Source organism: Populus trichocarpa, chromosome 9 (genome assembly GCF_000002775.5).
Source record: "Populus trichocarpa isolate Nisqually-1 chromosome 9, P.trichocarpa_v4.1, whole genome shotgun sequence".
Lineage (NCBI taxonomy): Eukaryota > Viridiplantae > Streptophyta > Magnoliopsida > Malpighiales > Salicaceae > Populus > Populus trichocarpa.
The window spans coordinates 10,551,150-10,818,461 of record NC_037293.2 but is presented as its reverse complement, the minus strand read 5'-3'; the positions used below and the strand labels follow the sequence as shown (position 1 = coordinate 10,818,461).

Here is a 267,312-nt window from a genome sequence, read left to right as displayed (position 1 = left end):
ATTTATTTATTTTATCTTTTCATATATGATATATGATTTGAGGTATAAGACTTATTTTATATCTATATTAAAATCATTGTCTTCCTATAAAAATAGAGAGGTGGGTCATGGGTTATGGTATTAAAATTTAAAGATGGCCGGCCGTTCGATATATGGGGCTCACCGGGTTAGTACCTTACTTGTTCAAGTTGTTGCAGAAAGGCACTCCGGTGCAGACAGGGTCCTACTCCTGCAATATTAATTTATTTTATATGCACTGTAAAGTGTGAAATTCATACCTGTAAAACCTGAGACAGCTACCGCCTCCCGGCAAGAGTCACATCATGAACTAGAAGGGTTGTTTTCAATTTTTTTTTAAAATATTAAAATTATATTTTTTTACAAAATAAAATTATTGGATCAACTGATCAAATTAAACTTGTATCTATTTTTTTTTAATTAGAACATTACAAGGTTACAGGCGACCTGAATTCTAAGTGTCTGTTTGGTTACATGGTAGAAATTATTTATTATAATGTTTTTTTATTTTAAAATATATTAAAATAGTATATTTTTTAAACAATTATTTTTAATTTTATTACATTAAAACAATAAAAAAAATCTTTTAAAACTAAAAAAATTTAAAATACACAACCACAGACAGCAACTCCTAACGAAATCTAATCAAGTTGGTCAAAAGTTGTTATTGTTTTTATAACTAAGGTGTGAGTACTGAGTAGGCTTTATTTATTCTCTTCCTACACAGCAGACCCACTCGCGTCAGGGAGAGTTACCACCACAAGTTTTATAAGATTTTTTTTAATTATAAAAAAAAATAGCCGGATAGAGAAATGGTTTTTATTTCTTAAAAATAGAAGAGGGAAATCGTATGCCACTAAAGAACTGTAAAGAAGTAATTTACCCTAATATATTCTGAATTATTATCTTCTTCTTCTTAAAAGTTTTTCTATACCCTTATTTCCATCGTTGATCATTATAACCAACTGCATGTAATTATTGAGATGATCAAATCCCTTGCAATTTTGATATATATTTTTGATCATCGGACAAAGGGTTGATCGCTCTTCATTTTTTTCAATATCCAGCATGAAAGTGTTCCCTTGTACATCCGTTGAAAACCAGCATCAACCCTCACCTTCTGATCATCAAACCAAAACCGATTGCTCGTGCTTCATCTGTATATGTAAAGCATCCCTGTATGCTTTGTTGTGATCTTCGGCACTTGGCTGGTTATGCCACCATCGACACCGCAATCCCGTGTCGCATCTCTCTCTCTCGCTCTCACACTCCAGTTTACTTATCTCCCCAACCTTTGAAAACATGACAGCCAACTGGAAAGCCCGATTCCGAATCCGTAACCCTAGCAGGATCAACAAATTTACTTGGAGAAGAGTCTTCCTTTCGATTTCTTACAAACATGACATGTTAACTTGGATACTCACCCAACCCTACCAACAGGACCCCAAGAATGTTGCTGGTGTTGATCTGGATTTCTCGCTAGTGGCCGGATTCTTCAGTTAACAGCCAGGTGATTGATGGTACCAGAAACACAAGATAAATGGCATATTGACCGGTGTTGTTTTGACCGTGGATGCTGAGATTCAACGTAGTGGTGGTGGGATTCATGCCCATTGGTGGAGTATAATTAGTGTTTCATGCCTTGCGTGGAGGTTGCGCTTCCAGGAAGTGGTGAATCTGGAAGATTGATAGGCGGAGCTATTCCATGCAAAAGCACCCCTGTTCCAGTTTTGAAATTTAGGTTTCATCTTATGCCTTAATTCGATGTCTGGAATTAATTAGCTAGTTACATATCGTATATATATTTTTATTTTTTCCAGGAGATTTTTAACTCCATGTCCCTTAATCCTCATTTATTAAACGCATCAAAACCAAAGTATTTATCATATTTAGAATGTTCTACATCACATTTTACTATAAAATACATGGGAAAGTGTAGTCCGATTATGCAACAATATATATTTGGAACATTTTCTTTATCAATTCATGGCTGTAGCACTTAATAAGAGGATGCCTACTAGAAAGTCCCATGTTCGAGACTTGAAAGGATGGGTAGGAATTTTTGTGCAAAGAATATTTTTGTGCTTTTCTCATGAGCTGATGTAGAAAGTACCAACACCACATGGAATTTGCAAGCCTTTGATGCATGTAAATATGCCCGTAACAAGATAAAAAGTGATGTTACAAGCTAACTGTCTGATTGTTTTGGTATAAAACATATTCGAGTTACTGCAATTGTGGCCCACGCCAGCATCAACCTCCATCCACACGCAGTGTTTAGGAATAAATTGCTTTTCACTCTAGTCAAAATAATATTTTATATTTTTTAAAAATTATTTTTAATATTAATATATAATCCGAAAATATTAATTAAAAATAAAAAATTTTAAAAAAATTAATTAATTTTATAAAAACTTAAAAAAAAAAAACAATATTGATAGTTTCGTTGCCCAACTTTATACTTTGAGTGTGCCTGTAGTCTTGTGACTTGTGGGAGACAAATAAGTGAATAACACAGGGCCCAAAGATTCCCTTCTCTGCAGCCCAAAGAGTCCAATTGTACTAGGACCAGCGAACCAGCCATGCTCATTTTTGTAAGCTGAAGAGTATTTAAGCCCAAAGAGGAGATACCAGAAATGCTGTATTTGTGGTTATGCTCACGAGCTAAGGGAGTTTCCAGTGTGTTTGGTATTGCGGTAGCTGTTATGATTGTGGTTTGAAAAAAATTGTTTTATAAAAAGTACTTTTAATTAAGGTTGGTTTGAAAAAATAGGTGTTTGGTTAAAACTGTGGTTGAAATTGAGGATGAAGAAAAAGTGGTTTAATGTGTTTGGTTAAAAATGCTTTTGAAATTGAGGTTATAAAATAATTTTAAAAAATATATATTAATATTGATGGTTTTTAATTTAAATATAGTAGATTTAACTACAATATTGTAGATTTAACTACCTTTATTATATTATTAAATAAATAATATTTTATATCAAATACTTTTTATTATTCCATTAAATTATCTACAATTTCATCACGTATGAAATTCATCTGATAAGGACTATAGTTTCCATGGTTTTTTGAGCGTGCAACAAAATTAGGTAAAATATCATCAGAAACAGAATTGAAATTGCGATCAAATTCCACAAATGTTACGTCATCATGCGATATTCTTCTAATTTATATAGTGTTATTAAATAATATTAAACATTATTTTTTTGAGTAAAACATAATTTTAAAAAAATTAATTTTTTTTTTACCAGGTCGGACGCGGTTCAATAAATTTTACTCGCATGAATAGTGAAAAAAAATTCACCTGTTCACGTGAACAGTGACAGGTGAATGCTTCTCGCAGGTGAATTATAATTCACCTTGGCACTGTTCACTTCTTGAGTGAACAGTGTCCAGGTGAATTATAATTCACCTGGAATGGGCACTGTTATGAACAGTGCCCATGTGAATTAAGAGAAGCAACAGGAGAGAAGCAGCTCCCAGCTGCTGGTGCAAAACACCAGTTGATGCCAAAAATTATGGGACCCACCAAACAATAAACTGCTGTTTAAATATTATCAAACATCTGGTTTACATGGTTTGCTTTAAAAGCTAAAGCTACCGTGTAAACAAACGCCTTCTTAAAGAAGCTGTGAGATCTGCTTTTTCTGAGCAAGAATGTGCTCCTAAAGGCCTAGAAAAGAAGCCAACGACTGCAATTTCAAGGAAGTTTTCCCTACTCTCCAGATCTGAATTATAACTATTCTTGTTCTATTTGTATGAACTATTGATCTTTCTAAAACTGGGCAAGTTCTTGAAACGTGCGGAGGACTGGCTTTGAAGTCTGCACTGTATATTATATGCCTCCAAGCAGGTCTGCCAATTTCCATCTGTGAAGAGTGGGATTATGAAAATACATACTTCCAGTCGATTGAGAAACCTTGATGCAAACTTTTGAATGTGCAGGCTATTTTTTTTTATTACCATATATATCGAGAGTAACTCGTTACTGTAATTTCTTAAGATTTCACAGGTGAAGAAACACAAAAAAATAAGGCAGACCCAGATGGATGCTTCTGTTTGGCCATACTATAACATCTAGGAAATTAATTATTGCGTGACACAACTCAGTATTACCCTCTGTTTTTTACTAAAAGCTGGTTTCCTTGAAAGTGTACCTTTTTTTTATCGTTTGTTAAAATATTTTTATTTAAAAATATATTAAAATAATATTTTTTTTAATTTTAAAATTTATTTTTGATATTAGTATACCAAAACGATTAGAAAACACTAAAAATTATTAATTTAATTTTTAAAAAATATAAAATATTTAATTTATTTGAAAAAAATACTTTTAAAATATAAAAACATATGAACTCTTAAAATTAATATAAACTCAACGAATAATTAATGTCATTGCAAACAAAATTAAATATAAAGGAGTGTTTGAGACAGTGATAAATATTGTGTTTTAAAATATTTTTTTTAATGTATTAAAATAATATATTTTTTTATATTTTAAAATTTACTTTTGATATCAGCACATTAAAACAATTTAAAAACATAAAAAAATAATTAATTTTAAATAAAAAAATTAAAATTTTATAAAATGATGATGAAAACATAGCCTCAAACATACCCTAAACAGCATACCACGTTTTGTATGTTAGAATTAATTATCTATCTGGTTTTTTTAATTTTTAAAAACTTGAAATATTTAAAGACAATATTTATGTTAGTTTTATTTAAAATAAAAGGACAAAACTCTGTTTAAATTGAAAATTGCATTCAATTCAATGCTGTTGTTATACGTGGAGAAAATGAAAAGAAGATCATACGAATACCTACAAGTTAATTTATTTTATATAATTTTTTTAATCGATGTTAAAATGTATTTTTAAACTAGCTTGCACAACAATTGAAAATAAGCTCTAATAATATTTTTTATATCAATTTATTATATATTCAAAGAAATTTAATAAATTTATATATATACCGATCTTAGAACTTATTTTTCAGAATACTATACTTAAATACTTAAAAGAAGATGGTTTTAATTTTAGGAAACATCGAAGTGCAATCTTAGGCATCTAGCCGCGCTTCTCCATGTGAAAAAAATAGCGCGAAGGCAGATCATAGTCACGTTTAGGTATTGTTTATTTTTGTATTTTAAATATTAAAAAAAATTTATTTCTTTTTACTTCAAATTAATATTCTTTTAGTATTTTCAAATTATTCTAATGTACTAATATTAAAAATAATTTTTTAAAAATAAATAATTTTATTTTAATATATTTCTAAATAAAAAATATTTTTTTAAAAAATTGTTATTACATTTCAAAACATTGAAATCATATAGCAATCCTGCGGGCCAGATTATGAAAGAAACGAGTAGAGTTAGAAATTATTATAAATAAAAAGGTTATAGACTTAAGCAGATTATAGAAGGAGTTGGATCGGTATTAATTGTCTTATGAATTTATTGCTAATCATGAGAAAGCATAAAATCAATTCCTGCGAGCATATTAATTGTATTATATGATGTGATCTGTGAGCAAATAACATTAATATCGTTAGAAACTTTAACTAATTAAGTGCCGTTTCATAGTTTGTTTTTTTTAGAAAAAAATATACTAGTTTTTTTTCCTGTGCAATGTGTGGGGTTATTTTTAAAATCTATTTTTATTTAATTTTACATAATTAAAATAAATATTTGAAATTTTTTTAATGAATTAAATTTATGACTAGAAAATGTGTATGTCTTCAGTCAAATTTTTGTCTTCGTATTTATGCATTTCCTTTTTTAATTGACATATATTCATAACTTTTTTTAATCCACGGCATGGATTTTTTAATACAAACCTAAAACAATTAAAATAGAAAGGTTTTTTTTTTCACCCGCAACAAGCCTTTCTTTTTCTTAAAAAAACTACTCTCGGTCAAATGGTTTGAGTTCACGGTAAAAAAATTATATTTTTTAAACAAAATATCATTTTTATTATTTATTTATTTATTTTTAGCCAAACAATTTTTTTTATATGTGAGAAACTTGATTTTTCAAACAAAACCTTATCCAAAGCAATTGTCAATTAAAAAACAAAAAAATAACGTCTAGATTATTTTTATACAACTATATAAAAAAAAAGAATAGATACTTTAAGATTTATATATAATTATTCATAAAATAAATAGTTGTTACTATCACCATAAAAGACTCTAATATTATTTGAAAATCATGGCATATTTTTATACTTTAAAAAAACTATCTAAATCATTTATATTTAAAGATATTTTTGTTATAAAATTGGGGAAAATTAAATTTTTTTTTTTTTAAAAAGAGTCAGGCACGCCTGGCCCATCAGAAAAAAGTTAACACACGTATTCATCGAAAGTACCAAATAATTCCCTTAAAAAATTAATCTTCAACAAAATTTCTAATGAAAAAAAATATCAAAAAACATTTGTCGGAAAACCAGATTTCATCATAAACAATTACCAATTTATTTTATTTTTTGAAAGAAATAAAATTTCATAAGTAATTAAAATAAAAAAATTGAATTAAAAAAATAAAAAATAAAAACCCAAATATTCTATTTTTTAGTATCAAATTAAATTGTATTTTTTGTATTTTTTTACGGAAATTTTGTTTGAATGGAGATTTTTTTAAAAAAAATTATACGGAGTTAAAAATTTGCTGACAAAATCACAGCACCACGCCATGTGACCCATACTTTTATTCTTCGATGTAAACAGTGTTAATATCACATTTCCTTCTTTTAAAAGTACAATCTTCAGAGGTGATCAAATTCTTCAACATGTACTTAATTTTATTTTCTTTTTTTATAACTCGAGGTATTCCAGCTAGGTTACGCGCACCACGACTAATTCTCGAATTCATTGAACACCCTGCAAGCCCAGTAGGCAGGTAAGGCACTGCGGGGGTGACAGGCGTGCACGCTAAGGCTTGAACCCAGGATGCATAGGCAAGGAAACTCTGCCAAGACCGCTGGGCTACCAGCCTCGGTATTACTTAAATTTTTTTAAGTGTACCGGTAGCAGTTATTATTTTTTAAAGTATTTTTTATATAAAAATAATTTTATTTTTAATATTAATATATTAATATATTAAAATAAAAAAATAATTTAAAATAAAAAATAATCAAATTTTAATAAAAAACAAATTAAAACTCAATACCAATCACCCCTTAATCATGATTTATGTTTTAATAAAAGTTTCCTCTAACATTAATGGCATATATATATATATATATATACATACACTTTCTGAGTGTTTATGTTATAAGGAAATTACAATCATCTCACAAGATTAGCATAAATGATTACGATCTAAGATCAAATGTTCAAGTCCTGTCATAATTATTAGCTTGTGAATTTTTATTCCTCCCCGTGGATAATTATACATGGATTAAATTAACTGTTTCTTGCAAATTTAATCATAAATTCCTATTTTCTTGCAACTGTTAAAAAAAATTGAATTTAAACCTGGGTAGCGTTGTGATTTTGTCGGCAGAGAGTGAAAAGAGGGTGGTGACGTGGTGTTATGATTTTGTCGGCATGAAAAATTAAATTTGAAGGACAGAAAAATACGACACCTTCACGAGAGAGATGGAGATTTATAGGATCTCTGGCATGTTTGTTTGTTTTTATGTTTTTTATTTTTTTAGTATTTTTAAATTATTTTTATATATTAAAATAATTTTATTTTATTTTTTAAAAATTATTTTTGATATTAATATATGAAAATACTAAAAAAATTATTAATTTAAAGCAAATAAAAATAATTTTTTTTAATTTTTTTAAAAAACATTTTTAAAAGGTGGTGCCAAACAGTCAATACAACGAGACTACCTACCTGGCAATGCAGCTGACAACTAGTCAACTTTGCAGTTGCCAGCTACCCTTATTTAATGGGTTGGTCCTACGAAATTTGCTTAATTGCAGAGAAGTCCTCGCAACTCTACTATAAAGAAGGTAATCGTTTCTTGCTTATAGCATCAAGTTTCAAGACAAGAATAGAGAGAAAAACAACATTGAAATCTTGTATATTTTTAGGTGTTTTTTCTTAAAGAAAGATGGAGAGAGATTGAGTCATTTATAATTTGCGCTCCTCCATGATGAAATATCTTTACCATCTTACTTGTGGAAGTTCAACCATGTAAATCTTTGTGTTGCTTTTTGTGCATGTCCCTTTCTTTCCATTCTCCATTTCTTCTTAGTTTGTTACCTGTTTCTTGTTGTGACTCAACATTATCCAATGTCAAGCTGCACAACACCAATCAAACACGCAGATAAAAAAATGCATGTTGCCGTCTTTGCATTCCCTTTTGGTTCTCATGCTCTCTCTCTCATTGATCTAGTGCTGAAGTTAGCGAGGGTTGCCCAGGAAACGAGATTTTCCTTTTTTAACACCGAAAAATCCAACAATTCGATCTTCTTAGCATCAAGAACCAACCTACCTGGTAACATTAAAGCCTACAATGTAGCGGATGGCGTGCCGCTGAATCATGTTTTCTCTGGACATCCAATAGAAAGAGTCGAGCTATTCATAAAGGAAACGCCGGAGAACTTTCAGACGGCATTGGACATGGCAGTGGCGGAAACTGGCCAAAAAATAAGTTGCTTGCTAACAGATGCGTTCTTGTCCTTTGCTGGATCAATCGCTGAGAATTTGAGCGTTCCTTGGATTCCTGTTTGGACCCCAGTGCCTCATTCCCTCTCTGCACATATTTATACTGATATGATTCGCCAACGCTACGCCAATTCTCTTATTCATGATGGCAGCAACAGTGGCAGAGATGGCAACGATGTAGAGCTTGAAGACCAAACTTTGGAAGTTCCAGGATTATCTCAATTTCACATTGCAGATCTGCCTGCTGAAGTGTTACCAAGAGATGCACAAGAAACACTCTTTTCTTGCATGTTAGGCCAAATTAGACACATGGTGCCAAAAGTAGATACTCTAGTTCTGACCTTTTACCAAGAGCTCTACTCTGAACCCCACTTAAGCGATCTCAAATCCAAGTTTTCGAACTTGCTTAATGTCGGCTTTATTAGCCTATCCATGCCACCACCATCGTTGCCACCTTCAACTGAAGATGCCACAGGTTGTCTATCATGGTTGGATAGTCAAAAGGCTAAGTCTGTGGCGTTTATCAGCTTTGGAACTGTAGTGAATATCCCTCATAGTGAGATAGAAGAGCTAGCAGAGGCTCTTGAAGTTTGTAGAATTCCATTCCTTTGGTCTCTTAGGGACAACATGAGGGATTGCTTGCCGAATGGGTTCCTAGACAGGACTATCACGCATGGAAAGGTGGTTCCATGGGCACCTCAGATTCAAGTATTGGGACATAGCTCAATTGGCGTGTTTATGACACATTGTGGAGCTAATTCTGTGTATGAGAGTATTGCAAATGGGGTTCCAATGATCTGTAGACCATTCTTTGCGGATCATAAGTTGATTGCAAGATTAATAGCGGACGATTGGAGAGTTGGTGTGAGAATTGACGGGGGTGTTTTCACAAAGACTGGAGTTGCCAAGAGCTTGGACCTCATCTTGGAACGTGAACAAGGGAGAACAATTCGGAGCACAGTCCAAGCCCTTAAAGAGCTTGTATTGAAGGCATCTGCACCTGGTGGCCGTGCTACACAAGATTTCAAGATTTTGGTGGAAAAGATCACATCGGTGTAACGCATCTTGTATGGTAAATTTGAAAGCATTAATGTGGTAAGCATTTGAGAGTTTCGATAATATATGATCATATGATGAATATCCTTCCATGATGAAAGTGTTAAATGTAATTTGTAATGTTCAATGTCTTTTATTATTAGCTTTTATTGTTCTTGTTCTGTTGGTCTTCTTTAGATTATAGAAGTTTAAGTGTTTCTAAACTTCATTAATTCAGCCCTTATTATGTACTCTTTGTTGTGTGGTCCCGCACCATGTGATGGGGGGGACCACCACATTAATTAAGGAGGCAGCTGGCTGCCTCTTTGGTTTAAATTAAATGAAACGGTTACTGTAGATGGTAGTAGCAAAATTTGAACAAGAGAGCAGAGAAAAACCGAGAGAAAGAAAGAAGAGGAGGCAGCATAGCAGTCTGTCTTCTTTCTTCGATTTCCAGTTCGTTCACCGTTGGATCGGGCTGAGATTTGGACAGCAGCTTCTAGACACGTTACTCTTCATTCTGAACGGTTGGATTGAAGATTGGTGGTGTGGAAGCTGGTCGTTTTGACAGAAAACGGGGCTGTCAGTGTTGTGAGCTTTTCTCTAACATTACTCTCTTTAATCTTGTTGTAATCCGAGAATAAGTTGTTCTTGATGATATATATGTTGTAGCCCTTAGTTGAATCTGAGGAAGAACAATTGTGAACCCATTATTTGTGATAGTGGAAGTTTTTAGGTGGACTCCGGTCCCGTGGTTTTTCCCGCATCGGGTTTTCCACGTAAAAAAATCTTGGTGTTAATTTGTGTGATTGTTGCATTATATTTGTTCATTGTTTGATTCTGTTTTTTACTGCACAAAGAGGGAAAAAGGATTGGGACTTGTGAATTGTGAATTGTATTCCGCTGAATTGATCCGGTTAGTTGTCCCTAGTTTTCCCAACAAAGTGGTATCAGAGCATTTGGTTGTGTAGATTGAATTCTTGTGCAGTTAAAATGGAAAAGGAAGATTCAGGCATGATAAAGCTCACTTCCTCAAATTATTTTCTATGGAAAACAATGATGGAGGATCACTTATATTGCAATGATTTGGCTTTGCCGATTGAATGTAAAGGAATAAAGCCTAATGATATGGATGATGCAAAATGGAATGGACTTAATAGAAAGGCTACCGCTAATGTTAGAAAATGGGTATCTTCTAAGTCCATTAATCATATTTCTCAAGAACATGACTGCTATACAGTGTGGAAGCTGTTGGAAGAAACCTTTGCCAAGGAGAGTGCACAAAACAAGGTTTTTGTAATTAGAGACCTTGTGAATTTGAAGTATAGAGATGGTGAAGATGCTTCAGTGCATATAAATGTATTCCAAGGGTTCTTGAATCAGCTGTCATTGATGAACCTTGAGTTAGCCGATGAAATGCAAGCATTAATCCTATTGAGTTCATTGCCGGATAGTTGGGAGACTTTGGTAGTGTCACTTAGCAATTCTACTCCGAATGGAAAGCTCACTTTGAAAACAGTGAAGGATTGTATCCTCAATGAAGAGAAGAGGAGGAAAGGGACAAGCACTTCCGAGTCTCATGCACTTGTTACAGAAAGTCGAGGGAGAAGTCAAAGCAGGTTCTCTCACGGCAAGCAAGATGGAGAATCCAGCAATAGAAAAGGCAAATGGAAGCCAAGAGGAAGATCTCAGTCAAGGAAGAGTTTTAAGTGTTATTATTGTGACAAGCCTGGGCATATGCAAAAGGATTGCAGAAAGTATAAAAGAGATAAAAAGGGTAGAGATGAAGACAAGAATGAAGAGAATGGTACAGCTGCAGTTGTATCTGATGGTGATGTTGCCATTGTGTGTGATGATGGCTGTGTTAATCTTGCATGTCAAGATACCACCTGGGTTGCAGATTCAGCAGCTTCTTACCATGTTACACCCCGACATGATTTTTACACATCCTACACTGCTGGTGACTTTGGTCAAGTTAGGATGGGAAATCAAGGGATGGCTAGTGTTGTGGGCATTGGAGACATTTGGTTGGAAACCAATACTGGGTGCAAGTTGCTACTCAAAGATGTTAGGCATGTGCCTGATATGCGCCTACATTTGATCTCTACAGGTACTCTTGATGAAGAAGGCTATCACAGTTACTTTGGAGATGGTAAATGGAAGCTCTCCAGAAATTCCTTGATTGTTGCTAAAGGGAAGAAGATGGGTCTCTACATGTCACAAGCCAAGGTGATCAAAGGGGAGGTGAATGCAATTGAAGATTGCTCTACTGATCTATGGCATAAGCGGCTTGGACATTTGAGTGAGAAAGGCCTTGGCATCCTTGCCAAGAAGAACTACCTTCCATTGAAAGGTATGAACTTGAACACATGTACTCATTGTTTAGTTGGTAAACAACATAGAGTTGCATTTCAAAGATCACCTTCACATAGAAGGTCATATGTTCTTGATTTAGTTCATACTGATGTTTGCTCTATGATTGATAAGTCTCTTGGAGGTGCATTGTACTTTGTTAGTTTTATTGATGATCACTCCAGGAAGATTTGGGCCACTTGTTTGAAATCCAAAGATCAGGTGCTTGATGTCTTCAAGGATTTCCATGCCAGAGTTGAAAGAGAAACTGGCAGAAAGCTTAAATGTGTTCGAGCAGACAATGGTGGTGAATACAGAGGTCCTTTTGAGAAGTACTGCAGGGAACAGGGTATCAAGTTGGAGAAGACAGTTCCTAAGACTCCATAGCAGAATGGAGTGGCTGAGAGAATGAACAGAACCATTGTTGAAAGAATTAGATGTATGCTCTCTCATGCAAAGCTGCCTAAGTCCTTTTGGGGTGAGGCAATGAAGACTGCAGTTGCCATGATCAACCTTTCTCCATCAGTTCCTCTTGAGTTTGATGTTCCAGATAGAGTTTGGAAAGGAAAGGATGTTTCCTATGCACACCTGAGAGTGTTTGGATGCAGAGCATTTGTACATGTTCCAAAGGATGAAAGGTCTAAGCTTGACAGCAAGACAAAGCAGTGTATTTTCTTGGGATCTGAAGATGATGAGTTTGGTTATAGGTTGTGGGATCCAAAGGAGAAGAAAATTGTGAGAAGCAGAGATGTTATCTTCTTTGAAGATCAAACCATTGAAGACTTTGAACTGAAGGAGAAAACAGAGTCTACTACTTTTATTCCATCTAATTCAAATCCAAGACCTACTCCACAGTTACCTTTGATGTCTGCAAATCATGGGGGAGATTTGCAAAATGATGATAATGGTGGTTTTCTTGTTGAGCCATTAGTTGGTGATCATGAATCAACTAATGATGATATTGATGTTATTCCTGAACAGGTTATGCAGGAAGCTCCAGATGAGCCACAATTGAGGAGGTCAACCAGACCTCGCCAACCTTCCACCAAATATTCTCCTCATGAGTATGTGCTAGTTACTGATGGGGGAGAGCCAGAATGCTTTGATGAAGCCATGTCACATGAGAAGAAAAGTGAGTGGTTGCAAGCAATGCAAGAAGAGATGAAATCCTTGCATGAAAACCATACTTTTGAGTTAGTGAAGCTTCCTAAAGGTAAGAGAGCACTCAAGAACAAATGGGTGTTCAGGTTGAAAATTGATGAACATTGCTCACAACCAAGGTACAAGGCAAGATTGGTTGTGAAAGGCTTCGGTCAGAAGAAGGGTATTGATTTTGAAGAAATCTTTTCACCAGTGGTCAAGATGTCTTCAATTCGAGTTGTGCTTGGCTTAGCTGCTAGTTTGAATCTTGAAGTTGAGCAACTTGATGTGAAAACTGCATTTCTCCATGGTGATTTAGATGAAGAAATCTACATGGAGCAGCCTGAAGGGTTTGAAGCAAAAGGTAAAGAGCAGTTAGTTTGCAAGTTGAAAAAGAGCCTATATGGGTTAAAGCAAGCTCCAAGACAATGGTATAAGAAGTTTGATTCTTTCATGGTGGATTATGGTTATGACAGGACCACTTCTGATCATTGTGTATTTATGAAAAGGTTTCCAGATGGAAACTTTATTATTCTCCTATTGTATGTGGATGATATGTTGATTGTTGGCCATGATGCTAAGAAGATTCAGATGTTGAAGGAAGAGTTAAACAAGTCTTTTGCAATGAAAGACTTAGGACCGGCAAAACAGATTCTTGGCATGAAGATCACACGTGACAGGAAGAAGGAGAAACTTTGGCTATCTCAAGAGAGATATGTCCAAAAGGTACTTGAGAGATTCAACATGAGCAACTCCAAACCGGTTTGTTCTCCACTTGCAAGCCACTTTAAACTAAGTTCTAAGCAGTGTCCTTCAAGTGATGAAGAAAGAGATGAGATGAAAAAGGTTCCTTATGCATCCGCAGTTGGTAGCTTGATGTATGCCATGGTTTGCACAAGGCCGGATATAGCTCATGCAGTTGGTGTGGTTAGTCGGTTCCTCTCCAATCCTGGTAAAGAACACTGGTCAGCAGTGAAATGGATACTCAGGTATCTCAAAGGTACTTCTAGTTTCAGCTTATGTTTTGGTAATGATAAACCTGTGTTGAATGGATACACAGATGCAGATATGGCTGGTGATGTTGATTCTAGAAAGTCCACATCAGGATACTTGGTGAAGTTTGCAGGGGGAGTTGTCTCATGGCAATCAAGGTTGCAAAAATGTGTGGCATTATCCACTACAGAGGCTGAATATATTGCTCTTACTGAAGGGGGCAAAGAGTTGTTATGGATGAAGAAGTTCTTACATGAACTTGGCCTAGTTCAAGAGAACTTTGTGTTGCACTGTGACAGTCAAAGTGCAATCTATCTCAGTAAGCATCCTACTTTTCACTCTCGATCAAAGCACATTGAGGTTAGATATCAATGGATTCGAGATGCTATGGAGATGAAGTCATTTGTTGTTGAGAAGATCCATACCGATAACAACGTGTCAGACATGATGACCAAACCTCTACCGAGAGAGAAGTTTGAGTTTTGCAGAAGGGAGGCAGGCTTGTCAGAGCCTCCTAAATTGAAGCTTACATGTTGATCGCCAGTATGGCGAATTCCTCACATGGTGTGTGAGGGGGAGATTTGTTGTGTGGTCCCGCACCATGTGATGGGGGGACCACCACATTAATTAAGGAGGCAGCTGGCTGCCTCTTTGGTTTAAATTAAATGAAACGGTTACTGTAGATGGTAGTAGCAAAATTTGAACAAGAGAGCAGAGAAAAACCGAGAGAAAGAAAGAAGAGGAGGCAGCAGAGCAGTCTGTCTTCTTTCTTCGATTTCCAGTTCGTTCACCGTTGGATCGGGCTGAGATTTGGACAGCAGCTTCTAGACACGTTACTCTTCATTCTGAACGGTTGGATTGAAGATTGGTGGTGTGGAAGCTGGTCGTTTTGACAGAAAACGGGGCTGTCAGTGTTGTGAGCTTTTCTCTAACATTACTCTCTTTAATCTTGTTGTAATCCGAGAATAAGTTGTTCTTGATGATATATATGTTGTAGCCCTTAGTTGAATCTGAGGAAGAACAATTGTGAACCCATTATTTGTGATAGTGGAAGTTTTTAGGTGGACTCCGGTCCCGTGGTTTTTCCCGCATCGGGTTTTCCACGTAAAAAAATCTTGGTGTTAATTTGTGTGATTGTTGCATTATATTTGTTCATTGTTTGATTCTGTTTTTTACTGCACAAAGAGGGAAAAAGGATTGGGACTTGTGAATTGTGAATTGTATTCCGCTGAATTGATCCGGTTAGTTGTCCCTAGTTTTCCCAACACTCTTTTCCTCTAATTCTCTGTATTCTGTAAGTGAAAAACCAGAACAAAAGAATAATAAGATTGCTTCTGGTATTGAGCTGCAGCTCTACCATTTATCCTTCAAATCCTCTTTCTTATCTGTTTCGGCTTTTATTTCCAACAGAAAGAACACCTGATCATTAGAATCGGTGGATTGAGTTTTGAAATATCCAATCTGCCAACAATGAAAAAATGCAAAATTATTGTTGGGAAATGACAACATTTGTTCCGGACTTGTGTTACTGTTAAAAAAGGTATGGAAATTTCATAGGGACTCTGCGTTTATAGAAAGTGTATACGGAAACTCTATAAATCATTTTGGAAAAAGCATTTTGAGATCAATGCCTTCAAAATTATCCAAAGGCCAACATGACATTGGTTGTTATTCCAAAGTCGTGTGGGTGTTTGATGTTCTTACAGGAATTTAGAGGAGTTAGTTCAACTACTCGATCGATGAAACAGTTGAATGCATTGATACTGATACATACGAGCTTGATGGATCTACGTACCATGGACCCAAAAGCCACATGTTGCCGTTGATCTATTGCCTTCTGCAGTAGAATTAATTCCATGAGCATGAAGTAATTGTTGTACGAATTTCTAACAAATTCGTGTAAGAAGTGAGAAGCTAAGAATTAATGAATAGTCAAATAACATCACAGTAGCTAGCTAAAAGAAAACCCACACTAACTTTTCACTGCTCTACCCTCCCTTCTAGTGGACACTGCGTCATTGCTCAGGGAATGGTAGTTTTTTTCTTTATTATTAATATATATTTTCATCATCGAGTTTTATTTTTATTTTTTTACTATTTGATGCTCACAAGTTATGTCTGCATGGCTTTTTATGTTAGGATTTGTTTTTTTTTTTTTTGCATGTTCTTCAATGTACATGTAAAGTGTTTAAAAAATATTCTGATATTAAATTAAAAATCAATATTATAAAATAAAATTTTAAGTTATATTTTAAATCAATACTCGAGAAGGATCGATCAACTGATCTTACATTTATTACAAAGAGTGACATGTTCGCAAATCCAGTTGCATCAACAAAACACCAAGAATGTTAATTACCTCTGCGGACGTGCATTTTTCCTTACTGTGGATTCTCATGTAAGCTAGCGGGCTGATGATGTATGGAACTGGCAAGGACATAGAACGTGGCAAGATGAGTTTTAATTAATGACATTGAATGCTGGGGAGCACTATAAGCTGGCTGGTGTGATTCGGTCGTGGGACTGGTTGAAATTAGGGTTTCATGCGGTAACATGGAGGTTGGGCTTTCAGGGAGTCGTGATCAATCTGGGAACTTGATTGGTGGAGTTAAGGAATGTTCTGGGCTGGAAATACTTTTAGTGATGATGAGATATAAATTTCATGTTGATATGCTTTATTAATTGATTAATTTGAAATATTATTTTTGGACTTAGAGAATTGGAAATGTTTTAATAAAAAAAGATATCTATGATAAATCATAAATATTGGTGATCGGACCCCTTACAGGCTTGGGCCTATTCAATCATTTACTCCAAATAAGTCTATATTGAATAATCGTCTCGTAAATCTAGAGATTTACTCCAAATAAACTATGATATCTATGATAAATCATAAATATTTATAATTAAACTACGTAGAATTTCATCTCATCCAGTAAAGTATTTACTGGAGTAAAAGAAAATGTTAAATTGTATGTTAAAAAAGCAATTACATAAATTAAAAGTTGATAAAGAAAACATGTGACAAATAATATGTTGTTAAGAACAAGTAGATTATGCAATGAAAAAAGCATAACGATAGAACATAAAACTGAAACAATAAACTTACAGAAAGTATATTAAAACTGAAAATAAACTTACAGAAAGTATATTGTAAGAAAGATAAATTACTACAAACTTAAGAAATTTTGTATTGAAATCGTTGTATTGGATGACGACGACGACGACTACGACGACAATAATAATAATAATAATAATAATAATAATAATAATAAGAGTAATCTAGCTATTTATACCATTTTAAGACCTAAAACATGTATAAGAAAGGGAAAAATGATTGACTTAGAAATCAATCTCTAACTAGGAAAAATATTAAATGTGATAAACATTAATGTTTAAATCTGAGAAGGAAACAAGAACCCTAAATAAAATAAAACTTTTAAATCCTTTACAAAAGAATAAAAAGAAAATCTTAAACTATATAATTTATAAAGTCTTTTAGAATAATCTTAATGCAAATTTTCTCAAGTCCAAATTTGAAAAGTGCAGAACGACCATTATATATATATATATATATTGCGACGCAGTCTTCTTAAATGTCAGCCATATCAATCAATTGTCAAATTCCCATTAGATAAGTACTCATGCACACATATTTATAATTTGAAATATATATTCTAGACATCAACAATTTCATACATGAATCGCAAATCCAAATAGGCATGCTGACTTGGGTGAGAATTATGACAGTGGTGGTTACGGGTGATTTTCCCCTTCCATCAAAACTAGGGTAATTGAAATCAAAGTGATGTGAAAAGCACATCATCATTTCTTTAGCCAATCTTGGACGTCATTACAGGCTAAAGATAGAGGTAATTGCGAGGATAAAAGCTCCTCCACATGGTAGAAATTATATGGAGTTGGGTGCCTGTTCAGAATGATTTGAGTTTGTTGTGGCTGTGGCCCCTGACATCAATTCTCTTCTTAATTCGTAGCCCCTAGGTTCCATGTTTCGAACCTTTATAGAGGTGGTTATTGAGACTTGGGTCTTTACGTGATTATGCCTGTACTCTTGGGAACCCAGAAATCACTGCCTGCCAAAGTTGATAGAAATCTGAAATCGCAACTTGCATCATCGACCATGGCAATTGGCATGGCTGGTTAAGAGTAAATATCTCATCTTCTTCTTCTTCATCAAGACGATAATTAATTAATTGTTTTAAAAGAGTGTTATTTAACAAGTACTTAGTTAGCATGCCCAACACCACCACTCGCTGGAGTGTCACTCGTCGTCGTCAAGGTGGTGGTGTCACATCTTCATCAAACTATTAACAATCATGTTTTCGGTTCTTATCACCTCTATATATACGTTTTTATCTGTATGTTTTGTTTCCATGGCTTTTGCCCTTTTCTCTGGCACCTTCAAATTAAGTCAAAAAGAGTTCACGCTATTATTACCTCATGTTATATCGGACAAGTACTGACTGCCTACAAAATCCGATGAGATACGTACGGGGAGCCATGCGATGGGTTGGCGCCTTAACCATCTATCTATATTTATTTTTTTTATTAAAATTAATTAATAACGTAAAATAGTATGAGTTTTTATATAAATTTTTTTAAAAAAAATAATTTAAATTATATTTTAAAACCTCACTTAATAATTTAAGATTTAAGCTTTAAATTTAAACAGTTATTTAAGAAAATAAATCTAATTTATACTATCTAAATTAACGAGGAATTTCATTAGAGCAATTAGCATTATAAAGAAGGTAACTAGTAACAGTACTTTTGATCCATGAAAATCTGTTGCAAGACAGTAAAATCCAAATCAAGCTCACTTGCCAGGCCAAACAGATCTAACTCGAACTTGAATCCAGTGCTGCGATTGCCAAACAATCAATAATGGAGTCCTAATATGCTAAACAGAGAATGGTGAATCTAAATTTGTTCACTTATACTACAAGAGCACCATTAAACAAAATAATTGACTCACAATCAGTCTGATCCGAATTGTTTTACTTGAACTCAGTCTATCAAACCTTAATTTTAATGCAAATTCAAATGTATTAAACTACTCATGAACTCACAACTGTCATGCTGTTTTAGTGGGAGTATAAGTAGTGTTAAGGCATATTATAATCACACTAATTTATGCCTTTCCATGTTAAAAGAGATTGGATCCAAAGGTTCTTGTCGTCAAATTTATAAGCACCCACATGACACATAAGTGTTATTACAATTTAGAACATCAACTTACATTAGTGCCAAAAATCTGAAACATAAAGGCAGAGAAGTTACAACAAGAAATTAAAGCACGTCGGGCTGGAGTTATTAAATAAGGTAAGATGGCAGTACATAATTTATCTAATCCTAATCATATTTATTTGGCTCGGTCCCTAATCAAATCGAACCCCATCTCAGTTGGGTCGGTTGCTTGGAGTTCATAGTGGATGCCTTCAAGCACTCTCCTTAATCCATCCTTGGAAGTTGCATAAAGCATTTTTGCTCTGATTCTTGATGCTGGTGGAGCCCTGAAATTAATCCAAATTAACTAGATTCGTTAATTAGCAACCCAATAATTGTTATGTGAATTGAGAAAAAGTATAAATAGTGGGATATTTCACATCATTACATATACTATGCTTCCAAAAAACCCAACCCTTTTGTCTACATGTGAGACTCGAGTCACCATTGACAACATACCTAATTTTAATTGTCGAAAAACATGTGGAGGAGACGGCGTTAATCATCAACCCACTTGCTTCTAAAACTCTGTAAGTTCCCTACTGATTAATCAAAATCAAAATAATTGTCCCTCCCTAGCTCGTATTATTGCCAACATGGACTTGCCACATTTTTCTACATTCAAATTTGAGAATAACGATCCACGTTACCCATTGTTAATCATTTCTTAACATGGTAAGGCAACAATTCAGATCCAAGCCTTGTTCTTTTTTCTTAATAATTGGTATATATATGCTCATGGTTGTATTCTTTTCTGACATAAAATGGGGACCTATATATTGTTACCTATTTGTGTGCGAGGAGGAAGCAAGACTCTTGAAATACTCAGTAATTGTTTGTGTGTGTGATTGAAAAGGGGCAAAAAAGTGGCTTATGGCGATCCTATTGTGATGATAATTCATAAAGAAAGAGTCTACAAAAGAAGGGGACGGACCATGCAATGAAGAAGATCTTGCTCTTCCGGCAATTATCAACAGTGACAAAATCGAAATCAAACACAGCATATCTGCAATCATCATCCGGTAATGAAGCAGCAAGATCATCATAGCTCTCACCAGGGCCACCAACCTTGTCCACGGTGACCAACCTTGACTTCTCATCAATCTTGAACACTATGTACCTATGAACTCTCTTCCATTTCATTTGATGGAATGAATTCTTGCACTCATCAGTCACCCACATGCCAGTTGTTGCCTGTCATTGCCATGTATACAAAACAAAGACACGGATATATGTTAGGAACATTAACATCTTACGGTAAGGAATAGAAGGAGGAGGAGATGTTGCTATACCATCTTGAAAGCCATCGCCATTGCTGCTGAACTGGAGGAGAAGTGCGAGTATTGTTTTCTCTAGCAAGACTAATTGATGGTGGTATGGGTTTAACCATGTGGCATTGGTCTTTTTATAAAGATGTTGCTATTGAATTGCCACTAGTGTTAGCAAATATTACAACTCTATCCATATACTAGATCTATATGTTCGATGACCAAATTATTCTCCATTTATTTTTTTATGATTAGTTTTTTTTAATGAGTAATTATATTTAATATTTAAGCATTTTTATTTCATTTTACCTAGACCATGGAATTAGAATGATATAAAAAACGTGCTTTTAAAATTTTTTGAAAATAAAATTTAATCTTAATTAACCTTATAAATTATACAGGCAACGTTTATGTATATATTGCGAGATGGTCCGATTTTAATCATTAATTTATTTGTAAGTTTAATTTAATTATTATAATATTTTATAGCATATCATATATAATCCATGCGTTATGCTACTTAATATCTTTTTTATTTAATTGTTTATAATAATTAATATAATTAACTTTATCAATATCATTTTTAATTCATGTGTGTAATAAAAAAGATACCAGTTCCAATGCCAAAAAAAATAATGTACTAAAATCTCGATGCAATTAACACTAAAATTTTGAAATTCAACGAACTTAATTTTTATGATTTGAATTATTTATTTACTTGAATTAAACTCATTTGATATCACTTATCCAATCCAAATGGGGTGTGTGTGTGCGTGTTCACTCAATTTTGAAAAAAAAAACAAAGGAATAAGACAACTTAACAAATACTTATAAGTCTTATTATCATTAATCTACATATAAAGATCTTATTATTATATCATATATTAGTAGAAAAAAAATAAATAATGGTAAACATATTTTCTCGTAATTTCCTTTGAGAAACGAATGGTAGGGTCCACTAGCAGTTTAATTTACAGGTTTATCCAAGGTCCACTCTGCTGCTGCGTTATCTTTTAATTGGCCCAATATGGTAATTCCAACATAATATTTGAAAACAATGGCATAATTTTTATCTGCTAATAATTACTCTATTTAATTTTTGGTTGGCTCACTTAAATTTCTTTGTCATTTTACTATCTATAGCTCGCCGGACAACTCATTATTGAACTCAGTTTAAAACGGGAATCACTTGGATAATAATTCAAAACCATCGCTTATTAAAGAGCTTTACAAATAAATAAGTTATATTTATTAATATGCTTCATGAAATAAACAATGAATCCATTTAATAAAAGATTCTAAGTATAAATTGAAATTTTTTTAAAATTTTATTTGTCAGATATACATAAAATTAAATTATTTCTTAAATATTTTAAAATACATCGCTTATAGTTTTGTCCAAGACTTTCATTTATCTTAAACCAGCTCTGCTCGGTGTAATAGTTGAAATGATTTGGAATTGTCAAAAAAGTCCCTTGTTTCTTAAAGAAAAAAAATCGAAAAATCTTACCCTACATTTTGTATTTTAGGCAAGTTTTAGTTATTCTCTTGAGATATTAGAGATAAGACAATATATCTGCATGTAATACAAACATGTTTTAAAATAATAGAGATTCATTTAAAAATTATTTAGATGTAGATTTATTTTCTATTTTTATTTTTGTCTCTTCAATAAAAAATGTTTTTATCCTTATTATCTTTGTTTTTTTATCTGAAACAGTAACAAAACATTATTTAATATAATATAAAACATTTTTTTCTTTAAAAAAAAAAAAAAGCATGAAATAGTTACGATTTAGTCCATGTCCTGCTACCAGTATTGTAATCAACTTGGATTAATTATTTTTATTAAAATAATATAATTTTATTTTTATTTTATTTTTTTGGAGTTGATCTAATTACCATTTGAAATGAGTTTGTCAATCGAGTTTTATCTTTTTTTTTTTATTCAACTTAAAATCCTATTAGAATCTGAATTTAGATTATGATTTTTTCAAGTCAATTTATCATGATTTAACATCTATGGTGAAGGGATTATGTGGCAAAAAAATTGAAAATTTTGACCTTCCGAGTTGGGCTTGCTGTAGAAGTGAAGTAGCATAGCTACAATTAACCAGGTGCATTGTTCACCAACTTGCTCAACTACATGACCATTTCCAAGTTACATAAACTAAGCATGTACTTTTATTTTATTTTATTTTATTTTTGTTGAAATAGGGTCTTAAAGCCCAAAATTCATTAAATCGAGGATAAATAAACCATATCAGATCATAATATAAGATCGAAAATAGACCTACAAACAGGTCGTTAATTAATTAGTAGAAAATCTCAGTTCAAAAGATTTTTCATCAAACTAAAATTAGCTAACCGGTTCGCCGGCGATTTAGCCTGCAAAAATACATGAGATATCGTTACTTCTACTATGCTTTACTACATATGAACATAAGCTATGCAAACAATACGGTGGTCCCAATCTCGGATCACACACCCACATCCCCTTCTCCCTATCTTCGTGTTCCTCAAACTCTAGTCTTTGCGTGAAAGCAAAGGAGCGAAGAGGATGGAGGAAAAGGAGCACAGAAAAGACTGTCAAAACTAAAGAGTAAAAGCTTCTTGGTGCGAATGAAAGCGTGAAACCATTGACCCTCGGAGGTTTTTCTAACTTGTCTGGTAAATAATTATATTTCCAAGTTATCATCGATCTACGTTGTAATTTAATCTAGCAGGTATTTGTTTAAGATCCGATCAGAGAGAGACTTAGATTGATTATGGGCAAAAACTAACCCAAGAGTAGCATGAACATTAATTAAAAGTTTTTTTTTTTTTTTGGTGAAAACTTTGTATGCAAGTTGAAGATTTCATCTCTCCAAGATTTTGAGTTTTTCCACAAGCTTGTCTAACAAAAGTATGGAAGATATGATCAACATTCCAACAAATCATCCCATAAAATAGTATAAACGTATGCTTATCCAAGATTCCAGATAAAGATGGCTAGTTTGGTATTCGAGACAGTACAAACACTAAAATCTTCCAAAACCGCAAGCAAAAGAAGAAACGGACGTTCAAAGGGAGACATGCCCCTCATGGTGTGGCCCCCTTCTGTGGAAATTAGTAACTCTACACATGTCCCACAACCAGTGGTCACGAGTTATTTGTTTATAGAATGTCTAGTCATTACTGCTTAAAAGTGTCATGCCATGGAAAAATATGGGGAGGGCACGGTGTGGTTATGGAATGGTTACTAGCTGTTCCAGCCCCATGAATCCCTCGCTTAGTTCCTGGCTTCTTCTTAATGGAACTACTCAATTTGGTGGAGCACCTAAATCCTTGCAAGGGGTTATGAATTCTGCGAATCTCGCAGCCACTCTTGAAAAAGATGATGGCCCCGCCTGGTGAAATAGAAGATGGACGTGAATGATTTGGACGTATTTTATGTGATTGGCAAGGCCATTTAAACATCAATGCCTGATGGAAAATATTGAGGAGAAGATGGACGTGAATTGTTGATATAGATAGCTTAGGTAAATGAGCTAATCTGATATCTCAATTAATTAACTTATAATTCTCACATCCAGAATAAACCTTTTGTCTATCTTTTATGCATCTGGCAGTAAAATCACTAACGGCTCATTTCTTGGATGTGATTGGACTAACAGAGAAAAAAACTAGCAGTTTCTGTAAAGCTTAAAGCCGATAACAGCTCTGCCTTCAGTCTTGCTAACAGTGGCAATGCCTATCCCCAAACAATTTCTGAACAGGGCAATCTGGCTTGTGCTATTGTTTACCCTCTGTCAAAGAGGGATCCGGGCAGACTCTCACCAGATTATTTATCCGGCTGGTGACATTATTTCACACAATCAGGATTGGGGGAGGGAAACGAGCAGGCAAAAAAATACAAGTCAATGTGACATCAATGAAAATGAAATAAAGCAGTTTCAATTTTGACATTGAGCCCTTGTTTCCTTCCCAATCAGCAACCATAAAGTGCGCCACAGTACAAGATACCAATTCTATTGCATAACGTTAAAAAGCATAATGACAGCAATTCTAACATCCTACTCCAATATTCAGCCTATTCAAGTGACAATCATTAGAATTGGAAAACGAGTAGTAAATTCAACATGTATTTCTATCAAGTCTGCTTTTCATTCATTCTCATCAGTGCAATGTGGTTTGTGTCACCAGCACAGAAGCTTTCTTTCATGAAGACTTGTCTAGCGCGTTTCACTTGTCATCACTTGGTGGCTTATCTTCCTCCTTCTTTTGTCCAGACTGGTAGTAACGAATAAAAAGTCAGGCACATGCATTGCAAATGTTTGACATAATGAACAGGCTAAATAAAAAGCATTACTCAATTGAAATGCACGTTATGTTGTCTGAATTTCATGAACACACCTCAGATTGGCCTTGGAAAGATGCTAGCAGCTCCTTCACTGAGGGATCGTTAGGATCAACTCCTGGAAGCTGTTAAGGGGAATAAAATGTCAGAAAGAAAACAACATGCGCTGAGTGTGATCCATCAAGGAGTTCTTTATAGGCAGTTTCAAAGAATACTTACTGATGCAAGGACAGATGACACAAAAGACTGATCCTCCAGTGCCTTGCTCATGTCTGACTGACTTGATGAATCTTTTGCGGTTTCCTGAATGGACATCTGAAGAGCTGCAGGCAAGAGATATTCAATGGATCAAAGCAGGTTCACCAATTAAATTTAAAAATCATGGCATCAGAACAAAGTTGACAAGTGCTTGAAGCTCTGGCACACAGCATGGCAAGGTTAAAGAAATGTTTAATGTCAATTTCCCTGTAACTAGGGCAAAAATGATATGTGTTTACCTATAAATCCGGAACCTGAAAAAGAAAAATCAATGAACAATCATAAAAAAAAATCATAACTACACAAATACCAGGAGAAGTTCCAGAAGAAATGGAATAGTTGCATATTTTTTGGGTGCATCAAAACTTGCTAGTTGATTCAACATTGAATTGCACGCAAATCCCATAATTGTTGGTTTTTTAATAACGCATTCTCCTTCCTGAATTCTCTTACCCGCAATACAAGTAAAAAAGAATCATGAAGTACTGAAGTAATGTAAAAAACAATGTAAATATATCATAAAAGAATCAGTCGGAAATCAAATTTAGCTTTGAGCTCCCACCCAAGTGTTCATGTAGCAAATAATACATAGGAGCACTTTTGTATATATGAATTTAGAGAAGCCATAAGCACAGAGAAATTTGAAGTATCAGCAGGCCTTTTAAATGGAACAGAACCTACCCATAGCCAAATCTTGATCGTCATTAGTTGCCTCTGCCATTTCAGAATCACGGACAGAGGGATCGGATACAGGGTTTTCCATTGACAGTGCAATAGCCTGCTGAAGCAATGCATTCACTTCATCCTATCACCACAACAGTTAATTGTCAAAGCTAAATCAGGAAACCAGAGAGATGCACCCAAACAGAAAGCATAGAGCAAGCTTTGTCCAACAGAAGTACTGACACACAAATGCAAAAGGTACGCGTCAAAATGAAACCAACCATTGGATCAGCAGCACTGTTAGTTGCTTCAGCAGCCTTGTCGACCATTGTTGTATCCTGTGATTTGGATGATGGTTCTTCTCCCTTTTCTTGTCTAGCAGCTTCATCAGCAGCCCTTTTTGCAGCAGCTTCTTGCCTAGCTCTCTCCTCTTCCATAGAAACTCTAAGGGCAAGAGCCAGCTCTGGGTCTAAATTAGGATCTACGCCAAAATCAAAGTCACCACCACCAGCTGCAGCCGCTGCAGCTGCTGCAGCAAAACCACTTCCTCCTTCCCCATCTCCAGTGAATACAGGTGTGCTGCCAAAGTAAGAACAAAAAAATCATATCACTCGAACTACATTGTAAATGAGGTAAAATATTATTGATCGGTCCAATATCTTGCGTATCATTATGGGATGAGAAATATATGATCTAATCATATACAATTCAGTTGCTTATTATCACAAGTAAACAAATTGTGAGCAGCTCTTCAATTATATGTGAATTACTTCAGTTCTCCAAATCAAATCCACAGTTACAACACATAACATCTCTATTGTAACAGATCACCATTTCAAATCAGTATATTCTGAATCATTCTGGTAAGGAAACAATAATAAATTTGCACACTTATAGCTGTAGCCTCGACTAGTAAAGAAAGAAGCTAGAGTATCATACTTCATCAGAGCATCAGAAATAGCAGTTCCACCAGGAGGAATGTGAACTATATGGCTACTGTCATTGCTATTGACAGCAGCGAAGAGAGCCTCCAACTTCTCCGGTTTCCCATCCTCTTCTTCACCAAAATCAACAATATCTAGAGATACATTGTTCTTCTTTAATTTCTTCCCTATGGTCTCCAACATTTTCTTGTCATATTTGATAGGACTGGAAAAACATTTAGCAAATAAGACAAACTTAGATCATAAACATAAAAGAACAAGCTAATCGTAGCAAACCAACAAACAAGCTTACCTTCCGGCAAAAACTATTATTCTTTGCTGCTGATTTTTGTTTTGACGATGCTTAAGAGCTAGTTGTGCAACCTGAATTCCTGCTGATAGATTCATCTCACCACCCACTTCAAGACCTAAATAAAAATGAAATTAAACAGAGAGACTTTAATATCAAATAATTGGTGAAAAATGCAAGAGAATGCTTGTGAATTCAACTGAAAAATTATCACCACCCACATTCTTTAGAGTTGGTTTAAGATGTTTTTCAAATTTAGAAAGAAGCTTTGCTATTCTTTGTCTCCTATACACAGTTCTAATCGGTGCAATCTATCACATTAGCTATAAAATTCTAAACTTTTACCATCACAATACAAATAAATCAGAATTAGATCATCTCCAATAACTATAAAAGATTCATAATTATCAAAAACATTTACAAAGTAGTGATCTTTGCCATTCACAGTGCATAAAAATTTCAAACTCGATAATACCCGATAAACATAAAAAGTCTAAATTATCAAAACAAAGTAAAACCCACCAATAATTCAATCTAAGAAACAAATCTAAATCCACAATAATTTCAAATATAAATTGAAGGATAAGGGGGCATGGTATAAAATAAACGCACCGTGCATACAAGACAAAATCTTGCCCAGATCACTAGTCAGAGTAGTCAAAACCCGAACTTGTTTGCCGGCCATTGTTAATATCCCGACTGTATTCTCTGGATTCGACTTCAATTACCCAAAAAATCCCAGAGAAATCAAAACCAGATTTATCAAACAAAAAAAAAAAACAAATGAAACCCAAAAAGAAAATCGTTAAATTACTTGGGTTTTAGCGCCGCATAAGAGATTAACAGCATCAGCTTGAGCTTGAAAGCGAGAAGGAGAGTAATCGCCGTTTCGCATCCATTCTGAGTTGTCGATGCATATCATAGTCGCCTAAACATCGTCAAAACCAAACAAAAAAAAAAAAGCAAAATTATTTGTTATGTTGAACAAGATAATTGTTAGATTAACAACAAATTACTATTTTTTTAGGGTTTCAACCAATTTATTACCTCGAGAACCATGGTTGTTGTTACTCTTGTGCTGTGCTTGCGCGAGAAGAAAAATCGGAAGAAAAAGCTCTCTTTTTTTTTTCGTTTTTTTTTCTTGCTCACAAGAACTTTAAAATAAAGTTGATGTTTTTCCACTTTATTTTCCCTGAAGCCTTTGTCTAAGAGAAGACGGGATGCAGAGTAGGCCCAAAGGCCTAATGTTGCATTTGATAGGTCGAAATTCAAACTATTCGTTGGGCTAAAAAGCCCATTCATAAAGGCCCGATAGAGTAGAGATGACATATCTAGCAGCTAGTTTAGGCGCATTAAAAAGTTATAAACCCGACCGTAGGCTGATGCCGGAATCAGCCCCCGGTCTAAGTCAGGTGTTTTTTTTTAAAAATAATTTATAATTAACAGGGTTTTATATGATTAATTTGTCAAGTCAAACCATAACTGGTTAAAATTTTGATTTGATTTTTATTAAAAAAAAATAAAAACAATATTATTTTAATTTTTTTAAAAAAAATTAATTAGCCCAAGTTAATTTGTTACAAAGTTATGTGTCATACCAGATTTTAATAACTTTGATACAAGAACCTTTTTTTTTATTATTGAATTCACATTGTTTTGGAAAAAAAAACTCGAAATTCTAATTTTAATTGAGAAGAAGACTAAAGCAACATTTTTTTAGGTGAAATTTAATTGAAATCATGCTCGGAGGACCACCAACATTTCTAATGGGATCATAGTAGACAATTTGAACTTTGTCAGGACAAAGTCCAGAGCTAGATTTTAGTCAATATGCTGTTAGGTGGGATCGACGAGACATATTTTGCACCTACCTCTTTCTGCTTAGAGTCTAGAATAACTTGTGCAAGAGGAGGATGAATCATGGTGGATTTATGGAAACTCCCACCATTTATCCTGGAAAGCGGGAAAAAACCCCGAAGTTCTTTTGTGAATTAAAGGAGCCATGGAAATATGTTACTTAAGGCCTTTGTGAGTCTGACCATATGGAGAGCATAATTCTGCATGAACAAGATTAGCGAAGACATGGAACAGCGTTTCCCATTATGAACAGGAATAAGGGGCAAATAGACCTGAAGAACGTTCTGTTTTTTTTACAACGCTATCACCAGGCATTGGGTTATCTGTGTTTCTCAGAACAAACATAAGAATAGATAGAAGCATCAGACAAATGCAAGATACAAGTCCACGGTTGAAAACCATAGCTACCGATTGCCTTCAGAACCACTAGATCCATGCACAGTCTAAAAGCATCAGAGAGAACACTTACCAAGAGTTTACACCCCAGTTCAGATGAAACATGCCACTATAACATGCTTTAAGAAACCACATTAAGACCAGGTCATAGGGCATATTAACATCTTTGATCTTTGACTTGCCTGGAAAATCCAGCTCTTTATTAAACAAAGTTCATAGCAAATGGAAGTTATGCACAATCTGCCAGGTGGCAGTTATCAAATCATACAGACAACAAATGACAGACCACAAATCATGAAAGATTAGACAAGGATATTTTGTTATACAACAGGAGCAATGGGAGCAATAGGCGGCCTATGATTTCTACTAATAGGCAGCTGACTGTAAACCTCATGGACCTCTGTTCTGTAAACCTCTCCCCTATCCCTATCTATGGCATAGCATACATAAACAGTCTCGATCACATTGTCCAGCACATGAACAAAGAAACCCAGCACAATAATCAGGAGTGCCCATGCGAGAACTGCTACAACGTATGAATAAACCCCCATACTGCTTGCACCTTTCAGGATAGCGCAGACCTGTTTACAAATACAGAATTACAAAAAAAACAATTGCATTAGATCATTAGATCAAATCATCTTGATATAAAAGGTCAGCCTTTTCTTTCAACACCAAAACAAAAGATAACTTCAACATGCAAGCACATAGTAAATTACTGGTATGGACATACATGCAGAACCTACTCATGGTAAATCACCATCAACTAGGAACTCTGGAATACAACAGGAGCAAAAGGTTAGAATAACTACTCACCACAATTGCATATATTGCTGAGAGTACGAATGTAATTCCAGCCAGCAAACGAGTGGAGACGGTTTCAACAAAAACAGCAGATAGCAGATTACGTTTTAATAGTTCATATGTCATCCTTGCAGAAGTGCAGTAGCCTTCACCGGTTATTGCCACGAAGTTGATTGTGAACTTGTTAAGAAAATCTACTGCTGAAAGTAATGCTTTGACACAACACCGCAAGACAAGGTTCACCATCCCAGGAACATCTTCTTGTCTTGCACTATCGACAACGGCACGCACAAAGCGAACAACACAAATAAGCAGTCCAGATAAACATACAGTGCCTGACGAGGGACCAAAGGCATGTCTGCATAATTTTAAACACAAAGGTCAAAACAATAATCATGTCATGATGATGATTATAAATCTCTAACAAAGTTTCATCTTGAGCACGTTAGGAAATGTGCCCTGAGATACTAGTATTGAGGACAATAAGAGGATATTGCAAACAATTATAAATTTATAGAGATTAATTGGAATGCGAAATCTTTATCTGGTTGGAGGTACAGAATTCCGGCCAACAAAAGAAAATCTTCAAGCTGTCCTATACTCCTATTAGCTAGGTGCAGGATCAACAATCAAGACATTCAAGTCATCGAAATCATTGACAACCACCACTAACAGGTGCCTGGCTCAATAAGGACTCCTAAGAGGACTACTTGAAATGAGAATCATTCCAAAAAATTATAACCTATCAGCATATCCCAGAGTCCAAAAATTCAAAATGAGAATCAAGAGAACCGTTTGTAATATAAACCACATTCCAAAAACACATGCAATGTTCACGTAATAAGTGTAACAAAAGAATAAGTAGCAACAGATCACCTCAAAGAACTTCTTATACTTCTTCTAGGTTTTGCATCCTCCTTCGTGAAGTACCACTGTGCAACAGTTCCACTTATAACATAAACCTGAGCTTCAACCATAATAGTCAAAGACCACAACATTGTAAGAATTGCCAATGTGTAGTATGCTGGCACCCAACTATCCTGCTTCCAAACACACCTATATTCTCCATTTGATTCCTTAGGCACAATTTTCCCATTCAATCTCGCAAACACTAAAAATACCACTATTGGCGCATAATAAACCACTAATCCAAGCGTTAACAACGGGATCACCACAAACAAACCCAAATTCTTAGACAAAGCATCAGAGGCAACCCCAATTATCTTCACTGTTAATTCAATTCTATGCCAATTAGCTACAAAAATCCACACAATGATCCCAATAATCAAGAACACGAAAACCAAGACCAAAATTCTATAAACTAAAGGGAATGCATCACTGCAAGAAGAGCTAACAGTACAAGCAACAAACCAGTACACGTTAAAGAAGATAGGTATGACAACAAAAAAAGGAAGTGACACATAAACAATCTGCTTAGTGTAATGTTTAAGCGAAAGAAGCAAAAGAAAACAAATGGGCACACTCAAAATCAAAGTAACTACGAGGGTCCATATCAAAGACTTCAAAAAAACTGAACCTGATGAACTCAAAGCATAAAAATCAAATCTTGACTCGTAAAAACCATTAAAGGTCGAATTTCTTGCACAAGAATTAGAATTCAAATCATATTTATAAGAAGATAGATTGGAGTAATTAGAATTTTTGTGAAAAACAGAGAAGATACCGAACCCAAAAGTACAAAGAACAACAAAAACAAAAAAGATTACAAAAGGAAGGTCTTTAAAAGGTCTAGGACCATAATTGTAGGAGATCTGGAGGTACTGGGTCGGGTCAGATTCAGGTTGGTCAGGTTGGTTCGGCTCTTCAATTGAAGGAGGTTTCAAGAGCAGAGGTTGTGATTGTGAAGAGGAATCATAAAGTGAAGTCGGTTTGTTGGCTTCTTCACCACTACCCATTAGAGAGAGGAGGAGGTGGTGATGTTTTTGGATGGTGGTTAAGGTGGTGGTGGCGATAGGGAAGAGAGCATTCTTCTTTTTGGGTTTGTTTGTCGTTGACTGTCTGTATGCGTTGTGTGCAGGACTGGTGGATATTGTCTGTGCAGTCTGGAATCTGGATGATGACCTTTAGGTGGTGATGGCATTTGCAATGGCAAAATCGATATGACAGAGCCAAATTATTATAGTATTTTAAATAATATAATTTTTTTCATATGATATTTCAATATAAAAATGCATTTTAATAACTCATTTTATATTTTATATAGAAGGAGAAAAAAAAAGGAAGTTTAAAGATAAAAAAATAGTTAAAATCTTCCCTCTATTTTATGCATTTCTTGAAAAATATACATGAATAACTCTTTATTTTAACAAAAAAAGATTTTAACATTCTACATGGTTATCCCTTTAAAGATTTAAAATCAATAAATAAAGAGTTATTTTAATACCATGGAGTTTTTTCATCTGAGATTCCCTAAGTGATTAAACTATGGTGACCAGATAGTTATTTTTCACTGTCCATTTCTGGCAACTATTATGTGTCAACTGTCAGGAGGTAAGTGATTAAGCTCTGGTGACCAGATAATTATTTTTATTGTCCATTTTTGGCAACTATGCTGTGTCTAGTAATACTGTTGACATTACACCAGTACCGCATAATGTCTTGTTTTTGTGTGAAAATCACATATATTATCCTTGGGGATTTGCTTTCATGGTAGATGGGTTTGTTGTTCATGCTACTTTTCTGCTTCGAATCCAAAGAAGCATTACGGGAAAGAATTTTGCAAGAAAAATAGAAGATAAAAATTTGTCATGGGCGATAATCCGGGGGGAAAAACAGAGTCTTCGATGGGCAAATGCGGGTGCCAAAATGCCCTAAATGCTAAAACAGAAGAAGAAAGTTGTCAGAGTCGTAGACAAACAAGAAATTCGAAAGCAACAGCAATATCCATGAGATCTTTCAGATAACCTTGAATATTTATCATGTCTTCTTGTCAGTCCTTGTGATTATTTATGTTCAAGTCTAACCTTCATGCGAAGTAGGAACTTATTGGCTCCGTCCTTGTATATATAAATATTTCACTTATCTACTTTCCTTTGTCGCCATGTCCCAGTGCTTATGTAGCTGATTGAATAAGAATAATTTCCACTGTTCGAAAATGAAATAACAGATTTCTGTTTCTCTTCATTTATCTTATCAGGTTCTAAGCATTCAAATAAAGCATCAGTCATACCGTAAGGAATTAAACCTCGAGGGAGTCACCAGGACACGAGAACAAATCTCTACGGTTGCAAGATGATAATCAATTGAATAAAAATTGAAGTGAATTTAATAAGCTGGAAGTGAAAAGGAGATGAGAACAGATCAATATAGTTGCTAAGAAAATGAAATGATTCTATTAATAACAGTTATCGAATACAACAGAGTGATGAAATATATCCAGTAAAGCATAAGACTCTGGATCCAAAACATGACAGGTGGTAGCTCAATATATATGTAACTAAACAATTATCTAATCACAGATTAGCAAATTCAATAGTACAAAAACTTGCTGGTGTTAACGGAGCTTCATCTTTCCTCATCCCACTTGTCCTTGGGTATCTCTCCCGAGTCAGCAATAATTACTTTCTTTCTGGGTTTTCCACTATACGTTCCTGCTCCCCCTTCAATTGCATAAACAATATCCATGCCTTGGATAACCTTTCCAAAAACAACATGCTCTCCATCCAACCTGCATAAGTTGACATGTGCATCCAGAGATCAGTCTAGCATAGATTTAGTTTCATGCATCATCATCATTATGCAGACTTTCTGCACAATTACTTTGTCAATGGCAAATCCTTGGAGAACTAGCTAAACCAGAGTGATAAAACAGCATTAGTGTGGAAGCAACTAGCTTCATTCAGAGACAGATTTGCTGTGGATGGTAAAGAGAACTTATCCCATAGCTTGAAATGCTTCACAACTAGTTAATCTAAAACGGATAAGACATGGTCAGACACAGGTCTTGCTATGTTGCCAGAAACCAGCAATTTTGACCAGATCTGCTCCTTATATTATCTATATTTCACAATAACTTACCAGCTAGCCTTGATGGTGGTGATGAAAAACTGAGAACCATTGGAATTTGGTCCTGAATTCACCATGGAAACAACTCCTGCAGAAATGGAACAAACAAAGTGAGAGAAATGATGATAGTAATGACAAGCCTTCAAACTCAAGAATAACTTGCAGCTTCAACTATTTATATTCATGACTGGTGGCCATAAAGAGCAATCAGCATAATGATATGAACAGAATCACCTGCATGTGAATGTTTTATCTTAAAATTTTCATCAGGAAAAACACTGCCATATATAGAATCACTTCCCCTCCCATCACCGTAAACCACGTCACCGCCTTGAATCATGAAGCCAGATATTATACGGTGAAAAGGTATTCCCTTATAATGGAGGGCTTTCCCACTTGCACCCTTATGCTTTGTCCCTGCAAGGGAATAGAAATAATTATATCAATACATAAATTATAGAAATGGCTTCCATCACTGACAGTGGAAGCAAAAGGATTCATTGCATGAGAAATTAATAAAAAGATGACAGCGGAAAATACCTGTGCATAAAGCCCTGAAATTTTCTGGAAAAGAAGAAAAAATTAGTTAGTATACACATTTTTGCAATGGGTTTAACAAATGAAGGTCAGTTTCAAAGGCACAGTCTGGCTTTCCAAATAAATCGTGATAAAGTAAAATTTATTCCCTTTGGTTTAAGTTGCTTGTTAAACCTAGCACAGCTTGAATGATATAGACTATGTCTAGATTTATACTTGTCTAGACTGGTTCAAGGGTAAACTCAGTTCCAGTATATACTTATTTGAAAAGTGAACCAAGAATATCAGACACAACAGTCACAGAACAATCAAAATTGTGATCAATGCTAGAAAATGATTATCTTGAATTACGATTACTTAATTCATAATGCCAAGAACATAAAGAAAGAGTGAACAAATGGAAATATAATATATCAGACAATAGAGAGTAGAAGCGAAAGAGCCTCTAGAAAAGCATATACTGTCTGGATGATCTTATATACATGAACAAGAACTAGGAGATGTTAACTAAGTTATCCAGAGCTTTTAAATAAGCAACTGCAACTATGACATTGTTTTTTCCATTTTTCAAGCAAGCAAGAAAAGGAGAAACACATTGGTTGTTTGTGGAGACTGAAGGAAGTTTCACAAGAAGTTTAAAGGTTAGATCAACTATTCAACCATCTAAAATATAAATGTACCAAACTAATATAGTTCATCATGGGAATGCTGATTATCTCCGAGTTTGGATTTCGCAAATTGTAGGTAGATTGTCCATCACATCACATGTATGGTTTATCAAAAACATACCTACAGTTTTTGGTACAACCTCGCCATATAATCCAATAACAATTCTACCTGCAGAAATCCAGACATATAATCAAAATTAATAAGTGATAAAAAGGAAACCAACTTATGGGACATCAATCTGATACACAACCACCAATAGAATCAGAGTACTTTAGAAAATTGCTTTTTCTTTCTGATGCTTCTTAAGGAAAAGAAGAGGGGAGATTTTCCAAAATATTAGTTCTTATTACAAGTTCTTCAATAGTGCAGATAAAAGAGCTGTACCCTGACGTTGCCCATCAATATCAATATCCAAGTATACTCTATGTGTTATCTCATAGTCCTGTTCTTCTTCCTTCACTTCATCCTAAGCAACAAAATAAAAACAGTAACTTAGCACTTCATAAACACAAAACAAGAAGCAATGCAGCATTGTTGAAACTGAAAGAAATATTAAACAAATAAACCAGCACTGAACCAAAAGGGAGGAAAAAAATTAGCATGACAAGTAACTAACAATATTGATCGGGCTTGTCATCATAACTGCTAATTGGAGACTGTGGATCATTTATAAAGATTCATAAAATACAGTGACACGCTTAGGCTAACCTATCAATTTACGTAAAAACTTAGCCACGGGAAACTGAAGGCTCAAACAAGAAGCTAACATCTGAAAACCTTTGATACACAATGCAAAAGCAGAACCACAATAACACATAACCACTGCCTTTATCCAAAACTAATCCACTCAATTTTCAATGAATTCACAACAACCACTAACAAAACAATAAAAATCAAACTCAACAACCATACCCAAATCACAAAAAATAAAGCAAAACCCACAAGTCTGGATCCAAATTATTCTGAGAAAAACTAAAGTTGAGAAAAAAGAACAAACTTTGACAAAGAGAGGTACCTGCTTAGGATTGGTAAAAGCAAAGATGAGAAAAATAACCAGGACAATGAAGAGAAGGAGGCACTTAGGTTGAAACACACACGCTGGAAAAACTCTAACCATTGTTTTGATTTTGCTTAATATCTCATTGATTTACTTGATTCTTCTTCATGGGTCACAGCATAAAAAGATCCCACCTCGATTGCCTGAGAGGGATTATTTCGGGTCTAAAAGCTGAAGAGTGTCCAGAAAAATCAAAGCAGTGATTACTAAGAACTGATACTGTTTTTTTGCTATTAATTTTTCCTTTGCAAGAAGTTGTAACAACGAGAACAACGTTGTTGGTTCTTAGAGGATGGCATCTTGGCATGGCATGTGGTGGAGATTAAGGTCAAGGCGGGCACTGTCACTTGACAGGCTACTTATTGCCTGTTTGTTAATCCCAATAAGATTAACCCAAAGAAAAAAAAAATTCTTGAAAGATTTGGGCTGTACAGTGCTGGTTTGAGTTGGGTTTTGTAATGTTTTAATTGGGACTACTCCCCATGTTTTGATGTTTAATAGAGTTGAGAAACGGAGAAAGACGAACCCAACCTCTTGAAATTTTGGCAAGGTATATATATAACTAACTAACTATTTAAGCCGTGATTAGCCACGGGTCATAAAATGTTTTTTTAAAAAAAATTGAGTAAATTGATTATTTTAATGTGTTTTTTATATAAAAAAATTTAAAGTGCAAATCAAAAAAATTATGCATATATTTAATTAAATAAAATTAAAAATTATTTATATAAATAAAATAAAACCATTCACAATAACTAAAAGAAAAACTAGAAAAATTAAGAGAAGAATGTAGATCAAGATATTTGATCCCGTAAAATAAAACTTTTTCTCGGTTTTGTTTGCTAAATTTATTTATTAAAATCAATAAAAGATAATAGAAACCCACATAAAACTGGTTGAATAAAATAAAAGAAAAAAATATTATGCAAGGCCAAATATATCAAAAAAATATTTTTTATTTTAAAAAATAAGGTCCATTTGTATAAAATAAAAATATTATAGATAAATCATAATGATATCTTCAAAAATTAAATAAAAAAACAGTTTTTTTGAGAAAAAAAAACTCCATTAAAAAAAGATCTACAAAACTCGTAACTTAGATCATGAGACCAAGATAAACCGAGATAAAAGAAATTAAAGATAACTACAAAATAAATCTTTAAAATAAAAAACAAAACGATAACATCGGAAAAAAATGATATTGAACAACGTAAACTTTTTAAATTTATGACCCAGATCATTCGATCATAAATATTACAAATAAAAAAACTATAAAGCACAATTCCTAACAAATTAAACATCAAAGAATGAAGCTGAAAAAAAAATCAATTAAAAAAATGATCTAAAACAAAAAAATATAATTAAAAGAATAAAGATGAAAATAAAAATAAAAAATAAATGAGAGGATAACCAAAAATTTCCAATAGGAAGGATAAATGGAAAAGAGAAATAACTTTAATAAAAAAAACATAAAAAAAAAGAGATGAATTGGAAAAAAGAAGACAACAAATAAAATTAAAATTAAAAAACAATAAAATTTAAAAAAAATCAAGAAAAAAATAAAAATAAAATTAGCTATCATCTCATCACTCACGCGTTTAACCGGGAATCAATCCTTTGCTGGCTCGAGTTGAGCTACGTACCGTCGTACTGTGATGTTTCTCCCACTGTCAAAGAAGTAGAGGAGGGACCAACTTGTGATAATTCCATCACCTTATATATTTGCATGCATGTCTAAGGACAGTACTGTGGGTCATCGATCGACAAGAAAATCTAAATAAAATTCAAGTTGAAAGATTCACCGAGAAAAAGTTAAAGGAACTTGCTTCCATGGGAAAAACATGTGCCGTTGTATTGTAGCTCCTGTCAAAGCAATAACTATGGATTGGATAGCTTCAGGACTTTTGTGCAGTTAGTTAAGGTGTTTGTGGAAATAATAATTTTAAGGGATGTAATTTAATTAGTTAGGTTTTAAGTTTGCTTTTTAAAGGTTACTAGTTTGAATTTTACAAACCTCGTGGTCACTAAAAGTTTACATGGTCATTAACTTCAGGGACCGTGAAATTAGTTGAGGTACACACAAGTTGATCCGGACATCCACATTAATAAAAAAAACAATATCTCTTTGATAGCTTCAGGACTTCTGAGATTAGTCAAGGTATTTATGAGAATAATAACTCTGAAGGGTGTAACTCAACTAGTTAGACTCTATATATGCTCTCTAAAGGTCACCAGTTCGAGTCTCACAAATCTATAGTCACTGGAGGCTTACATGATCGTTAACTTCAGGGTCCGCGAGATTAGTCGAGATACACGCAAGTTGATCCGGACATCCACGTTAATAAAAAAACAATATATCTTGGATAGCTGGGTAGAGTCTCCAGGGAGAGTCCAATAGCATGTATTTGTTGCTTCTTCTTCTTCTTCTTTTATTATTTCTTTTCTAAAACTTTCTTTCTTCTTTTAGCAGAGAAATAATATATCTTCAAATTAGTTTTTTCTTATTAAAAACAAGTTCTTTCTATATATATAGATTTTATAAAATCCATTCACGTTGGCTCATTTATAAGAAAGATTATTTTCATCAACCAATATTTATGATAAAATATAGCTACCATTAATTGCTTAGAAGGTTTTGAGTTCTCAAACCACCATTTCAGACCATTAGATTGCAGGAGACATTATGAACCCACAAACAAAAGAAAGTTATTTGATAAATGCCATTTGGATCGATGTGTTACTTCGAAGGGGTTGGGGTTATTAATTATTTGAAGGCAGAGACAGACAGGGTAGAGAAATTAGGTTCACGCCTTCATATGGTGCCGAATTCAAACAGTCTCATGGTTATTTTTCCTTTAAATTAAAAATAACCACACAATTCGAATGATAATTTTATTAAAATTTGTTATAAATAATGAAAACTATTTAAAAAAAAATATTTGTATATTAAAAAAACATAACTTACTTTTTATAAATATAGAGTGTATATATATATATAGAGCTTTTTATCTTATATTAAAATTAAAAATAATGAGTTAGATTGTTTGTAAGGCTGAGCAAGCCGATCGAGCAAAACAAAAAATCTCTAATTGACTCCTGCGTTAGATTGCAAATACCACATTCCTACATATGACAATCAAGGATGCCGATGCTCCTCAGACTTGAGTAAGAACCACTGTTTTAAGATTCATTATCATTAAAGAGGAGGAGGAGGATGTTGTGTTCTTCAAAAAAACAAATCATATATGGATCACATGTTCAACTTAACAGATTAAGATTCTTTCATATTTCTAAAAAATTATGATCGTTATATTCATTAAATTTAGATTATTAATCAATTAAAATATATAATGTCTGGCATGGATGGTATAGACACCCAGTTTTGTTTGAAATGGCCACAACGAAACTGCTCTGATCAAATAAAAATGAAGGATTCAGTACTTCGCAAACATCCCATCAAATGGTATATCAAGGAGTAATTTATTCCAGCTTTGTGACGATTATTAATTAAAATAAAATAACTAAAAATTTCAATATCAGTAAGCATTTTTCGTGTATTTTCCTCGTCTTGCCGACCTTAATTTATAGCACAAGTTGATAATATCTTTGGTGTACTATAGTCTATATATATGGCATGTAAATATATAGCAGCCTGCATTTCTCCATGCTTCTAGGTGAATGTTATTTGCTCGGACGCATCAAGCATATTCGTGGAACAAACCCTTTGTAGTTGCATTTGCCTAGTCAAGTGCACAAGTTTTTCAAAAACATGGGTGAAGGCAGCAGACTGAAATGAGTTGAATATCGACAACTTTACTATTAAGCAGATTGCTATTCCTTAATTCTGGCATAAGAAATTTGAATATATATCGACAGTCGGTCATAGGATCATGCACCACGACAAACTTGAGGGGTGCCATTTATGTATGTCGGCTATCAAAACAAGAAAATTATTTGCACGAGGACAAATTAAGAATCCATGAACGAATAGTTGGTAGAATTTTTTAATTGGAAAAACGTGAAGACTGTATATATGATTGCTGACTCAAGGATCACCACGTTCCCAATTAAATCCTTGATTTACGCGGGCAAGAACACACAATATGATGTAGTAATATGAATATGCTACATGGGTTTTTAGAGTAGCTAGTAATGAGCATCACTCACAAACGCAGTATGAACTTTTATGGTTTTTTGAAATTGTTTTCAAACATAAATGTTATATGGCCTTGATTAGCAATCGCGGCCAGGTATCTCCGGCCCCGCCTGTATTTAATGATGAAGCTATCGATTATCCGGACGAGAAACAGAGTTTATAGATCAATCTGATAGGCTTCCATTTCAGATTACTGTTTCAACTCTAGCTGATAAGCAGCCAGCCAAGAATAGAGGCAGGCCGTCTGCAAATTGCACAGGAGTAATGATTCACCCTTCAGAGTGCTTTATCATCACTAGTGGTCCATATGCTTCTGAGGTGAAATGTGAATAGGAATGTTATCTCTAAGCTCTGAAAATTCTATCTTCAATACTGCGTGTCCCTTTCTTTGCATCAATACAGGCAAGACTAGTTTAAAGAGGATTTTTCAAGATATTGAAAAGTTTAGAAGCCATATCTGAAGAAAGGCCTAAGGCAGCCAGGGCCATGCCCTCTCTAGCACAAAAATATTCACTTGGCAATTGACATCCCGTGCATTTTACATCAAATGGTTTCTTTTCCATCAAATAGTCAAGATCTCGTGGGGCAAAAAATCTTGCATTGCCATTCAAACAAGAAAATTAGATGATGAACTTTCTATCAATGACCAGAACCATATTTAAAATATATTATTCTGCAAACCCAACACAGCTGAAAGGTGAGGTTTCTTTTCGAGAATTTCTTGTACGTAATTTCCCCACAGGGCTGCAAGGAGGATTGCCAAAGCAGGGATGGAGACAAGTTTGTCTCTGTTTACCAAAGCAGGCTGTATACAGAGCACCGTACGTATATTCCACTCGTAATCATCTAATCAAGATTTTTGATAAGCAAGATGTCATAGATAGAGATTAAAGAAATTGTCAATTCTATGTCGAGTAGTTTTGTGGTGGATCCGTGTGCCTTGATCGATGCTCATCACACTTCTATTTCAAACAATATTGAAAATCAGTCAGTTTTGAAGGGACCCGTCTGCTTTAAATTCATTCGTGAATTATTTTTTACATGTATTTGGATTGTTTTAATATAATATTAAGAATGATTTTAAAAAATAAAATAATATTATTTTAATATATTTTCAAATAAAAAATATTTTAAAAAATAACTAACTATATACTTTATTTGAATTCCTTCCACTAATTATCCCTTTAGATATAAATCTTCTACTCTGTTTCGATTTTATCAGAAACAATTGGGGGATAGTATATAGTTTTTTTTATTTATTTTAAAGGAATGACAAAATTGATGGTCAACTTGTAATTAAAAAGAAAACAAGACGTCTAATAAAGCAAAAAGTCAGCCATGCCTACAAACGTGATCAGTCTACTTTCTTATCTAGGCTAACTTTTTTTTTTATTTATTTAGAATATTCTCTCTTTCACCCTCAACTCGGCTTGAAACTGGATGGCAGCTACACCTGTTAAAAGATTAGCAAAACCATGTCTGTACGTTTCGTACCAGAAGAGAGACCAATACGGCATCACGTTCTCTTGATAAATTAGCCCTGTTTCGTAGCGAGTAAATATTGCTTGAGAATGTTCGCCTGAAATCTCCATTTTCACAAGTAATGGTCTTGAGTTTATAAATGGTTGAAGTTTTCACTCGGAAAAATAGTAAAAAGTTTGTTTCTCAAATTATAATTCTGAATTTGAATTTTATGAAGAACCATGGATTAAAATCCTCATGATTGTCTTGTCCCAATATTCTGTCTAAAATCAATGTTATAAAATTTAATCCGACGAATTAATACAGTAATCTGCTGATATATATATATATATATAATTGTGCCAGTTGTACGGAATGTGAGAAAACGTCCGACCCTCAAAAGGATAGGATTTTCTACCCACGCGTTTGACTATCTCACAAAACGAGCCGTCACTTGTGTGACTGGTCGGGGGAGGATTTTCACGACGAAATTGCTTTTTGACTAAATCACGAAAAAATTGATCCATTCGGGATTTATACAATGAATTTTAAATTTTTTTCTTTTATTTCCCAGAAAAGTACTTGTCTTTCCCGGTTGAAAAATCTCACTTCTTGGGAAACTTCTGCCAAATAACAATTCCGTTGGTTCGTTAACATAATTTTGTTCCTTTTTTTATTCTGATGAATTTATCGAGGTTTCAAATGTATGTGTCCCAATCATCCCACGATTATTCATGAAAATCTCCAAATCCAAAAGCTAGAATTATGAGGTTAGTCATATAGTGTTTTGCATGAGTAATTAATTCTCTATTAGTTATCCAACAATTACTTTTATAATTGAAGTTCACCTCATTTAACCAGTGAAACTACTTAAAAATATCATATTTGTGAATTTCTACTTAATAATTAGACTTTTGTATGGAATTGCGGTTCAAATAGAGGCTGGTTAAAACTCAATGTTTTTTTGTTTAAAATTATTATTTTTTATTTTTAGATTGTTTTAATATATTAATATCAAAAATAAATTTGTAAAAAATATTGTTTTAATATATTTTTAAAATAATATCAATATATCTTACACCCATCACTTTTAACAGAGTGAATCAAATGATCCTATAAGAAATTAACTTGGTATGATGAATATGGGTGGTAGGTAATTAATTGCATAGGATCTGAAAAAATTAAAATAATCTTGCCACACGTGAAAATATTCTAATCATAAAAAAAAAAAAAGAGTACAGTATCTGTATTCGATACGCATTTGTATTTTTTTACAAGCTTAGAATATATATCCACTGGTGTCAATGATTCCCAAGATGGAAAGGGAGTCCTGACCCCCGAGGGCTAGCGTAGCTTCCAGTCTTCTTAATTCGCTGCCTATCTAGTCTGGAGGGCACTACTTTTTTTCACCAAAATTGAATAACTCTGCAGAAAGAAAAAGTTTCCGAGAAGATCACGTCAATCTCCCATAGAGTTATTTGAAACGATTACCTTTCCTCGTGCTTTAGCTAAAAGCTAATTGCATAATTTATTTGGTTCAGCTTAGTGATTAAGGAATTCAAGAAGAAACACCTCTCAAGATGCATGAACAATCATTAAAAGTAAGAGCATGTTCTGGTGATTAAAAAATATATACACGATGATAAACAGTGTTCCGAATATAAATAAATAAATAAACTAAATTATCAAGAATGCACTAATTGCCGATTAACACCAAAAAAAAATAAAAACCCAAATCCTAGCTGTATTGAACTGGAATTTATTAGGCAGTCAGGCCTCCTGCATCAAGAACAACGAAGAGGCTACTGACACGCACATATATTTATTGTCAGGTCAGGACTACACAAAATATCAAATGAAATTAATACACAAATCTTACTTAAAATCAGAATCTTAATTTCATTTTAATACTTCTAAATCTGAGTAAGCATGATGATGAGCATGTTAAGCAATCCAAATTAAACGAAAAGAAATACAAAAACAAAATAGAATGGAGGCTAAAGGTGTTAGGCTTATTTTGTGTGCCAATTAACGTGTAGAATTCGGTCTGAGATGGTTGGACGAGACTAGGGGCGAAGGCCCCTTTACTGTGGATGGGAATCCCCTGCATTAGGGGGTCCGAGCGGTAGGCGCTTCCAGGCACCCAGTGCTTGGGCCTAGCCGAAGTGCAAGAGTTTTTTTCTTAAAGTAGTGTACCGTCGGAATGCCATCCCTCGAGAAAATCCACATAAAACAAAAACCTAATCTCTGTCAACGATTATTAGGACACGCTAAACATTGAAATTCAAAGAACAGAGATGTTTCCTCGCAAAACTCCAAATTATAGCCGCCCGCATTCATTAACCAATAAAACCCAAAAAAAAACGTATATTTAGGTGTACGCGCACAAAAATCACACGCAGCCAAAAGTGTATAAGAATTATCCAAGATTCAACCAGGGAAGAGACGAAATTAGAATATCCAAACGGTTTTAATAAAATACATATGATCCTGTTTAGCAACGCGCGGCCAGCCGCTTGTTTGTTAGGTTTGTTTGCTTACGCGGCTGCGGTTGTGTTTTAATTAAAACGCAGTCTGTAGCCGTTTGATAACAAAAAATACATAGTTTACTATGTATAGATCCCACATGTTTTTTGCGTTTGTCACACATAAAAAAAAAACATCATTTTACTGCTTTGTGTTTACTGTGCATGCTAATTGCATTGTACAGTGCAATTAGCATGAACAGTATATGCTAATTACACTGTTCCTGTGAACAGTGCAGAAAGTTGCACTGTTCACTTAAAAAACAGTGTAATTCACTGTACTCTTCGCCGTGAATTGCACTGTTCATGTGAATAGGGTTTTTTTTTTTTAGGGTGTAAATTTTTTTAATATTTTTTTAAAAAACTAGTTTAGATTAAATTACATTCACTCGCACTATGATATTAACAATATTTTTTTTGAAAAATTAGTGTAAAGTGAAATAAATTTACTCGCACTGTAATATCAATTTTATACCTAATAATATTTTATCTAATTTTATTACACGTATGAAAACTGTAGTTCTTATCGGATGAATTTTTTACATAATAAAATTATAAATTGTTTAATAGAATAATAAAAAATATTTTATATATAGTATTATTTATTTTATGATGTAATAAGAGAATTAATTCTACAATATTTAAATTTAAAACCATCAATATTAATATATATTTTTAAATTATTTTATAACCTCAATTTCAAAAGCATTCTTAACCAAACATATTAAATCAATTTTTTTAAACCTCAATTTTAACCACAGTTTTAACCAAACACTTATTTTTTCAAACCAATCTCAATTAAAAATAATTTTTATAAAATAATTTTTTTAAAATCACAACCACAACTGTTATCACAGTACCAAACACGAGTATGACCCAAACAGCAGAAGGAGAAGGAGTGTGTGTTTGTATATATATACCCCTTTGTGTCCGAACTTGAAAGCAAAGCACTTTCTTCTCTCTCTTTTTTCTTGGTAAAGACCGGTAGATAGATTAGATTGATGGGTTATCTTCAAACCTCTTCAACTTCTTTCAAAGCTACAAAATGGCTAGGCTTTGTAACTGCTGTTTGGGTCCAAGCTATTTCAGGCAACAATTACACCTTCTCAAACTATTCTGATGCACTTAAAACACTTATGAGTTTGACACAACTTGAACTCAACAATTTGTCCGTTGCTAAAGATGTTGGCAAGGCCTTTGGTTTGCTTGCTGGTCTTGCTTCTGATCGTTTGCCCACTCCTGTTATTCTTCTTATTGGTTCAATTGAAGGTCTTATTGGTTATGGTACTCAATGGCTTGTTGTTAGTAGGAGAATTCAACCCCTCTCTTACTGGCAGGTAAAATTTCACACCACCCTTAATCCCTACTTATCAAATAGTGCAATTTAGAACCCTTTATCATATGATGGGGTTTGGTGCTTTAGTTATGGCATTGATTATGTAATTACTTTCAGTTCTAATGGGATCATGTGCATTAGTGTTGTTATGATCGTATCGAGTAACTATTTCTCCAATGTTGAATGCAGATGTGCATATTCCTATGTCTAGGAGGCAACAGCACCACTTGGATGAACACGGCGGTTTTAGTAACCTGCATCCGCAACTTCCGCCGCAACCGCGGCCCTGTCTCTGGAATCTTGAAGGGTTATGTAGGTCTAAGCACCGCCATATTCACCGACCTATGCGCAGCTCTATTTGCGGATGACCCTGCAAAGTTCCTTATAATGCTTGCAGTCATCCCCTTTGCTGTCTGCCTCACCGCCATCGTCTTCCTCCGCGAAACCCCACCTGCCGCCACTATAGAGGAAGAAAAGGAAGAAAGCAAATACTTCAATTTATTCAACGTTGTTGCTGTTATTGTAGCTGTTTACTTGTTGGCATACAGTTTTATTCCAAATCCTAGCCATGTTCTTTCATCGGTGTTTTCACTTATATTACTAGTTCTTTTAGCTTCTCCATTAGCAGTTCCAGCTCATGCTTTTATTAATAGCTGGAATCTGAACCGGTTCAAGAACCAAGAAGATGTTGAAAGACAAATTCAAGAACCTTTATTGAGAGAAGATAAAACCCAGGAGAAGATTCAAGAAAAGCCAGCGGAGGAGGCTGCAAAAGCAGTGGTGGAGCGAACACGAGCTGTAGAGGAGGAGAAGGCAGTGGAGGTGGTGAAGAGGAGGCCGGTTATTGGAGAGGATCATACAGTTTTTGAGGCAATGTCGACTGTTGATTTTTGGATTCTGTTTCTGTCTTTCCTTTGTGGGGTTGGCACAGGTTTGGCTGTGATGAATAATATGGGACAGATTGGTTTGGCTCTTGGATATGCTGATGTTTCTCTCTTTGTTTCCATGACAAGTATATGGGGATTCTTTGGAAGGATTATTTCTGGTACTGTGTCTGAGTACTACATCAAGTAAGTTTCTTGATTCTCTGTTTAATCTTGATTTGTTTCTTTATTAGCTTAATTAATTAGGATTTGCTGTTCCTGGTGTTTTTAGTTGACTTCTGTCCTTACTTTGGATCTGTGGGTTACCATTTCTTAACCCTTCAAGGCCATGTTGGTGTCAACTGTTTCTAAACTCGGTTGCTTTTTTTTTATATTTTGTTTTTCTTTTCCTATATTTTACAGGCAATGAGAATGAGATGCTATCGCTTACTTCTTTTTTTGGGAGTTTTGATTAATTGATCCAAAATCAGTTCCCAATTTGAAATCACGTTGTGAAATTGAAACAAAGTTTAGGTTAGTCATTTCTTAATCTCACATGGCTGCTGGTTGGACCAACCCCACTTGGCTCAGTTCCCAATAAATTTTGCTTTAAGCAATATCCCTTCTCTTAATGTTGGGTCCAATTCTTGACTTTTTTTTTTTTTTTATAATGTTGGGTTCAATTCTTGACTTCTTGGATGGTGTGGATGTTGCGTTCGTCACAGTTGAGTTTGGATTTATATCTGGGGCTGTTTAGCGTCCTATCGAATAAAGAGAGACCTTTAACTGTATACATCAAGAGAGAGAGTTAAATTTTATACCATTGAGTTGAGATTTCAGTGGTGCAGCTTTCATCAGAGAAAAGATGGTTGAATGAATGAATGTCAGCCCCTGTCTATATAAGGTCTTATATGTTTTAACAGAGACATTCTGATCTTTTCTCATTTTAATTTTTGCAGGAAAGCGGGAACACCAAGGCCTCTTTGGAATGCAGCATCTCAGATTTTAATGGCTGTTGGCTACATCCTCATGGCTGTGGCTTTGCCTGGATCCTTGTACATTGGTTCAATTGTTGTTGGCGTCTGCTACGGAGTTCGTTTAGCTGTCTCAGTCCCAACTGCCTCTGAACTGTTTGGTCTCAAGTACTTTGGTCTAATTTACAACATCTTAATCCTCAACCTTCCTCTTGGTTCCTTCCTCTTTTCTGGTCTGCTTGCCGGACTTTTATACGACGCACAAGCTACCCCGACACCAGGAGGTGGCAACACTTGTGTTGGTGCCCATTGTTATAGACTTGTGTTCATTATCATGGCCGTTGCATGTGTCATTGGGTTTGGTTTGGATGTCCTATTGGGAATCAGAACCAAGAAGATTTATACCAAGATTTACATGAGCAGAAGATCAAAGAAATTGGCTTCAGCATCCAATCTACAGTGATATGAACTTCCACGAGGAACTCCGAGATAAAAAAAAAATGGTGGGATTGAAGGGCTTCTGCCCAGTGACATCCCTTAACTCATCATCAGAGGATCGATCCTTTTTATTTTTATTTTTATTAAAAAGCAACTTGGAAATATTACTACATGGTCTGATTTGCAATCTGCCAATGCTATTATTTGATTTGGTTGTATTCTAAGCAGACAAGTATGCAAGTAATTTTGTTTCGAAGATCAGAATTTTTTTTTCTGATTTACAAAGAGAGTTATGAGTCATGCAATAAAGTCCGCCATTGCTTGGACAATTGGACTCCATGTCAATGGCGTTATTGGACCGAAGGCTGCAGCATTAATAGATGACGAGTTGTAAGTTTTATTGACCTGTAATAAATGGGGTGGTTATCATCTTGGGTTCAAAAGGTAGCGAAGGCTATGAGAAAATTCTCTTGTGAATAAACTAATTAGGTGTATACAGAAAATCATAATAATAATAAAAAAGTTGCAAATTATGGCTCTGATGACTCCTGAAGGAATACTTCTCGACTTCATACTAGCCATTCCAAAGCCAATCCAGTTTGAAACGAGCGCCATTTTCTCCCTGTGCTTCGAATTACTTTTTTTTTTTTTTTTTTGTGGTCCTCTCAATAATTTAGATATTGGAGAAGGAAAGCTTTTTTTTCCTTTATGTGTTTGATAGGTTTGAGATAGTGTTTGGTTACATTAGATTTAAATTGGAAAACTTATTTTATATTGATGATCATTTAACGATTATACATGAGCCCTAATTCCTATCAAGGCAAAGGAGATTATAGATTAGGAAAGGATCAGGAAAGTCAGTTGATAATGGAATTATTAATACCCACCCCACGTACGCTATTAGGGACTCGATTCTAAGCCAGATATGATCATAAAATGAACATTCAGCAAAGATTAGTATTGAAGAAAGATCCAAAACAGATACAAAATCCACTGTATAATGGAGGGATATTCAAAGATCAAGCTCCACCTACCCAGATCAGAATTAGTGATTTTTCAGATGGTTTTATACACCAGCTTTGATACTGCACAATCCCACTCAAGGCATCAATTATTGTTTTTCCAGTTGAGTGATCATTTCTTGATTGCACTTTCCGAGTATACTCATCAAAGGCCAAGCTTCACACATCATGCCATTATGCAAACATTGATGCTGTGCACTGTATAAGCTATCAGGAAACATTTTTCCAAACATCATTTTTTGAGTTCTATAATGTGGGATGCTCCCTGAGGTGTGTGCAATTTCGGTGCAAGGCAGTTTGGGTCAAGATACATGGTGCAGATTCAACTCCAGTAACTGCAAGCCTAATGGCAGATAATAATTCCACATATGATTGTGTGGGGACTGTTTTGCCAGAATGGATGCTGGTCATTTCTCAATGGAGGATTCATTCTTGATACCCTTCAAGTTTATCAATACTATACTTTCTGATAAACTCAAAACCTTGTTATATGAATAGTTAATTGTCTGGATTAGTATGACTCTAATGTTGGGTTGTCCTAACATTAAACAATCATGTAAAATGTTGATACCTCTGTTACTTTATTAGAGACATTGTTTTCTGTTTTTGTTTTGGTTACGCAGGGAACTCCTGACAAAAGTATCAACATTACAATTGCAAGTGCTTCATTACAATCATTTACTGAGCAGCAATGGAGAACAAATCAGCAAGACATAACTAACACTGCAAGTACTGGTATCACCTGATGTTTTCATGGGCTAACATGATTTGTTTTTCTAATCCTAGTCTGCCGAAAATTTGTAATGCCAAAACCTCAGAAATAGTTTCAGATGAAAGATGCAATTCAGCTTAAGGAAGCGTGCTGTGAAAATACATGTGTCAGATAGTCATGGAGATGTTGCAAGGAGCATACATTACGATAGAACAAATCTCAAAAGATTTCCCATTTGGATCAGCAATAGCAAGTACCATTCTTGGAAATTTACCCTACCAGGTAAGTTCAATCCTTATATTAGTCTTACAGAAGATAGGAAATCGAATAAATGGTAAAGAGTGCTACTTTCTGATTAGAAGACTGACTAAAAAAAAATTGTTCTGATTGTTTCAGAACTGGTTTGTTGAGAGATTCAATGCAGCAGTCTTTGAAAACGAACTTAAGTGGTGTGCGACAACGCGAACAAGTGAAAGTCAACTATACCATAGCAGACCAAATGCTGGAACTCGTTCGAGCCAACCAAAATAATTGCTAGAGGCCATAATATTTTCTGGGAAGACCCCAGATACAATCTGGCATGGGATCGTAATCTTTCAGATTCTGCAATAAAATCAGCAGTCAACTCACGGATTCAAAGCCTAATGAGCAAATACAAAGAAGATTTTATACACTGGGATGTTAGCAACGAAACGTTACACTTTGATTTTTATAAAGGATTGATCATGATGCCACCTTACATTTCAATCAGACAGCACACGAAGCAGACCCCTTTGCAACATTTTTTTTTTTGAATGAATTTAATTAATGTGCTGGAAACTTGTACTGATGTGAAGGCAACAGTTGATATCTACATTTCAAAGATACGAGAACTTGAACGCGGAGGAGCATCAATAAATGGAATTGGCCTAGAGAGTCACTTTTCTATGCCAAATCTTCCTCTAATGTAAGCTATTCTAGACAAGTTGGCTACACTTAAACTTTCCATTTGGCTTACAGAAGTAGACATCAGCAATAAATTTGATACAGAAACTCAGGAGCATCAGAGTATTCTTCTTCTTTTTTATTCTTTATTTATCAAGAATTTAAAATGGATATTTTAATTCTAACATTACCAGCTCGTGGTGTCAACTTTGCAGGCTATTTATCTAGAACAAGTTTTAAGAGAAGGCTTCTCCCATCCTGCTGTGGATGGGGATCATGCTATGGACTGCACTCCATCCTAATGGGTGCTATCAAATGTGCCTTACAGATTATAATCTTCAAAACCTACTGGCTGGTGATGTGGTTGACAAGCTGCTAAAAGAATGGAAAAGTGGGGAGATAATTGGTCGCACAGATGATCATGGATCATACAGCTTCTTTGGCTTCTTACGTGAATATAAAGCAAGTTTGCAATATGGAAACCGAACTGCAAATTCAACATTGTCACTCTGTCTAAGTGATGAAACGAAACATTTTAACATTCAATTGTGACAAACCTCGCTGTCACAGCATTATCGCCATATGAGGAACAACCGAGGCCGATTGTAAGAAATTGTTTTATAAATTAAAAATATTTGTTATGGCTTACTGCTCATGAACTGACATGGAATTTCAAACGATGTTGGAGTATAGCAATCTGATGTATTGCCAAGTGTTTGGGCCTCAGCCTTGAGCTAACGAACATTTTGATTCTTTAAGAAAAGGCCATCAAAGAAGTTCAAAGGTTGGGCTTATGGCTGGCCACACCTGTCCTGTCAACGAAGAGCTTACATTTTATGAGCCCAATGTCACTGCAGATTCCTACGACGCTACAACCACCAATTTACAACGTTCAGCAGTTCGTTCAGGTGGCAAGAGATTTTCATTAATACATCACTTTTTGGTGTGAATGTTCTTCCTTTAATCTGATTGAGACTGTCTCTATGCTAAAAGAAACCTAAAAATACCCAAATGGTTAAAAAAAACTTGAAGCAATGATTGATACCTACAAAAATGGATGAAAATATTTATCACGTTTCTATAACTTCAGCAAGAAGATCAAGAGAGGTTCGATTTCTTTTTCTTTTTTTAATTTAGTGGGTGGATGCCTAGATCGTGCCCTCCACGCCGTTCGACAAACACTTAATAAATTAAAAGTAGAATGCATCCTCTAATAGGCCTTTAGCAGGCAGCTTGTGGCTCACTTTTCCGCCTCTTCAACCGCTTTTTATTTAACTAGTCCCCTTTTAGCTTTAAGCAGGCTCAAGTTTCACATTTAAATTCTTCAAGAACAAATCGCTTTCTAGTTTCTTGTGGCCTTTTAACTGTTCAAGTTGAAAAATTTTACTCAGACATTTGAATTTATAACCTTGAACTCTGTGATGGCTACAAATAATTCAAGGCTGTGTTGAAAAACTTCTCCAGGTAACATGAAGGGTCAGCAAATAAGATGACAATCACTATGGAAGGACCCAGAAGAAAAATAAAGAAGTCACTTCAATGTACAAAATTTATTCTCAAGATTGGTGATTGCTTTCTGATAATTTAGCTTACAAAATGAGATCAACTTCTGGAATACTAACCTCCCATTATAAATTGGTGAAAGTCATATGATTTTATTGCACAATTAGCTTCTGCTAATCATTAGATTGAATCTTCACCATCACAATACAATGAAGATACACATCCAGTATTTGCTAACCAACAGCTTCTGGTCCATGGGTGAAGGTTCTATCTAATAAAATTGTGGGGTCTAGTTACTGCCAACAAAATGTTTCAATATTGAACGATATCTATGGAGATAAGGAACTCTTTGCACGCATCAGTGCGTACATTCATTTGAGACTGAAACCCTTCGGACAGGTTCAGGTTTCCCCTGCTCGGTTAAGCATGGAACATGCTAGATTCATAAAATTTTCGGGCAAAAAAGTCCCAAGGCGGTAACATCACTATCAATTAAGAATCCCACTGTGCTACACTTTATTCGCTTCTGAAGTCAACAAAATGATGAGATTCGCATTTGGCTTTTGCCCCACTTGACAATTTATACATCTTGACATCCTACTGAATACAAATGATACCATGACGCATTGGTCCTCAAAGAAATCCACTTCCATAAGAAACAGAAGACAAAAGCTAAGCCAAAAACTTGCAATTCCAGCAAAGAGATCCTCCTCTTAGACAACAGCCAACAATCTTATTCACGTATTCACATAACACACATCACTTTTTAACACAAACCTAAACTCTCTTTCTTTACAATCCCTTGGACACAAGAATTGAAAAGCAAAAACAAAATTGCAGACCAAAATCAGGAACTTGTCTTTCATTTTAAATGGTAGCTTTAACTCTCACAAAAAGAGATTAAACATATGAAAGCAAAACGAGAACCTAATAATCCTCAAATAATATAATAGAAAAACCAACACTTTCTACGTATATAACATTTAAAATTTAAAAGTAGAAGATAATCTTGGAAGTGGGTGGTTTACAATCTGGATAAGAGAATCTGTCAGCCTTCCTGACAAAGGCAAAATCCAAGCACCCATCAAGGCTGCAAATCTGTAAAGAATTTTCATTCAAGAGCAGGAGCCATGAAACAGAGAGAAAGGTCCTAGTGCTACAAGAAAACAAAGGAAACAATAAGGACTAGAGATGTGGTAAAAGCCATTATTGTTGATTGTAGAGCAGAAGGAGAAGCAGTTTTATATGAGTCTCCCATGGCTAAACCAGCTAACCATGACCCGTCTGCTAGCATGGTTTCTCCTCCAGATCCAGTTCCAGATCCCGCCCCAGATTCAGTACCTGAACCAGTGCCCGCGTACTCCAGCCCGGATCCTGTACCAGACCCCTGTGATGTTGTTGTTCCTTCCGTCGTTGGTGTTGAGTAGCTTGAAGATTTCTGACTGCTACACCACATGTCAAGGAAAACTATTATTAAGATCCTAACAGGAATAGTTAATATTTTTCAGATTCTTTGGTATAAATTAAAAGCCAGCATTGATTGCAACCCAACAACCTCCATTAATCCTAGATAACTAAAACAATTAACATACAACCTAAACTAATAATTCAAAATGGAATCTTTCACGTTGCCAGTGTGCTGGTAGTTGTTTCCATTTTGCTTTCCACCAAATTGTTAACAAACAGAAAACGATTATATTCACTTTCCAGAACACAGATGCTACAAAAAACAAAATGTTAAAGAGCACCAAGACAACTAGCCCGCAACACCTAATTGGAAAACATCATTGTGATTTCACCCAAAATCATTGTTAAGGCAAACAAAACAAGGGATTTCCCAAGGACAGCCGCAGCTATATGCAGTAAAAAACCCTATCCGTGAGAGCGTTAGACTAACTTTTATCTTTAAAACATCATAACAAGGAATAACTTCCAACTAAAACCAAAAATCAAACATCTGCAAGTCTATAAAAACAACACGAGAGCCAAGAGAAAAACTTTTACCTTGGAGAGGAGGGGCAAAAGGTCACTGTATAATCAGCGCCACTACAAGTAAAAGTGCTAGTAGCATCATCATAAGCGTAACTGTAAGATTTAGGGCAAGCAGCCTTAAACATCTCTGAATAAACAGAAGGTTTACAAGTGGCAGGCGTATTAAACGCGCCACTACAACAGTACTCAGGGCTCCCAAAAGCTTCACACGCGCTCTTACACGCATCACCTTCACCACTTCTCAGTTCTTGTGGACACTGTATATTAAGATCCGAAACACAACCCGTTGAAGCACACATACCCGACCCACCACTACCTCTAACAACCATTGGTAAATTGTACCCATCTACAAGACTAACATCATAAAAGTCTTGCCCACCCGACCCGAGTGTGAACTCTGCTAATGTTGCAGGTGGAGAAGCTCCAAGTCCGTTACATTCAACTTGACCTGATCCGCAGTCACCAGTTGAGCATGACCCAGTTCCGGACTCGTCAAAATTACAGCCGGTTCGAGCCCAGAAACGACCAGACCAGCCTGTTGGGGCTATAAAAGAACGAGAAGAGTCTTTTAGGAGTTCAAATCCAGTGCTGTCAAGTCTAGGACTGCCAGCATTGGCAAGAATTCCAGGCCAAACTGTGTACTCACATTTGTTTACAAATGTGAAAGTAGCAGCTAGGACGCCACCTGTATAAACATGGTAAGTCACATTAGTTGGTAACTATTAGCAGGAAATGCAAAAACCTTCAAGGAAAATAGAGACAACAGATAGGTGGCTCCTAAAAAAGTAGTTCTTTAGGTCGTTCTCAGAGAAAGATTGTGACTTGAAGAGAATGGGAACAAAGCATTAATTAGTAACTAAATATAAACATGAAACTATCCAAAATGCTGTTGAGATTTGGTTTCTTAAAAGTAAAGATAGATATTTTTTATACAAGACTAAGCCTAACAAAGAAAATGGTTAACTTAACCACAAAATGAAATTAGTAAAAAAGGTGTAGTTTTGTTTATGTTAATAAAAATGTGAGAGAGACTGGCTAGTGACAATGGAGAGAGCATTCTTGTGGGATCATTACCTTTATAACTCACTAGAAAAAGAAGAACGAGGGTGGAAATGAGGCTGGAGAAGCAGCAAGAGAAGTGATCCATGAAGGTTTCTTTCTTTGTCTCTCTTTTTTTTATTCCCTTTGAGTAACTCTTTTTACTTTGATCAGTGGTTTAGTTGGTAGTTGCAATGGAGAAGAAGACAATGCAGGGACTGATGATGCCCCTGAAAGGAAGCAGCAGCGGTGAGGAGTTAAGTGTAAAGAAAGAGTGTGTCTTCAATGTCCATAAACAGACAAAGAGTTTCTGGGAAGAACCAGAGAGGAAGAGAAAAAAACAGGAAGGACAGTGAATGAGATGTGAGAGAAAGCCCAAATTAGCTCCACACGTATAATAAAACCCCTCTCTCTCTCTCTCTCTCTCTCTCTCTCTCTCTCTCGGACAGACTGGCCCTATGTATCTCCTAGATGTCACTGTTACAAGAGACCTTGTAAAAAGTGATTGGAGCTCAGGTCTCGATTTTCTGTCATCAACTCAGAGAATTGTTAAATGATCTTGTTTTGCTTTTCTAAGAGCCCAGTAATGGAGAAATATTTGCAAAGACAGTGAGTCGCGTTGCTCTCTTCTTCTACCATTTTTTTTAATTACAGAAGTTTCCACTCAAGTTTGGAAAATTGCAGCTGATTCGAACGGGGGGGTTAAGTTTGGAAAATTGAAGTTTCCGCTCTAGTTTAGAAAATTCCAGTTGCTTCTGATGGGGTTAAATTAATAAGATATATATTTTTTATATGTAAATTAATAATATATTTGGTCCTTGTATTTTTTATATTTCTTAGTGGAGCCCGTCTAGTCCTTTTTATTTATTTATTTCCTCTATTCAAGCAAATTTCTTAATGTGGTTCTTCGGTCTAATTTTCTCCACTTTACAATTGATTCTTGACAATATAGGAGACTAACAGTAAAGTGAATGGAAATTAGATAGAGAGAGTGGCCAAATAAATAAATATACGGCCCGTATTAGGAGAAAAAAGAGTTAACAGGACTAAATATATAATTAGTCCGATTTGGATGATAAACCTTACTTTTTTGTATAAATCATACTTTAGTCCTCTTAGATTCCAAAATGTTCTATTCAAGCTCTTTTAAATTAAAATTACTCAATATTACCTTATAATGTTTCCAGAAGTTTCAAATTGACCTTGTTCTGTTAAATAACAAACACGGCTAAGGAACAATAATTTTCACTTTTTTCTCATGTTTTTCCTTTTATATTAGATTTAAGCACTCAATTAAAGTATTTTGGAACTTTAATCCTTATATATTTTATTTTTTCCTCTTTAAACCCCTGAGAAGATTGTGTATTGAGCTAGAAAATGCAAATTGTCAACTCCCTAGGATATTATGTAGAATTTCAACATCGTGCAAGAATATTTTTTCTTTAGTTCATAAAATAAATTCACAATCTTGAGAAAATAGCTATCTAGTACGTGAATCCCCATAGCTAGAATGATGGGGCGCCGCTTGATTCATATACAAAAAAAGAGGGGGTAAAAAAAGCAAAGCTTTAAGATTAAAGATTGTGTTTGTTTTTACTTTAAAAAAGTATTGGTGAAGAAGAAAAATTAATTAATTTTTTTTTAATTTTATATGTTAATATATTAATATTAAAATAAAAAATATTTAAAAACACAACCATCTAACTTATATACTTTTTGCAATCACTTTATTTGTCACATCAGCAACTTTAATAAAACCAGGAGGAAAAAAAAAAAAGTTGATTCTGTACCACGTAGCTCTGAAAGGCTGAGATGGAGACTATTTAGATGTGGGACCAGCCAATTTATAGCTCTTATATTGCCACGTCAGAATAATACGACCGTTGATTTATGCCACGAGGGAAGGCCGAGTGTGGGGGTGCTTGCCTGCAGTGCAGTGTAATTATGGCAATGGCATAGGATTCGCGTACTCCCTCTTCTTTTAATGATTTACTGTAGATTCTTTGGAAGCTGAAAATATTGACTTAAATAATTAAAAAAAATCAAGGGAGAATTAATTGAAATTATTTAAAAAATACACTGACAATTTACTGATACCATGCAAGAGTTCTGGTCAGAATTATTGAATTTAAGCTCAGGGACGTGGATTTCACCCCCGAACCCACCTGAACAGAATATAGATAGGAAATAGCTTATAAATACCCAAATCCATCGGATCGAGTTCAAGTATAAAGAAATTTATATTGGATTGACTTGCTTTAATTCAGATATTAATAATGCAACACCTGATCCAAATGTATCCATGACCATTCATATTTAAGCTAATCAAGTTTGTTTTTTGTTTTTTTCAGATAAAAGAGCATGGTGTAGGGATGGAGAAGAGATTGATAGGGTGGAGGTTGTATACTCCAGGCAAGTTTCAAATAGATGTCTTTTAAGGCGATCATCTCTTTTAAACTCCAGGCAAGTTTTGTAGACTCAGCCCTTGTTTGAAGCCCAGCTCAAGCAACTCGGTGGAGTACAGAGCTACAGGTGCAGATTTGAGTAAAGAGATTGAAGGGTTCAAGAGAAAAACACCTAATCTTGGAGGGACACTGGTTGAAAAGAAGTGGGTCTTGGCATAATCAGTGTAACTTGTAAATAACCATGATTCCACCTTCTTTTTACTCCTTTACAGCACCTTGAACCCTGTGAAACGTTGTAGAAATGACAGTGCCAGAAAACTTGCATCATTCAGAGGTCCACATCACGCGACTGTGAAGGCCATTCAAACCACTCTCGATGAGAAAAACAGTGTACAGTTTTATTGCTCCCGCTCCCCGTAGGAATAATAAAGGGGGGAATAAACATAATAAAAGATATATGGAGTGATTTCTGCTTTTGTCGTTATATGTTCTTGTCTGAGTTTACCTCTCGAAGATAAAGTTTTAACTTTCAAGGATCATGAGTAGAATATTTGATGCCAGTTCATGCGGATGTACTGGTTGCGATCTGTTATAGCTTTATGTGTTGCATGCTTGAAAAAATGTTCTGGGATTGATTTGGAACAGGCAAGATAGTGGAGAGTGCTGAGCATCAGAAGTTGTCTGTTTACATGTGAGATTTCTTTTCTCCCATGATACAAAAGCTCTAGCTATTGATATTTATTTAATAAAAATTATATAAATAGTAGGGAAAAAAATATTTTTTTCTTGATTGATTGAAAAGATTGCAGCTTGTTATATGGGACACATATAATACAAAAGCCTAAATTTAAAAGAAAAAAAAATTCCTCTCGAAACTCAACCTCTCTTATTCACAAGTTAACAACTAACATTCTGGAACTTAGCTATATTTTTTATTCTACTTTTTTTATACTTATTAGTTATATAATAGTAATTATAATTTTATTTTTTTATATATAACCTGGGGTGTTCGGTCCAGTTTACGCGCACCATGACTAATCATCGAACCCACTGAATACTCTGCAAGCCCAGTAGATAGGTAAGACACCGCGAGGATGACACGCTGAGGCTTGAACCCATGATGCAAAGGCAAAGAAACCTATCAAAACCGCTAGGCCACAAGCCTCATACTACATATAATATTTTTATTAAGATTAGTGTTGTCTAAAAAATAATGTGCAGATCGGTTTTCAAGAATCCATTATATATATATATATATCAAGAATAGCTCTCCTTGTTAAATGTAAATATATGTATTAGAGATATTTCTAATTATCATTAATACTTGTATCATGAATTTTTTTTTAATATTATTAGGATAATATTATATTTCAGTCTATTTTCTCCATAAAAAAACTCATGAACCATAAATTTTTTAAATAAAAGATTAAGAATTTTCATTCTTTACTTCATATTTATTCTCGAGGTATTTTTTTGTAATATTATTATATTTTCTCTTAAAAAATCTTTAACTTAATTATCATAAGATCCTTAAATTTATATATAAAAAAAATTGTAAGTATTAGGAACCCGTTTCTAGCCATATTAACTAAAACAAATAGATAAAATTATTAAAATAAAAAAATTAATTAATTATCTAATGTATAAATTCTGCCTCCAAAGTACTTGAATTTTTCAAGATATCATGGCTGCTCGTAAAAGATTAAAACCATGAGCTAATTCATAAACTTGGATTCACCCCACAAGCTTGTTGGAGGAACTAGAACAAGAAAACATGACATTTTTTAAAAGTTTTTTTTTTCTTGCCCATAGTCGTGACAGTTTTTTGTTTTTGTTTTTTTAAGCAAGGTTATTCCAGTTTTAATTTTGCACAGTGAAGCTAGAATTTTTTTCCCCGAATTTTAAGTAGATGATCCACTCCAAACAAGTGTCATGTAATTTTTTATATATATATATATATATATATTATTTGAATTTGTTCCAAATCAACTTGTCTCTCCATCAAAACATATCCGTCGTGTGCTAATCTTGTAAAAGTTGTTTTCTTTTTCTACCATATTGATCTTATTTTAATATCATTTCCCATCTTCTAGAAAGAGATCGAGTTTTCCCTCTTACATGGTAGAAACTTAATCTAACTATCTAGGGTTTTCTACTAGAGGGAGAAAACAAATACAAGTTGACTAAGAGGCTCAGTGATAAATAAATAAAACCCAAAAGGCACTGCTCGGTCTTACACAGACATCAAAATGTGCTGAAATGTTGCGTTCATTATATATTCATGCCGTGCCTGATTTCACAGACATGGAGAAGCACACGACGACACCGAAATGCAGCCACAGTATAATCCATTCCAATACTTTCATCTGGGTAAATAAATGATATATGACTAGTCCTCCCATGGGACCATCCAAGAATACTTGATCACATGCAAGATTGTTGGGCTTGTGAAGTTCTTCGTTATCAAGACAGATTTAGAGCATTTCCTCTTGATATTCCCAGCTGATCAAATCTATTAAATTTCCCCAAGTCCAGTTCTTTATTATGCTATATATCAACCCGAGAGAGCGGCCAGCTAGAAAGGTACGCGAGGACCAACAAATTTGCAGTTGCCATAACCAGATTTCTCGTCGAGGGCGAGCAAATCCATACGTGTTTTATTCTCCCTCTCTCGTATATAATTTATTCATTGCTGTGACTTGTGTTTATGTGCAATCACGGGCATCAATGTTTAGGAGACAGTGAAGGCAACTTACAATCTTGTTGACCATCCACAACTTTTTCTACCTTCTTGTCTCCTTCTTACAGCCTTTGTTTCCACTACTGTTGATTAGATCACCCACTTTTTTTCGTTTCCTCGATCTAAGAGCTTTGCATTACATGGCCAAGGGTAATCGTCCTAAGTCCGAACCTTTCACCCTTAATTTAAGCAAGATTCACCCATAAACCAGGACCTGTCTTCGCAAGTGAGTGTATTTTTCGATATTATAAATATCAGAATCATTAGAAGTTAATATGATTATTAACTTTAAGATTTATAAGATTATGCTCAGACATCCACATACTATGGTTGAATTGTGTCCTGTAAGAACATGGAAATGTTGAATTGAGGGTAAGGTTTTGCTTTATAAGCTTTTCTCTAGACAAACGAAGCTTTGGATATCCTCCCTTCTCTCCTTTCCAGGCCTTCTTTGTCAAAAGAAACCAGCAAAAGTAACAACTGTAGCGGTAAATTAATGTTAAGAATTAAAGCATTCCTTCTTAGACCCATTGGTATCTCCATTTTTCTTAAAAAAATGGAAGGCCTTCAGCCTTTCCTTTTGAACGAAAAAGGCCATTGCCTGATTTAATTTTATGGGAACCCTTGTACTAATATGGTTTTCATGGATCCTGAAATACGCCCTTTTATGATGATTTGTTTTATTTGTGGTATATTTGTGTCCTTTTTCAACCAGTGAAATTAAATTCATTCCTATTGTAGTCCAGGACTTCATCATCATATTTAGAACTTCATCAACATAATTAGAATCCTGGATAAGAGAATCATTATGCATTAACTAGTATACATTTAATGTATATTAGAATCCCGAATAAAAAAATTAAGATGTATTGATTAACATATATTTAGTATATATTAGGATTTCGGATGTAGGAGCTGTACCTGATATGGTGGCATGTATTTTATAGTTAGATACGATGCAAGTTTATGCTTTATTTAATTGATTCTGGAGTTAGTTATTCCTTTATATTTTATAAAATTATGAATAACTTGTATGTGTTATCTAGTAATTTGGGTGTAGGATTAATAGTTATTATAATATTTTTTCTTAATTTTTTAAAGGATTTAAACGGGAGATGCGGATGACAAGACAAATAGAAAACTTCCACTTCATGAGGGTTTTTGTAGAGTTTGGCGATTTAATTTATCATGTAAATGCTGCATGTTACGATTGAAGTTATGGGTCACCTCTCTCTATTTTATTTTATTTTTGTTTATATAACTCATAAAATGAAATAATTTTTACCACAGTTATATATGGGTGACTTCAAGTCAGGACAACAGTCTGACGTTAATTCTGTTTCAAAGCATGGACAGCTTATGGGCTGTGACAGTGATGCATGGGAATACGGGGAGTTGTTTTTTAAAGCATATTTTTAAATAAGTTATATTAAAATAATATTCTTTTATTTTTTAAAATTATTTATAATAACAGTACATTAAAATAATATAAAAATATAAAAAAATATTAATTTCAAGTAAAAAAATAAAATAAAAATTAAATTTTCTTAAAAGCTTTTCAAAAACAAACAATCTTCTAACAGATCATGGAACTCTGTAAGAAGAGGAACAATTGTCAAGCCTCCTTGTATGATGAATACCTACGGCTTGGCTTGGCTTGTGTTCTTATAAATATGGTGACTCTTTGAATGTTCGTGGTCCTCTAAGATATGGGGTTGCTAATTATGTGGGCGCTTTAAATGGATTTTGATGCTTGCTCGTATTTACATATAAATATTAAAAGAAAAGAGAAACACGCGAGAGAAAATAAAATAAAATAAAAATATATTTTTCATTTTAAATAAAAATATGCTTATCATTTTTTATAATTATCGAATTTAATTTTTTATTTTAACATCCATCTCTCTTTTTTATTTTCAAAATAAGTTTATAGAGTAACTACACGCACCATAAAGGTTTTCCTATTCCAGGCCGTTGTTCATCATCTTATAAACCCTATCGGCATTTACATTGTGAGCTGGGTCGCAAATTTTTTTCCCAACAAATCTCCGAACTAGGCCCATTCGAAAACTGTCGACAGAAGCTGGTCCATGAGCATGCGTGCTAGCTACAGACCAAAGACAACAACTTTCTCCCATTGGCCCAATGGACTAGAAATTGCGCAGCCCAGATAAGATTCTGATAAACATGAAAACACCTTTGAGATGATCATAACAACAGATTTGCGCAATGCACACTAAGCCTGATCTTAATCTCACTTTAATATGTTGGAAAGAGAGGGTGTAGTACGAGAAATATGATGAAAATATATCTTAATAGTGTTATATTATTCTCGGAGTCCCATGAATAAGAATTCTAGAGATAATTACAGAGATTCGAAGGATAACTAGCTATATTATCAATACATTTACACATGGAATAAGAATTCTTTGGATATAGAATTTAAACTTAAATCAAACACTTTATTCTTTTGGTCTTTGACCTAAAATCCGCGGGCAGGAAGGAAATAACGGTAAGATGGCCATGAAAAAACAAGAAGTTTCCCCGCCAAAAACGTACCCCACTGCTTCACCCAAAATTAATCCGGAACCTAAAAGGATCCTTACTGCACGGACTTAAATAAGAGGGTGGGGAACCCGAAAGGCAAAGGAAAGAAGCAAAAAAATCCTGACGAAAGAGATGGTTACAGAAGGAAGAAGAGGAGGAGAATTGTCATCAGCAACAACAACAAAACGATCAAAAACTTTGAATAATGTCTCTGTGGGTATGGATGATCTGACGGATGATCTGCTGCTTGAAATTCTACTTCGACTTCCAACCGCAAAATCTGCCATTCGTTGCATGTTGGTCTGCAAACGGTGGTGTTCTTTAATCCCTACTCGTTCTTTTATTACCCGATTTAAAACCCACCATACCAATGAAAAGAAGAAGAAAATGTGTGATTATGATGCTGCATACCAATGCCCCCTCAGTTTCTTCATTAGTACAGAAATTGAAGATCCAGAAGATGGTATTATTTTGATGACTCCCAATGATGAGTTGGAAGAGAATCTATACACATTAGAATTTCTTCCGAAGAAAGAAAAGTTCGTTGCTGTTAAGGCATCATGCAATGACTTACTATTCTGCCTGGCAAGTGACGAGAATTACACTGTCACGAATCAATATATCTGCAATCCCTTTACAGAGAAATGGCTTCTTCTCCCTCCACCTCCCAAAAGAAGAAGCTATACGCCACGTGGTGAGTCGGCTTTTTCTGGGCTGGTTTGTGAGCCAAATTCTCCGAGACGGGATGTTCAAGGACAAGAATATGAACCGCGGTTCAGGGTACTGGAGTTTACTCCAATATCAGAGCTTGATGCTTATATGGATGTCTATTGTTCTGAAACTGGAAAATGGAATGAATTTATTCTCTCCGGTCGGCAGTACGACTCTTTCCTCAATGTTGTTGCACATGATGGAAAGTTGCATTGGTACAACGGCAGTGATGTTGTCACTTATGATCCCTTTGATGGTGGTCAAACTAGTTTCATTGATGGATCTGAAATTGTACTCTCACGGTCTGACCCTTGGATCAATCGTAGTGAATGTCTTGGGGTATGCCAAGGATTTTTGCGGTGCATGCGGTTGGAATATGCAGCTGTTGGCGGTGATGATGATAATTTGAGTGTTTGGGAGCTCAAGGACTATGAGAGTAGAAGAATGATCTTGACACGCAAAATCTCCTTTGATAACATGATCTTCAAGGACCCTGACCTTTGCCATGTTAGCATGTCATCTATGAGTATGTTCGCTCCAGAAGCAGCAGCTTTCCACCCAAACAATAAGGACGTGGTGTGCTTATTCGTGTTTCCCCACTTCATCTTGTGCAATATACAAAGCGGAGAGTTCGAAATCATCAATCCGTCTCTATATGGAAAAGAGCAATACGCCTACAAAGTCTTGCCAATTGCGCTCCCTTGGTGGCCTACACCAGTTTCAACGATTCCATAAAATGCCGATCTGTTGTGATGCAGTAACTTCAGTTTTATTCCTCTCTTTTCTCTCTCTTAAGCAGCATCCAACAGGTGTATTAATTACTTTGATCCATTTCTGATTTATGAATTGAGGTTTCGGCTATGATTTATGCTATGTTATACTCTTCTTTTAGTACCAGGTTTCAAGACTCTGACAAAATATTTGCTTTCTTTCAATCGGTACTTGGATCTTAGTTTGATATCCATATTCGAATGTGTTCTAAATCTTCTCATTTAGTAGATTCTGCTGCATTCTTTCAGTTTCATGCTTGTGAGATTGTAAACTTCTCTGTTGGTTTCTTGTCTGATTATGTTTGCGAATCATCATTTTTTAAGGTAAGAATCTGAAGCCAACACCATAAATTGATATGCTGTTGAGACTTCCTAGCTGTTAGCATATATTTTCAGCTAGCTTATTCCCCTTGCTGGATTTGAAGGCTTTACAATCTATTGTATAACATCTCAAGCACTTTCATTTTCAGAGTCTATTAGCTGGATATGGTCACTTTGTCAGTACTTTCCTGGAACCTGACGTCTACTGAATTACATGACGAAGGGTTTTTGCCTTTTTGGAGTCTAATTAGACCTTTGTGCCATTCTCATAGTTGAACTTATTTTCATCCAATTCCCATTCTTTCAGCAACCATTCACTGCGAGAATTCAGGCATTCTAACTCTTAATACTGTTACAATGATGCGCTGCTAGAATCATGAACGAGAGGAGCAAAATCTGTTATATTTCGTAAGGGGTGAAATTCTAGATATAAACATCCAAACATATATGCTAAGGTAATGAGAAAATCTCAAGCACTATGTAATAAGATGTTATCCAACAGGATTTTCTTACGTTGTACAAGAATACGTGATCATCTGACAGTTTATCCACTGATGAAGACAAGGTGTGGTTTCGTTAAACAACTTGGAAATAGCCAATATCCGTAATACTTCTGTTTTCAGCAACAAGTGGATTTCAGAAGTTGATGTCGGGTCTAAGCCTGATGCCTTGGTTACTCCAGAAGCTGTCTCTCTAAACTTTGATTTTTTTCTCTGTATCATTGAAACAAAATAAAATTTGCTGTTGTGGTACAAGTTTAAACCAAATCGCCTAATGTCGAATGACATCATCCTCTCGAGCAAGGTCCAAACTGTAGTGTGGAAATTCTTTGGTAAGGTTCGAAATAAAGATGCCATGCATGTCGAGAAGTCTTCCCAATTAATTGTGCTCCCTTAGACTCAACATTGTTGAAAAACTGTAGAAATGTCATTCCCTGCAGAAATTCATTTTTTCCACTGTCAAAACTTGTTTTCTGCTATGAAGTCAATAACCCTGAACTCATGTCTTAATTTTTGCCTATCATAATTAATATGTGATCAGAAACTTGGACCTAACATAAATAAAATGAAATTCACTGCTTGATGCAGAAACCAGTTCTATACCATGGCTTCCAAATCTAACCAGAAACTTCAAGATGGTCCCAATAAGAGACGTGGATCACAATATAACTAGAGATTATATCTCCAATCCCTTTACCATGCAATGGCTTCAGCTCCTTCCAATTCCTATACCAGAAAAACTCCAATGCTTTTCTCTCTTACAATGTATCTTTTCAGTCAAGTCTCTATTTTCTTTTTCATTTTTTTTTAACAAAAATATATTTTCTTTATAAGAATCATAAATTTTTAAACAGAAACCTATCATGATTGAAAAGACAAAGTTTAATAAAAAAAAATACAAAAAAAATCATAACTTGATAATTTGTACATGATAAAAGAAAATAATAATTAATCTAAAAAAATTATGTGAAAAAATTAAAATAAAAAATGTATATTTTATTCTTATTTGGTATTTATAAGTATATATTTTTATATAAATTTTACATATTAGGTTCATATGTAATAATTCACAAAGTAATTACTAATATTATTATAAAAAATATAATTTTTATTTGAAAATATGATAAAATTGGATAATATTTTAAATATCATTGTAATTATTCTATTCATAATGAATTTAATATTTTAAAAAAAAAGAATTGAAAGGTAATATAAAAAGAGTGAAGCACTAAGGTTACAAAGACGGGCTTGTACACCTAGCCTAAAAAAAACCCTAACACGCCTAGCCCTGTTTTCTTTTAATAAATAAACAATGAAGCATCCATTTAAAAAAAAAAAAAAAAATTTAAAATTTTACTCTCAAAAAATAAACAAAAAAAAAAAAATAAGAAAAAAAAAAAAATAAATTTCATAATTTGGCTTTCAAACTCTAGCCACTAAAAGTGGAACCAACCGATTTTATTTTTTAAATTATTTTTATTTGAAAGCATCTCTAAAAAGTTTTAGAAAACCTATTTTTAACCCTAAAATACTATAAAATCCCTCCAAGACAAAAAATTAGACTAGTTCAAAAAAATACCCAAGCTTGGATTTACTTTTTTTAGTAAAATAAAAGTTCTAAACCATCTGATGGAACTCCATTCTTTGAATGAATACATTAACACTAATATTTATCTTTTTAGTTGTCAGAAGGTAGCTGACCAAATGTTTTCTATCTTTTTGTTTTAATGATTTTTTTTCTCAACACATTGACACCAAACATAAATAAAATGAAGTTTAGGAACTAAACTTGATAACATAGATCGATTAAATATGTAATTAAATTTTAATGATATTTACCTCTTAAACAATAAAGATGAAATATAAAAGAAGCAAAGTAGAATGAACAATTTCATTCATAATATTTTAAGATAAAACCCACAATAAAAGTGGGTTGTTATTTAGACTTTTTTTTTTAATTGTAATGTTTTAACTAAAATAGAAAAAGTATTAGCCATAGTCGTAATCGTTCAAGGTTTTCATTTTTAGGCCGAACCAATCATAAGCCCACGATTGTCAAGTCCTTAATTAGGATTATAATTTCTGCTACTTTACAGCAACTTAACATGTATTATATCATACTCGCTCTACGCTGACCTTTCACTTTGTGGATTAATGTATAACACTCGAGTGTATAGCTCCTAGATTATAATGGTTTGAAGCTTGGTGGGAGTCGAAGGAAGTAAAATCCTCCGAACTGTCCTACCTCAAGAGGGGTTGCTGCGAGTTACGTGGAAGCATCGATTAGGTTTTAATGTTTAGTTCAACTTTAATAGATTTGATGCGATTCGGATTATGCACTAGAAAAGCCGTTGTTGGACTTTTTTCAACAAATTTCCAAGCTAGGCCCGTTCGAAAACTGTTGACAGAAGCCATGAACAGGTGTTACAGCTAAAGACTTTAAGAGAACTTTTTCCAAGTTGCCCAATGGACTTGAAAGTGTGCAGCCCAAAAGAGATCTTGATAAATAACTTTGAGGTAATTATGACACCAGATTTGTGCCGTGCACAGGGGATCAAGAGACGGAAAGAGCAAAATCTTCCATATTTCCCAATTCTCCAATGAAGTAATAAAAAAAAATCCTTAGATCGATCTGCCAGTGAGAGAACAATGTGTTGATACATTCAAGCTGAGCAAAGCTTACCACACAACCTATGAAAGAAAAAGAACCAGTCATCACCGAATTTCATATCTGCTGACTTAAATAAATCCCAACATTTGAGGTAATCTTATTTCCTTAAACGTTGTTGTAAATGAGGGTTGCGTATTTTGACTGCTGGGTCTTCTTGTCTGTGGTCATGGAAGTTGACTCTTAATTGTTTTATTTGGCTGTTTATTCTTTTGATGTTCTTGAGCCTACAAGCCGTTGGCAGGAAGGAAATAACGGTGAGATTTCCATGAAACAATGACTATGAGACGGGATGTTCAAAGGACAAGAATATGAACCGCGGTTCAGGGTACTGGAGTTTACTCCAATATCAGAGCTTGATGCTTATATGGATGTATAGTGTTCTGAAGCTGGACAATGGAATGAATTTATTCTCTCCGGTCGGCCGTACGACTATTTCCTCAATGATGTTGCATATGATGGAAAGTTGCATTGGTACAACGGAAGTGATGTTGTCACTTATGATCCCTTTAATGATGATCAAACTATTTTCATTGATGGATCTGAAATTGTACTGTCACGGTCTGACCCATGGATCAATCGTAGTGAATGTCTTGGGGTATGCCAAGGATTTTTGCGGTGCATGCGGTTGGAATATGCAACTGTTGGCGGTGATGACGATAATTTGAGTGTTTGTGAGCTCAAGGACTATGAGAGTAGAAGAATGATCTTGACACGCAAAATCTTCTTTTACAACATGATCTTCAAGGACCAGATCTTTGCCATGCTAGCATGGCATCATTGAGTACGTTCTCTCCAAAGGCAGCAGTTTTCCACCCAAACGATAAGGACGTGGTGGTGCTTATTCCTATTTCCCGCCTTCATCTTGTACAATATCCAAAGCGGAGACTTGGAAATCATCACTCCATATGAATACGAAGGATACTCCTGTACAGTCTTGCCAATTGTGCTCCCTTGGTGGCCAACAATGCCGATCTCTGGTGATGCAGTAACTATAGTTTTATGTCCTCTCTTTTCTCTTAAGTAGCACCCAACAGGTGTATTAATTTTATCCTCCTTCTGATTTATGAATTGAGGTTTCTACTATGATTTATCTATGTTATAGTCTTCTTTTAGTACCAAGTTTCAAGACTCGGGGAAAATATTTACTCTGTTATAATCGGTACTAGGAGCTTAGTTTGGCATCCATATTCAAATTGTGTTCTAATTCTTCTCCCTTAGTAGATTCTGCCGCATTCTTTCAGTTTCATGCTAATGCGATTGTAAATTTCTCTGTTGGTTTCTACACTGATTATGTTTGCGAATTATCATTTTTAAGGTAAGTATCTGAAGCCAAATCCACAAATTGATATGCTGTTAGACATCCTAGCTGTTAGCATATATTTTCAGCTCCCTTGTTCCCCTTACCAGAATTTACAGGCTTTACAATCTATTGTATAATATCTCAAGCACTTGTATTTTCAGGGTCCGTTGGCTAGATATGGTCACCTTCTCAATACTTTCCTGGAACCTTACGTCTGCTGATTTTCATGACGACAGCTTTTTGGAGTCTAGTTAGACCTTGTGCCGTATTCATAGTTGAACTTAATTCCCATTCTTTCAGCAACCATTCACTGCGAGAATTCAGATATTCCAACTCTTACCACTGTTACAATGATGCGCTCCAGAATCATGAACAAGAGGAGTAAAATCTATTATATTTTGCTAGGGGTGAAATTCTATGAAGACAGGGTGTGGTTTTGCTAGACAATTTGGCAGTAGCCAATATCAGCAATACCCTTATTTTTTGCAGCAAGTGGATCTCAGAAGTTGATGTTAAGCTGGATGCCTTGGTTACTCCAGAAGCTCTCTCTAAGTTTTGATTTCTTTCTCTGCATCGTTGAAACAAATTAAAATTTGCTGTTGCATTGCATAATTTAAACCAAATAGCCTCATTTCAAATAACATCATCCTCTCATGCAAGGTCCAAAATGGAGAGTTGAAATTCAGTGGCAAGGTTCCTAATGAAGATCATGGCCATTTACACCTAAACTTCACAGCACACGCAGCTCACAAAAGTACACAATTTGACGCACAAAAAAAAGGTCTAAGCACCTATTTACATATGGAATATGTCTTAGTTTTGATGGGTAAAGTATTAATTACAATCCTAATCCTACAAGTCTATATGGATTTTATTGTCCATGTCCTTAATTAGGATTAGAATTTGAGACATAACATGATGTTAAAACTTGACATTGTTTCAATCATACTCTAGAAGTCTTGTCGCAATCTAATTCCCAGTTCCACTCTTTCTAGGCTGACCTTTCACCGTGTTGATTCAGGTACAACGGCTCCTAGATGATAATGGTTTGAAGCTTAGAGCGAGTGAAAGGAAGCAAAATCTTCCAAACTCTCCAACCTCATTGGAAATGATTCTGATGGAGTGAATAGTATCTTATTGATCTGCTGCGAAACAATTCAAATCTCAGGGGCAATATGAACAATTCAAACAACGCAAGAAAAGGGAAGAAAACGCCTCAATTCAGTGTTGTAACTTGAACAATCCCAACATCTGCTGTAAAATCAAAAGCACAACCGCCTTCTCTTTCAATAACTTCGGGGTGATACAATCACTTGATCATAAGAATTTTTGTTTAGCCGAAAAGGCCAAAATCATTTGCCAAATTGATATAGAACAGGCATTGGATATAGAAAATTCACGTGAACTATACAAAATGTATGCCTAATAAAAGAGCTACGTGCATACAGAGGAAGAGATTTACAAGATTTCTCACAATAATTAATAAGCCAGACAGACGTCGTTGATCATCCATCATCACCTGTTCTGTAAGAAATGCTGACGGAGAGCGGTGCAGCATTGAGAAAAGGGACCCCTAGCCTTCACGAGCGGGAATTTAAAGCAACTATCTGCCTGAAAGTGTCCAGGCCAACGTTAGTCACAAGGGAAATAAAGGTGGCCAAAAGAGCAAAAGTGCCGTTACTATAGAGGCTGCGCCAGCAAGAAATTGCTGTTGAACCACACCTGGAGATGAAGCACCATGGCTTCGGCGGTACATCGTAGTCTTGTTCACAAGTGGGAGCTCCACCCCATCTTTTCGCAATGCCAGCAATTTCTGGCTGGAATTTAAAAAGGAAATACATGAAGTTTCCTGATACAGGGCTGCCTTTTCAGCGTAAAATAATCAACTGAAAGTGGTTTAGCCATTAATTGGAAGCCACAGCATTCACATTTACATCTACAACGTGGATTGTTGCTTCTAATGATCCAATCCAACTCTAGGTTGACCAAGATGGTAACTTTTCTACGGAGCATGATGGATAAAACTGTTCTTGTTTGCTGTCAATGTCGCAAACAACTAACATGATGAAAGAACATTAGAAGTCAATTGTTCGAATGCAACTAGACTAATTTCCATGAACCGTCGATGGAGACAATTCTACCACCGCATTTTCTTTCCAAAATGATTGCTCAATTATGCTGTCAACCACTCACTCAGACTTTAGCAGACATTGACCATGATCCGTTGACTAATTCTAGCATATTATGACTAATCCAAATTCACATGCCATCATTGTTTTTTTTTTTGTTAGTTAACTGGGTAAAATCATTATTGGTTGCTAATAAATTGTGTCGTTTCAAACATTAATTCGGCCCATCATTCATCACTATCACTCCTCAATTATAAACTCCCTGGCTACTAATCATATCCGCAAACACAAATCCGAAATTTCTGGAACTTGACAGCTTGTCAACCCACTAAAGTTACTAAAATTACTCAACTATCCTCAAATAAACATAAGATCATCAAACAATATAAAATCATCGATAAAGTTAAATTAGTAAATTTACCTGGTATAAGGCAATGGACAAAATATGATATCGTAGTCTGTAGCAGCACAGGTGTACGTGCTGGTCTTGTCATCGTACGCGTAGCTATACGAGCGTGGGCAAGCATGTTTAAAAAACAAGGAATACACGGATGGTCCACATGTCTCGGGCGTAGCATACCCCTCACTGCAACAAAATCTCGGATCACCAAACGCTTCACAAGCGCTTCTACATGCCACCGCACCCTTGCCGCCTGACGCGGCTGACAACCTCAATTCCTTCGGACACGCGCCATTCAAGTCAATCAAGCACCCCGTCGCGCCACAACCTCCGCGTGTCACTTTCTTAGGGATAACCAGCATAGGTAAATTATAACCGTCCACTAAGCTGACATCATAAAAATCTAACCCATCAGCACCGTTCAAGGTAAACTCCGCCAACGTGGCAGGTGGTTGGGCCCCACTACCTAAACACTCAACTTTACCAGACCCACAATCACCAGTGAGACATGAAAATTTGCCAGTCCGATCTTGGGAACAAAAGGTCCGACCCCAGAGCCGACCAGACCAAGATCTTGGAATCTTAACTGTTCTTGATTTACCGCTATTGAGGTAAAACCCAGTAGTAGGGAGCTGTGATGTCCCTGCGCCAGATAGCAAACCAGGCCATATCGTGTGCCTACACTTGTTGATGAATTTGAAAGTAATCGGTTCTACTCCTGCAAGAAGAACCAAGAAATCAAGAAACTGGGTTAGTTTAAAAATTGGAAGATAAAAAAAGAAAATGGGTTCATGAAGTTAACTGGTAAATTACCAGAGAAAGAAGAGAGGGGGATGAGAGCGAAAAGAGTGAGAGAGAGAAAGAGATGATCCATGAAAGATTGAGGAAGATCAAGGAGAATGGTGAAAGGTAAGGTTTTTTGCGTTAGAGTGTGAGTAAAGAACTTTACTTTATTTCTTGTCAAGGGTGTGTGAGCTTGTGACTTTTTTGCTTTGTTTTGTGTGGTCATGGAAGTTGACTGTTAACTGTTTAATATTTGGCGGCTTATTTTATAGTTTTTCTGGTGTTATTGGGCCTGTGGAAACTGTTAGCAGGTAGTAGTAGTCGTAGGGGGTAATCCCTACAATATGGGCCGGCTAGGTGTTTCAAATGCGGAGACTCAAGGCCCGTTTGGTATATATATCTTTTATAAAAGTGTTTCATAATATGATAATACGATAATGTTGTTTTTAAAGTGTTTTTTTTAATAAATTAAAATAATATATATTTTATTTTTAAAAAATATTTTTTATATCATCACATTAAAATAATTTATAAAAAACATAAAAAAAAATCAATTCTAAGTAAAAAAATATTTTTTAAAAAAACACTATTTAAAACGTAATTTTAAACCGCAATTAAACCTTTTCCTTCGAATTTAAGCTAAAATAGCTAAAAATCATTTAATAAAATACAAAGGTTAGCAAAGATTATCATGATTCATGCTTTATTTTTAAGAGATACCAATGTTTATTTTCTGAGATTTATGATTTATTTTTAAAAATATTTGATAACCATTCAAGGAATTTATTTAGGGTTTTTTTATTAGATAATAAATTATTTCTTGAACTTAAGAACGGTGGACTGAACTAATAGCGTAAATATACTGACATTACCACATTGTCAAGAGTTCATATGCTGCCGATTTGTGTCACATATTGTCTGATTGTTTTTATATTTTAAAAGTGTTTTAAAAAGTTTAAATTTTTTATATTTTTAAATAAAAAATGTTTTGAAAAGAAACCGTTATCCTACTCTCAAAAACCCCTATATCAACATAGGATTGCTATGTATCTAGTATGCCTTAAATGTCACTAATGCCACGTTTGTTTGCTGGAAAGTAGTTTTTTTTTAAAAGTGAATTCCGGGAAAGTGAATTATTTTCTGATGTTTGGTAGTGTAATGAAAAATAAATTGGAAAACACTTTCCAATGTTTGGTTTTGTCATGGAAAATGAGCCGGAAAAAAACTTATTAATGTTTTATTTTTTCAAGTTTATTAAAATAACGAGAAAAAAATCTTACAAATTAAAAAATTGAATGAGAATGAAATTGAAAAAAAAAGTAATTTCATAAATTATCTCAAAAAAATAAATAATAATCAAAATAATAGAGATCAAATTTAAAAATAAAAAATTAAAAGATGAAGAAATTAAAATAATAATAATTAACATTTCATAAATTATTTCAAATAAAATAAGTAACAATCAAAAGAATGAGGATCAAATTTGATAGATAAAAAATTTCAATTAAAAAATGATAAGGGAAAAGCAAATAACAATTATAAAAATAAAAACTAAAATTAATATAAAAATTAAATTTTAAGGGATGAAATTGAAAAATAAATATTCAAAATAAAATATATATAGTAATCAAAAGTTTGATGATCAAATTTGATATAATCAACAAATAATATAATATTTTTTAATTTTTTTTAAGTTCCAGAAAATGTTTTCCAACAACATAATTCATATGGTGATATGAGAAGGAATTCAAGCAAGGTAAAAAAAAACCAACAAGACCATGGTTGCTTGAACAGACAAAAACCCATATTAAATATATCCCATTTTGTATCAAAATCATTCATGCGGGCACGTTTTAAGATATATATATATATATATATATATATATATATATATATATATATATATATATATATATATATATTAGATCCTTTGTTCAATCAAGGTTCTGTAATCGGTTTTTACTTCCCTTGCAAACAATTCCTCGCTACACACACACACGAAAAAAGATAACGTTAATTCTTGTGAGAATTACATGGAAATAGAGACGGTCAAGGCACTGTTAATACCAATAATATATCACGGAGTATTGATTGGAGACTGTACCTCCGGTCACCGGTAATCAGTGAGCCGGTGTTATCTGTCATGGTTTCAGTTTTAAGTGGGCAGTTTGAAGGCTAGCTGAATAATGGAAACGAGCAAGGAGGGAAGAAAGCTATTTGGGCCAGGCTACAGAGTTGGTGATGGGCACTTCTCTTAACTACTCGGACTGTAAGCCATCAAGTTTAGGCCAATTTCTTTTTAGATGACAATCATGCATGTGAGTTAAGTCCCAGATAGTAAACTCTAGGATTAGATGATAAATGAGTCTGCTTAACATGTCAGGTAAATTTGTTTTATATCAAGAAATTTAGGTGAAGTTTGTAATAAAAAAAATTATTATGAACGCATTAGTTGGAGGAGGATGGATTACCTATCAAAAAATATAATTTTCAAAAAGTTGAAAATAGACGTGTAAAGGATTATTTTAGAGTACTTTGATGATTAAAGGAAAAGGAAAAGTCACTAATATGATTTTTTTGTAAATTGTAACCATAAACATAATAATGACATTTGAAGATGTAGTTGATTTGTGTTTGAACACTATATTTTAGAAAGTAGCAATAATAATAATAATAATAATAATAATGGTCAAATCCAAAATAGTATTATAAGTATAACGGTATAGAAGTGACAATGACAATTTAATCCTTACTTAATGGATACTGACTGGAGTTTTTTTTAATAGTTATCTTATCTGATAGATAATGACATGATATGAATATTACTAAATTTAACCGAAATTTAAATAAATTGATATGTTATTATTAAAATGTTTAGATATTTATATTATCTCTATCATGTTTCGGTTATTTATATAAATATCTAATAAAAATAAAATAGTAATATATATTTTTAAAAAGTGTGAGTGTGTTTAAGAAAGGGAAAGAGAAGGGAATATAGAGTCATATCAAAGGCCAAGAAGTTCTAATAAGACACAATGAAATACTTTCTTGTGCTTTGGACCCAAAATGCAGCTTTGATGGTGTAAGAATAGGGGCACAGAGTGAACATGCCAATGGCTCTTTCGATATAGGATTCTTTGATTCTAAAAATTGCTACCAAAATGGAGGCCATAAAGGGAAGTTTGCATGATGGTGTTTGTTGATTAATGGACTGGAAATCGATGTGGGCAGCTGATGCTCAAGTGATGGAGTTGACCACGATTAGAAATCATCAAATCAACAAGGGCAGCATCATCCCAAGTCAATGTAGTTTCTAATCTCATGCCTCTTTATGTGCCTAAAGGCGAACAAAGGTATGCTTTTCTGATAAAAGAAAATCAAAACTCATAAAAACTGTTCATTGTAGAAGGAGTTGATGGCCTAAAGTTTGATAAACTGGGGACCTCAATCATTGCTGAAGAGGAATTATATGCAGAATTCTTCAAAGAAAATCTCTCCACATCCGACCAAAAAAAAAAAAACAAGAACTAGCTAGAAGAGAGGTCATAGGATGTGAATATCCAGGGAGTTGATTATAGAACATAATATCTTGTCTAAGGTGGCATTCACATCATTGAGAGAGGATTAATGTTTCAAGTTAATAGATGATTATGATTAACTTTCCCTTAAGGAGAAACAAAGCCGTTATGTTTTGTATCCTTACTGCTATGAAAATCACAGCAGAGGATGATTATTGTTCATCATAGGTTATAACTTTAGCACGACGTATCACCATTGTGATTCATTTGCTTTTTGCAGGCATGGCGTGCTAAATTCCATAACATGTCAATTCTAGATCATTAGTTAGCTTGTCTCTGTGTCCATTATAAGGATGGTTTGAGCCTGAAGTGCATTTTGGAAAATTTTACTGTCGTAACCAAAATTATCACAGAAAATCCAATGATACATCTCTTGTCTAATGGCCCCCCAATTTAGTGACTACAACATACATTTCAAAGGCACAGTTTTAGCACAATCAGCATGCGATGTCCATACATGGTGTTAGTTTCAATCACAAGACATTACAGGACCCTCCATCTTCCTTTGTCTCAAGTGCTCGGTCTATCTGTTTGAGAGAGAGCCCTGGAGCAGCTTATGAGATGAAAATTATTTCACAGTTCAAACCAGTGTCTAATTCCATGTGATTTGGTAGGTTCCACAATTTTTCCCAGAAAATAAATATTCTGGTGACATTATTTTACTTCTCTCAGGCAGGGAGTAAATAAAAATTACTGCTGCACGCAAGACTGTAGATGTTAAACTAGCTACTGCTTAACCTTGAGAAATGATGCCGGCAAATGGTCAAGAGCCTTCACCATAGCTCCCATAGACAAAGCGAATCCAAAGTCATTTGAATCAAATATAGACAGACACATCAGAGATTATAGTCTCTGTACATTCGAAATGCTTGGATGTTCTGATGGAGGACAAAGATGACGCTAAATACAAGCATGCAACAGTATATGGTGCTTGGCACCACACACCATTGGTCAAAGGAGACACAGTCCACAGAGAATGTTTCTGGTCCCAGTTACTCGAGAGCATGACCTCTACCACGAATTGATAAATATGGAGAGCCCCAACAAACCCCATGAATATGTTCCACAACATCAACACAACAAAGCTTTTTTTTACACCTGGAGATGTCATGCCTTTTTCTTAATAATTTCAGCAATAGGTGGATGGGTATTTTTTTCTAATTAATATATAAAAAGACAAAATAATCATGATGTTTAATCATGAGATGAAAGGTAATCAATAATCTCTCCAGGTGACTCCTTCAAATTCAAAAGGAAGGGGCTGGTGAAGAAAATACCCCTTAAGGAGGAGTGGAAAATGTACAGTAGGGATTTTGAGCATAATTCTTTGGTACGTCAAATAATTATATTTCTCTTTCGTTTTCTCTAAGACCACACCTCCTGTTACTTTTTAAAAAAGAATGCAGTGCCATGGTTCAGCACACTGTTTTTTTCTCTCTTTTTTTCACTTTTTTTTTCTCGATTTTAATCCCTGTTCATCTACAGTTTTTGTACGAGCATGCATGCATACACATGCTATAAACTCTACATGCTTGGCAAAAGGTTCAAATTAAAATACAAGACATGTATATAGTTAGTGTACGTAGTTATTAGCTCTAGGAAGGAAAAAAAAAACTCTTAAAGAGTATACGGTGTTTGAGAGTGTATTTATAATTGTTTTTTAAAATGTATTTTATTCAGAAATGTTTCAAAATAATATTTTTTATTTTTTAAAAATTATTTTGTGACATAGCACATCAAAATAATTTGAAAATATTAATTTAAAATAAATAAAAAACAAAAAGTAAAATCAAAATGCTCAGCATCTATCAAGTTGTCATCGACTAGCTAGGTTTGAAGAGGTGAAGAGAATCTAAATGATGAGAAACGAGAAAAGTGTAGAGAAGAATGCAATCAGTCAGTGAAGAATACTGGCAAATATCCAGAGAATTAGAACAATAAAATAAAGGAAGGCAGTTTCCAAGGACACATGATCTAGCAAAGCCTCCACTGGTTTTATTATACGGTCTATATGTATATATTTGTCCTTAATGTTGAGGATTATACAAGTAATTAAGTCTTCTCCATGTGAATAAGGGATTTTGGGGTTTGGGCTTAGAGAGAGAGAGAGAGAGAGAGAGAGAGGCTTCTCGAGTTTACAAAGCTTAGAAGGCCATGTGATAAAAGCAGCTTTCTTCTTCTTGTAAAGCGACCACGCCCGTTTGGCTGCAATCATGCGGTCTACCTTGTTATAATTTCTCTTCACATATTCCCTTGCTTATTTTCTTTTTTAATCTGGTCTTCTTTCACCCCCCCCGCGCACCTTGTTCTTATACAAACCACACTTGCTTGCTATTTACCGAAGTTATTAAACTTATAGCTTAGTTAATTCAAGACCTAATTACATGGGATAATTCAAGTTAATTTAGATTAATTTAAAATAACATCATTCATTTTTTTAAAGAATTAAAACAACATATTTTGAAGATTTTTTTTTAAAATCAAATTAAATTTTGATCTGGTTGGATAAGTCATCGGTTAAGTTAACCATGATAACTCTATATTAATGTTTAAAAAAATCTAAAATTGAATAGCTAGATCAACCGAATAAATCAAGTTTAATAAGTGAGATTTCTACCTCATTACCCTTATCAAAAGCCTCAAGTACTGGATTAAGTTGTGATGCCACCGATGCAAATAAAGAATTAGAAAGATTTTTATTCCTTTCTTGTGTGTGAAAAATATGGAATATTTAAGAATAATGGTGCCTCAATTCATGCATAGTACATGTGAAAAATCTTGTACCTTGTGCACAGTCCATGTGAAAAACTATGTTTTAAAATCTGATCGCCGTTGAACAATATTAGCACCGATGTGCCGACATGAATTGGCCAAGATGCAACACCATGTAAGAATAAAATTATGGAGATTAAATAACTATAGGTTAAACTAGGCGTGTAGAAAATGACAACAATAATCAGCTCGGGAAGCGTAGAGAACCACTCGTGCGGAGAAGCCACCCACGCTCTCCAAATAATCACGCTTTAGAGAAATTAAAGCAATTGTGTTGTAGAAAACCGGCTCAACAAGTTAATCCAGTATCCGATTAATTCAGGTTTAACTTAAAATGGGTTCTGAAAAATTATATAGGAATTAACTTAATTAAATCGGGTATAATTTCACAAGTTAATCAAATCAACTTGGTCAAGAATTTTTTTAAAATATTCAAAATATTATTATTTTAATTTTTTTAGACTTGAATTAACCGGTCTAATTAACATACAAAATCAACTTAATAACTCTGCTGATTATACGATAATTTTAGATCAACTCATATGTACTGCTATTAACTTAACCTCTAAACTAATCTTAGAGCTTAATTTTAGTCAAATAGATCATAATTGCCGATTTGCCAGGATCATAAAGAAAAACCAAAAATAACAAAAAGGGGCTCAAAAACCATTATATTTCTTCAAAAAACACTACAACTTTAAAGCTCCAAAAAGTTGATTCTACTCTCTTCCCAAAACCCCGGTTATCTAAAATACCTTTCAAACACTGCCTTTCCCACCCCTCAAGAACTCCTCTCCTGTCTTGTATATATAGCACCCCTACAATATGCTTCTCTTCACTTCCATTTCCAATCTCAAAAACCCTTCTTTACTGTCTACACACTATCTTTAGCGGTGCTTGCTACTACTATATAAAGTCTCCACTTGAATTAATAACGAGTGAAAAGTAAGTGAGAGTGAGAGAGAGGAGGAGCCAATGGCTACTGATAAGGTCGTGGAGACAGTGATGGTAGGTAACTATGTGGAGATGGAGACTGAAGGGAAGCCTAAGGACTTGAAAGCAAGGTTTTCCAAGTTCTTATGGCATGGTGGTTCTGCTTATGATGCTTGGTTTAGCTGTGCTTCAAATCAGGTTAATTTTCTTTATTCCCTACAATCTTTCTTTCATAGTTATAGGAAATTATTGCTTTTCTTAACGAGTTTGCTTGTTTTTTTTCCCAGGTGGCTCAAGTATTGCTTACATTGCCTTACTCATTTTCTCAACTAGGGATGCTATCAGGCATCTGCTTTCAGCTCTTCTATGGGTTGCTGGGTAGCTGGACAGCTTATCTAATTAGCGTACTCTATGTAGAATACAGAACAAGAAAAGAAAGAGAGAAGGTGGATTTCAGGAACCATGTCATCCAGGTTAGCTGATTACTAATTATTAATTTCAACTCTATACAAAAAGTAAAAGACAAAATTTTCTTATACTCTACAACTTGTTAATCCATGTCCTAACACGGGTTACCATGTTTTTCTGTGTATTAATTTTATAATTCTCAATACAACAGTGGTTTGAGGTTCTTGATGGGCTCCTTGGAAAGTATTGGAGGAACGTGGGGCTGGCTTTTAACTGCACTTTTCTTCTGTTTGGATCTGTAATTCAACTCATAGCTTGTGCAAGGTAATTGGGACTCTAAATATGAAACCTACCCCTTCTTTAACTCTTGCTTTTAACTTTTTCCTCATTCAATTTCAATAAAATATGGGACTCTCCACAGTAAAGAATCACCAGCCTGACCACTGGGTTTCTTTAATTTTGCTGCAGCAATATATATTACATAAATGATAATCTAGACAAGAGGACTTGGACTTACATCTTCGGGGCTTGTTGTGCTACCACAGTGTTTATTCCTTCATTTCACAATTACAGAATGTGGTCATTCCTTGGCCTCGTTATGACTACTTACACTGCTTGGTACCTCACCATTGCTTCCCTCCTTCATGGCCAGGTAATTGACTTTACACTTACCCCATTTTCATTTATTTGTTCTTGAATTGCTTAAACACCATTTTAAATACCAAGTACGAAACAAAGAATGCATGGATTTTCATGCAATAGAGCCATGACACGTTTACCATCACCTTAGGACAACCTGTCCTTCACATGTTCGTTGTCTTTGAACTCTACAAGACCAGATCCTTGTTGTCCTATTTATTGTGTTGCCTTAAGCTCTTAATTAATATTATAATGTGTTAATGATGGTCATTAATGGGGTGATCATGTGTAGGTGGAGGGTGTTAAGCATTCGGGTCCAACCAAAATAGTGCTATATTTCACTGGGGCCACAAACATTCTCTACACATTCGGGGGACATGCCGTTACTGTGTAAGAAAAACCTTGATTTATAATTCGTGTCTTCTACGTTATTTACAAAATTAATGTTTCTACTTTTCTTTGAATTGTGTTTATTAATGTCTTTGCGTTTGAACTTGGCCAAAAATTATAAAAGGGAAATAAGAATGAAATGTAAAAGGGCTTTAACGTCATTGTGAAAATGACGACTCCTTCACTTGCTAGGACATTATCTAACCAAGCGATCATCTAATGACCAACCTCTGTGTATGAGCTTTAATGGCTGATTTTTTAATACCCGAGTTGCCCTCCTTGGGCGTGGGAGGCAAAAGGTCTCTGTTTCACTGGGAACCCTACTACATGCTTTTTAATGTAGAAAGCCAATCATCTTTTTTCTATCTATTGCTCTTGCTTTTATTATTAGAAGATGCCAAGAGGGGTCCGGTTTTATTAGAGATTCCTCTGTGTTAGATTTATCATTTATGGTCGAGAGGTAAAAAAGTAAAAAGGATAAAAGACAAGATTGTCCAATGCTCTTCCTTTATCTCTCCATAAAAGCAAGAAGAACTTCATTAATTTCAGATGTTATTGTTGTCCTAGCTAGAGCTTGTCCTCAAAAGCCTACAAAAATGATTACTGATGGGATCTAAGATCACTGCTCTTGTAATTAGGGTCTTCACTGGTTTACAAGTGATGAACGAAATGGGATGCGGTAAGAACCAAAATAATTTTACCACTTAGTTAGGGTAAATTTAATATTTACCCAGGCCAGAAAGAAATATGGAGGCTCGCAGAAGTATCATGTTAGTAAAAATGACAGTAGAAGAAAATCTTAGTAGCTTGTGTCCCATGATAGCGAATGATTCCCTTCTTTGGTTTGATAGAAATGTTATCATGAGTCCAGCAAATTTAACTAAAGAAATGAGTTTTGGTGAGACAGGGAGATAATGCACGCTATGTGGAAGCCTCAGAAGTTCAAGGCCATATACTTACTGGCTACTCTGTATGTTCTGACTCTGACACTCCCTTCAGCAGCAGCAGTATATTGGGCATTTGGTGACATGCTTCTCAATCACTCCAATGCCTTTTCTCTTCTTCCAAGATCTCCCTCCAGAGACATGGCTGTCATTTTAATGCTCATCCACCAGGCATGCACATACATTTTGCTGATACGTATATTCATACACACATACATAAATAAATAAATAACAAAGTAGTATTTGTTTCGTGTGTTTGCAGTTTATAACATTTGGGTTTGCCTGCACACCACTATACTTTGTGTGGGAGAAAGCAATAGGGATGCATGAATGCAAGAGCTTGTGCAAAAGGGCTGCAGCCAGATTGCCTGTGGTTATTCCCATTTGGTTCTTGGCCATTATCTTCCCATTTTTTGGACCCATCAATTCCACCGTTGGGTCACTCCTGGTTAGCTTCACAGTCTATATCATCCCTGCCCTAGCGTACATGTTCACCTTCAAATCATCTGCTGCAAGAGAGGTACTCTACCTTCTTTACATTCTGCCAAGTAGTACTCCTTTACTATCCATCTCATCGATTCGTACTAAACCTAAACATGGAGAATGCCCAGCTTTTGTCAGACACCATGATGTCAAGGTTTGACTGAACAGAATCAGCGAAAGAATCAAAACTCGTTAATTAATGTCGACCAAAAGAATCATTAATTAGGGCTAATGGCAATGAGTAAACGGCAAGAAATGCAGATAGTAGCGTGTGGTCACATTCTAGCAGACCAGACCCGGACCTTTCTCCTAATCAGATAATGATATAATTAGGATCATGCTGTACAAGCCATCTAATGCCATGATACTTTAACATTCAAGCCATTCGAAAATGATATAATTGGCTTGCATAAAGGAACGAGATATGTGCTGCACCACCGAGGCAGAGTATCTAGCCGTACCTGATTCTTCATATCTTGTTTGTACTCTATTAGATTGTCTTGTCTTGATGGGCCTTTTCTATGCCGTACAGCTACAAAAAATACGCGGGGCCCTGAGTCCCCAAGAACAGAAAGCTTCCATGCTAGCCCTTACGATCCGATTCATTATTGACCCAGTATTGCAATTTGGCCATTGCGTGACTCTGTTTTTGTGATTGCAGAATGCAGTGGAGCAACCACCAAAGTACATGGGGAGATGGGTAGGGACATACGTGATGAATTCATTTGTAGTAGTGTGGGTGCTAATTGTTGGGTTTGGATTTGGTGGATGGGCCAGTGTTACAAATTTCGTACACCAGATTGATACTTTTGGGCTCTTCACAAAGTGTTACCAATGCCCGCCTCCAACAATGGCGCCATCATTGCCACACCTAAATGCCACGGCAGCTCCTCCACCTCTCCACCACCCACACAACCTTACTCACAGCCCATGATTTTAGCCACTTCGAAGATTGCTAACTCCAAAGTTCTCATAGTCATCTGGATTCCACCCTTTGATCAAGGGCCTTTCCATCTTAATCAGCTTGCTTGGTAGACCATGGACAGAGAGAGGATAAAAAGAATCACAATGTGGTTGGCTAGTCAAAATTGTCATGTACTCATAAACATACAAATCCCATCCTATTTTCATCATAATTCTGTCTTTATCCTGCTTTAGAGAGTTGTTATGTGTTCTAAGAGAAAAAAAAAAAAAAAAAAAGGTCTGTATGAAATTTTTGAATATGTGTACTTTTAGCTATGAGATGCCGAAATGTTTAGCACCTGTCTTAGTCCAAGATTCTACTTTTAGCCCTTGTCCTTCTCCTTTTCAACGTTATTCTGCAAGAGTCAAGAAACAGTAATTAAAGGTTTTCTCACCTAATTAATTAGAGATCTTAATTTGTGATGATGAATAGTTATCTTATATTGGAAAATCTCAGATTCTCAGCAACACATCGTCACTTCGGTAACATGCATGCAATCATGCCGAATAAATGGTGTTTTGGATAAATAAGATCGGAGACAAAATAAAGTCACTTTCATTGATTTAGTGAGTCTTTTATTTTATTTTTTATTTTTCGCTTTCTAATTAATACCTCGATTAGTTTTCAGTTTTCACACACCAAACCCAATTATACGAAGACGGAGACCGCAATTATGGGTAAAAAAGTGATGTAGATATTGAATATTTTTTTGAAATATTTTTCTGGTTTTTATTTTGTGACCGTAGTAGCTATTTTATGAATTGCATTAGAAAAACAACAAGGCCAGTATTAGAACATAAATTTTTTCTTTCTTTTTTCAGTTTTAATGATGGTAGAGTAACATATAAAAAAAAATATAAATTACTAGATCAATTTAAATTGATATTTCTATTAAAACGCAATTATTGTATAATTTTTTTAATTTTCAAAGTTGATCAAATTAGTTTGATCAAGTCACATGTCAATCAAAATAGATTAATTAAGTTTCACTAAATCAATATAGTTTCTAATTTAATTGAAAATTTGATTCAAGTTAATTTTCACGTCATGGATTTACCGATCTATCTATGGAGTTGGGTTTAACATCTATTACCAAAACTAAATCAGCCCATCAAGTGAGAATTTAACAGCACATCCTTCTTCATCAATTTTGGAGATAAACCACTCGAAAGATCCTTATCATCATCTACTATCCATGCTGCCTTGTCACATTAGCTAGTCCATTCTAAACTTCCATGGCAGTATTTAGTGTCGCCTTCAATTTTTCATCTCATTGCCTCATCAAACCTCTGCTCGCCCCTCCCCCTGTAACAAGACATTGGGGGTGCTTAGATCGATCGTGGAAATGACATGTCAGGCAACAAAGTCACGACCTGTCACTTTCTATGCAAACTATACCAAGCTCATTCCATGATTATAGCAGGTGACTTGACCTGGTAGAAGTAGAATGCCAACCAGACAAGTCCCTGGTGATTAAAAAGAAGAGAAAGATGGATAAATGACGTCAGGATTGAGCTACTGTTGCTCAATTTTTTGAGTGTAAGGCTGCTAGAACTATATGCCATGAAGTGTCTGATGTGGGAATCTAATAAAAATCTGCCACTATTTATAAAGGTTGAAATAGCAGAGTCACAGAGTTGCTCAAAGTTCCCTTTGATGACAGACCTCGATCCCTTTATAAGAGCATGCGACCTCCATGAAAAAAAAAGCTTCATGTCTTTCTGCAAAGATTGCTTAGGTTCTTACACGGTTTCCTCCTTTATTCGAAAGACAAGAAGACAATAATGTACGTGAGGGAGACATGCTCTTTGGCTTAGTTTTTGCCTATGAAGTGATTTAAAAATACTAAATCCAGTCATATTTAGTTTAATTATCGAGTTAAAATGTGTCTTTTGGCCCTCGAATTTAGTTTTTTCTATTTTGAAATACTAACCAAAGATAAGTTAATAATACATAAGAGGAGGACATGAAATTAGGGTGTGTTTGGAGGAGAGATAGTTTGTGTTTTTTTTAAGTAAAAAGCATGTTTTTATAGCTTTTGAAGGTGTGATTAGGTGTGGTTTGTGCTTAAATGTATTGTATTTTTAAAAAAAAACCACCACACCTCCAAGCTAAACACCCTCTAAAAACCCGGATAGAATCTCAAGCCCAATGAACGTGAAATATATATATGAAAAAGGTTTATCTTTTCCATAGTAAACTTTGGTTAATTTAATTATTAGCTACCCCGTTTAACTACTCTCTTAATAAGCAGATTAGCCATCTTTAGAGCCAATCACCTAACCCTATTAAGGAGATGATTAAACATATTAAAAACTGAATTAAGTTATACTTGTTCATCATCCACTGCATGCCTGAGGCAAGGAAAACATGAGATTAGAAGTTCAGAACCTTTATAAAAACGAATCGAGTAGAGGGAAAATATGGTGAAAAGATTAGTGAACAGCAATGTCAGAATCAGAAGATAACATAGAAAGAAGAGGAAAGATAAGAAAGGTAGAAAATCTTCAAATCTCAACGTACTGTTTCCTGTCTGTCTTTAACAGTATAATCTTTAACAGTATAACTTATATGCAAACACACCACCCATAACTTCCAATTGGGTCAATACAAAATGAAATGAACTCCAAATCTGAAAGAGATATGATTGTGATTTTTTTCCATATAATTCATAATTAGATTGAAAAGAGTGAAAAAATAACTGAATTTTTTAGTTCCCTAGAAAGTCAACTTTCTAAATGGATGGGAAAAAAAAAGATCTCTAAATCAGAATCTATTTACTGTAAAAATCTTTGTGAAACCCGTTATTCAGTAATTCGTGGCCAGGTAAATGCTAACTAAACTCACCAGGCATTAGGGGTTCTGCAGTAAACTATATTTTTTAGGTATGAAAACTAAGTATTTTCCATCCTTGACAAGTTTTATTCGCACCAAATTTGATGTTTTTTTGGGTGGCAATTCATACATTCTGAAGTGCATGATGGCTAGTATATCTGTCTTGGCAAAGAAGAAAACACATCTCAAGAATGTGCAAGCAAAGCTAACAGCCAGCCCACTTAACCCAGAAACTTCATCTCTCAAGGTAAGAATTGATCGGCAGTCTGGTAGGCAAATGTCATGGCAATTATATTCTCCAAATGATATGTTGTTGGGTTTATGGAAACCCAGTCTTCAAGACCTAAAAGCCCAGCAAAGGATTTGAAGACCGAACTTGGGCCCTTCCGAAATCACAACATTGACTTGTTCCAAAAAATCACCAAGCTCAACAAAGAGAATTATGCCTTGCAGTAAGGGAGACCTCCCCGGTGAGGTCCACAATAATTTGTGAGAATGGTTACCCATAATAAGCCCACCTTAGAGTTTTTTTTTACCCTAATGACAACAGTGAATCTTGACCAAGAGAACACCACACGTTACAGCGAGCACCTCTGGGCATGTATGGTTAGTAATTGACAAGCCTCAGCAAATGTTCGTAGTTTTTTGTAGCATGTTCAGCATTTGGAAGGATGCTTCCAGATGCCACTCAAGATTGGTCACCGCATTTATTTCTTGACCAAGAACCAGTGTATTTTGGTCCCCATTCCATCATTACAAGGAAACCAAATGAAGCACAGCAGTAAATGAGCAAATCCCACCACCAACCTCACTGAATTGGTTCCCATTATAAATCCCATGCCGATAAAGGCAGCTTGGTTGATTTATGCAAAATTATTTCACCGACAGAGAAAAACTTGGTTGCCATTTCTCAGGTGGAGTTGAAGGTTCATTCTTCTTGCCATGAAACAACCCAGCAGGCCAGCACTGCTCCTGCAACCCGTTTTCAATCCCACAAACATAATCTAATGAAACTAATTAGCATCATATCTAGGATTAGCGGCTAATCAAAGGAGCAAGTGGGATCTTAAAACGAGTAGACCACCAGTGGAAGGAAGCGTGGAACCACACAAGATGGTACTGCAAAACAGGGAGCTCCCATAATTGGTGAGCTTTGCATTATTCGAGAGCTTTATGCACTGATGTGGTTCAAACTTTCCAAGAGAGAGAGAGGGGAGTAGTCTAAATAGCCCCCCCTTCAAACCTGCAATTTGCGCCCACAAGACCAAATAAAGAACCAATAAAAATCTGAGGGCATCAAAAGTTGGTCATTAAAGAATACATTTCCCTTTCATGGCTCTTGAGAGTCTAAAAAGCAATTTATCAAGCAAGATACAGAGATCAAGAAGCGTCACAATCTGAGGATAAAATAAAAAGATTAAGATGCCAATAGAGCATTGAATCAAACCAGCATGTATATTCATATATATTGTGTATAAAAACAGCGAGAGATTACAGCTTAGAACAAGATAATTGTTTCCTTCACCAAGATCCAATCCCTCTCTACTGCCCCCTACTACTTAAGACCTATCACCATCATACCGATTTGAAACCTTCTAGCAACTTGAAACCAAACAGACAGACAATCACCACCATTAAAAACCTTAAAACAACATCAAGACACTTGGATAGAGCAAGGAACCCATTAAGCCCAAACACTAGAATGAGTCACCGAGAAAAGACCACCTAAAAGACAACACCACTAAATGCAAAAGCAAAGGTAAAAGAGGTGGAAATAAATCAGTAAAGACGAAGACTTGATAAAAATCAAGTCTCCTTATTACTATTTCCACTCCATACCCTAAAATCAACGTCCACTATTAGGACACTCCCTGGCAAAATGGCCAGTACCGCCACAGTTGTAACACCCTCCTCCACCTCCTCCACCGCCGCTTCCACCACCATACCTTCCACCACCTCCACCGCCACCGCCACCTTGTGGACAGTCCCTGGCCATATGCCCCGACTCCCCGCAACTATAACAACCTCCACCGCCACCTCCGCCATACCCACCACCACCACCACTCCCTCCGTATCCTCCACCACCACCTCCTCTCCGACCGCCGCCATAACCTCCACCCCCATACCCGCCGCTACCACCCCCATACCCGCCGCTACCTCCGTAGCCTCCACCACCTCGTCCTCCGCGGCCGCCGCCTCCGCCTCCATACCCACCACCACCACCACCACCACCATATCCACCACTGGATCGGATGCCCTGAACTGGGTTCCCACCAGGAGCAGTGACATTAGCAGCCTTAGTACGGCCATCGTCTGAGTTTTCAATCTCAAACTCAACCTCTTCGCCGTCTCCAAGGCTGCGATAGCCTTCAGATTTGATGGAAGATTGGTGAACAAATAGATCATCACCGCCATCATCAGGGGTTATGAAACCGAACCCCTTTTGGTCACTAAACCATTTAACCTTCCCTGTTTGCCTCTGATCGCTCATGGTGTTTTCTTGAAAACGAAAACCCTAATCTTGAAAGAGAGAGAAACAAGAAAGGGTGTGTGGTTTTTGGTTGTGTAGGTTAAGGCTTATTTATACAAGGGGGATGCGAGTGACACGTCGGATTCTTGTTTTGAGAATAACAAAGAGACGGCTGTTAGAGGAGATCAAATGGTTGGGGATTTTTGGGTTGATGGATTTGTGACCGTTTGATTAACAATAATCAGAAGAGATAGTAGGGGTAAGTTGGGAAAAACGAGTTTATTTATTAGAGGATTGTCTGTCAAATGTATTTGTTAACGAGTATTCATTGGGGTAGTTTAGGAATGGTACAGGGTTTAGGGTTTAGTTATTATACCCGACTCTGAGTTTGACTTGGAAAAGGACTTTGGTTACTTAATTATCGAGTTAGCTAGTATGTTCCCTGATCAGTTTAGGTTTTTCAGCTCGGAAAAAAAAAAAAAAACCTCGTTTCAGTTAATCCCCCCCCCCCCTCTCAAATTCTTGGTCTTGATTTCGGTCTAGTATGAAAAGTTAAACCAAATTAAAAATTAATTCACCAAGTCACCTTGAGTGAAATAATTGTTTAGTTTGTAATTAATATTTCTAGAGTGGGGTTTGGAAACATGGTCATAACGCTTGGGCGACAGTTTGGTTTGGAAAAGGGTTTAGGATTCTAGATTATAGGGTCAACTTGAGCCTATCAATTTTCTAAAAAATGATGGGTCAACCCCATTTCAAGTTTTATTTAAAAAAAAATTCTTTGATTTTAACTTGAGATTGCAAATTAATTTGTTGGATTACCCGAGTTTGTCCGGGTAAATATTAAGAAAAATTCAAATTAAAACTTAGTTTAAATTTAGCTTTGATACATGGATTTTTTCTTAATAAATTTACTAAACCGAATCGAGATTGATAACTTGTCGAGAAAGAGAGTAGAATCGAACTTTGTACAGAGAAGTGAAGGAAAAGTGAGGGAGTAATGCCCTTTATATGCCTGGGTAAATAAAGAGAGCAACGAAAAATGATTATTTTTCTTGGTTTGTTAGAGAAGCAAGTGGATGGTGATGATTATGATTACTGCGTGTTAGTTATTGAGAAACATTTATCTATAAAAACTGTATGGATATAATTGGTAGAATAAAAAAAAAATTCAAAACATTTATTTTACTTAAGATAATCTTGAGAAGACGAAGAGGAATAGAGGTGAAAAGAATTGATTCCATCCCCTTCCATTAAAAAGTTTTTTCAAGAAAGATTATGTCTTAGATAATTGGTTGATTTATTGATTTTGACAATTAAATTCATTTTTTCTAATCAAAATAACTGGTAGCTGGTACTCTGTTCCTGATAGGTCAAAGTGGTGAGTGGCTAGTACTTGTAAAAAGTTCTCTTTGATGAATTAAGGTACTCTTTGATGCTTAAGTAATTCTTATTTTTAGAGAAAAAATCATGATATTTTAGAAAAATACTCTGAAAATAAATATGTAATTGAGAATGAAGATTTAAAACCTCCTTTTTTTAAGTACTCAATGGGTATTTATAGCCCAATAATTCTTACCTTTAGTGGTAAGGAGGACTAAAAGGTTATATTTCTCTAATAGTGTTAAACATCTTTTTATGTGTAAAAGATGAAAAAAATCTCTGACTCATCAAAATCTTATGATCTAATTTGAAGCCTAACAAGATTCTTACAGCCACCTGCACTTGGACTCAGCACCTGGCTAAGCTCGGGGATACTAGGTCCAGAAGCTCACTAGACCTGTATATATCGAGGCTTAGTGTTTGGTTAAGCTTAAGGATATTGAGTCTGACAGCTCGTCATACCCTATATGTTGAGACTCGATGTTTGGTTGATCCCAAGAGTGTTGAGTCTGACAGCTCACCAAACATTTATATGCTTGGGATCAGCGTTTGGCTGGGTCCAAGATTGTTGGGTTTGGAACCTCGCCCTGAACTATATATATCTGGGCTTAATACTCGGTTGAGCCTAAGGTTGTTAGGTTTGGCAACTCGCTGGATCCATGTATGTTTGGGCACAATACTTGGATGAGCCTAAAGATGATGAATTATTACCCTTTCTCTAATTCCTTTAAAATGAGGATCCAAGTAAAAAAAAAAACATGTTGATCTATCATTAGACTCACAAATCTTTGTGTATTCAACACACAAAAATCTTTAAAGTTTATCAGTAGTAAATAAGAGTCTTTTTACCTTTTCGATAATATTTGTATGTCTCATACACAATTGTTGGAATTCTTGTGGCTAGGTAGCTCGTCTTTGTTGAAGGAGGTGTCCATTGAGAAAAAAAATGGCATTTTGCATTTAATACAATAATTGAGTGGATTTCTAGAGATCTGAGATAATATGAAAGGTCACTCCATCTAACATTGTGGGTGGGTGATTATTTCATTTATAACCCTAGTCATTTTTGCTCCCAACTTTTTTTTTACTTTCGCTCTTTGTAACTTTTGAGAAACAATCTAGTGAAAAAATCTTGAGCCAATCTCGGTCTAATGTGAGAACAAAACTGTCATCTTAGGTATTTCCCATAGAAAGCTCTTTTTTTCTTCTTCTTTACTTTGAATAAAAAATGGACCAAGAAAAAGTCAGATTATGGATGTTATTGCCTTTTATGAGGAGTTCTGATTCCAACATTAGATCAGGAGAAGCAGCAAGGGACAAAGGTCCATCAAATTGGGCCCCCATAATCAGAGGGGATGAAGCCCCAACATCCATCCTAGGCGAGAGGGGAGAGTAGTGTTTCACGCGTTAGCTAGGCCCCTGATCCGCGTAGACCAAGGGCGAACACTCATCGTTTACGGCATGGACTACCAGGGTATCTAATCTCGTTCGCTCCCCATGCTTTCGCACCCCAGCGTCGGTAGGGACCCAGAGAGCCCCGCATGAGAATTCTTTCTCTCCACTGATGCTAGTAAACTTCAAAGGAGATGAAGGTTGCCTCAAGCCCCTATGGGTGATGCCTCTAATACTCTAGGTGTAGAGGACATTGAAACCCCTAGCACTTTAGGGTTATTCACATTTACTTCCGATGCTTAAATATATTTTTTTTGAAGAAAAAAACTATGATATTTTAGAAAGAGACTCTAAAAATAAACATACAAACGAGAATGAAGATTCAAAACCTTTTTCTTTTAATGATTCAATGAGTCTTTATAACTCATGATTCTTACTATTTGGTGGAGAAGATGACTAAAATAGTCTCATTTCCTTTGATAGGATTAAACATCTCTTCAGTGTCAAAAAGAAAAATAATATAATTGACTCATCAAATAAAAAATATCTGTAACTGTTGAAAATCTCGTGATCCAATACGGAGCCTAACAAGATTCTCAAAGGCACATGCACTTGCGTTCAACACTTGACAGAACTCAAGAATGTTGGGTTTAACAGCTCACCAGCCCTGTATATATCTAGGGTTAATGTTTGGTTGAGACAAAAAATACTAGTTTCGATAGCTCTACTTGTCTCAACGCTTACTAAATTTAAGGATATTGGATGTAGGAGCTCGCTATATCTCATTAGAGCATTTCCTAACCTAATTGCTTTGGGATCTGTTTGAGATTGTGGTAGCGGTTGCGGTCAAAATGTTTTTCGTTTAAAAATATATCAAAATGATATTTTTTTATTTTTTAAAAAATATTTTTATGATCAACACATTAAAACGATCTGAAAATATAAAAAAAAATTAACAAAAAAAAATTAAAATTTTAAAAGAATACGGTTACAAGTGCATTCACAAACATGACTTTAATAGTGGTGGAATTTTGAGTTTAGATGTGTGGTTGAAAGGTAGAAGACTAGTCAAAGGTGGTCAGTTGACTGTCAAAGCTTGTGTTGGATTGGACTTATCAACGAGGTCTTGTCCTTCTAATACATGAGGCAAGCTTCAAACTTCAATGCATCATGTGGGAAGAAACAGTGTGATTAATTAACTTTACTACTCACAATCCTTTTGCTTCTTTTTATTTTTTGTGGTCATTTTATCCTTTCTTTCTTTCTCAAGTAGAAAAAATAATGCTAGGAATCCAATCATAAACTATTTTCTCATAGAATTAATGATGATCCCTGATATAGCCTCTATTTTTTTCACTCTGCCTTCGACTGACCCAGGATTTTTTTGCCCTTTTTGCTCTAGCAAATCCCGACTCATTTCCATTATTCTAATGGTGGATAGGCGCTGCAAAGATTTGAGAGTTATAGATTTTATAATAATGAGAGGCAGAAATTTGCCTATAATTTACAAACCCTATCCAGGACCAGGGCAGAGAGTGGTCAAATGTACTATTTAAGAGAGCCAGGCTGGGTAACAGAGCCAGATAGGGGCAAAAAGTTGTCAAAAACAACCTTTTCCTTTACTCGGAAAATAAAGGGCTCTCCCGTTCCCAGCCGTGTTCTTTTCAGAGAAGAGTTAAAAGAAGATTAGTGGTAGTGTACTGTTTGGCTCCTCCACCGTCGTAGAATAGTTTATCGATAGTCTATTACAGTGAAAACATGGCACATTGCTTTTTATTTTGATTGTCATTAGGCACTAATAAAATGTGATAAAATCAAGGAGCCTTCGGCTTGAAGATGAGGTTTTTTTTTTAGCACAGACTAGCCCGGTTGAGAATAATTTTTTTTAAAAAAACTTGTCATTTATGTTTTTAAAAATTACAATTTATATTATAAATTTTAATGTGTGCATAATAATTTTATAATTTATTCTATTTTATACTCATAAAAAATATAAAAACAGTTAAAATATATAATATTACGAAGAGATTTGCAGATATACGTACTGCTTCCTTGTATACGTGTGTGATCTTTCTTAGTCTGTACAAGTCTTTCTATTTTATTAATTACTATTATTATTTCAAATACAACATGATATGTAATTATTTAAATCGCAAGAACAAAACAAATTACAGAGCAAGATTTATATTACATTATTTATAGTTTAAAGTTTGTCATATATTATTCATAGAAAAACGAATTTAAATCTGTAACTCGAAGCTAAGAGTTACTTTTTAGGCGATGCCAGAAATACTCGAAATGATTTGTTTGTGGTGCCATGAGACGTGATAGTTGATATCTATCCAGATTCTTGGCCTTTTTTTTTTTAAAAAAAAAAACGTTCACTCGGTTGCCATTTCTCGAGAGGCTGGCGTTTTCTACCGTGGTTGTAGTTGAAAGAATAAGATACCGAGTTGCTTTGCCTACATTCGGTCGAAAGCGTTCTGACCGACCCCAGATGGTAATCAATTCCACTTTAATGGTATTTGGTAAAAAAAAAATTGATGGAAAAAAGTGTTGATAAGTCAGGAAATTATACGAAATCTATTCCTTTTTTTTTTGCCGTGGATGGTGAAACAGCAATGCTATAGAGCACACAAGATATACTAAATAGTATTTGGCGACATTACATTATGAGTTTCCCGAATTAATTCATCAGCCCCACATCCTGCTTTGCTTCTACGCAGTCCAATTCATCAAATATTTCAATCAATTGGCATGGCCTCGATTTAGCCTCTTATTGGCCATGATCTATTCCTTTTCTTTTCCTTTCTTCTTTTCCTTTGCCTTTTCTTTTGTTAAAAAAAGGTGTCAGCTAGGTCTGTCAATAGATCAAATCTTAATCTGAATTTGATCGGAATCCGATATAATTAAATGGATATGGTATATAATTTCTATGCTTAGAGTATGATTACAATCCAAACCCATTAACTCATTTATTAAATTGATCAAATTTTAATCTACCTCGATCTAGTCCAATAAAAATCCTATATGAAATTAATATTGACACGATTTTTAATAAATATAATATCTTGAAAACATTAAAAAAAAAAAGGTATCCATACGGCACTAGGTCTAGGTCTAGCTTTAGGGTTTATTCTTGTATGAAATAATAATATATTTATTTTTAACAATCACATTATTAATTTTTTTTTCTCATCCCTTTTTAAGTCTCCAAATCAATCCTGTAAAAGATAATCCCCTCAACAACCTTGGTTATTAACGGTTGCAAGGACTCAATCGAACCGTAAGTAGTGAGGTGTTGTCTAGTTTTAAGTAATGCTTGATATTCTGATAATAATAATTTTTTAAAATTTTTAAATATATTAAAATAATAAATTTTTAAATTTATTTTTAATTTAAGTATATTAAAATAATTTTAAAATACATAAAAAAAAATATTTTTTCAAAAAAACATGATTAAACCATATATAAAAAAAAAACATGTTCTTGGTTTCGCTTGGGAGGAAGATTGTAAAGGCTAAAAGTGAATTGGACTGGAGTACTAGGAGTGTCGTCCAGTCTTAGATTTGCTTATATGAAAAATTGAAAACTGCAGCATCCGACATGTAAATTCGGTAACCAATATCTAGTATTTTCGGCACGGGCCTACGTGACAATATTTGTTTATAAAAATTCTATTCTGGCTGAAAAAAGTCAATAAATAAACAAAGAGAGGCAGGTTTAGTGATGAGTTTTTTTATATAATCATAATACAAGAATTCCACTCTTGACTCCTCCACGCCTATTCCATCTCAATGGACTTAGTTTTTTTTTTCTAAGCTTTAATTTAATTTAATTTAATTTAATTAATTCATAGATAAAACTTGATCTATTGATGGATAATACTAGACTAATTAGATTTTTTTCTAATCTTTAATTTAATTTAATTTAATTAATTCATAGATAAACCTTGATCTATTGGTGTATAATACTAGACTAACTTCCCTATCCAAATTACAAGACACTCCAAGTAGAAAAGAAGTGCCGTAATGGAGTAACACTTAAATAGTATTTGAAATTGTGGTTTTTTTTAAAAATTAAGTATGTCAAAATAATAAAAAAAACATTAAAAAATTATTAATCTGAAGCTAATTTTTTTTTTATTTTTTTATTATGTCATAAACATTGACCTTAGAAGTAGAATAAGACTAACCTCACATTAAGATGGTATTAAAATTTAAAATAATTAGACGCTGCTGACTATTGATAATAGGATGATCATAGTCAGTAAGAGTACCGAACATGAATTAAAAAAACCCTTTATTTAATCATAAAAATGGAGAGGAAAAGTCATGGAGGAAAGGGGAAGGGGGGTCCCAAATTATGAGATTGACCACAGGTACATAACACCCAGGAAAGCAATGTAAATTCTAATAACAGTGGTTAGAAATGTTATCTGATGCCATTGTAAGAGATCTCGAAGCAGAATTTACTAACATTCATAATGGAATTTGACTATAATATTAAAAAATAAAAAAATTCCTTACATAATTTATGAGTGGCTTTTCAATGAACTGAAAATTACGATAAATTTAAGTGTATGCCAACCAATGATTCGCCGGTGGTTTTAATATTGGAGCCGGTGCTCAGAGTTGCCACCAACTCTGTCGATCTCTAGCCTTCCACTTCTGTTGTGTTGTGTTTTTTTTTTGTTCGGACTGGACGGAGCAGATCTTGAAGGTGGGTGTTTTTTATGGACTAATCAGAAATTTCATGTAAGAAACAAAGAGAGAAGCATGATTGTTAAACTCGCACCAGCTGGAGAGGCTAATCTCAAGAAACTCTTGACACAAGGTGTGATTTGAACGTGTTTCAAGTTCAATAATAATAATAAAAAAGAGAGTAAAATTTAGCAGATTTAATTCAGTTGTTTTGTAATCTAAATTTGATTAAGTAAATTCTAGAAAATTAAAAATAAAATAAAATGATATTTCTCTTAATAAAAACAATTCTTAGAGTTAATCGATGATTTATAAATTGATTTGTAAATTGATCTATAATCCTATAACCTATACTCTTTCAGACAACTATGAAAAAAAAAGAAAAAAAGAAATCAATTAAACTTGTTCATGGCCCGGCCCTTGAGCAATTATTTTACTAGGCAATTTTCTCAGGCATCAAGACTCAAACCTCGGACCAGCCCATGAGTACTTCTATGACCCGTTAACCTTGTTGCTGGAAAAAAACCTAGTTGTTTTTCTTTTCTATTTTTGGGATGAACAACCTAATTGTTTAGCTCGTTAGCATGTCGATGGTAAATTTTAGAGCTTCTAAATTAGGGGAGGCCATCTATTCAAATCAATGGGCATGTGGAGAACGGCTTTACTGTATTTTAAAAGTATATTTTATTTAAAAAAATATTAAATTAATTTTAAAATGTTTTTTTATGATTTTAATGTATTGACATTAAAAATATATATAAAAAAATATTTTAATATATTTTCAAAATTGAAAATATAGTTTTAGTTTACAGTGAAAAACAATACAATAAAAAAGTCAAATTTCTACAACATCAATATGCACTAATCAAATCCCTTGCAACTCCATGCGATCATCTCAAGCTCGGGCTCCCATATTTCCAAATTAACTCAAAAGTTTGTAGGTCCAATCTCATGGGTTGTTTAGGTAGTGTCTTGTCACTGTCACAATATATTATTTAGTACTAAACCTTCCATTAAACTTGAACTATCTCCATCGAACAACATAGTACAGGGTACTCCCGTTGAATTTGCTTGTAATAAATCCTTCCATGTTTTGTTACATCTTAATGATTAACTTTGACATTTGCCATAGCAAAATGCCATTTAACATCGGAGACTAGTTTCTTTCTCAGAATAGGGAAATTTGGTCAAGAAACAGCCTTTCTACAATAATGTATGTCTTTTTGATGAATACTGGTGAAACTTGCTATCAGCCTTACATCATGAACAAATCATGTAGTCCTATTCTCAAATTGGACTGGCAAGCCTGATGCTACTGGCAACAAATTACTTAGCAAATGGAGTATATGTTGCCGAGTTCGAATAGCAGCTATCGCAGCTTTCCGCATGGTTGGATCATCGCAATAGCAGTGGTGGTTGTTGAGTACTGGTGGTGTTGGTGGTCCTCAGTAATCGCGGCAGCGGTGATGGTGACACAGTACTTGTTATCAGCTATGGTATCACGGCACTAAGCGGATTCTGGCGCCTGATAATAAACCGTACTAATTTGACATCAGAGTGTCATTCAAGTAAAGAAAAAAGAAAAGCTATCATTCAAGTTTTTGCATGCTAAAATTTGAAGAGGATGAAATCTCTGCTTTCACAATTTACCCTGAAGGTTCGATGCCAGGTTATTTGACCTCAGGGCGGAGTTCCTTTCTATGTATGGTGCCGCTAGACAAGCCTCAGTCGACAAGTATACATAGAACAAAATGGAAAACAAGCTATTCAGTAGATGATAATAAGAAGATGTTGGTTAACAATTGAAATAGAATGCAAGAAGCTTGTCCTACAGGCATTTAATTAGGTACCTTTCTAAGCAATTAGTTACCACAGCACTAATGATAACAGTGATACTAATTTACGTGCAGTGTAAGAGAACAAAAACAAGAAAAAGATAAAGAATTTCATCATATTTCCTGAAATAATTATTGAGTTAATGGAATCCTCTCGATCCTCTTGATTGATACAGTTCCAATCTACTCTTTGCTTCCGGCAACAAAGACTCGATTTCGGGCTCTCCTATCAAATGAGCCTGCTTTGTTGACCACTCTAGCACAATAAGGACCTCTTCATTTGCAAGAATCTCACTGTCAGGGCAATGCAATGAAATGAAGCTTAGGAGAATCAAAGAGGGAATTTGAACCATTTGTTCACCGAAGTAAACAAGTTGAATTAGGTGTTTGGCACCTCCTGCAGCAATAATAGCCTTGGAGTGAGTCACACATAGGAAATTATCTGACGACGCGAACTTGTTGAGGGCAATTACTGCCTCCATAGTAACCTCAGGTTCCCTTTCATCCAATAGCTTCACCAATGGACCAATCATCCTAGTTTCTGTTGCTCTAAAAGTCCTTGACAAGTTGCCAATAGCCTGGACGCATGGTGTGAGGAGGTCCGAGTCTGCTTTCTCAACTACTTTTAGTAATTGGTCGACCACTGCTTTGGCCGCAGGGGATGTAGGTTTGAACGAAGAGCGTCTCAAGTCAGAATTTTGTTCAGCTACCGCTGTGATTTCCATCAATGCCATTGCTGAATAGGATTGAACTTCGTCGTGACCTTTCTCTAACAAAACTGCAAAGCATAAAAGCGCTCTAGACTCTGTGATGGTACGGCATATGGCGACATTTCCCCTTGCTAGTTGCCAAAGTGCTCTTGCTGCCATTGCCTTCATCTGTGCTTTTGTAGCAGGATCTTCAAATTCCCTTCCTTTGATGCTAGTCCCGGCCAAAGACACGTGGTGATTATGCTGTTGTTTCGGAATATTGTGGTTTCCTTTTGCAAGGTTTGGATGATTATAGTTGGGGTGATGTGTTGAGAGGTTTTGGTTTTGAGTTTGGGTTTGGGTTTGTGTTGGCTGGGTATTGCTTAGTGTCTGACTTCTCATTGCCATAGTATTGGTCACCACACTGTGCATCTGGCTAGGATTTTTATTATCCACTGGAGGATGACTTTTTGTTGCTGGTTCATCTTCATCAGGACTAGTACTATTACTGGCCATCACTGCTGAATGAATCGACATATTATGCTTGATTGCAATTAAGTACTTACTATGTTCTTGGATCGTCTCAAACGCAAGATGACTGACAAGAAACCGAATCGTGTTGTTCTGCGCAAAATGGTCTTGACATTTCGGATGATGTGCAGCCAATTCAGAAACAGCCCAAGCCACCACACACTGAACTTGCATGTGGCCTTCTTTGAGGATTTTCGCAAACACAGTGCAAACCCCAGCATTCACAATCTGTTCGACGCTTTCTGGATCACGCCCTAAAAGCCCAATAGCCCTAGCAGCATTTTCTTGACCTTCCATTTTGCCTTCTTTAGCCAACTTTAACAATGGTGCAACTCCACCTTCCTCGATAATCAACTTTCCATACCTGTCATTATCTCTAGCCAAAGAAACCAATGAAGCTGCAGCATCCGATCTATCTTCTAAGCTCCCCGTAAAAAGTATTGCAACTTGTTCCCATATAAGACACAGAATTGGCTCATTGGCAGCAATAGGAGGCAGGCCTAAATACTCATCATCGCGATCAGCAGCGGAAGCTGATACACGTAAGAGCCAAGAAACATCTCCTATTGAATTCTCTAGCTGCATCGAGATTTTTCGAAATGCGGCAGCAGGGCTGATCGTGAACATTCTTATCATTATGTTGCTGGCGCGGCATTTGACAACAAGAGCGAGGGCCTTGTCAAGCACTTGTTCTGTGCCATCGATGATTCGCCTTGTTGGACGTTCATAAAGATCATTGCTGGCACGAGCGGCTTGGCGTAAAAGCCCTGCTAGCTTCTCTGTTTTGGCTTTGAGTTCTAGACAATCTTGTTTGAAAGTTTGTGCCTCATCTGCCAATTTTGTCACTTGGTCTGCTAATTGTATTGGCCTTGCCAGGATCTCTTTCACAATGTCCGCCATGGCCAAAGCAGACTAGATTCGTAGAATTCTAATCAACCAGCCTTGTTAGAAAATAATCCACAATCAATGAATGTTGGGAGACACAAGGGTCTTGATGAATTGGTTCGCGTGTCCCTAAGACGAGCCGATTGGTTGTGGGCACTTTATGGTCTCTATGCTTCGTGACTTTGTTTGTATCCACCTTAGGTGGTGGTGGAGGTGCTAATGGTGGTCGTTGTGGTGGTGACGGTGGTGGTTGGTGAGTTTTGTGAGAGGAAGAGAGGGGAGAAGATGTAATGGTCAAACGTCATTTTCTCGAAGTTACGTTATATATAGGCAGCGAGTTTGGTTGGCGAGGACTTTATAAAGCAATACATGCGACAGTGATACCCCAAGGGCATTGGACCACCCTTGATTTTTTTATTTTTTTAAAGTGAGATAATAATAATAATCTAAATAATAGTAAATAAACTTAATCACCACTAAAGCCCAGCCTTAAACATAAATTAGACAGGGAGAAGCTGGATTATAGTGAAGGTGGCAATTGCTCCCTTGATATTTTGTACTTTCTCCTTCAGTACTTTTCTTCCTTTTCATACAAGTCCAAATAAAATCCCACTAATGCACCTTGTCTTAATTTACCCCCTTCAACAAATAGTTCTAGCTTTGCCACAACAATTAGGAGATAAAAAAAGAAGCAGCAAACATCAAACCAAGGCATAAATTGGAGAGAGCTATCTTTGTATGTGATTGCCATAAACGAGCTCAGACAATTTAAGGTCTCTGTCCCTCACAGCTTGTAGAGCTTGGATTTCAAGTTGTGATTTTGAAGGATTAATCCAAGGACAAGGCTTTTCATTTTGGATCACCCTCGATAATGGGCATTGTAATTTATAATTCCAGACTAATCACCTCACCATATACAGAAAGCTGACCATCCAAATTCCAACAAACTAACCAATTACAGTAAAAGGTATATAGAAAATGTTATCTGCAGTAGGGCCTTCCAAATCCTTCTCATTTTAGAGATGTTTTAACGACTAAATGTCCATGAAAATAACATGAAAATCGAAGCAAGAGTAACACAAACATGATCCAGATTTTTTTTATATGTTTTATGGTAATTGAATCTGAGCTAGCTAGGGTTTAGGCAATACGTGTGGTACTCGAGCTACTGTAATTGGAGTTGACCAGTGGTTGTCAAATGTTTGGATTTTTATATAGCAATGTTTCATCCAGAACTTCATTCTGAGCCTCACTAGGAACTATCAGGTTTGAGTCAGTTTTTTCTCTGGAGCCGGATAGATTTTGCGTTGAACACTTGCGTTTCTGGCTTTTTTAACTCTTGCTGGATGTGTGGGATTAGAGTTAGGCATCATCATTTGTGATTTTCACTTCTGCAGCAATAAGAGTTAGGATTGAATCAGATTCCTTCATTTTTTTATTGGTTTGACTGTCAGTTCGGTTTTCTCGAGCCGACTTGCGCAATCCACATTCTATTTTTGCATTGATAGGCCGAGTTTTGGGAGTATTTTTGGGCAAGATCTACATTAGATTTTGCAAGAATCAATAACTTCAGGTGTGCGAACTTGTCCTGCCGCTGCAAGGAACAGTGAATCCGCTGAAATGGGTCAAACTTACCATAAGTTTGGAGCAGTAGCGGACTAGGGAGTTTACGAAGACATTTTTTTAAAATTAACTTGATTAATTAAAAATATTAGTGGAATATCATAATTTAAAAAAAATAGTGAAATATCACAGTTTTATACACGTGTCACACGACTGAAAAACACGATTTTTATAATTTGTAGTGACATTTTTAAAAAATTATTAAATGGAAAAGAAAAAAAAGAGAAAGAAAAAAAAAATCTTAAAGACACATCAAAATTCTAATTACATTATCACTAGTATTATAAAAAAAATCTTGGTAAAACAAATTCAACGATACCAAAAAAAATCAACAACGATGACCTAAGTGGGTCATTCTTGCAGTCAAAGACAAATGGATTACCCTTCATATTTGGACGGTAAGTGTGATCAACTCGAGGTCACTGTTTATGATATTTTTTTTTATTGAATTTGTTTCGTTAAATTTTTTTTGATGATACTAATGATGTCATAATCAGAATCTGGATATGTTTTCAAATTATTATTATTTTTTTATCTCCTCTCTCATATCCATTGAATATTTTTTTAATGGATATTGTTTTTCTAAATAACAATATTTTATAAAAATAATGTTTTCTAATTAAGATACGTAGAAACTAAACTATTTCTATCTTCAATTGTATTATTTCACCACTATTTATTTAAAAATAGGTTGAAAACCAAAAATAGCCGTTTACAAAAGCATGTAAATCATGGAAATCATGTACTACTAATAGTCCAAATTCCGAAACCTTTTTTCCCTGCTTCTGTGCTGTTTATTAGTCTAGCTTCATTATTTCAGCAACAATGGCTAATAATGGTTGCATAGTAAAAGTAGAGCTGATATATTCCCAAGGCCAACATGTGATATAGACATTGCATCAATGTCCATTGTATTCTATAGCAAAGGTTATTTCTAGGAAGCTGCAGAAACTCTAACGTCTTTTCGACCTACAATTTTCTTTCCTTTTTTCTTTTTTGGTGACTTGTCCTTATCTTTGGCACTAAAAAAAGGTGAAGATGGGAAGAGAGTAGCGTCCTGCTCAATGCTAGACATAGATCTTAGTACATGCAAAAAATCAAAGCCTGGTTACTACAACATATTGATAGAAACACTATTTTTATGATTTTCATGACCGAAGAAGAAAGAGTGGCCCTGATTTGACAAGGAGAAAACATATGTTTCAACAATTTGTTCAGCTTTAGGTAATCCAGTAAGACCGTGGTCCACCATGCTACCCGTAGGCCAAATTTATTCGTGAAGTGCTATGATCGAGTGGGATATTGAATTAAATTTGCCTGCCATCACCAGTTTAGGTTTCTAGGGCCAACTAGCTGTCTGTTCCTACATCAAATGATATCAGAGTTGGACGCCTTAGTTTGATCCCTTATAAAGAGGGAATGATACAGTAGCATCATCTTTCTCTTGGAGTGGAAATCCTAGGTGCTGATCAGGCCCATAATGGGATGAAGTGGTCTACACAAAAAGACCCATTGAATTTTCAGTTGAGATATTATATATGATCCAGTGAAATATAGGATTAAACTGGGTTGCTACCATCAATTTAGACTTTCAAGAGCAATTGACAGATTGTTTCTGTACCCCTTTGTTCATTGCCAACGTCAAGATCTAATCAAGAGATTCTTAGAATGGGTCATACTCAGCAATAAATAATTCATGAGAATAATTCATGCACCATCTCCGAAGGCAGGATTTCATTTTTCATGACATGGGAGTTGATTCTTGATTTTCACGTGTCTAGGCAACCTGAGCAGAAATTCATGGTGGAATATCTAGAATATTGTCACGAACATTAGAAGAAAAATAAAGCTATACTCGCTATCAACGTTCAAGATGCTGCAGTTGTCTAATTATTAATTTTTTTGGCGTCAACAATGTGTAGAAGCCGTATCTGTTCATAGTTGAGTTTCAAACAAGCAATCATTACAATGCATAAAACGAGTCTTTAAAGCCTTAAAACTTACTCAAGCACATAATTTTCTCAAGTATTTAATTGCAGGGATGATCAACACTAGAGACTGAAGCATTTTATGCTTCAATAGAAGGACCCGAAAGCTGCCATTAATTGATCTTTCAGTTGTCAGCCATGCAAGTACTAATACAAGTGATAAGACGTAAATTCTGTATGAATTTAGTAACAATATATCGAAGGCAATGAAAGTTCACTTTCTTCTAGGAAATATGAGGTTCTCGCTGATGGAATCTAACTCAATCTAATATGGTTTTACCCGCTAATTCTCTCTGGGAATATGCAAGATAATTGAAGGTATAATGAATGAGCATAATGACGACAAAATGCACAAACTAGGATTCAATGGGCCACAGCTAGTGCACAAGCTGGCAGAGAAGTTTAAGCACAGGACATACGCCACAATCTTCTCCAAGACCGAGCTAGTAGCAGGGTTTTGGCACATACGTTGTTTTGCTTAACTGAGCCAGTGATCTTGCCCATAACTTTGCTTGTCACTGTTTATCAACATGGAAGCATAGGCTCTCGCTAGAGTCTAGAATGATTCATTTATCACGAGGTAGCCAGCTATTCAAGGCAGCAGTTAACATCAACTGATGCAAATGGGGCATTTTTATAACTGGTATATGACATTGTTGAGCTTTCTATAGCAGAAAGAAAAATCCTTAGAAAGGAATTGGCAGCAGCTGATCATGAACAAGAGCCACATGTTTGAGATTCTTGAGCACCCTACTGGGTTGAGGGCCTCTCAAATTATTGCAGGTTCGATGCCATGAGTGGGGTAGAGAGGGGGCTACTGGTTGCTATAACAAAAAAGATAATATGTATATGGTTGGAAATTAATATTCTAAGTTTCTTACATTGCTAATTTCAGGCATGCGGACCTTTCTCTGCTCGTTTCCAACAAGCATCCTCTGCAAACTGCAATGAAGATTCCATGAAGTTGAAGACAAACCAAAAAACAATCATCCAAGATGGACCTCTTTCGTCTTGTACGATTTAATTAAATATGTCGCGTGCACTTGAATTCTACCCATTCCCAGGCAATATTTGCAGCAGTTTTTCAATTCCCTGCCAACGCTTTCGAATTTCAAACGTGGACCACGCAGTGGTTAAGACTGTCTTCCTGCATGTATTGACGCAACATGCGCCATCAAATCAGGCTAGTGCATAACCAATAAGAGGTTTTTCTTCTGTTTTTTAGTTCATCGGGAGGTTTAAAAGACCGTAATATCAAATTTAATTCATTGGAAAAAAGCCATCGAATACACAACTGTTCTATACAAGGTAAGCACTTGTAATTTTTAACTTAGAGACCCAAATTATCGTGACTTCATCGTTAACTCTTGAGGAAGAATCGTGCTAAATGGGCTCGGGAGTTTTTGAACTCATTTCATTGAGCAGGTAGGGTTCTTTTGGAACTAGCCAATCAATCCCACCCATCATTCCAACCCTTCTATTCGTGAATTTCTGAAGAGATGAAATCATGGAACAGAACTTCAAATCTCTTGCGAACTCAGGTTTACAGCTTGCAGCGTGGATCGGGCCTCCATATTAGGTCTGAAACTAGCATCTAACTATTGCAGGCTTAGTAGTAATGGGCTCCTGCTACAAACCTTTCTATATTTGCAGTCTAAGATCTCGCTACTGTGTAGAACATGCATGAATCCACGTTAATAAACAATGATAATAAAGCAAAAATGAATGATTAAACACACAGAGACAGACAGAGAAAAAGCTATGTGTCCTAAAAGATGGAGTAAAGTGCCTTTTAACTAATTGAAAGAAGGGGATCTCATTAGGAGTTGACAATTGTGTGGATTTTTTAAATTTAATTCCACGCCATGACCAGAAATCGAACTCCATTAGTTGTATATAAAAAGACTGATGTTGATGCTAAAAATAAATAAATATATCTTTTATCTTTAGCAATTTGGTCAAATTAATAAGCTTTTATATTTGAAGGATCAGATATTCAAGTAACATGGAGGACCTAAAAAAAGCCAACTATTCTTTTCATTTCATTGCCGAAGCCGCGCCATCAGTAACAATGATTCCCGTGCGAGACCAAGCCAATATTATTTAGGAAAAACTAGCTGCTATCCCGCCGAATTTTTTAAAGGATGGCCGAAGAGAGCCTATTTAAGTTCGTCTGTTTTTTTTTTTTTTTAAAAAAAAAAATTATCACCGATTATTCTATAAGTATCGTGAATTTTTTCAAGAAAATATAGTGGATAATATGTTGTTGATGTTGAGAATATAACTACTCATCATTTATAATATTTTTTTATTATTGAAAAATCAAGACTATATATAAAAAAATATGTTTTAGTATAAAAACACCAAAGAACATTATAAAACCTCCATAACTCTATTTTGCAACCCCAGCATGCAATATAATCAATCTAAAAAGTTAAAGTTAAATTAAATCATATTATAACAATTTTTTTGAATTATGATATATTTTTTCTGACCTCTTATGAAATCCTCTCTTTAAGATAAACCAAGTGATACTAGAATTGAATTTTTTTATGATGAAAACGTTGTTGATGGAAGTTTTTTTCTCTTCTCCTCTTTTTGACTCTCTCTCTCTCTCTCTATCTATCTATCTCTATTGTATCTCAAATTTAAAGCATTGCCGTTAGTTAAATTTTGGCTAACTAATACATTGGAGTTTGAAAAAACTCGGCCTCAAGATTCTTGACTCGCACAATTTGTATATTCCAATCTCCATTCTCTGCTAGAAACTTGTAGCTAATAGCCAATTCCACGGTCCCCTCTAAGGTCTTGACACCATCTGGTCAGTTACAGGATTTTATACAGTCTCACAGCGCTCTGTTTTTCTTTTTCCTTTCAATTCCAATCAGGATATGCTGAATCAACTGTCCTTTTTTGTCGTGTTAAGGCTGGCCAGTCACACCAAAACCCAAAATAAAAGAAGAGTTGCTTAAAATATTTATTGGCAAATCAATCACATAAATAATTGAACTACCAGTCAACTAACGAATATATATATTATATATATATATATATAAAAGCAAGTCAAGTGAGTCTCAGACGACAGGTGTTGCTGGCATGTAAATGTTATCATGTAGTTGATTGGTCATCTTCGAAGCATAGCATCTTTCACACAAAGCTCACACGTTGCAATGACTCATAATCTGGTGCCCAGAAGTGGCCACCTGCAAGCAACGGAACAGGACAGCGCATGAGAGGAGGAATGGCAACAAAAACTTCTTTGCAAATTCAATACCCGAAATGTAATAACAATTGTAACATTCATGTTTGATTACCTAGGTTGCTCGAACACCAATGAATCTGTGTTTCGGATAAGGTTATTATGGAGTTAGATAAGGCTTCAATTTTGGCTAAAATACTCACCAAAAAGTCTAGTTCAGTTGTCTATTGTGTGCCTGACTATTTTAGTATTGAAAGGTTATCTCTTTGAAACTCTAATAGTGTGCCTGACTGTAACAGGGATCAATGAACTGGGTTTTAGCTGCTCTTCCTCGAGTTCTTGCGTGAAAAATTTACATATATTCATACAAGGTTCCAGTATTAGCCAAAAGTAGTGTAATTCCTTTTAATTAAAATGGTTTTGATCTCAAAACCAGAAGGTATTTAAATACTAGTTTTTTTTAGCAACAATGGTCGATGAAGGTTAAAATTATTATTCAAAACTTGAATTTTATAGAAGTCATAAGAAAATTATTACGAATGTGTTAATTTGATGTAGATAACTTACTTATAATTTGATTATAACTCCATAAAAAAATTGATCTCGTTATATAAAAACTAACACGAAAATATAATGCTGTTCAAACCCAAAAAAAAAAGAACAAGAGAAGAAAAAAAAAAGTCGCTTTCCCGACGTTGGCATGTGGAACCAAACGACATTTCTCGTCCTGTCATTATTAGGATGTTGTTTTCACAAGTTTCCGCAACTGAAACTATCTTCATTTTGGGGTTTACATCCTCGAACACATGGCTCATATACTAATATCCCATTATTTGAAATACTGCTCGAGGTACAAGGGAGATCTATGAGTTCAAATTCATGAAGATAATTCGAAATCAAGGATAAAATATAACTTTAATTCATTCGAATTCGGGTGTATCATGGCATATTTCTATTTTATACATGTATGTTTTGTTTTCATAATTAGTAGCAAGTAAATTAGATATGATAAGAAATAATGCATCTAAATATAATAGCTGAATTCGAGTATACTAACTCCGTCCAAGGTTCGAGGTTCAGTCTTCATGAATTTAGATATATAAGCCTCGTTCAGGTTTATTCTTCATAGAATGCAGGAGCTCTCTGTCCAAAAATACTGCCTCATTGAGTACTATTGTCTCGGAGAATCCAGCATGATCGATTTTTACAGAAAAGCTCAAATTTCATCCATCATCACCATTTGTAACTTACATGCATAGAATAGGCAACCTTAAAAAAGGGAGCAAAAAAGTTACCAATAGCTATCTAGTTTAGTGATACTCATTTACGTGATGTGGAAAGATAGGATATGATTCGTATACGATTATTTTACTTTAATATATTGAAACTATAAATAAATAAATAAATAAAAAGGATAATGGCTTATCAAATTACAAGCAAAAAGTAACATAAGACATCCACATTAAAGTATATGTCCATTTCTACGAAGTACAAACTTGTTCTGGCTTTCCCCTGTTCTATCTCCTCTGTTTTCATTCAAAAGCATTGACACACAACAATAAGAACAGAGTTTAAGGGTTCAACACCCATTTTCATGCTAGCTTAATCACTAACGTTACACACGTACAATATGGAAATATAAAAAGGACAAAAAGAACTACCAACACTGGTCAGTCTCCCAGTTCCTACTGGTATAACCGGACGCAGCTGCCATTGTTGCTGACCTCACTGAAGAAGACCCAAAAGGCCTACGGTTTCTATACAGATCTCTATCATATCTTTCACGTTTATCAGGGTCCGATAATGTTGAATATGCTGCATGGATTTTGATGAACTCACAGGCTGACATTTCTTTTTTATGCATAGACACAGCATCAGGGTGGCAAGTTCTTGCTAGTTTTCTATAAGCAGCCTTTATTTCATGGCTAGTAGTATTCATTGGAAGCCCTAGTACTTCATAGAATGAGGAAGTTGTAGCCATTGAGTCAATGCCCACTTTTGGTCTCCTGTCAAAAAGATGCTACGAGTGGATATGAATCGAGGAAGGTTTATTTGAGGTGGTGATCTGGGGAAATGAAGTGGAAGAAGTTGCAAGCATGAAAGGATTGGATAGAGGGATTTTGTGACGGCTAAAATGAGAGGGGATGCGATGGTCTATATAGAGAAGCTATGAGCCTCCGAGGATTTAACTAGGTTCTCTGGTTTTCACCAGTTATGGTTGACATTTGGTTGCCTTGAAATGCTTATCCATAGGATCCTGTCCTGTGCTGACTCAGCTTGCTGTTTTTATAGATAGGCGTTCCCTTCTACCTTGGTCCCACTTCTTCTTCTTCCTTCACCGCATCAGTGCAGGACTAACACCTAAAAAAATGTTCTCCATCGATGCAGGGAAGTTTTGGTTAGTATATTCTGTAGATGATGCATTCTAGCAATAAAAACAGAACAGGATTTACTTTTCAATGCTGGATTTGACTCATCGATTTTCACTTTTAGCTGTGTTTCTTGGAGCCATAGGTTATGTCATTTCATACATGTATCTAGCTATGAAAATCAATCATGATTTTTTTTTTTTGATAAATGTAAATCAAGAAACATAGATAAACAAAGATGCTAATTTGATCATGTAATACATAGTTGATGCTGTGTCCTTTTCTGTCTTCTTGTTGGGAGAAAAGCAATAGACGAACACCAAATCTATGTCATGTCATTGTTCAATACGCACTTTTCTCTTAGTTTAGACAAGAACATGGCCAGCTGGTTATTATTCTGTAATGGTAATGTAATGTAATATTTTTAAAAATATTTTTTAATTAAAAATATATTAAATTTTTTATTTTTATTTTTAACTTTAACACATCAGAATAATAATAAAAAATACCTAAAAATCATTAATTTAATACTTTTTCTTATTAAAAGACAAGCAATGGACAAACACCAAAATCCCATGTGTTCTCATTGTTCAATTAACTTAATATCCACTTTTCTCTTACCTTAGGCAAAAATATGGCTACTTGTCTATTATTTTGTAGTTGTGCTTGTGTTTTTGATAATGCAATATAAAGTTCTTTTGAAAGTATTTTTTAATTGAAAATGTGCTATAAAATAATGTTTTTTTTTAAATTAACTTTAATATATCAAAACTTTTAAAAAATACTTAAAAAAACATTAATTTAATATTTTTTTCAAAAAAAAAATAGTTTAAAAAGCGACTTGAACCAAACACCTGATAGATTGGTGGTCTTATCATGTTTGGCATTGCATTCAGATTCTAAAAACTGAAATTCTCAGCAAGATCAGAGAGATAATCTTCATTTAATTGCTGCAATTGATTCAGTTTTTATTACTTTCACTTGACAACAATCCTAGATATCCAGAGGAGTATTAGCTAGCACTCCTTTTTTTGATAGAGTGCATTAACCAAAAGGCCTAAGGCCCAAGTAGAAAGCTCTTAAATGCCTAGACCCCAGCTCAGGAAGGAACAGTTAGCCCAGCTCTGTGCAATCTAAGAGCACAAAAACCATCCCTAAATAACAGAAAGCTCGGAGAGGTAGAAAGAAAATCTCGAAAGCTTTCATAAAAAGGACTAATCATATAATAAACTCTTACATGCAATACTTTAACTCCACTGTATATTGCAAGAGCACAATTCTATGCTTCTACATAAGTCCATCAACCTGTAGAAATTCATTTCAATTACAGAGCTAAAAAGTTTATTGCAAAATTGAAAATAAAACCATTTCTACTTGCTTGTCTAATTTTATAAAGAGATAGCTAGTCTGCCTGCAATTTACCATGTTTTGATATACAAAATAATATAGGTTAATTGAGTCGATCAAATTGAATGAATAAAGTTTTAACAGTTTAATTGAATTTTTTTTTTGTCAATTCAACTTAAAAATCAACTGGATTATGCTCTCAATCAGGAGTTTTCTGAATCAAGCATAACTACACTCCTGAAACAATGCCGAAAAACCTACAAAGCCCAAGTTGAACCAATCCAGTCCTGCCAAAAAGACTCGTCGTCGACAAGAACAACTCTCTTCTCTTCTCCGTGAATAGTTATGTTTTTGCTAGTTCCATTCTCGCTACTCTCTAAAATTCTAAACACAGAATGGTAAGCAAGAAGAACAAGAGAAAGAGACCCGACACCATCCACCCAAAAAACAAATACTCCGATAACCCACCTGATTTTGCTCTCCTAGCTTCCCTCTATACATCTTTCAAGGCTTTTGTTTTCTACTCGCGTGACGGTCGACCCAGAATTGACTGGACCAATTTCAACTCGACCCGAGAACTGACACGGGTCCTGCTCCTCCATGATCATGGCCTCAACTGGTAAGAATCATTTCGACACTTTAACGATACAAATGAAGTTTTGTAACTTTAAGCAGGACCCTTGTAGTGAAAACTGTGCAAGTTAAAATCTTGAGGTTCTTTTGTTATTAATGAACCATAAAGATTGAGACTTTTTGCGAGTTTTAAGGTTGTTTGGTCTGTGAGCTTGGTCGTGGTTGGTTATGCATGCATTATAGTTTCTATCTTATGTGAATAAAACATTATAGGTGGTTTCTTAGGTTCTTCTGCTGTAATTAGTTATAAAGACTTGGCCTTTTTTTGAACGTTAAAGTTCTTATTTAAGGTTTTTTGGTTTATGAGGTTTTGTGTTAATTAAGTGTCTTTTGTGAATTGAACACTCTAGGTGGATTCCTAATGGGCAGTTATGCCCTACGGTGCCGAATAGATCAAAGTACATTCATTGGATCGAGGATCTTTTGTCATCTGATATCATTCCAAATAATAACAGCAATGGAGATATTGTGAGAGGTTTTGATAAAGGCACTGGAGCTAACTGCATTTACCCTCTGCTTGGCGCCTCTCTTCTTGGATGGACTTTTGTTGGGTCAGGTAGCTTTTTCTTTCCCTTTTGGGTTGTTTGTGGAGCAGTGTTGTTTATAACTTGTTGGATGATATGTTGTGATTTTGGTTGCAGATGTGACTGACGTGGCACTAGAGTGGGCAGAGAGAAATGTTAAAAGTAATCAACATATATCAGAACTAATTGAAATTAGGAAGGTTACAAATTGTCAAGGCACCCTTTCTATTGAAGATTCAAAGTGTGGGGAGTCAGTAGATGGAAAAAGCAAAATGGATGGAAGTGGGAGTGTGGTTGAGGAGGCAGAACCCTTGCCCTTATCTTCTTTTGATCTCCCATCGGATGCAAATAAGAAGTATTCTGGGCCACCTGTACTTCTTGGAGTAGTCAGAGATGGTGAGAAGTTTGACTTCTGCATGTGTAATCCCCCATTTTTTGAGACCATGGAGGAAGCAGGACTGAATCCCAAAACTTCTTTTGGCGGGACTCCTGAGGAGATGGTTTGCCCTGGTGGAGAGAAGGCCTTTATCACTCGTATCATTGAAGATAGTGTAGTGTTGAAGGAGTCCTTTCGGTGCTTTCTCATCAATCACATCTGTTATTATTCATATCCAACTTGTCCACGTACTCAGTTCTGAAACATTGGTCTTTATGTTTACATTTTGTTTGAAGGTGGTTTACTTCAATGCTTGGAAGGAAAACAAACCTCAAATTCCTCACCTCATAGCTTCGTGATGTTGGAGTCACCATAGTAAAGACCACTGAATTTGTCCAAGGGCAAACATGTCGGTGGGGGCTTGCTTGGTCTTTTGTGCCTCTGGTCAGGAAAATAATATCACCTCTTGTGCCTGAGAAGGGTAACATATCTTTCACCCTTGAGGTATGGATATGTCCCTCGCGCGTTCACTATCCTGTAAATTTGTCCCAAAAGTCATTTATTTTGTTGCTCCAACTATATTTGAAGCAACAAGTTTTGCACACGGAGAGGCATGGGCCTTGCTCAAGGTATATACTTGGTCAGCCACACTTGTTCTAATCCCCCCTCTTCCGAGTCTGAACTTGTCAAGGCATGCATGCATGCTCCATGAATTTGCATATAGACACAGAAATCCTTTTGTTTATACAGTTTTAGGTTTAACACAAGAACTCTTCCTTCCCTTTTGGTGCTATTGCTGCTATGCCATGACAGCATTTACCATTTTCTGAAGATAAGTGGAAGCATTGGCTACCAAATGCTTATTTATCGAAGTTTGCAAAAATAAATCAGTGCAGTATGTCTCTTAAAATTTAATACTAACACCATGTGATACTTTGGGTTTGTACTAGTGTATCTCAAATGGATTTGTACTGTCTACCAGGGTCTTCAACGGCAATTCAATGGCTTTCATGTATTACAATCTGTTGAATCCTTTTTCTGCACTGGCAGAGCATCCTGTAAATTGAATGTGCCTCTTCATTTATTGTTGATGTAAGAAACGTGATTCTTGGTTAACTTCTCTTTCTCTACTGTTTATAATATTTCTGTCTCCTTACATGTAGAAAAATCTCTTTTTACTAGATCACTGCCTCAAATGATCAGTGCAAAACAATCCTGAGGAATGAAGCAAAGCATCCTGATGGAGCTGCCACTTGCAACCCTTTGGAGGAGGCATCCAACTGTTCAAGTTATTTGCACTCTCCTTCAAATAACTTATTTTTTCGCATTTCGGTATGCTCGGTTGGCTTGAATAGAAAAGGCTTATATTATTGAAATCTATATGACTGTGTTATGTTTTGGCAGGTGTTTCAGCAAATCCCAGGCGCCCTTTTGGTGAAAGCATCATTACAGCATAGAGATAACCCAGTTCCAGGTTCCAGCATAGAGATATACTCTTTTTGTCTCTTTCTGTCATATATACAGCCATGGATGAGAGAAGTGATCTCGCTAATTTGATTATATTTACGACAGAAATTAGCTGCAGATCCTACTTCTGTATTTTGTTAAATTGGTGTTTGCTGGATCCAAGTTTTTATGACTAACATGTTGAGTTCTTGGGCTATTTTTGGCACGAGTATTCTAATTAATAATCCAACAATATGAGGAAACTCTGTGACATAAGTTTCATATAGAAAAGGCCACTCTCAGCTGAATTTGGTCAATTTCAGCCATGTATAATCATTTAGAGATTTCATGAACTCGGTACCTCAGGTATGGTTTCTTGATAGGTTACCACTATGAAATTTTTAAGATAGGATGCTTAATGGTGAAAGCTAGTTCCTATCTCTATAGTTCATAGGTTCACACAACATATGGCCTATGAACTAGATAGACAGGAACTAACCTTTTCCATTATGCATCCAATCCTTAATAATTTCAATGGTGGTAGCCTATTGAGAGGAACTGTGAAACATATGAGGTGCAAGTTCATCAAATCTCTACAAACTCGCGCATCGCTGAATCTAGACCGAAATTAGTTGAGACATGAGACTTTCCTTTTTTCTTGCAAAACTTGTGTCAAAGCTTTCTCTAATTGTTGGATTCTCAATGAGAATACTCCTGCAAAAGATTGCTGTTTTGATTTTTCATAGTTGGTATTATAAACTCTTGGACTATTTTTTGCAGTAGTATTCTCATTGATAATCCAACGACTGGAGGAAACTTTGAGTTGCAAATTTTGCAGAGAAAAGCCCACGCTTAACTAAATTGCATCTGATTCAGTCTTGAACAAGTTTTTAGGGATGTGATGAAGTCAGACCTTATATATGGTGTCTTGATAGGTTTCCACCATGAAAAAAGTGAATGTTAGTTTCTACCTGTCTAGTCAGAGGTTGATACAACTGACTGTATTCCGTAGGCTTAAACAGTGACAAGCTTTTACTGACTTGTAATGTGGTGTTGGTATGCACATTATTTTCCTTGCAGTGTCTGTATCCCAGGATTTCTTTGTTATTTTCAAACTTCTATCATCATCAATTTGCTATGCTGGCCTGCCCTCTCTCCAATTATAAAATGATTTTGACATTAGGCAAATCGTCTATGCTAGAAGTGTGCATTCATGAAAAGTTTTCTTACAGTTTCAGTTTGAATAAGAACTTGTGGCGATAGCAAGTGGACCAAACCTGCTTAACATGTCAACCAACAACACCTTGTAGGGTAAAGTGGTGGTTTCTATAATAGCTTGTTTGCCTTTTCGATTTGAAAACTCTTTAAATTTCATCATTTTACAAAATAGTTTTCTACATGTGAAGTTGTGATAGGGCAATAACAGTGAGTCAGTGACAATCCAGCTCCATCCATCACATTACAAGTATCAGCAATATTCCCAGAGCGGGCAGGCCTTCAAAGGTAAGAGAGCAAGGTTAGAAAGAACAAAAAGGAATAAGTGTGCCAACCACAACCATATACACAGACCCTTTATACATCATAAACAAATAATTTAGCATGCGTGTAGACAAACGAACAGTTTACCCCATTAAGGACAACGGAGCAAATTTCATCCACCCAGAAATTAATTACAAGAGATGATGACTCGTAATAAAACTCTAAAAAATGGAACAAGAACTCAAGAAAAATAGAGAAATTTTAAGCCTTCCCTTCAACCCTTGCCCGAGTCAATCCAACACATGCATCAACAAAATCCTCATCAATAAAATCTGTGGAGAAGATCTGCAACTTATCAGCACATCCCCTTGAGAAACACTGTGTTATGAACAACCTAGCATATCCATGAATCCGGTTGGTCACAGGTTTAACACATACAATTGGGTTATCTGCTTGTGGTGTAACAGTATTCTCCACTCTGTAAAAGTATTTCCTTGACGAAACCGGTGGCTGTTCACCCAAATACTTCATGTTGCTTTCAAATTTTGTTGATGGCAAATCTGTGTCGATCCAATTATCTTTCAAATAACCGGCACTCCACAACGGGCTTCCATGTTTTGGAGCTGGTGATTTCCTTGGCTTCCATACACAGATTACCCTCTTCGGTAACAATTCCGCAATTGTTTTGCCAAAAACACTATCGTCCTGATGGATCAGGTATTCTCCAAGCTGTTCCTCCAAGTACTTGTCAAACTCTGGAGGATCCTCATGGCCAAACTCCGTCCTGACCTCAAGAATTACGATCTCTGACTCAGTTTCTAACAAGAATTTCTTGAGGTCTCGAATAACAACATCAACACTATATGTTGTCAGGATTCCATGGCAGACCCGACGGTCTTCCTGAACCCGAATATCAAAAACTCTGGTGCCTACACAAAGCTGACGGTAGATGGACAAAGACTGACATTGAGCGAAAGGACGAGTGATCAATGGGATGCCAATCCTATTAGAAGCAGAATCATGGGTTCCAGGCCATACAATTTGGTTTATGTGAAGTTTCTCAGGGTTGAACCCAGCCATCCAATTCTTCCCGTCTGATGGACGATAATCAGAACCTGGATATGTTTCTCCAGAGCTTTCCTCAAGATCAACCAAAACCTTCTTCTCAGTTGAGATTTCTTTACGCCTTTCAATCTGTTTAGAGATCTGAGAACCCATTTTTCTATGTCAGAGATGATGATGAAGAAGAAGAATGTCGAGTTCTTCCTCTTCTTTTCTTTTTCTTGTTGTAGGCACGGCAGGCTTTATTGCACAGGAAAAGAATTGGTTTGTGGGTTTTATTGCGCAGCATTGTAACGTCAATTGGATGTAATTACCATCCAGTTAAGACTTCTGGAAATATAAAAACAGATTAGGAAGATTATTTATTTGCTTCCATTGAATTTTTCTCAACAATCTTGATTATGACAATGACATTCTTTTTTTCTTTAATTTAGGTGCTTGCTTCGCTTGCATTATTGGCGTGGAGTTATAATCGAGATAATATTTCCTTGGTTGGTCCACCTGTGTTGCCTTCCAAATTTGTTCTTGATGTTTGTTGGTTCTGCACAAGTTTTCCCCCTCCTCTACGCAAAATCTGTTCTAAATCCACCAGGGTAATAGAGGTTTTGCCCTTGATAAGCTACCACATGGCAGCAAAAACCACAGTTCCTTGTACCAGGCTCAATCATCCATATACACCTTATCAAGTATGGTTTCACCACTAAAAGTGATTGGGGGTTTAATCATGTCCATAATTTAAGGTAATTGTCCTCTTCCATGAACTTTATTGAAGATGAAAGGAGTGGGCCATCTCTTAATTAAAAATCATGGATCATGCTCTTCCCTGTTAATCAATCAATAATTATTTTCTTCGCATTGATGATGCTATGTAGTAACCTCATCAATGATGTCCTTTCCAAGGTATATTTCCATCCTTATCTTCTCATAGGCCACGAAACTCTTTCATTCAAGAGATCAGGCAATCAGATAACTACAAACAACTGCTTCAAATAAAACGAAATAAATGAAAAACAATTGATAAAGGAATAAAAAATAAAAAATAAAACGTGCTATGCACGAAAAAAGTCAAAAACAGATACCAGCTCCATAGCCCACATGGTAATACAACTAAACGAGTTGAAAGGCATCCTTGAGATAAGTGGAAAGGCACTAGAAAGAGATTTTATATGAAAGTATTAACAAGTCACCTGGAACTTGATAGGAGACAGACTAGGTCCTCCTATCAAGTATTCCTAAACATTTTTACACCGTATTCCTAAACAATCCTCGAAAAACTTTGGTGGCCCTGGCTAGCATACGGGTAGTATTTTTTAAAAAGCTAAAATCGTTGAGATTTTAAGGATACCGTAGCACTGTTTTTCAGAAAAAATTCATCTTGATTTTTCACTAAAACTAATAAAATGATGCTTTCCTGAGAAAGCTACACTTTTGAGTATTGCGTGCCACATTTTCTACATGTCAAATGCTGCAGTCGCGTTCCAAAAAGCATGGCTGTCATGGCGTGCCTAAATTCCACTCGTGCCTAAATTCCACCAACTTCTGCATTTGATGTCTGGCTTCACATTATCACACGCAAACATCTGTGGGTTTATGTCAGGGTGCACGCAAATAGAACAAGCCATATGCATGCTTGGTAGGTGATGGCAATCGTTACTTGTGGCATTATATATCTATTCTGGTGAAGCTTGCTTGCCTTTCTGCACACACAATTCATTGTTAGCATGTGTTTGCAACTTGCAATTTATATCTTGATGAACTACTTGTAGAGTAATGCACTGCTTTCGGTTCTAGCTTGTTCGGTGATTACAGTGATGAAGAAACTGGCTCCATTTTTTTGTATTTTGCTCACTTTTCAACTTGGTTTTGGTATTGTGCTGTGTGATTAACAGGTCTGAAACCCAACACTTTGGCTTTATCATTAGATGCCCTTTTCTTGTCTTAAAGCATCTAATGAATGATAAAGCAAAAAGATCGGCTTTTACACCTAGTCAAACTGGACTGGAGACACTTACACGTTGCTGAGGCCATCACAATAGGAAGACCAGCTCCATGATCAAAACTTGACTTGCATGTTATCAGGCATGAAAAAACAATATGAAAAACAGACGAACATGGATTTCTTACACCAGCAGTCACAAGCATTATAAAAACAGTTATCCAGAATACTTGGAACATTCATACTCAGTTTATGCACAGAATGACAAAAGCAAACCAGATATTTGAAAGCACATCTTACTTCGCTCCATTTTATGAGGCTTTCTTATCATCACGGCTTTGTTCTGGACTCCATCTCGTGATTGTGCACTCCTCAACAGAGTATCTCTCCAAACAAGATGGAGAGATAGCACCGTGGCCATTTTTGTCAACATTCAGAATTAACAACGTTTTTGCAACACTTCCACAAAGTCTAATAGTGCAGTGGAAATCAGACCACACCCTCAATCTCCCAGTATCCCCTTCTGATAAAACAATCACAGCATATTCTGAATGTACCAAAGATGGATGATGCTGGTAAGCAACAAAATCCACGCCATACTGTAATCCTGGCCTGAGAACCCAATTTTTCATACGAAGATGAGAATACGCCTTATAAAAATCCGGGAATTTTTCCTTTTTCAATTTCATATACAACCACAAATCTAAATCATTTTTAACAAAATTATCTTCACCAGCAATCTTTAAACATTTTAAAGAATAACACAAATAAAATGCTTCCTCCAAACCCAACTGAAACCATTGCTTTTCTTTCTCAGCTGTGATAATGGGTTTACCGAAACATGCCCGTGTGAGAAGCTCAGTCTGTTCTGTTTCCACTGCAAGAAGCACACTACAACCTGAGAGTGATGCACATGCATTTGACTGAAGAAGAGAAGATTGAAGCTGTGAGACTATTTCTGACATGGGATCTGCTAGTGCTTTAGCTTCTGCTCCTTTTCCTTTCCATCTTGGCCCCATTTTTTTAAGTATCCTTTAAAAATCTGAACAATGAAATAGATATATAAGCTTTAAGAACCAAGGGACAAAATAAGGTTTGAGGATTTTCTCACTTATCAAAAAGAAGAATTTCCCAGAAAATTCACCAGAAGAACTGCTGGGAAGAAAAAGAGAGGAATGGTTGCGGCCAAGGAAACCTTAGGTTTTTCTTTCTCGGTGCTCATCAAATTGAGAAAGCTCGGCTACTTTTAAAGTGTTTCAGAGTTCAAAGGACTGTTTTACCCTGAACTAACGGTCAATTATTAAAGCATATTATTCCAAGAGTACAAATTTCTCTCGGACATTATACCAAACACTTTATAAGCACTAACATGGTCACCACAGTGTTCGTACATATGAATGAAATTATTGAAATTTGAACCCATTTGGGTAAAAAAGAACCAGGTCTTTTTAATCCATTTAATTGCAGATGAATATGAAACCTTTGCCTAATTTAAGAGACTTCAAATATGCGCTTTGTTGTATAAGGTAAGCTAGTGTCTGACAAGGTAAGTGAATGCCTTCGCGTGATAAAAGCTGATGAGAAGAGACTGCTTGTGTGAGCTGGGATTGATTGGAGATGTTGATGATGGGTTGGGTTCTGCAAGTAAGGTTTTTGGTAATGTGCTGTTTAGTGGGATTTGGGTTTAGTTTTGAGAGACTAGAGAGTTTTGGTGGAGGAGGGAGAGAGGGCATTGAAGAGATAAGAAACCATGTAAGGGTGAGCAAACGATGCTTTCATTCTTCATTGATGGTGGTTAAGGTGGTGGTGGTGTTGAAGCTTTGGGTCCAGTGAGGTTGGCATTGTAGGTGGTTAGGGATGACAATGAATACCCACAGGTCAGGTTTTGGTACTATCCATATTTGAAACTGAAAATACTATTCATACCCGATCCAAAACCTAACAGACATGGATTTTAGAAACTCAAACCGAACCCCATCGGGTCTTGAGTATATATCATACAATGCAATGATGCAAATATATATCATACATTCATTCCAACAAAGGAAAAAAAATTCTTAATATCACAATATCAATCCATGCCAAGCTTAAAAACAAACATCCCAAAACCTGAAATCATCTATTTATTATTACAAGTGACTTGCTGCCTTGAGCTGGAGACCAACTAATTTATGTTCCTCTGCTTCTCACAACTTTCTTCTTGACTTTTATCAAAAGTGATAAAAAAGCAAGCTTTAAATGAAATGGAAATGGTTAGCAACAACTCCCTTATTCATGTAAATAAAATAATGTTTTAAAATTACAATCCTTGGTACAAACTCGATTTAACCTACTCCTCTAGTTCTCCATATAAGGCTCTACAACTCATTTTATTCCATACAAGCTTTTTGAAATCTTTCTTCTCTCTGTCCTTTAAGCTATAAAATGTCATCTAAAGTTGATATTCCTACTGAAACAAAAGCTGTTGCTAAAGGAACAGCACCTCTAAAAGGAGCTTATACCCATGAAAACGTTGAATACACCTCTAAAAGGAGCTTATACCCATGAAAACGTTGAATACAATGGGCTTGTTATATTTGACTTCGTTTTGAGGCTAGGTGCTGTAATAGCAGCTCTACCTGCCACTGCCACAATGGGAACTAGCGATCAGACCCTTCCCTTCACTCAGTTCTTCCAATTTCAAGCCAGTTATGATGATCTTCCCACTTCTCAGTAAGCCAATCTTTTATTGATCGTTAGTTAATACCAAGGTTAATATCTGCTTACCAGTTTTAGATACTTAGATACCACATTGCAGTTTTTACCATAGATTTCTTGTCACACAGTATTGAAGCATTGAATTCAGATCATAGAAACCATCTTCTGCACTGACTGAGGAATTATTGATTACTGCAGGTTCTTTGTGATTACAATGGCAATAATTTCTTGTCACACATAACTTAATAGGGGTGGTTCATGAGTCTCGTGACACATGCAAGTGACTTAGTTTGAGTCTCTATCATCTAAGGCTTTAGCTGTTCATTTTTCCTATTTATTGAAGCTATGAGCTATTACACCGAAGCCACATAAATAAATGGCTCAGAAGTTTTTAGCTTTTTCTCCAACATTTTCTAGTGACCAAAACAGATCAGATTCACCCTCCGCACACCCAGATGGAAACAAAAAAATCACACCATTACTTGAAAAACGTTACATTTTTTCAGAAACTCCGACTCTTGGCCTCAAAATTACAAGACCTAATCCGAGCTATTGATTCCTTATTTTCTCAGCAAATCGTAAAACCAAATCTGACCTTCTATACTTTAGCATCTCCAGAAAAATAATTAAGAACAGAATCAAATCTCAGGTACCATAACACGTTAAAATCGAACAAAAAAATAAAAAGAAAAATTAGAAACACATAAATCTCAGCAGATCGAATAAAAAACAACAATAGTATCTCTTTTCAGTATAACAAAAAAAATCTAGAAAAATATAAATGGATGACACTTACTAGCTAGAAGTTGCTGCCTTGCTGGAGCTAGGAAGGGCGGGCTGCTGGAACTGCTGCTGCCGGCTGGAAAGAGTGAGAGAAAGAGAGCGAACTGAAGCGAGAGGTCTAACGGCTGAGGAAGAGATTTCACCGTTATTTTTCTTTATATATACTATGGCATTATTGTAAGTTTGTAACTCTATCAAAATTTAAAAACATTTTTAATTATATATATATATATATATATATATATATAGATGAAATAAGAAATAATAAATACTCTTGAGACACTGGAATGATTTTTTTAATTAAAATTTTTTATTTATTAGGTTTGATTTTTATTTTTTTAATTGTTATATATTATATTTTATTTGAAATAATTTATAAAATTATTTTTTTTAATTTTTAATTTTTTATATTTCAGATCTAATCTTTTTTTTATTACTATTTATTTTAATGAAAATAATATATATATATTTTTTAATTTCATCATTCTTTAACAATTTTATATGTTAGACATAATATTTTTTTATTACTATTTATTTTATTTAAAATAATTTATGAAATTTAATTTTGTTTTTTTAATTTCATCTTCCTTTTAACATTTTTATATATTAAATTTGATAATTATTATTTTAATAAATTTAATAAAAATTAAAATATTAATAAGTTTTTTTTTACTTTATGATATAGCCATATACTAAAAAATATTTTTTAATTTATTTTTTATGATATTATCAAACATAAAAAAAAATTATTTTCTATAAAAAAACACTTTTAAAAAATATTTTTTAATAAACAAACAAATTATATACACTATCAAAGTTTTGACCTCTTCGTGTATTGAAATAAAATTGCATAGATTCTTTTTTCACCTTTCTTTTTACCTTTTAAAGTTATATTTTATATATATTTTTTTAATTTTATCTTTTAAAATTTGATTTAATTTTATTTTTATATCACCTTTAATTTTTAATTTTTATTGTTATTTATTTTTATCTTATATTTTTTAATTGAAATTTTTATTTATCAGATTTAATTCATATTTTTTTAATTATTATTTATTTTATTTAGAATATTTATGAAATTGATTTGTTTTTAATTTCATCATTTTTTATTTTTTATATAAGTTAAATGTGATATTTTTTTATTGTTATTTATTTTATTTAAAATAATTTATAAAATTATATTTTTTTTTTCTTCAATTTCATCTTCTTTCAATATTTTTAAATGTCAAATTTGATTCATATCCTTTTAATAAATTTAAAAAAATTCAAAAATCAAAAAGTTATTTTTTAGTTTTTTTTCATAATATAATTAAATATTAAAAAATATTTTTAATTTGTTTTGCATTACACAAACAAATATAAAAAATAAATTTATTTTCTATAAAAATCATTTTAAAAAATAATTCTCAATAAACTATAAAAGTTTCTACCTCGTGCCTCGTGTTTTGAAATAAAACTACGTGGATTCTTTTCTTCCCTCCCTCCCTTTTTAATTTATAAAGTTGTTTTGGGCTTGAAGCCCTATATCTCATTTGTAAAATTGTATCTTGATCAGCCCTGTAATCATGGCCCATTATTGTTGCTCGATAGAAAAGGAAAAGAACAGAAAAATATTTGCCCTTAGTGAGAGGGGAGACTATAAAAAGGGGTTACGGGAGGTGAAGAAAAGGATAACATCCCCGCGCTCCTATTCTCAACCTGACAACTCTTATCTCCTTCACTTCTCTTCTACTGCTAATTAAAAGACACAGCTACTTAGCTTCTAAGCACTTGCTCTTTTAGTACAAGAATACACACTGTCTTGAAATCCTATGTTAAAAGAAACAAAGAAAAGTTTTGTTCTCTTCCTTTAAGGACTTGGAACTTTCCTTATACACAGCATCCAACGCAGGTAAGTTTTGTTTCTTTTATGTTTCGTTTCAATGGCCTTTGCTTTCATTTCTTCCCAGAAACCCTGATAAAACATTCTTGAGACCTGATTTTTTTCATGGGGTTTTCTGCTTGTGATGTTTTAAATTAAATTAGATATCCATGGTTTTACTTGCCTTGATTGGTTACAGTGAATTTTTCTTCTGATTATTGATTCTTTGTAGTGTTCTTTGGTGTCTTGTTGTATTTTACTATTAAAGGTGTCTTTATTTTGATTCATTTATTGCCATTGAGTTGGTTTTGATTGACGGAATTTTTCTTTGTAGGGAATAAAAAGAGTTGTTTTGTGATTATATGTCAGTCTCTCTATTCAATGGTTTCGTATTTGATTTTGTTGGAACTTTGATTTGCAGGTAAAGATTGTTGAAAATGGAAAATGGAATTGATAGAGTTGTCGATGCGACGCAATTAGAAAACAACATCAATGTTAACACTGAAGTTTCTAGGGATAAGGTGGAGGATAAATATGAGGTTTTGGGTGGCGCGGTGGAGGGAACAAATGAGTTGTTGGGGGATAAGGTAGAGGAGAAGGTTGCGGTGGCGTCCAGTGAATCGAAGGATTTGGAAGATGAGGTTTTTGTGGAGGCACTTGAGTCAACCGAGAAATTGCATGAAGAGGGAGTGAAGTTTGAGTCAGATGGTGGTGTTGAGAGTGTTGGTGACTCGAGTTTGGTGGTTGGGAATGCAAATTTGGATGTGGGAAATGAAATGGAGAAATTTGAGGCACATGAGTCAGAAGGTGGTGATTCTGGTTCAGTAGTTGTCATTGAGAAATCAGATGTAGGAAGTATGATGGACAAATTTGAAGAGCCGGTTTTTGTTCCTGCTGAGCCTGGGAATCCCGAGGGGTTGACTGAGGTGGTTGGTGAAGAGAAGGTGGTGGATTCGGTAGGTGGAGAGAGTGTCCGTAAGATTGACGAGGGAGGGACTGTTGTGGAAGTGGAGGGCAGTGTGTTGAATGGAGGGGAGGTTGTTTCAGTTGAGCTTCAAGACAGAAAAGGTGAAGGACTTCATGAGAATCCGGTGAAAGTTGATACAGAAGACCAGGATGACAAAAGTGGGGAATTGATAGGGGATTCAGCTGGCCTTGATTCGGAGGATGGGATTCACAAGGGTGGGCATCCAAAGGGCATTTCAGCAACTGTTGATACAGAACACGGAGATACCAGCAATGGAGACTTGAAAGATACTATAGCTTCAGTGGATCCAGAGCATCATGAGGAAACTCCTGAACTGACAGCTGCTTCAGCTGTCCCACATACAGCCCTGGAAGAATCAACGGTGGTAGCGGAAACCGGAAGCTTAAATTCTTTAGATAAGTTTGTGAATGAGAAAAATGAAGACATTCAGGCAGATACTGCTAATTTGAGAGCAGAGGATAACAAGGATTCTGAACCAGAGCATGCTGCTGAAAAAGGTAATGATGCTGGCCAGAACAATATTGTGTCTGGGCACCCTGAAAGGATTGCAGAAACATATCCAGAGAAGCAAAACACTCCAGTAAATAAAGAAGGTGAAAGGCACCCTGAACCTAAGCTTGCCTCTTTATCTGGAAAATCTTTGCGTCCTCCCTCCCTTTCCCATCCAGCTGGCCTTGGGCGTGCTGCCCCACTCCTGGAACCTGCAACTAGGGCAATGCAGCAGTTGCGTGCTAATGGAGCCATGTCTCATATGCGCCCTCAACAGCTTGATGACCCTACTGATGGGGAGTCAGAGGAGCACGATGAGACTCATGAAAAACTCAAGATGATTAGGGTGAAATTTTTGCGTCTAGTGCATAGGCTTGGATTGGCTCCCAATGAAACTGTTGTGGCACAGGTTTTATACAGATTGGGAATCGTTGAGCAGCTGCGAGGGAGAAATCGGGGTCGCATTGGCACCTTAAGTTTTGATCCTGCAAGTGCCATGGCAGGACAGCTTGAGGCAGATGGGCAGGAACCCCTTGATTTCTCCTGCACAATTATGGTTCTTGGAAAGACTGGGGTTGGAAAAAGTGCCACTATCAATTCAATATTTGATGAAGCAAAGCTCCCCACCAATGCTTTTCAATCTGGTACAAAAATGGTTCAGGATGTTGTGGGAACTGTTCAGGGGATCAAGTTACGGGTCATTGACACACCAGGCCTCCTTCCTTCCGGGTCTGACCAGCGACAGAATGAGAAAATCCTTCTCTCAGTGAAAAACTTTATCAAGAAAACTCCTCCAGATATTGTGTTGTATTTTGATAGGTTGGACATGCAGAGCAAGGATTTTGGTGATCTGCCCCTGTTGCGAACCGTCACCAAGATATTCGGTCCATCTATATGGCAAAATGCAATTGTTGTCCTCAGTCATGCTGCTTCTGCTCCACCTGATAGTCCACAAGGTACCGTTTCAAGTTATGAAATGTTTGTAACTCAACGTTCTCATGTTGTTCAACAAACAATTCGTCAGGCAGCAGGTGATATGTGGCTTGTAAATCCCGTTTCATTAGTTGAGAATCACTCTGCGTGTAGAAGAAATAGGGCAGGGCATAGAGTGTTGCCTAATGGTCAGGTTTGGAAGCCTCAATTGTTGCTACTTTCCTTTGCATCAAAAATCCTCGCTGAAGCAAACGCTATATTGAAGGTGCAAGATGGTCCACCTAGGAAGCAATTTGCAACTCGGTCAAGAGCTCCTCCTTTACCATACCTGCTGTCATCTCTTCTCCGGTCAAGACCACAAGTTAAGCTACCTGAGGAACAGTTTGGTGATGAGGATGGTTTAGATGATGATTTGGACGAGTCATTGGATTCTGAGGATGAGTCTGAATATGATGATTTACCACCATTTAAAAGTTTAACAAAAGCCCAGGTGGCAAAGCTTACTAAAGCTCAGAAGAATGCATATTTTGATGAGTTAGAGTACAGGGAGAAACTTTTTATGAAGAAACAGTTGAAGGAAGAGAAAAGGCAACAAAGGATGATGAAGAAAACTGCAGTGGCAACCAATCCTCTGCCTGGTGACTACAGTGAAAATGCAGAAGAAGAAAGTGAAGGGCCTGCATCTGTGCCCGTTCCCATGCCAGATTTATCCTTACCTGCTTCTTTTGACTCTGATAATCCTTCCCACCGGTACCGTTATCTTGATAACTCCAATCAGTGGCTTGTAAGGCCAGTTCTTGATACACATGGTTGGGATCATGATGTTGGCTATGAAGGTATAAATGTGGAGAGATTATTTGTAGTTAAAGACAAGATTCCTGTATCCTTTTCTGGCCAGGTAACGAAGGACAAGAAGGATGCCAATGTTCAAATGGAATTAGCAAGTTCTATAAAGCATGGGGAAGGGAAATCAACTTCACTAGGTTTTGATATGCAGACTTTAGGGAAGGACTTGGGCTATACTTTACACAGTGAGACAAGGTTCATTAATTTCAGGAAGAACAAGGCAACTGCTGGTCTTTCGGTTACTCTATTGGGTGATGCCTTATCAGCTGGAGTGAAAGTTGAGGACAAGTTGATTGCTAATAAGCGGTTCCAAATGGTCATGTCTGGTGGTGCAATGACTGGTCGTGGTGATGTAGCATATGGTGGTAGTCTGGAGGCCCAACTGAGAGATGAAGATTATCCCCTGGGTCGTTCGCTATCCACTCTTGGACTCTCTGTTGTAGATTGGCATGGAGTTCTAGCAATTGGTTGCAATATACAATCTCAGGTTCCTATTGGAAGGTCTACAAACTTGATTGCCCGTGCCAATTTGAATAACAAGGGTGCAGGACAACTCAGTATTCGCATAAATAGTTCAGAACACCTCCAAATAGCTTTGGCAGGTCTCATTCCTCTATTGAGGAAGCTTTTTGATTATCATGAAGAAATGCAGCTTGGACAATGAAGAAAACTGGGCACTTCTTTTCCTGCAGTAGCCAAGCTGTGACAGGAAACGCCTTAGTTCGCTACGTTGGGATGGTCATTTATAAGAATGAGCAAACCTAAGCTTTTCTTTTTGTACTCTCCTTTTTCTGCCGTTGTATTTCAACATCGCGTTACCTTGATAACATTCATTGTAGCAGTTTTGTTAGATATTTTCATACGGTGATTTTTGTTCCCTCTACACCACCGAGCCAAACAATGTTTCTTGTTCACTCGTGCCTCTGTCAAGCTATTTATTCCTTCTACATTGGTGTGTACATTTGTTCATCTTGTCCAACACGTGCATTCACCATCTGTTACTATTTTCTTCTTTTCTTTTAGCTACACTAGTTTAATATTTTCGCTGTCCGCCGTGGAAAGTTACCCAGAGCTTTTATCTTGGAATTGTGTGGTGTTAATCCTCACTAATCAATGGCTATTCCTGCTTTCTGCCAAGGGCAATTTTACTGATGCCTGTGGCCTGCAGGTGTGCTATCAATGTTCACAAAATCAGAATTCCGGTTTCAAAAATGCTGTCTTCAAATAATGGTTCCAATTCCAATAGATGACATCATGGGAAGTTCCAGACTAAGGAAAATCTAAATGCAATGTTAATGCAGCTTGGATAAGCAGACTAAGAGTGGTGTTTAGTGATGAACATGGTTCTTTTCTTGCAGCAAAATCTGTTTTCTGCAGAAATGTCCCTAGAACTAAGTGATGGAGGCTATGGCTACATAGGGGGCGCTTTGTTGGGAAAAAAGATGATGGCTGGAGACTTGAGATATTCGAGATGGAAACTGTCTCGAGCTGATTCATGATGTCCCTAATATTAAAATTTAAATAACAAAACATTCATCACTTCAAATTTCACCATTGCCACCATTCTCTTAAGCTTTTAAATTAAACTAGATCTTTGACAAGTTTGTTATAGTCTGTATTTCTTACATCTTCATTGGCTTGTTCAAAGAGTGGCTCATATTCATGGCTAAACAGGGAAACAACTTGGACATGTTTTTGCTTTCAGTCAAGAGAACCATGTTTACTTTTGTTGATACCTTCACTGTCTGCTTCCAATAATTGGAAAAGGCCAACAAGAACAGCACTGACCCAGAAGGATTCTCATGTCCATTACTAGCTCGACCAGTTTAAAATAATTCAGGCCCTCTCTGCCTGTATAGACCACTGTTGTGTGTCAGTTCTGGCAAGCCTTTGAAAAAGTGGATATTTTCAATTTAACTTCCACGTCAGTTCTACATTATATTTCTATAGATTGACCCCAAAATAATAACGAAAAGGGCCCCTCGTCATCATACGCGCGTTGTCGCAGACTCGCAAATAAATTTATGAAATTTGTTTAACATTTTAATTAATTTTTTTAAGCTAACGAGATTAAAATAACTATAGTTTTTTTAATTGATTATGTATTTTATAATATTTAATTTCATGTGTGTGTTTTTTTTAGTTAAATCTATATCATGAATATGTTTGACTTTAATAAATAAAAAAATAAACAGACATGCAATTAATTATTTACATACCTAAACATCTAGTTAAAGGAACAATAATTAAATAAAAAGGCAAGAATCGATAACGAAAGGGTGCTCCATATTGAAAGAGTGGTTAATTTTAATTAATCAATGAGTTCATAACTATTAATTAAATCTTATCATTCTCAACTTGGCAGTTAATTTTTGTTATTATTGTCTCGCATCAACGTAATCTTGAACTTCAAAACATTCCGAAGAATCATGGTGAAATGAGATATGATCAGCTAAAAAATAATATAAACTAAAATATAATAAATTATTAACTACCAAATTCTTGTTATTTAGAAAAAGTTTCCCTTTATATGTTAATCTAAGGTTAGTGCTGGTTTTTTTTATAAAAAAAAATGACGTTTTTTTTCCTGTGTTATTATCATTATTATTTTTACACTATAAATCTTAAATTGATGAATTATCAATCATCAAACTTCAATTATTATTGTAAGATTTTATAATTAATCATTGTTTCTACGATTTTTCATGAAGAATCATTATTTTTTATAACATTGATGGTTATTTTTTCTAGTAATTTTGAAAAAATAATAAAGAAAATTTTCAAAATTATAAAAAATAACCACTGTTTTTTATGGGAAAAAATTATAAATTATTTATAGAAAATTGATATTAAGAAAATATAAAATAGTAGATAACGGGAAAAAAAATTGCAAAAAAAAAAAAAAAAAAAGCCTGACACGCACTAGGCTTGATGGCAACTAGGCCTAAGCACTTAGGCTGCACACATCCAGCCCGAGACATTAAAAAAAAATTAAAAAAAAAAAAAAGAAGCGATGGATGACACTATGCCTGCTAAGCCACCAATAGCATGGCAATAAAACTAGTTTTAAAAAAATAAAAATAAAAAAGTGATGCCGTTGTTTTTCATGACCATCTATCATTAAAAAAACTGGGGTCGTTGTTTTTGACCCTACACACCATTCCAAACACGTCCTAAAACCATTTCAAATAAATGTTTATACTTTATATTTTAAAACACGTTCTAATCAGCCCTAAAAATCTAAAAAACCAAACTCTCCCCTGTCTCCTACCCTTTGACCCTTTCTCTCCGATCTCCCTACATCCAGGGACCTTATTGTAATACAAATAAAGTTTAGAGATTGTTTAGTGCAAACCTAGGAATTCCATAACCAAAGTAAGAATAAAATATAAAAACTCCAAAAAAAAATCACTTGGGTTTTTTTGTTTTTTGTTTTTGGAAAGCCGACACAGTTTAGAGCTAGGAAAAAGCCTAAAAGAGCAACAATTTGTCCACTGTGGGAAGGCTTGCCTAAAGCAAAACCCATTTTATTTTAGCTTTTTTTATAATATAAGTATAGGGCGGATCTCCCAAAAAGGCCAAGTTGAAACAAAATTGAATCACCCTATGCTGGCTTTGTACACGAAGTGCTTGATGTAATATGGAAGCTGGTGATGGATGGCAGGCTAGGAGCTTGCTTCTTGTGCATGGTAATTTCTTTCTTTGCCCAAGAAAAAAAAAATCCTTGCTTCTCCCTGCCCAAGAAACAATTCCCTCGAACTCTACCCTTCAACAACGATTCTAGGTTTCCAATGAACGCTGATAGTCTTGTGAGTTGAGTTGCTTCGAATGCAAGGAAGAGCTGGTGAAGCTGCGTTTTTCGACTCGGAATTAATAATTAAGCGTATTTTAATCAATCTTTTACTAAGTATATTCACAAAAAATCAAATATTTCTCGGTGAGGTAGAAATAGGTAGAACACTGCATTTTGAGTTCGACTTTCCCTTCCTCTTTTCCGAGGCATGGATTAAATTAACTCTTGATAACATGGTTAATAATTAATAAACTCTTTAGCCACGAAGAACCATCTTATATATTGACCGACTAAACAGGCTTTGAAACGGGGATAGTTTCGAGCCATGGTGCGATATAGTCAGCTTGAGCTCGAGACTTAACCCTAAAAGCTCGAAGTTCAAACAACCTGAGTGATATGTCCGAAATCACTCTTTTTTATTTTTTCTCTTTGGACCCTAGCCTATCTACATTGTTTCCTAATTTCTCACGGACCACCGAGCTACCTGTCCAAATTCCCTTGATAAGCCCTTTTCATTGATTCTCCTTGATTGATATATAAACATCAAAGTGTTTTTGTCTTTGCCTGTTTGTATATTTGACGTCAGCAATCAATTCCTTTCTCTTTTTTGCCATTATTGGACTCTGATAATCTACAGTGAAAGCTATTCCTGAACTAACTGAAACTTTTATAATATTTATCTTTTCCTGTACAGTCCAGCCTTTGTTACTAAAAAGAAGAAAGAGCTTAATCTTAATTCTTTGTTATATATTAATTATTGGTGTCTAATTAATCTCGATTTCCATATATTAATAGTGTTTGGAGTTTAATAGCTGATCTCATAGGTTATTCAATGATCTAGCTAGCTGGGTCACCATGAGCTAGGCAGACGAGTAATTTATTTATTTATTTTTCTTTTCAAAATAACATAAAAATGTTTAAAAGTCACACAGTAATTAATAATTAACCCTTCGCAGTATGATCAATGCTTATCGTTTTTCGATTTAACAAGCAATCTTACAACATTAAAAGGTAAAAAAAGGTGATCAAATGGGCACAAGAGAAACAAGACAATTGTTAACATGTTGTTCTTCATCACTGGTCTCCCTCGCCAATCAAATCACCTCAAACTGCCCCAAAAATGTCCCCAAATCTCCTCGATCGACACTCCACATGTCGGGGTCGGGTCTCTTGCCAGAGCTTTCTTGTATAGTGTTTTAACGCATTAAGTCGGTTTCTTACCTTTTCATTTATTCCGATTGAAAAAGCGTTCTAACTTTTTATTCTCATTATTTTTTATTTAAAAAATATTTTTTTCATATTTTTATTTTATTTTTTATATTAACATATTAAAATCATTAAAAATACTAAAAAATTAATTTAATATATTCTTAAAACAAATTCAATTCCAAACAAACATTAAATTCACATACCGTACTTCTATTTTCACTAATCTAAATCCTATATATGACATTCTTTTCTTTTTTTTAGTTTAACATAGGTATCCGGGCCAGTTTGCGCGTACCTCGACTAATCCCACAGGCCCTGAAGTTAACGACTATGTAAACCTCCAGTGGCCATCATATGAGCAACCACAGGACTCGAACCTGAAACCATAGAGAAAACAAATCTCTTGATCCCAAGTTCTTACTACTATACCATTACCTAGAAGGTTATATATATGACATTCTAAACTAATTATTTCATTATATTCAATCTTGAATAGCTAATACATATCTTTAAAAACGTAATTAACTGCCTAAAAAAATGTAATCAACGTATTAATAATAAAATCTGGATTGAGAATATTAATTATAAATGAAAGTTGGGTCCATGATACACTGTTAAAAACTTAAAACAACTTTTTAGTTATGAAACACAAGGATCAGATTAGTAAATGGAAAGATACAATATGGATTAAAAAAATTAAGAAATAAAGAATAATTAAGAGTTAGCGTGTGTTTAGTTGGTACATAATATTTTTTTTATTTAAAATTATATCAAAATAATTTTTTTATTTAATATCAATTTAAAAAACACTAAAAAAAATATAATACTTTTTTAAATAAAATATATTTTTACAACACATAAAAAAAAAAAAAACAGAAACAGAAACTAAATAACTCGCGCTCGCACACTTAACTCCTAATTTTATACAAGTAAAACCACGTCAGCAAGATTTGGGGTTCTTCAACGATGAAATCAAAGCAATCAGTGAAACCCCGATAAAAAAATCTTCCACCGTCAGATGAAAAAAACTCAATAACTCCAAATCTCCACCGTCTGATAAAAAATTCTTATCTCCTTAATTGTTAATTCACCTAACTTGGTAAACCATAGCAGCTGCAGCCAGTGTTATACATATAGGATTCGTTCACTGGCTCTCTATCTGAAATTCACTCACTCTATCTCTATAGAAAACAAGGTAAGCAAAATGGATAAAAAGGTTTTCCTTTTCTCTTATGTTTTAGTTTATTAATTATGATTTTGTATTGATTTAATAGCATTTTTATGTTTGTTTTTCATTTTTGTGCAAAGCCCTATTGGAAACATGTTAAAGTTGCTTATTGAGATCTGAAAGTTTCAATTTTGGTTTTTGTATGGATTGGTTGTTATATAAAGTTATGGTTTTTGTGTGGAAGATGGAAACTTTGTAATGGGTTTTTTTTATTATTATTGGTTATGCGATTGGCTGTGATGATTTTGAAATTGGTTTTGTGTTTTGATGTTGTGGGTTTTATGTGATTTAAGGTTTTGAAGGGAAAAAAATGGAAAACGGGGTTGAGAGAGTTGTTGTGGAAGAGAAAACCAATGTGGGAAATGAAGGTTTTGGGGACAAGGTAGAGGAGGAGAGAGTTGTGGTGGGGTCTGATGAATCAAAGGATTTGGAAGATGAGGTTTTTGAGGAGGCAATTGAATCACATGAGCAATTGCAGGAGGAGGAGGAGGAGGAGGGAATGAAAGTTGTATCAGACGGTGGTGTTTTTGAGAGTGTTGGCGATTTGATTTCAGCAGTTGTTGATGAGAGCTCAAATTTAGGAAACGAGACAGAGAAACTTGAAGAGGCTCTTTTTATTCCTGCTGAGAGTGGGAATCCTGATGAGTTGGGTGGGGTTGTTGGTGAAGAGAAGGTAGAGGATTTGGTGGGCGAAGATAGTGTTGATAAGATTGATGAGGGAGGGACTGCAAAGGAAGCTAGGGGCAGTGAATCGAGTGGAGGAGAGGTTGCTGAGATCGTTGATAATGGAGTAACAGAGGTTTTGAAGGCTGAGGGTGAAGGCGAGGTGGATTCTAAGCAGGGGATTAAATTGGATGAGGAGATTCTGCTCAAGGATGATGAGAGAGAAGAACTGAAGGAGGATGAGTTGAGCACTGAATATCAGGGGACTAGTGGCAATTCAGGCATGAGCCAGAATTTGATAAAAATGGATGCTGAGCATTTAGATGAGAAAAGTGGGGAATTGAAAGGTAACGGAGAGTCTGCTAAGGAAGATGGGAACAATGAATTGATTGGAGGTGAGGAGGTTTCTGAGATTACTGTTAATGGAGAAACTCAGGCTTTAAGGAGTGAGGCTGAGGTCAATTCTAATCGAGAAATTGAGTCAAGCAAGGAATTGAATAATGATGGAGATTATGCTCAGGAAGTGGGGAACAATGAGACGAGTGGAGATGCGGGGGTTTCTGAGATTGCTGGTAATATAGGAACAGAGGCTTTGAAGGGTGAGAATGAGGCTGATCCTAATCGAGAAATTTTGTTGAGCAAGGAGATTCTTCCTGAAGATGGTGAAAGAGAGGAACTGAAGGAGGATAACGCGGAGGTGTCTGAGATTGCTGGTAATATAGGAACAGAGGCTTTGAAGGGTGAGTATGAGGCTGATCCTGATCGAGAAATTGAACTGAGCAAGGAGATTCTTTCTGAAGATGGTGAAAGAGAGGAACTGAAGGAGGGTAATGCGGAGGTGTCTGAGATTGCTGGTAATATAGGAACAGAGGCTTTGAAGGGTGAGTGTGAGGCTGATCCTAATCGAGAAAGTGAGCTGAGCAAGGAGATTCTTTCTGAAGATGGTGAAAGAGAGGAACTGAAGGAGGGTAATGCAGAGGTGTCTGAGATTGCTGGTAATATAGGAACAGAGGCTTTGAAGGGTGAATGTGAGGCTGATCCTAATCGAGAAATTGAGCTGAGCAAGGAGATTCTTTCTGAAGATGGTGAAAGAGAGGAACTGAAGGAGGATAAGTTGGGTTCTGAATATCAGGAGGCCAATGAGTCAATTAATTTATCAGGTGATCTTCAAGGTGATAAGAGTGAAGGACTGGATGATAATCTGGAAAAACCAGATATAAAACATGATGTTGAGAAGAATGTGGATTTTGACAGTGCAATAGTAGGCCTTGATGCTGGAATTGGGGTTCATAAGAGCGAACATTTCAGGGACATCTCAGCAGTTGTGGATACAGAAAACCATGATGATAGCAATGGGAAGTTGAAAGATGTTTCAGCTGTTATAGCTTCAGAGCAAAATGGGGAAACTCATGAACTGAAAGCTGCATCATCTGTCCCACAGACAGTCGTGGAGGAAGTAAAGCTGGTACCAGGAGTTTTAGCCTCATCTTCTTTAGAGAAGTCAGTGACTGAGAGAAATGAGGAGATCCAGGCTTGTGCATCTAATGTGCGAGCAGAGGATAACAAGGGTTCTGAAGTACATCATGCTGCCAACAATACTAATGGAGTCAGCAAAAGCACTACTGTGACTGAAGAGCCCAAGGAGAAAGCAGACAAGGGTCAGGAGGATAAGCAAACTACTCCAGCAAATATAGAGCGAAAAATTAAGCATGTACCCAAGATTGCATCTTCATCTGCAAAATCTTCAAGTGCAGCTCCCGCACCTTCTCGTCCAGCTGGCCTTGGGCGTGCTGCCCCACTATTGGAACCTGCACCCAGGGCAGTCCAGCAGCCTCGTGCTAATGGAGCTGTTTCTCATACACAATCCCAACAGATTGAAGATCCTACAAACGGGGAATCAGAAGAGTTTGATGAGACTCGTGAAAAACTTCAGATGATCAGGGTGAAATTTTTGCGACTTGCACACAGACTAGGGCAGACTCCTCATAATGTTGTTGTTGCACAGGTTTTATACAGACTGGGATTAGCTGAACAGCTGCGAGGTAGAAGTGGTGGCCGCGTTGCTGGTTTCAGTTTTGATCGTGCCAGTGCCATGGCAGAACAGCTTGAGGCTGCCGGGCAGGAACCCCTTGATTTCTCCTGTACAATTATGGTTCTTGGAAAGACAGGTGTTGGTAAAAGTGCCACTATCAATTCAATATTTGATGAAGTGAAGTTTGGCACAGATGCTTTTCAATTGGGTACAAAAAAGGTTCAGGATGTTGTGGGCACTGTTCAGGGGATAAAGGTACGGGTCATTGACACACCAGGACTTCTTCCTTCATGGTCTGACCAGCGCCAGAATGAGAAGATCCTTCACTCTGTTAAGCGCTTTATAAAGAAAACTCCTCCAGACATTGTGTTGTATCTTGACAGGTTGGACATGCAGAGCAGGGATTTTGGTGATATGCCCCTCTTGCGTACCATCACTGACATATTTGGTCCATCTATATGGTTTAATGCAATTGTTGTCTTGACCCATGCGGCATCAGCTCCACCTGATGGCCCAAATGGTACTGCTTCAAGTTATGATATGTTTGTCACTCAGCGCTCGCATGCTGTCCAACAAGCAATTCGTCAGGCAGCTGGAGATATGCGACTCATGAATCCTGTTTCATTGGTTGAGAACCACTCAGCATGTAGAACTAATAGGGCAGGGCAGAGAGTGTTGCCAAATGGTCAGGTTTGGAAGCCCCATTTATTGCTGCTCTCTTTTGCATCTAAGATTCTTGCTGAGGCGAATGCACTTTTGAAGCTGCAAGATAGTACACCTGCAAAGCCTTTTGCAACTCGATCAAGAGCACCTCCTTTACCGTTCCTTCTTTCATCCCTTCTCCAGTCAAGACCTCAAGTTAAGCTGCCAGAGGAACAGTATGGCGGAGAGGATGGTTTAGATGATGATTTAGATGACTCATCAGATTCTGAGGATGAATCAGAATATGATGAATTGCCACCATTTAAAAGTTTGACAAGGGCTCAGATTTCGAAGCTTACTAAAGCTCAGAAGAAGGCATATTTTGATGAGTTAGAATACAGAGAGAAACTTTTCATGAAAAAACAGTTGAAGGAGGAGAAAAGGCGACAGAAGATGATGAAGAAAATGGCTGCAGCTGCAAAGGACCTGCCTAGTGAGTACATTGAAAATGCAGAAGAAGAAGGTGGAGGAGCTGCATCTGTTCCTGTTCCCATGCCAGATTTAGCCTTACCTGCTTCGTTTGATTCTGATAATCCCACTCACCGGTACCGTTATCTTGATACCTCCAACCAGTGGCTTGTGAGGCCAGTTCTAGAAACTCATGGCTGGGATCATGATGTTGGTTATGAAGGTATAAATGTGGAGAGGTTGTTTGTGGTTAAAGACAAGATACCTCTATCTTTTTCTGGCCAGGTAACAAAGGACAAGAAGGATGCCAGTGTTCAAATGGAATTAGCAAGTTCTGTAAAGCATGGAGAGGGAAAAGCAACTTCACTGGGGTTTGATATGCAGACCGTGGGAAAAGACTTGGCCTATACTTTACGCAGTGAGACTAGGTTCAGTAATTTTAGGAAAAATAAGGCTACAGCTGGTCTCTCGGTTACTCTATTGGGTGATGTCTTATCAACTGGAGTGAAAGTTGAGGATAAATTGATTGCTGGTAAGCGGTTCCAAATGGTCATGTCCGGTGGTGCAATGAGTGGTCGTGGTGATGTGGCTTATGGTGGCAGTTTGGAGATCCAACTGAGAGACAAAGATTATCCTCTTGGTCGTTCATTATCAACACTTGGGCTTTCTGTCATGGACTGGCATGGAGATCTTGCCATTGGCTGCAATTTACAATCCCAGATTCCTATAGGACGATCTACAAATTTGATTGGTCGTGCTAATTTGAATAACAGGGGAGCTGGACAAATCAGTATTCGCTTAAATAGCTCAGAACAGCTTCAACTTGCTTTGATTGGCCTCATTCCTCTTTTGAAGAAGCTAATCGAGTATCCTCAACAATTGCAACTTGGACAATGAAGAAAAGTATAGGTTATACTTGCTAGGAAACTTCTGATGTCGCCATCTTGTGAAGGTCATCGAGTAATGCGAGTGAAGTTAAAAGCTGCTTATTGCCCCCCCTCCCCCCTTCTCTTTTTGTTGGAATCGGATGACGTCATGTTGTATGATATTAGTTGTCGTAATTTCTTTGTTAGATATTTTCTTAAAGTGGTTTTTTCTTCTTATCAAGCCACTGGACCAATTATTGCTTCTTGTTCAACCATGCCTGTTTCTAGAATCCATATAGTTTTCTTCTCATATGGCTGATGAAATAGATTTGCACGGTAACAAACTTGATCGCTTGCCGTGTATAGTCCTTGCGTTTCCAGTTTCTAGGTTTAGGCTAGAATCACGTATTGTTATATTATAATAAAGCATGGGACTTTCTCATGCTTTTTTTCTTCCGTGTTATCAATAAGAGAAGAGAATGTCATTGTGAATCTGAACCTGCCTTCATTTCGACATCTTTCTGCTGAAAAAAGAGAGACAAGAAAGCACAAGATAACAGCTTGAGGGTGATGAATGGACCTGCAAGAGAACTGTAGATGATCATCTCAAGTTGTAAAGGGTGCCACTGCCTCATGGCTACTAAACATGATTTATTTGAGAATCAAGATTCAGCCCTGGCATTTGGCACATGATAGCAGCCTCTCCTACGAACAAGACTAAGTTCATGAACTTCATGATGACAAAAATCCCAATTTGTGCTGCCCATTTATAAAGCCATCGAGGCATTGAGCTAACTTCTTTTAAAGTTTGGATGTTGCTTGCGATATCTTGTTCCCAACATACGAGAATTTAGATTGCCACCTTACCTCTTAGAAAACAAGTTTCGAGTTGACTACAAAAAACTTAACAATATCTGTTAGAAGTGTATTAGCCGTATAGTAATTCAGTGTCTATCACCTTAATGTTTCCTCCTCTTGTTTCGTTTGGTCATAACTGCTGTAAATTCAGTGTTCTATCATAGCTTTCTCCACCGACCTTTTTAAAAAAATAGAGACTATTTACTTATATAAGATATTTTGATGAAATGGTTAGCAAGTTGTGGTTCTATGGTGTAGTGGTTAGCACTCTGGACTTTGAATCCAGCGACCTGGGTTCGACTCCCGGTAGGACCTAAACTCTACTTTTTAGTTTTCCCATTAAATTTGATTTCTTTCTTACCAAATTGATTTTTATAGTTTTAGAAAAATCAGTTCAATTTATTTTTTAAAGAAAAAAAGAGAGTGAAAAAATTTAGTTTTATAAAAATTATATACATATTAATCTAATAATATGCACAATCTTAATTAATATATAATTAAGTTAATTATTAGTGCAAAAAAATCAGTTTATTTAATTTTTGAACAAAAAAGAGAACGATAAAATTTTACTTTTATAAAAATTATATATATTAATGTGATTAATATATATCACAATATTACATAATTAATATTCAAGTTCTTAATTAGTGCATGCAGGTAGTGTAACAGATATTAAGAAGATAATCATCATCGCATGTCATTAACTATATATGTTTACCAATAAGATAAGACTGAGCCCACTAATATTGGAGATCAACTGTTCACAAAGAGGCTAGTATTCCAATCCAACCCTGAAAAGGATTGACTCGTTTAATATATATACACGCAGCCATGTTCATGCAAATTCACGTATTTCTATTATTCCAATTCCTTATACTTCTTCTTCAATCAATTTAGTCACGGCCTTCTTAATTTTAACCTATTGATTCCCTTGCTTTTAGTTTTTTGTTATGTCAATTAATATGAAATGGCTTAGGTTGAAAAACCTAGGGCAAGGTTCGTATGGAACTGTTTATTTAGCAATATCGACATTTACTAATGAATTGTTTGCCGTGAAGAACGCAAATCTTGAAGACTCTTCTACTCTTCAGAAGGAGAGGAGGATCTTCGAAAGATTTCCTGGTACTGATGAAGTTGTTGAATGTTACGGGTATTGTGTGAGTAAAGAAGGTGGGGTGTTGAAGTACAATATCTTGTTGGAGTATGCTCCTATGGGTTCTCTTCTAAACCTGATGAGGGATTGCGGAGGTAGGATTCTTGAGAGCCATGTTAGGAAATACACGAAGATGCTACTGAAGGGGTTATCTTGCATCCACAGTAGCGGTCACGTGCATTGTGATCTTAAGCCCGCCAACATTCTGGTTTTTCCTCGTCAAGTTGATGGATTAAGTGATATTCAGCTTAAGATTGCTGATTTTGGGCTGGCTAAAGAGCCTGGAGAGGATGATTCGGATAAGCTGTTTCATATGTATCAATACCGTGGGACGCCGTGCTACATGTCTCCTGAATCTGTACAATTTGCTGAGATCACACCGGCTTTGGATATATGGTCTCTTGGTTGCATTGTTATTGAGATGATCACTGGACGGGTTGCTTGGGGAAACTTGGATTCGAAAGAGTTGTTCAATAAGCTTGTCTATGGGAATGAATCTCCAAAGATTCCTGAATACATGTCAGAGAGTGGAAAAGATTTCCTGAGGAGGTGCTTTGAGTTAGATCATAGGGAGAGGTGGACTGCCGATACTCTCCTGACTCGTCCTTTCGTTGACGACGCGCCACTGCAGCCGGTGGAGACGAACACTGAAGAATTGTTAAGCTCATGCTTTGCGTGTGCTGTCAATTCAGTATTATGTGAAAATTAGGTATCCTAGATAGGAAAGATGCATGCTTGCATGTTTGGTGACAACATTTTTTTTTCCTTTTTAAGAGTAGGTTTGGTGTAAATATCTTTTATATAATAAATAAAAATGACTTTTTTCTTTCTTTTAATACAAGTCTTGTTAAGTTATACGATTGATTCTATTTTATGCTATGTTTCTGGTGATTATCGGGCATAAAAGGAATGCTTGAAAGAATGGAATTGCTGAAATTCCCCAGAGCTTGTCTTGTTTGAATGGAATTGCTAAAATTTTGGATGTTCTGCAATCATCTCATCTGATTAGCCTTTCCATTTTAAAGTTCAATAACCACCAGAAGTCTAGTAAATAGACACAGAAAGACCTTCTGCATCGAAACACCAGCAGCATATATAGGGGAAGCAGCAAAGAGACTTGAGACAAAAAAACAAAAACAAAAAGGAGGCCTGAAGACTTGATAGACTCAAATCGCCAGCCCCAATACAACTGACATCCAAAAAACAAGATACAGAGGAACAAAAACAAATCAGATCCAAGCAAGAACTTCAGACTCTGTGGACAATCGTTGTTTTGCCTACCGATCTGCTACATGGTTGGCTTCGTGAAGAACGTGAGTAAAAGAGACTGTCTCAAGCTTCGAGATATACCTTAAGATTGCCAGGAACAAATTATTAAACTTCCAAGGTCTGTTTGCTGGATTGTTCAGCCATTTAGTCACAAATTCTAATCTCTAAACTGTTTCTGGTTCTAAATGCAGTATCATGATTTGTTTATCATCACCACCAAGTTGAATATTTTTTGGACAGGAATAAATTATTAATTCGTATTCCTAATCTGTTCGTCATGTTGATGGACATGCTTACATGATGAGACGGAGAAGGGAAGCAACATTAATCAAATACTACCGATCCAAACACTATTATTACTAAACAGAACAGCAGCAATGCCAATCAACAGTTTGCTACACTTGATTTTGGCTTTGGTTCCTTCCTCAAATTTCGTGGGAAAAGAAAAGGTGGTTGTATATCCTTTTGTTTTCTCATGAATAATGAAAATTGCTTGTGATGCAAGCTAGGAAACAACAACTCTATGAATATGTTTTTAGAACTAAGTTTTAATTGTTGGATTACTTTACAAATTTCCATAATTTAAGATCAAGCCATTCATAAAGAAAAAGATCATTAAGTTTAAAATTTTGAAGAAGAAATTTTAACAGAATGATGCATAATATATGATACATGTGCGAATATGTTTACAAGTGGAAGTAATGAACACACATGTATGGTGCTGCTGCGTCAAGTATCATAGCCTAAGAGTAGGTAACCAACTCATGGCAAACCACATTGAGAAAAAAACATGACTACACTTCTACGAAACAGTGAAGTAACATCTAGTGAACTACTGTAACATTGTAGCCTACTATGGCATCGCCAGTGGTAAGGTCAAGCCAATAGGTTTGTGCAACGGCATAACCACGTGCAAACCGGAATAGGCCGGTTCCTCCAACAATTGGCATCTCACGAACAGGATTCATTGCCGGATTCTTACCAAGGAGGCTAATGCAGCTACCATTATAGATACCATCGGTGAATGCAAAGTTCATGGCCATGATCAAGGCCAATTCATTCTGCCCTGCTGACCCATAAATCCCTTGAGCTCGGCCGACGGGCTTTGAGTTCGGATCAGGCCCTTCTGTCAAGGGATCATCAGCCATCATGATAGAACCGAAGAGGGTGGGGGATTTATTATCTGCACTTGGTTGAGCAACTTTAATAGCTGTAGGATTTTTGCCACTGAGTATGTCATGGAAGTAGAATTGAAGGTTTGTCACATTCTCCTTTTCAGCTTCAAGTCTGCTGGCCCAACTCTCTGCATTAGTACTTTTAGCCCATTGCATGACTCCCACCAAGGAAATGACCAGCAAAACTAAAGTCGCTTTCGCCATTTTCTTTCTCCTTTGTCCTTGCACAAGAAAAATAGGGAGGAGGGTCTTTGAGAGAATAATATAGGAAGGTGTGTCTTGGCTCTGTATTGATGCTATTAGAGGTCTTTATATAGGACAGCTTAACACGAGATTCAAAAACAGGTTACCTACATAAGATCCCATCGTTATGAACTGTAGGTTCATGCGCTTACTATTCTGCAAATTAGAGAGAACAAAACAATGCCATCTGTGATAGGTCCAAATGAAAAATGCACCGCCTTTGTTTTTTTGGTCAAAGGCAGCTCCGAGTCCTAACCATTCCATGACATTTTCATGGACAAAAGGGTTAAGGACTTAAGGGAGTAGGTGGGTTTGGTTGTGCTTAAGTGAATAGACTCCACCAAACTCCTTTCCATCTGCATTTCAACAATATAGGAAAGAAATCTACAATAAAGGGAAAATCTCAGCAGGTTGGCTGGCTGTATCATGCATAGATTTAGGAACCCTTCTTCAAAATTAAGAAAGATCTTATTAGTTGCGTTAGCGCGCCTTGTAAAAGTCAACCAAAATCGTTGGCTATATCATGTTAAATTCTCTCTTTTCATTCACTGTACCCTATCAATTTGGTTTGGCAAATTCCATTAAACTGTGTGAGACAATACTTTCTAACAATATTAAAATAATGTTTTTTTATTAAGGTTTTTCTTTTTATTTGTTTTTCGCGTGTAAGAAGATGGCAGGCATCTAGTGAAGTGAACCATTCCAAACGCTGAATCACGAAGCACAGACAAATTAAAGGTATTTGATTCAACCATTATTAGACACCTTTCATTCGATCCATGTGATGGCAACAATTTTCCAACAGGTTTTCGTTTTGCGATGTGCTCTAGAATTCCCGATGAGAATATTTGTAGCTAACTTACTAATGAATCAAAGTGACCTTATACTCGAGAACAGCATCACCATTAGTAGCATTGAAATGGCTAGTTTTGACCTTGGCAAATCCTCTAGCCATCCTGAACTTCCCTCTTCCTCCAACCACCGCAACCTCGCGATCAGCCTCCGTCACTGGATTCCTCGAAAACACGCTAAATGAGCTTCCTTTGAACTTACCTTCTGTAAATCCAAAATCAACACACATCACTATAGTAAATTTACTATAATCTTGGCTGGATGATAAATAGAGCCCTTGTGCATTCCCTATAGTCTTCGAGTCTGGCTCAGGTCCCACTTTAAGAGGATCATCAATGGCGTATACGCTACCAAATGGTGTTGGTGATTTGTCACCTTCGGTGCGATTAGACCCGGCTACCTTGACAGCAGAAGGATTTTTTCCACTAAGAATGTCATGGAGGAAGAAGTGAAGGCGGGTCACCTTCTCCTTCCTGGGGACATGCCTACTCTTTGTGTAATATTCACCATATGCTGCTGGAACAATAGCAATACAGATGATCAAAGCACAGACAAAGGCTGCCATTCTTGCCATCTTTTTTTCTCCTCTCGAATTGTTGATGAAAGATCAAGAACACCTTTAACCATTTTTATAGGATTTAATTATGTGCTACATGATAGTCATTTATTTCTTGAAATGTTACCGTTTTTAACGGTTAGAATATATAGATATTGATTCAACGCATTTAATAGTCCTAGCAAAAGAAAATCAATTTTTAGTAACAAAATCCATTTATCCGAAGGACAATGCACAAATCCATACAAGGCAATCAATGAAGGATTTGCAATTACAATATTTTGCAGGGAAAAATGTAGGTCTATCCTTTTCTATATTGAATTTCCAATATATCCTTCATTATTTTGGATATAATATTAAATTCTATACATGACTGATTATATATATTAATTTAGACAAAAAAAAAAGAGTTAATAAGAGGATAAATTAAAAACTCAATTATTTATTCAATTAATTTATAAAAATAAAATTGAATGATAAATGAAAAGGCCATTTTCCTTAATTCTCAAGTGCAATTTAACTTTTCAAGCATGATTAAAAAGGAGATAAAAACAAATGGAGTAAATGCTAATTAATCTCATCAAAAGTTTCTTTCCGAAATAATTTCCTTAAAATTTTAAACCTCATGGAATTTATTGGATTCACCTAGAGCAAGATCCTCTCATTCATTGCACTCAATTTCTTTCAATGAGATTTTTTGACAAGCGTTTTTTAGAAGAATATTGTTCATATGATTAGCTACTGTAATTTATTTTTTTTGGTTGTTCGCCTGAAATATATACTTCAATTAATAATTGGCTTTCTCTGCTGCTTTATTTGCTTAGGGATGAGCATGATCTTTGATTGTATCCCCTAATTGCTACTATCTCTCTGATTTTTGCATTAATATTTAATAAAATTATATATGATCACATTTATAAAAATAAACATATAAATTTACCCCGTCGTCTGAACGGTGTATAAAGTTAGGAATCCTTTGGAAATCCTTGCCAAAAAAAAATCTCTTAATTGGCTAGATTAGATTGGTACGACATGGAAAACTCCACACACACACATAATTTCATTAATCGGTGATACTTGCCAGATGAAAATAACCCTATGTCACTCAAGAATGGCATCACCAGTAGTAACATTGAGAAAGCTGGCGCTGATCTTGGCAAATCCATTAGCCATCCTGAACTTCCCTCTTCCTCCAGCCACCGCAACCTCACGATCCCCCTCCCATACTGGATTCCTTGAAAACACCCCGAACGAACTCCCATTAAACCTACCAGTTGTAAAAGCAAAATCAATGTACTCCACTAGCTATACTAACTTTACTAGCATCTTGGCTGGATGATAAATAGAGCCCTTGTGCTTTCCCTACAGTCTTCGAGTTCGGCTCCGATCCCACTCTAAGAGGATCATCAACGGCGAATACGCTGCTTGCCTAATGGTGCTGGTGATATGTCACCAGCTTGGGTGCGATTAGATCCAGCAACCTTGACTACTGCACAAGGGCTTTTTCCACTAACAATGTCATGAAGGGAGAAGTGAAGGCGAGGCACCTTCTCCTTCCTCGGGACATGACTTCCCTTTGAGTAATATTCACCATATGATGGAACAACAGCAACACAGATGATTAAAGCATAAACTAAGGCTACCATTCTTGCCATCTCAATGTTTGCTTTCCCTTAGAATTTTTTATTGCAAATCAACACCACCTGTATTTATATGGTATCATGCATGCCAGTGCACATGTTAAACCCTCGTAGAAGTCCTCCTCCTCTAGATTAATAGACACGTGATGAATCGTTGATCTACTGGTTGATAATCATAGGCAAATCTTTTCATGGTTGGAATTTTGGGACACATATCCATCTCCTTTGTGCTTAGAAAGTAGTTGTTTCGGTTCCATTCGATATGTAGGAAATATTTTATATTAATTGAAAAATCGAAAAAAAATAACACGCATTTCATATCATTTAAATCTTATTTTACATCAATTGAGATTTCAGATGAATTGAACCGGATAAAAATGCTCGAAAAGCCCCGCTAGTCGTTATATTCTATTACTTCACTCACATTTAACCTAACTTAATTATCTATATATTTTATTAAATCTCATTACTTGATATATACTTAAAAAAAAAATTAATCTATTGATTTGAGTAGTTAATAATATTTTTTTAAGTGATCATAAACATTTACAATGTAATTTACTAATATATTTATATTTTTTATTCAAAAATCTGCATTGATTAATTATCAACATTACAGGAGATAAAAGCAGTGCTTGAAGTCTGTTTTATTACCATTGCGTTTGGAGATGATGCTAGAAGAAAATATATTGATATACACAGCCTGCTGTCCCAAGAGGCTGCAAGAGTTTGAAACCCACGTAAGGCTTTCACGGGCCTTCTTTTCTTGTATCCAAGATTCTTGACCCATTTGAGAATAGGGTCCAGAATCTTGCGTGAAAGCCTTGGCGATCCAAGAACGTAACACAAAGTTCATCAATCGAAGCCAAGACGATCGTCAACATGGATCAAGTTAGGGTTTCTATGGAGAATGGAATTCTTATTGTCACTGTGCCTAAGGAAGAAATCAAGAAACATGATGTTAAGGCTATCAAAGATAATGCCTTCTGATCTTGCATGATTAAAATTTTGTCCTGGCAATTACTAGCATTTTTATCATCACAACCAGAGCTTGAAATTTCTTAAAGATTTCCTAGCTATTTAATCATACATCAGTTAAACTTGAAAGAAGCATTCTTGTGAAGTTTAAAGCCTTGAATGTAGGAGGCTTTCTTATTTTACTTGCTTGCTCAAAGCCATATGCAATCTCAATCAGTTTTGGTTCTGAGCCCTTTAGTCCTCCAAAGTTGATGCCAAAAGGTACTCCTGAATCATCATATCCTGCGGGAACATTAATTCCAGGGAATCCACCAATTGCAAGAACACGAGCTATACCTGCTCCGGGAGTTACCAATGCATCTAGGTTGTAATCACACATCAACTTCTGAAATCCATCTCTTGTTAATTTTGCTAAATTTGACAATGCAGCATTCTCTCTGTTTCCAATTCCGTTTGTAGCTTGAGCTGCTAGAAAGAGGTCTTGACCAAATTCCTTGATATTTTCCTGCAAGGTCATACGAAGTTTCGAGGATCTTTTAGGCTATGGAATGTAAGCATTACCCATGTTTGCTTATATTTTCATGGACTCACCACATCTGCAAATTTCTGATTGAATGCTATAACATCGGCTAATGTTCGGACTGGGGAAGCCACCAGCTCTTTCAGGTATGCATTCAAGGATATTTTGAATTCAGCCAGCAATGCCGTTCCTTCGGCAGTCCCAGTGGAAATAGTATCCATGTTGGCTATTTCCAAGCGGTCTACTAAAACTGCACCTCTTTGACTTCATTTGCAGATAAAATTTGTCATATGATGATGAATTTTTGTACAGCATATATAAGACTATGCCGCCCAGCATATTAGTAAAATAAGTGCTTGAAGTCTGTTATATTACCTTAGTGTTTGGAGATGATGCTCAAAAGCTTGACTCTCAGATTCACTGGCTGAACTCAAGAACGGATTCCTTACGATTCCAAGTCTTTTGCCTTTGAGCGCATGACGCTTGAGAAACTGTTTGTAGCCACCGTGTGGAATGTACTTCGCTGCTTCTTGCGTTGCATGATCATGGTAATCAATTCCTACAATGGCGTCAAGAACATAAACAGCATCCGATACCGTCCTGCAGATAGGTCTGTTCCATCCACAGCCAAGGAATGAATTTATGGTTCTAGAATTTAATAGAAGAGTTTCGAAACAACAAATTACTCTGTAGTTTGAATGACTCACAAGTTACTCATTTAGTTGAACGCTGTATAGCTTATTAATTGCTTAAATGGATAGAAAACACACAAAGTTCAATTCATCCATATATATGATAACGAAGGTAGCAGCAGCTTGCCAGATTTAGACATATAGCCATTTCTTGCTTATTATTGGGAAAATATTGATGATATTTTTTCCGCCTGTCAAATATCATAATTAAGCTGATATGAATAGCATAAGATCACACACCCAACAGTGTCTTGTCTCAGAGAAATTGGGATTACTCCAGCTCGACTGGTGAGACCAACTGTTGGTTTTATTCCCACCACCGAGTTAGCATTTGATGGACATAAGATGGAGCCATCATTCTCAGTACCTAGAGACACAGTCACCAAATTCGCTGCTACTGATATTGCTGACCCACTACTTGATCCACAAGGATTTGCTGATAGAAGATAAGGATTCTGCATAAATATTCAACCCGCAAGAATGTTAGTCTACCGAATCTGTTTGATATTTCTTACAGTCCAATCAAAATTTACTCTATCAAAAATAGCAAGAAATTATTAAACTCTGAAGATTAAAGTAAAGCACCTCTCCTTGGCCACCTCTTGCACTAAAGCCATTAGGAGCTTTGACTGACATGAAACCAGCCCACTCATTCAAGCTAGCCTTTCCAAGAATTATAGCTCCAGCTTTCCTTAACTTCACCACGATGCCTGCATCACGAGGCACGACTGATCCAAGCAGTGCAAAAGAGCCAGCCGTGGTGTTCAACTTATCCTTGGTTGCAATATTATCCTTGAGCAGGATAGGGATGCCATGCAAGCCAGCCAATGAACCTGGTGCCTTAATCCTACGCTCATAGTCGGCCTTATCAGCTTGGAAGAGCGCATCAGGACTTGTTTCCATAACTCCTTTAAGGATTGGGTTCAGTCTATTGATTTCTCCAATGTAGAACTCAACTAGCTTCCTTGACGTGAGTTGGTTCTGCTTAAAAGCAAGCTGGAGATCACATATGCTTGCTTCCTCGATTGAGAATGCATGGCTTGATATTGTCAAAAGAATGAAAGTTAGTGATGAAAGGAGTGAGAAGCTCAGCGGTGTGTTGATAGCCATATCTAATTTAATGGAATTTTATGTTCAGCTTGTGACTTGAATTTAAATGAGACGAGAAATCGTCTAACTACACTCGAGAAACAAAAATTGCCGCTGTTTGTCAGAATACTGTTTTTGTTTTATCTTCCCTGCAAGATTCTACTTTTCTACCTAGATTGTGACGTGCTTAATGTTGTTCGATATAAGAGAATGATTTGTTTCATTTTGAAGCAAAATCTGCCAAGTATGTCATAACAGCTTTCTTAACTTATTGCAGCATTGAAAATGACTCCACAAAATATTCTTAAAGCTTTGAGCTGGAGTACTAGCTAGGTACTACCGAGTAAAGGCTGTAGAGACTCTAGTGCATGTCTAATACATGGCTTATGGTATCTGCCGTCCATATTTTTGGAGTTTTTCTCATCAGAGTTCTGCAGTTCTCAGATTATGTTGTTGCATGGAAATCTTTCTACGAATTCAAATAAATATATTGTTAGCTACCCTGGTTAGGATCAAATAGTGACAGGTTGATAGTTCTAAATAGTCCGTTATGGATTTGTTATTAATGGATATGGACTATCCAGTTTCATTATTTTTCTTTTTATTTTTTGAGTTTTTAGCTTAATTTAGATTTTATGTTGTTTTTCATGATTCTGATTTTCCAACCTTGTAAAGATTGATTTTTAACCTATTTATAAGGTTGTAAAACTCTTAAAAAATCAGAGAAAAACATCATGCGAGAAAATATGAATTAGGTTCTTATGGTGAAAACCCTGTCTTGTTTCTATCTGCATTATTTACATCATTTAGGATCCTCTGTCAATCACATAGAGTAAAGAACGACTTGCATTTATTTAGGATCCTCTGTCAATCACATTTGCTATGAAGGAAGCATTGAGCACTGACTTACATTTCAAATAAAATATTACGCTGTCAATCACATTTGCTATGAAGGAAGCATTGAGCACTGACTTACATTTCAAATAAAATAATATGCTGTCAATCACATTTGCTATGAAGGAAACATTTATTTCTTTTCCAAACTAAGAATCATGGAAGGAAAACAAGGGGTGAAAATGAGAACCATTAAAAAGCCTATTTGGCAGAGAAAACAAACTATCCTATGCCTCTTCTCCTATGTCTTTTGGACATCTCAACATCCTGTCGTACAAAATTTCAACTTCGGAAACAGAACAAAAAAAAAAACTATTGATGTAGCTGAAACATGAATGCAATGCAAACTAGTAGTTTCCACTCAAACTCAACTCTGCACTTGGTTTGTCAAGTTGTGAACTAATGGCAGATCATCAAGCCAGTCAGCATAAATCCGATTTATTTTCTTCTGTCCTTTCCACTTTAATAAGCATTTCTTACCTTGCTCCTCTTCAATTAAACTAGGCACATTCACTGTCATACTTGGAGACACGTTATTAGGAAGAAGAGGTGGTGGTGCTTTAGTCAAAACAGAGCCTGCATTTCCTGCTTCCACCTCAGTGCGTCCACCAGGAGCTTGTAACTCTGAATTCAATGAAGAGTTGGAATCAATAAATAAAAATAAAAATTATCTCATCAATGATAGGTTTTTTGCATCTTTTCTAGTGGACGCGATTGCGTTCATATGATGCAGCACACAGTTCGTATAGCTCACTCATATCCACATATATGCAAGCCTGAGACCAACTCTGTTTCTCTTTAATCATAGAACTAGAATTGAGGGGGGCAAAAATTCACTATTACTGCTACACCACATAGAACAGGTTCTAACTAAAAACTGAGTTTATTATTGTAAGAAAAAAATGTATATTAGTGATGGATGGTTTGGCAGAGAAAGAATAAGACAGCCTCATAAAAAGTCTAAAAGAAAGAAGCAAAATCATGACCACAGGATGCGTTGATCCAGTTAAATATTAGTTTCAGAAGACTCAAAGTCCCAAAAAAACATGACTCCTTGAGGAAATGAAAAGGCTATATAATAAACAAATATAGTGTGCATATAATTAGGAACTGGTTATAAGAGAACTGACTGGTCAAGGGATCTACCTCCAGAAAATGGAATTTTGAATATTAGCTAGCACAATAAGAGTTCCTCTACGCAAATGATAGGCCTTTAATATTCAAGCAAGAATTATCCCTCAATACAAAGACAGATAATTTAACATATCAGAGCAAAGCCATTATCCCAGGGACACTTGATCTGCAAAACAGGTTTTTTAAACTTAAACCCTTTGATTTATTTTTATAAGTTCAGGTGGAAGTCACCAGGCTCCCGAGAAAAATAGATCAAGACATTCATCGTACAGTTAAAGCCTATTTGAAACAAAAAGGAAAGAAAATGAAGAACTCCAATTCAAATACTACTCATCAAAATTTAATCAAACTATAACTAACAATTATTCTTCGTCCAATCAGTTTACATTTTATGAATGCAAGTTACGATACTCAGACGGTGATCTTTGAAAAATGATGGGTGTGACGCTACAATTAGTTCCAATAAATTTAAAACACAACAAAGATTCTCAGTTCACAGAAAGAGAAATAACAAATTGATTTTTTTTACCCTCTCCATGATTTTAAGCCAACAAAACTCTCATTCTACCCCTCATTCCTTAGAAGCTATCAAGATACCAAAGAAGTTCCAATATTTAAGAAAAGAAGTCAACATGCAAGGGAGAAACTAAAGTGAAAAACACAAGTTAAATATAACGATGAAATACAACATAAGCAACAGAAAGTACCTGCTAGCCCATGAGCAAAGTGGCATTTCTCGCCAAAGGGGCATTGACCTGTGATCTCCCACTTAGTACACAATTTTGTCTTCCAATAAACAGGCTTTATTATATTTGATCGAGAAGCATCTGAAACAGCATTGTTTGCCGGCCTATTAACTTCAGCAGCATTAAACACACCACTTCCATGGCCCAACGCCTGCCCTGTAGTACCAATACTTATTGCAGAACTCTCCCTGAACCTCCCTGTGTCCTCCCTGAACTTTGATGGATCCTCATGAAGGAAATTACACCTATCACCATAAGGACACTCTTCCCCATTATAAAACTTCTTGCACAGCTTCATCTTGTGAATTATCCTCTGATCATCTTCCCAATTGGTCGCTGTTGACCTATCCTCTTCACTACTTACACTTACACCCACCAGTTCCTTCCAATTTGGAGGAGGCTGCCTCAAATCTTGCATTCCATGAGCAAAGTTGCAATTCTCGCCATTCCTACAAGTGCCAGTCTTAAACTTTGCACATACTCTTGTCTTGAAAAAGATGTTGGTTGCTCCCTTGTGGACTGGAAGGTTGTTTGTTGGTGGCGTCCTAGAATTCACGGATTGGTTGGGGTTATCCTCAGAGTTTCTTGGCCTTTTATAAGGTGGTTGGTGGTGTTCAAATTGCTCAATGTTATTCATTACAAATTGAGGCCACACACCAATAGCATCACTGCCTGCTTGATATGAGGCCTGTGGTGACATAAAAGAATCATGGGAATCAGGGTAACTCATATTTCTACAATGCAAAATCAAACTTATTCAGAAGAATTAGCAAGCCTCAAAAACCCTTGATTTATGATACTAAACTAACAAAACAATCAACAAAGATGCAATCTTTAACACCAAGACACAAACTTTTCACTAAAGATATGAACTTTTGGTTCGGTGCTGAATCAATGAATCAAGATTGAGTAAAGAAACGAAAACCCAGATGGATATTGGATTAAAACCCAAGAAAACTGAAGGAAATCGATAGAATTTGAGACGGACTTGAACAAGTAATGAATGGTAGATAAAAGAATATAGGCAAAACCCAGAAGAGAATAGCTTTAACAAACAGGCTTATATACAGAGTCCGGACATGAAAAGGGAACTAAACCCTAGCCGCCAAATTGAGATGATTCAGATTTGCTAGGGTTTTTGTAATGTTATATAGGTAATTCTTATTTGCTTTTAGGAGGCAGTCTGAGTCAAAGTTTTTAAATGTGAAATAGCAAACGCCTTTTTGGAATTTAATAACCATCCTAATTAATTCCTATGTTTTAATTAATGCAAGATTTAGAATTGCTGATGGGCCAGCCCTTACGCCTATTTTCTGGATGGAAATTTCCATACCTAGAGAGTAAGCCTGTTGAAATTTAACAAAATCAAAACCCAGGCCCAAACCATTTTAATTTACAAAATTCTTCAAAAAATAGATAATTACAAAAAAAACCTCGTAAGGTTTTTTCGTGAGCAAACCTTTAACACGAGGCATATGTTAGGCCAGCTTTTGAGTTTTGACACCTAAAGAGTTGAATTTTAGAACACGATTTAACAAATTGAAATTCTTTCTTTTTTTCGTCAAACCATGAAACATCAAATTTCTTTTGGAATTAGGTCTACATAAAATCCCTCCACGATCCAATTAATGATGAAGATGATGATGGGAAAAAGGCAATGTTATAGATACCCTTTTGAAGCAATACTCCTAGCCATCAGGATAACTTTGGACTACATTATTCCAATGACATGTAGACAATAGCTAGTTTCCACTTCAGAGGAGAAATCAAGACAAGTTCAAAGCCTGCAAACAATCAAGGCCTTATTGAGCTTGAAAGTCAGAATATCTTACGAGCAACTACGAGTTAATAATATATACAAGGGCCTTTTCTGGATTTAAGGTGTCCTGGATGATTTTCTGAATCAATGCAGCAACGTATCTCTACCAGCACAAAGGGAAAAGTCCTTGTATGCAAACCAGTCATCATTAGTATGTTACAAACTTCCAGATAGAAATTCTGGAGTCATTTGAAAAGATTCAAGAAGAGGAGGCTTTCTCATCATGGTAGCTTGCTCAAAGTCATAAGCAATCTCAATTAGCTTTATTTCAGTATCTTTTAATCCACCAAAACAGATCCCAAATGGCATTCCATTGATATCATATCCAGCTGGGACAGTAATCCCAGGGTATCCACCAATTGCCAGCACGGATGTGGCGCCTGAACCTGGTGTCACCATTGCATCCAAATTATTTTCCATCATCAGTTTCTCAAAACCATTTTGCGAGAGTTTTTCCATCAACTCTATAGCTTTCCTTTCTTTCTCTCCAATGCCATTCGTCTTCTCCGCTGCTATGAATGTATCCTGACCATACTCTTTATTCTTCTCCTGCATTTAACAGAACCATTATAATCAGCTGGGCTTTCTAAGGCCAGGTGTAACAAAGGAGAGAAATACAGCACTCACTAGATCGGGGTTATTTTTGTTGAAGGCTATAATATCAGCAAGTGACCAGACTGGAGAAGTGATAAGATCTTTCAGGTAATCATTTAAGGAGAGTTTGAACTCGGCCATCATTAGTGTTAGTTCACCGCTTCGCGATGGATCGACAATAGTGTTTATGTTCGCTATCTCAAGATTGTCCACTACAGTGGCACCTCTTTCCCTACATTTTTCAAGATCAAATGCAAATCATATAAACTGGACTAGAATAAGAATAAAACTTCATATTCAAAACCATTTATGCCTAGCTCAATACTTTACCTTAATGTGTTCAGATGATGCTCAAAGATAGGAAATATAGATTCATTCAACGACTTCAAAAATGGGTTCCTAACTATGCCCAATATCTTTCCTTTGAGCCCGTTTGGATTGAGGAATTGCTTGTAACCACCAGCAGGTATGAACTTGGCTGCTCTTTGTGTTGCCTCATAATCTCTTGGATCAAAACCCACAATTACATCTAGTACTCGAACTGCATCAGACACTGTCCTGGTTACAGGCCTGCCAGTTCATCATTGAGAAATTCATTCTCTGCTAGAAGATTGCAGATGTTATGGCTTAGTCCTATAAGAGTTATTTTGTCAGGTTTGTTACTGGTTAGGTAATGATCAAGACATATGATCTTACCCAATGGTGTCTAGGCTAGGCGCAACTGGAATAACACCAGCACGGCTAGTGAGACCAACAGTGGGTTTGAGACCTACAACAGAGTTATGATCAGAGGGACATATGATGGAACTATGAGTCTCAGTTCCAAGTGATACTGCCACCATGTTTGCGGCTACTGAAATTGCTGATCCACTGCTTGAGCCACATGGATCCCCTGTTACAAGGTAAGGATTCTGCATGTTTTCACATGTCGAGCATTGAATTCCGTTAGGGACTGCAGACTTATTGGTTAATCCTAGTATTATTAGTCCACGTGTACTTCAAGAAACTGGGCACAATAACAAGTTCTCATGTATCAACCCAACCATGCAACCTTGGCTTTGGTGAAGGGATTCTCATCATTTTTGTGTATTTGATTATTGCAAGGTTCATTGTTGTGAAACTACACTGCAATGCAGCCCTCATTAATCTAGGAAGAGATAACCTATCAGGATATATAACATAAGATTACTCCTGAAATTATTTACTCATAACTGTAAAGAAATTCAGAAATTAACATTATCAACATTAAACGTTCCAACATATTAATAGACAAGCAATGTGCATTTTTCCGGCCAAAGACAGACCAGACCATTCATGTTGTGACATTGGCTAGCACTATAAAATGCTATTAACCTCATAAACAATTCAAGTGTAAGACTAAATAAACTAAAAAAATATTTGAAGACATGAAATGAGAGAGCTTACCACTCCTTGTCCAGATCTTGCACACCAACCATTAGGTACATGACTTAAAGAACGAAACTTGTACCATTCACTAAGACTAGCTTTTCCCATTATAACTGCACCAGCCTTTCTCAACTTCTCTACAACGCTTGCATCTCTGGCCACCACTGAACCCACCAAAGCGTAGGATCCAGCTGATGTGTTCAACTTATCTTTAGTCCCAATCGTGTCCTTTAACAACACTGGGATCCCATGTAAGTCCCCTAAGCTTCTCCTGCCCTGATTTTCTCTCCTTTCTTCATCAGCATTTTTAGCTTGATCACGTGCATCTGGGTTCACTTCTATAATGCTGTGAAGCAGGGGATTGAGGGTTTTGATTTGGGTTATGTAGAAGTCTACGAGTTGTGTTGATGTCAGTTTATTTTCTGCGAAGGCTTGTTGGATTTCCTCTATGGTTGATTCTGGGATTGTGAAATGTTGGCCGTTGACTGTGATGAATATTAAGAAGAGGAAGATCAATGGTAGGAGAAGGGAAGAAGATGGGAGGTTGACCGCCATCTGGTTTCTTGAGAAATTTTGGTCTTAGGAGACCCAATGAGGAATGTGAAATGGCAAAGCCATTAAAGTATCAAACTAAAATAGCTTAGAGGTTCTCTTTAATTCAATCAGTGTGTATTTAGATAAGAGGTAGCTTGTTTTTTTTTAGGTAATAACCATGTTTTTTTAGTTTTTGAAAGTATAATTTATAAAAAGTATTGTAACTTTATAAAAAAGTTATCACATCTCCAAGCTAAATACCATAGTTATTAAACCCAGCCCGGGGGTTGACCAGGTCAAGAGGCCGAGTCCCGAGTTTCATGGGTCAACTAGGGTCAACCTGGAAAAATTAAAAAAAAATTAAAATTTTAATACTTCATATGAAAAAATCCATGTAAATATAGATTATACATATTATGAAGTTTAAAAGAATATTTTAAAAAGTTTTTTATCCCACATTAAAAAGATATTATGTCAAGCTTTTAAGTTAAAGTATTTAAACTAAAAAAAAAATTTATCCCACATTGAAAAAACATAACGTTTTCCTTGGAAACATAGAGTATATATACTAATGGGTTTCAAATCCCACATTGAAAAAACATAACTTTTTTCATGGGAACATAGAGTATATATATAAAAGTGTTTCAAATCTCACATTGAAAAAATACTATGTTATCCTTTTAAGTTGAAGTTTTTAAACCAAAAGGTTTTTTATCCCACATTGAAAAAACATGACTTTTTTCATGGGAACATAGAGTATATATACTAATGAGTTTCAAATCCCACATTTGAAAAAAAAAAAAAAAAAACCGAATCTCGTTCGAGTTCGCTCGGGTTTGGCCGGGCTGTTGCCACAGCCAGTCTTTTATTTAGCACTGTTATTAAACCCGGCCCAGCCACCGGGTCGACCAGGTCCCGGGTCGACCCGCCAGGCCGGGCCGGGTTTAATAACAGTGCTAAATACACTTTTAATCTTGCATTTGTACCATAAATTGCTAAAGTATATCCATAATGCCTTTTAACATACTAGCTATTTTACACCCGTCCCGCTAGATATATAGATTATTTTCTAAAAAATTCAAAATATAAATAAAAAGAGTCATATAAATATCTAATTAAATAAATTGATAATTATTTATATAAATAAATAAATAAAATTATTAATAATAACCAACAGAAAATTTAAAAAAATTGAGAGATAGATAGAGACCAATATATTTAATATTGCAATACGAATTATTTACTTAATTGTGTTTAATAAATTTATTTATGAAAATCAATTTGTAATAGAAAGCAACACATACATAAAAATTTATGGGATAAATAAAAGGAAAAAATTTTATGCAAGGCTGCATATATTACAAATTTCGTAAAAAAAGTAAATGTTTTATTTTAAAAAATAATTTTAGTCTATATAAAAAATAAAAATAATTACAAACGAACCATAATAATCTCATAAAAAAATTAAACACACTCTATATAATTAAAAAATAATCGTTATTTCAAAAAGGTTAAATAAACCAAAAACAATCATAGAGAAGAGGTATTAATCAAAACACAAATGCAAAAATTATTTTGAAAAATACATATAAAAAGTAGTAAAAAAGAAAAAAAAGAATGAGACCAGATATTGTGGGCTTGGTAAGCCAAGCTCAGCACCTAGCCCATAAAAAAAGGCCCCACGCGCGGGCTTGCAAGTTTAGGCCCACACGTGCAGGCCTCTTTAGTGAATGGGGCGGATGTTGTTCGCCCTATTCTTTGTCAAAATAAAAAAAAATAACACTTTGTCTATCTCAGCAAATGACACGTTGTCTATAAATCCTAGAATCATTGGATCGGACAAATACTTGGTAGTTATACATTTAAATTAGATAGACAAATACAAGTTCAAGAAGAGGTTTAGTCGCAACAAACCACCTACTTGATAAAAAAATATTCATAACTTTTATATTAATCATTGGATCGGACTCATTTTTTTAGAAAAATATATAAGTTTTGTTTTATAACAGGTAGGCTTTCCGTAACTAGCCAAGATCAAAAGGACCTTTAAATTAGACTTAGAAGATGTTTTCACTACCAATTTTGTTATTTTCTTGTTAATTTCATAATTTTAGCTTATTTTTCATGTTTTATGTTATTTTTCTATTTGAATTGGAACTTTGATTATTCACATGTAAAGTAAATAAAAGACCTATTTAAAAGGTTGTAATCTATGTTTCGAGGGTAAACTTCTATAAGAGAATTGTTTAGTTATAAAACTGTAAATTAGGATTTTTGTGTGATTCCATCTTCTGTATAATCTCATCCTCTTAGTTCTTTGATTCTTATTTCTTGGGTTTAATTGTATTACAAAGCCAATGGAAAAGTGAGGAGACTATTAAAACAATCCAGAGAAATAAAAGAGAAATACAAAAATAAAAAAGAATGAGGCTAAAGTTTTATTGATACTGCATGATGTGATCATAATAATCTAAAAGGAATAGAGTTAACCTAAATACAAAGAGATTATATATAGGCTAAACCTAAAACAAAATAAAAATATTATTCTACTCTTAATAAAAAACAAAATAACTTTATATTTCTTAACATCTCCCTTCAAACTCGCGATGTGACAATTACAATCATCGAGAGTTTGCCAACTAGAAAACAAAAACGAGAAATAGAATGTGACTTGATAAAGAAATCTGCAATCTGCAAAAAAAAAAAGCAAAGTAATGATGTCATGCTTGAGATGATGACGAGTAAGATGGCAATCGATCTCAATGTGCTTAGTTCGTTTATGAAAAATCAAGTTGTGAGCAATCTAAATAGAACTCTAGTTGTCAAAATATATAAGAGTGAAATGAGAAAGGGAAACTCACATATTTGCAAGTAACCAACTTAACCAAACAATCTATCTGGTAGTAGATGTCATAGCATGATATTCTGTTTCGGTTGAAGATTGAAAAACAATAGATTGTTTCTTGTTTTTACAAGAAATAAGATAATCACCTAAAAAGATACAAAAATCACTAACAGACTTGTGATTTGTGGGATCATTGTCATGATCAACATCAGAATATATACGCAACTCTAAGAAGAGGTGGATGAAAGTAGAAGGCTCTGAACGACTGTACCCAATAAACAATAATAGGAGAAGCAATAAATTGACTAACAACATGAATAACATATAATTTTTGGATGAGTAATAGTAAGATATATCAAGCTCCTAACAATAGTACGGGATAAAGTAGGATCTGACAAAGGTAAACCATCAGAAGAAGAATACTTTGAGTTAACCTCAATTAGAGTATCTACAATCTTATTATTAGTAATTCTAGCCCGCTCAAGAATATTTACAACATATTTCGACTGAGAAAGAAGATAACCTCTGGCTAAATAGGTTACCTCAATACCCAAGAAGTATTGTAAAGAACTCAAATCTTTTATTTAAAACTGTCTTGCTAACTCTGTCTTCAAAAATAAAATAGCATCAATGTCATCACCAGTAATAATCATGTCATCAACATATAAAGACAGAATAATACGACCTACATCAATACACTTAACAAAAAAAAACAGAATCATAACTACTAGAAACAAATCTAAAAGAAGAGATCACAACAACAACAAAATCTCAAATCAAGTACAAGATACTTGTTTGAGACTATATAACACTTTCTTGAGCTTGCAAACATACCCAAATTCATGTGAAACACTAGAAGAAGGCATCATATAAACTTCTTCATGAAGATCTCAATTCAAGAAAACATTTTTAACATCAAGTTAAGAGATATGTCACTAACGAACCGAAGCTACTGCAATAAGAGTATGAATTGTAGTCATTTTTACAATAAGAGCAAATATCTCCTCATAATTCATACCATACTATTGAGAGTATCCTTTTAAAACCAATCTAGTTTTGTATCGCTCAATAGATCCATCAAAATTAGTCTTGATCTTATACACTCAATGACAATCAACAATACTCTTACCAGGAAGTAGAGGAACCATATCCCAAGTATCTATCTTATGCAAAGCAGAAAATTTCTCATTCATAGCTTGCTGTCAAAGAAGATCAAGAATTGTCTTTTCATAGAAAGAGGGCTCAGATAAACAATGAATAAAAGCTAAAAAAAAAGTAAAAGATAAAAAATAACAATAATAAACAAAATCTGACAACTTTATGGACTTACAAATATGTATGAATTGACGTAGAGATGGATCCATAATCTCAAATGGAGCTTGTGAACTATAGAAGAAAATAGAACTTCAGGTATACCGAAGAGTAAGGTATCAATAACTGCAGAATAATTAGTAAAAATTAGATTCTCTTTGATTTTGAGTTTTAGAACATATTAGAAGATGTTTTAAAATTAGAAATTGAATTATTAAGGTTTCTTAGATTATTTTTTTTCACATATTTTTATTAAGGGAGAAAATAAACAAGATGAGGAAGACAAAGTACATTAAACTCGGCAACAAAGTAATATATGCGCCTGCAAAAGTTATGTCCTTAATGTCAGCAAGTATGTGTATATATAGAGAGAGAGATGGAAATCCTTGGGAATCCCAAGTTTAAGTGGACTTAAATTGCTTTTCGAATCCTTAATTTAAGTGAGTTCTTTCTTTGTTTTGGATAATATTCAGAGAATAACAAGAGTTCTCAAAATTTTAAAGCAACAATTTTTTCCCTTTGTGCCAAGGATTATCTAAACAATCAGAGATCACCCTTTCTAAATTGCATTCACGCTAAAGCATCAGTTCAATGTCAACAAGAACCTGTCCTAAGTATCTTTCTTGATATTAGACTAAAATTGTTTACAAACACTGGCTTGGCATCTAAAATTAAATGAAATCCTCCAATCTCTCTTGTTCCGACGAGTTACAGTTCTGCCAAATATATTCTAAATCAGAGAGGGAGAGAGAAGATTGAAGATATGTGATGCAGTTGCAAATGTTTATTTCAAAATGTAGTGGGACAACTTCTGGTTCAAGTACAAAGAGAAGGACAAGGAGGCTTGCGAGACAGTGTAGCCTGCTCAAAAGAATAAGCAATCTCAATCAGCTTCGTCTCCATGCCTTTCAGTCCCCCAAAACAGATACCAAATGGCATTCCACTGCTGCCATACCCTGCTGGAACTGTAATTGCAGGGTAACCTCCAATAGCTAGCACAGTAGAAGCAGCTGCACCAAGTGTCACCATGGCATCTAACTCATTCTCCTTCATCATTTTTTCAAATCCTTCTTGTGATAGACTTTCCATATGCTTCACTGCCTTCATCTCCTCCTCTCCGAGCCCATTTGTCTTCTCCGAGTTGACAAGTAGTACCTGACCATATATATCCAGGTTTTCCTGAAACAGACAATGGCATGTATGCCATATATTAAATCAAACGCAGAAACATGCAGGAATCTCCTCATTGATAGGGAAGCACAAATTGAGTGCCAGATTATTTTGTAAATTGATTGAGAGCGAGTTAAGTTTCTCTGCCAACTTCATTTTGCTTGGCAAAAAATCACTAAATTCAGAAATAACTAACCAGTTCAGGATTATTGGTGTTGAAAGCTATAATGTCTGCCAGTGATCTCACAGGAGATTTGACAAGCTCTTCTAAGTACTTATTGATGGTTTCCTTGAACTCAGCTAGCATCACCAAATCTTCACCACTTTGATCGGGATCCATAATGACATCAATGTTTGCAATTTCAAGATTATCCACCACAGTTGCACCTCCTCGCCTACAATTTCCAGGGGCAAAGTTTTGTAACACGACTGGAGTATCAACATTGATGTGTGTGATTGTGTCCAAGTTTATAGGACCTATCTCTGCTCGTGTTCAATACGTACCTCAATACTTCCAGATGGTGATCAAATGTTGATACAATCACTGGATCCTTGAAATATATCTCAAATGGATTTCTGACTATTCCCAGTCTCTTTCCTTTGAGACCATCTTTTTTCAGAAACTTTTTATAACCATCTGCAGGGATAAACTCGGATGCTTCTTTCGTTGCTTCGCAATCTCTTGGGTCAAAACCACCAATTGCGTCAAGCAAATACACAACATCTGATACTGTCCTGCATATAGGCCTGCATTTTCATTTCAATGAAAAATCATCGGTTAAACATCTGCAAACCATAAATGGCAAATTACAGATCAGTCAACTAATTTATACTTAACACCTATACTTAGTTTAGCTGGTTTACTCACCCAACTGAGTCCTGGCGGGATGAAATTGGGATCACACCAGAGCGGCTGGTGAGTCCGACAGTTGGCTTGAGCCCAACAACTGAGTTGTGATCTGAAGGGCAGAGGATAGAGCCATCCGTTTCAGTCCCCAGTGATACTGCCACCATGTTTGCAGCTACAGATATTGCTGATCCACTGCTTGATCCACATGGATCGCCCCCTTCCACATATGGATTCTGCACATCCCACATAAAAATTGATGCATTTTCTATTATTGTCACACTTGGTAATTGATCATTACACAAAATTTGAATGCTTGAATTAAAAAAATCAAAACAGCAGAATCGGTAAGAAAATTTAAAAAACAAAAGACAAAAGAAAAGAAAGAGAGCTCAACATTGAGGATTCCTTTATAAATTTGTTTTCCAATACTTTCTATCATGCTCATACATTTAGCGATCAAGATTAGAAGTAAATGACTAAATTAAGCCTACGGTAGAAACAACTCGAGAAAATCTTCATTGCGATGTATCATCACTCATCCAGTTCTACAGTTATAAACCATTGGTTTGGGCCACTAACAACGCAAATGGGGCAGTCGCGACGAGCACATCTTGCACTATGAGGGTAAGTAGTGTCACAAATTTATCAAGGATTATAACAAGTTACTAACTACAATGAGAACATAAAATGCAGAACCAAAAACATAAAGGGAAAGGGAAAGAAACTAACCACAGCTTGACCTCCTCTAGCACACCAACCACTAGGAATGCCATAAGACCTAAAATGACTCCACTCACTAAGACTCGCCTTCCCTAAAATCACAGCACCAGCATTCCTCAATCTCTCCACCACGTGAGCATCACGTGCAACCTCGGACTCCAACAGGGCATGGGACCCACCAGTGGTGCTCAACTTATCTTTTGTAGCTATGTTGTCCTTCAACAGCACTGGGATCCCATGCATGTCCCCCAGGAACCGCCGGCCCTGATTGCTTTCCCTTTCTTGATCAGCCTTTTCAGCTTGATCTAATGCGTCTGGATTGACTTCTAGCACGCTGTGAAGTAGAGGATTCAGTTCTTGGATTTGGTTCAAGTAGAAGTTGACTAACTGTTTTGAGGTTAATTTGTTTTCAGTGAATGCTTGTTGGGTTTCTTGGATTGTGGCTTCCTTGATTGTGAATTGTGAACCTTTGACTGTGTCCATGATGCCTTTTAACGGTGAAGAAGAGAGGGCTATCGGTGGGTTTTGTTTTCCTCTCCTCGATGACTATTATTGACAAGGAGAAGATGGAAATGCTTAGCTTTATCGTGGCTGAAGGTCAACGTGTCCGTCAAGGGTACGGTACGGTGTGGTATACCTTCTCTGACAGCCTTCGAACTTCAAACCAAGCTGACAAAAATATTTTTTAATATAACATAAAAAATATAAAAAAAATTAGATTATAAAATTATATATAATTCAAGCACTTTAAAATACATGATTCAAATAAAAATCTATACATAATTCAAGCATCTTAAAATACATGTTTTAAATAAAAATTTATATATAATTTAAGTAATTTTTCATAACAATTCAAATATAATTTAAATAATTATGATTCTAATTAAATTTTTGTTAAAAAAAATATCATAATACAAGTGTTATACATAACAATTTATATAATCCAGAAGCATTTTTAAAAATTCGCAAAACTAAATTAGAGATCACAATTCATATACATGTGTCTACCGAATCTGTTGTTCTAAGCTATCCTCTAATCTTCTTTAAATTATTGTTCCAGTTCTATTTTATGAATCTAAGTTATTACCCCTAAAGAAAACAAAACTCACTATAATATTTTCATTCAGCAACTAAACAATTAAAATTCATGCATGGCATTCTCTAAAATATACTACTACTTAGATTAACCATCTAGGTGGTGGCCCAGTGGTAAGAGCTTAGAATCAAGAGGTTTGCTCCCTCTGTGGTCTCAGGTTCGAGCCCTGTGGTTGCTCATATGATGACCACTGGAGGCTTACATGGTCGTTAACTTCAGGGCTCGTGGGATTAGTCGAGGTGCGCGTAAGCTGCCCGGACACCCACGTTAAACTAAAAAAAAAAAATCTACAAATTGCATGTTGTATGGACAATCAAGTGGATGGTGGATTCGTGGAAATATTGAATCAGTGATTAAATATCTTCAGATGATTTTTAAATTTCGGATCATTACAAAAAGCAACCTTTGGAAACACACCAAACAATTTTTACCAATAAATAAACCAGTAACATCATAATATGACAAGAAAATGTTTTCCTCCCCATTTCTCTTGACAATTCTATTTTTTTTTTCTCTCTGTTTTCCTCTCCATTTCTAAGAGCATAAAACAAAATTATGAACAATTAAATATATTTCCTTTACTGAATTTGCCATCAATAAAACAAACGAAAAAGAGGCAAAGAGCATAAAATAGGCAGAGAGCATAAACGGGAGTATGAATTTTTGAATAAAAATTCATTACCAAATCTACAAATCACTTCAAAATTTCTACTTCATATTCATTACCTAACCACTTCAAAATCATCATATTAATCATTCCATCAAGCAAAACATTATAAAGGGAATAATTTTTATTCAAAATCATGGGCAATGAGGATCGGGAAAATACAGGGGATTGGGGAACTATTTACGGTGAAGACTAAAGAGAAAGCCGACAAGCCAAAAACTGAACTCTGAAGTCTGAAGAGAAAACTATGGGTGCTGGGAAAAAAAAGAGATCGTTGCCGCTATTGAAGAAGAGTGAAGATTGAAGAGGATTTCGTTGTTGATAGAAATAGAGAGAGAGAGAGAGAGAGAGAGAGAGAGAGAGAGAGAGGGGGGGGGGGAAATAGTTGTTGTTTGTTGATGAAAAGTCGAAGACTGAACTCTGAAGTATGAAGATCGCTGCCGCCTGCCGTTGTTAATGAAGACTGAAGGACGAGTGATGTGGAGTTGTGGACTGTGGAGTGTGGACAAATGGCATGCCGCTATTGGTCTGGAGGAAACATATATTACACTATTGCAGTGCAATATATGTTTTTGTTGAAATCGTAAAATCGATACCAAAATCGTGATTTTTTGCAATTTCTTTTGATTTTATTGATTTCACTTAATTTTAACCTATTTTTATTAATTTTTGAGTTTTTAAAATGATTCTGCATGTTAAGCATTTATTAACTCATAAAATCATATAATTTTATGAGTTAATCGGGATTTTAACAATCTTGCTCGAAATAATCAACTTGTGCATCAGCATACAACCCATAAAAGATGAATTTGTACTTCATTACTGTTTCTTTATTGTTTGTGGGCATTCTTCAGTGTAGACAGATTACAAAGAACTTGCTGCAGCCGGCGCTGGAACGGATGGCCTGTTCGTTTGGTTTTATTTTTATAATATTGTTCAAATTAAAGGTAAATACTCGAATTGAATTAGAATTAGATTACCTTTCTTTGACATCGTTGTAGTTCTCTAGTTGTTGTGGACAGACCTTCAAGATGGTTGAATCATGTAGAATGAAACGAGCTCAACTAACTTATCTCAAAAGCCCAGCAAATACGCTGCGTAGCAACCATGTTCAAGGGAGGATCTCTAGACGTTCTGATACTAGTATACTAGCCCTACGGCATGCACTATCAACATGACATAAAATTCTCTACATGCCATTATATATACTAGTTATATGACCCGATGCCGCGGGTCAATTTTTTTGCATAAAAATATTAAAAAATGCTAAGATCTAAATGTGTTAGGATTTTTTGCAAAGCTATACCCAAGAGTCTCGGGTTTGGCTGCAACGCCTGACCTAAGAGTGATATTTATAATATTAATAATAACATTAAACTTGCATGACCCAAGTTTAAATAAGTCTAGCTGCAATACCAGACCCAATAGTCTTGAATGTGGGTGGGTCTGGCTGCAAGGTCGTGTCATAAAAGTGTGATAATTAAATAGATTAATTAAAAAGAAAAAAACAAAGAAAAAAAACCAACAGGAAGAAAAAAAACTAATGAAGAAAAAAAAATCTGAATTAACTGGGTTAACCCGTCAAACCTGAGATCCGTGTCATGAAAGTCTGATAACTAAATAGAAAAAAAATTAATATCAACAAACTAAATAAAAAAATTAATTAAAAAGAAAAAAAAGAAGGCATCAGCCTTTTCACCGTGGACTGCACTGTGCAGTCCACCGTGAAAGGCATAAAAAGAAAAAAAAGCAAAAATAAAAAATAAAAGCATCAGTCATTTCACCGTGGATTGCATACAATATAAAATGATGAAATCGGAAGAACAAAAATAATGAGGAAAAAGAAAAACAATCTGAATCAACTGGGTTAACCCACCAAATCAGGTTAACCCGTCACACCTGGGATTCGTGTCATGAAAGTGTGATAGCTAAATAGAAAAAGATTTAAATAAAAATAGAAAAAAAAACAAAAAAAATTTAAAAAAAAAGACAGCTCAGCGTTTCACTGTGCAGTGCACAGTGAAACACTGAGCACTTTTAGTATATATAATAATAATAATAATAATAATTATTATTATTATTATATAAGTAAAAAAAAAGATCAATTAAAAAGGACAAAGTAAAGAGAAAAAAAACCTACAGGAAGAAAAAAACTAATGAAAAAAAAGAAAAAAAAATCTGAATCAACTGGGTTAACCCGTCAAACTTGGGATTCATGTTATGAAAGTCTGATAATTAAACAGAAAAAATTTAATATTAAAAAACTAAATTAAAAAAATAATTAAAAAAGACAAAAAGACAAAAAGACAAAAAAAAATACTAAAGGCATCAGCTTTTTCACTGTGGACTGCACTGTGCTGTCCACAGTAAAAGGCTTAAAAAGAAAAAGAAAAAAAAACAAAGGCATACGCCACGAGTTTTTTTTTTTTTTGCATAAAAAACATCAAAAAATGCTAAGATCTAAGAGTGTTAGGTCTTTCAGCAAAGATATATCCAAGAGTCTTTGGTCTAGCTGCAACGCTTAACCCAAGAGTAATATTTATAATATTAATAATAATATTAAACTTTCATGACTCAAGTTTAATTGAGTCTAGTTGCAACAACGGACCCAAGAGCCTTGGATGTGGGTCTGGCTGCAAGGTCGTGTCATAAAAGTGTGATAATTAAATAGATTAATTAAAAATAAACAAAGAAAAAAAACCAACATGAAGAAAAAACTAATGAAGAAAAAAAAAATCTGAATTAACTGGGTTAACCTTTCAAATCAGGTTAACTCGTTAAACCTGAGATTCGCGTCATGAAAGTTTGATAACTAAATAAAAAAAAAATTTACGGATTAACCCAGAATTAACTGGGTTAACCTGTCAAGTCCGGGAGACGTGTTATGAAAGTCTGATAATTAAATAGAAAGAAATTTAATATTAACAAACTAAACTAAACAAAAAAAATTAATTAAAAAGAGAAAAAAAAATTTAGGGTTAACTCGTCAAACCAGGTTAACCCGTCAAACTCGGGATCCATATCATGAAAGTCTGATAACTAAATAAAATAAAATTTAACATTAACAAACTAAATTAAACAAAAAAAATTCATTAAAAGAAAAAAGCGCAAAAAAAGCAAAAAAAAAAAGCCATAAAGGCATAAAAAAAGAAAAAAGAACGAAAAAAAATAAGAACAAAAAAAAATAGAGCTGTTTATTATTATAATATAATATAATATAATATAATAATAATAATAATAATAATAATAATAATTATTATTATTATTATTATATTATTATTATAATATATAAGTGAATGAAAATAAAAGGCGTGGGGAAGCTTTTAGAGTATTGTTAATATATATGTGTGTATGTGTCTGTTGTTAAAATGATTTTTTTTTCCATTGAAGTGCATCTAAAAAAATATTATATTTTTTTTACTATTAAATAAAATCATATTAACAATTTAGCTCTTTTAAATAAATAGATTCTGTCATTGGTTTATAGTTGTGAACTTAATTTCAAGGATGACAGTGAATCTGCACTCACATTATCATTTTGAATTCAAATTCAAGAGGAAAAAAAATCTTGAATTTAATTTTAGTGAGCAGCCTAGGGTTACTTTGGCTGTTAAAAAGAAAAGAAAAAAAGTTTTGTACTTGAGTGCATTCAATATTTCCTAATTGAGCAGCGTTTTTGCCGTCCTTGCCGAACTCACTCTGCATTGCATGTGTGACCGTGTCCATGTCTTTCTAATGCCTACAGAGGCCTCGCGCGAGCCAACTTCAATTCCTAAATTGCTTTTTCATAATCAACTGGCCTTCGGTCGTCCTATGGTACTCGTTTCTCCACTTCCAAACCAGCTTTGCCTTTTATTTGATCGTAAAGGCCCAGCTCGCATGCGATCCTGTGTCCCCATCTCCACAAACCTGGAATAAGATGCGTTCTGTTATAGAGCTGTGGACACCCCACGCAATCGATTTGGACCACAAATTGGGGAATCCTCCGAAAGAAACAAGCATCGACAGTCTCATACTCTCATGTGTGGCCAATCCTTGAGAAATAAAATGGCTGTAGTGGGTTCAACTATTCTTAAAACTCCACAACTTGGAATTTTGATCCAAGGTCTTTCTTGGACGTCAGCACTTGCTAATTTAGGGATAAGATCATATGATTCCAACGAACATTTTTCTATCCAGAACAAGCTCCAACATGTACAGATAACATTTCCAAGATGTGTCCTGAAAGGGATGGACGCCAGCATTCTGTTTCTGTGTGCCTACAATTTGTAGTGTTCAACCCAAAATACTAAATACGTACAGTTTTTGCCGGAGAATCTGTGGTCTTGTAGATGCAGTTTTTGCTGGAGAATCAAAGGTCTTGTAGATGCAACACTACCAGAACCAGAAACACAAGAACTTGAAACACAAGCTTATTTCAGCTATTCGTCTGAAATCACACTTTTCGATAGCGTTTAGATATTGTCTCGAAAAAGACAGCGGAGATGAATCATAGTATAATCAAGACATATCTAAGAAACCTGCATAATATCATCAATTTTATATGGGAATAATGTGCGTTGCCTTGTTGACTAGCACGTTTGTAATAGAAATTTACAAACATAAGATTTAATGGTCCAGCATTTGCAATAGAAATATACAAACATAGGATTTAATGGTCCAGCACTGAGAAATATCAAACGTATCGATGCGCATGCTAGTCTCTTAATTTATTTGGACACAGATTTCCAACAACCAAAATCAGCACTCAGAATGAATAGAAAGGAGATGAACAAGTAGTAATGTAATAAAACATAATCCTGAAGTTTCAACCCCAACTATAAAACAAGCTACAAAAGCAAACCAGTGTTAATTACTTGTAAGCCTACCAAAATTGTCTCAACACTGTTCAACAATAGCAAGAGTCCTGGCAAAACTCGCAAAATTATAATAGAGAAAACACACCTTGGACTACCGATAAATTAAATGTTCCTACTCTTTTCTTTTTCTCAATCCTCAGCATTTCATTTGCAAAAACTCCATATTCAGTTTCCTTCAACAACTTCGTCCTCGGTAGCAAGCCCATCTTCAGCATTATTTCCATTCTCAGTTGTCTCAGCACTGCGTTCAAGGAAATATTAATTTCACAAAATTAAGCAGTTCATTACATAACAATTCATACATAATCAAAGACATGCAAATGCCTAAAACTCTAAACTTTCACATTTGATTTGAAATAGCTTTCATTCAATACAATTTGAGTCAGACAGCAATTAAAATCAAACAAACATGGCAAACAGAAACCATATCATAGGCCAAATACTTTTCCAGAAGGTTTTATTATCTGATATGGTAAGGCCAGTTAATACTTATAACAGTTTTAGGAGACCAGAAATCCATCTGACATATCTGCATAACTAGAATATCCAGAGTGAGTCCTGCTTTATCACGTATATCAACCACTTTAGCACAAACTTAAAAGTAGAGTTTTTATAACTTCAAACCACACAATTTTGCACAGACCTAGCAATCAGCTCCCATCCACAAAGCTAACACCAATTGAGATCCATGTGCAATCCAAATTCTTAGGAATATGAAAGATTCCCTTGCTTAATACATGAATTCCAAAAGCGGAAATCAAGAGTTGTAATTCACACAGCAATCTCATAGATTTCTCTAAAGTTATGAAGAAAATCGGTTTTAAAATAAAAGCAATCACATAAAGTTCGGTAGCTCAGTTCCAACTTAGCAAGTAAGAACAGGAATGCAGCAGGAGGCCCTATCTAATCAGGTTCACGTGAATTCCTACAATTTTGACAGCGCAAAACAGCTCTCAAAAACACCAAGACAGAAGAACCAGAACACACTATCTTATCAGGTTAACATAACTTTTCAGGCAGTGTTCCCAAATATACACAATTCAAGAGACACCAACTCCCTCCCAATTAAAACAAGCAGCTCTAATTCTGCCCCAAAAACAAAAACTAAACCAGGCATGAAAGAACACCAATATACCATCTAAACTAGACTAACATCTCCTAAGCAACTAGATCTCAATGCCCGTCACTAATGAGCCAACTAATCAATCAAAGATCTAATAAAACAAACCTCTGTGGACGAGAACCAGAATCAGCAACATCAGGCTTCCTCCAACTTCTCTCATTGCCTGAACCTCCACGACCAATCCCAAATCCCCTTTTTCCAAAGGAATCGCTTCTCTCCACATCCTTACTTCTCTCACTGCTAATTTTCACAGAGTCCAACTTCTCATCAATCTCCTTATAATCCATCCCTTTCTCCTTCAACACCTCCTCTCTTGGTCTCGCATCTCCAAACGGGTTTGACCCTTTAGGCTTCTCTACCGCCCCATTCCCATCACTGACAGGCAAAGTTCTTGGCTGCAACTTCAATTTCGGCCTCTCACCAACACTGCCACTGTTAAAACTCTCATCTTTTTTCCTCCCCCAATTATCTGAATCAGCAGCCCCACCACTAAACCCATGTCTTTCTCTCGATAACGTATCGTAACTCCCTCTCCTCTCAAACCCACCATTATTCGCTCCTACAAATCTCCTTGGCCCATCATTCGTTGTCTTATTAGAAACCCAGCTAGCCGATTCATCAGCTTTTGACTGGGAATCGAAAAACGAAGATCCCCTCTCCCTTTCCCTCCTCTCGTATACATTCCCTGCTGGGGATTTCTTCGTTTTCGACCAGTCATCAATCTCATCCGCTCGTGAAGGAGCAAATTCCTTACTCGACTCCCTATTAGAAACCCTAGAGTTTCCGTTACCACCACCACCCCATCTCGAATTCGATTCTTCTCCTCCGTTACGATAACTTAAACCATACGATTTAAACCCGCCGCCGAGGCGGGCCCTGTCGAGCTCTTCAGCGGAGCGTTCGCGGGGTCTAGTTGGGAGATTGAAGAGATCAGGCTCGTGACTCGACTTGGCCAGAGAATAATTAGAAAACTCAGCTAGAGATAAGGTTTGGTTTTTTTTCTTTTTGGGTTGTTTGGTGGCGGCGGCTGCAGCTAAAGAAGGGAATTCAGCAACGCCACCGAGTGGTTGAGCGGCGAGAGTGGATGCTTGTTGGGAATTTTCGTGTTCTTGCTGGAGTTCAGCTTCGTGTTCTTCGGCGTCTAAAGCCCACGCACCGGGTTTGCTCCAAGGAGAAGAGACTGTTGCCGCCATGGTGAAGTTGCCGTTTTCGCTCTGATTTTTTTTCTGTCTGCAAAGGTTTTGGTTTTGAGGTTGTAAAGATTGCGTGCGTTGGCAGCGGAAAGGGAAATATAAGGGGGTGGGTTTGATCGGACGGTGGATAATGGGTGTTGGAGATTCTTTTAGTATTTGATGGCGAGGATTAGTTCGTATTCAGAATTATATTTATATCTGTGTATTTTAGCATCAAATTGGGGTTATCGGCTGTTTTTAAAAGTATTTTATTTGGAAAATATTAAAATAATATTTTAAAAAATTTTTAAAAAAACAATTTTTTTTTTGTAGGAAAAACAAACTTATAATGTGGGTTTTTCTTCAATAAAATATGAACAATTTTAACTTTTTTTTTTGGTTAAGTAAACTTTGGTTAAGTTAATTTATGTTAATTTAACTCAATAAAAAAATTAAAATAATATTATTTTAAAAAATAAAATAAAAATTCAAAATGTGCTTCTACTAAATCAAATCTAAAACCCTATTTATTTTTACGTTTTAAAAGAGATTTTAAAAAAATTAAAAAAAATTATTTTTTTTAAAAAAAATAAAAAAATATTATTTTGATACATTTCTGAGTGAAAAGCACTTTGAAAAATAACCGCAACCACACTCTCAATATAATTTTTTCTTTTACACACTAACCAAGTTGAAAGATAATCAATTAATTCTTGAAACAATTTATTTTGCCCGGTTTAATAAATGATATTAAATAGTTTTAATCCCTATTCCTCACGTGAAGCTATTGTTTCAAATTGCGTGAAACATTCTTCCTCTTTTTTTTTATCATGTTTTATATAGCACATGATTACTTAATCAGGTAAATATTTACCATGTACAAATTCATTCTTTAACATATAATTTTTTTAATTCATTTTTATATGTTTAATTAATTATTTGATCTCAATATATTCTATCACCCCTTCAAGATGATTTTTTAGCTCCGCCTTTGTGTATAATGTTATAGATGCAATTTTTAGTATATATATTTATATAATTGCAAACAAAAAGGTAGTTGTATGTAATCAATATGTATAAGTAATTACTAATAAAATATTTATCTAGCGATTAAGGTATTATTATATTCTTACAAGAATAAAAATACAAGTTTAATTTCTATAAAATATATTTATTAGAAAGATAGTAACGAATCCTGAACAAAACTATTTTTATTTTTAAAAAAATTTGTAAAAATACCCAGAAAAAAAATGTACAAACGATTAGCTTAATCATCAGATTGTTCATTTGATAACTAACAGCTTCTTTGCCACGACAATTTTTCTATTTAAAATTATTTTCCTTCTCTCACCTTATGTCTAGGCCATCTCAAATTCTTAATTAATGGAAACGACAAATACATTGAAAAAAAAAGAATTTCACTATATTACTTCACAAGATACTATTTATTAAAATAATACTTATTTTATTTTTTTTATATTTTTTATATTTTAATTTTATCCTTTTAACATTAGGTTTATTAGGGATTATATTTTATTTATTTTTTTCAATTTATTTTTTATAAGGTTGTTCTAATTTTATAACACAGATAGTGAGTTTGACTTGTTAACTCAAGTTTTTTTTATTTTCTAATTGATTTTTTTTAATTTCACCACTCAATATTGAGTTTATTAAAAATTAAGTTTCATGATTTATTTTGATTTACTTTTTATGAGGTTATTTTTATTTCATATCACGAGTTTGACAGGTTAACTTGAGTTGATTATAATCTTTTTTTAATTATTTTTTTAATTTCATATTTCAACACTAGATTAATTGGAAATTTGATTTAATAATTTGTTTTAATTTATTTTATATTGGGTTATCATAATCTCATGATTAACTTGAGTTGACCCTGGTTTTTTTTTTCTAATTGTTTTTTTTTTTCAATCAAGCTTTATAATTTATTTTGATTTACTTTCAATGAGATCATCATAGTCTCGGGACATAGCATGCGAATTGACAAGTTAATTAGGGTTAAACCGAATCTATTCAATATATTGTTATCCTAATATTTATAAAAAAATATCATCTTGAATATTTATTTTGAGTCAAACTATATTTTTATCGGTCATCTAGGTTGTTTTTAGACTTATCAAGTTGATTGGGTCATATCATATTAATCCAAAATATTAACAATACTTAAATATTTTATTAAATTTTTTTTTTAATTAATCAAACTCAAAATGTAGCACGGGACGGTTATCAAGTCACGACTAAAAGTCTAAAATAGCTCTAAAATCCCGGGAGAAGAAACATAGAACTTGCCGAATAACTTGATCATCGTGGATAAATTTCCCATAAGCTGAGAAAACAATTTACGGTAATCTGATCTTCTTGTTCGTTGCTGCTAGAAGCATTTACATCACTTGCTCCTTCAAATCTGCTACAAAATTAATATGTACAAGTTATGAACAAATTAACAGATAATTTGGTAACGTGGTAGTGTTTATTTTTTAAGATATTTTTTATTTTAAAATATATTAAAATAATATAAAAACATCACAAAAATAATTTAAAATAAATAAAAAACTTTAAGAATAATTTTAAAACATAAAAATGAAAGTTAATTGTATTTAGCTTTTGTCAACTAGTAATTAAATACAGAGAGATAATGACAAAAATCCTAAATCTAGATCGGGTGAGCCACTGCAGGATGACAGTAGCCCTGCACTTACAGCAGCCTTGTTTGAACAAGTAATAAAATACAAACAGAAATATCTGAACAAGAGTGATCCAGTACAACTGAAGAGGGGACAGCTAAGTAACGTGCAATGTCCCTCTATTACAAGGGGCATGCTGGACATGTTAAAAGGACAATATAATCACTTTATAGTTTAAGTTCACAGATTGATTCTTCTTTAATAAGATATTCAAATCTCGATAATTAATTAATTATGAATTTATATTTTACTATTTTTACAATTTTTAATTTAAATTTATTTAATAACATAAGATAATTTGAGTTACAAGAACAACACTTTCAATCTAATAATAACTTTTATGTAGTTTGTTATTGACTGATTAAGTTCTAAATTTATTTATTAAAAATTATTCGTTTGAGTATTATAAATTTTAGAGTCATTAAGGACTTGATTGTTAATTTTAAGATATATTTTCATATTAACGTACCATATTACAGTTCATTGCTAGCCTGAACATGCAGGTTGCAAAAAAAAAAAAAAAAAGATTTAAAAAGAAATGGCATCCATAGAAGCAGCCCTGTATTTAAACGTCTCCTCACTCTGCAAATACACCTTGACCTTGGTTGCCTTCTTGGTCCAATGGCCAGACACCATCTTTTCACATCCCAGATGAAGTAAAGAAAGCTCATTGCTCATCTGAATTCCTTACAGTGATTGAATGTTCTTCAACACCCTTGACAGAATCTGCACTAACATACCATGTTACATTTCCTGCAAGGAGTGACAATCCCTCTGTCATGAACTCAAGTTACTAGCAAATTTTCGCATTAACGAAGCCAGATGGGACACTGCTACTAATCAAAGCACGGAAAATGAAGAATAAGCTACCTTAGATGCCAGAGAAGCAACTGAATTGAAGGGAAAGTAAAGGGGGTTTATCAGATACAGTATCAATCATCTGCTTCTAATCCAAGCATTTCAATATGATTCATTAGAAGATACCGAAGTATATCTGCCTCATCCTTAAATGGCGAAACAGAGTTTTAATGTCATCTGCCCAACACCGACAACCCTCTTGCAAGGAGTAAAAAAAAGAGGAGAAATGGGGTCTGCAACGCATTTACCTCAATATGAGATGTATGATTATTGCTGAAAGAATAATGATGAATCCACATAGCTCAGAGGCTATGCTGCTCACATTTTGGCCAGACCAATCCTGCAGCAAGCACGTGATGGCAGACAGTACCTTGAGCTCATAGGATCCTGGTAATTGTAAGAAACAGTATTATATATACACAGCGGAAACTAATCCTAGTGGATGAATCGCTCAATTCACCTTGAACATTATTGCACTAGCAATGATGGTCAGAGCTGTAAAACCCAGAATTCCCTTTTCCTCCCAATCTCGAATTTGTACATAAAAATGCTAGCTTTATAACACAAGCATGTTAACAAGTTGTCATGTTTTTTTCTCTCTCCCAATTACATTGAAAATCTAGACAACTTAAGCTAGTTGAGAGAGAGCAAAAATAAATTAGTCAGATTATCTCTAGTTAATTCTAGTTAATTCATGTTTTTTTAATTGAATTGTTTAGCTTTGTTTTTTATTATTTAGTTTGTTTAACAGTTAATTTTTATTGTTTTATATTTTTTTATATAATAATTTTGATCTCATAAACGGGTTGAGGTCTTATAAAAATATTTAAAAAGTATCTTTTAATAATAATAATAATAATAATAATAATAATTTATTTTTTTTGACTAAAAACTGTCATTTATTTATTTTCTCTGATTTTTTTTATAATTATATTATTAAATTAATTAAATTTAATAAAAATATTCAAACCAATAATGATCCATCCCGAATTTTATTGCTTCTTTAAGAATATTATGATTGTTCAAATATATTTTTTTATATATTAGAAAAAACAACGACATAGTACAGTACGGGTAACTATCAGGTCGCAACTTGCATTAATCACCATCATCGAACACAGTTTACTACAAGTTCGGTAAACCACTGGCCCATACAAATCTTAGCTTACGGTTAGAGAATGTCCTCCGTATGCACTAAAAGCTATTAACCCCATCATGCGAATGACAGAAAATCAAGTCCTCAACCACACAAAAAAAAAAAAGAAGAAGCTTATTTGAAGCCCATTTACGTACTTGACTAGTTAAGACTATACAAATGACAGAAAATCGAGTCCTCGACAACTCCCTGCCGACCACTGTGTGTTTGGAATCCTCAACAACTCCCTGCCGACCACTAAGGGTGTGTTTGTAAATTTAATAAGAATTGGTTTTTAAAATATTTTTTTATTTAGAAATATATTAAAATAATATTTTTTTTATTTTTTAAAAAAATTATGAAAATATAGCCTTAAAACCTAAGCAATGGCGGGACGCCACATCCAATGGGTTTCTTATCCACATTTCAAAAGGAAAGATATTTTCCACTCCACAAATCTCTATCGAAGCAACGGATTTCTTACGGACCACAATTTTTCCACATTGAACCCTTCTTCCTCGTAATTTTCATTTCTACAAGACAATTAGTCACTTTCACAAACACCGTCATGCAAACGCCACATCTATCTCCTCTCTTGTCCCCTTATCCTCTCCCATGCCAAATAATCAGGCACTCTTCTGGGTTCAAATTCAAAATCTCCAAAAACAAATAAATTAAAAGCACACTAGAACGATCCATTTCACAGATTATTAGCAAATTAAAAGGTGAAGATAACGCAATCAAGAACTCCGATGGATAGTAACAAGCCTATTTTATTTATGGCAGCTCAATTTCAGCACATGAAAGCATGGTGACCACCCAAACCCAAGAGGCCATTAAAACAAAGGCCTCAAAAGCAAAACATAAAACACCCAGATCCTAGACCACTAAAACACACCCAAATACTAGATAAGATCCAACATCAAAGACACGGCCAGACGACATGTCAATCAATGCCCTCTAAGAGAGTTGACCACAGTCCGCAATAGCAACAGGCTTGGAAGTCTTGCCGCTTCCAGATCCAACCTTCTCGATAGCCTTCACCACATCCAAGCCCTCAACAACTTGACCAAAAACGACATGTTTCCCATCAAGCCACTCCGTCTTGACAGTGCAGACAAAGAACTGAGATCCATTGGTTCCTGGACCGGCATTAGCCATAGATAGCACACCAGGTCCAGTGTGCTTCTTCACGAAATTCTCGTCAGCAAATTTAGCTCCATAGATCGACTCACCGCCGGTACCATTTCCGGCAGTAAAGTCACCACCTTGGCACATGAAGTTAGGGATCACACGGTGAAAGCTTGAACCCTTGTAGTGAAGTGGCTTGCCGGACTTGCCAACACCTTTCTCGCCAGTGCAAAGCGCGCGGAAGTTCTCGGCGGTCTTTGGAACAATATCGGCGAAGAGTTCCATGACGATCCGACCAGCAGGCTGGCCGCCGACGGACATATCAAAGAAAACCCTGGGGTTTGCCATTATGAAAGAGAGAAATTAGGGATTAGCCTTCTAAGTGAGATGAAGTCGAGGGTGATTTGTTTAGGATTTTTAGTGATATGGGGGTGTTTTTATGGGGAGAGAAGGTGGATTTAGATCGTTAGATCAGGACACGTGGAGGGATCGAGGTGGTCGGACTTCAACTGTGGTTAGGTTTGTTTTGACTAGGGTTAAGTGAGGGATCCTAAGTGGCATGTGCTGTTTGGCTTTATTTGCGCCGTGTAGAAACGGCGCCGTTTGGTGGGGCCTGTGGTTTCGTTTGGATATGGCAAGTCTTCGTTAGGATTTATGAGGGGATAGGTAAATTGTACAAATTTCGTGCATGATGGGCCATGATTAATGGTGGACCGTGAATTGATGGAGAGAAATCTGAGATAATCTAACGGTGGAGATTGTTTAAGGTAGTCTCATTGATTTTGATTTCAAATCCCAGTAAGATTAGATTGTGCATTAATGATCCTAATGGTAGGTGATTAAATCACGGGAGTGTGGTTGAATATATATATATATATATATTTTTACAGATTTAAATTATTATTTTTAGTGTTTTCTTTAATATATATACAAAATACTTTATATTCAATAAACACTACCTCCATCTTAATGTTAAACAAATCAAAATCATGTCAATAAAGTATTGAAATATTCAATAAACATGGTAACTGAAAGCTATAATTAGGCAGGGTGGCCTACTAGCACTGAGGAACCTGTCGCCATTCAACCTAACCATACTATTGTTAAGGGATACTGTATTTACCTAAACAAAAAAAAATAATGCCACCTTTTTCAAAAGTAGAAGCTTCTAAGAAACATTTGTTACACGAGACAATGCAAGTGGCCCTTTTTTTGTTTTTTTTTTTTGTGAAATTACAAAGAAGCCAGTGGCAGAAATCTGGTCTGAAGGATATCAGTTTGCGCCAGACTCCCCATTTGTTATTATTTCGTTGTAAATAAAAGTTGAGTAAATTTAATTTTTCTATATATTTAAATTATTTTAATATATTAATATTAAAATTAATTTTTTAAAATATTATTTTAATATATTTCTAAATAAAAAATGAAACCAATCACTGCGACCATCATTCCCAGTATGAATAGCATTACCATCGGCATATAAAAAAGAAAAAAAGACACATTTCTTCTCAGGAATTCTAGTTGCTTTAGTAGCAGACAGAAACATATTTGACAAGACATAATAAATTTCTGTAATTTTTTCGAAGATAGTATAATCAAAAGCTTTGTATTTACAGCAATTGACTCGCCGAAAATACATTCTACTTCGAGGCATCACGCATGCAAAGGGGGCGGGTCCCTTCCAAGCACAAAAGAGAAAAAACAGTCCCCTAGATCAATCCATTTCCCCACGTGATTACAACAGTGCATATCGTGCAACATGATACCTTTAAATCACAAAAGGAAGATGACTCCAGGACAAAGCAAGATTCATGATATTTGGGACCATTTTCATGTTTTTTGCGTGATATTCCTCAGCTGAAATCGAGGGACCATGAAAATCTAGGTGATAATCGACGCTGTATGGTTCCGATATTGTACACAAGTTAATAATGGCTTGCAGAATTTTCTTTCTAATCTTACAAAAATCTTGGGCATGCCAAAATCTGATATCTGTACACAATTTTCATAATCCGTCACCAACCCAACTAAGTTTACCTATTCTTCCACAAGTGCTTCACAGGAAACCTTCGGTCTGTAACAACAATCCAGGATAGACAAGAGATATTATGTGTTTCAAGGATGTCACTGATGCTTTTATGAACGTATGCCCTTCCATGGCTGCAAAAAATAAAATAAGGCAATTATAGTAAATCTAGAGATTAAATTTGAACGATGGTTGGCAGCATGATGGGGCTATTACCTTTTAATAACAATTTCACTTCCTTTGAAAAATCCTCCACGCGACCTAATACAGGTCTTATGCCACAAATCTGTAAAACGCAGAGCTCCAAATACAGGGCCATCTCCATTATTTGTAGTAGTAAGAGACAGACTGATTTGATTTCAGGATTCATGTGCTTTGATTTGTTTGAACCACACAGTTCAGAAACAATAGCAACTGCTTGATCCTGCATTTTAAATCATAACAAGTCAGACCAGGTATCAAAAGCATAGAGTTTAGACAGATTTATACATCAATTGAGACATAGAAATCACTCATTGATGGTGAAACTTCAATTTTGGAAGACTAGAAATTTTGGCCCAGAAGTACCAGCAGTCACTATTGCAAAAGTAGGCCCTGAACTTGAATTATCTCAAACCATTCACATCCCTTCAATGAGAGGAGTGGACTCGAAGATAATATAAGAGCACTGAGCACAATTTTACCTGCAAGCCATGCAATAGCTCTGGCATCGGCAGCTCAGGAATCTTAGCAAGATCAACAAATCCCATTTCCTCGGACCTTTTAGCAGCACCTTCTGCTTCCATAGAGAGATATTTCAAGAGAAGAAAAGCAATCCTGTAGATCTCCAGGGCAACCAAGTCTGAAAAATATGTTGGAGAAACTGGATTGGTAATTTCAGTTGACTGTCCCTTGACTACAAATGCACTACTGTTGGCTGAGAAAGCAGAAGACTTGGGCTTTGACACACAACAGAGAGGTGAAAGAGCAAACCATCCATTCCTGCTGTTTAGAAATGATGGTTTCTTGCAGCACTCTAACTCCTCTTTAAGGATAGGAGCGCATAAGAGGGGGGCAGTTCTGCTGGAAGATTCTCCAAAGCGATGAGTTCCTCGGCTAATAAAGGCTAATAAATGAATACTTTTCTCCCGCAGCTCTGAATCCATTTCTTTCATGACCTTAACCCATGACCTCCAATGTCTAGCTAGCGCACACATCAACATGAGAGTATGCTCTGTTTCTTTTAGAGCACTAAGAGAAGTCTCTGTCTTTTTCGCCCGTGGTCTTTTCTTGTCATGACTATCAGATGGAAAGTCAGGTGCACTGAGATAATAAGAAATCAGATCAGCTTTCTCTGAAAAAACATAAGGTATCACGTTGTCCAGAATATCGGTGTAAGAAGAACTGTCTCCTAAAGATTGAACCATAGCTACGATCACTGCCAAGCCAAGGCCCCAAATAGATTGAGGCTTTTCTATTTTGTCAGAAGACTTTAGGAAGCCACTATCATTGGTCATAACTGTGGAAGGCCCAACATCTGATGAGTCTGCAAACAAAGCTCTAAGAGAAGAGAAGAAATCAGCACTAAGGAGCATTTCAGCACCTCCTCTCACACGTGCCAGAGTCAGAAGGAACTTCAATGTAATTGGAACAGATGAGAAAGAACTTTTATCATGAACTTTCAGAATGACATGAGGTAATTGGAGATGTTTCTGTATGATGGGGAACCAAGTGTTAGGTGTCAAAAAACTTGTCAGTACTAAGTCAATGGTAGCCAAGGAGAGGGAAGAATGCTCAGTAGCTGTGATGCAATTGCACAGGGTAGGCAAAAGCCCCAGACAACCATTTGAAACCTCAGCAAAGTCTTCAGATTCCTTATCTGAAGTATTACTAATCTCCAAAGTGAAAAGAAGCAGCATGAGCAGAAGCTTCATTGTTTTTTTAACCCCAGTAGCAGATGACCTGAAATCACCCAGCAATTTGAGGCCAGAACCTGATGTTTTCAAGACAAGTATACAAATGGATAAAGATAGGTTGCTCTGCGCAGATTTCATGAGATGTAGAATTAATTCTGCTAGTGCAGCAAGGAAATCAAGAATCTCTTCAGAGGCATCCAGAACTGGAGCTAGCGATTCCACTGTGGTGCGAAAAGATTTGCATATGTTGTCGATGCATGAAAAGCAGAGTTGGTCAGGAATCTTCCCCTCAGTAGTGCCCTTATTCTCTGGTGACTACATGGGAAAGAAAATACTAATCATTTCAACAAGCAAGAAATTCTAAAAGCCAATTTTTTTTTTTAGATTATATCCATAAAGGAAAGAAGGATAAACATACAAATCAATAAGCCCTTAAAAAAGGCTATAAATAGTGGGCAGTTAACAGATGTCAATGCCGGATAGCCTGAAACCAAAAACTTTGTTTATACCGCACACTGTGATTTACAAATAAAAATTGTCTATTGCACATTTCATTTTCATATTTTATACAGTTCTTCTGAGCCTTTATCTTCAAAATTATTGTACATTACTTCTTCATAACAGCTCATAGGAAGAAAGATAGGAAGACCTTGATCCTGGAATTTAGTAGAAGTTCTCAATCAAAGAATCCATGACTTCAATCAATAGTGTTATAACAAACTTTTCAAAGAACTAGCAGACTGTTATAAAAAATAGATGCACCATAGACACCATTTTGGCATTGCACACTTTACTATCACATACAGACTCCAAGAAATTCCAAAAAAAGAAGCTGGTGTTGCAAATTCAAACAACTAAGAAGTTATCTCTCAAAATGATATTATAATTATTGCAGCATATTTTTTAATAAGTTTAAATGTTTGGTAAAAACACCAAACTTTGAGGCAAGTGTTCAGTTTTTCAAAGCTTTGTGTCCCCAGCCAACAAAAAGAAAAAAGAAACAGCATCTGTCAAGCCCTGACAAACTGTTAACAGATCCTCGTCGTCAATTCAATAGTGCAAAATTAGAAGCTGCAATAAATAGCAGTGATAATTCAGATACTCACATTATCTTCCCACATAATCAGGGCAGTTAGCAATGCTTTCAGTGCAGAAAGCTTTGAAGAAGCTAGTAAAACCATTGAATTTGCATCCTGGAAGCACTCCAGCATAGTTTGTGCAATTGCTTTTGAATCTTTCCAATCTGTATAATCCCACATATTTAATCCCAAATCTGATCGTATGCGCATAAGGTCATACAAGTGAATATCTTTGGTGTTTCCATAATGATCGCCACCGTACTTGTATTGATAGCTTAGCAAACAGTTTGATTCCACCAGATACTGACAGAGTTCCTTAAACGGTCCAGGACCAATTTTACGACCTTCTAGCTCTCCTTGTAGATGATGATAGAGATCGTTGAGGATCAGACCTTTTAGTTCCTTTCCTTCACTGAGAACATAGTGAAAAATTATAAGAACTCAACCTACTAGGTTACAAGTTCAAATGAATCAAAACCCAACCCAAATTTTCAAACTACCAAAAGAGTTAAACCCTTGGTGATGTCACATCAGACTTTGGAAAAGATTCCATTGGAAATAAGCATTTCAATTCATACAACCACAATCCAAGACTTATAGATTTCTCAGTTAAGAGTGATGCATTAAAAAGATGTTCAAATAAAAATGAAACCTGTGTTGACATTACCTGTAACCCTGCTGAGAGTATTGTGCCAACAATTCAGAAAAGGCAAGCTGACAACTCAACTGTTAATTCACCAAAAAAAAAAGGATGCAACGTCACCTTAAAATAGTTGGATAGCAAAGAAATTGGGATATTCCTGTTAAGAAATAATTACAAGGACCTCTTGAAGGGATTGCCAATGAGCTATCAACTTAGAAGTGAATGGTCATTGAACAATCGACTAAATAGAAAAAAATCGCTTGACCAATTAAAGACAGGATCATACATGTTTAAAAGTGATCTGGATCTTCTCAACCAATGATATTGATAAACTTCCTGCATTACCAATCACTAATTTCCCCATTGCATGGACAATGAACAAACTGGCAGCGACCTGCAAGATGCAGAAGACAATGTAATTGTGGATTGTTCCTTTAATGGGTGTTTCCAGAGGGGTTTAGATTGTAAAATGGTTCAGCAAAGATAAATGATCACAACAACAGAATTAAGAGAACCAAAACTAATATAAATAAATAAATAAAACAGAAATTTAAAAGGGACCTTTGCACGATTAGATATTTCATTGTCATATTCACAAGAAGCATATAAATTGATCAGATTGCCAAAAATCGGTCTCTTCCACCAGCTTGACAAGATATCTCTCAACTCACAATCATTTACTGATTTTGATTTTTCTGTGCTTGATGCCTTATTATTTCTCTCCAATTCAGACACTTCTTTTAAGACAGACTCAGCATGTACTAACTTCTTCTTCAGGAACATGTCATGTGCCATCATTTCCAATATAGCAGATTGACATTGATATTTTAATGCCAAGCTTTGAGACTGAGTTTCGGCGACATTCTCAAAAGGTGATGTTATCGAGCGAGCATCTGATGAGATACAATTGGACAACTGTTTCCAGAACTTTCCAGAGCTCTTCAAGCACTCCAATATAGATATATAATGAACAGCCCCTTGCCATAGTGCCTTGAGGAAATCAAGAACAGTGAACAGTACGCGGGGATTGCTGGAGATAAAGAAAGTTTCAACAAATTATAGCAACACAGCTTATGAAGATGAATCATATCAAGCACGCTAAACAAAAAACGAACATCACAGAGATAGTGGTTTGATCAGTGTGAAATAGCAAGTTTTCAGGGAATTTTGCAGCACCAATTTAGGGTTTACAGAAGGAACTTGTTTAGTTACAGAAAAACATTTACTTATATTATCCCTGACCCTAATTAATCGCCTGTTGCTTCTCTTATCCCTTCTTTCACTTAAATTTCTCCTCCTGACAAGTTCTGTGTTTATTCCTTAAGCTCATTAGCAAAACTTCGTGTCACGTCAGATAGTAAAATTCCTGAAAAATAATAACTGATCTTGTGTGAGCAAACCTGTCAATAAATTCGTTTGATCTTTCAACATATTGCATAAGCCCATCTAACAGACTTGATTTCTTGGAACACAGTGAACCATTTGAAAGTTCATTTATAGCCTGCTTTGTGCCACCACCATTACTCAACTGGACCTCTGTATCCTCTTTTAGGGAAAAAATAGCAAGAAGATAAGCAGGCTGCAACAGAGAAACCACCAATTAGCAACAATGTAGACAAGCTAGAAAGCTGTTATTGAGATATTGGACTTATGTTCACAAAATAAAAGCTATCCAAATATTTTCCATGAGGAAGTAGCTATTGAGACAACTGTAAATGACTTTGACTTTAACAAGTGACAAACTTGGTTTTGAAAAGCATAAGAGGTTATTCTTGCACCCCCATTCTTTCCATGAGAAGAATACATGACAAAAGGATTGCAAAGTTCAGTGACAGAAGTCCAATTTAAGTGGGCAAGGAATAGGAAATAAACCATCCAACGCTAAACTTGTCGACTCCTGCACAGTGCAACATACCTGATAACGAGCTGCATAAGTAAGCAGATTGACTGTAGCAACAAATAAATCTTCATTCCATTCCAACTGCTTAACTAATGTGCTTTTAACAAAATGCCTCATATCTGCGATCTAAACGAAAGCATTTAATCAAAATTAGGATAACAGCAATCAAATGCCAAAAAAATAATTGTCAGCTTGGGATGCCAAACCTGCTTATCATCCAAACCAAAGCATACATTGCCAGACAAATATGGTTGCATATAATCTGCTGTTGTAAACAACATAGATAACACCTTAGCAGCACCAACCTGTACTGCCTGCATATAACATAAAAATGCAAAGATGAAGAGTTATTTTCCATATGATCAATTGAACATGGAACACAGATATTATTGAAAATTAATGTGTCTGATAATGAACAAACATAAAGTCAAAAGGATATAGGCAACTTAATATAGGAGACCAGAAAAGCCATGTTAGATATAAGAGGTGAATGTAATTACTAAGAGAGAGAAATAGAATTTAGCAGGATGAATTTCAATTCCATACAGGAGACCGAGAATATGATATCAAAGATACAGCAGCCGCAACAACAGGGATTGGTTTCATAGTAGATGACAGCACTGATAGGTGAAAGACCGGAAGATTCGGCGAGATATCCTGAAAAAATAACACAAAAATTATGAAGTGAGTATAGAAAGATTTAAATAAAACATGGTTCATTAAGATCTACAAAGCAGAAAAAAATATGGCGGTTGAAGATTCATTTATTTTATTTGTTTTGGAGCATGGATTAAAGGTTTGTAGTTTATTAGAAATTTCTGTTCGAAGTAACAAGCACAAGAACTTGGAAAGACATGTGTCAATTTATTTCACATCATATGCAATGACAAACAGTTATAACCCTAGAACAATACCTTACAAAATTTGGAGAGCATCATATATATAATATCCAAAGCAGAGCTAATAGCAAGCTGACACCCTTCAATCTCCTCCAGTTCAACAAGACGGCTGACATAAAGATTCTGTTCACAAATATGCTTATTTAAATAGTAAGCAAACAAAAGCAAACCAACTTCTCACTACTAAGGAAAACAATGGAACAAGAACAAAAAACATGGCTTACCTCTAAGGTTTGCTTGGTTGTGCAAGCAAGATGAAAGAGTGCATTGTGGATGGAAGAATCATTGAGTAACATATCACGGATTACCAGGGCCAATTTTTCAGAGAATGAGACTGATGTGATGCATGCTTTCATCACTTCCAGTACCTAAACAGTGCAAACATTATTAAAAAATGATTCATATAGCATCTTTTACCTTCCATGGAAACACCAGCACCTCTGACTCCATTTAAAAAAACCTACTTGGCATGTCCAAAACACTTAAAATTCAGCTAAACCAAAGCATCTTCAGATTGGAAGAATGACTTTATGATAACCATCACAACATGAAACCCCAAGCAACTTCAGGATGCAAACTTTTTAAACAGAGAATTGCTCCTATTCCCGATGTAGGATAACAGCCATGAAATACCTCTTGGACTGACTATTGGAAAACATCAGATTTGCTCTTTACATTGTTTCTCTCTGATCATGGAATTTCACCTCGCTCAAATTTTTTTTAGGTATTCTAGTACTACTTCCCCACTCGCATAAAAGCAGAACTGTATGTGGTTATCATGGTGGGTCCCACCTTTTATGTGAGAGGATGAGTAGTACTCTTGAATAGCGAATAATTGCTCCCCCCCACCTCTCGAAATATTTCATATTTCTTGAACCCCTATTATAAATAGCTTCAGCCAATAATAAAGCAGGAAAAAAGCCATACACTCAGGGAGTGGGAGAAGCTTGGGTCCAGCCACTCTCCTATCCTTCAGAAATTTCACATAGGGTGGCCTGGCTGCTCTCAGGTGGCTACCTACACTACTCAGCAGACTAGGACTTCTACCATTTCAACATACAATGACCCTAAAAATAGATGTGAAATATGTTCAAAAGTAGAAATAAAGCAACTAAGGGAACCAATTAATTGCAGCTGGCATAAAAATAACACGTACCTTCAGTGTTACTTTCCATCTAACATGCTTCACCTTGTATTTCCAGTACTCATGATTAACGAGAATATACTGCAGAGAGAAAACGACCAAGGCCAGAACCAGATCATTCTCTAATCTTGCCTCCACTAGCTGCATGGTAAAATCCAGCACTGCAAAGGATTACAGCATGCATGTCAGATAAAAAACACAGGGACTAACGAAGTTAGAGTAAGTCTACGATAGAGAAGTATGAAAATTCATGACAAAATCAATAAATAGAATTGCCAGTAAACAAGAAGATACAAGTTACATGTTAGATCCACACAAATCTAAACAGTAAATATGTAAATTAGTGCTGCAATAATAGTATTAACATGATAAGAAAACCAACCATTGACATCACAAGCATCGCAGATTAATGAAAACAAGGAATATGGCATTATCAGAAGAGCCAAGTGAACATGTAAAAAGGATAATGATTCAATAAGATTTCTCTTAAAAGTAAGAGAGAGATGCACAGCTATTTCAATTTGCTATCTCCCATATTGGTTGTGATCAGATAATCATCTTGAGATCAACTATGGCTGTATAATGTAATTGTAAACCATCTAGTCAGACTGAAAAGGAAAAGACAAGCAATCACAGCTTTTGCAGATAGAGAACTTCTCTCCTCTCCTTCGTGTGCATAGCCACATTATCTAACCACAATCATGTTGATTTATTTCAATTGTTCTTATGTTTAAATGCTCAGAAATGGTTGTGTCCAACTAATAGATTGAAACAGCAACTTGGATGCCAAGTTTAAGATTTAGTCCTATCACTTCTATTATTGACAGTGCGCACAAAGTGTCTACCATAATACTAAATGCATCCAAAAGACAACCAACCATCCCGGTTCTCCGGGACAAAGACACTGAGCATAAAAAGGAGGGTATTCTAGAGAAGAACCAAGAGAGAGAGAGAGAGAGAGAGAGAGAAGAAAAAAGGATGCACCACCCATCTTACATTTAGGAAAGCTCAAAAACTGACATATAACTTCCAAAATCAGATAATAAAATACAACAGAAATCGCAAAATTGAAAAGAAGCTAACCATACTAATGATGAAATACAAAATACAGTTAAGAGATAAACCTGATATAGTTAATGGTTTGTCATAATCATTTTGCTCAGAGTCTAGTAATAGCATTTTTACCAGTTTTCCAGAAAGCAACCACGATCCACTAGATCAAAGAAGGTGTAGGCAGAATCAGAGAACATCAAGTCAGTATAATGAATAATAACCCCTGCCAATAGAAAATGCAGCCTGTATATGACAAGAAATTATGAATAAACATAAAGGCAACCTTAAATCAATTACTAACGTACAAGCCCACAAACTTCAACACCCCTCCCCCACTGGAACCCCATGTCCCCTCTCTTTCCGTAGAGAGTGTGGTGCATAATTGAGTAAAGATAACAGTTAGATTTTATCTTATAATCAACTATATGGCTAGCTCAGGTAAACAGGAAGTAACAATTCCACACTATTAGAGTTCTATAATGCAGTACAACCTAGCAACAGAATCACTATCCTTTTTTTCTTTTTAACTTAAAAAATATATCAAACCCATGTGACAATGAAACTATAAAAAATTGCAAAAGTTGGACTATCTTTTTTTCTTTTATAGTTAAAAGAATCAAACTTGTGTGATAATAAATAAAGTGAATCCTATAAAAAAAAGGATTTCAAAAGGCAGGTAAAGAGACCATGAATATCAAATACAAGCATGCTTTAACATAATCACAGGTATGCATAGATCTACAGGTTTTACCTTGATGGGCCATCACAGCCAACTTCAAAGGTACTTGTCTTCCAAGTCGCATCAAATATATTTGCTTTCAGGACAACAGCAGCAATATGAGATGGAGCACTAGCAAAAGAGGACAAGGAATAAATACATTATGACTGAGGTTGCAGCAATGAGTTTGGTTATTGATTATAAACAATGTTCAGTGAAACATAAATTTAGCATAACAAAGAAGAAAAGATACACAAGATTCTTAAAAGAATGTAAAATGCATCATTCAGTTACTGCAAAAACATAGAATTCCCTGTATACTCACAAATGATTAAAGAAATCACCAATGAACACATAATTGGTAAAGAGAAAGAAAAGTTGAATTACCATGTCAACATGCTTGCTAAAATACTGACACCCATGGACATTACTGCAGCATTGCCAGAATTAGAAGACGATTTTTTTATCACAGCACAAATGACGTCAACTACCCTACAGAAACAGTGAAGGAAAATCTACTTGATCAGAAAAGATAAAAAAGAGGCAAATTGGAAATATAGCCATCAAGGTATCAGATAATAAAATGAAAATAAAAAAGAAAAAAAAGCAAAAGGAATCATGCAGTCGATTACCAAAACTTCTTTTCCATCTGCTCATTCACTCCTGCGGCTTGAAGATAAAATGTGTTGCCGATTTCCATCATTGTAAAAGTTATGGCCTACACATGAATATGTAAGAAACATATCTGGTTAGGGGAAAAAATTGAAATCCAAATCCCATTCCTTTCCATTATCATAGACTAGTTTCTAAAGATACATCAAACATGAGACAACCAAACCTTAAGAAATTTACCGTGTTAAAAGACACTAGTCGGCTCAGTAGGTCAAAAGTAAGAAAAACTTCCTTGTTGCTCTCCAGATAAAGCTCATTGACCAAGCGCAGGAGCAAGACAAGCACCCCTGATTGTGCATACTACAAAAATAGATGCATGTTGGCAAGGAAGGGGCACATAATAGAGATTGCATTGAAAAACATAAATATCTTAAGACTTTGCTCTGCCAATTCATATGTTTATGAAGAATCCTGGTCAAACAAGCTATCTCAAAAAGAAACTCCATTTTGACATTTTAGGATCCACATGCAATACAAAATATTATGATTTACAAGAATTAGCGAGTAATGTGAAGAAAGAAAAAGCAATTCTACCTACAGCAGTCAAGTCATGCAGATGTTATGAACAAAGCCAACACTCGTAACCACCATCTAGTGAATAAGTCAGTAAAAGGTAAGCAAAATTAGCCATGTCAAAGGAGGAGATGTATAAAAAGCAAATATCTATCCCTGTCAGTTGCAGAAACAGTGGAATGGCTTTCTCCCAAAGTCAGTTACAACTCTGGGAAGAGTGCTTGAAATAAGTGATTTGCACCTAGCCTGATTGTTTGCTAATAAAGAAGATGCTTATGAAAGTAGGTAGCAAATCAAAACATAATTAAGCTTTGATGCTGTTTCTTAAAAATTAGAAAATGACATATTGCTTTCAGATATGAGTACCATGCTTGCCATTTAGAAAATGGAGATAGTGACTGCATAAGCACTTAAGAAAATCCCCCTCCCTTTTTTACCCTACAAAGACAGCGAAAGAATGCAAAAAAGCCAAGAAGAAAGAAAACAGATTTACAACATCACAAATGCCATCTTTATTGTTCTTCAGTTGTTCAACTTCAGCAACAGTAAGAATCCCAATTGGAAAACCCTTGTTGCAAAATCTGAAAGGATACAGTCATGGCACACAATTAGCAAATACTAAAAACATTTATGAACTTCAGTGTTTACCTCCCAACGTACAAGAGCAGTATTCCCATCAATAACTTTTAAAACATGTCCACGAGTTTTACTAGGAATGATTAAACTGTCTGCCCCAGGAACATGCAGTGGCAGTTGAGTTTCAACTGCCTGAGAGGCGCTGTCAACCAGGGACTCGCTAGTAATTTCAAACAAGGAAGATACACCAACATATTTATCAAGAAAGTTATACCTGTTGACAACATGAATAGACAATGTATCAGTTTGCAATCACTGAGCTAGCGACTTATCGTTGAAGCATATATCTGCCCATCACTTTGCTCACCATCCCACATTACCATTAAAAAAAAAGGCTCCCATGCTGGGCAAATCGAGGACATTTTACTAAAGTAAAAGGATCTCCAAGAAAAAGAAAAAGAATTCCAACTTACACACATTCTGCTGGCCAACTTCCTTCACAAAGGGCTGATAGAAGACGAACAAATTCTGCAGTCCTGAAGGGAAATACACCTTCCAAGTTGCAAAGAAGACACCGAATAGGACCATCAATAAAACTTTCCTTGTCCCAAAACTGAATACAAAGTGACTCCTGCAGAGTTAATGGGCAAGAGTCTTTTGAAGCAGTGAATTGTGAGCAATAAATATGATCCAAAAAAACATAGCTGGCTGTATGATAATAGCAATACACAAACCTCTCCCCGATATATTTTACAAAGGATATCCAGTATAAGACTGAGGGTGCTGTCCTCTAACTGCATCAGGGAGAAAGTATTAAAAATAAGAAACATGTTGATTGAGTGCTCAAAAACCAATTAAAACAACCTACACATGCAATTACCTGAAGATTAATCTCATAAGATGCAATGAATGCAGAAATAAAGGTTCTCAAGACACTTCGATAACCAGCAACAGGTCCCTAGAGAGAGAAAAGACAGCATGTAACAGCCAAAGAAAATGTAAGCTGGCATTATTAACCTAGACACAAACACCAAATTTTTTTGTAACTTTATAACTCATCCCATAAACCCTAAAAACCCCAAAGTGAGAATAACCTACATCTGATTCCTTCAACAAATCACTTTCAAGAACGTCGACAAAAATACTCAGCGATGCACCTTCAAAGGCTTGACGAACATAGCCAACATGATCAATTTCCTGGAAACGAAGATAAGGTGGAAAACAGTCAGCATTGATAGTATGAACACATCATGCTACAATAAAGGAACATTTGAAAAACTGCTCACCATTAGTACACTATTTTCCTCACTTCCAGGAAGTGATGAAATTAGACAGAGACATACTGCCCATGCAAGAATTAGTGGGCCAGCTTCTCTCGTTCCAAGCGTAACAAAACTAGATATTAACACATCCATCTGTTGGATATCAGTCACGGAAAACACAGAAGGACCCTGTCTGGGAAAATGACAAAACAAACATTCTAACAATTAGCAAAAGCACATAAGTAGACAAAATGAAGGGAAATGATACTTTGAAAAGGATAAGGTAGAACTAACAGCAAGGTAGAAACCTGAAAGGTACTCCATCATGCACCAGTTGAAGAAGATTTTCAAGGTCCAGGGTTTCTATAAGAATAAGTAGGAGCTGGGTGCTGGCATGATAAGAAGACTTTAGTGCTTCAGCTGAGATTGCCAGCCTTCCAAAGTTATACGAACCAGATAAGATCCCCTGTGAAATGATTTTTACGAGACAGGATTAGGATAAAAAAGGGATATGGATATCAGTTCCCACAAAAGGTTAACGATATACCTTGTAAAGCAAGCACAACTTTTTCCATTTTTCACCATTACAAGTACAAAGTGACTCATAATAAAGCAGGAAAAGAATGTCCAAAACCAAATTGTCTTCAATCAGTGTCTCCTCAGCCCACAAAGTGAAAAGATCAACATCCTATAAAGTATTCCAAAAATCAGCATCTAATGTTAAGGGTCATAAATGCAATAGCTGATTGGAAGAAGAGAAGCAGATATCCATTTTATCACCAGTAAAGCCCTTTGCAGACACTGAAAAGTACACATTAAAAAAGAATGTATATATGATGACTAACAAAAAAATATTATCAATCAGAAACTCTGGTCAGTTAAATATAACAAGTTTAAGAAACAGAACCAAGAAATTATTTCTAAAGAATAAACAATTTGGTAATAACCCAAAACTAAACACCCTCACATCTACATGTATATACAACTAATTCAAAACTAATCTTCTTTGTAAATAGCCATATTTTATTAATTAAATTGAAAACAGCTTCAAGAGTGGCCTAAGGGACAACCCTATCATGTTCTATAGTACTAATACTGATACTGATACTGGAAACTTATTTCATTTTCTCCATGCTCGTGGTATGAATGCATTGCAAATCAATCTAGTTGCTTTTGCTTGAGTAAAGGGATAACCCACGTTCAACTTGCTAATTAACTGCCCCACGTCTATGTAAAGTTCCTGGTAACTACTATATATATAAGAATCAGGCACAACGCTGCAGAAACAGGCACCATAGCATTTAAATTAGATAAAGGGAGAACTATTGGCCTACTCCACGGTAATCTCATTTCCTAGCATGTCTGTATGTATTCCCACAAATCAAAGGATGCAAAACAACTGACTGCAACTCAACCCTATCAGCCCAGCAATTCTATGTGGCCAAACGCATAACATAATATTTGAAATTTAGTAGGATGTGAAGAATGAAGCAACATCCACCATGTGAATAAGTTGATGAAGCCATATTGTCATGAAATAGACTAAAACAAACAACATTACAATCATAACAGGCACAACTCAAAAGACATCAACTTTTTATCAAATATACCATTTGCTCAGGATGACTGGAAGATAAAAGGTCCTGCAAGACAGAGATTAATTTATGTTCCAACCCATCTGAAATCAACTTTGCTGCTTCGTCCCTTGCAACATTTTCTTCTTTGGAGCAAATTCCAACATACACTACACCAAGCGGCATCACAAGTATTAGGTTCGTAAGAATTCTCAAATCAGCTAATCACATAAAAGCATTGTTACTCAACACAGGGAAAGTATTATGGTCCAAATTTTTTAGCATTCCATGACACACAAAAAATGAACCATAAGAAATGGCGAATGAAAGAAACTTAGAACTAAAACAAGCGTGGTGGGACTTACAAGCATGCATAAGAATTCGCCTGGAACACTTCAGCAAGCATTGTCGCTCGATGTAGTACTGGAGCAATACCTTCAAAATAATAGGAAAGAAAAACTAAACACCTGTTAAAAAACTGATTATCAATCTCAACAAGCAAACATATTACTCATATGAATCAACTCAAAAAAGACTGGTGCAAACTACATGGAATTAGCAAAAACAATATAACATTTCAAATGCTCATGATAGTGGACTATCAACAAACAAAAAAGAACGAGAAATGTAATAAGAAAGTGAAATATCACACTGGGAAAAGTAACATTTGTGATCAATCAGCAAAAATTGAAAAGCAGTAGCTGGGTTGCAAACCCAGGAGAGCTTCATGTCCTTGCAAAATGCTAACAAGTAACAGAAATATTCTTGTGTCCGTAATCCTACCACTATCAGAAAACTTAATCACATAATCAAATGCAAAAAACTTGTCTCTAAATGTTTAACTGAAACCAAATGAAACAATATAAAAGCAAAAGCCAGAAGGCTACAAACCACATGAAGACAGTCTTCAACCATAGAATCAACCGCTAAATCATCACATTCAAGAGACCTCTCAACAAGAATATACGACTGCACCTCATCTAAACACTGCAACAAACACAAATTTAAATCAATGATTAAATTTTTTAAAAAAAAAAATCATAATCAATACTACATTTTAGTATTTTACTCAATTTAAAATAAGCTAGGAAAAAAAAATATCCACAAAAAATCTAATTTCTCTATAAAAATAAAATAAATAAACAAAACAAAAGCTAACCAGATAAGAGCTAATGTGCAAAGCTTTAACTTTCAATTCAGGCTTGACAGTAACTTCATGAGATCCAATCTTGATTATCTCCGAATTCAAAGCCTCTCGTGAATTCGCATTCGGTTTCTTAAATAGAGAAACAGTCTCCACAAACCATACGTGATTCTCCTTCAACTTCTTCGCCTACAGAACAAAAGAACATTCAAATTGTAAGCGAATATAAAATAAATAGAGAGGGAAAAAGGAATAGGTGGTTACGAGGTGAGGAGGGAGGTCAGAGGAGAGAGAGGCGTTTTCGAGGTCCGTGAGGGTGGTAGTGAAAGAATCAAACCAAAGCGAGGAATCGACGGTTTTAGGGTTTGACATTGAAAGAGATTTCTGTAAATTGGAATTTTTTCGAAACCCTAAAGAGGAAGGAGGAGAAGATTGGAGAGGGTTTTCAGTTTTTTTTTTTTTTTCAATTTGATTTTGGCGCTTTTGGGGTTTTTGGAGTAAAGAGTGAAACTGGGGGGTTTAGGGCTTTGTAATTAATTTAGTAAATGATGATGTGCCGGTTGATTTTGTGAGCATGGCTGTTGCACGGACAGGAAGTTGCTTTTTAAGTTAATTTTTATTTAAAAATATATTAAAATAATATTTATTTATTTTTTAAAATTTATTTTTAATATTAAAATTTAAAATTTTTAAAAAAAAATTAAAAGCACCTTTCTACCTGCATTCAAGCATTCCCTGAAAAAAATCTGATAGCAGTGGAGTTGTTTATGGGCTGATCTTCGGCCTATTTAATGAAGAGCTTCTTCTTGGGCTTAGAATCAGGTTCTCTCGTAAATTAACAAGATGGAACCCAGGTTCAGGTCGCGTAATGTTTTATTTGTTTTTGTATTTTAAAAGTATTTTTAAAAAATTTTAATTTTTTTTATTTTAAATTAATATATTTTGATGTTTTCAGATTATTTTGATATGCTGATATCAAAAATAATTTTTAAAAAATAAAAAAATATATTATTTTAATATATTTCTGAATAAAAAATATTTTAAAAAGCAACCACAATTATATTTCTAAACATACTCGAAGCATTTTAAGTTCCGAGCATAATTGTTAAATTCAGTTTTAACTCGTAGTGACTCAGAAAATTAAAAACCTAAAATTTGAACTAGATCCGATTTTAAACTGAGTCATATTGACTTGTTAATAATAAGTACACTTGATTATTTTTTTGATTATTTTTTTAATGACTCGGTTACTGCAACAACAAGAAAAATAAATAAATAAATCAAACAATATTATTTTAATAGTTAATTCATGGTAATCTGGTGATATAATAACATGGACCGTTTTTCAGGTCGAGAGCTATACTTCAAAATATATTAAATTATTAGCTAAAACTTTTAATTATTCCAAGTCACAGATAATTAATTTCTCAAAATAAAAAACAAATGGGGATTTCTATCATGTCTTTGTTCAACTTTCACTGATTATACCTTCTTTTTTTTTTGGCAATAACTTTGAATTGAATATTCGAGTCATTATTGTCGTATAGATTTCAATATTACACCTTTTTTTATTCTATCAATAATCAAGTTACATGCATTAAATTATTAAAGGGCTCGAGAGAGGCGTCCAAATCAATAGAGACAGCAAACGGCAATCAAATTTATTTTCAATGGGCTTTTAAGAACCGCATTTCTAGATAGATGGCAAGGCAACTTTACATAAATTGATATAACAGTGCTTAGATGACCTACATGAACATCATTTCCTTCATATATATATATATAAAAGAGAAGTGACAGGTTAAAAAATATTCAATCCCCAAGTCAATGATTAAATTCACAATTTAAATATTTACAAAAAAAAAATAAAGAATAGTAAATAAACCAATAAAAAAAATAAGAATCGCATTCGAATTTTTTTGGATTATTAAATAATTCAATGCTAACTTAATTGAAGGAAAACTAGGGGAAAAAAGTCAAATTTTTTAAAAAAAACAAGAAAACATCAACTTAAAAAAAAAACAAAGCAAACCTTCAAAATCTAGTCTAATCTAAAAAATTATAACTTGTTAAATTATGGACTTGAGTTCAATTAAGAAGCTTAAATGCTATGCAATTTAATTTTGAATGATAAAATAATTGAAAAAACTATTAATAAAAAAACTTGAAAAAAACAGCAAAAAAATACTTTAACAAAAGTTAGAAGTCAATCTGGGCTAATCATTTAAATTTATTACTTAAGTTATGAGATTGAGATGATTCCATTAAAAACAAGCCCAAAAAAACAAAGAAACTAGATTTTCAATCAAATAAACATTGATGGATGAAGTTGGAAAAAAAAAACAATGAAACAAATAATAATTAAAAGAATTAGAACTAAATAAAATTAAATGTCCTAAGGAAAATCAAATGAAATTAAATGTTTAAGGATAGAATTGTACAAAATAAATCTATTAAGAAAATAATTAAAAAATAGCAATTAAAATAATTAGGTTCAAAGTTGACATAAAATTAAATGAAAATAAATGTTTAGAGGTTGAACTAGAAAAAAAAATCAATCAAGAAAATAATTTAAAATAAAACAAATAAAAAAATAAAATCAAATTTGAAAACAGATTAAAAAAATCAAATACTGATTATATAAATAAATAAATATATATATATATATATATATATATATATATATATATATATTAAAGAACTCTAAAAGGCGTGGCTTTTTCACTATAGCAGTAGGTTTTTTTTTTACATGTTTTTTTTTTACCCAAAATTGATTTTTTCTTCTTTTTTTTGTTTCTTTTTTTTAAAATTTTTTTGTTTCAAAATTATCTTTGCTCATTTTTTTAAATATTGAGCTGGTTGAAAATTTAAATATGTAGTTTTTTCTTTAAAACATTGTGGATTGCTATAATATTCTCATACATTGTTTTCTTTTTTTTTATGATTTCTTTATTTTATTTTTTTTCAAAATTGTCTTTGTAGATTTTTTTTTTATATTAAGTTGGTTGAGAATTTAGCTTTATAATTTTTTTTTAAAAAAATATAGATTGCTACAGTGTTTTCCCTATATAGTTTTTGTTTTGCTGCAGTGTTTCCCCATATATTTTTTTAAACAATTATCTTTATCGAATTTATTTTTTCAATATTGAGCTGACTGATAATCTAGCTTTAGCTTTCCCAATATGTTTTTTTTTTATTTTTTTTTTCCAAAATTGTCATTTTTTACATATTTTCTTTTTTTTTGTTTTGTTTTTTCAGAATTATTTTTGTTGATTTTATTTTTTTACTATTGAGTTTGAGTTGGTTGAAAATTTAGTTTTTTTGTCTTTTTCTTTAAAACACTGTAGCTTTCCCCACGTGTTTTTTTTTTGCTTTTGTTTCCTTTTTTGTACATTTTTTTTCATTTCTTTTACCCAAAATTGACTTCTTTTTTTTTTTTAGATAGCCTTTGTCGGTTTTTTTTACATATTGAGCTGGTTGAGAGATTAGCTTTGTAGTTTTTTTTTTAAAAAAAATATTATGGATTACTATAGTGTTTCCCTTACATGGTTTTTGTTTCGCTACAGTGTTTTCCCTACATGTTTTTTTTTTTAAATTATCTTTGTTAAATTTATTTTTTCAATATTGAGTTGGTTGAGAATTTAACTTTAGCTTTCCCCACTTTTTTTTTTCATTTTTTTAAATTTTCCCCACGTTTTTTCATTATAATTATAATTATAATTATTATTATATTGTATTATATTATATGACTGTTTTTTTCTTTTGTTTTTTCTTTTTATTTTTTTAATGAATTTTTTTTGTTTGATTTAGTTTGTTAATGTTAAATTTTTTTTATTTAGTTATTAGATTTTCATGATACGAATCTCGGGTTTGGTGGCTTAACCTGATTTGATGAGTTATTTTTTTCATTTAGTTTAGTTTGTTAAAGTTAATTTTCTTTCTATTTAATTATTAGACTTTCATACTTTCATAACACGTATCCTGGCTTGATGGGTTAACTTGGTTTCATGGGTTAACCCGGTTAATTCTAGGTAAACCCGTCATTTCTTTTTCTATTTAGTTATCAAACTTTCATGACGCAAATCCTAGGTTTTACGGGATAACCTGGTTTAAAAGGTTGACCCAATTAATTCAATGTTTTCTTTTTCTTTTTCTTCATTAGTTTTTTCGTTCCTGTTGATTTTTTTTCTTTGTTTTTTTTAATTAATCTATTTAATTATCACATTTTTATGACACAACCTTATAACCAGACCCACATCCAGTATTCTTGGGTCCGGTGTTACAGCCAGACTCACTTAAACTTGGGTCATGCAAGTTTAATTTTATTATTAATATTATAAATATTACTCTTAGGTCAAGCGTTGCAGCCAAACCCAAGATTTTTGGGTATAACTTTACAGAAAAACCCAAGATTTTTAAATTTTTATTTTTTTAATACTTTTTATGTTAAAAAAATGACCCGCGGCATCGCGCGGGTATCAAAGCTAGTATATATATATATATATATATATGTTGTGATTGTTCTCGTTAATTTATACGTATAAATGTGCATTGACAAATACGGATTGAGATTTTTGTAGCAATATTGCCCTTCCTTAATCATCATTAAGAGCAAAATATCGTAATCACTCAGATCTTCTAAAACCTGTCAATACCGATAATGGTTGGCCAACCATTATCATTTCAGTGACATAAACAAATCAATAGATGCAATCTACAACGAGGAATAATGATGAAAATCTAATTTCATATTGTTCGCATTTTATTTTCTTAACACACTATATAATATATTTTTTTCACTTCTTAAAATGAATGTTTCATAATTATTTCTAAAGTCTATCAGCTTGAATTTTTGAACTGGAAGAACTTTTTAATATATTACAATTTTTTTATTTGAGAGGTTTTCTTTGAAAATAATATAAATCATTTGAAAATAATATAAAATCATTCTTAGATTTTCACTCAACAAGATTAACTGCGCAATGCAGTGAGATTTCTTTTAGCGGATATATAGATAGATATATTCCAGTTCGATGTACTGATGTTTTCCATCCCTCAGCTCCTTGAGTACTCTAGTACAATCGAGGCGCACCGATGCTTTTGGGCCAGCAGTTTTAACAGGGTTTCTCTACCTTTGCATCCTGGATTCAAACCTTAACGTGCATGTTTGTTATCCCCGCGGTGTATTATCTGTCTATTGGGCTTATAGGGTATTTAGTGGATCCGAGAATTAGTCATGGTGCGCGTAAGCTGGCCTAAACACCCTGGATTATTAAAAAAAAAAAGAGTTATGGCTGGATGCTTAGGTTGTAGGTTGGCAGGGCAACTCAATGTTTGAGCCAAAACAATACTGTTTTGGTAAAAAAAATTTATGGTTTGAAATTAAATCAATTTGGGCTAGACTCTAAATTGAAGGATTTTCAGGTTAACTTGCTAATCGGATCTGATTTATAACTATGCACAAAATTGTATGTGGACAAATTACACGTAGGCATTTCATTTCAGTGAGTAATGCACAGTACAGTTCTTTATTCGAACTTTTAAGAGCCTAAATTTTCAGTTGAGTTCTATATTATAGGACGTGACAGCAGCATGGACTTAATTAGCCTAAAATGGGGTGCAAAATTTTAATTAAATAATGACAGTGACATTTATTTTTTTTAACTTCTGATTGTTGCCTTTTCTCTTCTCTTTTCTAAATTTAATGACTGTTCTTTTCTGTAGCACCAAGATGCCAACACCATTCGGTTTATCAGTGAGGAATGCATTGATAACTTGAACTTCAAGAAATGTTCTGGCTGAAAACTTGGCATATTAGGCTGATTCACGAGAAGTTGTTATCTGCCGCAAATATGTATATTGTGTTCTTTCTTTTCTCTTCCAATCTCTAAGAATTTGTGGTGCTACACAGTACAGAAACCATGTATTGTTTTTTTATAAAGTAAGAGATTGTTTGTAAATTAACGAAAGTTTTAGTGAAGTGAAGTTTTAATGAGCAGCTGGTTAGTAGGTTTAAACAGACAGAGAGAGCACAGAAGAATTTAGCTGTGTACAGTTGAGAGCTCATTGAATGTAAGATAATGTCATGTGGTTGTAGAAGAAGCCGGTGTGCACGTTACTGTCTTTTTTCAAACCAGAAACAAAGGTCAATATCTCTGGAGGGTCCCTGACCTCATGTGATGCCCTTAATTTGGTGTCGGTGAGCCTTTGAATCATTCCTTCAACAGCGTTATATAATGAGTCTTCAGGTTATGCAATCCCTCATCAACAGCTAGCATTAAAGAGGCTGATTAATTACAGCTTCTAAAGTCTTGCATCTTGTTGGTGCCCGCAATGCGGATTCTCCCCGTTTTTCGAGGAGCACTTCTGTGCTTCTACGTGTCCTTAGTATTTGCTGCAGCCTTCTGCTATGCCGATGACAGTACAGCTGAGGTAGTTGGGATAGGAGAATGTGCAGATTGTGCACAGAGTAACATTAAGACCGTTCATGCCTTCTCAGGTAAACATTATTTTTTGGCATAGTTTAGAGGTACTGGCATTTAATTTATGGCATCATTCATAGCATGCAGTAACTATATATTTTGTTTGATCCTATAGAGGTGCACTGTCATTTTTAAGGTCCCAGGCTTATGGCATGATCAGCTAGACCTCGTGACATGCATATCTTGTACCGTTTGGAAATGATAATCTGATGCAATACTTTTGCAGGGCTTAAAGTGACAATTGATTGCAAGCCTGAAAATGGAGAGTTCAAGACAAGAGGGGTTGGCGAGCTTGACGAAGAGGGGAAGTTCAAAGTGTCTCTTCAAAATGATGTTGTGAAGGATGGAAAATTGAAGGAAGAATGCTATGCACAACTTCACAGTGCATCAGCTGCACCATGCCCAGCCCACAATGGCCTAGAGTCCTCCAAGATTGTCTTCAAGTCGAAAACTGATGAGAAACACACATTCGGGCTGGCAGGGAAACTGAAATTTTCACCTGTTACTTGCACTTCTGCATTCTTGTGGCCTCATCCACCGATAACTAAACCGCTTCCATTGCCTACATGGAAACTTCCACCATCGAAAAACTTTCACCATCCTTACCTATTCCCACCTAAGGTCTTTCCTCCACTCCCTCAAAAGATTTTCCCTCCTCTCCCACCAAAGGTCTTCCCTCCAATCCACAAGAAGCCACTTCTACCTCAAGTTCCAATCTACAAGCCAAAACCAAAGCCAAAGCCACCAATCTTCAAGCCACCTCCAGTGCCAATTTACAAGCCAAAACCAAAACCACCAATCTTCAAGCCACCTCCAGTGCCAATTTACAAGCCAAAACCAAAACCACCAATCTTCAAGCCTCTACCACCTCCTATTCCCATCTACAAGCCTTTACCACCTCCCGTTCCAATTTATAAGCCACTGCCTCCAATCCCAAAGATCCCTCCATTTCATAAGAAGCCATGCCCTCTTCCTAAGCTTCCTCCTTACCCCAAGATTCCTCCAAAGTACTTCCACCACCCCAAATTCGGAAAATGGCCTCCCTTGCCACCACATTCTCCCATTCATTAGGCTATTCTGCAGCATTCTTACAAGATGCAAGTACGATTAAATATTACTTCTCATAATTATTTATGGTTGCTAGTGTGAAGTTCTCTATGATGTACTGCAATAAAGCCTTCAAGATAGGTTAAGGAACCAAAACATGAGATCATGGAGAGGGAGGAGTGAGGATTAGTATTTATTAATTATTACCTTTATAATTATCAATGAACTTAAATTGATTGTCTGTGTGAATAATTTCCTCTTTCTTCTTGATCACTTGTAAATTTCATCTTTGAATGCCTTTGCAATAATAGTACACATGTCATTTTGATTTGTACTTGCCTGTTGCATGCTGCATGCATGACTAGCTAGTACAGTACTTTAACTTCGTTGAACGTCTCTTTCTAGTCTGAAACCATCCAGAATTAATTTCTTGTGTGCTGTATTCACTAGCATGCACGATTAGCTAGCTTGAGGCCAAGCTGAGATGTCAAGAAGCGTCCCGTTATCACAACTCTTTTTGATGCTCAAAGAACTACTGCTAACAAAGATATCGAATTCAACATGGTATGATTGTTTAAAACAGGCCTTACGAGTACCATAACTCATTTTGATGCTCAAGAACTTACAGTTTTTGGTTGACAAAATTGACACTCTTGGCTATTAATTAACAAGGAGGAGGACATGGTGTTTTCACAGGCTAAGGGAATTAATTGGGTGGCAGTTTCCACTTTCCATCATCTGGTTGACACTCGAGCATTGGATGGCCTTTTCTTTATCACAAGGACCACGTGCATGCAGCATAGGCAACGGTGTGGCACCGACGGAAAAATCAAGACTTAGTTTTGAACATGCGAAAGCTGTTTGATTTTTTCAAGATTGTAGTCTCTGATTATATGAAGGTGTTCCTAGATAGGCATGCTATCATGTGATGAAAACAGGTTGAATATTAGTTGATTACTGCGTGCATGACCTCTAGCCTATGCGCACGGCGTCTAGCCTGTAGGGATGCCCCATGCCATGCTCTGTTTCCAGCTAACACACAACATTACACACCTTGAGATATACATCATGATAATGATATAGCAAATTTGCGTGGATTATATCTGCCCACCATCAAAATTGAAGCAATCGAAAATATAAATGAGGGGTCATGAGCGCGTGGTATTAGGTAAATTAAGCGACAAATACTCTCTTCGTGATGTCATTATTTGCCCTTAAAATGATACAGGACACCCAAATCTTTTTCTTCCCTTGAAAGATGACGCATGGTTTGGAAACTAAATGCATGGAGGCACATGACACAATGGTATATATTGCTGCAACACAATAAGTTGGTTTCCTGCTAAAACCCGTATAACAGCCGGGTGTGCATGTAGTTACATTATGGCATTGCCATTCTAGCTAACAGAGCTGAAAGCATGGTCATCAAATTCGTTATAAACTTGCTGATTTGGATTCTAACCCGATTCAAATTTGCTTTGAAATCAAATCGATAATTAATCAAGTCTAAACAGATTTTAATTAACTTTGTTGACCTGGTTTAACTTGATCTAGATCTAAAAGTTAGGTTAAACCCCAAAACAACTTAGTTGTCATATTTTTTAACAAACCCGCAACTCCACTTAGATCGGGTCAGACAAATTAAGCCAGATCTCATAACTAGGATTGAAAGCATGCATTGTGAGGCCCTAACATAGTTAAGGTGCCTGTGCGAGGACGATGGGTAAAGGAGTGGAAATTGATATCGTTGGAAAAAGGAGACCTCGTTTCATGGCTGCCCAAGACAAAATAAAATGAAGGAATAAGAGTCAAGGTTCTGTTGGAGAGCTGTGCACTGAGGGCAATTGTAGGACACTCACAATCTTTTAGGGTTGTAAAAGGAAACATTTTTGGGTAAATTCAACTGCCCTGAAATGATATTCGGTATTCCACCTACCTCGGCGGACTAAAAACCATCGATCACAACGTTGTCATCACTCCAATACCCACGTACACAGGCATTTGGGTTGTCAGAACTTCGCCATGAAAGGAGGGCTCTGAACATTTTCACGGGCCACCAGTGTTGAGCGGTCTGGCTAGAATCTTAAAACAGCATGAAATCCCCAAAAGGATAAATATCAACCACTTCTTAAATACTCAACGACCTCCTGCTTGCTTCCTTGGAGCTAGAGAAACAAAAGCATGATCCTTGTATCTCACCTCCAACACTAGAGACCTCACATGGGAAAGGGTAATCAGATACATCACACAGGTACTTCGTCATCATAAATTCTTATGCCTCAAGAGGGGTAACCACTTAAAAACCCCAGAATATCACGGGTTACTTGACTTGTATACAGCTAGCAAGTCCCATGTCACAGTAATAATGAATGCCCCACATGAGTTTTTCAGAAGAATCCTAGCCACTTGATGGTGGATCTTTCGTAGAACCCGTTGGAGAGATCCCACCTTATCAACAACAGATATCGTTAAATAAAAAATCTTACCAGGGACAAATAATTCGAGACAGATAGCATTATTCTATGTTTACATCCCACCTACCTAGGAGTTGGTAAGCATGATTTAAATAGGAAAACTGAGAATGTGATATATATGGAAATTAACTAAGCTCGAGACAACCATGCCATTCCTACCTCGGAGTTAGTTTCTAAAGTTTCAAAAATTCTCCGAAAAAGAGAAAAAGGGAAACAAGAGTCTGCACTTTACTACAGTGCCTAAATTTACTGGGCCTCGGAGTTAGGTCTTCACTGGCCTATATTTCAGAGCTAGTTTAGTTCATGGGCTCTCTTAGAATCTCCAGATGCCTATTACGAGTCACAAGAGTCTGCATTTTACTACAGTGCCTGAAACAGGGTAAGAGCCACTGTTTACTTCTTCTTCTTTGACTTCTGGGACTGTGACTGACTCAATGCTGTTCCCTGAACATTATAACGCCAACTTATCAGTTACACCTAGAATCTCCATAAAAAGATGATACTGCAATTGAAGCTAGGAAATTTTTCCAAAGGAGGAAGGTTGGGGGGAGGGGAACTATTCTGAAAGAGAATATATCAAATAGATTGACATGACAGCGAATCATAGGAAATTTCTTAACGCAAAATTCAAACCTAAAGCCACACACCTGAAGCCATTCATCCACGGAGGCATCTCTGGCCCCAGTTCCAACCTCCACCTTCGCAGCCCTCTTTGATTTCTGACCAAACAAAAGCAGCTAGTTAAGAGAATTTCATGAAGCAAACATATGAAAGTAGCAATATATAAGGGTGCAGGCATACTTGCAATGATATTGACCACAGGTGAGAATCTAATAAGATCCCTGCCTAACAGGTATTTATCCAATCAAATATATTCATCAAATAATTGGTATATTCCAATTACATGTGGAAACTAGAAGATTTCTTCAATGCCAACTTAAATAAAGCATTGTGTGGTCAAGCATCCACCGCTTGCCTTCTCAAAAGTGGTGAAAAATATTCATTAAGAAGATAAATCAACAGATTTATACTAAAGTTACTGTAATAAATTAGCTTATAAGGAAATACGTAAAAATGAAAGTGGCATCATGACTGAAGAGTACCTTAGAAAGGTTCTGAATTTGGCTTTGAAGCCATAGACCAAAGAGGACAAGAAGAGCAATTCCAAGGGTAACAAGAAAAACTGACTCCGTGCTTAGGAAACCAACAGACTGAACTACTTCAATGGTACCGTTGTAGAAGGTGCTTTGGTATGGTTGCTGGTCTATCTCAAAAATGATGGTGCCCACAAGATCGAAACTTCCAGGCTGCACAAAGGGAATAAACATGTAAGTCAAAGAAAGGGGTACATAAAGGATGAAAGATCAAAGTTGATGGTTGGGAAAGAACAAAATTCTTGGAGTGGTGATACATGTACCTGCAAGTACTTGCTGACAGCAAAGATGTATGGGAAAGTAGCCTGAGCAGATGCTGGAATAGTTGCATTGTTGAAGCCCTAAATTAAAACAAAAGAAAGCGAGTGAATAACAAATAGCAAACCCAATGAATTCTATAAAAGACACAAGAAAGCAGTTCCTGATCCAAATGATGAAAAATCCAACAATACAGAAACAATATAAAAAAAATTGGCAATAAGAACTAAAAAAGAAGGGACGGGTAGCCTGACAAAAGCAACCAACAGAGGATCATAGACAATAATATATTGCTAATTTCAAAAAATGATTAAAGAATAAATAAACTAGCCAGACAAAAGTTTTCTATAACTTTGCACTTTGGGTAGGGAATCAACCTGGGAACAGCATTACAAGCAGAGTGTTGCAGGAATAGTCATAAAAAAAGAAGATTTTTCCGCATGATCTACACAGCATATGCACAGTATACAAGAAATAACCTGAAGAGTACGGGTGTGGCTTTCGATAACCTTGACAGAGCCATGAAATACATGACCAATGGTGTAAAGATTCACATGTCTAATCAAACATGTGAAACCCATGAAGAATATTTATTAATCAAGGACCAATGAACATATGTTGAAGTTCCAAGTATTGTTAATCAAGGACCAGAGAATATAAGCACGTTGAAGTTTCAAGTATTTGATCGCACACTTTATAATGTTGGATATTAATTAAGGACCAATTAAAATATGTTGAAGTTTCAAATATTATTAATCAAAGACCAATGAACATAAGTATGTTCAAGTTTAAAGTATTTGATTGCACACTGTCTAATGTTGGATGCTAATTATCATCAAATATAAGACTATATTGAATTTTCAGATGGGGAAGATTTATTTTTATCACCAAAACAGCCAACTCATAGATAATTTAGAACTAGATGTGCAAGTCAAGGGCATCTAAAGTATTGACTTCTTCCCAGAAAATAATGTTATAGATCTTACCAAATCCTACAGTAATATTGGAGCATGTTTGAACTTTGCTATCTACAAGATTTATTGAATGCATGCTTGTAATACATGCAACAAAGTAATAAAAATTATCCTTTATCTACGCAAACCACAATGTCACAACTAGACGGCCAAAGGACAGAAAACACACAAATAATGCAGCACAAAACACTGTACACTGAAGAAAATAAATGAGCTTAATTTCAATACATTCAATTGAAATAATTTATAACACTAAAATTTAACCTGAAATGATATTTGATTTCCAAATGAAATCATACATTACCTGAGCAGATAGATTCTGAACCAGTAGCTTATGATCAAAAGGAAGATGAACACTGGCCCTAATTCCAACGACAGTTATGGGCAACTCCCCTGCATTTCATGCAAGCAAGAAAATAAACTTATCCCAGTGCAAAGAAGCACATAGCATGAAACACACGCACGCACACATTCAAATGATGTATTTTGATCGAGAAGTAGAAGGAGCACGATCAAGAGATATTAGAACAACATCACAATCTCATTATAAAATATGCCAGTAACAGTTAAATTACCATCATTTCTCACTCCAACTAGTAGTTCAGTCTCTTCTCCAGCATTCACCACTGTAATAAATAAATAAACACAGAACACATTCATCTCCCAAATCCATTTAAAAATCAACAATTATCTTCACAGATGAAAGCGATATCAATAAAGCTCTTACAACGTGCACTGTTTTTTGGGAAAACACACACTACATCAACCCCTAGAGCTTGGCTAAAATTCTCATCACCAAAATCCTGTGCGTTCTCCCCGACAATCCCAAGATCACTGACTTCTTCCACAGTCCCTGCGACTTCAGCATCTGAATCTGACTGACTCCTAGCAACTATACAAACAGCAAAAGAAAAAAAAATCAAAACAAAAACAGGCTAGATTGACAAACACGTGTGGATTAAAATCCAAAGCAACAAAAAATCCCATTCAATCCAATTCCAGCGAAACCTGACATAAATTTCTATTACTTATTAGCTATGGAAAGTGCATTTTTCTCACTTTCATTCAACCGAAAATAATCAAGGCAGGTCCAATTTTGCATTCAGAAAGCAGCACAACCACCTCTGACAACTTTTCTCAAACTTTTTAATCAACAAAGCAAAAAATCAAGTCAAACTTCACTAAGAAAGCAAATCTAATAAAAAAATAAATCAATAACGACGAGCTACAACAGAAACCTAAGAAAACGGGCGCCTGCATTACAATCGAAATGTCAATAAAATCAGATAGATCTCAATTCAATAGATCATCGCTATGAAAACGAACCGTTAAGCAGCATGAGAATTCCATTTCAGACAAATAAAATGAAAAAAAAGTGTGAATTCGCAAACAGACCAAAGAAAAACAAGTAAGAGTTTTGCATGTGTGTGGGGCTCTGGATCTAGGAATTGAGAGGAGGAGAAAGTGAGATTACCTTGAAGGAGAGGAGAAACGAGGAGGAGGAGAGCGAAAAAGAAAAACCTGAGATTCTCCATAGTTAACGCCTTGTTTGGATTCTTAGCTTGATTGATTTAAATTATTGCTGGTGTTGTTTTTATTTATTTTCTATTTCAGTATATAGTGTTTCAGCTTGTTTGTTTTTATTGGAACTCAAGCAGCAGAGAACAAACCACCTTGGTTATCGACTCTCTAAGATGATCATGAAATGGGGCGTACCGCGTACGTACTTGTTTCTGATTGATGAATCAATTGAGAATGTGGACATACGCTGTCGTTTCGACGTGTGACATTGCATTTTTACCCCCAGTTTTCTTCTTCGTTTGGATTTTATGCCATATTTGTATAGCCTGGTTTTGTATTTTTTTTCTTTTATTCATAAAATAAAACTAAGAATTATTACCACTTCTACATTACAATTATATAAAAACAGATAGTACACATGTATTTTTCACTAAGAGACAATCGCCCTGTGAAGTTTTTTCTGTATTCTCATACCTTTTTTATGAATATTCAATAAAAATAAAATATCTAATTTTTTTATTGTAAGTTTTTTATATAATTTTCTCAAATCATTGCATATACCATAAAAAATTTTATTTTTTTTATTAAGAGTTAATTTTACAAGTTCTTATATATATACATATAAAACATGATATGAATAAAAAGAAACAGTAAAAAAAACAGGTTTTTACTTGAGAAACTTTTAGCGAAAAATTATAAGAAAGAAACCATTTATCCGATACAATTATATCTTAAAAGTTTTTTGGAAAAAAAAATATTTTTAATATCAAAAACCACCTTTTTATGGCTTAATGAACATCCCTTAATTTATACAATTTTTTTCTACTTTTTAATAAAAAAGAAATTAAAATTGGATAAACACTATCTATTATTTGAGATGAAACCCACAAACTAAATTTTTAATCGCCTGAGATCTGCGTTTTGAAATTTTGAAAGAGACGATCTCTGGTACACACCAGGATCTACTTGGATTTGCCTCTTGTATTGTAATAATGGAAGGAAATTATACCAATCCTAACCCCTTTTTTTAACACAACAACAATCCCAAGTCCTAACGTCATGTTACTGCAATTCTTTATTCTCTCCTTCAAACGAGATTTCAGCCAGCTATTTTTTTACTTCTTCGGAATTCATGGAGCAGGAAAATACTAACCATATTTATGAAAACTAAAAACAATAATAAATTCATGACTACATGTTGCAACTCCACACACTGGCTTCCAAAAATTAAACGAGAACTGCCACAGTGAAGTATTAAATATCTAACTCCAAATCTCAACTTACACAGCAGGTACTAAAGTTCAGCCCAAGAATTTGATAATAACTTCCACTTCTCCTTTCGAAAACAAACTTTGGAAAAATGGCAGCAGCCATGTTAGGCTATCCTATCAATCCCCGTGGATGGTGTAACGCTCCCACTTCTTTGTCGGATCATATATCTGCCACAACCACAAACGAAAATGGTAAGAACTTGAGGTGAAAACTGATCCTTAAACCTGACCCTGGCTCCACCACATTAGTGGCAGCTATCCCACAAACACCGTACAGAATGTGAAACATGAGTGCGGAAACAAAACATGCATACAAGTTATGTGCACATGCGCACAAATATAGAGAGAGAGATAGATGAAGAGAGCACCTCCCATCTCGAAGCAGGAAAGATGTGTTTGTTCTTTTCATACCAGTGCCTCTCAACAACTTTACCAGCATGGGACTGTTCAAGAACAAAGACCAAATAAGCATGGTAGTTTAAGCAAGTATGTTTAGACAACATAATCAGGCGCATTATAAAGGGGGAAATCAATATAGAAACAACAAAAAGATGGTATCAAGAAAGACATACCTCATCCTTCTCTATGGTTGCATCAGCAATTGTTCGCACATCCTCGTGCACGTCAAAGTGGAAGAGCTGGTCAAAGTAAAGGAATAAAACATAATAATTCAAATTAAGTTCGTGAAATAAACTACTTTATAACACTAGACGCAAGCTCGACTTAGCTCAAGCTCTCCAGTTATGAGAAATTATACTAAGAAGAACTGGCAGTTCTTTTTTGAAAGCACCAACAATCTTAGTAAAAGAATCTTGGTTTGCAAGAAAAATGTGATTGGGTAGGCCAGGACCAACGTGCTTGCAGCACTTTCCCTGTTAGGTTTTTGTTAATGAAAAGAACAATTTCCAAAACCAACCATTAACTTAGTTTTTCAATTCTTATACGGTTCAAGTCAATACAAAAATAAGAAGGCAGGGAAAATATCAGTAATCAGATTGTCTAAATAGTCACCATGTCTAATTCTTCATTTTTTTTCTTATTGGCTACTCGATGGATAGTTAGAGAGTGTGAAATTAGCCTTACCGGTCCACTTTTTCCCCTAGCTTTGTTAACGATCAACTCATAGAAACTGTGTTGCTGAAATTCCACAGCCACAAAAAATGTTTTAAATTTGTTAGCATGAATTCAAGATAGCAAGTGCAAAAATTGTAGTTGAAAGTTAAACTTAATAATTATCTCACATGAGGAATGATAAGATCCTCTTTCACATAAAGCAAATTCTCCACAGAAGTAGTCCTAATTTCTCTGAACTCTGGCGCAAGTTGTTGCTGAACTCCCCGAAGAAACTCTCCTATGGCATCACCTTTACGAACCTGAAAGATAAAACAGTAAGCCAACGATGAATTAATAAGAAAAAGGATAAGTAAAACATTTTACCAATACTGAGAAAAAGAAATTGAAAGCATGTCAAAAGATTGAAAAGTAAAGTGAAGTCAAACTAACCTGGATCACTCTTCTATGGCCTGCTCCATCCCAGTAGCTGTAAGTGATTTCAAGGGGCTCATCTGAAACATTAGAGAAAAATGATTTAGCACAAAGTGTGTTTCAATGGATCCATGTTAAATAGAAGAGGTTCAGGAAAATAATTACTTTGAATCTGTTCCTGTTCACGAAGCCACTGTTTCCGCAGCCTTTCACGCTCAGCCTGCTCCTCTGCCTCTCGCTCACTGAAACAGCATCCTCAGCACCCCTAAGTTATATGTTAGTTCCAAGTCCATGCAAAAGCCTTTCAAAGTAGAAGGTGCATGGAGGGACAGGGAGAGGTAGAAAGAGGGAAGGAGGGTGAGGGAAAAATATTACACCTGTCAGGCAAAAAGCTTGTTTCCACAGTGGGATCTTTTCCAAATTTCCCCCGCACTAAATTATTTGGCTCTGAGGTTTCTGCAGACAGCATTGATAAAAGTGAAGTGTTGAGGTTAAAACGTAAAAATTGTAGTACAGTTCCTATTGCTACTGAAAAGAAGGATACAAGTAAAATCAAACAAAGTTCATAGCAGCAGGGCAAAAAAAATTACAAAGTGAGTTCTGCATGGATAAGACAATCCAAATTTCTCACATACACATAAAAAACAATGGCTACTCTACTGCTCCAGAATATTATTATTCATGTTCACTCTTTCTAAAAATAAACACAGGACCACAATTTAAATGCCAGGAGCAAGCACTTTAAACATACACTGTGATTTGATCATGATGAAAATTCAATGTAAGCCTTTTCAACCCATCTAAACAACCTGATTCCTTAACAGCTACCAATAAAATATAAGGTGAACTGTATGCTAAAAGACCGATAATAGGACAATCAACAACCAGTTAGAAAGGCCGATGCAGTACAACTTGACTGCAAATGTCCATTACAGAATTAGAATATGCAGCAGTACAACTTGACTGCAAATGTCCATTACAGAATTAGAATGTGCAGCACTTCGATAGCGGACAATGCTCTAGTCGAAACAAAAGGCATTTTTTACCCAAAAATGAAGCCAACGCAAATCCAGATAATACACAAAGTAAATAGCTTACTACGCCAAATCATGTGATTTCTTACTGTTTTCAACATCCTCTTCGTCACTTCCATTCTCAAAATCATCCGCAAAAGACAACTTAGAACTCCCCTTAATCTTCCTCTTTTTACGCTTCTGCAACTGAAGATCCTCCTCCCTGGCAATACAAACATATCAATCTTCACTGACATTCATATTCAAAACCCAAAAAATAAAACAAAAACGCAGTAATCAAACTCACTCTTTCCGTAGCTTTTCTAGTTTCTCCTTCTCTTCTTCTTCAAACTTGGTCTGAATATTAACCCTCTGTATAAACCCACATCACAACAACAGCAACAACATTTCTCAAGCATCTCAACATTTTCATTAACATTAACAAAAGAGCGAAATTAAAAGGAAAAGAAAAGAAAATAATAAACGTTATTACCTTCTCCACGTACTGTTCTCTTGTAACCAAACCCACAGTTTCCTTCTTAAATGCAGTCTCAAGAATCTAAAAGAACAAATTAAACCCAGATAATCATCAAAACAAACATCATCGCTGTTAACTAACAATTATTCAGCTAGAAATGATTAAAACCCTAAGAAATGAGATTTGTTTTTCAGGAAACCCTAGAAATTTACCTCGGAGGTACTTGACCCGAATTGGAGGAGACCAGGCTGGCCGTTATCGGAGGCAGACTTGGTTTTGAGCTCTTGGATTTTAAGGCGTTCAGCTTCTCTCTGCTTCTGTAACCGCCGTATCCTCACGCCGTCTTGGGCCGTGCCCACGTACCCGTCTCCCATGCCCGACATCTTCGCTTTTCGGGTTCTGTTTCTCAAAATACGGGTTTTTTTTTGGTTGAGAGAGAGTAAGATTAATAAACCGCCAAGCGATTTGGAATTTATTTTACATAGGGAGGTGAGGGTGATATGGTAGGTGGTGGTTTAATGTAGAGTTATACAGGAGTAATTGTTACCGTTTGATCATATGACTTTTGCTTCAGTTAAAGAACCTTTGGTTTCGATTATTTTTTAAAGTACCAAAAGACGACGTGTCGTCTACTCAGACGAACCACGCGTACTGTGTGATCTATTAAAAAAAAACCCTTTGCAATGTCTCATCAGTCAAGCACTCAAGTCGCGGGTTGCTTTTGTGGTCCCCCATCTAACCATTTATTTTGTCAATGCAAAATCCGGTTAGATGTCGAGCCGGGCATGCGGGCTAAAAATACCTGCCCAGGCCTGTCCATTTTCAGTCGGGCCTAGACGGGTAGCACAACCCATGAACAGATCCAGTCAAGTGATTATCATTTAACTCTAATGAGTCTCATGTAAGGTTTATCATAAATTCATAGTACTTTGGAACAGCAGATAAGCTATTGATTATTTGGCGCTCTCTCAGAATCCACTAATGGATCCATTCACCGACTTCAATCCTCCTCCTGCTGTCCCGCGGCATGTGCCGTCGACTCACCCCGACCCGATATCTAGGTACTCTCTAAATAATCTTTATTCCAATTGACGAACTGTTGAAGCTGATTAACTAGGTTTTCTTTATTCAATTTGACGAACTGTTGAAGCTGGTTAACTAGGTTTTGTTTGTTTTTGCTTGTTAATTTTTGCTTAATTGGAATATGTGCAATTGTGTTTTCTTTACTGCATTTTTATTTTTCGTAGCGAGGCAGAGCTTAAAGATAGTGTAGCTGCTAGGAAAATTCAAAAGGCGGACCGTGAAAAATTGAGGAGGGATAGATTGAATGAGCATTTTGTTGAATTGGGGAATACCCTAGGTAAATACTCAATGCTTTTGTATATTGTTCCTATAATTTTAATGAAAGTAACATGTCTTTTTATTACCGGATTTATTAAGTCTGTGAGTAGATTAGACACTTATTTTTGCCAAGATTAGTGATTGGATGGATACTGTATTGATTGATTTTGCAATGTAAGAGTTGCGTTATGTTTCCAAGACTTAGGATGGGTTTGAATTATGCATGTTGATCCCTGTCGATTTGAGCCAGACCCATTTTCTTATACTGTTTTGGAAGAAAGCTACTGATAGCTACAAGTTCTGAATCCTTCGCTTTTATTTACTTGTGTACTAGTTGTTGAATGTATTGCTTGCTTGTATTATGAAGATTGAGGGGTTGAACCTGGCATAGTTGTTCACCTTGCTCGTCTCCTTTTTCTAATGAAAGCAAAATTTGATATTATAGATCACTTAAAGGGTCTTTTAAATTGTAGATAAAATGTTTGTTAATTGGTTTATGATATTGAAGCATCAGATGATTACAATCAGAATGGGTTGTTAGTGGTATGTGGTTGTGTCCGTGTGATCTCCATGTGGTGATTTTGATTACAGATCCTGATAGACCCAAAAATGACAAAGCAACCATTCTAGCTGACACAGTTCAGCTGCTGAAGGATTTGAATTCAAAAGTTGACAAACTCAAGGCTGAGCATGCTGCACTGAGTGAAGAGTCTCGTGAGGTAATCTTTTAATTTCTGTAGTTTTTTAGTCATGATGATGATTGGCATAGTATGCTTAATCTTGCAATGTTTCACTAACAGCTGACGCTAGAAAAAAATGACCTTAGAGAAGAGAAGGCATCTCTTAAATCAGATGTTGAGAATCTTAATATTCAGTGTCAGCAACAGCTCAGGGCTACATACCCATGGGCTGCCATGGATCACTCGGTTATGATGGCCCCACCTTCCTATCCGTTTCCCATGCCAGTGCCAATGCCTCCCGGACCAATTCCAATGCATCCGTCCATGCAGCCATACCCCTTTTATGGAAATCAGAATCCTGCAGTCATTCATAACCCTTGTTCAACTTTTGTTCCATACATAGCCCCTAATACCCTGTTTGATCAGCAGTCCGCCCAGCATGTTTCTTCTCTAGCACAGTCTGCTAGTCGATCCCACGTTTCAGTGAAACAGGATTCAAAGAATAAATCTTCAGGAGAGAGCAAGGTTGAGAAAAGCAAGGATTCTAATGATGTTACCACAGACCTGGAATTGAAGACTCCGGGATCCACATCAGATCAGGTAAATTGCAGCAGCCTTTCAGATTAGTTATGACTTCTGAGAGACACAAGGAATTGGAAACGTCTTAGACTTCATTATAGTAATTGTGTATTAATTAATATAATAATGTTTGCAGGACTTAACTTCAGTACAAAGAAAATCTAAAAAATCCATGGGGAAGGAAAGCAGTGTTACAAAAGAGAGTTCTTCAAGTAGATGTTCTTCTTCTCATAGTGTACAGGATAGTTCATCCAACAGTGTAGTTGGCAACACAAAGGTCGATGATCTAGACAAACGAGAGAATTGATGAGCACCGGGAGAGTTACGTCGTTTCCAACTTCTGCATATTCATCATCCATTTCCATTTGTGATTTATTATATGCAATCTGCTTTCTTCATTATTATTATTTTTTCATTTCACTGCCCTATATACTAGTTTCTAATCCCTTCTGTATCTAATTGTCTCTGTACTGAGTCATTTTTTTTTATTGAAGGCTGGATGCTTACGTTAATTGAAGAAACTTCCAGGGACGGTGGTTGGGATCATGTTTGCCACCTTTTGTTTTTAAGGACAAGAACAGTCCTTAAGTGCGGTTAAAACCAAATGTAAGTGCGAGACCTCATTGATTGTAAGGAAGGCAAGTTTGCATGGTGGTTCATCACCCACGTCTGTATGTAAACGACTGTCATAGGAAATTATTTAATGAAGTGACGTGTGGATATTTAAGGAAGTCAATATTCTGTGTAATGATTCCAGCCCAATTGTACGTACATAGCAAGTAAATAGTTAAGAACAACTTTTTAATGAAGTCCAGTAGGATGAACAATATAATGTAGGGAAGTTTGGATATCGATCTCAATATGCAAAGATATTTGGTTACTACCTCTGTTTTCATCTATTATACGTTTTGTATCGCACTTTTGCAACATTGACCGATTCCTGATGTGATTGTCCTTGGATTTCTGATATTCTTGCATTGTCATATGCACGCCTTTTGGCTTTGAACCAATGGAGTGGAGTGGTGACTAGGGCCTCAGCTAATGTTCTTGGCTTACTTGTATCTGTGATGCTCTAGTATTATAATCTAAGTAAAGGGCATTGGATAAGATGGACTGTCTGGGTTAGGGAGAATTGTAATGACATTTAATTATGGGCGGTGATACAAGCGCAGTGCTGGTGGTGCTGCAATCAGATTGCATGAGCAGACCAGAGACTTGAATGAAGAAAAAGATATTTGGGTTACCCTGTAAAAATCATGAAACACCTGGTTTCAACTCTGCAAAAAATAAATAGCCCCCAAGTACGGGCTAATTCATAGAAAGGAAAGGGTCCAGTAGTTTTCGAGTCGGGATACTGCGTTGCAAACGGGCCCGAGGACCGTAGTCTTTGTCGTCGAGTGCTGAAAAGGACTTCACTGTATGCTCACCTCAAATTTGCTGATATATCCTTACCATTCCCGAGGAGGAGATTTGCTTGTCACTATACTAATATTCGAAGTTTGGAATCCCACCTGGCCCTTTCAGAGATGAAGGTCTCGTACTAAACAAAAATCTGAAGCCCCAAATCTAAAATTGCTTTTATCGAAATTTAAAAATAAAAAATTTTGTTGCAAACTATTTTTTTTAATGTTTTTATAATTGTTTTAATATGATATTGTTAAAAATAAATTTTAAAAATTAAAAAAATATATATTATTTTCATAATTTTCATAAAAAATACTTTAAAAAATAACTTTTACAACCTTGCCAAAAATAATTCTGGTTCCACCATTGTCACTTTTCAAGTGCAATCAGGAGCGGCATATGTTGGCTTGTTAAAGGTTGGTAAGAATTTTTGGCAAAATTATAAATAATGTCTATTAAAATATTTAAGAAGGTTTTTTTTATGTATATATAACAAGTGAGGTCTTGACAATCTTTATTTTGTAATTGGATTCTTTTATTAAATGAGGGTAATTTTCAGTTCATAAAATATAATCAGCAAGTATACATTATCTATTTTTTTATTTTTTTTATTAAACAGAGTACTTGAATCGTTGCCCAAGTGGTTCTTAACCTACGACCGGTTCTGTTTGTTCGTGGTTAGTTGAAGTCGTTGTCTGATATCTATTTACTCAGTGGACCCCTTATCTTATCTTATTCATCTTTAATGTTGGAGAAGAATACACACTGACCGGATTAGATCTTTTTGCCATTAACGTACGGAAAAGAATGCTTGAGCTGAGGGAGTGGTGGGAATGACGCCTGGTTTGATATCTTCCATTTTGTCACTGCCAGTTATTACCAATGCTTGTTTAGGATTCTGTTTTCAGTTTGGACTTCTTTGTCAAGAAATTGCTTGAAGCAGAGACAAAAAAGGAGGCTAATGTGATCTCATTGTCTCAACCGTCACAACTGTTTTTCTTGGATTTCTACTGAAACTTCAACGAGGATAGGCTGGTTTCCCCCTTTTTTCCGCTAACATGACACCTCCAACAAGTGGCAGGACCTTCTTGGATTCCACCGCCCATGCTCGCTGCCACCTGAAATTCTAGTCACTCCTCCATACGATTTTAACCTATCAAGGGAAGGCCTGGTGTTTCCGGGTCCCCTTTACCGTCTCCTGAATTCACCATTCTGCTAGCAACATTTAATAAATATTAAAGGTTAGGTGAGTCACCTACTCAACAACCAACTTCAAAAATACTTTGATATTAGGATTATCTCACAATCTTGTCTCGTACCTCAGTAAGAAAATACTCTCTATCCTCACTATCTATATTTTTGTCTCCAGATAATAACTACAAAGTTTTTTTCAGTCTCGATGTTGAAAAAAACATAACTAAATGATTTTAATAAATTTTAAAATTTAAAATGTTTAGGATCAAGATTGATGTGTTGAAAGTAATTTAATTTATTCTTTATAATTAAAGTTTTTGATGACTTGATATAAAAAATTCAGATAATTGATAATCGATAGCAGGTGATGTCTGATAAGTTAGGTGATTAAGTTACAACAATAGCATGTGGTGCTTGGAAAACCAGGTGACTGAGAGTTGTGGTAATAGCAGATGGTATCTGACAAGTCAGGTGACAAATAGCTAGTACCTTCAAAAAGTATAATTTGATGAATATATGAATTTTTTGATGATAAAGTCGATAACTTTATAGAGAGAGAAAGTGCAATAATATTATAGAGATAGATGCTCTGAAAATACATATGCAGTGGGTAATAAAGAGATTGTAGACATTTGACTTGAATGGTTCATGATATATTTATGGTTCATGATATATTTATGGCTCATGAATCTTATTTTTCATGGGGAAGAAGGGCTAGAGTATTGTTTATTTTTTTATGATATTTTGAGTTGTATTATACTCAAAATAATATGTATTAGATCAATATAAAATATTGAGAGACCTGTGTTGGATTCCGAAAAAATTCATGACGAGTTTTGAGCTTGAGGCGTGCTTCCGAACCTATAACAGTGTTGGGTGCGCTCCTGGCATGGGCTCAACCTCTCAGGCTTTTTGCTTGCTCGAGTCCATACCATCTAGGGAGTTGAGCTTAGGTTGCCACGTTTTAGCTTTTATATTATACTATGGGCTCGAAATATCAAGCCCGAACCAATAATTATTATTAGTAAATCTATTTTAATATAATTTTTTGAATTTATTTTGGAGGATTTTTGTATCCATTTTATTTTATTTTATTTGTATCCATCATATTCAAACTCTTGCATGCATCTATTGAATCTCAAGACTGGCTTAATAAGAGGAAAAAAAAAACCTTAAGACTGGTTTGTGTATGTGTGTGGTATAATCATGGATGAAATATTCATGTGTACGGTCCCAAAGGCCTTCACCACAGATTCTCATTTAGACCCACCGCGTTTTATCCATTGCATATCCTTTCCTTTTCTCCGTCAAACCACGTGGCAGTAGGAAAGACGCTCAGTGGCGAAGAGTAAACGAATATCATATACGACTGGTGAAGGTAATAAACGACGTCGCTATGGCTGCTAATGATATTGACTACTGACACGCAGTAGACTCGTAGTCGTTTCTTAAAAGTTTCTTACCTGGCCAAAAATGTCTTCTCAGGGACACCTCCACATGTAAAAAGCTTCGATTTTTTTTTTCTGTTATGGTTAGCTTGAATCCTTAACCCCGCGCACTCCAAGCGCGTGAAACATTTTTTTTTTTAAAATCATTACTACTTCAATTACTTATCAAATTCTGCTGGGTTTAACATTGTTATCCAAATGTTTTTCTGAAAAGTTTTATTTTTTAATTTAAATTATTTTTTTATTTTTTAAAATTTTTGGATGTGTGGAAGTCAACTACACCCTCAAAAAATTAAAAAATATATTTTTAAATATTACATTTTAAAAAACAACTTCATTAATAATACTTTTCAAAAAAAAAAAAAAAAATCTTGATGATAGCATATTCTAATTCTTTTTTTTCTTTAATGCAGTGATAAAATTCAAATCAAATTACTATAACAAGGTTAAATTAAGATTTCAAGAAGGAAAATATCTATTAAAATAAAACTAAATATACTCATAATAAAAGATAAATATTATTTATTTGAAAATATTGAGGGATGATGCTGATCCACTAATTTATAATATCTCTTTACAAAATTAAATTTAATGTATTTTGAAACAATCATCAATAAAAAAAATAGTAAAAATCAACTTATCCAACATGTCTCACCAATAAAGGAGGTGTTCGGAACAACAGTAAAAATTACTTTTTAAAATATATTTTTGTTTTAAAATATATTAAATAATATATTTTTTTATTATTTTAAAATTTATTTTTAATATTAACATATTAAAATAATAAAAAACAAAATTTTTAAAAACCAAGCGCTCTCAACCACCGTAAAATACAGTTAAAACAATCGAGAAGGATAACAATAAGAAAGGAAAAGAAAAGGTATAAAACCCGCACGCTCTGGAAAGTCGCGTGCAACGAACAACTATCCACCTCACACCTCACAACAAACGATAAACCCACGAACACAAAAAAGCATAAACACAACAACCACAGCTTCAAACCCGCCTGCTTGCCTCTTTCTCCTCCCATCCGCTCTATCACTCCCAGCAAACAGTTACAGAACGGATTTTCTTTAAAAAAAAAACAATCCAAAAAGCTTGACTTTAGCAGCCATGGCAATGCTCTCCACCTCACTTTCCGGTCCAAAATCTGCCACTTCGTATTGCGCGCCTGAGTTCTCCGGTCTTCGCCGTTTATGTCCAAACAGCAACAACAACAACAGCAACTCTCATTCCCAGTCTTTTCTTCGCTTCTGTTCTCCCCGAAAACCTCTTAAAAGCGTTGTTGCCATGGCTGGCACTGGAACGGTGCGTTTTTAACTTTTCTTTTTCCACATCTTGCTTCTTTACTCAATGCCTTTGTCTCCTCTGGATTTCGCTTCATTAACTATCAATAGTATTTATAACCTTTACTTTATTTATTTATTTATTCTTTTTTCATTTTTCGGTTGGTAGTAGGTGAGGTTACTGTATAGTCTTTGCTATATTGTTGTTTGAGAATAATAAAATCGAAGTTTTTTTTTTTATTATTAATCATGGAAATTTGACTGTTTAGCATAAAAGGAGTGTTGGTTCTCTATATGAAACTCTTGACTTTTTTATATACTTTCTTTTTTATAATCTTCCATTTTTTTTTTAGCATGATAGATTCTTCCACTTGATTATTGGTTAATTGATTTTCCTATTTCTCATGCTTGCAGTTCTTTGTTGGAGGAAATTGGAAATGTGTAAGTACTTCCCTTTTCTACTTTCTCGCTGATTTCTTGTTTTTATCTCTTTTTTCTCAACTTTCACCATTAATTCTTCTTATGGTCACTAATTAAATTGGAAATGCCCTTGCTTATTAAATAAGAAAAAAAGGGCACTGTTTAAATTCTCATGCCTTTGTTTGTAGTTTGGACATTGTTCTGCCAGTGTCTTTTATGCCATAAGATAAATAGGTACTGGATGACTTCTTAGATTTTTAATTTTTATTCTGATCCAGTTTTCGTCTTTGTTTCTGTATTCAGAATGGAACAAAAGAATCCATTACCAAGCTTGTTTCAGACTTGAACAGCACGAAGCTGGAGTCTGATGTTGGTGAGTTAATCTTTTCTTGTGTTTTAGGAATTTATCTGCTGTTTGCTATCAAGTCGGGCATTCATTTCTTATTGTTGTTTAGACTAACTTGTACCGTCAATGGACTCACATTTCAAGTTGTACCGTAGTTTTCAAACTTATTTAGACATGGGTTTTTGGTGGTGGTGAGTGTGCCCCTTTGTTCTTGGTAGGGAGGGGATCTCTATATCATGGAATCTATATAATGTTCTTTTATATTTTTTTTCAAGGCAAAAATTTAATCTAGCTGTTAAAAGGTTCTTAGGTTTTCATTTTTACTGTGAGTTGTGCAGATGTTGTTGTAGCACCTCCCTTTGTTTACATCGATCAGGTGAAGTCTTCCTTAACTGACAGAATTGAGATAGCAGCTCAAAACTCTTGGGTCAGTAAAGGTGGGGCTTTCACAGGAGAAATCAGGTCTGCTAGCCCCCTCCTCTCCCAATTATCACTTTGTTTGAATGGGGTGGCAACTGGTACTCAATTTGTTTAAAATACCAGAAACCAACTTTATCGTAAAAAAAACCTTTTTAGCGCTTTGTGTTTTACAAATTAAATGCATGGGTGATTAATGGCACTCTGCTCCATGATTTTTGGGCATGGTCGGACATCTCATCCAAGAGAAATTCTTTTTGAGTCCATCATTCATACATTCATTGTTTTAGGCTACATTCATCAAGTGCAAGTTAAGTTTAGCTCACTCACATCCCTGAGGTTTTCTTACCACAGTGCTAATACTGAATGGAGCAGGAATTATAAGCAATGGTTATTCTGTTCTATAGCTTAAACCTATATGAGGCTTCTATGCTATTGCTCTTCTCCCGGTGACTTCAAAATGATTCTTTAATTTATTTGCAGTGTGGAACAATTGAAAGATATTGGCTGCAAGTGGGTTATTCTTGGGCATTCTGAGCGTAGGCATGTAATTGGCGAAGACAATCAGGTGAAAATTTAAAGTACTTGGTTTTCCAGAGGTCGTAAGGGGATAATAATTCCTTTTGCTACTATGTGATATATGTAGAACCTCACAGAAATTTTGCTAACTTCAGTTTATAGGAAAGAAGGCAGCTTATGCCTTAAGCCAGGGTCTTGAGGTAATTGCTTGTATTGGTGAACTGCTAGAAGAAAGAGAAGCAGGGAAAACTTTTGATGTTTGTTATCAGCAACTGAAGGCATTTGCAGGTTATTGCTGATGTTTCTTTCTCTTGAAATAAGAGATGTTAGATTAAAATGTTACAACTATGTCCTAACATCAGTAGTGTCATTACCTACCTGTAGATGCTGTGCCCAGCTGGGATAATATTGTTATTGCATACGAACCTGTGTGGGCTATTGGTACTGGTGTAGTGGCCACACCTGTGCAGGCTCAGGAAGTGCATGTAGCTATCCGTGATTGGCTTAAAAACAATGTCTCGGCAGAAGTTGCATCAAAAACACGTATTATCTATGGAGGTACTTCACTTTGTCTATGTTGAAATTTTACCTGTCAGTTCTCTTGCTTAGATTATGGAAAATATGTATGAACTTGCAAATGAATAGGAATAAGGAGCTTTTCTTCTTCACCTTTTCCTACTAGACTATGGCAAAAGGGGGCAGTATCATAACCTGCAGGGTTGGATTGGCTATGTTGGTTCTAATTGGAGGCTAATCCATACCAATATTCAGTTGTGAACCATTGTCATAAAGTCATGTTAATGGTTTGGCTCACTGTTTGTCACCACTTATAAACTGTTACTTAGGTTTGAATGTATCAGTTCTTCTGATCTTCTCACAATAGCCTGCTTCTGTAGATCTTGTTCACTTGTGTTGCTCATAATCTAATTACAACTGAATTTCCTTTTCAGGATCTGTAAATGGAGGCAATTGTGCTGAACTTGCGAAGCAAGAAGATATTGATGGTTTCCTTGTTGGTGGTGCATCCTTGAAGGTATACTTCTGCCATTAACCATTTGCTTCAAAATTTAATTATCACAATGAAAAACCTGTCTTGCAGTCATTAAAGTACCTAGTACACTCTCCATCACATCGAATTTGGTAGGTATTTACAATGACACTGCGATTTTCCGTGATGCAGGGCCCCGAGTTTGCTACCATTGTCAATTCTGTAACATTCAAGAAAGTTGCTGCTTAATTCTATGAAGTTGAGTTGGTATTGGAAACATTAGCAAATAAAGAGCAAAAAAGGAGCTGCTTCAGTTTGAAGCTTACTGTAATCAACCCATGAGTTAGTCTTATTGAATGGAGTTTTGATGATTTATCCATTTTTTTTCCCAATCCTAAAAAGAAACAAGCCCCTTCGCGTTAGCTTTCATTTGAAAAGGCATAAAACATAAATCAGGTTGATGCTTGTGATCTCGATGAAGCCCCCTTCTTTATTTTTCGGTATAGTTTCGTCTTTTCGTGATTTCTTTTTGATGTGCGAAGTTGGCCTTGGAACTCAGATGCCAAATGCCGACCAGCATTTGCCATATGTGTCTGTCTTCGACTCAGCGGGTATAAAAAAGACAGATATGCTTGAAGACAGCAGGTATTTAACCAGTCAGCATGATCGGAACACGTGTTCATTACCTAGAACATATGCCCTGACTGTACATCACCTGTATATCAAAAACTGCTTAAATGAATTTTATTGGGAAAGCTGTTCAGTTTTTAAATTTATTTTTTAAAAATCACCAGAGACATGATTATAACTTTAGAATCATGGGAGTTGAGTTCAAGCTAGCCTGACATCTTAATAATAATAATAAATAATAATAATAAAAAAACTGCTGAAATGGCTACAGCACTACACAACGCTCGTGTTCCTTGTACTAATGTAGTTAGACCTTGGAAGAAGAAGAAATTGAAAAGCAAACTGTTGGGCTGGCATTAATCCAGAATCCAGTACATGTGATTAATTTATATAATAAGCTTCACTAATTTATATATTCTTGGATGCTTATTCTACGGTTCTAGCCCAAGTAAAGAACGTGAAAACTTGTTTCCTTGTTTAAATTATCGTTTTCTGGGTTCAAACCCAAGTAATGAAAGTGCAATTTTTTCCTTCGTGGAGGCATTAGCCTGGCAGAATAATATTAGGTGTACTTAATAGAGTTTTTCACTTAATTCTCTTACTCGTGTTCGCTGGAGAAATCTTTAAAATCACGACGGGGTAGAGAATTAATTAACCATTAATGTGGTATTATCATTGTTCACTGATGTGGAAAAAATATATATAAAAACGTCTTCTTTGTTTAAAACCATCTATGAATTATAGACTAACGAGGGAAAAATATATAAAAAAGGGCGAGCACTGATAATTTTATAAGAAAAATGTAGTCGAAAAAGAAAAATCAACATCAGGCTTTATTGGTGCTGTGACTATCTTGGAAGGCGGGACCAATGGAGGAATAAATATATTCAACATCAGCTCTTATGGTCATAGCATAATTATCCTGGCTGGTTACTTTTAGAATAAAAAAGTAGCTGAGCATGCACTGTCTTGCTAGCAAAGTCGTCAGGGAGAAGAGGTTCCTTCCCCTCCAGAACACAAACCAGGAATCGAGAAGAGGAGATTACAAAGCCCATGGCAGGTCTCATCAAAGCTTTTGCTGCGACTCTTGTTTTATGCCTACTTACCAGAGGTAAGAAAGCTATCTTTTTTGTCTCCATAATCCATCTTTTCCTGCTCAAATACATGCTTCTCTCTCTTTTTTATTATCAATTTCTTTTTAAAAAAGGAATACAACTCGGCTGTGTTATGAACACATGCTGTTCTTTGGTAAATCTACGAGCTGATTTCATGATTTCTTGGAAAAGGGCGATGTTCTCTCTCTTGCTATAGTTTTTTTTTATTTTTGGTCAAGTGATAGAATTTAAATATAAGTTTTTTTCTTTTTTTGCCCTTTTTGGTATCGGTAATTGCTATATAACAATTTGAAACTATGAAATCAATCATGAACATTTTTCCTCGAGATCAAAGGTGAATATGCTTCAATGATTGGATTCTAAGCATGTCCAAGACCAATTAGATTTATTATGGATGTAAATAATTTATATGTGATCTCACTTTATAATTTAGTAAATATAGATAATAAGATATAGTTTGATTAATATTATCTTAAAAGAAATAAAAGGACCAAGTCACTTGTCTTTGAATTTTAAAACAACAAAAATTCACTCTAAAATAAATATTTATTTTATATCTTTATCTCCGTCTTTCATTAATATATTTGCCTCTCTCTCCTGGATCACTAATAAAATACAATTATATTATAGTACTACAGTATCATCATGTAGTCTATCAAAAAATATAATCCTGATTTCAGATTGAAGAATCTTGTTTCTGGTTATTTATGGTGTGTTTCACATTGTAGTCAAAATACAATTCGCCTAAAATTTGATTTTTTTTACTTAAAATTATTATTTTTTAATATTTTTAAATTGTTTTGATTTGCTGACACGAAAAGTAAATTTTAAAAAATATAAAATATATATTATTTTAATACATTTCTAAACAAAAATAAAAACACTAATCCAAAAAATCAATCTTGGTTCCAGAGTTTCTATTCCTTCTGTATCTAAAGCAATCTTATTATGGTGCTATATCATCATCTCGTCCAAAAAATCTAATCCCACAGAAGAATCTCAAAACCCATCTCACTTGTTGATTGATCAAATCAGTTGGGTCCATATAGATTATGATTACATGAGTTTAGTTGGGGGGCTTGTTTTTCTTGGAACTGTCTTGCAAATTGGCATTGCTCTTCAATTGTGAGGTGGTTTGAAGAAAACATCTTATTTTTGGTTTCCAATGTTGCTGTAATGAAAATACAGGATCATGTGATTGCTCATTGAACAACATCACCATTGGGACAGTCCGAAGTGGGAGAGAAATAAGTGGTCAGGCAGATTGGAACGTGACAGTGGTAAACAACTGCCAATGTGCTCAAAGCCAAATACAGTTGTCTTGCATGGGGTTTCAAACAGTGGAAAATATTGACCCATCAATCCTTTCGAAGCAAGGTGATACCTGCCTGCTCATCAATGGCAGTTCCCTGGAGGCATCAGCTTCTGTCAACTTCTCCTATGCTTGGGATCCTCCTTTTCTGTTGTTGCCACTGGGCTCTGTTATCCATGGCTGTTAACCTTGGAGTATCCTTTTCGCTTTCATTTTTTTATAACTACACAATCTCCTCAATGAAAAAGGGATTTTAATGTGGTTATTATATATTTGATGTTCTTCATGTTGTGCATGACTGTCGCCTACAACATTTTCGAATTTCGACCTAGCCCAGAATGGTGGTCTGAAGTTTCTAGACAGGTCCATGGGCCCTTTCTTCCGTGTAGAAATTGCAATCACATTTTCTTCTTTAAGGTGGTTCAAAACCTTTTTTATCAAACACTTGAGTGCGCAGGACCAAAGAAGAAGTTCTTTGAGGATTCTACACTCAAAGCACAAAATTCCATAGCCAACTTTGATATTAAAGCAAACAAAGCCCGTCACCCCCTTGCATCAACAAGATTCTTTACTGAATTGCTTGAATTTAGAGATAAGAGAGAGGAAAAAAAAAAAAAAAAACAAGAAGAGATGGAGTGGTTCTATCCTAAGAGAAGGGGTCCTGAGTGGAAACAAGGGTGGACAGGCCAGACCATGGGCTCAGTGTCTTCTCCACCACTCCCATTGCTAGCTATTTTTGGCATTGTCATTTCCCTGTTATGGCTCTCCCATTACACGGGCTATAAGGCTCAGTTGCACCACTCTGCAATCAACCTCCAAATATTCCTTGTCTTGCTGCCTATCCTCCTGATTTTATTCATGGCTTCATATTCTACTAATTGGTTGCTCTACTATCGGCTCAGAAGTTCACAGCATGATTCAGATCCACGTTCCTCAGGCTCCTTTCCTTGGGGTATTGCCATTTTTGTGGTGGTGCTTTTAATGTTGCTCTCTTATCGATCTACATTTCATTCCAAGTGGTTTGGACCTCTTCAGGGGTCAGATTAATTTGTTTTATTAGTATAAATCAGCGAAAAGATAAAGACAAACTCTGCTTAATGTTTGTTAATTACAACGTTAAAGATATACGGGTGTGCATATCTTAGCTTATAATCATCGAATCTTTTGAGTTTCTTTGTCAAGCAATCCTGTCTTTTTTTTTTGGCAACAAGCTTTGTATTATACGGTTTTTGCTTACTGTTGTGAGCAAAATGTTCAATGCATCTCTGAAGTCCAACTCAATCAAAATCAACAGTCTGGTCAGGATTACTGTTTGTTCCTCTGGTTTAAAAAGGGCGGCAGCAACTGAATCACCGGCATGCTCAACACTTCACTTCTCTGCCATGCCCGCGACCGTTCATTGCAACATTTGGTATGGACAAACACACGAAAACAAGTCTATGTCGGCGAGGCCAAGATGACTTCTGTAGCATGGGAAAGGGTAAATCTGTAAGATTTGAATATGAAGAATCGCAGACAAACACCAATCATTATATTCAATTATGCTTTACGTGTGTTCCCATATGAAAGGGGGTTGAATGAATCAAAGTCCTTTCAAAGCCCTAGCCTTCAGGCTTAGGATAAGAGAAGACGCCTTATGGCCATTCAATCAAAACTGATAAGGCCAAGAAACTGTCACTGCAGAGCTAGACCCCACAAGCATGTTTGATGATTTTTTCTTGCAAAAGGCTTGATTAACATCGGACCAAGAAGGCAGTTGTAGGATTGGATGATTAAATAAACAATTGATGTTTGTCACAAATGAAGAACTGTTATTCCACCACCCAATCACAACTAACAAAATTTACAAGAATATAAATATGGTGTGCTTCTTCATCGATCAAACTTGCTTTTTTTGTTTATACTTTAATAATTTATTGAGAGATAACTGGGGTATAAATGTGTTTTAAACCAATCCTACCCCTGGTTTGATATCTTAACATGTCCCAGAACTCCTTTGTGAATTGTCTATCACCTTCTGCTAGTTGATCTTTTGAATAAAATGGGGGGATTGATTCTCTTAAGACAAGACTACTGAGTTGATACATGAAGTCGGCCTGCTGTAATCACACTATTACTGCATTTAGTTAAATAGTGAGAGATATTAAACAAGTGCTGCTTTTAGCTAGCCATTTGGGTATAGACAGTGACATCTGCAAATGGATTGGATCCTCATAGAGTGCGTAACTTCTGGAACTCATGAATATTCAGTGGACATAGAATTACATTGATCTTGACTCCTTGCTTGGCAGATTACTTTATTATTTGTTCTATGAGGTGATGATTTCTGAGAACAAGACAAATTTGACTGATGCCCACTTGACTTTAGATTCAGGTGAGTGTCTTGAGAGATAACTTGTCTTTTGTAAGTTACTACTAGTCTTAATCAATCAAGCAAAGTTAATATCCGCATTAAAATAAACCGAGAAAACAAAACTTATCTTCAAGGTTTCTGCTGAGGTCCTAGGAGAGTTTTATGCGAGAAAAGGAAACTCATTTCAATTTTCAAGTGAAGTTTACCTTTTGAGCCAGGACAAGTACAGTTCTATAACTTACTTCCCCAGCAAACTGAAACTCCATTTTCTCAGCATCCAAACAGAAATATACTGTAGGCAGAGTGGCTTTAGATCATTTTAATCAAGATTCTAACTCGAGCTAAATAAAGAGCGTATACAAATTTGACATAGCACAAATAAGCTACTGAAGAAAAGACAACTTCATTAGCATCTGATCCACCAAAGAAAAATCCAACAAGACATGAATACTCAAACCACCAATCACATATCTTAATGCACACACACATATATACATATAAACACAAACACATACACACATAACGGTTACATATATTACTCTATTTCAAACTCTAAACTGTCTTTCAAACATAAACCAAGTTACCAAAGCGATGGAACAAAACTATTCTTAAATCTATACTAACTAGTACAGCATCAAAAAAGCCAGCTGTCAAGAAAGGTAGATTGAAACCGCACCAAAACAAGAAGCAATACAATGAAAGCAGCCACACCCCATGGAGAGCTCCCTTCTGATGGCTGCTGGTTTGCTCTCCGGCTCCTGTCCCACGGTGTCATGAACCAACGGACTATGGCTATTAGCACTAATGGTACAACCACGATGAGCCAACTCCCTTCTTTCTCAGCAGTCTCCACAATGTCTTCATGGTGCAAGTACCAAGATATCCAGAAAAAGAATGATATCACTGCAAAGATGAAGAGAACTGGATATGGTAGAGGATTTAGAGTGAAAGCATCATGGATGATGTCACTTCTTCTCCTGTTGTCGTACATCGCTGCTTTCTTGTCCTTGGTATGGATATGTTTACAAAAGTTATATTTATAGCAAAGAAACTGTCTGATAGTTGTATTGGGACTTTCCGAGCCGCTGATGTGCGCTGATTTGATGGATTTGACAATTGGTTAAATGATCAAGTGGTGCTGATTTTATATTTTAAAAAGTCCAGTGTGTGTTAACTTTTGTTTTTATTTTTGTGTTTTTTTTTAAATATATATATTTTAAGATTTTTTGAATTACTTTAATATATTTTCAAAAAGATATTTTTTAAAATTACCACGTATTCAATTCATGTCGGCAGTAGAAATATCATCAAAGCATGAAGCATAATGCACCCTCTTTGAGAAATTACATTAAAGCCCTCTTAACAAATGACACGCTACTCATCCAATAGGCATGGTGATCAAACTATAATGAATGATTTTTTTTTTAAATATTAAAACGATAATATATTAAATAATATTTTTTAAAAAATAAATATTAAAATATTAATACATTAATTGATTAAAATTAATTATATTTAACTCGTGAAATTCTTGATCTGGGTATAGAATTTAAATGGAAACAAATTAAAAACTCAAATCAACTAAATATTAAAAAATTAAAATAAAAAAAATTAATTTTTAAAAAAATAGTGCAAGCGAACATAGTACAATGACAGATCAATATTTCTAAAGAAGAAAGAAATATTTAAATTTTAGATAATTAACTTAACTAAATCCATTACGTCGGGTTAATTAAATAATAAAATAATAATAATAATAATAAATGATAAATAAAAAAAACTAAGATAAATTATATTATTTTTAAAATTAATAAAAAAATATATAAAAACTAAAAAAAAAATTCAATATTCAAATAAATTAAATAATAAAAGATAAAACTAAAAAAACATAATTTTTTTTTTAAAAACAAATAATCTCTTACCTCAAGCTAAGTTGCAGGCTAAATATATATTTTTTAACCTTAAAAGAATATTAAAATAAATAAAAGGAGCAAGCATACACACCAGGTCTCAGAGCTTCATCTATCTCCCTGAACATCAATTGAAAAGCAAATTGCTCTTGTTAGGGCTGCATGAATCTACATTTTAAATTTGAAATGAAACTGCATATATCAGAACAATGATAGCTGTGCTTAAAAATTGCAAGGAAAAAGCACATTTTACCCCCTCTTGAACTCCCCTCGAAGAATAACCTTTTCTGACTGAAAAATCAACACCCACCATCTCCAAACAGCCAAGAAGAACACGCTCAGATTCTTGAAGTAGAGCAATGCACCGTTCCGAGTCACTGGATTAAAAAAATTATCAACATGATTACATGTAACAATTAACTTGAGATAAAACAATACCAAAAAGGATAATATATGCGGATTGTATGATCGAGCAGAGACAACTATAACGTAGCATAGAGACACATTCTGAACCAAAGCACTGTCTACAATTGGTTGTTTTAGCATGTGTTTAGGTGTGATCAGGAAGAAGAAAAAAAACAAAACACTAACTATCAAAGTAGGATATGCGAATACTGTCATTTTTACTTCTTTTTTATGAGTATATATGCATGTCGAGTCTGGCCTGATGATAACAAATCTATCTGCAACATTTACAAACATAGTAATCAGGTTCTTCAGAGATTGAGCTAAACATCATCGTGTATAATAATCGGCAGCATACAGTGTATAACTCCACAGAGAATTGTTGATCTGCGACAAAGGAATTCATGCCTGCCACAGGATTATAATCTTGGTTGTCCGAGAACAAGGAATTAGATAAAGCTGGATCTTCAGAAATTCTCAGTTGATCAAAATCTTGAAAAAGTGCCGCTGGTATACGTAAAGACTGTGCCACATGCCTGGAATCCAATTGAAATAAAGCACGTTTTCCAGAAACTCTAGTTAGTACCTCAACACACACAAGAATGACTGCTCCTGGATCTGGTCCTTTATCCCTATCACTGCCCATTGCTATCCCATAGAAAATTAATGGACTTTGAACATGTAGAATTATGTTGAACAAAGCAGCCACTGAACTCTGAATGTTCCTTTTAACAACATTTAAACGTTTATGACATGTATAGCAAGTAGATGGTTAGTATAACAATCTGCAATTACAAGAGAAAAAATTTTGGACATCGTTATGCAATGTACCAATCCCCGTTAGCAGAATGGTAGATGGCCTATTTAGCAAGCAGGGAGAATCGGGTTTGACTTCCTAAAAAGAAAAAAACAAAAAATCATTACTCAATATACAGCAGTCAGGAAATCAGAATATTACCTGAAACATGTTCCAGAACCAGATCCAAGCAGTCAATGCCGCTGCAACAGTTGAAGATACCTTACCACCATCTACATTCCCAGTATTAATCTCATAAACTATTGGGCAGCCTTCATGGACTCCAACCAGTGCTCTCTCTATATAGCTTGTATTGCAGACAAAAGATGCAACTCTGATGGTGTTCTTATCATACTTTTGAATGACATTCTTAACCTAGCTTTAAATTCATCTAAATGGTATGGATAAGAAAGAGATGCTGATCCTATATGACTGTGGAGTGTCTTAGTGCTTGATTCTTTATCGCGAGAAGCCAGAGTAGCTTCTTTCCCCTGTAAATATATGCATTTTCCTAAAGCCTTCAAGAGTAACACTAGTAGCTTTGCATATGCATTTCTAGTCAAGGTAGGATTCGTTATGGGAAAATGATTCCCTAACTCTTGCAGATACTTCAGAAGACCATCTAGCCAAACAAAAGAGAATGGTTTTGGCACCTCAGTGCCATCTGCTAACTTCAAGAGCAAGACTTGAGATATGCCAGTAAAACTTGGCACCATGCTAGACAAAAAGAGAGTACACATAGTCTGTAAATTGAGCCTCAGAATAGCTAATTGAGCCTCAGAATAGCTGAAACAGCAATTAATAGCTGCCTGATTAGTACTGCCGCCTTAGGAAGATTACCTTTTAGAAAACTTTGCAACCAATCCTTTTTTAATGGTTGACATTCATATGAGTCAAGCTTACTTAGAACGCTGGCAATAGTGGAACAATTATCCGGCTGTGAACTATGTTTATCCACAGTAGCTTTCCGGGAGTCACCTGAACCCAGTACAATGCTGCTATCATTAGACTTTACAGAATTTCGAGCATCATATAAATGTTCAGGTTGGTGATCATCCTCAACAAACAGCATGTGGAAGGAAAAACAAATAAAATCAGCGAACACATTTATACAATGACTAATTTTTGAGATGGGTTCAGATTTCCATCTCAACAGCTTCACCTCATAATCACTATCCGTTGCATTTGTGTGGTCCAACGCAGATGCTAGGCCCCACATGAATCCACAAAAGCAAGAAACTATCGAAGATAATTTGTTCCAATCAACAACATCAATTTCATCTCCCGCGTTCTTAAAAAGAGCATCTTTCAAAGAAATAATCAAGTCTTGTGTCTGTTCCTCCAAACTTTCAGCGATAATGATAACACTTTTCCAGCTTTCAAAGTCATTGGAGGTATCCAAACATGGATTAGACTTGTTCACACTGCTCTGTTCCTGAGCAACATCAGAATTGGGTAGCTCTGTGCAAGGTTTCTCAGCAATTATGGAGTCAACTGCACAAGTACATTGATATTTGCTTAGAGTTAGGAACACATATGATGGACATTGACTGGGAAAGCCATAATACAGAACGTACATCCTCAGACAGAATAGGAATGAGTGAGGATTGAGTAGTTCCAATTTTCTCCTCACAGTACGCCATAATTAAGTATTTCAGGGCCTTCCGGCAGGTCACCAGCAACCTTAAAAGCTCATACTGTTTACGTGAGAAGAACGAGTCCCCGCATTCTAACAGGTGGCCAATCACAAACCTGAAATGTAGATATCACACATGGGTGGAACTTAAGCATATGTTACATCATACTAAGTACATGTATCAACAGAAACTTAAAACTAATTACTGCAAGCACACATTATTGCATATAATCAGTGTGTGTGTGTGTGTGGGGGTGGGGGGGGGGGGGTTGTTTCATCTTTGCATATATGTAGACAACAGATGGGTGAAACTTAAGCATATGCTGCATGATACAAAGTACATGTATCAACAGAAACTTCAAGCGAAAGTAAGACTAATCACTGCAAGTGCATACCATTACATATACTTCCAAGGATACGGAGAGGGGAATGGAGGGTTAGTGAGGGCCTGAGGGTTTTATTTCATTTTTGGATACATGCTGACTTTACTCCAAACTAGTGGACATCACAATTTTAACATGTGCAACGTGCAGGACAATAACGAGAATGTTTTTTATTCATCTACTGTGCTATCATGCGGAAAACCTACATAAACAATCTGCGTATGCTTGCTCGAATCAAACATAAATAGAAGACACGTTGAAGCATAATGGTTTGGAAATGATGAGGGGCACAATTTTACCTTTCAGGATTGAGTGTGCAAGTGACATAAAGTGAGAATGATTTTGAATTGATATATCCTTTTGGCATCCAACACAAAAGCCTAAGCAAACTTTGACAGGCTGTAAATTTCATGATGGCCAATTCTCTGGAAATATCTGCAGGCATTTCAGACAATAAATGGGAAATCGGTTTCCCCTCTGCAATCTCATCACATGTAGAGGATTTTCTGCCTGAAACAACATATGAGTTTTCAAGTGCACTTAAATCCTCTTGCCATTTAGTTGACGCGTCCAGTTCGGTGTCCCCAAATAGTGGTAGGACTGATTTCTCCAATAAATTGCAAAACCTTGATGCCAAATGCCTGCGAACAAACTATGAAAAGAGGCAGTTTCAACACTATGAAAAACAACAGTTGGCTTCAGAACTGAATGTTTGTATTATGATGCGTGCATTCACATGAGAAGCGGGGGGATTGTATGTAAAATTGCCCCTTACTTTATGTTCATACAGAAGAGAATCGGACAGAAGTTCTGCTGAGATTTAATGAAAAGAAATTTTATTCAGGATACCAGTTTCATTTGTATGATGCCTTTCCACCTCTGTACAGCCTTTTGTTATAGATGGAAGAGAAGTAAGGATTGCATGCTTGGGGAACATCTTCAACTTGTTCTAACTAGCATGAATGGACCATATATTGATATTTCGGCAAATAATCCACCAAATTGCAGCAGGCAATGACTTCTCATTCACGGGACAGACATCCAAAACCCATTTATCACTTCCGTGCATAGCTTGGGTGCAGGTATCTAGACAAGTTCCAGCATTGGAAGAGTAGACTGCAAGTTGTTCATTAATCAATAATGAGAGGTAACTCATCATGAACCCAGTAAGATCTGCTGCCTCCTGCTTCACAGTGGTAATGTGTTTGTTCCACTTTCTGCTCCTTTTGCGGTACAGTGATGAGCCAGCATCATCAAGCAACTTGAATCGGACAATATTATCATTGCTTTGCTGCATATACTCTGAAGACTTTATCTGCCTGTTCAAATCAACAAGCTTCTGAAGAGCCATAGTATGCAATACATAAATTAGAGGACAGCAATCTGCCATGCTTCCCTGAAGATAAATGGAAGAAACAGATTATATAATGGCAGGCAGAGAGGCTGAAGGTTGGACAATCCAAGAAAAATAGCCCCACCTGTCCAACCAGTTTTTCCCATCCAATCCCACGCAGAATATGCTGTAAATGGATCTCTCATTACCGATGACATCTTTCTTGATACATCTGGAGGCATAAGGGCGACTGCTTGCCTGTATAAGCTTCGGCAGGACATGTACATACGAGAAAAGAACACAAGGACCCAGTGGGTGGACGCACCAAATTTCAGCATATCAGCTGTGTTTCCAGCAAGCCTGACATCAGATGTTCTTCCTGTCACAGAAGAGATGAACTCATTGACACTCTCTGGCTCCAGTCCAACCAGAATGCTAATGTAAGGACGGATTACAGCCATCAAGTCCTTTATAGTCCGTCCAATAATGCTGCTGTTCCCGACTGTGATATTCAGTGAATCTAGCACCAGTACAATCCTCTTCCGAAAAGTTCCACTTGCAAATCAAAACCATGCATGCTGCAATTCACACTTGATTCACCAAACACTTCCCCGTCTGCCAATGAGCAAGTACTCTTCATCCATTCCATAGATTCTGATAGACCTACTGTTAACTGACGAATACATTGGCTCGCCTGCCCTTCTGGAACGGAGCATATATCCTTACGGATGGCTAGTTTAAACTCATGTGAGCACAGCAACGTTTCAACTGCTTTTGCATATGATGCGTGTGGTAAAGAAATTTTGCTGAACCCTATTCTATCGTAATTCAGCTCAGCATCATCACCATCATCAAAGTTAAGGTCTCTAGTTAAAAAAGTTAATTGGTGGCAAATGACAAGATAGCATTGTAAACCTTCTTCAAGAAATTAAGGCCAAGCTCCTTCAGATATATCCTCTGTTTTTATGTATAGCTTTTCACGCAAAAAGCAGGCTAGTAGATTATTGGTAGATTTCATTGTGCAGTGAACATCAAACAATAGAGGCCTGACTTCCAATTTATATTTGAAGGAAGCCATTCATCTCAGGCAAAAGAGGCTCTGTAATCTGTACAAAAGAACTGAAATGTGATTTTCTTTTTTCTGCATTTAAATTACTCGGTCCATAACTGGTGTCTGAGGGTGTACTCCTATTTTTTTTTCTCTTCTAAATTTTAAATTTCCAATAAATAAATACTTCGTCAGGCCTTGATATAGAGAAAGAGAAAGAGAAATAACAAATTTAATACATCATAAACATACAAATAAAAAGGAACAAAAATAATTTCTTTAAGGGATAGATTCTTTATTTTTTTTGGGATTGATAAATCACTTATAAGTTGATGGGCTAAGCAATTATCGATTATCGATAAATCTCATTATGTGAAAAGGTTCGTCGAAAGTTGATGGGCCAAGCAAGCTTCCCTCTTGCGCATCGTCGTTATTCAAATCGCAGAAAGGCAGAGGTTGGTCTGAAAGTTAAGGGAGGCCTATGGAGGCCGCGAGTCCGGGAGATCCTAATTTCCCCGACCTTCCAAGTTCTCAGGAATATTTTGATTTCTAACGCACATGAAATCTATATTTTACTCTCTAGCTTAGTTTGCTTGAGTGAGAATTTCATGCTAATCAACCTCCTCAGCCAAGAATTATAGTCTTTCCACTAGTGGATGGTATGTCTCTGGTTAAAGAATTAATGCTACCAAATCACACACGCACAGAAAAAACCCTGCAAGAAGACTATTTCCATCCGAATTTGCATTGGTCACTGCTTTGATGGGGTGTTTTATGCTTTCACAGTGACATTACTTTTCCAAACCAGAGGCTTCTTATATGTTTTCCAATCCCTGCAAGAAGGCTTGCTATATGTTTTCCACGATAGATGCTGTAAATATTCCCTCTTATGATGTATATAGCGTGTAACATATATTTCCTATTCTATTTATATATCGCTGCACATTGAGTAGAGTATCATGTATTTTTTATAAGTTTCATGATATTCAAGCTGTAGTTATTGAATACTTATAGCATAGAAGAGAGATTAACATAAAAGAAAGGGGGAATTGGTAGAGAGAAAATAGAAAAAAAAATGTATATATTTTTTTTATTATAGTAGAGATTTTTTGTCACTTTTTGCAGGCCAATAAGTAATTTTCTTTTTATCTATCTCTCTTTTATTTTATAATTATCCCGTAATTATAATTAACTTGAATACCGTGAATTTCTCTCCACAATGTTTTGTAAATGATCACTGTTGTTCTATTATAATGGCGTTGTGATTTTCTTGTAGTTTCCCAAGATGACTGACTTGTGTAATTTTAAAAATGGATCTTGTGAATAGTCACTATCATGATATAATTGTTGGAATGGTTTATAAAACATGTAATCAGTATTTTTAATTTGGTCTAATTACAGTGATGAACACACACTCGAGATTAAAATCATGTTGAATTTTATATTCAAATATAGTTGCTTTAACATGAAATAATAAACATTGTTTTGAAAAACAAATTAAATGTAAGTGAAAAAATATTCTCAAATAACCTTTGGATAACAAAAATCTCAAACTCATAATAGCTATGTAAATTAAACAATGAATCTAAATTTGGTTAATGAAAAATATTTACTATTAAATCTACATTTTATTGATAATTTCTTATAATCTCCGCATCTCTCGGTATATAAATCAATATATTAATTATGTGTGCGGGAATGAATGTAATTATGAATAATTCAAGAACTATAAACATTCATGAATATAAACATTTATCATAATTAATGAATAATCATGAATTACAAAGATTCATAGATCATGAGTAGTTAATATTTGGAATCTCAAGTTCTATAAACAAGTGTCTTGGATAAGTGAAAGTACATTCAAAAGTTTCTCAAGTTATCTTCATTTTTTTGTTATTGTTAAATTTGTTATTTTTTTATTGAGCATAATTTTTTTTATTTTTATTGAATCTTGTTTAATAATACATCTAAATAAGATATTGTTGTTAAAATCTTAATAGGTTTATTTAAGAAAATCTTTTTACACCAATTAATAAGTAATAAAACTTTAAGAACAAAGAATAAATTTTTATTAACTTTAAAGTATTTCAATAGATAAGTATTATTTTTAATTTTGGTTTAGTCCTGTACATTAGTATGCGTGGTAGAAGTGTAATTCAATCATTTATACAATTTGGAGTACATGCTCATTTCTCGAAAATGATGTAGCCTCTTAATCTCAATTTGGAGTTTCAAGTACTCTGCGTGTTTTAATGTTTGCATATAGGCAACTTATGCATCCTGTTTTGCTTTGTTTGAAGTTGCTTGTAATTTGACGATGTGTATGGCATTCGCTATCCATCAACAGTAACTCTAATATTTACGCGGTAAATTAATGGAGTGAGATTGCTTTCATCCTTGAACTGGAGTAATAATTAACGGATTTTGCCGAATGTTCGTTACATTACTTGCTCGTGCTTGTTATGCAGATCTCTTGCCTAGAACAGATCTATTTCTCTTCAAATAATAAATTATCTTGGAATTAAAGGAATTTATGTCTTTTTCATTCGATCTTTTAGGTTCAGAAGGCAAGAGACAAATGATTCGGAGACATTTAGAATCTAGCTTGTTTGAGAGCTGGAGCAATCAATGTGATTTGTCACTATAACCAGTTGGCGATGCTCTGCGCTTGCATTGTTTGTATCGACAGACAGAGCATCGCCAGAAAGGGAGGGCAGAGCTTCTTGTTTTTTTTTTTTCCGCTTTATATTGTAAAAGAATAGAACAATAATAAAAATAGATGATGAGTACCTATTTGAATTGATTGGGTAATGTGTGTGTGTGTATATATATATATATATCCTATTTATAATCATTTCCCTAGAGTAGGTAACAGAGTAACAGACAGGATTTCACTGCTCCTCCTATTGTTCATGCTAACTTGGGAACAGTAAATTCCATGGCGATCCCAACTCATAATGGGTGCAAAAAAAACCAACTACCAATGCCAACTCTTATTGGATATGACGAAGACTGTCGACCTGCAAAAAAGGACATCTTTCCACTCTGCAAAGAAAGAAGAGATCCCTTTGCATTATAACGTCACGGACTGGTGTCCATTTAATTTTTTGCCCTTTCATGGCTCAAGTTCCAAAGCTCATGCGCCTTCACACACTCATTATAAGGATGCCCTAAACTAGTCCCCAGAATATCTATCGGTTCTGCTGTCAGATCTTAAGTTAAACATGTTCCCAATAAAGTTTCTAATGACATAATTTCTTAATTAAATCCTCTTCTATGATGTTAAATCATCGTCGAGACAACATCCTTTTGATATTTAAATTAAACAGTATATTAAAACTTGATCCATCCATCAGCCTGATCAAGCAACCAGGGTGTTAGTTCAATAGACTAACCATCTAGGCAGAGCGGATTTTATAGCACTAGCACAAGGTATGCACTTTAGGCCGAAACTTGCTTAACATTTGAATGGAGACTAATTTAAGAATTTCTAATATAAGGTGAGTTTCAGTGTGAGGACTTAATTGATAAATGAGCAATAGTTTAGGAACTAAATTTGAGGTTTGTCTTCTCCATATACAAGTATCGAGTTTTGAATCCCATGTGGACCCACGAACCGTCCGTACATGCAGGCAGCCTCACCTGTCTGTGATGCTCTACCAATATAGTATCACATTTTGCATTTTGGGCCCACTTGATTCAAAGGTTTTCGGTTCTGTTCATTCGTCACCCTCTCCAAAGCAAGCCCGTTCGTCTTCTTTTCTCTCTCTTGCTCTCTGCTTGTTTCCCTTTTTTTGGGTCATTGAAGCTGTCTTTGGAGTTGGTCTTATTTTTGTTCGGCAAATAACTTGGTTTGTTGTAGCTGTTTGTTTTTTTTTAATAAAAAGTTTGAAACTTTGAGGGCTTGGTGTGTGAAAGTTAAGACTTTCTGTTTGGTTGATGAGAAAACTTGTCAAAACTGATCAAAAAGGTTGAGTCTTGAATCTTTGTTTTTCGTTTTTCAAAGAGAGAGTGAAAAACCCGTCTCGGTTATTACAAGTTTTTCTCTTACATGCATTGAGTTTGGTTGTTTCTGGTGAATTCAATTGCAGGTTGTTTGTACAAGGTGTTGCACTCAAAGTTGTGTGTTTTGTCATTGGCAAAACATCCGACAAATGTCTAGTATTAATGTAGATGTGTCTCTAAAAGGAAGCTTGAGAAATGCTGAAACCCTTTGTGATATGGCTGAAATTGAAGAAATGGATTTCTCAAGGATTTTTGATAGGCCACCAAGGCCTTTGAATATGGACAGGCAAAGATCATGCGATGAAAGGTCCCTAAGCGAATTGTCTACTGGGTTGCCAATTCCTTCTCCTCGTCCCTCGTCAAGAGTTGAGAATAATTTTAGGTTAATTGACCACCTTAATTGTTTGCCTTCTCCCGGTAGAAGGTCAGGGTTTAATACTCCATTATCACAATTTGGGGTTGAGACACATCCAACTGTGGCTGAAGCTTGGGAGGCTTTGAGGAGATCATTGGTTTATTTTCGTGGTGAACCTGTTGGAACCATAGCAGCACTGGATAATTCTGAGGAACAGGTGAATTATGATCAGGTGAAGACCACGTGATTTTTACTACCTTGTTTTATATGATAATAAATTTTGTTTATTAGGGTATTAACTATCTGCAGATAGAATCATTTTGTTGCAAGTTGGATGGCTGCCATTTTTGCTTGACCGTTCACTTGATTTGTTTGAAGCTGCATTCAGGGGATATTTATTTTTTCGTTCTGCCTTTTGATTATCTTTGTGTCTATAATGCGATTATGATTCGTGTTCCAAAGTTAACCTTTCTACCACTCCATGTTTTTTGCATGTATGCATCTGATCATATTATCGCATGAGAACGACAGTCTTGCATTTGTAATCGGCGTCTTGGAATCTTTTAGGGTTTAGAGTTTGTACATTAATTTGGTTTCTTTATTTTCATAGGTGTTTGTAAGAGATTTTGTCCCAAGTGCATTGGCTTTTCTGATGAACGGGGAACCTGAAATAGTCAAGAATTTCATCTTGAAGACTCTTCGCCTTCAATCATGGGAGAAAAAGATTGACAGATTCCAGCTTGGAGAAGGGGTAATGCCTGCAAGTTTTAAAGTACTCCACGATCCTGTCACGCACAATGAGACTTTGATGGCAGATTTTGGTGAGAGTGCAATAGGAAGAGTGGCTCCTGTTGATTCTGGGTTTTGGTGGATTTTCTTACTCCGAGCATACACCAAGTCCACAGGCGACACATCATTGGCTGAAAAGCCAGAATGTCAGAAGGGCATGCGCCTAATTTTGAGTTTATGTCTTTCAGAGGGGTTTGACACATTCCCGACTCTTCTTTGCGCCGATGGATGCTGCATGGTTGATCGCAGAATGGTGAGTTTCATTGGTTAATTACAAATGAGGCATCTCTTAATCTATTGTCCGCCTGGACTGTACTTAATGTGGTGCTTGTTGCTATGTTCATCCTTTGCTTATTTTTCAAGTTCAAATCATGTATTGTCTTTGGCTATGCATCTTTCAGGGTGTTTATGGGTATCCCATTGAAATTCAAGCACTTTTCTTCATGGCTTTAAGATGTGCTTTGCTTTTACTGAAGCAAGACGAGGAGGGGAATGAGTTTGTAGAACGGATTACAAAACGCCTTCACGCGTTAAGTTTTCACATGAGGAGTTATTATTGGATTGACCTGAAACAGCTTAATGATATATATCGCTATAAAACAGAGGAATATTCTCATACTGCTGTTAACAAGTTTAATGTAATACCTGATTCTCTTCCAGAATGGATTTTTGATTTTATGCCAGTCCGTGGTGGTTACTTTATCGGGAATGTTAGTCCTGCAAGAATGGACTTCCGTTGGTTTTGCTTGGGTAATTGTATTGCAATTCTGTCATCCTTGGCAACCCCTGAACAATCCACCGCAATAATGGATCTTATAGAATCACGGTGGGAGGAATTGGTTGGAGAAATGCCACTCAAGGTAATCTATCCAGCAATAGAGAGCCATGAATGGCGGATTGTTACAGGATGTGATCCAAAAAACACTAGATGGAGTTACCACAATGGAGGATCCTGGCCAGGTATGCTACTGCACTACATTTTCCTTTGGATAACAAATTCATAAAGCAACTACATCTGCCATGGTTTTTTGGTTGATTGCAGATCTGGCCTGCATAATGCATTTGATAAAATGAGGCCCAAAATGATTAACTTTGTTGCTATGCCACGCCTTTGCTTGAATTTTTATTGAATCAGTATTTACATGATTTTTATCCCCTTGAAACGCTGAATGTTAATCCCCAGCACATCGATCCAGAGTTTCTTGTTCTTATCAGAGAAAAAAAGGCCTTGTAAGCACCCCATTTTTTGTTGGAGAATCTGATCCCACTCATGCATCAAGTAATTGGTCAGAGAGGTTAAACTATTTTTATGCAAATTCTTTCATGAATTTTGGCCTTGGATTGAAACAACAGTTATATTCTGTACCTACGCTAATATTAATCCTGTTCAACCCACTTGTATACCTGCTTAAAATCTTCATTATTTTACTCTGTCAACCATGTTGAGCTCTCTGATGTAACCTTTCTGTATTTCCCTGCTGAGATCATCTTTGAGACATTTTGGCTGTTGCAATGGATGCAGTGCTCTTGTGGCTTCTCACCGCGGCATGCATCAAGACTGGCCGCCCCCAAATCGCAAGACGTGCTATCGAGCTCGCCGAAACAAGATTAATAAAAGACAACTGGCCGGAATATTACGATGGGAAACTTGGTCGTTTCATTGGGAAACAGGCTCGTAAATCCCAAACCTGGTCCATTGCTGGTTACTTGGTTGCAAAAATGATGCTGGAAGACCCTTCTCATTTGGGTACGGTGGCACTCGAGGAAGACAAACAAATGAAGCCTCCCATTAGAAGATCAAATTCATGGACCTTCTGATGTAACTTGTCTAGCTTATCTACACACACTCCTTGGTCTTTTGCAGATGTTAACCTCGTCTTTGTAGCTTCCTGCCTGCAGTTCAAGTTCCTATTTCGATTTTTCCAGAGTTTTGATCCTGCCTTGTTCCATTATCTGGCTCCAAAATCATCTGCACCTCATCCTGAAATCATTTCATTGTCAAATATTATTTAAAACTCAAGATCATAAAATTTAAACATCTTAAAACTTTGGTACGTGCTTATAACTTCAAATTCATGGTAATTGGAAATAAAAAATACTGTTAAAATGTTGCAGATTTTGTATGTGAAAATAATAATTTAAATGGTTAGAATCACAAGACTTCTAATAAGATTGATTCAGGAAATCTTGAAAATTTAGGGTAGTGAGTAATCGAGATTTTAGTTTAAAATTTATTTTTGCATGAATCGATTAAATAAGAAGGTTAGTACATGTTACCTTAAAATAGAATCAAAGGATACAATTTGAATAAAACTAAAATGTATGGGTTGAATTAATCAATTATTTGAAACTAAAGTGACTGTGCTGACTTTTACTTTCTTTCAGACAAAAATTACAATTAAGCAAAAGATAACAGGAAAGAAAATAATTCCGTGAAAGCCCAATAAAAAAATCCCCTCCCTTTTTCAATCTATCGTCCTAATTTCCCCTCAATTTCCATCACTTTCTCAGGAAAATCATATCGAAATCCACGATGAGGCCACCGAGGAGACCGATCCATGTGGTTACGACGTGGGTGCGACGGCAGCCTCCGAAGGTCAAGGCGTTTTTGGCGGTGGTGGCTGGAATGTCAGCGCTGGTGCTCCTCAGATTCATCGTACACGATCACGATAACCTCTTTGTGGCTGCTGAGGCTGTTCACTCCATTGGAATCTCTGTGCTTATTTATAAGTTAATGAAAGAGAAAACTTGTGCTGGTAATTAAACGGAATCCCAAATCTATAGGGTTTTGATTTTTTTGTTTGATGGGAGTTATTCATTAGAGAGAAGGATTTGATTTTTTTGTTGAATTTTTGATTTTTTCTGTTGTGCGTCACTGATTTAGTGTTTATTTATTTTTTTTCTAATTAATGAATTGATTGTTTTTTTGGGAATTGGTTGAATTAGAGGGAAATGTAGGATTCTTGTGGTAAATTTCAGTATTTTTTTTTGTTGATCAACGAGTTGTTATATTTTTTGTTTATTCGGAATTGATTGAATTGGTTGATCATTTTTGTTGTTTTGATAAAATTTTTTTTGGAATTGATGGAATCAGAGAGATTTGGGATTGTTGCGCAAAATGTTGGGTTTTCTTTTGTTGTGTTTCAATGATTTTGTGGTTTTATCTTTAGCTTTTGAAATAAAGTTTTGGATTTTTTTTTGTTGTTTAACTGATAAATTTGTTTGTTTGATGGGAACTAATGTAAGTAGAAAGAAAGCTTGGATTTTTCTGCGAAATTTTGGAACTTGTTGTGGTTCAATGATTTTGTGGTGCAATGATTTTGTGGTTATATCTTTAGTTTTTGGATGCAAAGTTTTGTCTTTTAACATTATTTTAATGTTTTTCAGGATTATCTCTGAAAACTCAGGAGCTGACAGCTATGTTCTTAGCTGTAAGGTTGTACTGCAGCTTCGTAATGGAATATGATATACATACCATACTGGATTTAGCTACGTTGGCAACAACCCTGTGGGTTATTTATATGATCCGTTTTAATCTGAAGTCGAGTTACATGGAGGACAAAGACAACTTTGCATTATATTATGTGGTGAGTATTTGATTAACTCCACACTGTTTTGTTAATACAGGTATATTTCTGGTTACTCAATAGGAAAGACTATTTAATTTTTCCTGTTACAGTTACATTTGTTTGTATTAATGTAAGTTTAAATGTAAAATAAAGGCATTTCTGGCAAGTTTAGTGCTTCTTTCACCTGGGAATGAATACCACTTTGTTCACAAGCCGAGCTTAGGTGTTAATGTTATCGAGAATATGTTTGTCGCAGTCAATTCTTTTTTCTTTTTTTACTGTACCTTTTGATTGAGGATTTTTTAGGCATCCTTGAGCTCTTTTGTGTGCATCCCTTCACTTGTATACTTCAATTTAGAAAGTTGAATTACTATAATGTATTTCTCTTCTTTAAATTTTTTCCCTTCAATATTCACTATTTAGTTGTAATGTCTCCTTTATACTTCTTTGTTCTTGTTCTTTTCTAATCACTTACTCCATGACAATGGCATACTCCTTATGATACTCCCACAAACTTGTGGATGCAACTAAGGTTGCTGCTTAGATTTTCTCACATTCAAGTTCAAATTCTTTCTTTCATGCTTAGCAAGCTCTCTTTCTTTCTCTGGAATGATTATGAATATTTATTACTTGTTAATGATTATACCTTTAACTCATGCAATACCTTTAACTCATACTCTTCTTTTGAATTGGATGCAGGCGGCACCCTGTGCTGTTTTGGCTTTGCTTATTCATCCGTCAACAGCTCATAACCTACTGAACCGGATCCTCTGGGCATTCTGTGTATACCTGGAAGCTGTTTCTGTGCTTCCTCAGTTGCGGGTCATGCAAAACACCAAGGTTTGGTGCTTTGATTTCATTATGTAAAAAGTATTAGTTTAGTATGTTTTCAAAATGAAAGTTGAAACTCATGTCTTTTTTCCCCTCTACTTTCAGATTGTTGAGCCATTCACTGCTCATTATGTATTTGCATTGGGTGTTGCAAGGTTCTTGAGCTGTGCCCATTGGGTTCTCCAGGTTTGTTCTTGCAGATCTGAATCTTCATATAGCTGGTTTTAGAATGTGTTCCAAAGGGAACATACGAAAATGTTTTGAACCAGGGAGCCTAAACTTATCAGATTAGGTGTTCTTGAAAATTACTGACTCGTTTGGTGCTCTGCCAGTGGGTTTGTCTTTGGTATCTCTCTGCTTTTGTTGCTGCTTTTAAATGCTATTGATGCTTTCAGATAGCTAGCCACATCATGAAGTGATTTCGGTGTCACAAGAGGTTTGTTTTGAGTATGCAATCAAAATGCAGAACATTGCTGTCTTAGACAGACTTTACAAAACCACATTGTTTATTGTGATAAAATAATCAATTTACTGTATAGGATTGAATAGTGGTTAACTGGTTATCAATGATACTGGAATGGGCAGAGATTTTCTTTCTTCATCCCATTTACTATTGCTAGTCAATCATGCCAACCTGATGCCAGCACAGTTTTTGTAGGAGTCATTTTACAAAATTTATGTGCCAAATGCACTTCTTTTTTTGTCTAAAAAGAAGTACTTCATATTGTTTCCTCCTAATCTTTGGCTGAAACAAATTTTTCCATCAAAATATTAACTGATTAGAGTTGCAATCACCATTAAAGTCTTGTTTCTTTTGAACAGGTTTTAGATACTCGGGGACACTTGTTGGTGGCCTTGGGGTATGGATTATGGCCTTCTATGGTTCTTATCTCAGAAATCGTCCAGACTTTCATCTTAGCAGATTTCTGTTATTATTATGTCAAAAGGTTTGCTAATGTTTGAATTTCATTCTTTTACCAGAAGAGCATTTGAAACATCAAGGTACAATTTTTTTTTGCAACATATCTGATTGTAATTTTCTTGCAGTGTATTTGGAGGGCAGCTTGTTCTCCGCCTCCCCTCTGGAGTGGTGTAACTAAAGTTCTTTTATGGTGTGGTCGATGAGCAACGTTGCCACGTAAAATTTCTCTATCAAATCATGACTGGAGAAAAGTGGGTTCACTTGTAAAGCTGGGGATGCAGAAACTTTGGTTGGATATTTGCACTTAAAATATAATTTAATGGATGGTTAATTAATTTTTCGGCGCTAATATTCTCTTCTGTTCATGCTGTGAGAGTTGATGCAAATCTAGTTACCTTTATGAGGTGCTAACTTTTGATACCCATCAAAACTGATATAAGAGCATGTCTTGAGTAGGCTTAGGGGAGATTTTGATAAATAGTTAAAAACGAATTGATGGGGCTGTCAAGTTGTAGTAAAGGAGGTTTTTGGCCAAGAAATGCATTCAGAGTTATTCTGCCACTAGCTGTAGGAGAACCAAGTTATTATAATACTCAAGGCACCATCATATCATATTTTACACAGCTAGTTTTCTTGCAAGAATACCCTCAAAGGTAATTCCAGGTCCGAAAGCCAGTATCAGGCCCCAATCACAATTTTCAGAGCCTCCATTCATCTTCCTGCATTCTTCTATCATGTACTCCAGCACATACACAATGGTGTTGCTGCTAGCATTGCCGTAGTCCATTAGAGCTCTTCTGCTAGCATTTAGCTTGTCAGGCAGCAAATCAAATCTCTTTTCCATCCGATTCAAGATTGCGGGCCCGCCTGGATGGACTGCCCAAAACATCTTGTTGTAATCCTTGCCAGTCAGTCCGGCGTTTCCTATCAACTTATGACAGAATCCCTCGATGTTATCTTCAATTATTTGAGGAAGCTCCCTTGATAGCTTGAAGCTGATACCCTCCTCTGTTAGCCTCCCATCAATAGTCTTTTCAGTGTTTGGCAAGAAATTCTGGATTGCTGTATGAAGCTCAAAGAGAGGGCTTTCAGTGACCGGAATTGGATCTGTGCCTACGATCATAGCTCCAGCACCATCCCCAAAGAGTGCGACCCCGACTAGATCATACGGTCTATCTGCACTTGGTGGTTTGAACCCGATAATAGTAGTTTCAGAAGTAGCCAGTAAAACTCTACTTCCAGGATTGTTCTCAGCAATATCCTTGGCAACGCGAAGGCCAGCGACACCTCCAGAGCAACCTGCAAAGTATAGCATAACCCGCTGTGTTTCAGGGCTGAGCCCAAGACCTCCTGCTAGGTAAAGGTCGCCACCTGGTAGCCTAGCTTCACTCGATGAGACATAGACCAAGTGAGTTATATCAGATACAGGTCTGCCCCATTTCTTGATGCAAGCCCGTGAAGCATCAATAGCCATCCGTGTGACAGCATCGTTACAGATATCTAATCGCTGCTTGACAGTAGGGAGGCCTTCAATGGCAAGTTCAGGGTATTTCTTTAGTATCTCATCTGACATGACCACATACCTAGTTTTCACAGTCGTTGTTTTGCCTGCAAGTTTCCATAAAGTGAAAATGTGAGTTTTTCAGTTAGAAGATGCACATAAACTAACCAATTTATTGTAAGGAGTGTCATATCCCCTACACGATCTCTCATTTATAGATTCAATAGATATGGATATGCATGCATTCACTAGTAGTTAACTGGATGTGAAAAACTAAACGGAAGAAAAGTTAGTAGTGTTACAGAGTCGAGTTAGCTTCTGCTTGAGCTCCAAATCATCACAATTGGTGTTTTTGAAATATCCATCAACCAGAAACTCTTGCATGACTAGCTGGTGAGGGAATGCCTTGCCAAGAGCCAGAATTGTAGCTTTGCCAGGGTTGGCCTTTGTTGTCAAGCCTCCTTGCACGATCTGTTCATACCCCATGTTTTCGCTGCTGGAAGAATGTCGATACACTTGCTAGAAGATGTTATACAGACCCCTTCACTTCCTTATGAAGCAAAGGCAGGCGTCTCATATATACAGCTGCATTTTATGTTGAAGATATTAAAATAAGATTGATGGGATAATTGTATTTTCATTCATACAGAGTGATACATAAATCTGCCTTCTTTTATTTAGGGTAAAGGCAGTAGTTGAGAAACAAGGCTTTCATGCAGATTATGTTTAAAGATCTTGGTTGATATTTGGTGCTGGCTTTGCAACTTGCTGCATTGATGTTGTGCTTACTTATATCCAAGCATGCAGCCCCAAATCGTTGCATAAAATAAGCACAAAAAAAGAAGAAGATGCACCAGCCTTGTATTATTACATCGTTTAGCTCTTGTTGCACCAAAAAGATAAGCTGTACAGAGAATAGGAGCAAGTCAACAGAGGGTAACGTGAAATCTAAAAATCGCATCTCTACTGAAATAATGGAGGGTTCAACTTGAACCTTCCCTCAGACCATTCTTTAAAAACCAGATAATAATTTACCTTCGATGATCACCCAATTTGGATATCCAACTACTCGGGTTCGACGCACGTTACGTATAATGGCGAACGTCCCTTTTTATGCTAGAAACTAAGGTTCCCGCAACAATAACGTTAACATGTTTTAATAGAATGTAGTTTGCAGGTGGCTGGCCATCAAATAGAGATTAGTCCACGAATTGCAGGCTGAGGTTGCTCAAATCATAGAAGTCGGAAGTTTTTATGACAACAAAACCAAACCATGAATATATTTGTGCAAATGTCTATCAATAGTAATGAGAATATACAATGCCTGTCATCGAAAAATTCAAATGCCAGTTCACGCAACTGAACATAAGCAGTCACGACATCTCTTTCCCTGAAACTAACTTCACTGCCAAACTATAGAAACTAGCTGAATAGTCCTTGATTATACCTTTTTTCTGCTGTTATAAGAAGCTTCCCAGCTACAACCATCACCCAAATGAGGAAAGACCACATGATGAGGACTAGACCCACACTTTGCTTAGAACCAGATAATCCAAACTGTGTCGTTGAACAAATAACAATCAGCATATCAACTTTTTGGCAGATTACCGGTATATACCTACTCATACCATGTTGGTACCAATGCTTGAACCTTGGTCGAGTGGTGGGAAATAGAAACCAAATCACCAGACCTAAGAGCATTGGTCCTGCTCAAACTATGAACTATAGCGATTTTAAGCTGAATATCATATTTCTTCAAACCTATATTGTATATCTCATAGAACAATGGTTCATCTGACACTTCCTCACATGTATCTTCAAAAGAATCAGGCAGTGTAGGTCACATCATATCAAAGTTCAGAGAGACACTTTCCATTAATGAAATCAACTACTTGGGTGACTGCCTGGTCAAGTGCAGCAGTCACTGCAGCCAGATTCTGCAAGAACTCCTCTGCAGGTGGCTTCTCACCATCCACTATGTCAGTCACAGCTTTTATGAATATTGCAGGGACTTTCAAAAGATCAGCCACATAAGCAACAGCAGCTCCCTGAAGCCAAATATATCAAATACTTATTCAGGAGCCAAGAAACATATAAAATTTAGGAATGAGAATGGTATTTTCAGTTAATGTGTGTATTTTCAGTTAATGTGTCATTCTCCCTATCATATAAAGCGAGAAGGTTGTGAGCTGCACTTAAAGGACGATAAGCTAAGCTAATTGCAAGAAATTCCTAGTTCCAGAGAAAACCCAAAATTGCCATTTTGGAGCAATAGAGCAAAATCCCGGTGTACATTACTCCAGAACAAATGAAATTCAAGTTTAACATGCATAAAGGTGTTCAAGATATGATGATGTATGGCTGTATATAGTACACACTGCTGTTGAAGATTCATCAGAACTTATTGAAGGAAATTGCATTCAATGTATCCTGTAAGTCATGCATTTTTGTACACTAACACTCCCATCATCTGGTTAAATTCCATATGCTAAATAGAAATGGTGTCAGGTACTTGTGCATGTTTTATGACTAATTGGAGAATGAAAGGCAACGGCAACAAGCATTTCCAAGACCTTGTATCTGTCTAACTAGATTATTAGAGAAAGAGTCCATGTGCATGGCAGGCATTCCAATTTTAACAAGAATCATAGCATAGGAAGCTCCTGCAGACAAACATCTGGCATGTAGCAATACAGGAAGGATCAACATTTTCAGTCCCATTTCTTCTGTCCTCCAAGACAAAAAGAAAAAGAAAGGCAAATGACATGTTCAGTAATATCAACAGAACCTGATCACTGAAGGTTAAGTCTTAAATATGTACCAAGCAATTAATTAAAAAAATCTCAGTCCATAACTCAGTTCATCGGGATGGGAATGTTTCAGCCCACATGTTATCAGGAAAGAATTCAACTTTACCTCCATGTCCTTAACTGTAGCATCATTTGCAACAATTGATGCTTCTTCTTGTGGGGACATATCCAGAGAGTCTCCAGTAGATAATTTCCCAGCCTGAAACATCAACATAGTGTATTAAAATTTTTGAAGGTCATTGGAGGCTTCCAGATGAAACAATGCAGAAAGTTTCCATATCATGCAGTAGGCAAATATTCAGCACAGTTTATTTATATATGCCTGTCAAACAGAATTTCAACCATTCACTGCCATCAGTTAACTAGCACTGCATCATCATCGGCAGAGTATGCAATATGCGGGTGCATAAATAAAACTACACACTACTTCCTAGAGTTTATTGATGAGGTGATATTGGATCATTAACCATGTTCAAAAGGTTAAGAACCTAATTTTGTAAAGTTCACCCGTCAAATCCCAAAAAAGCATGGTTTCTTCTTCAGAAAAACAAGACTATAGCTCCATAAGAAATAGACTATATATTTATTCGGAACCTTTAGAATTATTTGGACCCAATCTCATAAATGGTAAGAGCCTAAAAGCATTAACTAGCTGAAAACTAATGCAAAAAGAAAGCATCCAGCACATACTGATAAGGGATGGAAATGTTCAATAAAAATCACCTTTAGGTTAAGCTCCTTCAAGAGATTAGGTGTTGAGAAGGACTGCCTTGAGCCAACTCCATAGAGATCAAAAACCTACCAGAAAAAAGAAAAAAAAGAGGCAGAAAAGGATTAGGCACAGTAGTGATACTGAAAAACACAGTACAGAAAAAGGAAAATTATCATTTATGAAGCAGAATTAAAAACCACACACCCAACCTAGCCATCTGCTAGGAGTTTGTATGTGCTTTCATAGTTTTGTTTGAGTTTTTTTCACTTGGAGTACCAAAGCTCATGAGGACTTCCAGCAACCTGTAGCATCTACACAACTTTATGTCCAGATTGCAGGTTTCACTAATGAGATAAGTAGTTTATTTTGATAATAGGATATTATGAATAAAATGAGCAATAGGTTTTGTTAATGGCCTTCAAATTTAGGTTTTGGCCATCAGAATACAAAAATTTAGGTTCCTTTGCCTCATTGACAGTTGCAAGAAAAAAAATTTGGAAAACGCAAGGAACACTTACAGGAATAGGGATTCTTCTGTCATGGAAAGCAACGTCAGATGCAAGAAACACATCACTGATGGATGCTCCTTTGACCTGGAAGCTTCCATCAATCAGCTTTTGGTAGAAATTTAAAAGAAAATGCATTATTTTGTTTCACATGAATATTTAGAATGGCAGTCAGTATTTTACTGCTTTTATAAAAGGAGGGTGAACTCTTTTCAATAGTAGCAAATAATAGCATTGGCAGATCAAAAAAAGACAGCTGGTGTGTTATATCGAAAGCACAGTATAAAAAAAAGAAAAAAAGAATGAACCTTGCTTGTGTGGAAGGAAAAAAAAAATCTTAACAGTGAAATATTAAATGAAAAATGGAATACCAGAAGACCAGTAACATTTTGGAAATAATTAAATCAGCAGTTCATACAACATAGGGGAAGAGCATACCTTAAAACTACCAGCAGTGCCTGCATTAATAATTAAGTCTGGCTGTAATGCTTGGATAGCGGCATAGGTCACAAGAGATGCAGAAATTGTGCCCACACTATCAACCCCTGAAAAGACATGTTTGAATGATTATGCTATAGGATGCTACAGATAAAAGAACATTTGTTCCTTGCCACCCCATTAGTTATTGTATGACAATAGGAACCTAGATAGAATGCATATCCCATATCCATGTCCAGAACAGGTGAATACAAGAATTGGTACTGTGTGTCTTGGAATGTGTGAATTTGATGGAGGTGGAAGTTTATAGTTTTAAGGAATTCAGTACATAACAGCCTGGATATAAACTTTCAAAACATGAATGTTTGATAAACATGTTATCCCAGTATCGTGGTCGTGCAAGTAAGGCATAGTTGATGCTTTAAACACAATTAGAAAATAAAAAACAACAACCCCCAAGAGCTAAATAAGTTACCCAGAGTTGAATCCTTTCCAGGCCATACTAAGTTGATTTGGAGATCTTTGTAAACGCCATGATATCTGACCCAAGGCACCCCTTTCGGAAACCTGAATCATCATCATTCTTTGGCGTATAAGACTTGACCCCAACCAAGAAACACATAATATATGGTATCAAATAGAAAACAAAAGCACGTCACATTTTCACAAACTTGAATACCCTATAAATCTCCATGATATCAGTTTTATCAGAATAAACACGAAGTAAGGGGTAACAACATACAAACAATGAAAAAATAGTCATTTCCAGCATCTATCTTTCTCCAGTAAATAAAGTTCCGAAAGCAAACTTGTAAGTTCAAGCTTAAAATAAAAACCTTCTAGCAAAAAATAATGACCCCGCAGAATTTAAAAAAGAAAAGGTTATTTACTGTAGATTAAAGAGAATCAAACCTCATTTAGAAAAATAAAAAACGAATTACCCATATCACTCAGCAAAAGGAAAAGGGACAAAACTTTCAGTATTTTACTAATTGAAATTCAACAAAAATACGCCTTGATCTGGTAATCTATCATATACCACCGTTACTGATTGTACTTGATTCTTTTAACAAACAGTCAAACTTAAAAAAAAAATAATGAAACTTGTACAATAAAACAACATAAAAAAAAACGATCTTTTAACTATTTCATAATTCACAGACAACAATGAAAAAAAGATCGCAACTTTGTCACTCATTGAAATGAATAGAACCATCTTTACGATCAATCACAGCAACCCACAATCAAATCCATTTACAATATAAACAAACAGAAAAACAAAATATCAACTCACACAGAATCAAGGTCCTCTTTGAGCTGAAACTTGTTAACAATAGGCATGGCTTCTGTTTGCATAGCTATTACACACATAAAAACACATAAACAAAGGAATGAAATGAAACCCAGGTAGATAAATACGAGACAGAGAAAGAGAGCATAGTACCGATAATTATAAGGATGGACGAGATGGGTTTGCGATTCTCATCTTGAACAACCATGGCTTCCTCTGATCCCTCACCATGAGGAGCCATAGCTGTGTGATTGGTAGGTGTCTCTGTGAGAAATGAAGATGAAAACAAAAGGGATTGTATTACTGGTATGTAAGAGAAAGTGATGACAGATGTGTTCTTTATTTAGTGGTTGTTTTATAGGATAATCGAACAAACAAACTTACAGAGAAACAGCGAGATAAAGTAGTATCTCTTAGGTCCTTCGTGGCAGTGAGGTATAATTGCATTTTTTTTGAAATTATTTATTTTATATTAATATGGTAATATTAAAAATAAATTTTAAGAATAAAATAAAAATTAATTTGATATATTTTTAAAATAGTTTTAAAAGACTATTTTTAAAGTTTTTTTTATTTAAAAAGTATTAATTTTTTTTTGTTTTTTAAAAAAATTATTTTTAACATTAATGTATTAAAATAATATAAATAAAAATAATAATTTAAAATTATAAAAATAAATTATGTTCAAGAGCACTGTAAACAACCAAAAAAAAAAAAAACCCAACCGCATCCATACAAATCTCTTGTGCCTTTTATCCTTGTAAAGAAGGAAGTGTGGAATTATTTTCATTAAAAAAAATTGATGTGGGGCCAGGCCTTATTTATCATTGCCTTGCCTTTAGGCAAAAGTTCAGGCATGGTCTTGTGCACAATTGCAGGCATCATCACGACGAGCATGGTTCATTGCAAACGACCTCAGGTCACGCACGTTCGTCTTTTCTTCTACCTTTTCTTTTAATTACTTTTTTTAAAGGTTAAAATAATAATGTTTTAGAATTTTCTTTTAAAAAAAATTAATCAAACTTTCACTAGTTATGACCGTCAACTAGAATTTTTTATCAAGTTATATCAAATTAATTTTTTTTATTTATTATAAATCTTGATTTAAATCAGACATCATATTTAAGATATGTTTAAGAGTATGCTAAAAATTAATTTTTAAAATATTTTTTTTAAAAAAATATATTAAAAAAATATTTTTTTAAAAAATAAAAATTATTATTTTTGTTATTAACAGATTAAAAATATTTAAAAACATAAAAAAATTTAAAGCTAAAGAATTTTAAATTTTAAAAATACAATTGGATCATGATACCATGAACTTAATAATAATAAATAACAAGAAAGTCCAAAATTATAATTTTTCTTGAGAAATATTATATATATATATATATATATATATATATATATATATATATATATATATATATATAAAATATCTCGGACGAGCTTACACCTCAAATAAAACTTCCAAGACAAGGCCTACTATTAATATTGACGAGAAGAAAAATTCAAACAAAAAAACATACGGAGATGTAACTCAGCCAGCCAATAATAATTTTAGATAGAATGTACATGGACCGCAGTACTGGGCAGGTGTGTTTCAGTCAACCCAATTGGCTACATACCTAGTAAAATATTCCTTGGTCCCTGTTCTTTTAATCTAATTACAACTTAGTCCATTAACTCCTGTTGACTATTGTCTTGTTAAAACGTTTTGATTTTTCTCTAAGCTCGCAATATTTTGGATTTTCCTAAGAATTAAAATTCTCACAGGCTAAATTTGAAATTAAGAAAAAAAGCCAACAAATTTCTTTAATATGTCCACAGTCAACAAGAGTCAAGGGACTGAGTAATAAGCTTTAAGCAGGAGGGACTAAAATATAATTAAATTTAAAATCTAGAGATTAAATGATAATTTACTTGCAGATTTCACATCAAGTAGACAAACCTGAGCTGGGTAGCTCTTACAGTTTTGTGACTGTTTTGTAGCGTGGTAAAGGGTGAATGATTTGATCCTCATGCACCTGGTTCATGAAAATCAAAGGAGTTAGTTTTCAATATATGAATCTACATAAACTTATAATCTTACATAAGCAAAGATGAAACCAAGTAAAACATAAACAAAGATATTATGTAGTGGCTTAGGTGGTCATGAAAATTCTCATTCGAAAATCTTATCACAAGTATCATGTTTATTTTTGTGCGTATACGACATGGCTGAACGGAGAAGTTAAATCGAACAGCACGATTTTTGTTTTGATTCGGCTAGTTTGCGTGCAGCCTTTACCCACGGACGTAGTTTGTCTGCACAAGCACGCTACGTAATTTGCTACTAAAATTATACGAACATAGAGTTCCGTGAAGGATTGATGATCACATTGTAAATTCAATAGCTATTTGCGACTGTATGAAGCTTAAGCTGATCTTTTTCCTTGTCAAAAAGCTGTGAGGTGGAGCGAACAAGGGAGGATAAAGTTCAGTCTGCAGAATTAAATGTTTTCCTTATCTTACCCCGACAAGACATTATATGCCTGTCTTAACTAGATTTGACACCTTGTACGTATAACTGAGATGAACAGAGAGAAAATGAATGAAGGAACCTCTGGTCTGTCAGGTAATTTGATTAGATATTCAATGTTGATGATACTTTCGGTGCGTTGTGTTGCAAAATGACAAGAATGATTACCATTTGTTGCCTTTGTCTTCCATCATCACCACAGCCGACTCTGCACTTTTCTTCTCAAAATTTTGCACCATCCTTGTTTTGTGAAGTACATGTACATTATTCTCACCGAAACATCTTACTTTGTTTCATGCCTTTTAACTGCAAATTCGTCAATAAACTCCAAAAACCTTGCCAATTCCCTCGTAAATGACGTTTTTCTATCTCCGATCATAGAAGTATACCACCCTACTAACAAAAACCACAAATAATAATCTCATAAAGAATATTACAACAAAATTTGAAAGAGACCCATTGATGATATACCTTAATGGAGTCAAGTTGGAGGAACAAGTCCATGGCTTTATGAGAAACAACCTCAAAATCAAAATGGAGTTTTTGTGGCCTTTTTGTTTGTTAAGATAAGGAGAGAGGAGGTGGGGTTGGTGTTGCCTATCACTGCTGTTGCTACTGTTGGAAGAGAGTAACAAGGGATCGGAGAAGTATCAAGAGTGCATTATTCGTCCGGTCAATGTAAAATAATTAAGTTAATCCCATATATCAATTATTCAACCACCCTTGAACTACAGGGTAGTCCAAGAAACCATAGTTAATTTCCAATGTTTGCGTGGCTGCGATAATTGCAGGACAACAAAACAAATCCATCGTTTTCTGAGTTTATGTCCAGGCCTATTTCAGCCCTATGGGAGTTTCCATTTCCAGGCTTGAACCAAAAAGAGTGCAGCTTAGCTATATTGCATTTCCATTCAAAATCTATTCTAGATGATTTCCATGGTTCCTTGTGATGCTAATTTTCACGTTGTAATTCTTTACTTCAGGAAAAAAAAAGAAACTAATATGTAATGACATTAAGTACCTGCAAACCCGACAGCAGGGAGCAATCTGCTGTTGAAGCTAATTAAGTTGATTTGTGCTTGAAACCAGGATGCTGTACAAGCACATTCCAGTCTGAGTAATTTCTCTTATTGTTGTGGTTAGAAATTGTCATTTTCACTCTCCAATGATCAATATAATTGTTCTTCACAGCCAATGAACTATGACGGGGCACATTTGATTAGTGCATTGCACTATGTCTGCGTTTTCCACGTTTGATAGTGGCAAGGAATCACCTTCACTGCTATTCCATAGAGAGAGAGATGAGTTGTATCTAATCTGGCAAACTGTTGTCTTATGATAACAGATAACTAGGAAACTCCTAAAATGGGTTGAACTACTTGCTTGCATGATAAAATTTAGGCAATTACAGATATGTACCGTACACATGGAACAGTACTTCGGTCTGCATCTCTGCATCCACAACTGCAATCAGGGCACGCTGTGATTTTAGAATTATAGAGAAAAGCGAAACACAACAACCAGGGTGTTTTGTTGGCCAAGAAAGTGGGGTAAGTGCATGTTGATTTCCATGTTTCTGAAAACAACAAAGTTGCGAAATTAGTGACAGTAAAAATGAGGGCAAACATATCATTCTAGGAAAAAAAAAGGGAATCCTCTCAAGCATAGCATATTTGAAAACCAAAGACAAAATTAGATCGTTATAAGGCAATTCCATAATACTGATTTCTGTGTATCTGCTGACATATAGCTATCAATAACTACAGAGCCATCTTTAAATCTAACATTTAATTTTCCTTGGTAGAATTGTATGGAGCAGAAGCAATTTAGGAATGGGAACATTGTAATGGATCTATGTCAACAAATTGTCTGCCATTAAAGTCTTATGTTAAACCAGGCTAAATTTTGGATGGAGTACTCACTGTAAACCTGAACTCGCTTCTACCCTCAATATCTGAAGAGACTGGGTTTCGTCTCTACAACCAGGCCACAATTGTAACAGGGACCTGGTGCCAATAGTGTAAGGTTTGCAGGTGGATAGACAGTAGAATTCCCATTCAAGTTGAATACTGTCATTTCAAAGGAGGAGAATGACCCCAGAGGATCAATGGCTCAGGTAGAAAGAAGGCCAACATGGCAGTAATTCTCGGACATTCTCATCGGTGGGGAGTCTGGCATGAGATCGGCAATGACAGAGGTTGGCATGCAAGAGTGAGCGCCTTGGTACTCAACGGATGAGCAGTTGCCTTTGCTTGGTGGCGAATGCACCAAGCATTTACCGGGTGATCTCCTTGTTGGTCCATGACCACCCTATATTCCAACCTGGTTTATCAACATGGCGATACTGAAAGTAATTTTGGATAGTTACTCCTGCCTGCAAATTTTATCAGCTAGTGGTTTATCAACATGGGGATACTTATAGTAATTTTGGATAGTTACTCTTGCCTGCAAGTTTTATCATCTAGTAAAATCAAGATTCTTCTCCATTGCATATTTTATCTTAGAAACAAAAAAGAAAGGTTCGGGAAACTTTCTTAAACTTGGGCATTCTGACCTAGACAGTCATGTATTGACGGGAAGACTTTAAAGACATATATGGGGTTTAAACAAGGTGACCATACAAAGTGCTGGAAATAAAGAAAACAGAGTTAATTAAATAAAAACACTCAATTTAACTAATAAGTTTCAATTTCAAACTAATTAGTTTCATCTACAAATATCCACTTCCTCCGTTCTGTTCTATTTCGAGCAAAGCTTTCTACAAGCTATATGAGGTCAAGTCAGGTTGTCTTTATCTACTTCTTCCCCTTTCAGGCTTTCACTAGTGAAATTTTGTTGCCACCATACGATACAATTATGGCGATCCTTGGCATTTTTTTCAATCCTTAGCTTTTTACATTTTCCCAAACTCTTTGTTCTCAGCTTTTAATCCTTGTTTGTGACACATAGATCATAATGTACAAATTCCTATCTCAAGAATGCCAGACAAATTATCCATTTATATGTTGTACATGGTGTGGTGGAATTATTGAAACAAAACCAAGTTATGAATAAACATACTGACCACTTATCCATCACTTCTCTGATCAAGGATGTAGAAAGTAACTGTAATGTTTCCATTTGGATAGCAATCAGAACAGAAGTAAGAATAATTTAACAAGAATCTATTAGCTTTTTAAGAAGCAAAGCAAGGAAAAGTTTCATGCCTGATAAATTGCAGGTAGAAAGGAATAATATTAACATCAACGCAGACGACCGTACGCAAGAAAGAATTATTTCCATCTTTGTTTGCAGATCAATGGATTCAGATGGATAAAGGTTGCCAAGATAGGGAGAGATATAAAGGTTTTTTTAGTTAAATGCATGAGATTAAAAAATGGGTCTTCAGGAACTACATCAACAGGGAAATTTCCATCTGGTGCCATCATAAGTGTAGTCAGTACTCACAACAACATGGATGGCATTAACTAACAATCATTGGAAATATCAATCGAGCATGCGCGCATATTCTAATCTAAACTGGCCAAAGTCCATGGAGGAGGACAAATTTGAAGATTCTTCGTTAACTTTTGGAAGATACTGATTGTCTTATAATAGATGGAGAAATTGCAATTAAGATGCCCAAGCAGTACTGTTCGGCTCATAAAACCCTTGTCATTCCATTTTGTAGTAGTGTTCATGGAAAACATTGGGGGATCAGAGAGATATTCTTGTTTATTTAAAACTCCTATTATCTCAATCTCCTCTTTTAGGTCGACATTTATGCTGCACTTGATGACCCATGTATGAGGACATAACCTAAAAGAACAGTGTGTTGACAACCTGAAACAGCAGTTCACTGTTCCATGATTCTGTAACTTCAAATGGTTCCTTAGACCATATTCTTCAGGATTATCTATAAGCGCTGATGGAAGCAAGATTAGAGAAACATATAATCGTATCTTGCAAATATTATGAATTGCTCAGTATTTGGCACTCTTATTCTATCTGAAAAACATGACTACTGTACAAAGAGAATTTCTCAAACCGGAAACATAGTTTATGAATCAAGGAATTCCTAGAGCCAGCCAGCCAGTAATTCTTTCGAGAATTTAAAAATTCAAAACTATCTTGCCAGGCATTAATGCTGATTTAAGAGAGAAATGAGCAAACACTGTGACGCAGTGATGCAAGATATTCTGGAGGAGCTGAATTGTCAGATATAGAGTTGCTCGCGCTGGACTATTATGCGAGGACATACCAACGTAAGGATGACAGAAGCAGGGTCTGGTTTGAGGTTTTTTTTTTTGCGCACCCTTCTCACTGTTAGAAATATACAAATCACCCCAATTCAGAAGGGTGCACGTCGCAGGAAAAGGTGCATGCACACTTACTTATCTATTTATATATTCATTCACTTCCGCCGCTTCCCTATTCTGTTTACTTACTAGCTACTACAGCCCTAGAACTTCAACTCTTAAATATATAACCAAGATTTTCGTTTGAAGAATTAATAACTTGAGATTAGTTGTTAGACACTGATTGAATCTCACAAACACGATTAATTTCGCTTTCCCAACTTATCAGGCAATTGAAACAGGAGCAACTACTTGGTTTACGTGCACAAGTATCAAGACTACAAATACCAGTGCCATCATATAATAGTCATGACTAGGGAATTCTCACAGTGCCAAAGGCAGAAAAGGTTGGTTTCTGGTCTATGAATATGATATATCCTGTTTTTTTCTTTCGAACAAGTGGACATTTTCTCTGACATTTCTAGACCTGCTCATTCACATTCTCAACAATAACATTAAAAGCCAACGGCATAGCTTTAATGTGCTCAGCGCAACAGTGCAAGGATTATCCCTACATGTTGTTGACCTTTGGTACCACAGTTACTCTAATTTGCAAGTTGATTTGTATTTTTGGTTCATGGATTATTGGAAAGGCATGTGATAAGGGCCATAAGGCTATCCAGAGATATCTATGTGTAATAAATGTGAAGTTGCATTGTAGCCGATTATGCTGTTGAAGGGGAAAAAAGGAGTAGTTGAGAGAAAAAGTGATAGACCTATACAGATATTATTATCCAACCACCATTTCGTACAGTTTAATCTTGGTTATATATTATGTGTATGTGTTGTTACAAAGATATGATGCTAGAAAGTTAGTGAAAATATGGCAGGAAACGCAGGAGTTGTTCAGGATGAAGAAATTGGTTATGGAGGGAACAAGGTCCGACCTTTTGCCTCTACGCCAAGGTAAGAGTCAGAATGTCTTAAATTTCTGGTTTGCTTCTTAACCTTAACCTTAACTATTAGTTTGTTGAGGGTTGGTTTCATGTTGACTAGAAGATAAATCATTTCATTTTGCAGGCCGTCAAAAACTGAGAGAGGGAAGCGAGATTCCTCTGCATTGAGCAGGATTCTGGGCTTGGATGAACTTGTTTCTTTGAATGTTAGTACCTTCAGGCTTGTGCAGTTTACCTTTGCATCTGACTAATTTCCTTGGTCAAGCTTCACAAAGCGTTTTAGGTTACTAACCCGATTGAATAATCTAATTTCCAATGCCTAAATTCAGCCCTCGGCCCTGAGCGAACTAGTCCAGTAAACATGGCGGGTTTGCTGGGGTTCACGGTAGTAAGATGGCTAGCCCAAGATTATCTGGGTTTGCTTGAAATTCTTCCTGTGTAAACTTAGCTGCTTCTTCTTATGTCTTTTAAATTAAATTATCTGGGTCCTCGGAACCTTACCATTTAATCAGAGGCAGCAACTAACATACAAAATTGGTGTTATCAGGTGTGGAGAGCATCCTTGGCAGAGGTTTTTGGCACAGCAGTCCTAGTCTTTGCAATGGACACTATCGTAATTTCCTCCTACGAGACCCAAACCAAAACACCAAACCTTATAATGGCAACCTTAATAGCCATAACAATTGCAATTCTCCTCCTAGCCACGTTTCCCATTTCCGGCGGCCACATCAACCCGGCCATCACTTTATCGGCTATGTTTACAGGCCTTATCACTGTTTCACGCGCCGCCATATACATCTTGGCTCAATGTATTGGAGCCATACTAGGTGCACTAGCTCTGAAAGCTGTGGTTAATAGCACCATAGAGCAAACATTTTCACTCGGAGGCTGTACTCTAGAAATTGTTGCACCAGGACCAAGTGGGCCTGTTGCTATAGGGCTCGAAACGGGCCAGGCCCTTTGGCTGGAGATAATTTGTACATTTGTCTTCCTATTTTCTTCGATATATATCGCCTTTGACAGGCGGCAAGCCATAGCCCTGGGCCGAGTTGTTTTTTGCTCAATAATTGGGCTGGTAGTGGGCCTTCTCGTGTTCATCTCGACAACAGTGACCGCAACCAAAGGCTATGCCGGAGTTGGGATGAACCCAGCTAGATGTTTAGGTCCGGCACTCGTTAGAGGTGGTCATCTGTGGAAGGGGCATTGGGTGTTTTGGGTTGGGCCTGTAGTTGCCAGCGTGGCGTTTTCTCTCTACACCAAGATGATTCCACGGGAACACCTCCTTGGAGCAGAATCAAAATAGAGAGGCTTTTATACGGTGCATCATGTTGTCGTCTCTGTCAATGTAATAATACGTCTCTTGCCGTTTCATGGGCACAATGTTATGTAGTTAAGGGGGATGAGGTGTATATGATGTTTTTATTAATAACTCGTTGCTTGTTGCTTATATGAAATTAAATAATAGTTTTTAGATTTTTTTATTTTTAATATTAGTACATCAAAATTATTATAAATACTAAAAAAAATAAAATTAATTTGATATTTTTTCTAGTTAAAAATTACCTAAGAATATAAATAAAAAAATCTCAAACACGTCTGTTTGATGTTAAAATTAGAACACGCTTTAAAGTACAAGCCTGTTTGATCTTAAGATCAGGTTATACCACTATATCTATATATTAGTTGTACTTAATAAATGTAATGATATTTAGTATTTTCAGACCTCTCTAGCGGTATTCATTCCAACAAAAAAACCTATTACATAATATCAATCTTTTCATATTGATGTATATAGTTATTAAAAAACTTATGGCATCACGAGTTGACCTAAACAATCTAAAAAGGTTTACAACTCGGACAACGAGTTAATTTCAGTATGAATTGAAAAAAATATTAATTGGCTAAACCTAGCAAGAAATTAGTATATAGTTCAAACGAAATCAAAGAGGATGTAGATTTTTGCACACTATTGAAAGAACTTGCAGCTGATCCTGAATTTTATATCCTGTGATGAAACTATATTTCAGCAATGGCAACAGCTAGTGAAGGCATCAGGGCAACCTTGCCTCTCGTTAGAGATCTGATAATAAAAAAATATAATAAAAAATTATTTCAAATAAAAAAATTAATTTTTTAGAAGAACGGTTGAGCTATAAAAATAAACACCTAAAAGCTTGAAATTGCAAACTTTTTTTTTAACATGGGTTATTTTTTTTATTAAATAAATAACACAGTAAAAAAAATAGTTAAAGTTAAAAATATTAATAAAAAATGAGGAATTATCTTGACAAATTATTTTATTTTTATGGAATTCAACTATTGCTTTGTTTATAAAAATTTTGTTACCATGTAATTAAAAAAAAATTAGCTTTCTAATTTAGTTAACAATTTTTTTAATATTTATTAATGTATTTAATTCTTGAAATATTTTATTTTATATATATATATATATATATATATATATATATCAATTTTTTGTTCATAATAAAAAAACTTATTATTAAAAAAACACTTTTATACCACCTTTGCTCAATTTGCCAGTGGAATACTATGTCATGGTGGAAAATGATCTAAGCAAGCAAAAATGTTATGATTATATATAAGAAAGCATAAATATTATAATTACGATATTCAATCATATATTATGTTTCAATATTCTCATTATGATCCCACGTGCTGGTTGAATTTGGCACCTGGCATGACATTTTTGGAATCTTTCCCTTTATATACTCTTCATTCGGAAATATGGTAACGTCAAAGTGAGTTTTGATTAAAAAATAAAAAACTCCTCGAGTGAATTGGTTTTTCGCTCGCTCGAAGATGCATTATATATATATATACACACACACACACACACATACCTTCCTTCAAAACAATGGAAGACGTATTTTGGACTCTTCATTTGGAAATATGGTAACGTCAAAGTGAGTTTTGATTAAAAAATAAAAAAACTGTTCGAGTGAATTGGTTTTTCGCTCGCTCGAAGATGCATTGTATTTGATAGGTTGAAATAAAATATACCCTCAAAATCCTTTCAAAACAAACCTCAAAAATTCTCTCAAAATAAATCTTAAAAATACTCCTTGTACTAAGCTTGATCCCAATATACAATAGAGAATCCAAAGAAGACAGATTCGGGTATTTATTGTAGCCCGAGTCCAACTTCGTAGAGAACATGAGCTAGGGCAAGAAACTCAAGTCCATACAGGGCGTCCGCCTAATTGGGTGCACACCCATTGTGGGCATGACATGCCCAGCATCCCCCGTGAACTTAAGCTCGGGAGCGCATCCCAAGACCAACATATTTGGGTTCAGGCAACGCGCGTAAACCCATTTTTCATCTCTAATAGGTTTGAACCCAATACTTGCAAGATATTTTTCCACGATTCTATACGAGTCCCTCATTATTTTATTGGGCTGGTGGTGGGTCTTCTCGTGTTCATCTCGACAACGGTGACCGCAACCAAAGGCTATGCCGGAGTTGGGATGAACCCAGCTAGATGTTTAGGTCCGGCACTCGTTAGAGGTGGTCATCTGTGGAAGGGGCATTGGGTGCTTTGGGTTGGGTCTGTAGTTGCCAGCGTGGCGTTTTCTCTCTACACCAAGATGATTTCACGGGAACACCTTCTTGGAGCAGAATCAAAATAGAGAGGCTTTTATACGGTGCATCATGTTGTCGTCTCTGTCAATGTAATAATACGTCTCTTGTCGTTTCATGGGCACAATGTTCTGTAGTTAGGGGGGTTGGGGTGTATGATGTTTTTATTAATAACTCGTTGCTTATATGAAAATAATAGTTTTTAGATTTTTTTTATTTTTAATATTAGTACATCAAAATTATTATAAATACTAAAAAAATTAAATTAATTTGATGTTTTTTCTAGTTAAAAATTACCTAAGAATATAAATAAAAAAAACTCTCAAACATGTCTGTTTGATGTTAAAATTAGAACACGCTTTAAAAGTACAAGCCTGTTTGATCTTAAGATCGGGTTACACCACTATATCTATATATTAGTTGTTCTTAATAAATGTAATGATATTTAGTATTTTCAGACCTCTCTAGCGGTATTCATTCCAACAAATAAACTTATCCTATAATATCAATCTTTTCACATTGATGTATATAGTTATTAAAAAACTTATGGCACCACGAGTTGACCTAAACAGTCTAAAAATGTTTACAACTCGGACAACGAGTTAATTTCAGTATGAATTGAAAAAAAATATTAATTGGCTAAACCTAGCAAGAAATTAGTATATAGTTCAAACGAAATCAAAGAGGATGCAGATTTTTGCACACTATTGATAGAACTTGCAACTGATCCTGAATTTTATATCCTGTGATGAAATTATATTTCAGCAATGGCAACAGGTAGTAAAGGTATCAGAGCAACCTTGCCTCTCATTAGAGATCTGGCTGTATGCAAGATATATCTAATCATTATCCAAAAGAATCCTTAGTTTTTCATAATGGATATCCTATCACCTTAGCTCATAATTTAACCATAACATTTTTTGTTTGTATCAAAGCCTTAAGATTTTAATGTAGAATGTCCTTGGACTTTTCACTCGGGACATGGCCGATAGATCAAGTCACTTAACCCACCTCCAATGGCAAGGACAATAGCCCTCCTCTTGATTTTGTCAATTTATTTTGTTTTATCCTATTTTTTAATGAACTATTCTGCATATATTCCTTGCAACCTAGTTCTTCATACATGTAGGGAGCTTTCATACTTTTCCTGGAATTGAAGTCCAAATGGACGTGGTCATCCACCAACACCACCAAGATGATGGTAAACAAGAATTTTCAAAATCGCTCTAGGGTTGCGAAGCAACAGACTTGAAAGAAAAAAAATCCATAATGATAAAAGTACTGAATTCCGTTGGTGCCCATGAAATCTTTTCATCAGAGGTCTGCTTGATTTATCAAATGTCTAGTGTTATATCAGTGACTACTAGTTATTCTTTATAATTTTCTAGCAAAAATAGGATTATTAATTTGCAACTGTTATCGTGTGCCTTCATTTTTCCAAATGTGGAGGGCAACGCTAACTGAGCTAGTAGCAACAGCTTGCCTGTTATTCACATTAACCACTTCCATAATCTCATGCCTGGAATTAACCACTGCCGAGCCCAAGTTTCTAATCCCATTTGCAATCTTCGTCATT

At 35.4% G+C, this 267,312-nt stretch overlaps 38 protein-coding genes, 1 non-coding gene and 3 pseudogenes across 62 annotated transcripts; 17 read left to right on the top strand and 25 right to left on the bottom strand.

Annotated features, from left to right (window-relative positions):
* The first annotated feature begins 8,007 nt into the window (after nt 1-8,007).
* LOC7494254 (kaempferol 3-O-beta-D-galactosyltransferase) lies at nt 8,008-9,867 on the top strand. Its single transcript, XM_002312933.4, has one exon. The coding sequence runs from the start codon at nt 8,276-8,278 to the stop codon at nt 9,707-9,709; it is 1,434 nt and encodes a 477-aa protein (XP_002312969.2). The 5' UTR covers nt 8,008-8,275; the 3' UTR covers nt 9,710-9,867.
* Nucleotides 9,868-19,347: 9,480 nt separating this feature from the next.
* Nucleotides 19,348-20,845, bottom strand: LOC7494255 (actin-depolymerizing factor 5). Its single transcript, XM_002313681.4, has 3 exons — nt 20,710-20,845; nt 20,352-20,611; nt 19,348-19,704 (listed from the first exon to the last, which is right to left on the bottom strand). The coding sequence occupies exons 1-3, from the start codon at nt 20,728-20,730 to the stop codon at nt 19,554-19,556; spliced, it is 432 nt and encodes a 143-aa protein (XP_002313717.1). The 5' UTR covers nt 20,731-20,845; the 3' UTR covers nt 19,348-19,553.
* A 3,760-nt stretch (nt 20,846-24,605) lies between these two features.
* Nucleotides 24,606-28,376, bottom strand: LOC7472128 (26S proteasome non-ATPase regulatory subunit 4 homolog). The gene is made up of 10 exons (XM_024609193.2): nt 28,226-28,376; nt 27,993-28,106; nt 27,791-27,896; nt 27,182-27,296; nt 26,885-27,094; nt 26,227-26,524; nt 25,964-26,087; nt 25,244-25,347; nt 25,081-25,149; nt 24,606-24,957 (listed from the first exon to the last, which is right to left on the bottom strand). Exons 1-10 carry the CDS (start codon nt 28,235-28,237, stop codon nt 24,910-24,912), a joined length of 1,200 nt encoding a protein of 399 aa, XP_024464961.1. The 5' UTR covers nt 28,238-28,376; the 3' UTR covers nt 24,606-24,909.
* Nucleotides 28,377-29,609: 1,233 nt separating this feature from the next.
* On the bottom strand, nt 29,610-32,354 carry LOC7472129 (uncharacterized). Its single transcript, XM_002313683.4, has 3 exons — nt 31,112-32,354; nt 30,248-30,593; nt 29,610-30,012 (listed from the first exon to the last, which is right to left on the bottom strand). The coding sequence occupies exons 1-3, from the start codon at nt 32,149-32,151 to the stop codon at nt 29,752-29,754; spliced, it is 1,647 nt and encodes a 548-aa protein (XP_002313719.1). The 5' UTR covers nt 32,152-32,354; the 3' UTR covers nt 29,610-29,751.
* A 1,208-nt stretch (nt 32,355-33,562) lies between these two features.
* Nucleotides 33,563-37,006, bottom strand: LOC7472130 (peptidyl-prolyl cis-trans isomerase CYP21-1). Of its 2 annotated transcripts, none has more exons than XM_024608117.2 (7): nt 36,582-37,006; nt 35,852-35,933; nt 35,588-35,635; nt 34,802-34,825; nt 34,496-34,678; nt 34,274-34,349; nt 33,563-33,923 (listed from the first exon to the last, which is right to left on the bottom strand). In XM_024608117.2, the coding sequence occupies exons 1-7, from the start codon at nt 36,582-36,584 to the stop codon at nt 33,761-33,763; spliced, it is 579 nt and encodes a 192-aa protein (XP_024463885.1). In that variant the 5' UTR covers nt 36,585-37,006; the 3' UTR covers nt 33,563-33,760. The 2 variants fall into 2 exon arrangements, with proteins under 2 accessions (XP_024463885.1, XP_002313720.1); XM_002313684.4 differs by having other exon boundaries at nt 36,483-37,002.
* An 8,586-nt stretch (nt 37,007-45,592) lies between these two features.
* On the top strand, nt 45,593-48,720 carry LOC7472131 (protein NUCLEAR FUSION DEFECTIVE 4). The gene is made up of 3 exons (XM_002312934.4): nt 45,593-46,003; nt 46,192-47,072; nt 47,825-48,720. Exons 1-3 carry the CDS (start codon nt 45,668-45,670, stop codon nt 48,300-48,302), a joined length of 1,695 nt encoding a protein of 564 aa, XP_002312970.1. The 5' UTR covers nt 45,593-45,667; the 3' UTR covers nt 48,303-48,720.
* Nucleotides 48,721-48,921: 201 nt separating this feature from the next.
* On the top strand, nt 48,922-50,961 carry LOC18102162 (endo-1,4-beta-xylanase 1). Its single transcript, XM_052455835.1, is given in 7 exon segments — nt 48,922-50,195; nt 50,197-50,293; nt 50,408-50,472; nt 50,474-50,537; nt 50,539-50,722; nt 50,725-50,816; nt 50,818-50,961. Coding segments are annotated over 7 exon segments (705 nt in total). The 5' UTR covers nt 48,922-50,136.
* A 2,316-nt stretch (nt 50,962-53,277) lies between these two features.
* On the bottom strand, nt 53,278-56,088 carry LOC7494257 (thaumatin-like protein 1). 2 transcript variants are annotated; one of them, XM_002313685.4, is made up of 3 exons: nt 55,505-56,088; nt 54,443-55,115; nt 53,278-53,883 (listed from the first exon to the last, which is right to left on the bottom strand). In XM_002313685.4, exons 1-3 carry the CDS (start codon nt 55,575-55,577, stop codon nt 53,595-53,597), a joined length of 1,035 nt encoding a protein of 344 aa, XP_002313721.3. In that variant the 5' UTR covers nt 55,578-56,088; the 3' UTR covers nt 53,278-53,594. The 2 variants fall into 2 exon arrangements, with proteins under 2 accessions (XP_002313721.3, XP_006379282.2); XM_006379220.3 differs by having other exon boundaries at nt 53,278-53,880; nt 55,505-56,084.
* Nucleotides 56,089-70,690: 14,602 nt separating this feature from the next.
* On the bottom strand, nt 70,691-72,968 carry LOC7494259 (thaumatin-like protein 1b). Of its 2 annotated transcripts, XM_024608158.2 has the most exons (4): nt 72,776-72,966; nt 71,984-72,680; nt 71,156-71,250; nt 70,691-71,044 (listed from the first exon to the last, which is right to left on the bottom strand). In XM_024608158.2, the coding sequence occupies exons 1-4, from the start codon at nt 72,834-72,836 to the stop codon at nt 71,037-71,039; spliced, it is 861 nt and encodes a 286-aa protein (XP_024463926.2). In that variant the 5' UTR covers nt 72,837-72,966; the 3' UTR covers nt 70,691-71,036. The 2 variants fall into 2 exon arrangements, with proteins under 2 accessions (XP_024463926.2, XP_002313722.3); XM_002313686.4 differs by having other exon boundaries at nt 70,691-71,250; nt 72,776-72,968.
* A 6,865-nt stretch (nt 72,969-79,833) lies between these two features.
* On the top strand, nt 79,834-84,158 carry LOC7472133 (auxin transporter-like protein 5). The gene is made up of 8 exons (XM_002312937.4): nt 79,834-80,229; nt 80,319-80,504; nt 80,651-80,763; nt 80,908-81,091; nt 81,371-81,468; nt 82,376-82,583; nt 82,675-82,932; nt 83,557-84,158. Exons 1-8 carry the CDS (start codon nt 80,074-80,076, stop codon nt 83,827-83,829), a joined length of 1,476 nt encoding a protein of 491 aa, XP_002312973.1. The 5' UTR covers nt 79,834-80,073; the 3' UTR covers nt 83,830-84,158.
* A 3,972-nt stretch (nt 84,159-88,130) lies between these two features.
* On the bottom strand, nt 88,131-89,263 carry LOC7494260 (glycine-rich protein 2). Its single transcript, XM_024608006.2, has 2 exons — nt 88,918-89,263; nt 88,131-88,806 (listed from the first exon to the last, which is right to left on the bottom strand). The coding sequence occupies exons 1-2, from the start codon at nt 89,183-89,185 to the stop codon at nt 88,541-88,543; spliced, it is 534 nt and encodes a 177-aa protein (XP_024463774.1). The 5' UTR covers nt 89,186-89,263; the 3' UTR covers nt 88,131-88,540.
* Nucleotides 89,264-97,842: 8,579 nt separating this feature from the next.
* LOC7472134 (uncharacterized) lies at nt 97,843-100,895 on the bottom strand. Its single transcript, XM_052455640.1, has one exon. The coding sequence runs from the start codon at nt 100,595-100,597 to the stop codon at nt 98,618-98,620; it is 1,980 nt and encodes a 659-aa protein (XP_052311600.1). The 5' UTR covers nt 100,598-100,895; the 3' UTR covers nt 97,843-98,617.
* A 6,445-nt stretch (nt 100,896-107,340) lies between these two features.
* LOC7472135 (chaperone protein dnaJ 11, chloroplastic) lies at nt 107,341-109,373 on the bottom strand. Its single transcript, XM_052455834.1, has 2 exons — nt 109,058-109,373; nt 107,341-107,396 (listed from the first exon to the last, which is right to left on the bottom strand). The coding sequence occupies exons 1-2, from the start codon at nt 109,371-109,373 to the stop codon at nt 107,341-107,343; spliced, it is 372 nt and encodes a 123-aa protein (XP_052311794.1).
* A 1,615-nt stretch (nt 109,374-110,988) lies between these two features.
* Nucleotides 110,989-115,225, top strand: LOC18102161 (uncharacterized; annotated as a pseudogene).
* Nucleotides 115,226-115,624: 399 nt separating this feature from the next.
* On the bottom strand, nt 115,625-116,985 carry LOC7494261 (uncharacterized). The gene has a single exon (XM_002313690.4). The coding sequence runs from the start codon at nt 116,782-116,784 to the stop codon at nt 115,828-115,830; it is 957 nt and encodes a 318-aa protein (XP_002313726.1). The 5' UTR covers nt 116,785-116,985; the 3' UTR covers nt 115,625-115,827.
* A 998-nt stretch (nt 116,986-117,983) lies between these two features.
* LOC7472137 (tRNA-splicing endonuclease subunit Sen2-2) lies at nt 117,984-122,213 on the bottom strand. 3 transcript variants are annotated; one of them, XM_024608782.2, is made up of 3 exons: nt 122,058-122,213; nt 118,865-119,606; nt 117,984-118,325 (listed from the first exon to the last, which is right to left on the bottom strand). In XM_024608782.2, exon 2 carries the CDS (start codon nt 119,581-119,583, stop codon nt 118,876-118,878), a length of 708 nt encoding a protein of 235 aa, XP_024464550.1. In that variant the 5' UTR covers nt 119,584-119,606; nt 122,058-122,213; the 3' UTR covers nt 117,984-118,325; nt 118,865-118,875. The 3 variants fall into 3 exon arrangements, with proteins under 3 accessions (XP_024464550.1, XP_024464551.1, XP_002313727.1); XM_024608783.2 differs by lacking the exons at nt 117,984-118,325; nt 122,058-122,213 and adding exons at nt 119,676-121,046; nt 121,087-122,025 and having other exon boundaries at nt 118,724-119,606; XM_002313691.4 differs by lacking the exon at nt 117,984-118,325 and having other exon boundaries at nt 118,724-119,606.
* A 1,488-nt stretch (nt 122,214-123,701) lies between these two features.
* LOC7494262 (translocase of chloroplast 120, chloroplastic) lies at nt 123,702-128,108 on the top strand. Its single transcript, XM_024608787.2, has 2 exons — nt 123,702-123,935; nt 124,327-128,108. Exon 2 carries the CDS (start codon nt 124,343-124,345, stop codon nt 127,823-127,825), a length of 3,483 nt encoding a protein of 1,160 aa, XP_024464555.2. The 5' UTR covers nt 123,702-123,935; nt 124,327-124,342; the 3' UTR covers nt 127,826-128,108.
* A 5,068-nt stretch (nt 128,109-133,176) lies between these two features.
* On the top strand, nt 133,177-138,372 carry LOC7494263 (translocase of chloroplast 120, chloroplastic). 4 transcript variants are annotated; one of them, XM_052455687.1, is made up of 3 exons: nt 133,177-133,358; nt 133,685-134,751; nt 135,034-138,372. In XM_052455687.1, the coding sequence occupies exons 2-3, from the start codon at nt 133,702-133,704 to the stop codon at nt 138,091-138,093; spliced, it is 4,110 nt and encodes a 1,369-aa protein (XP_052311647.1). In that variant the 5' UTR covers nt 133,177-133,358; nt 133,685-133,701; the 3' UTR covers nt 138,094-138,372. The 4 variants fall into 4 exon arrangements, with proteins under 4 accessions (XP_052311647.1, XP_052311646.1, XP_052311645.1 ...); XM_052455686.1 differs by having other exon boundaries at nt 134,893-138,372; XM_052455685.1 differs by having other exon boundaries at nt 133,685-134,892.
* A 791-nt stretch (nt 138,373-139,163) lies between these two features.
* Nucleotides 139,164-139,235, top strand: TRNAQ-UUG (transfer RNA glutamine (anticodon UUG)). The gene has a single exon. It is a non-coding gene; the product is annotated as a tRNA-Gln (tRNA).
* Nucleotides 139,236-139,777: 542 nt separating this feature from the next.
* On the top strand, nt 139,778-140,782 carry LOC7494264 (mitogen-activated protein kinase kinase kinase 20). Its single transcript, XM_002312941.4, has one exon. It carries the CDS (start codon nt 139,871-139,873, stop codon nt 140,780-140,782), a length of 912 nt encoding a protein of 303 aa, XP_002312977.4. The 5' UTR covers nt 139,778-139,870.
* Nucleotides 140,783-141,942: 1,160 nt separating this feature from the next.
* Nucleotides 141,943-142,886, bottom strand: LOC7494265 (dirigent protein 23). The gene has a single exon (XM_002313692.4). It carries the CDS (start codon nt 142,719-142,721, stop codon nt 142,167-142,169), a length of 555 nt encoding a protein of 184 aa, XP_002313728.1. The 5' UTR covers nt 142,722-142,886; the 3' UTR covers nt 141,943-142,166.
* A 636-nt stretch (nt 142,887-143,522) lies between these two features.
* LOC7472139 (dirigent protein 4) lies at nt 143,523-144,191 on the bottom strand. The gene has a single exon (XM_002313693.4). The coding sequence runs from the start codon at nt 144,184-144,186 to the stop codon at nt 143,623-143,625; it is 564 nt and encodes a 187-aa protein (XP_002313729.2). The 5' UTR covers nt 144,187-144,191; the 3' UTR covers nt 143,523-143,622.
* Nucleotides 144,192-145,269: 1,078 nt separating this feature from the next.
* LOC18102159 (dirigent protein 15-like) lies at nt 145,270-145,814 on the bottom strand (annotated as a pseudogene).
* Nucleotides 145,815-146,770: 956 nt separating this feature from the next.
* On the bottom strand, nt 146,771-149,379 carry LOC7472141 (probable amidase At4g34880). Of its 2 annotated transcripts, none has more exons than XM_002313695.4 (5): nt 148,584-149,379; nt 148,239-148,453; nt 147,682-147,918; nt 147,378-147,570; nt 146,771-147,291 (listed from the first exon to the last, which is right to left on the bottom strand). In XM_002313695.4, the coding sequence occupies exons 1-5, from the start codon at nt 149,106-149,108 to the stop codon at nt 146,893-146,895; spliced, it is 1,569 nt and encodes a 522-aa protein (XP_002313731.3). In that variant the 5' UTR covers nt 149,109-149,379; the 3' UTR covers nt 146,771-146,892. The 2 variants fall into 2 exon arrangements, with proteins under 2 accessions (XP_002313731.3, XP_052311644.1); XM_052455684.1 differs by having other exon boundaries at nt 148,239-148,337; nt 148,603-149,379.
* Nucleotides 149,380-150,029: 650 nt separating this feature from the next.
* LOC7472142 (zinc finger CCCH domain-containing protein 39) lies at nt 150,030-153,070 on the bottom strand. The gene is made up of 2 exons (XM_002313696.4): nt 151,823-153,070; nt 150,030-150,605 (listed from the first exon to the last, which is right to left on the bottom strand). The coding sequence occupies exons 1-2, from the start codon at nt 152,589-152,591 to the stop codon at nt 150,349-150,351; spliced, it is 1,026 nt and encodes a 341-aa protein (XP_002313732.3). The 5' UTR covers nt 152,592-153,070; the 3' UTR covers nt 150,030-150,348.
* A 435-nt stretch (nt 153,071-153,505) lies between these two features.
* On the bottom strand, nt 153,506-156,334 carry LOC7472143 (probable amidase At4g34880). Its single transcript, XM_002313697.4, has 5 exons — nt 155,700-156,334; nt 154,971-155,185; nt 154,605-154,844; nt 154,308-154,506; nt 153,506-154,229 (listed from the first exon to the last, which is right to left on the bottom strand). The coding sequence occupies exons 1-5, from the start codon at nt 156,234-156,236 to the stop codon at nt 153,837-153,839; spliced, it is 1,584 nt and encodes a 527-aa protein (XP_002313733.3). The 5' UTR covers nt 156,237-156,334; the 3' UTR covers nt 153,506-153,836.
* Nucleotides 156,335-160,977: 4,643 nt separating this feature from the next.
* LOC7472144 (probable amidase At4g34880) lies at nt 160,978-163,756 on the bottom strand. Its single transcript, XM_002313698.4, has 5 exons — nt 163,121-163,756; nt 162,410-162,624; nt 162,046-162,288; nt 161,738-161,936; nt 160,978-161,550 (listed from the first exon to the last, which is right to left on the bottom strand). The coding sequence occupies exons 1-5, from the start codon at nt 163,592-163,594 to the stop codon at nt 161,188-161,190; spliced, it is 1,494 nt and encodes a 497-aa protein (XP_002313734.2). The 5' UTR covers nt 163,595-163,756; the 3' UTR covers nt 160,978-161,187.
* Nucleotides 163,757-169,598: 5,842 nt separating this feature from the next.
* Nucleotides 169,599-172,134, bottom strand: LOC7472145 (eukaryotic translation initiation factor 4B3). The gene is made up of 2 exons (XM_002313699.4): nt 170,962-172,134; nt 169,599-169,974 (listed from the first exon to the last, which is right to left on the bottom strand). The coding sequence occupies exons 1-2, from the start codon at nt 172,047-172,049 to the stop codon at nt 169,899-169,901; spliced, it is 1,164 nt and encodes a 387-aa protein (XP_002313735.2). The 5' UTR covers nt 172,050-172,134; the 3' UTR covers nt 169,599-169,898.
* Nucleotides 172,135-177,478: 5,344 nt separating this feature from the next.
* Nucleotides 177,479-178,274, bottom strand: LOC7472146 (peptidyl-prolyl cis-trans isomerase 1). The gene has a single exon (XM_002313700.4). It carries the CDS (start codon nt 178,200-178,202, stop codon nt 177,684-177,686), a length of 519 nt encoding a protein of 172 aa, XP_002313736.1. The 5' UTR covers nt 178,203-178,274; the 3' UTR covers nt 177,479-177,683.
* Nucleotides 178,275-179,604: 1,330 nt separating this feature from the next.
* LOC7472148 (uncharacterized) lies at nt 179,605-195,518 on the bottom strand. The gene is made up of 32 exons (XM_024608204.2): nt 195,217-195,518; nt 194,968-195,141; nt 194,700-194,795; nt 194,174-194,243; nt 193,845-193,978; nt 192,782-192,922; nt 192,543-192,700; nt 192,259-192,427; nt 192,071-192,169; nt 191,853-191,930; nt 191,707-191,766; nt 191,446-191,603; nt 191,045-191,246; nt 190,064-190,183; nt 189,844-189,929; nt 189,599-189,703; nt 189,245-189,343; nt 188,565-188,653; nt 187,453-187,601; nt 186,521-186,664; nt 186,312-186,419; nt 185,944-186,054; nt 185,604-185,711; nt 185,413-185,523; nt 184,898-185,076; nt 184,059-184,527; nt 183,784-183,891; nt 183,522-183,580; nt 182,882-183,266; nt 180,564-182,090; nt 180,097-180,304; nt 179,605-180,014 (listed from the first exon to the last, which is right to left on the bottom strand). Exons 1-32 carry the CDS (start codon nt 195,322-195,324, stop codon nt 179,911-179,913), a joined length of 5,916 nt encoding a protein of 1,971 aa, XP_024463972.2. The 5' UTR covers nt 195,325-195,518; the 3' UTR covers nt 179,605-179,910.
* Nucleotides 195,519-201,206: 5,688 nt separating this feature from the next.
* On the top strand, nt 201,207-202,815 carry LOC18102158 (proline-rich protein 4-like). Of its 3 annotated transcripts, none has more exons than XM_052456001.1 (3): nt 201,207-201,451; nt 201,661-202,137; nt 202,195-202,815. In XM_052456001.1, exons 1-3 carry the CDS (start codon nt 201,286-201,288, stop codon nt 202,503-202,505), a joined length of 954 nt encoding a protein of 317 aa, XP_052311961.1. In that variant the 5' UTR covers nt 201,207-201,285; the 3' UTR covers nt 202,506-202,815. The 3 variants fall into 3 exon arrangements, with proteins under 3 accessions (XP_052311961.1, XP_052311960.1, XP_052311959.1); XM_052456000.1 differs by having other exon boundaries at nt 201,661-202,194; nt 202,246-202,815; XM_052455999.1 differs by having other exon boundaries at nt 201,208-201,451; nt 201,661-202,815.
* A 2,115-nt stretch (nt 202,816-204,930) lies between these two features.
* LOC7494266 (translocon-associated protein subunit alpha) lies at nt 204,931-209,056 on the bottom strand. Its single transcript, XM_002313703.4, has 8 exons — nt 208,816-209,056; nt 208,069-208,233; nt 207,917-207,967; nt 207,646-207,734; nt 206,373-206,450; nt 206,059-206,262; nt 205,603-205,674; nt 204,931-205,399 (listed from the first exon to the last, which is right to left on the bottom strand). Exons 1-8 carry the CDS (start codon nt 208,874-208,876, stop codon nt 205,349-205,351), a joined length of 771 nt encoding a protein of 256 aa, XP_002313739.2. The 5' UTR covers nt 208,877-209,056; the 3' UTR covers nt 204,931-205,348.
* Nucleotides 209,057-209,997: 941 nt separating this feature from the next.
* On the bottom strand, nt 209,998-213,589 carry LOC7472150 (protein XAP5 CIRCADIAN TIMEKEEPER). The gene is made up of 12 exons (XM_052455574.1): nt 213,322-213,589; nt 213,125-213,190; nt 212,939-213,003; nt 212,742-212,854; nt 211,996-212,074; nt 211,784-211,860; nt 211,637-211,698; nt 211,375-211,506; nt 211,217-211,270; nt 210,706-210,771; nt 210,502-210,576; nt 209,998-210,301 (listed from the first exon to the last, which is right to left on the bottom strand). Exons 1-12 carry the CDS (start codon nt 213,490-213,492, stop codon nt 210,251-210,253), a joined length of 1,011 nt encoding a protein of 336 aa, XP_052311534.1. The 5' UTR covers nt 213,493-213,589; the 3' UTR covers nt 209,998-210,250.
* Nucleotides 213,590-213,876: 287 nt separating this feature from the next.
* Nucleotides 213,877-216,592, top strand: LOC7472151 (transcription factor bHLH121). Of its 4 annotated transcripts, none has more exons than XM_052455596.1 (7): nt 213,878-214,010; nt 214,082-214,170; nt 214,365-214,469; nt 215,042-215,169; nt 215,251-215,730; nt 215,846-216,030; nt 216,204-216,592. In XM_052455596.1, exons 2-6 carry the CDS (start codon nt 214,137-214,139, stop codon nt 216,014-216,016), a joined length of 918 nt encoding a protein of 305 aa, XP_052311556.1. In that variant the 5' UTR covers nt 213,878-214,010; nt 214,082-214,136; the 3' UTR covers nt 216,017-216,030; nt 216,204-216,592. The 4 variants fall into 4 exon arrangements, with proteins under 4 accessions (XP_052311557.1, XP_052311556.1, XP_052311555.1 ...); XM_052455595.1 differs by having other exon boundaries at nt 214,357-214,469; XM_052455598.1 differs by lacking the exon at nt 214,365-214,469.
* A 4,135-nt stretch (nt 216,593-220,727) lies between these two features.
* Nucleotides 220,728-224,110, top strand: LOC7494267 (triosephosphate isomerase, chloroplastic). The gene is made up of 9 exons (XM_002312944.4): nt 220,728-221,063; nt 221,456-221,482; nt 221,765-221,834; nt 222,146-222,269; nt 222,708-222,792; nt 222,899-223,031; nt 223,128-223,301; nt 223,694-223,776; nt 223,924-224,110. Exons 1-9 carry the CDS (start codon nt 220,869-220,871, stop codon nt 223,978-223,980), a joined length of 948 nt encoding a protein of 315 aa, XP_002312980.1. The 5' UTR covers nt 220,728-220,868; the 3' UTR covers nt 223,981-224,110.
* A 1,133-nt stretch (nt 224,111-225,243) lies between these two features.
* LOC7494268 (uncharacterized) lies at nt 225,244-227,058 on the top strand. Its single transcript, XM_002312945.4, has 2 exons — nt 225,244-225,472; nt 226,665-227,058. Exons 1-2 carry the CDS (start codon nt 225,415-225,417, stop codon nt 226,973-226,975), a joined length of 369 nt encoding a protein of 122 aa, XP_002312981.1. The 5' UTR covers nt 225,244-225,414; the 3' UTR covers nt 226,976-227,058.
* A 12,942-nt stretch (nt 227,059-240,000) lies between these two features.
* LOC7463973 (probable alkaline/neutral invertase B) lies at nt 240,001-243,729 on the top strand. Of its 3 annotated transcripts, none has more exons than XM_024608283.2 (5): nt 240,001-240,403; nt 240,747-241,247; nt 241,626-242,057; nt 242,206-242,764; nt 243,327-243,729. In XM_024608283.2, the coding sequence occupies exons 2-5, from the start codon at nt 240,810-240,812 to the stop codon at nt 243,620-243,622; spliced, it is 1,725 nt and encodes a 574-aa protein (XP_024464051.1). In that variant the 5' UTR covers nt 240,001-240,403; nt 240,747-240,809; the 3' UTR covers nt 243,623-243,729. The 3 variants fall into 3 exon arrangements, with proteins under 3 accessions (XP_024464051.1, XP_024464050.1, XP_002312983.1); XM_024608282.2 differs by having other exon boundaries at nt 240,001-240,625; XM_002312947.3 differs by having other exon boundaries at nt 240,001-241,247.
* A 470-nt stretch (nt 243,730-244,199) lies between these two features.
* Nucleotides 244,200-247,475, top strand: LOC7494271 (uncharacterized). The gene is made up of 6 exons (XM_002312948.4): nt 244,200-244,560; nt 245,192-245,391; nt 246,073-246,213; nt 246,310-246,390; nt 247,027-247,151; nt 247,252-247,475. The coding sequence occupies exons 1-6, from the start codon at nt 244,338-244,340 to the stop codon at nt 247,298-247,300; spliced, it is 819 nt and encodes a 272-aa protein (XP_002312984.1). The 5' UTR covers nt 244,200-244,337; the 3' UTR covers nt 247,301-247,475.
* A 217-nt stretch (nt 247,476-247,692) lies between these two features.
* LOC18102157 (type III polyketide synthase B) lies at nt 247,693-249,728 on the bottom strand. Its single transcript, XM_052455606.1, has 2 exons — nt 248,930-249,728; nt 247,693-248,734 (listed from the first exon to the last, which is right to left on the bottom strand). Exons 1-2 carry the CDS (start codon nt 249,111-249,113, stop codon nt 247,743-247,745), a joined length of 1,176 nt encoding a protein of 391 aa, XP_052311566.1. The 5' UTR covers nt 249,114-249,728; the 3' UTR covers nt 247,693-247,742.
* A 148-nt stretch (nt 249,729-249,876) lies between these two features.
* Nucleotides 249,877-256,497, bottom strand: LOC7463974 (5'-methylthioadenosine nucleosidase). 8 transcript variants are annotated; one of them, XM_052455609.1, is made up of 9 exons: nt 256,336-256,497; nt 254,538-254,648; nt 254,388-254,451; nt 253,569-253,660; nt 253,094-253,200; nt 252,668-252,742; nt 252,161-252,235; nt 251,544-251,636; nt 249,877-250,675 (listed from the first exon to the last, which is right to left on the bottom strand). In XM_052455609.1, the coding sequence occupies exons 2-9, from the start codon at nt 254,623-254,625 to the stop codon at nt 250,478-250,480; spliced, it is 792 nt and encodes a 263-aa protein (XP_052311569.1). In that variant the 5' UTR covers nt 254,626-254,648; nt 256,336-256,497; the 3' UTR covers nt 249,877-250,477. The 8 variants fall into 8 exon arrangements, 6 of the variants coding, with proteins under 6 accessions (XP_052311569.1, XP_052311568.1, XP_024464053.1 ...); XR_008060052.1 differs by lacking the exon at nt 256,336-256,497 and adding an exon at nt 251,201-251,353 and having other exon boundaries at nt 250,630-250,675; nt 254,538-254,776; XR_008060053.1 differs by lacking the exon at nt 256,336-256,497 and adding an exon at nt 251,201-251,350 and having other exon boundaries at nt 250,630-250,675; nt 254,538-254,776.
* Nucleotides 256,498-261,982: 5,485 nt separating this feature from the next.
* Nucleotides 261,983-263,626, top strand: LOC7463976 (uncharacterized). The gene is made up of 3 exons (XM_002312949.4): nt 261,983-262,148; nt 262,263-262,344; nt 262,686-263,626. The coding sequence occupies exons 1-3, from the start codon at nt 262,066-262,068 to the stop codon at nt 263,439-263,441; spliced, it is 921 nt and encodes a 306-aa protein (XP_002312985.4). The 5' UTR covers nt 261,983-262,065; the 3' UTR covers nt 263,442-263,626.
* A 3,379-nt stretch (nt 263,627-267,005) lies between these two features.
* Nucleotides 267,006-267,312, top strand: part of LOC18102155 (probable aquaporin TIP3-1) — a 1,070-nt pseudogene continuing 763 nt past the window's right edge.

Coding starts and splice junctions, on each gene's coding strand:
- LOC7463974 (XM_052455609.1), bottom strand. CDS start 254,625: ATGGCTCCTCATGGTGAGGGATCAGAGGAAGCCATGGTTGTTCAAGAT. Junction 252,743..253,093: donor GCACTGCTGGTAGTTTTAAG/GTATGCTCTTCC, acceptor GGAAGCTTCCAG/GTCAAAGGAGCATCCATCAG. Junction 252,236..252,667: donor ACAGAAGAATCCCTATTCCT/GTAAGTGTTCCT, acceptor TTTTTCTGGTAG/GTTTTTGATCTCTATGGAGT.
- LOC7472150 (XM_052455574.1), bottom strand. CDS start 213,492: ATGTCGGGCATGGGAGACGGGTACGTGGGCACGGCCCAAGACGGCGTG. Junction 212,075..212,741: donor CGAAGAGGATGTTGAAAACA/GTAAGAAATCAC, acceptor TGCTGTCTGCAG/AAACCTCAGAGCCAAATAAT. Junction 210,772..211,216: donor CTAGGGGAAAAAGTGGACCG/GTAAGGCTAATT, acceptor TACTTTGACCAG/CTCTTCCACTTTGACGTGCA.
- LOC7494262 (XM_024608787.2), top strand. CDS start 124,343: ATGGAAAATGGAATTGATAGAGTTGTCGATGCGACGCAATTAGAAAAC.
- LOC7472130 (XM_002313684.4), bottom strand. CDS start 36,584: ATGGTTAGAGTTTTTCCAGCGTGTGTGTTTCAACCTAAGTGCCTCCTT. Junction 34,679..34,801: donor TTTCAGGGCTTTATGCACAG/GTATTTTCCGCT, acceptor ATTCCCTTGCAG/GGACAAAGCATAAGGGTGCA. Junction 34,350..34,495: donor GATAAAACATTCACATGCAG/GTGATTCTGTTC, acceptor CCATTTCTGCAG/GAGTTGTTTCCATGGTGAAT.
- LOC7472145 (XM_002313699.4), bottom strand. CDS start 172,049: ATGGCGGCAACAGTCTCTTCTCCTTGGAGCAAACCCGGTGCGTGGGCT. Junction 169,975..170,961: donor TCTGGTTCTCGTCCACAGAG/GTTTGTTTTATT, acceptor CCTTGAACGCAG/TGCTGAGACAACTGAGAATG.
- LOC7472143 (XM_002313697.4), bottom strand. CDS start 156,236: ATGGCGGTCAACCTCCCATCTTCTTCCCTTCTCCTACCATTGATCTTC. Junction 155,186..155,699: donor CAAGATCTGGACAAGGAGTG/GTAAGCTCTCTC, acceptor GAAAACATGCAG/AATCCTTACCTTGTAACAGG. Junction 154,507..154,604: donor CATCATCTGAACACATTAAG/GTAAAGTATTGA, acceptor TGAAAAATGTAG/GGAAAGAGGTGCCACTGTAG.
- LOC7463976 (XM_002312949.4), top strand. CDS start 262,066: ATGGCAGGAAACGCAGGAGTTGTTCAGGATGAAGAAATTGGTTATGGA. Junction 262,149..262,262: donor CCTTTTGCCTCTACGCCAAG/GTAAGAGTCAGA, acceptor TTCATTTTGCAG/GCCGTCAAAAACTGAGAGAG. Junction 262,345..262,685: donor ATGAACTTGTTTCTTTGAAT/GTTAGTACCTTC, acceptor TGGTGTTATCAG/GTGTGGAGAGCATCCTTGGC.
- LOC7472141 (XM_002313695.4), bottom strand. CDS start 149,108: ATGGCTATCAACACACCGCTGAGCTTCTCACTCCTTTCATCACTAACT. Junction 148,454..148,583: donor CAAGAGGTGGCCAAGGAGAG/GTGCTTTACTTT, acceptor ATATTTATGCAG/AATCCTTATCTTCTATCAGC. Junction 147,571..147,681: donor CATCATCTCCAAACACTAAG/GTAATATAACAG, acceptor CTGCAAATGAAG/TCAAAGAGGTGCAGTTTTAG.
- LOC18102157 (XM_052455606.1), bottom strand. CDS start 249,113: ATGGGGTATGAACAGATCGTGCAAGGAGGCTTGACAACAAAGGCCAAC. Junction 248,735..248,929: donor GCAGAAGCTAACTCGACTCT/GTAACACTACTA, acceptor GGAAACTTGCAG/GCAAAACAACGACTGTGAAA.
- LOC7472144 (XM_002313698.4), bottom strand. CDS start 163,594: ATGGACACAGTCAAAGGTTCACAATTCACAATCAAGGAAGCCACAATC. Junction 162,625..163,120: donor CTAGAGGAGGTCAAGCTGTG/GTTAGTTTCTTT, acceptor TGGGATGTGCAG/AATCCATATGTGGAAGGGGG. Junction 162,289..162,409: donor TCCCGCCAGGACTCAGTTGG/GTGAGTAAACCA, acceptor ATGAAAATGCAG/GCCTATATGCAGGACAGTAT.
- LOC7494257 (XM_002313685.4), bottom strand. CDS start 55,577: ATGGATCACTTCTCTTGCTGCTTCTCCAGCCTCATTTCCACCCTCGTT. Junction 55,116..55,504: donor TTTTCTAGTGAGTTATAAAG/GTAATGATCCCA, acceptor ATGTTTATACAG/GTGGCGTCCTAGCTGCTACT. Junction 53,884..54,442: donor TTTTGCCCCTCCTCTCCAAG/GTAAAAGTTTTT, acceptor CATGTGGTGTAG/CAGTCAGAAATCTTCAAGCT.
- LOC7472151 (XM_052455595.1), top strand. CDS start 214,091: ATGGATCCATTCACCGACTTCAATCCTCCTCCTGCTGTCCCGCGGCAT. Junction 214,171..214,356: donor CACCCCGACCCGATATCTAG/GTACTCTCTAAA, acceptor TATTTTTCGTAG/CGAGGCAGAGCTTAAAGATA. Junction 214,470..215,041: donor TGAATTGGGGAATACCCTAG/GTAAATACTCAA, acceptor TTTTGATTACAG/ATCCTGATAGACCCAAAAAT.
- LOC7472133 (XM_002312937.4), top strand. CDS start 80,074: ATGGCTACTGATAAGGTCGTGGAGACAGTGATGGTAGGTAACTATGTG. Junction 80,764..80,907: donor CAACTCATAGCTTGTGCAAG/GTAATTGGGACT, acceptor ATTTTGCTGCAG/CAATATATATTACATAAATG. Junction 82,933..83,556: donor AATCATCTGCTGCAAGAGAG/GTACTCTACCTT, acceptor TTGTGATTGCAG/AATGCAGTGGAGCAACCACC.
- LOC7494254 (XM_002312933.4), top strand. CDS start 8,276: ATGTCAAGCTGCACAACACCAATCAAACACGCAGATAAAAAAATGCAT.
- LOC7472142 (XM_002313696.4), bottom strand. CDS start 152,591: ATGAGTTACCCTGATTCCCATGATTCTTTTATGTCACCACAGGCCTCA. Junction 150,606..151,822: donor CTTTGCTCATGGGCTAGCAG/GTACTTTCTGTT, acceptor CATTGAATTCAG/AGTTACAAGCTCCTGGTGGA.
- LOC7472139 (XM_002313693.4), bottom strand. CDS start 144,186: ATGGCAAGAATGGCAGCCTTTGTCTGTGCTTTGATCATCTGTATTGCT.
- LOC7494268 (XM_002312945.4), top strand. CDS start 225,415: ATGGCAGGTCTCATCAAAGCTTTTGCTGCGACTCTTGTTTTATGCCTA. Junction 225,473..226,664: donor TTTATGCCTACTTACCAGAG/GTAAGAAAGCTA, acceptor ATGAAAATACAG/GATCATGTGATTGCTCATTG.
- LOC7472131 (XM_002312934.4), top strand. CDS start 45,668: ATGGGTTATCTTCAAACCTCTTCAACTTCTTTCAAAGCTACAAAATGG. Junction 46,004..46,191: donor AACCCCTCTCTTACTGGCAG/GTAAAATTTCAC, acceptor TGTTGAATGCAG/ATGTGCATATTCCTATGTCT. Junction 47,073..47,824: donor GTGTCTGAGTACTACATCAA/GTAAGTTTCTTG, acceptor TAATTTTTGCAG/GAAAGCGGGAACACCAAGGC.
- LOC7472148 (XM_024608204.2), bottom strand. CDS start 195,324: ATGTCAAACCCTAAAACCGTCGATTCCTCGCTTTGGTTTGATTCTTTC. Junction 191,604..191,706: donor GTAAAATATATCGGGGAGAG/GTTTGTGTATTG, acceptor TTAACTCTGCAG/GAGTCACTTTGTATTCAGTT. Junction 186,055..186,311: donor TGCTCTCCAAATTTTGTAAG/GTATTGTTCTAG, acceptor TTATTTTTTCAG/GATATCTCGCCGAATCTTCC.
- LOC7472135 (XM_052455834.1), bottom strand. CDS start 109,373: ATGGCTACAACTTCCTCATTCTATGAAGTACTAGGGCTTCCAATGAAT. Junction 107,397..109,057: donor GAACTGGGAGACTGACCAGT/GTTGGTAGTTCT, acceptor CGTTGCTTGCAG/GTGGCCACTTCTGGGCACCA.
- LOC7494266 (XM_002313703.4), bottom strand. CDS start 208,876: ATGGAGAATCTCAGGTTTTTCTTTTTCGCTCTCCTCCTCCTCGTTTCT. Junction 207,968..208,068: donor CCCAAAAAACAGTGCACGTT/GTAAGAGCTTTA, acceptor TATTTATTACAG/TGGTGAATGCTGGAGAAGAG. Junction 205,400..205,602: donor CCGTGGATGAATGGCTTCAG/GTGTGTGGCTTT, acceptor TATAATGTTCAG/GGAACAGCATTGAGTCAGTC.
- LOC7494260 (XM_024608006.2), bottom strand. CDS start 89,185: ATGAGCGATCAGAGGCAAACAGGGAAGGTTAAATGGTTTAGTGACCAA. Junction 88,807..88,917: donor TGGTGGATATGGTGGTGGTG/GTGGTGGTGGTG, acceptor ATGGGGGTGGAG/GTTATGGCGGCGGTCGGAGA.
- LOC7494255 (XM_002313681.4), bottom strand. CDS start 20,730: ATGGCGATGGCTTTCAAGATG. Junction 20,612..20,709: donor TGGCGATGGCTTTCAAGATG/GTATAGCAACAT, acceptor TGGCAATGACAG/GCAACAACTGGCATGTGGGT. Junction 19,705..20,351: donor AAGATCTTCTTCATTGCATG/GTCCGTCCCCTT, acceptor GATTAATTTCAG/GGCTCCACCAGCATCAAGAA.
- LOC7472137 (XM_024608782.2), bottom strand. CDS start 119,583: ATGGGGCCAAGATGGAAAGGAAAAGGAGCAGAAGCTAAAGCACTAGCA.
- LOC7494263 (XM_024608930.2), top strand. CDS start 133,702: ATGGAAAACGGGGTTGAGAGAGTTGTTGTGGAAGAGAAAACCAATGTG.
- LOC7494265 (XM_002313692.4), bottom strand. CDS start 142,721: ATGGCGAAAGCGACTTTAGTTTTGCTGGTCATTTCCTTGGTGGGAGTC.
- LOC7472128 (XM_024609193.2), bottom strand. Junction 27,297..27,790: donor GATTTTGTCTTGTATGCACG/GTGCGTTTATTT, acceptor ATTTTTATTTAG/GTCTTGAAGTGGGTGGTGAG. Junction 27,095..27,181: donor ATAATAGTTTTTGCCGGAAG/GTAAGCTTGTTT, acceptor ATGTTTTTCCAG/TCCTATCAAATATGACAAGA.
- LOC18102158 (XM_052455999.1), top strand. CDS start 201,286: ATGCGGATTCTCCCCGTTTTTCGAGGAGCACTTCTGTGCTTCTACGTG. Junction 201,452..201,660: donor GACCGTTCATGCCTTCTCAG/GTAAACATTATT, acceptor ATACTTTTGCAG/GGCTTAAAGTGACAATTGAT.
- LOC7494271 (XM_002312948.4), top strand. CDS start 244,338: ATGAGGCCACCGAGGAGACCGATCCATGTGGTTACGACGTGGGTGCGA. Junction 246,214..246,309: donor GGGTCATGCAAAACACCAAG/GTTTGGTGCTTT, acceptor CTCTACTTTCAG/ATTGTTGAGCCATTCACTGC. Junction 247,152..247,251: donor TGTTATTATTATGTCAAAAG/GTTTGCTAATGT, acceptor ATTTTCTTGCAG/TGTATTTGGAGGGCAGCTTG.
- LOC7494261 (XM_002313690.4), bottom strand. CDS start 116,784: ATGGGTTCTCAGATCTCTAAACAGATTGAAAGGCGTAAAGAAATCTCA.
- LOC7463973 (XM_024608283.2), top strand. CDS start 240,810: ATGTCTAGTATTAATGTAGATGTGTCTCTAAAAGGAAGCTTGAGAAAT. Junction 241,248..241,625: donor AACAGGTGAATTATGATCAG/GTGAAGACCACG, acceptor TTATTTTCATAG/GTGTTTGTAAGAGATTTTGT. Junction 242,765..243,326: donor CAATGGAGGATCCTGGCCAG/GTATGCTACTGC, acceptor CAATGGATGCAG/TGCTCTTGTGGCTTCTCACC.
- LOC7472129 (XM_002313683.4), bottom strand. CDS start 32,151: ATGGGTAGTGGTGAAGAAGCCAACAAACCGACTTCACTTTATGATTCC. Junction 30,594..31,111: donor AGTATAAGAAGTTCTTTGAG/GTGATCTGTTGC, acceptor AAAATTATGCAG/ACATGCCTTTGGTCCCTCGT. Junction 30,013..30,247: donor CAGCAATATATGCAATTGTG/GTGAGTAGTTAT, acceptor ATTTGTAAACAG/GTCTGCGCTATCCTGAAAGG.
- LOC7494264 (XM_002312941.4), top strand. CDS start 139,871: ATGTCAATTAATATGAAATGGCTTAGGTTGAAAAACCTAGGGCAAGGT.
- LOC7472146 (XM_002313700.4), bottom strand. CDS start 178,202: ATGGCAAACCCCAGGGTTTTCTTTGATATGTCCGTCGGCGGCCAGCCT.
- LOC7494259 (XM_002313686.4), bottom strand. CDS start 72,836: ATGGATCATCTCTTTCTCTCTCTCACTCTTTTCGCTCTCATCCCCCTC. Junction 72,681..72,775: donor CCCCCTCTCTTCTTTCTCTG/GTAATTTACCAG, acceptor TTCTTCTTGCAG/GAGTAGAACCGATTACTTTC. Junction 71,251..71,983: donor TGTCCATTGCCTTATACCAG/GTAAATTTACTA, acceptor TTTAAATTCCAG/CCAGAAATTGCTGGCATTGC.
- LOC7472134 (XM_052455640.1), bottom strand. CDS start 100,597: ATGGCGGACATTGTGAAAGAGATCCTGGCAAGGCCAATACAATTAGCA.
- LOC7494267 (XM_002312944.4), top strand. CDS start 220,869: ATGGCAATGCTCTCCACCTCACTTTCCGGTCCAAAATCTGCCACTTCG. Junction 221,835..222,145: donor GAAGCTGGAGTCTGATGTTG/GTGAGTTAATCT, acceptor TGAGTTGTGCAG/ATGTTGTTGTAGCACCTCCC. Junction 223,032..223,127: donor GCAACTGAAGGCATTTGCAG/GTTATTGCTGAT, acceptor ACCTACCTGTAG/ATGCTGTGCCCAGCTGGGAT.